Genomic DNA, 288,358 nt, shown 5'->3' on the forward strand with positions numbered 1-288,358 from the left:
AAATTGATTGATGCTGGATTGAGTTCCCAGACAGGAGTTTTCACTGTGAGATGGGAATGACACGCTTTCAATTTGCTGAACTTTGAGCTGTGCTCCTGAACGACCATGAACAAATGGTGAAATAAAACTAACAAAAAAATAAATAGAAACCCAGCATTGCCAGGCAACCCTGGGGTGTGGTGAATAGGACTTCTGTCTTTCAACTGAATAGCTTTGAGCTCAAATCTGAAACACATACTTTAAATTTAAAATGGGGGTGAAATACTTAAATTACATAAAATTGCAGCTCTGTTTCGAAAATTATACACCAGGAATAAACTTGGGCTTTAAAAATATATATTTCCCCACAATGATATTAGCAAAATTAAATCTTACAACCAATCAAGAAAAAAACGATGATTGTTTGATATCTTAAGTTATGAAGACTTACATTAGGTCACTTCTTTTATTTGCATAAAAACTTGGCAACAGGCACGAAATTGGTCAGACTTGCTGTATATGGTACAGCCCACAGAGTAATAAAATGTATAAATAAGTTACCAAGAAGTTTTCCCGTCATCACTGCCAGTAACAGGAACATTAACAGTACCAGAGTAGGAAACCATTTGGTTCAAGCCCAGAGATTAAACGCAGTAAGTAAAGATCCAAGAGATTAACAATTGTTAAGGAAGTGTGTTTACCTGTTGTTTAACTAATGTATGAATATTTTTTTTCCATTTTTTTCCCAGATATTTATTAAATAGGCACATTATGGGCATTATGGCATTGTTTTATTTCTGTAAATGTACATCTATACTGCTCCCAACTCTACCATTTATTAAGTAGACAAAAGTGATTTCTTGTAAGGATAGATGCACTTACACTAGATGTGATTTACACTAGTTTTAGTTTTGTCATTTGAAAAAACAACAACATGATAATAAAAATGTGTGAAAAGCACAATTCATGTTAAAACAACAAATGCATGTGCCATTTTTTTTGGGTGTTAAAATTTCACTACAGAAAATTGAGCTGTGGGTTTTCAGTTTCAGTTAACTTTCACTGAAGGAATATGGATGAAATCTTTGATCTTTTTTCTGTCTAATGTGTATTTTCTCATTCATGTCCTTTCTGTTTTGTTTCAGGAAAGCCCTTCCCTCTGTAGCCATGCATCGACTCATCTCTGAAGCATTTCTTGTTTTTCTTTCGATTTTGTCCCTCAAATGCTTGGCATGCCAACAATCAGCATCACCTGAGGCAGATCCAGTTCGACTGACTGTTGTCCCATTAACATGTCCCACCTGTCAACATGGCTTTTACACCAAAGAGGAGCTAAAGCCTCACCTTCAGAGGCCCTTCCAAGATCCCAGGGCTCCAGGTGCACATGGTCAACCCTTTATAATGCCAAAGCAACTGAGCCTTGAAGAGGAGGGAGAGAAATTACAAGGATATTTCAAACACTGGTTCAACCAGTTTGCCAGTGATCGCATCTCCCTTCACCGAGATCTTGGTAACGACACACGTCACCCAGAGTGAGTCCACCTATTCTTTAATTTAACAGGATAAACCATTCGTCACTGTCACAGTTTACATATCATTGTTCATCACGTTCTCTACTGCTACTAACCTTCAGTCTGGCTCTGACAGCTGTTTGAAACAGAAGTTTCTGCGTTGTCCTGGCCTTCCTACAACAAGTGTGATCATAGTGTTTCACAATGAGGCCTGGTCCACCCTGATGAGGACAGTTTACAGTGTCCTACACACAGCTCCTGCAGCCCTGCTCAAAGAAATCATATTGGTGGATGACGCCAGCACAGATGGTACATTTCTCCTTAGTGCAGAATGTAAAGATGGATTGAAATGGTTAGACAGACGTGTTTGTGTTCATACTGTATGTAAAAAAACTTTGTATTGATCAGTTAAATATTAACTCAAAACATTAAAACAAGACAGTATCTTTCCTCTTCACTTCTTAGTGAACAAAACAATATAGTTCTGATATTGTTACAAGTACGGGATTAAAACGGATTTTTAAAAAGTTAATTAGTTTTATTGTATCACTATGATTACTTCACACATTTTCAAATTCTAACTTGTTGGCGGCTCTTTCTATAGATCATCTGAAGACTCGCCTGGATGATTATGTGCGAAAGCTGAAAATCGTACGTGTTTTGCGTCAAAAGGAGTGGAAAGGCCTGACCCCAGCACGCCTCTTGGGAGCCAAATATGCCAAAGGAGAAGTCCTCACTTTTCTGGATTCCCACTGTATGTTACCCATGATGCAGTGCTTGTTTTCCCTTTAATACAGAATGTTCAACCTGAATGTTCTCCTGATCAAATGATGACTATGGTGTTTCAAATATTTTACGATGTCCACTTTCTTAGGGTAAGTTAGCAGAGGTTAATGGTGGAAAGCCATGAGTTAAAAGCTAAAACCCCAAAAGTTAAAACTGCAGCTATTCTCCACATTTCTGCACAGGTGAGTGCTTCCCAGGATGGCTGGAGCCCCTTTTAGCTCGGGTAGCAGAGCAGCCTACTGCCGTGGTGAGCCCAGATATCCTGGATATTGACTACAACAACTTCGAGTTTGAAAAGCCTGTCCCACTAGCTTATCGGTACAGAGGAAAATTTGCGTGGGGGCTTAAGTTTGAATGGGAGTATACTCCTGAAGAGGAGAAGAAGCAAAGGAAGAATGAGACTTATCCTGTCAGGTAAAACACACATCTATTAATACACACTGCTGTATAGGGCACCAGATCATTTGCAAATAGTGTTTTTGAGGGCCTCACTGTGAATCTTTCCTCTTGGAAAATGTCAAAAAGCATGCTGCAGTGTCCTTTACTGATGCTGACCAGTCAGCAGTAAAAGACAATTTTCATAACTACATACAGTGCTTAACAGATTTTTTAGACTACCTGCCTTAAAAAAAAGAGAAACCCACCCAACATCATGAAGTGCTTCAACTCTGACTCTGTTTTCCAGAGATTCCCCTTTTCTCTGCCATTTTAAACATTTTATGTTTTTATACCAAAATTTGAACCAGAAAACTGGAATTCTCTGAGAAGTCAGAAATTTATCTAAAAATAAAATAAAACCACTAAAAGATTTTTTTCTGTTTAGGAACATAAAAAATATTTTGTCAATTAAAAAATAATAATGTGCTCTACTATTTTTTTTCTTTTTAAAAAGTACCCTTACAAATTTATGGATAACAACAACAGTAATATTTTAGCACTAAATATATGATTTTGATTCAAGAGCTTACACATTCTGGTGGATGAATCATCACAGAAACATAAAAAGTGTTGCCTGTTATTTTTGGGCAGTGGTGGCAAACACCCTACTCTGGGTGGTGGTCTGATACATTTGTTAGGCACTGTGTTGGTTCAATAAAATGCTTTCGTAGATGATGTTAAGATTTATGAGACCAAACTGAAATCTGTTGATATACATCTAAAATACCCAACAGCAAATAAATCAGAAGTCAGATTTAAAGCAATATTTGTAAGCTCGGGTCAAATTCTACAGCAATTAGAAAGCGAAAAAAAAATCCTTTACTGTTCACTCAGATTTTCTGTCTAATTTGATTCTGATTTCACAGGACTCCTACTTTTACTGGTGGGATCTTCTCTATATCTAAATCATACTTTGAACATATTGGGACCTATGATGATCAGATGGAGTTCTGGGGAGGTGAGAATCTGGAAATGTCCTTCAGGGTAAGAACCTTGTTCACTCTTTATTGTATGAGGTTTCACAGTGTGAACAGCTTCCAGTCTTATTTGTCCTATTCCCTGTTTCAGGTCTGGCAGTGTGGAGGTCAGCTTGAGATCATTCCTTGTTCAGCTGTAGGACATGTTTTCCGCAAATACATCCCCCACACCTACCCCAATGGGCACACTGTGATCGCTCGAAACAAAGTGCGGCTGGCTGAAGTCTGGATGGACGACTACAAATGGATTTTCTACCGCATGAATCGGATGGCAGCTTCGGTTTCTATAGAAGTGAGTATGAATGTACAGCATAAGAATTTAGACACACTATACACCTGTACGATGCCACTCACGCATTGTATCTGACTTTTCTTTTGTAATTTTCCTTTAAGAATTCTTTTGGTAATGTCACTGAACGTCAAGAACTCCGAAGGACATTAAAATGCAGGAGCTTCTCTTGGTACCTGAAAAACTTTTATCCAGAGGCCTACGTTCCTGACGTCATACCAATCATGCATGGACAGGTAAACTAAGAAATGCTCAACTGTTACAGAACATCATGACTGTAGTATGAATGGACCTGTCCAGTTAATGTCTTATTATTTCCCTGCAGTTGGAAAACATTGACTGGGGCTGCAGCCTTGATGCAGAGATTACAGATGATATATTGAGGCCGGTTCGACATTTTGGTTGTAGCAGTGAAGACGGAGCACAGGTACACCAAATCTAATGCCTTTCAGTATGTGATTCAGAAATCAAGACTGACACCAAGCTTCTTCTGCTAATCACATACAACACACATGTTGGTACAATCCATGAAGGAGAGATTCTTGGATTGGTTTGAAGCAGACACTAATAACTGTAGAAGTTTCAATAATTCTTGTGTTAGAGTGTTTTTTTCTCTCTCTGTATTATTCCTCTACTCTGCCAATCAGTAAATATTGCCACAATGGTCTACATCCATGGGTGGTGTATCAGTATTTCAAAAATTAAGAACTATGGTTTAAACAAAACCTCTCTGAAAAGGAAGACATAAATTAGCAGAGTAGGAACCGACAATAGTTTTACACAGTCATAGATATCTTTGTTTTTATTTTGAAGTTTGACCCATGCTCAAGCTTTTAACATGGTGGAGGTGGAGGTGTTGACACATAGTGCAGCCAAATCAGCCAAGGGAGTGCCATTGCTTTTGAAGCTTACAAAGAAACTGTCTCCTTGATAACTTGCTAAAAATTCCTTACAAGAGCTTTCAAAAAGTAATCCAAGGAGGAAAGATCTTTTGGGTGAATTTTTAATGAATTTCAAAGAAAGTTAAATGATAAAAAGTACAGTGCAATTTTGGATTAGTTTTCTATTTCTCCAAATTGTATACTTTGTCTGTTTCTTGTAGTATTTTGAGTACACTTCACAGCAAGAAGTACGTCTCAGCTCTGCCATTGGTTGGTGTCTGCATGTGACCCTTGAAGATGATGTGTCTCTTGAAAGATGCCAGCTCAATAGAAAAGGAACCACAGTTTCACCCAAGCAAAAATGGATCTACACAAAGGTGCTTAGACATGTGTTTCAACATCACCTTAAACTATAAAGCAACTGATGTTACAACACTGTCCCAAACCACACAAAGAAACACGGATACTTCCTTTTCCTCATTCTTCTCCTTCAAATCTGTTTAACAGTTTATATTGTTATTTCTTTCAGGCAAAGCAACTGAAAAACCCATGGTCCGGAAAGTGTCTGACTGTTGTTTTTGACAACTTGATGGTGACCACCTGCCGATCAACTGCTCTGTACCAAAAGTGGGTTTTCACCAGATTCTAGTCTTGTTTTCTACAAACATGTGAATTGTGGTTTTCTTTATGACTTAGATTTTCTTAGTGTATCCCAGCTTAATTTTACCATTATGTACATTCATAAAGTTAAAGGTCAATGTTATTGATCCCTCAGAGTAAAACTCAATTAAAGATATGAGTGTTAGAGTCCCCAATGTGTGCCTAGATGACAGTTAAAGTCCCGCTAAAGATCAAATGTTTCTGGGATGCCCAAAGACATTTCACTTACAACAGCTTTATTTTCAACAATATGTAATCTAAATCTCTGTTCCTTTTGAGCTACATTATTATCCAAATTGCATTGCCTTGAATGACATTATAAAACTTGGTATTTAAAGCTTTTTAAATTGAGTGATGTGCACATCACCATGGGTGCTTTAATCCTCAGATGAGAATATTTCAGATCTATTTAGATTAAAAAACACCAACATAGCTGAAGTTTCTGTGAAGTGTGAAGTGAAGACAACATGCTTATTTTTAGCTTGGCTTAGACATGAGTAGTTTATAAAAAAGAAGCACTGTGACTTGTGCTTTACTTACCCATTATTAGACTGATGATGACAAAATCAATTCAACATTATAATTCTTCAGTTAAGTAGAAGTATTAAAGTACTCGCACTAGAATATATTTCAATGCTCTGTATTTCACTGAGTGGCAGAATCTGAATTTACTCCTAGAGATTAACAAAAAATTGTTAAACCTTGTCCTACAACATCATAATGTACATTATGTCTTGATTATTAAATGTGTTTCTTTGTTTGTTTGTTTTTTAGTCATACATTAAGATGCAGATTTAAAAATACATATTAAAAATACATGTGACCAAAAGGTTTCTTTTTAATGATTATTTTACAGAGCATAGACTGTAACATTAATCATCACATCAATAATAAAAGACATTTTAAGATTTTAATATCTGGTCCTATTGATTTTATTGATTTTCTGCTATGGATATTTATTTATAGAAGTTTGTTTTATGCTTTTTGAAACTGTTTTAACAATTTTTTCTTACATTTTTCTTTTAACTTTGTAGAATTATGAACATCAGTCTTGTGTCACAGACTGACTTTTTAGAACTGCTTCTTTGGTGTCTTGCATTGTTACTATTGCAAATTGAGTTTCTCTCTCAATGGATGAAAAATGTAAAACCTTTAAAGGAATGTTCATCTTCTCAGGTGGAAAGCTTCATTAAATTAGATTTAACTCACACTCAAAGTTTGAGTGACTGTAAGTGCACAGCTGTGGTGGGTAGTATAGGAGATACATGGCCCTATCAGCTGTTGCAAATAAACAATGTCTCTGTGACAGAAATGGTTACACTCATACAGAAAGTCATCAGAAAATATTAAAGGAGCTTTGCAATCTCGGATCAGTCTTTCCCTACGAAATGCGGCACAGATTATTATTGCTCCTTTTTTAAGATCCAGACCTGCATTGGAGCACAAGGTTCATTGATGATAAAAGTAATAATTGATCATGATTATTAGGCTACAAGGTTGCGTCAAACACTCCTTTTCAAATTTATAGCCAAGGCCCTGTACACAAGGTCATCAGTAGCCCAGAGGCCCTTTATCAGGAAACTCAGAGATGTGCTTGATAACCTCCCAAACCATTTTTTTCTTTGAGTGACGGGGCGTGATCCTATTATATTGTAGCAATGCTAGTGAGACTGCAATGCATAACTATACATAGTCCTTTCTTCGCCATTTATAACTTGTCTGCAATCCCTTGCTAAGCTGCTTGTCTTGCCTTCCCTGCAGCCAAGGTGTTGGATTTCACAGTTAAAATGTTTTTCAAACTTCTTCATAACAGTTTGTTGCTCTGTCTGTGTGAAAAATGGTGCTTTTTCCTTACCATGAATTATATCCATGATTATAACCATGATTGTGACAGAGGATCATGATTTCTGTGATTCACAATGCTCCCATTATTATTTGCATATTGTTGGCGAATTACACAGCACTTGGCTGGACCATAGACTGCATTTTACAGTCTATGGCTTGACCCCACAGGACCTGAGACCCTAAAGCATTAGACATAAAAACTAAAGTAAGTCTGTTTCTTTCTGATTATGTTCATCAAGAAATGGAATAGACTAAAGATAGTTTCAAAATGATATAATAATCCTACTCCTGCTGATGGGACTGCGTTGAAGATTGATGAGTTAATACATTAATAAGGCCCTGTCAGCAATGACGTTAACCTCAAACTCCTGGAGAGGTTATATAAATAATTAAATAAATAAATAAATAGATTTTCGGGAATACCCTTTCTTGATCATGATTAGCCACAGGTTTGCTAGATCACGCCTATTAGCTAACACCGGCTAGCTTGTTTCAGTAGACCTCTGCAAACCTATTGTTACATTATTTTAAAACATACTTTAATCTATTCCACTTCTTGATGAAAAAAGCAGAGTAAGAGACTAACTTGTAGCTTAGGAGCTTCAAGTGAACTGTAGATGTCTCACACTCAAACTGCAAATCGCACCATCCCAATCCCCCCCCCCCCCCCAAATAAATAAATAAATAAATAAATAAATAAATAAATAATAAAAAAAAATCTTCCCCTCTAAGCCAAATGAGTGACAGAAAGTTTTAATGGAAAAAAGACAGTAAGCAAAAAAAAAACAAAAAAAAAACAAAGTGTGATCAAACCTTCAAGCAAGAAACACTAAGGAGCCTTGGTGATCTCAAATCACCGTCTTGCAAAAGAAAAACACAATCACCACCTGAGTAGGATATCTCTGATGCAGCCAAACCTAACTGAGCTACAGAGCAGCCTCAGTTCACCTGTTCTACCTGTCTGCACTTATCACTTTGCACCACCTACAGGAATGTTAAGGTAACTACATAAGACATCCTTTCAACAGCTGCAGGTAGTAAATGCTGTTTTGGTTCCTTGTTGAGTAAATTAGTTAGATTACAGTAAATCTGTTCAAATGTAAGTGGATTTGGTGACACCTGAAGTTTCTACCAATCTCACACGTCCTCACTGTTCTTGCATTACATGCAAGAATTTTTTTATCCTTTTGCTCAGAATCTAATTTAATAATATCGGTCTGAGCTTTGCAGCAACAACATGTGCAGCCTAGAATAAGGATCCTTCCTCTCTTGTACTTCCTAAGATTTCTTCTTCTACTTTTTTTTTTTTTTTTTACCTATAAGTAAAAACTGACCTGACATGATTCAAAAGAATTGAGATTTTTGATGGGCCAAAAAATATACTGAATTCCAGCCAAAGAATTTCTTCATTTTCTTTGAGATTAGATGCATTTCTGATTTCCTAAGGTAACATTGCCTGGCAATAATGTATCAGAGGTAAAACAGCAAATTATTTCAGTTTCAAAAACAAAATCTATCTGCAATAAAAAAAATAATAATTAAAAAAAACTACTTGGAATTGTTCATGAGGACCATCAGCTTACATCTATTACAATAATTTTACAGATGTAAACAGTAGAGGGCAGTGCAGTCTCACTTTCTCTGAGGAGCACAACAGCAAAGCCTGTCAGCTTGGCTTAAATGTAGATTTGAAGTTCTTCTTTGGATGGATAAATTATTTTCTCCCTTTGACAAACCTAAATTTTATTTTTATTAGGCAGCCTCTTGTCTGCTTTTCTTGAAGCAATGAATCCAGTCTTTTTTTCCTCTTAATCCCCTTTCACAGGATGCTATTAAGAATTTTTGGAGACAGAAAAATCACCTATCATCTAGAAGTCACCAAAAGGGTCTAAACTACACATTGCATGGATATATGAATCATTTTATTGTTGAGAAGGTTGATGAAAAGCTTCAGTTACAAGATAAATTTACAGATCCCAATACTTGATAATAAGCATCTGGTTACCATCACCATCTTAGACAAGATAGAAGATCAGCATTGGTCATGGCAAAATTATGACGCCCTTTTTACCATCTTTAGCGAGAATGTGTCTTTGTTAGTTTGGTGCTACGGTACAATGAACCATTCAGTATAACGTTAGCCAACCTTTGTTATCTCAGCTATTACATTTAAGCTAATGAAGCTGAGCTCCAGGTGTTAACGGTAGTACCAAGAGCCCTTTGGACAACAGGTGACTATGGTGCATGATTACCAAAGTACAAAAACTAGAACAAAATAGGTCAATGAACTCCCAACAAACAAAATTACATGATGAACAATGCATATAGGAGCTCACGTCAGGATTGGGATTTTCACTAACGTTAGGCCAACTTTAGCTAACGTTAGTGAAAATCCTAAACTATCTGTTGCAGTAGTGGTTTCATGTTAAAGATGACTTTATATTTCTTAACAGGAAAGTCACAATATGCTACCTCAAATATGATGTCAGCTTACCTTGGGACGGATGGAGACGTCTTTATTGTTCATTCTATTCACGTTGAGCTTGTGTTGTGGTCTACCGCACAATTTAATACAAACACTTTTCTCTGTTATAATGTGGATTAGGAAAGGGTTAAAAATACAGCCCACAGCCAAACCTCTTGGGATACTTTGTGTCAAAGTGACATGTACCACCTGTTTGACCATTTTTAGACTTAAATGTCAGAAAAATCTCAGAAAACTGTACAAAAACTGACCTTCTGTAATTCATTTCAATGGATGTTTGGGCAGAGAAATCACTCACTATTCACAATATATTGAGCAGGGTATGGGGGGGTGATTTCAGACACAGCCCAAGTGTATGGGAATGGTATGGTGACTGGTAGGCATCAGCTGATTTGCAAAAGAAACAGCACGAATGCAAAAGCTGCAACACAATGGAAGTACAGCCACAGCAGAGGTTACGAGGACAGTTATTATAACAGACAGAAAAGTTGTTATGTAAAACCTTATTGATCCATAAAGCTACATTTAAGATGACATATTTTTCTGGTGAAAAACGTTCAAAAAACAACTCCTGTCTGTCTCGCTACTTCCACTATTGGTACACACTGTATGGAGGTTGATTTTTTTTATAACTCAGCAGTTCAGAGGATATTAAGATTGTGAGCTTGCCCAATCAGAGGCCCAACTCAATTCATGTGACTGACGGGTGCCCTATAGCTGTACTCAAAAGCCCTTGCCACTTTCAATAAGGCCAAGATAGCCGATATGCTTCAAAGTCCATTTCAGAGACAGATGGGTGATGTTGGGGAGACTATGTCCATTAATTAGACAGTCTATGATCAGGTCTAAATGCAGCTGAGATAACCTTTGTATCCCACTAATGTCTACTGATTTATATTCTGCACATACCAAGGATCATATCAGAAGCACTATGTCCCAATATCTTGGTCAGAGGGTGAACTTATTTCTCATTGTGTGTACTATAATATCAAAATTTACAATTTCAACTAAATTTGGCATCCATATGCAAAAAAAAATACACAAAACATTTTTCTTATATGATTGTAACTTAACTCATGCAAGTAAAGGGTTAAACAGCAAAAACTGAAACTGAAAGTTGAATTGAGTGACAGCTGATGTGATGAAGTCATACATGTTGTCACAGCTTTTGTTTGCATAAAAACATGGAAACAGGGGGGTGACACTAGTTAGACTGGCTTTATACGGTACAACCCACTTAAAAAGAGGTATACATAATTCTCAGATCAGTATTCCATCATCAGTAACAGAGGAAAGTACCTTCTGGTCCAGGTCAAGAGATTTAACGCAGTAAGTAAAGATCCAAGAAAAAATTAATAATTGTTTAGGAAGTGTGCTGTTTACCTCATTAGCCTTAAAATGTTTTATGTATGAATATGTATATGCATATTTCTTTTATTTACCTGATATTAAAAAAGCAAACTATGACATTTTTTCATTTCTTTTCATGTCATCTATACTGGTCCAACTCACTATCGTTTTATTTAACGAGTTGAAGTGAATTTATTTCCTGTAAGACAATTATCCTTACACTTGATGTGATTTGCAGTAACCTGCAGTTTTGTCCTGTTAAAAAAAAAACATAAAAGTAATTTTAAAAAATGTACGAAATGTTTTTAATCAAATGCAAAGAATTAATCATTTTAGAGTATTGTGTAGTCATTGAGTTTTTAATCCACTGTGGGTCCAGCTTTTGTTAAAAGCCTAAAATTAGAATTTAAACAACACCAAATGTGTGTCTCATTGTTATTTCATGTTAAAATATTGCTGAAGAAAATAGGGCTTTTTATTAGCTTCAGTTAACTTTCACTGAAGGACTATGGATAAAATCTTTGTTTTCGGGTCTTTTTCCTGTCTAATGTGTATTTTCTCATTCATGTCCTTTCAGTTTTGTTTCCGGAAAGCCCTTCCCTCTGTAGCCATGCATCGACTCATCTTAAAAGCAGTTCTGGTTTTTCTTTCGATTTTGTCCATCAAATGCTTGGCATGCCAACAATCAGCATCACCTGAGGCAGATCCAGTTAGACTGCCTGGTGTTCCATTAACATGTCCCACCTGTCAACATGGCTTTTACACCAAAGAGGAGCTAAAGCCTCACCTTCAGAGGCCTCCCCAAAATCCCAGGGCTCCAGGTGCACATGGTCAGCCCTTTATAATGCCAAAGCAACTGACCCTTAAAGAGGAGGGGGAGAAATTACAAGGATATATCAAACACGGGTTCAACCAGTTTGCCAGTGATCGCATCTCCCTTCACCGAGATCTTGGTAACGACACACGTCACCCAGAGTGAGTCCATCCATTCTTTAATTTAACAGGAGAAACCATTCGTCACTGTCACATTTTACACATCATTGTACATCACGTTTACTACTGCTATTAACCTTCAGTCTGGCTCTGACAGCTGCTTGAAACAGAAGTTTCTGCGTTGTCCTGGCCTTCCTACAACAAGTGTGATCATAGTGTTTCACAATGAGGCCTGGTCCACCCTGATGAGGACGGTTTACAGTGTCCTACACACAGCTCCTGCAGCCCTGCTCAAAGAAATCATATTGGTGGATGACGCCAGCACAGATGGTACATTTCTCCTTAGTGCAGAATGTAAAGATGGATTGAAATGGTTAGACAGACGTGTTTGTGTTCATACTGTATTTAAAAAAAAACGTTGTATTGATCGGTTAAATATTAACCCAAAACATTAAAACAAGACAGTATCTTTCCCCCTTCACTTCTAAGTGAACAAAACAATATAGTTCTGATATTGTTACAAGTACGGGATTAAAACGGATTTTTAAAAAGTTAATTAGTTTTATTGTATCACTATGATTACTTCACACATTTTCAAATTCTAACTTGTTGGCGGCTCTTTCTATAGATCATCTGAAGACTCGCCTGGATGATTATGTGCGAAAGCTGAAAATCGTACGTGTTTTGCGTCAAAAGGAGTGGAAAGGCCTGACCCCAGCACGCCTCTTGGGAGCCAAATATGCCAAAGGAGAAGTCCTCACTTTTCTGGATTCCCACTGTATGTTACCCATGATGCAGTGCTTGTTTTCCCTTTAATACAGAATGTTCAACCTGAATGTTCTCCTGATCAAATGATGACTATGGTGTTTCAAATATTTTCCGATGTCCACTTTCTTGGGGTAAGTTAGCAGAGGTTAATGGTGGAAAGCCATGAGTTAAAAGCTAAAACCCCAAAAGTTAAAACTGCAGCTATTCTCCACATTTCTGCACAGGTGAGTGCTTCCCAGGATGGCTGGAGCCCCTTTTAGCTCGGGTAGCAGAGCAGCCTACTGCCGTGGTGAGCCCAGATATCCTGGATATTGACCACAACAACTTCGAGTTTGAAAAGCCTGTCCCACTAGCTTATCAGTACAGAGGAAAATTTGATTGGGGGCTTAAGTTTGAATGGGAGTATATTCCTGAAGAGGAGAAGAAGCAAAGGAAAAATGAGACTTATCCTGTCAGGTAAGACACACATACATCTCTTAATACACACTGCTGTATAGGGTGCCAGATCTTGTGTAAACAGTGTTTTTTGAGAGTCTCATTGTGAATCTTACCTCTTGGAAAATGTCAAAAAGCATGCTACAGTGTCCTTTACTGGCTCTGACCGGTCAGCAGTTAAAGACATTAATCTTAACTAAATACAGCAGACGCTTTTATCCAAAGAGAAAAATGTGTTTCAGTAGTCAACTATAACCTGTTGATTTTGGCCAGTGGTGGCAAACACCCTACTCTGGGTGGTGGTCTGATACATTTGTTAGGCACTGTGTTGGTTCAATAAAATGCTTGCGTAGATGATGTTAAGATTTATGAGACCAAACTTAAATCTGTTGATATACATCTAAAATACCCAACAGCAAATAAATCAGAAGTCAGACTTAAAGCAATACTTGTAAGCTCAGGTCAAATTCTACAGCAATTAGAAAGCAAAAAAAAAGAAATCCTTTGCTGTTCACTCATGTTTTCTGTCTAATTTGATTCTGATTTCACAGGACTCCTACCTTTGCTGGTGGGCTCTTCTCTATATCTAAATCATACTTTGAACATATTGGGACCTATGATGATCAGATGGAGTTCTGGGGAGGTGAGAATCTGGAAATGTCCTTCAGGGTAAGAACCTTGTTCACTCTTTATTGTATGAGGTTTCACAGTGTGAACAGCTTCCAGTCTTATTTGTCCTATTCCCTGTTTCAGGTCTGGCAATGTGGAGGTCAGCTTGAGATCATTCCTTGTTCAGCTGTAGGTCACGTTTCCCGCAAATACAACCCCCACACCTACCCCAACGGGAACACTGTGATCACCCGCAACAAAGTGCGGCTGGCTGAAGTCTGGATGGACGACTACAAATGGATTTTCTACCGCATGAATCGGATGGCAGCTTTAATTTCTACAGAAGTGAGTATGAATGTACAGCATAAGAATTTAGACACACTATGTACCTGTACGCTGCCACTCACGCATTGTATCTGACTTTTCTTTTGTAATTTTCCTTTAAGAATTCTTTTGGTAATGTCACTGAACGTCAAGAACTCCGAAGGACATTAAAATGCAAGAGCTTCTCTTGGTACCTGAAAAACATTTATCCAGAGGCCTATGTTCCTGATGTCATACCAATCATGCATGGACAGGTAAACCTTTTCTGTAACAAGAAATGCCCAACTGTTACAGAACATCATGACTATAGTATGAATGGACCTGTCCAGATAATGTCTTATTATTTCCCTGCAGTTGGAAAACATTGACTGGGGCTGCAGCCTTGACGCAGAGATTACAGATGATATATGGAAGCCGGTTCGACATTTTGGATGTAGCAGTGAAGATGGAGCACAGGTACACCAAATCGAATGTCTTTCAATATGTGATTCAGAAAAATATCAGCGGTAACCTAGAAAATAAAGGGATAACATCAATAACCTATCACACAAATAAAGCATAGCATTAGTTTAGATAAGCCATGAGGACCATGGGTGCTCTATTTAGACTACTTAAGCCTCTCTTGCTGCTTTCCCTACTATCTGCAAAAGAAGGGTTCTTGGATTGGTTTGAAGCAGATACTTATGGTTGTAAAAGGCTCAATAACTCTTGTGTTAGTGTGTTTCTCTACTCTGCTAATGCAGCAAATATGGTCGCAAGAGTCTGCATCTATCAACAGAACCTAAAACCAGTCATCTTTCAAAAGTCAAAGAACTACCATGATTGAAACAAAACCTGACTGAAAAAAGGAATGCTTTGCCAGGGCCACTGCTTTTGAGGCTCATGAAGAAGTAATCTGCTTAATAGCTAGCTAAAAACTCCTGGCTGGAGCTTTATTGAATTTAAAGCTCCTGCCAGGAGTTTTTAGCTAGTTTGACGAGTTTTTATTTCTTAAAGTTAAGTAATCCAAGGGGAAAAAAGTCACTCTGGTGAATTTCAATGAATTAAAATGAATTCATAAGTTCAACAATAAAAAGTACAATTTTGGATCCGTTTTTCCACATCCTGCAATCTTACACCATGACTGTTTCTTGTAGTATTTTGAGTACACTTCCCAGCAAGAAGTACGTCTCAGCTCTGCCATTGGTTGGTGTCTGCATGTGACCCTTGAAGATGATGTGTCTCTTGAACGCTGCCAGCTCAATGGAAAAGGAACCACAGTTTCACCCAAGCAAACATGGATCTACACAAAGGTGCTTTGACATGTGTTTCTACATCACCTCAAACTACGAAGCAACTGATGTTACAACACTGTCCCAAACCACACAAAGAAACACGGATACTTCCTTTTCCTCATTCTTCACCATCAAATCTGTTTAATGGTTTGTCTTATTATTTCTTTCAGGCAAAGCAACTGAAAAACCCACAGTCCGGAAAGTGTTTGACTGTTGTTTTTGACAGCTTGATGGTGACCACCTGCCGATCAACTGCTCTTTACCAAAAGTGGGTTTTCACCAGATTCTAGTCTTGTTTTCTACATGTAGATATGTGGATTCTGGTTTTCTTTATGATTTTCCTAGTGTACCCTATAATTTTTCCATTATGTACATTCAGAAAGTTAAAGGCCAGTGTTATTGATCCCTCAGAGTAAAACTCAAATAAAAGATATGGGTGTCAAAGTCCCCAGTGTGTGCCTAGATGACAGTTAAAGTCCAGGTGGAGATAACATGTTTTCTGGGATGCCCGAATCAAGATGGAGGATTTCCACACAGTTACAAAAATCCCTGTTTGTATATAGACAGCAAAACAATGAAGAAATTTCACTTTTAACATTTTTTTTTAAGTATATGTGATATAAATCTCTGTTCCTTTTGAGCTTATCCAAACTGCACTGAAGGATGCAGTGTGAAGTAAAGACTATATGCATACTTTTAACTTGAGACATGAGGAGTTCATATTAAAGAAGCACTGGGACTTGTGCTTTACTAATCCATTGTTGGATTGATGTTGACAATGACAATACAAGTTTCTTGGACAAAAGTTTTAAAGCCTCTGTTTATTTTAACTGTTTACTTAGAGTACTTGTATGTTTTAAATGCTTTGTATTTTACTGGGTGGCAGAGTCTGAATTTACTCCACATGATCAATAAACAAATGTAACACATTGTCCTAGAGGATCATAATGTAAATCTTGATTGTTCTCTTTGTTTTTGAGTGGATAGATAAATATGCAGAATAAAAAAATGTAAATTACAAATGCCTCAAGTTTGTACTTTATATTTAGCTATAGATAAATCTAAAAAAAAAAAAAAAAAACTGGAAGACCAAGAGACTTATTTTTTTTATTAAATTTTTACTATGGAGAAACTGTACCGTTGATCATCACATTAATAATAAAAGTCATGATTTTGATATCTGGTGTTGCTGATTTTTTTTTTTTTTTTCAGTTTTGCTGTAAATATTTTAAGTTTGCCTCACGTTTTTAAAACTTTTTTTCCCCCTTTTGTTTAATGTTAAATCTAGCCCTTCCATTCTCGGAATTATGAACTCACCAGTCTTATGGGTCACAGATTGACTTTTTGATTCTGCTTCCTCATCGTCTACGTTGTCACTATTGCAATTGAGGTTCCCTCTTCAATGAAAATGTGAACCGTATCTCGAATTATTACCTTAACCGCATGATCTTCTCACAGGGAAAAGCCTCAGTAACTAAAATACTGTATTATTTTCTTCTTAACAAATTATGTTTGGCTTGTAGACAAAAACAATGAAAATGTGGGTCTCACCTGTCCAGTTTTAGTATACGCAGTTGTGGTAGTGCGCGTGCGCAAGTGCGTAAGGGGTATGTACAGTTAAACCACGCCCCTCCGCCGCGACGACGTCACTTGATTCGACTGTGATGGGAAGTCGAGCGAGCGCTGGTGAGTCTCTCTTAAACCAATAATATCTCTCAATTCGCTTTTAGTCACTTCAACAGGGAAGTAGGCAGGGCAACTAAATGCTCATCAGCAGCCCTGAGCTCTTATCTCTGTGAGTTTGCATACAGTCTGCATCCAGTCCTTGGGTTTGACCGGGGTTTTAACTGACAGGTTTTCGTCTCGTTAACACTCTTGTGAGTAACAACCATCTCACTCTTCTTCTGTAACTTTTACCATTTCAGTGTAACAGCTACGTGCTAACTTGTTAGCTGTTAACGGTAGTTTGGGTTTGTTTCAGGTGAAATCGTGTTGTCATAACAGCTATGAGCAAATGACGGGGCGGTTTTAGTGAAAACTCTGCACACAGGTTCTTATGTATCGGCATAATCTGACCATTTTTACCATGCATGGTTGAAGCTATCATGTCCACGCAAAATCGGTCATGAGCATCAAATTCTCGCTCTGTGAGCCAAATTAGCCGAACAAATCCAGCTCGGTCACGATGTTGTGCAGTAAGGTTTAGCCCTCTTCATACGGGATTTGGTGGAGGATTTGACTAATATCATTATAGTTTGTTGTGTTGCTATTTCTGGGAGCTATTTAGTGACCAACTCACAGAAATCCACGTGCAGTCCGTCCAAGTGCAGTTCTGTGTTGTGGTTTTTACATAGATATGAATGTCGAGGTCTGCAACTAACACGCTTTTATATGTTTGTTAGAAATTTCTGAAGTGTTGGTCAAATGTGAAAATGAAGAAGTCAGTCCAAAATAAGTACTTCCTGATTTTGCTAGATGTTACAAGGTGAAATCAGTGAAAAGGAAATCTAAATTTGACACTCTAAAATATGCAACTCTTCTCTATCTTACATATGAAGGATCAACGAGGAATAAAGGGCCAATATTGATGTTTTTACCTTCAGAGAATGTAATTTTCACCACCCACAGTTAACATCATGTAATTCTTAAAAGCTGTTCATGTGTTAGTTTGATCTTGTCTCTGTGACTTTCAAACCCATTTTGTCAGGAATAGAAAAAAGCTCACATCCTAAAAATTGAATTTCTGCAGTGTCTTGTTTGAATATCCAACAATCAAAAACCATAATATTCCATTTTCTGTTTGGTTGAGTTTTGCTTGTTAAAATATTTCTATTTAGACTTCTTCTGGAGTATTTTTTTTTTTTTATCTTCCCTGCCCTGTTGAATTATTTTATATTTTCTGTGCCTGTTCAGAGAAAATGAGCGCCATCCCCCTCTCTCGCTCGGAGGTGTTTGGGGAGCTGAGGAAGGAGCTGCATGAAGATGAGAAGTTTCGCCACTCAGATGCTCATATCTTCATCATCATGGGAGCTTCGGTAAGCACAGAGGAAAGGATTATAGTCGGAATTTACAGAAATAAGAAAGAGACTAATAATGCAAAAGAGATAAAAATGGTTTGACTTTGTGAGCTAGTTGCGCAAAGATCAACCAGAGGACATGGATATAACTTCCCTCTCTGTTTTCTTTTGGCACACTTGCGGTTAAGCCACAATGCCAAAAGTTGTGGATTAAAATTGCTTTTAAATTGTGTAATAATCTTTAAACATAGTTCAGAAATTGCACGTAACATGAATGAAGAAATGTATAAACTGATTTCACCAGTCTTGTGCAAACAAGCACCACTCAGACATGAAAACCCCAAACTTCCTCTTTATTTTCATCTTAATAGCATGTGAAACCTTCGTCTGACAATACAAGTTTGTCCAGAATCTTATGTGTTGACATCAAATAACCACTTAAACATCCCTTAATCAATCACAAACATTTGATTACTGGCAAGGAAATAAGGTGACAAACATTTTACTGAATTATACAAACAAATATCTCAGAAACAGATCTAAGCTTACAATCTCACCAGGTTTGCAATACCAGTACAATATTGTACCATGAGCAATGCTTATCCCTAAATGCTGAATAAAACTAGAAATATCTAGCCCAACTATATATCACAAAAGCAGTCTTGTACTACAGTTAACTATTTCCTCATACTGCTCAGGTGTCCAGTTCAGGAAGCAAAACCATTTCTGGAATTCTTTCTTAACATGTTTCCTCATTTCCTCATCATTTCAAAGTGTTTCCTCCTTTGCTTAAGCCCAAATCTTACTCGTTCACATCAAACTGCTATGCAGATATTACTGCACTGGTAGAACCATGGTACACAAAACCACAATAAGCATTTGTTTTTTAGGTGTTTAGTTTTGCTCCAAGTCAGGAATCTAGCTGTTTCTGTCTTTCTCTGCTGTGCTCAGTGGAGGAGCAGGACATTGTGGCTCATTTTTGCAGTGTCACTTACACTCAGCACTTTCCTTTCAATGCCAGCCCCAGGCAGGTCAGGACAGGCATGGCAGGGACGATGCATTCTCACCGGTTAGGCTTGTTTTATGGATGTGTATGTGTGAGACGCTGATGTTGTTTTATCCTTCATGTTTATCAGTCAGTAAATACCAGTCTTAACTACACATTATCAAACATATGCTAACTGCTACTCATCCTACTCATTCAACGCTTGTACCATATAAAAAGTTTAGCAGGCTTGCCCCTGTGTTGAAAGATATTGCGTGCATGAGATCAGCTCAAGTGAATTACCCACGCTTATCTCAAGTGGGTCAATAAAGATTACCATAAATACTGCAGATTACATTTTTTTTAATCTTTGATTAATTTGTCACTAATTCTCCTGATTAATTGATTGATTGGTTTTGTCTCTTTAATTTCAGTAAATTGTGAAAAAAGTAAATCCATTTGTGAAAGCCCCAAAAGTACATGCTCAAACATGTTCCTTTGTCCAAAGCCCAAAGCTACTCTGTTAGCTGTCAAAGCGGAGCAAAGAAAAGAGAGAATATTCAAATTATGTCAGCTTGACACAAGAAATTTGGCTAAAAACAGAAAGTGACTCATGACAACTAAAATATGTTGTAGCACTATGCAGTGCAACTGCAAATAGGGAAACTCATTTCTTTGTGTTTACAGTTCAAACACAGGATGCTTGTACTTTGATAAGAAACACAAACTTGAAGTGTAGCATGAAAACAAGTCACCTTGATTCAAAGTATTATCAGAACAACCTTTTGATTGTAATTTAAATTTCCCTCAGTCGTTACTTGTTCATTCCAAGAGATAGTTTTGTTTGCCAGTGTCTATAGTGTTACATAAAGCAGAGTACGCTGTCAAAGACGGAGGTGAATTTTTTTGGACACTAACATACTTATCACCATAACTTTACTGCAACAGAATAAATATATATCTCAAATACTTTTTTAACATGAGTCTCTTAGCACGCCTTTTGTGTCCAGAACCTGCACTCATTGAGATTACTGAGGTTGTGCAATTCTTCAAGAAGCCAAAGCAGCCTACTTCCCTGTTGCCAGACAGTGTAACCGGTTCCACAGTATCATCCTTGTACCTCTATGTCATCCAAAATAATCACCACTGTCCCACATTACACCTGTGAAATGAGCAGTTACGGTAACTCCAAACCCCAGTATAAACACCTAATGTGTGTGTGTGTGTGTGTGTGTGTGTGTGTGTGTGTGTGTGTGTGTGTGTGTGTGTGTGTGTGTGTGTGTGTGTGTGTGTGTGTGTGTGTGTGTGTGTGTGTGTAATCTGTTTTTTTTCTCAATGAAATCATTTGTCTATTTGTGTTTTTGCACCTGTAGGGAGATCTGGCTAAGAAGAAAATCTACCCGACTCTTTGGTGAGTGAACTTCTGACCCCGACAAACTGGTGGAAGGATTTTCCATGGAAAGATACTCCTCTAATCTGGCCTTGATCTCCTGGAGTGTGGTGTAATAACTATGAACCATATGTTTCTCTGTTCTGTAACCAGGTGGTTGTTTAGAGATGGTCTCCTCCCCGAGCAGACGTACTTTGTGGGCTTTGCTCGCTCTGACTTGACAGTTGATGCCATTCGAAGTGCTTGTATGCCATACCTGAAGGTAAAATTGCCCACTTCAAAAACAAATTAAAGATAAGAAATAAGACTCCACAAAACTGTTTGTTCTTCAGTCTCATGTGTTTAAAGCATCATCACTTGTCCATGATAATCCCTTGATGAGTTATTTTTATGTACTATAATCCAATTTTTCAAAATTCTCCTTAAATCCACTCTTGTATAAACTTTCTCCCCACCCTCTGACCCAGGTGACAGACACAGAAGCAGAGCGGTTGTCTGCCTTCTTCAGCAGAAACACATACATCAGTGGGAAATATGCGGATGAGGCTTCTTTCTCCAAACTCAACACACACATCCTGTCTCTGCCTGGAGGAACTGAAGCAAACCGCCTCTTCTACCTGGCTCTGCCGCCTACTGTGTACCATGATGTTACCAAGAACATAAAGCTCTGCTGTATGAGCACAAAGTCAGTATGCACGCTGTATTTTTGCTTAAGTCTTTCCTGTTGTGTCGACATATTATCTGTTGACTTATTTCCTGCAGTGATGAGCTCTGACAGTGTAACGCACCATGAAGCCAATTTTTTTCTATTTACTTTTTGCCAAATCTTAATCTTTTGAACCAAACCTTTACGTTTTTCAAGGCTAAGGTCTCAATGTCTTTTTCTTTAGAGCACCAACCTGCTTGATGTTTTTTTAATTCTTTTTTAGATTTTTGTCTTGTAAACGTCTCAACTCAAGCAAAAACTTGAACCTGTTGTGCCCCACTGATGTGACTCCACACGTTTTTTTTCCATCTTGTATGTTTTGCAGAGGCTGGAACAGAGTGATCGTAGAGAAGCCGTTTGGTCATGATCTCCAGAGCTCTGAAGAGCTGTCCACTCACCTCTCCTCTCTCTTCACTGAGGATCAGATCTACCGAATCGATCATTATCTTGGCAAGGAAATGGTGCAAAACCTCATGGTGCTCAGGTAAGAGACTCTCAAGATTTCACTTGCTTTTGTTACTGAATGAAGAGTGTGTCTGTGAGTTAATATGCTGGGTTGGAGATCATGTGTAGAGGGGTAAGGTTTCAGAGGGCCTGAGTCACCTGAATGTTTAATCAATAGGTGATTGCTGACAATAAAGATACACCTACTAATATAGTCTGATGAATTAATAACAGGGTGTACCAGGTCAGATGTCACACAGAAGAAGAGGACCTTGATTTAATACAGCTGTTAAGATTCATTTTTTACAGAGGGTAGTCTTTAAAAAATCTGGTTTTGACCTTTTTTAACTGTTAAGCTTTCTCTATAAAATGTTTGATGAGGAGTTGAGAAAGAAATGATACTACAGCTGACTGTTTTATAAAATATCTTTCAGTAATAAGTAGTAAGAAACTCAACCATATTAAAATCTAATTCAGATTTCTTTTTCATTTGAAAACAAAGCTGCAGGGACAATTGCTTGATTTCATTGGAAGTATTTCTCTGTGTAAAAATTGGAGACGTTTTACCTGCAGGTGATTTAAGGTCATCGAAATGATCACTTCAGTTTCAGCTGATAGCAGTTCAGAAAACCCTCTGTGTGTCTCATACAAAGAAAACACATCAGCCTCAAGCTGAAGAGAAAAACGTTGTCATGAACGGCTGTCCTTTCATGCTGTGAACATCAGGTGATTGTGTAATGTCGCCTCAGGTTTGGGAATCGCATCTTTGGGCCGATCTGGAACAGAGACAGCGTGGCCTGCGTGGTTCTTACCTTCAAAGAACCGTTTGGCACTCAGGGACGAGGAGGATACTTTGATGATTTTGGAATCATTCGGTAAAAAGAAACAGAAGAATCCTCCTCACACATTACTGAGCACTTTAAACTTTTTATTACATCTGCTTATGGTAGCATATGATGAGTTTTTAATCATCAATGGATGTCAACACATGAATATTAATGTGAAACTGCTGCTTTTCAGTTTTTTGATAACCTTAAACTGCCTACTGTAAGCTGTCATGTCTTGTTTGGAGAATATTTGAACCAGTTTAATCTGCATTATCAAAGGATCATTGTTCATTCAAATGGAGATGATCACAGCCATCACATCCTCTCTTCCCCTTTTTGTTTGACCACCTGCTCCCTTTGTCTCCACCAGCGATGTCATGCAGAACCACTTGCTTCAGATGCTCTGCCTGGTTGCCATGGAGAAACCAGCATCAACCAGCTCGGATGATGTCAGGGATGAAAAGGTATGGACCTGTCGCTCTCAACACCTCCTTCAGCGTTGAAAGTGTGAAGGGAGGTTGGTTAATAATTGGTTGTTATTGCAGGTGAAGGTGCTGAAGTGTATCGCTCCAGCGTCAATGTCAGATGTGGTGCTGGGTCAATACGTGGGGGATCCAGAGGGTGAAGGTGATGCCAAACTGGGTTATCTAGATGATCCTACAGTTCCTAAAGGATCCACTCAGGCTACCTTCACTACAGCTGTGCTCTACGTGCACAATGAACGCTGGGATGGTAAACAAACTGCAGCCCTTCACAAAGTGAAACCTTACTGATCACATGTTTTGCACAGGCCTTTGTCATCTCTTGTCATTACAATTATCCCTCCTCAGGTGTCCCTTTCATCCTCCGCTGTGGAAAAGCTCTGAATGAGAGGAAAGCCGAGGTGCGGCTGCAGTTCACAGATGTCCCGGGGGACATTTTTGGAAACACATGTCGCAGAAATGAGCTGGTGGTGCGTGTGCAGCCTAATGAAGCTGTCTATGCCAAGATGATGAGCAAGAAGCCTGGTGTTTACTTCAGCCCTGAGGAGACTGAGCTGGACCTCACCTACAAAAGTAGATACAAGGTAGGCTCCAGTTTGAGAAGGGATTTTATGAAAGATATGGTGCATGGACATAAAAGACATTTAACCCAAACCAAGACGAAAGATCAAGATTTATGCAAATTAATATAAAATATGTGTAAGATCAAACTAATAAATTTGCAAAAACATTTGAGAAGAAAAATCTATCTTTAAATTTAGCTTTAATTTCAGATAAAACTCAAATTGTAAGAGTGATAATCATCAATTTGATCATATTTTTCCCCCAAATTCTCAAAATTGCCCAAAAAGTCCCCATCCCTCCCCTCTGCTGCCTATTTCCACATCTATTTTTCTGTCCTATCCGGAAAAGAAACTGTAACATTTCTTCTTCTCAGGATGTAAAGCTCCCAGACGCCTACGAACGCCTTATTCTTGATGTCTTCTGTGGGAGTCAGATGCACTTTGTTCGCAGGTGTGTCTTTGTTTCCAACCTTCTCATGTTGCTCTTTGTGAAGTAACCTGTGTGGACAGCATGTTGCTAATTCATTATGTGGGCTCATTTACCCACTAGATGGCGACAGAGTGCATCTCCTGCTTTGGCCTTGGAATGAGATTCATAAAACAAATTTTATGTTTTTCAAGACACTACTGACCACCAAATGTTTGCTGTGTTTTCTTCAGTGATGAACTAAGGGAAGCATGGAGGATCTTCACTCCTCTCCTTCATCAGATAGAGAGAGAGAAGCCCAAGCCCATTCCATACAGATACGGAAGGTAGAGATGCTTTTCACTCTGCCTATTAGATGGTAGAAGAAATAAATGCAGGAATTTCATTGTTTGTCTCTTTTCTCCCCAGTCGTGGTCCAACTGAGGCTGATGACCTTGCAAAGAGAGTTGGATTTCGCTATGAAGGCACTTATAAATGGGTCAACCCTCACAGACTGTGACCTGTGGTGGGACAAGATGAGGGAGAAGTAGAGTTAGGAGAGTAGGAAGGTTTGCAGCTGGTTAAGTGAGCCGTGTTATGTTCCAACACTGGGGTGTCTTCGAGGAAAGAGGTGTTTCCACCATGTGGATCTGTTGAGGTCAGGATGAGAGGAGCTATTGAAAGAAAACAGAATATATCTCAGGTATAGCACTTATTCCTTGGAGCCACTTCGTCAGACATTTAAAAAGCATTATCATTATTCATTCCTAAATCATGGGCCTATATTACAACTTTGTTTTTTTGTTTTTTTCTTAAATCTACACATTCCTAGCAGTTTGTCATGTTTAATTTGAGATGTGGGACCATGTCAGTTGATGAAGGAACCAAAACAAACTGAGCCAGGATATTTCTTTAAACAAATCATCGTCTGATGATCTAGCTCCAAACTTGTGTGAATTAGATCTTAGTTTGTCAGGATGGAAAATGGAAAAAGAGTTACAAGAACAGAGCAGAGCACAACAAAAACACTCGGCTGAGTCATTCCCACCCCGTGTCAGAACTGTACCAAAGACAGTCATTGAACGCAGCAGAGAGGAGGAACATAGGACCGATTGTTCATCACCATTTACTCTTAAAATCATTCTGATTGTAATACCATTCTGCTTTTACTGCATTGATTATAATCATATATCTTTTACAACTTGCTCACCCTCTTTTTGCCTCCTCTGCCTAAAACTGAAAAGGTCATGACTGTCTGAGATCAGCAGACTCTGTTTTTTTACGATAAGTGATGGAGGCAGATTCTCTTGAAAACCTTCATACTGCAATAGTCTTAAGTGTTCTTACGGACTAGCATAACAAGCTCTCTGTCTTGTTTCGTAGCCTCCCTTTGAGCTTTATTCCCTTCTTTGTTTACATTTTTTTCAAGTTTATTTAAAGTGCTGATGTTCATCTTATATTTTCAAAACATTCAACAGCAGCAGCGTCCATCACTCAACAGTGAATGTCTTTGTAATGACGAACTGTATGTATTCTGCTGTTAACTGCACTCTTACATGTAAAGCTAGCTATGTTTCCATTACTTGTAATAAAATAGGTTTTCTCTCTATTGTTGTGTCTCAGTCTTTGGGATATAGATGTCTCTATTGATGTTTCTATTGCTTCAAACACTGAAGTCACTCAGTATGTAAAAGGGGTCATTCAGTTGTCCCCCAGAACATGACAGAGTCCAATGTTCTTAAGTTCAACACTCACTGTCTCACTGCACTGACCAAACACACGCTGAATGTTGGTTATGAAGGCTTTCATTGTCATCAGCTTTATTCTAACAAGAACTTAAAAGCAGTCAGGAATTAACTGACTGATTGTGTGGCTTTTCTGTATTTTTACTATCACTGACTGTGTGACACAGTATTTTGTAAGGGACTGGATTGAAACAGTATTTTGTAAGGTCAAATATCATCGGGTGCTAAAAAAAAATAGGCCAGTTGTTATTAGACAAGAAAAGGAAAAAAAAACAGCCTCCAGTGTGCCCAATGGTTCTTTAAAATCAAGCGTAGTGTTAGTTCAGGCAGGCCACGACGTCAAGCTCTAACAGCATAACTGTCATCATCGGTGCAGATCAGCTGATGGCTCAGCTGACTCCCGTGTCTGCCTCCTATTGGAAAATTGCATTCAGAGCAGGCTATTTAAACAGCTCTAGCCCAGCCTCCTTTCTGCTTCCCCTGGTGGCATTTTATAACCCACCTCCACCTCCACCTCCTCCTGTCAATGTATTCATGTCGATTGCTCTGCTCTGTCATGGTTTTTAATTTGCTGCTGCGCTCCCTGTTTACACCGTTCTGGATGGCTTGTGATGGGCAGAAGGGTGTGCTCTTCCTGCCTCAGGCTTTCCACGCAAGCGTGTGAAAGAGCAGGGAGTCCCAGAACAGAACCATACCGCCAAACAAAACTGTGCAAGTTAATAAAAATTATTTTGACAAAGTGGTCCTGACTGAACTAAAAATGTGCCCTTACTTGTGAAGTAATTAATGTCTGATGAATTTTATAATCAGCAAAAAACATTGAAATTGATCATTTATGTAACTTTTTGGGTTATTTTGGTGGCATTTTTGTCATTATCTGATAAGAGGGAGTAGAGAGTAGGGCGAGACATGCAGCAAATAGCTATGGCTGAGTTGAACTAATAACTGCTATGATGAGGACTACAGCTTCTGTACATTAGGAAACGCTTAAACCCCTCAGCCAACAGCACTCCATGCACGATATTCCCTGTGAAAGTAAATTTTCTACTCCATCTGTTACAAAAGAATGTCAACTTGTGTTTAACAGTGTGATCTTAAGGTCAGACTGACCTTTGTTTGACTTGGATTAAATCATCAAGAATATTTTTAAGCATGACCTACTATATTGGTTTTATTGCATTGCAGGGCAGCATTGGAACCATCTGGGTAGGTTTTCTGCGGATTTTTTTTTAAGAGGCTTGTCCAACGTTTGAGGAAGGTCTTCATTGGGACACTGTAACTCTCACAACTACAGTTTCATATGTCCCTTTTATTTCAGGCCCAACCGTTGTGCAGTTACCTTTCATGTCCTGTAGAGGGCACTGTTGTCATTCCAAAGAGCAGTGCTATCATGATACAAAGTAAAACTCATAATACGAGACCCTGATAGGTGTGCACATTTTTTTTTTAAAGATTTATCACCTATATAACATGCTACTAATAGGTTCTTTGAGTACTTTGTGTATTAAACAATGGAACTACTATTGTTTTGGAACCTTACCAGTAATGGCACGGAGTCTGTAAGTTTTATTGATTTTTAGCATTCACTGTTAAGTGAATTATATAAACTTTTCATAGTTCTAGTAAATTGGAAACTTGTTAGCATTAGCTAGCAGGACTGGTATATTAGCTCAGTAATTAGCAGCTATTTGACCTGTTTGACTTAAGTACAGTAGTTTTCATGTTTACTTTTTTAGCTGTAGCAAGCAGTGCATCAGTGTAAGGTGTGTACATTTTTTTAAAAAAGATCACCTATAGCATGCTACTAATAGGTTCTTTGTGTATTTTTTGAGTCTTGTTTGCTGTTAAATGAACTATCATTTTCAAATTGGGTTGGGAGTATCTTAAATCCAGCATTTACATCCATATTTACAAAACAACAGTCCCTCTATCCATGAGTTTTAATTCAGTAGATATGTATATTCATAGAAATACATGAAAAAGTTAACACCAATCCATCTGTAAAAAAATAAAAGTAATGAAGCAGCTCACAACATCCTGGCAGAACTTCTTTAAGGAGCACTCAAACAAAATCTTTGTTTTTCTATGAGCAAAGGCTGAAATAAAGACCAAAAAATGATTAATGACTTTAATTTATTCACAGAAATGTTCACATATTTCAAACACTTTAGCTTTGACGTAATCGGAGACAGGGTCACAAAAACAAGTGGCATAGTGGACGGATGTTTAGTAGTCAATCTTTGGTTTGACCCCTAAAAACAAAAAAAAGTTGGCCAAAAGTTAGCAACCATGCATCCTAAGGCACTTGCATTTCTTATGTTAAAAACAGTTGCTGTGCGTTGGAAAGTTTGTTAATATACAGTACAAGACAGGGAATATCTCAGTGAATTACATAAGACACTCATGATCATACAAAGACAACAAAGGTGAGGTATTACTCCATAATTAAATAACTTGTGCTGATGGACAGGCATTAGCTGGATGGTAACATAAACGTTTCATATGAATAATTTCCTCTACAGAAGGCTTTCAACTGGTCTTTGCCCTGAGTGGTTGGCCCTTTAGAAATCTGAATGCATGATGTTACGCTATAAAAATTTAAAAACTTAACCAAAGTTCAGTTTTGATTAAATGGAAGTCAACAGTTTCAAAGAGTTATCAAAGTGAAGCTTGGATTCCTGTAGTGTAACCGAGTCACACCATGCATTCTGATTTCACTGAAAACAATAAAGTCAAGGCAAAAACAGCTTTCTACCATCACAGGAGGAAAGAAACATCCCCCAACAGTTCAAGTTTCAATTTATGTCAGGAAAGAAAAGAAAGCACTTCAATGATGTCAGAAACTGAATGTTAGAGGACAAAGGTTAACTAGAGCTTAAACACAAATGTTATGCAACCTGTCCTCTCACTGACTTGAGCCTTCAAGTTTGCATGACAGCTGTGGAGTGACTGGTCATCCCCAAACTATTTCTGACGGGTAACAGGTGAATAATGGTCATTTGTTCTCCATTTAGAAGGCACATGGTCCATTCACAGGCGTTACATGTGCTCGGGATGATTCTGCAAACAGCTTATGAACTCTGTGACAGGATGGGCCTGGTAGCAGATCTGATACACTGCGTTGAACAGTGGGAACCTGGAGGAAGAGGAGGTATTGTTCAGACAAAAACAATGCTTTATTTGATGTCTTCTTCCCAGTGCATGGGGGAAATGGTGCTCTCTGTGTTGTGTCGCTGTTTTTCTTACTTGTCAATTAGGTTTTTGTGCTTGAGGATGAGATAGACCTCAGCTGCCGTTGCTGGTCCCTGCAGCTTCTGGCCGTTCAGCATTTCTTTTTCCAGCTCTTCAATGGTCTGAAAAAGAAAGCGTACAGAAATATGAACTCTTGGGAAATGGCAAAGGAGAAACACTACCTCATTGAATAGACAAGCTCCTGTCAGACATTGTAGCCAAGTAAATAGAAAAGCTGCAACCCTCCCCAAGGAAGTTTGTTTTTCGGTGCATGCTCTTTGAGAGCAGGACAATCTTAAAAAAAAAAAAAAAAAAAAAAAAAAAAAAGAGGATTTCTAGGGCAGATGGTTAAACCTAAAAATCTAAGGGATAAGTGAGGGATAAAAGTAAGTTAGGGATCACGATCAGATCAATTAGCAACAGCTGCAGATTCCACATTTAACAAATTTGACTAATACATTTCTTAACTTTGACATCTCCTAAAACATAACTAACATTATCAGTCTATCATTGATGCTTTAACGTATTTTAATGCAAAAATCATAAAGTCTTGACTTCTGTTGATATAAACACACAAGCAGATTTCCAACTCAAAAGCTTAGCTAAGCTTTATTTTAATGTCCCTACACTAAATAGTATAATTGCTTTTGGTTTTTGGTGGTCAGGGCTGGCAAAGAGTAGGATTATTACGTTTCCCTTTATGCCTTTACTTAATTGAAGCTCTTATTTTGAAGGGCTGGCTGGTACTAAGTAATTAACGCATTGCTCTACTTGAAGTTTGTCTTCAAACAATGAAACTACTATTGTTTTGGAAACTTACCAGTATTGGCATAAAGTCTTTAAGTTTCACTGATATTTAGTATTCACTGTTGAGTGAATCATAAAATCTTTTTGAAGTTCTAGTAAGTTGGAAACTTGTTAGTGTTATAGCAAGCAGGACTGATACATTAGCTTAGTAATTAGCAGCTGTTTGACCGTTAGATATTTGGCAGGCCTACTGTTGGCCTGAAGAAGTGGCTAGGATTAGCATTAACTCCCCAGTTTATGGTTTTCTCTAATGATATATAATTCAATGTTTGATTCTTTTTGGCAAGTCTTAAGTTTGAACTTAATTGTGTGAGTTATTAAACAAGTTAATCATCTTCAAAGTCAATTTTAAACATGTTAATGGAAGTCTTGTTTATCATTTTCCTATTTTTGAATTATGGTTAGCTCATGGTGTAATGTGTTAAGCTCTCCAAGTTATTTAAGCACCTGATTTGATGTTTGACTGATGCTGTCCCCAAAACATCTTATTTTATCCCCCTAACCTAGCACTGGTTTGTCTAGAATAAGTATTTGTCGAGAAACCAAGAGAAAAGGCATTACTTTGGTGTAGGCTCTGATGCATTTCTTTAGATCCAAATACCTGGGCAAGCCCCAGAAAAGAAAGCAATAATCTGAGCTCTCACCTTCCCTGTCTTTACAAAAGCTTCTGCTACTTTCCGGTTGCGGCCGCCGTAGCAGGTCGTGATGAGGTCAGCTACGCCGCAGCTCTCCAGAAAAGTTGCAGAGGATACCGGCCCGGCTGTGCAGAAAATGCGGGCAAAGGCAATCATCTCCATGAGACCTAACCTAATCACTGCTGCCTTGGTGTTGTCCCCGAAGCCCAGACCGTCACAGAAACCTGCCCCAACTGCAACAATGTTCTGGAGGGAGGAAGTAGATATGTGAGCACACGCATTGGTCATTGTCCCTTCCTGAAATCATTGAAGAGGTTAAACCAACCTAGTTTAATTTGAAAGTATACCCACATTGAAAAAGTAAAGTTACTTTTAACCAAATTAGTGATATACAGTCTCAAATTTTGTACACATGTATACCTTACTGGTTACCAACATAATGCTAACAGCACATTTCATCTACTATAATTTGGAAGACAAGGAAAAATGACTGACTTTACAAAAAAACTTTAGGCTGTTGAAATTTTTTTTTATTAGACTCAGTATCAGACCAAATATGCATGAATCATGCACTTCTAGCATGCAGCTATATTTTGCATTAAAAACTCACCTTTAAGGCTCCACAGATTTCCACTACGTCATATTCTTCCACTACAGTGACTCTAAAGTTGTTGGTCTGCATGAGTTCCTTCAGAATAGCCCCGTGGTTCTTATTCTTACATCCTAAAAAACAAACAAAAAAACAGTCTATTTTATGTCTCTTCAATAAACTCATTTTTTATCTTCCACAGTACAGCTCTAATGTTCCAAAGCTTTGAGCAAGTTACGTTTAAGAGCACTGATCCAACAAATATTAATCCTTTCAAACACAGGTTTGTGTTCCCTCAGAGTTCAATCTAACTTAATCCCATGAAGCATGTTGGTAACATCAAACAAATGCCAAAGTGAACCAGCTCACTATGTCATTTACACAGCAACTGGAGATTAAACTTTCACCCTCATGCTGACAGTGCAGACAGCAGGAGAGCAAAGTGAAACAACAACCAAACCTTCTGTAACAAGGTAAAAACTGCTTATTCATTAAAATGACTGAAGTACAGCAGGCAATTACAAAAACTGTGTAGCCCTCAATCAGGCTTACCAATTGTGGTCTCACAAAATTTCTCATCAGCAACCTCATTAGCAATGTTAGCCCCCATCAGCACACTCATGGTGAGACCGAGCTTCTCCTGGATCACATCAGAGATGAGTTTCAGCCCATCTGGCCCCTCGTCCACTCCCTGGAGGAACAAAAACACACACATACAGGTTTACGTTAGGCTGGAGCAAGCTGGAATTTGGGTCAAAGACCACATTGCATAACTGGCTTGCATATGGCCAAGCACACAACATGAACAAGTATCACCACTTGAAAAAAGAGACAATGAAAAAGTGACAATGAAAATTTCAGATAATTATAAAGTGGCACAAAGAGCAAAGTCAAACCTTGATAAGGGATATTCCGATTGCGTCACTCTTTATCTTGCCCTTAATGGTGTCGCACGCTCTCGCGACAAACTGGTGTGGAATCACAAACACTAAAATGTCTGCATCGCTTGCTGCTTCCACTAGGTCTGGAACAGCCACCTGAGGAGGATGATGAGATAGGAAGCACATTGAGCATCAAAACTTTTCTTCAGCTCACTGTCAACTTTTGAGAAACCAACAGCTTCTTACCACATTGGCTGGTAGTTTGTGCCCAGGCAGGTACTTCACATTTTCATGCTCAGTGTTGATGATTTCAGTCAGTTTGCGCCCATTCACAGTCTCCTCGAACACCCACATTTTGACAGTGCTGTCAAATGTTGGCTTATGAGCAGCATTGGCACCAACTATCTTGGCAATGGCAGAACCCCTGTGATAAAAATAGTCACAGGTAATTCACTAATAGAAGAAAATGGCATCACTTTACAAGAACAGTCAATGCTAGCCAGTAATTTCAGTCATGTCACTGCTGGAGCGATCATCAAGGTCATTACTAGGCATGGTGGATCATGTGTTTTCAGTCAGAGTGCCCTGATCATTCTGCTCTTTGATCCTCAGCTGGCAGACTGCACTTAAGATTAGATATTATGTGTTGTAAAGTACACTTAAAGCAGATGATATGGATACAACACTAATACAGCCTTCACTTAAAGGTTGGCAAACTCAACTTTATTGTTTGTGTAGGGCTCCAACTGTTTGTCATCCAAGCAATAAATAGAAAGTAATGAGGCAATCAAAGTTACCATGTAATTATGGGATGATGTGCCACTCCCGCGATTTGATTCTATTACTATTTTTGGGGTGCCGATTCAATTGAAATTGCGATTCTTCAATATTTATGATTTTTGCGGTTTTTAGTTAGCTTTTTTAACAGCAAACCATGGGAAAAAGTTAAACAATGATGATGATACTGTCTACAGACTATATCAGGACCCATATTTTACCTTGAAAACTCATGTCATGTGGGTCAGAGAGAAACATTTCATGCTCCGCTGGAGAAAGTGGTAACTTTTTTTCAATCCAGTTTATAAACAAAGACTGAAACAAAGAATTTGAATTAAAAAAAAAATACAAACAAAAAAACAAAAAAAATCTTTTTGAAATAGAATCACGATTTTGATATTGTCAAACGACAAATCACGACAAAACGCTTTTCAATTTTTTTTCTCCCACCCCTAATGGCTGAGACATAAGCTGCTTTTCTATTGCCCTTTGTTTACTTGCGGTTTGATCAATATCAAATTGAATTTATTAGTTTAGCCTTGCAAACATTGCCTGCTGGAAATGCAGTAATGTACCTTAAACTGCACTTTACATTTAAAAAATATACTTGGTTGATAATAAACAATAAAATGTTGAATATTCACATCCGATTAAAGTGTGATTAGTTCCAAAAGTACTTTTTTTTAAATCAAATCCCATAACTACATTTATATAGCTTGCTGCATTGCCTAATCATTTACTAGATGTAAGAAAGTAATCCCAGCTATTTAGAAAGTAAATAAATTTTACCAGAACCTTTTCTTGCAAATATTTTGACCTTCTCATGCTTCCAGTTTCTTAGGTATGACAACTTTCTACTTGTCGTCATTTGTTTGCTGTTCAATTTTACTGCCCAATTTGAAGCACTTTGTTGCTTGTATTAAAAAGTGCTACATAAGTCAAGTATTATTATTATTATTATTATTGACGTATTTGACCGTAGGATTGGGCAGTAATCTGCAGGTTCAACAGTTAAAAGTTTTTTTTGCCGTAGAAATTTGATTGATGTCCAGCAAGAGCTGCAACCCAAGGGACAATTTCTTGCCATACTATCCTTAAACGTTTGCAGATACGTTGTTCACATACTTGTACACAAAGGTTCATTGGTTCCTGTGCTTTTTATGAGCCTTTAGATTAACAGTTTGGCGTTGAAGAAAGGGTCAAGCATTAATAAATGAATTGGATTAGTTTGAAGAGGGAACAAACTTTTTAATTTGTGTTAGCAGTCTAACTGGGATAGGCATAAACGCCAAATGTACTGAGGGGCTTTGCAGATTCCCGCACTGATTGAACCATTCTGAGATTTAAAAGTCGATACGATTCCTTTCACTGCCCGGTTTATGAAAAGAATTCAGCGTCTGGTTTCGATGAGTACAACCCGTCTTCTGTATGCAAAAACGTACAGCCATGCCCAGTGCAGATGACTGATAAAACAACTTGTATTTCTACTTTAGATTTGCTAATGAAAGTGAGGCAACATGTTGCAGTGTGGCTAACATGACCGCAAGAGTCGTGACTGACATGTGGCCAAGTTTCCGTATATTACTCAGCCAGTTTCCTAGCAACGCGATGTGACTCTAATTAAGGCTTTAATGTTTGTCAGCCGTTAACTGTACACAAAGACGAAATTCGGTCTTTATTTTACAATGAGAATGAAGCTAGTTAATGTTAGCTGGCTTTGGCTAGCAATGAGATACCGGTATTGCCACGCAACCTCAAACACACAGATGAAACGAGCTCCAGAGTTAGCCGTTTAAACGCTGTCAGTTTATAAGTCGATATATTAACGCATCATCTTACCAATTTCCAGAGCCAACGATGCAGACTTTCTTGGGAGCTGCCATTGTGAAGAAGTGAGCCGATGAATGGAGGTGGACCGACACTGACTGCTGCTGAGAACCTGCAGTACTATTATGCAACACACACCGAGCTACAAGCAGCTGCTCTCCGATTTTATTGGCCTGTCCGAGGGGGAGACATTCAGCCCGCCCATTAAAGCGAGCACCGAGACAGGTCATTCATTCAGCAGACATGAGGTTAGTGGGCTCAAAGTAAGTCGAACAGAAGTGAACATTCATGTGGACTCATCTGACGTTACATTTTATGGTGTAAACATCCCCATGAGGCGAAGCAAATTTATGTAAAAAGCACCATTCATACATAAAGCTATTCAGCCTAATTTAAACAGTTTGACAGTGTATAAAGAACATTGTTAAGCAAACCTAAGACACACAACACAAATAGTGCAAAAATCTAATATCATCTGATCAAAACAATGCAACTATGGTAAAGGTTAGACATCCTTTATTTATTTTTATTTTTATTTTTTGCCAGAATTCTTTTCTAGCGTGCCAGACTTATTTCTCAACACATAACTTCAGAAATATCACCCAGTGAAGTTGAAGCCTTGTGAAACTGTAAGAAATTGTTAAACTTATTGGTGGATCATTTCTCTTTATGGGCAAGAAACCCCGAAATGTCACAAGGTTTCCTTCCCTGTCCTTTCATTTTGGTCTGATCAGGACAATGCAACAATGTGTCTCCTTTTTCTTGTCATGAATTGCCAGTTTAATTACTGCCATTAAAATGAATGCTTAATATAAAAATATTTACAAAAAAGAAAAAAAAATTGTACTGCTCCTTTTTGAATTTTTGAACTGATAAAGCCACAGAACAAATCTTGAGTCAGGTATTTTGAAATAAAAGGAGCTTTAAGCTTTTCAGATTTAAAGGACAGGCCACATGTGTTCATTTATGCTACCTTTTATAACTCCCCCAAATATTATTCATGCACCACTTTTTAAAGAAAATAAAACCACTTGAAACAAAGCCATTTCCCAAAAAAAAGCCTTAGAAATGTTTGGATACATTTTCCTTAAATACTGTCAAGCTTTGAAAATAATTTATAATAGTTTTACTCTGATAATTTATTTAAATTTATCTTGAAGCACATAGAGTAAATACTTAATTATGTTTGCAGTTACATGATCTCATGCTTCTTCCACCTCTAGTTACATACACCCTCTGACTGTAAACTCTGCATTCATTACCATGACCCAATCTGCACTATTTGCTTTTACTTACAAGGTTGTTGCATGAAAAAATTAAACCATACCATCTTATAAAAAGATAACAAAAGGAAGATTAAAAAGTTGTATCTCTGTGTAAAAAAAAATGCCATCTGTCGCAAGTGTTGCAGTTGTATAGCTAAAATTATTTGTCTAGGAAAGTTTGTGAGACTTTTTTGATTGCTGAAAAAAAGAAGTTGTTTAGAGTAACTATGATAGAATAAAACTGAAGGGGACCCAAAATGCTTCCTTGAGGAACACCAATAAAATAGTGAACACTATTTGTTGCAAAATTTATCTAAAACTAGTGATTTCCATCAACAAGGTCAATAACACAAAGACCCACCCAAATGCAACACTTCAATCACAAGGACTTTGGACAACCACACTATCAAGGTCCAAGGTTCGGGGTTAAGTTTTCTTGTCATTATGTAATACTTGATAACACAGTAACATTCAGCTGAAAAAAACTACAGCTAAACAGTAAAGATAGAGAGGCATTTATTTTTATAAAACATATGAAACGTGCAAAAGAGTGAGTGTGTGAAAGAGGAACTGCAAAAGAAATGTCTGGCTTCTTTGCATTGTAAGCCAAACACAACAGATTAGTTCAGTTAAAAGATAAATTGTGCATTAAAACGTAGACAGTAAGCAGACAATAAAGTATATTACATGCAGGATTGAGCATTATAAGAGGAGAATTTAGCTGGGATCAACTGTAGTTCAGGAAGCTTGCAGGCTGAAGAGTTGTTTTGTAGTCTGGTGGTACAGCAGCAGATACTCCTGCATCACTCCCTAAACAGCATCAGAGTGAAAAGCCTGGCCAGGGCGGGTAATGTCTTTTACTATCCTTTGGGCTCTACAGAGGCAGAACCAATTAATCTGATTGTACACGGTAGGCTGCGGTTGTGGAAAGTTTTTACCACTTTCTGCAGGGCCTTGATATCTTAGGTTGATCACATCTCATGCTACTTTGTGATGTTTCAATCCAGGGCGAGTTTTCTTGTGTTTTATCTTGTTCTTTCAAGAAAAGTATCCATCAGCTCTCTAGTTGTGTTGATGTTCTCTGTTAGGTTGTTCTTTGTGTACAAGTCAGTTGATTTCTTTCATTTGAGAGGCTGTTAGCAAACCAGCCAGAGATGTTTGTTTCACTCAGAGTTATCTGGGTCAAGGGGGAGAGAAAGGAGGCCCAGCAGTAATGAAGGAAGTGTGACTGAAACTGAGTGGACTTTGTTTTTTAAAACAAAATGAATAAAAATCAAATAAGTTTATAATAGTTCTCTTTTGCTGAGAGAGATCTACTTATAAGAGTTAGGAACACCTCTCTGTCATGTAAGATGGGATGAAATGTAAGACATTAATGCAACCACTTCACAAATTATTAACAAGCAATTGGCTTTGTTTCTGTTGTGATTCTGAACAATTTCTTTATGATAGTGATTTACATTTCAAATGCAATTCTGGGACAATAAAATGTAGCACAGCACCCCTTCTACTTTGCCTGATAAACTCCTCATCCAATGTCTCCTTCCTCTACCTTTCTCTCATAAGTTACAGGCTGCGTGAGATATTTATTTTTCAGTGAGAAAATACAGCCTGCACATTAAAAGTCACTTGAGTGACCCCAGAAAGATCATTGTGGGAGAAATTATTTGGTCTGGAGGGCTTGAACAAAGGGGAACCTTGTTGCATAACAAACTTGGAACAAATAACAGAAGAGACGTAGGAAGGAACAAAACATTAGATTCAGCAGTCTGGTTTCTATGAATAAGCAGAAACTGGGAGAATCCAGCTTACTAAGTAGGTTTAGAGCCAGAGTACACTGAAGTACCAGAGGCCCATTTTTCAATGTGATGTGAGTCCATCTGATTCTGCCTTGTTACACTTTTTACCATTTTATCTTAGATTGGTTTTCATTTTCAAATACACTCTTCTTTATTGCTCGATCTTACGCCAAAGCTTCTGTGGGGATTTTTCTGTTTGTGTCAACTTTGGTGCCCCATCTGGACAGAAAAGAGCACTTCATATTTTCCCTGATTCTATCCCAATTTAGTGTGTAGGTTAGTCTCATCCTGCAATGTTGGGATGTTCGATACCCCTTTTTTCAGACTGATACCAGAAGTATTCCTTCTTGAGTACTTACCTATACCGAGTACCAATACCAGAAGTTCTTTTGATACATAAAATATCAATTAACAGCAACAGCACAGTCACTCTGAAACTAAGTTCAAGATAAAACACACAAATTCAAAGTGCAAACAAAAACAAACAACAAAACAACCAGCAAATGTCAGTTTTTTTTTCTTATTCTTTTTTTTAATAAACTGAAGTGCAAAACAAAACAGTTTAACTGTTAACTTTCCCATGGTTCATTCATATTGTCTGAACAGGACCTGACGCATATTTGCCGTGGTGTTAAACTGCAGAAATGTAGCGCCAACTACTGCTGAGGAGGACTTACTAGACGCAAGTTTTTTTTTCCTTTGAGTATCGCCTGCTGGTATCGGCAGGCTTTACGAATACTGATACCTTGAAATAAGGCTGGTATCGGTCCAAAGCAGATACCTGGTATCAGTACCTCCCATCCCTTCTTAACAGTAAGACATGTCTTTTACATTGAAGATATGATATGGAAAAGGCTTACAAGCCTTATAAAATATAATATAGATATTGTTGATATTTTGGTGTATAGTCTTTGTTTGTTGTAGTAGGTCAGAAAGAGGCATTATTGTTGTTTTTAGTACTTTTTATGCCCAGTCAAAAACTCCCCACGGGGAATGTGACCTGTGAGCTGTATTTCACCAGACTTATCATAGACTTGGTGAAGTGTTCAACGCTTTAAAATCTAGAGGAAGGTATATCTCTGCTTTCAGTACATTTCCCCCCCAACCATCATTTAAAGAATTCATGTTTAAGCCACCTGTACATTTGTTTGAAAATTTGAGTGTGGCTAAATTTGCTTCTGCTGTACAGTCGTGGTTCTTCAACTTAGCATGTAAACATCTGCCAACCTTTACGGTGCACAAGTACAGCAGATTTTGATGGAAACTTCATTAACTACAAAGTTTGAACCTTGAAGTTTGAAATGACTTGGCTCTAAATGAAACATTAGAGCATCATCAAAGTGATTACAAATCATTCTAGATGCAGGGCAAAAATGTGCAACATTCAGACCATTCCATCAAGTAAAAATCGAGACACATTGCTCACACTCAGTAAGTTACAGCCATATTAATTTCTGGAATATATAAAGTTGTGGACAGTAAAATGTTGTATTTTCTGGCCACAACCCTCACTGAGGCTATAAATGGTCAATGTGTTGAAATCTGTGCTGGTATTTATAAAAATGCAAAAGGCTGTGAGACATAAGTGAGGGTTATTTGTCTGTTTTCTACTTTTTTTCCATAACAAAGAGAAATGATGACACTTAAAGCATTTGACCAGATAAAAGTCATGTAAAGGTAGCACTTAATCTTTAATGTAACAACTGCTTCAAGTTCAACATGTACAGGCCGATATCACCACACTGAAATCACCCCCTCTCATATCTCAATGAATATTAAAAACAAAGGCAAAAATATGACAAATGGCAGCTAGAGAACTTCCCAGATGTCTGACTTCATGCAGGGGAGCCAGAAAAACCAACTTAGATGTTCTTATTGATTCAGTCTTATATACAGTCAAAGCTCCAATAATGCATACATAGTAAGAAATGACTTCATACTTACATTTGTCTTTGATAAATATTCTTTTCAAATGTACACAAAGTTAGAAATGAGACACATCAAGTTGTTTTAAATAAATATACAAGAACAACATCGGACAGTTCAGCCTACTCTAATACAATAACTATAGTCATTGCAGTATTTACATTACATTACAGTTTATGGTATGATTGTGCTTCATAACAACACAATACTAATACAGGCTGTACTATTAATTCCTGTTGAGGATTAAGATTGGAAGTAAAAAAATGACTCCAGCGGGGAATAATAAATTTCTTTGATTTTATTTACAGCGTCAGGGTTGAGACAGCCTGTGAGAGAAGCTTTAAAACATGCACGACATGTCTGCAGCCTCTAACAGATACAGTAATGTTGGATTTCAGGGCTGAATTCTTGAAATTCCCATCAGAAGTTCTGATTGAATGCACAAAAATACATGCTGACAACATACAACAAAACACACTAACAGATGATGACACAAGCTGCAGTTTGGTGTGTGTGGACAGCTGTTCATTATAGGACAGCGTCTTTGACATTTACTGTACAAGTGCTACATGCAACTTGGAGCCCTAGAAGATTGAAAACACATTCAACATATTTATACTCAGCAATTTTATCTCGCCATGTCACATGGATGTGATGAACCGCAATCACATGTAGAGTAGAGATGCACTGATTGTGTAAATCTAGGCTGATGTTTAAAATAAAATATACTCTCACACTGCTGATATTTTCTTCACGTTTGGCCATAAAGACAAAATCCAGTAAATTCAACAGGTGACTTTTTCTGCCTCCTCTGAATCAATAGTTTGGTGTTTACACCAATAAAGAAAATATCAACTAAGCTTCATTTGAATATATAAATAAGACATTTGCCAAAGATTGGTGCAGCCCTAATTTACACACGATACAGAACACACAGGTGCATGTTCCCCTAAATGTTTTTTTAAAGTCTGCTTTGTATCTTGCTGAAAATATGTCTACAGCAAACAGTGATAAAAGGGAATTCTGAAGGCAAATTAGACAACATGTAGCACCTCACAGACTTGTGAAAGAGCATTTTAAATCTTACCAAGGCTTATCCAAACTGATCTTTGTTTCTGTGGATTATTCTATGGCTGTTGGTTTAGCTCATGTACAGTACATTCCTCAAACTCTACTGGACTTTAAAAAGTTAACATTTGAGAAATGCATATTTCTGCTGTTTAGTTTAGGGTCAGGTAGAGTGCCATCCTTACTTGATTGTTCTATACTAGCCTACACCCAGCAGCCAGTTAGCTTTGCTTAGCTTAGCATAAAGTTTAAAGAATCTCACCAAAGACAAATAAACAGTCTCTTTTGAGATGCAATGAGGGGGATCTATTTTGCCTTGCCACCTTCTGGCCCAGAGTTTTACGCACACTGTCGTAAAGATGTGACTTGTAAACAGACGTATGTTTGTTTTGGGGCAAATTTTCTTCGTTCAAGACAACTTTTTACCAGATACAATGTGACAAGGTAAGGTATTTATTAGTACACTTACATATCATTGTTGTTTGAAACATGACACCAAGCAAGCATAGTAAGTTTGTACCATACATTAGTAGCTGGTTTTATGTAGCGCTACTAACAGCCCAGTGCTACGACGTATCTGTAGGCTAACGTGACAACAAGCAAACTTTGTTAGTTTGTACAGTTGTTTAGTAGTTGTCCATACATATCGCCACTGACAGCCTGGTGCTGTGAGATATGTCAGTAATGTGTAATGTTAATGAATCCTGGTTATGTCCTGCCAGTCATCTACCAAGAAGAGCTAAGGTAACCTAAGTCTTCATTTCACTGATAGACTCTCAAGTTTGCAGTATAAATGCTGCATGTGGGCTGGAATGAACATTATTTAAATTTAACATTATCACAAACAGCTTAGCCCTTCTCTTAGCCTTCTTCTTCTTCTTCTTCTTCTGGTATTTGTACTTCTTCTGTCCCACAGTTAGGCCCCTGTGTCCACCAGATTGATCACAGAAAATGTTTTCAGCAAAGAAAAACAAAGATCTATCATCTCACTACTAAACTCCATCAGCCGGCGTGGTGTTGTCATAGAGACATAGATATGCCATAAATCAGTCTGGTCCTGCTTAACCTGATCAGGACACTACAAAGTAGCATTTCGAAATAACCAATATTGGCACTGATAATCTCATTTAAAGTGTGAATTACAATGGGGCATGAATCTGGAAGGGAGACTTTTGCAAGATCACTTAGAAACCCTTCGCAGTCCTTTTAAGGCTTTTTGGCACTTTTGTTTACCGTGTTCAGAATGCACACCCAGTAAGCGGCTCTGATTTTGTGAATTTATTTACATTTCTAGGGGACCCCTTCAAGATTTATTCCTAGTAAACCAATGTTGTACAATTTTGAGTTTTTTCCTCAATAAAATCCAAGAAAAATGTTGATACCCTAACAGCCACTTTGTGTTACCCTACGATAACTCTTTATTTCCTGTGCTGTGACCCACATGCAAGTAAATCCTTCAGCATCTATCTGTCTGTATCCAAGCAGCAGTCTTCTGACTATAAAACAGCCTCGACTGCTCAAACTTCCCAGTTTAAGGCAGCATGAGTGACACTATTTTTGGCTGTGTATTGACCCTCTCTGTAGTCCTGCTGTCACTGCCAAACTGACTTTCACACTTTGGTTTGTGTACAGACCAAATGAATAGACTTTGTGCTAGGCTAAGCTCACAGGCTGCTGCCTGTTTCTAATTTAATTGCCAGGCTTTAGATTGATGACTGTTTTTATTTACATCCAGAAGGTTATTTGGCTTATGTCCCAAAGTCCAACTTCTTTCAATCCAGCTCCACACACTTAAGGGTTTTATTGCAACAGCCAATGACAAGCAGCTTTTAGAGGCTATGGTTAGCTTATGTTAAACAGTTATTGCATGTGAAACAAATAACTGCCTTATAACGGATGCTTCAAAGTCTTGTTTCACACTTTTGTGTCTCTTCCTTGTCACTTTGTTACACCACTCAGTAGCATCCCTGCTATTTAGAATTGTACCCTAGTTGTGGCATTTACCACAGGGCACATTTTGACTTTTTATAGCAGGAATAACACCAGTGCAGCTAATAACATCAACTGGAGCTCTGTTTTATTATAGTGTCCCTGTCAGTGAGCAAGAGTTCAAAACACCACGACCTGCTGACAGAACTTCAGCCATTATTAATTAGTTTTCACTCCTGCCCTTTTTCTCACAGTTTCTAATTTTTTTTAGCTTGCTTTGATGTCAGATTTTTTTTTAATATCAACCTGCTTTGCACAATTCTACAAATGGAGATGATCTTTTTGGTGAATAACTGGCTCAGCTTGTGGACTCTTCAGGGCGCTGTCACCCTGCAAAGATGAGGTAGTACAGAACGTTGGCAAAATGCTCAGGTTTGAACAAGGGAAGACTGTAGTGATACAATTGCTTGACAAAATGAAAACTGACACATCAAGGCAAACAAGGTTAAGAGTAAAAGATAAAAATATTAAATTAAAGATAATGTGCAGGGCTCTCATGCAAATGTCCCAAAATAATACAGGAAATATCTTCTGCCAATTTTATACATTTAAATGAAATTTGGTAAAATAAATATACATAATGAAAATTTTGTTCAGACGTACTGATCTTAAACAGAACAACGCAGATGGGATATGAAACGCTGATCAACTGAACACAGACCTGACCTTAGTTCATGCCCTTGTTTACTGTATCTGTTACTATGTCTCAGAGCTGTTTCACAGATGACCATGCAGATATCCTGACACGTCTAAATGAATCACACCACAGTTGTCACTGGTTTCTGCTGCCCCGCTGACTGTAAGCGTGGCTTCTCCTGAACCTCAGCCACAGACTGAATTCACCTTGTTGTTCAAAAACACACCCACAGGCAAAGTCTGGGTTTTTTATCTGTTGCTTCTTCAAGTTTGAAAGTTCTGCAACGAACAAAGTCTACAAAACTCTTCAAAGACAAGAGGGTGTAGCAGCTCCTTCCTCACAGCTGCAGCGGTTCAGTGGAAGTTACTGACGTGACACTTGACGTCATCTAAGCTCAGGACGGTCCCCTGGTCGTTGCTGTTGTCATGCTGTTGCTGTCTGTCAGAGCAGCGACACAGCTTGTACTTTATGACCTGAGAGGACAAAACACAGCAGGACAACATAAACCACAATCTGCTATTTTCTGTAAATTTTACTTCCAACATTCTGGTCTAAATTATGTTTAGAAGCTGTTTCCACAGCGTACAATAACACATTTAGAGCTGGAAGAGAGGAGATACTGCCTGTATCTCTAAAGGGGAACATGATCTCACCAGAGAGTCTGCTTCAGGAAATAAAAAGGACATTTTAGTGCCATCTGTGTACATTTTCATTCTCTTCTTCTATTCTAGCCTGGTCAAACATGCATAGGGTGCAGAGAGATTAAGCTACTCTGTGTGATTAATTTGAAATCTATGTAGCGTTAACTTAGCCGGCCATGTTTACATAAAGAGCATGTGCATGACTATCTTTTTGCACAGCCTAAACAAAGTAAAGCAACACTCGGTGCATTGGCATTTTTAGAGTTTCCAGTTGTTAATGTTTTTCTCTCTTTGCTGTTCCAGGATAAATATTTAATGCCTAAGTTGAATTGTGCTGCCAGAATAGTTTTGCAAGTATCCCCGGTCTCTATATGCTTGTACCTACACAGTTTCCTACATTATACAGGATAATATGTAGATCCCCAAAGGCTGCCAACACCCAGGTTCCCTAAAACACAGAAGCCACGACCTCAGTGTACTCAGCTGTTCCTGAAGCTCTTAAACGTGTACCAACAGCAGGATTGATCTCACCTCATAAAGGTAATCAAACAGCTCCAGAATGGTGAGAATGCTTGCACCAATAAAAAGTCCCATCTGACCACCGATATCACCTGGAATAAGAACACAGAGACTGATAAAAACATTGTTTACTACAAAGACAAGAGAGATTTCTCATTTTAAAGGTCATAACAGGTTTTTACCTAATAGTCCGGCCACTTCGTAAGCCTTCTTTTGCTCAATTGTTTCATAGTTGAGAGCCTCAAAAAAGATGTCTAACACCAGGAGATTCTCCCTAAGGAGAAAGTCAGAAGAAACATCAAAACTCACTTTCAGTTTATAGTTGAGCTCTCCTTTAAATCACTCTGTTTTGCATTTAGTATCAGCATGATGACAGACTTATATGTTTTTTTAACCCAATAAAATGTAGTCATTTGCAGATAAAAGCACATATGTCTTTAAATCATGAGCTGGCATCAGCTGAAATGAAGGGAGTGAAGGCTTGATGTGTAAACAGTGGGTAAATTAATACAATAAAACACAGAGGTAATAAAATACAATTACATTTAGGTGTTATAAATAATTCCTGACACCGTCCATAAATTTAGGCGGGTAATAAACACTTTATTTGATGTTTACTCACAGTTTCATCCAAAGACTTAAAGTGAAGCTTAAATTGATTGTTGTTTCTGATTAATTTTGAGTGTGGTGCTTCTTCTTTTGATCATGGTTTCATGTTTGGAAATGTTATTTCTTTCTTATAGTTTTAGGAATTAAAAATCAAATTATTCCTGCCATTTGAAAAAAACAAAGCTGGAATAAATAGTTGCCCTTTGCTCAAACAAAATATGATGCATTATAAAACAAACTGGAATCACAGCTGATGCTCACTTAATGTACTGCTCTGATTTGTTGTATTTCTTTGCAAGATATTTAGCCGAGGCCTTGCTGGGGATCTTGACGAAGGACAGCTCTTTGCTATATCTGGTCATGTTGCACGGCGTCTCGCACACACAGAAGTCATTGTCCCGCTCCACCAGGAAGTCTGCAGTGAAGGGAAAAACAACAGAGCTCAGCGTGACCTTTGTACTGATCAGTGTGGCCGAGGCTTTAAGATGTCATGAGATGATGTGTGTATCAGTTCCTTAAATATTCAGACAAAACGTGCACAAGGCCTTTTCTCACCCAGAGCTGGGTCAGCACATTCTTTGTACAGCTCAGGAGTACAGTACGGTGCATCTCCTGCAGCCAGAGCAAAAAACATATTCACTGAACTTTGCTTTGCTTTCTGTCTTTGAAATAGAGCCTACAATTATCCTTTCTATTGAAGCATACCATTGATATAACAGTTTCCTACCTGGCATGTGCACCATGCGACAGTTGCAGTTGTCCACCAGGTAGCGTGTCTCACAGTCAATGCGACAGGCTGTGATGCTGTAACTATCGAAGAAGTCAGACTCCATGGCCGTCACCTTACAGTCTCCCCAGGGTGGAGGGAGGTAAATTAGCTGCAACACACACAGAGCATACACTGTCTGACATCAGTATCATATAAATGCAGCTTACACACTTAGAGAAAGTTAATAGACTTTTAGTTCATTTAAACTTCTATCATATTATAATACTTTTTGTCATTTTTACCCACAACAATCAAACTAACTTAAAAGGTGATCACTAAGATGTGGACATTTAATCTATGACACTGAAAAAAACTCTGAGACGAAGAAAACCATTCATACAAAGTAGAGAGGTAATCACGGGCGATCACACAAGTTATAACCATGAGTATAGTTCAAATAATTCTGACAGAAAAATTGTAAAAGAGAATCTGGTATGAATCATACTGCATGAAAATCTCATTAAACTTCACTTGATTGACTGTGCAGTGGAATAAACACTGAAGGGAGAAAAAGAGCCTTAGGGTGAGTGTTGTTGCAACATTTTTAACTCAGCTAGGTTGACACCTACAAATGCTACAGCAGACAAAAGTAATAAACTAATCAGACATAGCAGTCTGTGAGTTAAAGCAGATAACAGGTAACTCTGAAGAAGGTGATTTCAATCTGTCATAAAAGTTACAGACTGATATAGTCAGCCACGTGATCCCTATGAGATATAGACAGCAAAACACCCTCAAGCCAATCAGATTTCAGTTTTTGAAGTTGAATATGAAGACAGTCTACATGAGTCAGGTGCTGCTCAGGGTTTCTTCCTGTTGAAGGAAGTTTTTCCTTTGTTATTGCAAAACTCATGATGGTTGAAGATGAGAGTAGACTACTTTTCTAGTCTTGATGTTGAGTCTCAAAACTCATGATGGTTGAAGATGAGAGTAGACTACTTTTCTAGTCTTGATGTTGAGTCTCTGTAAGTGAAATAACATTTGAAGATCTAGGCCCTTTAATGTTTTTGGAGAGTGTTTTGAGGTAACATTTGTTGTGAATTGACGCTTTATAAATACTATGTTGCAACTGCCTCTTAGATCTAATAACACACCAACTACGTCCCAGGTTGTGCCTAAAGTTGCTACTTCTGCATATACACTCACTATTGAGAGTGCACAAGTGCATTGACACTGACTGTATTGAAGAAAGCAGTTCACTTTGTTTTCTCAACTGACACACTCAAAATGGTAAAAAAAAATTAATGTGGAACACAGGACACTGCTCACACTCAATGGGCACCATCTTGGCTTTGTATTGGAGGGAGAAATGGATCAAATGATGGATAACAGTTTTAATTATTAATATGAGAACACCTGTGAACGATTGTGAACTGTGGTTGTCATATTCGCTACGTAAGAAGCAGCAGTGTTTGATTTAAGACAACACTATTCTGTAAATATTTGGGCACTGCTCTAATAAAAACATAGTGTAGTGTTCCCCATGTCAGTGTACTAAATGAAGTATCCTTATTGAGACACAGCACTGGTGATGCAGACTGAGATCCTAAATTATTAGTAGTTACTGTAAGCTTTTCACAAACTATCAACAAACTGGTGTTGCAATTTATTTATTTATTTATTTATATTTATTTGTACATTTAAGTTTAAGAGAGAAAAGTTTTACCCTCTGTTCCTGGCAGGAAACAAAAGTCTGAAACCCAGGTGCCACTCCAAACCCGAGCTGGTCGATGAAGGACGGCTCATCCTGACTGTGGATCTGAACTTTGACCCCAGCTTCAAAAGATGTTTCATCTGCAGAAGACAAATTAGCATATGTCGAGTATAACACAATGAAAAAGTGTCTGTCAAACAAATACCAAGCTGAAAGGCACTGTGAGGACTATCAGCAATTTGTGGGGTTTTCCTGGATAAAGATTCTGTTTCCCATGAGCCCACTGTTGTAAGGACATGACACCTGTCGAGACCAATTTGGTCAAGACTTGCATTTGTTTTGGAAGCAAATGAATGAAGAGCAAATCTTCTTTTAAACATAAATTTTCATTGTTCAAGACAACTTTTTACTAGGTGCAAAGAAACAAGGTAATAGTTAGATGGCGCTTCTGTTTGAAGTGTGACAACAAGCGAACTTTGTAAACCCAGCTTGCCCCATGGTTTAGTGATCAGAAGGTGAGCAGACTGTTTAGTGTTACTCAGCTCAGTGCTGTAAGACATGTCTGTAAAATGTAACGTTGGAGAATCCTGATTATGTCCTACCAGTGCTCATCTACCAACTCCAACCCCACCAAGCAGAGCTAACGTAACCTCACTCTTCATTTTATTGATAGACTCTTAAGTTTGTGCAGACCACTGCAGAATAACTGCTGCATGTGGTTTTGGAATACACATTTTCACAATCAGATTAACCTGTGTTTAGACTGTTACCACAAAATTAAACTAAAGAGTAATTTTCTTCAAGTTGAGGCCAAAGCTTGTTTCTCATTTCAAGTTCTGGCCTTCAGGTTAGACCATGGATACTGAGAAATAGCATTTAGGAATAACCAATTTTTGTGCTGATAATCTAATTTTAAACCATGAATTACGAACATGCATATAAAAATGAGAATATTTCAAGATCACTTATGAAGTCCTTACAGGATCTTTTACACACTTAAACTCACCACACAACAACACACACACTCTGGTTTACAGAGTGACAAACAATCAGAGATGACTGATGACTCACCTGTTTCCCCCCAGACAGGCAGGTATTCATCCTGCTGTATGTCTAACATGAGCTCCAGGCCATTACCCATCCCCCCCTTGGTGGTGATGAGAGGTGGGCGTCCATCATCGGCAGCGTTAAAGGTGTAACACTTCCCATAACGAGTGAAAACCTGGAATACACAAGAGGGAGTGCAAAGGGTTCTTACCAGTGTGTTCCACAGGGGGTCAGTGTTTGATTCAGTTTCTGAAATGTGTGAGAATGCGTGTGAGTATGTGTGGATATGAGAGGGGTAGTACGAGAGGAAGGAGAAGTGTGACCGAAAGAGAAAACGGGGGAAACAAGAAGAGGGAAACGAAGTCTTCTCATGGGTTTTTGTGTTACACAATCGACCCAGTAAGGCGACTGAGACTGACACACTGGTGATTTAACATCCCCTCTCATGCTCTTTATGCCAGTCATAATAGACTTGATGTTACCATGGAGACCAAGCATCCCAGCCGAGAAGAATGTGGCCTTAATTTCTAAGAAGAGCCCAGACGCAGATGTTAAGAATGAAGCTGTGCGGGAAGTCAGCGGAGGCACAAATGACATGATGAGATAGCAGTGAGCGTCTGACTATACCTAGTCAAAAACATCTCAGTGTGTAGCTTATTTATTTTCAGAGTTCATCCTGCATTAGAGTGCTTGAGTCACAACTGTTGGAGGAAGAAAGAGTGAGAGAGCAAGGAGGAACAAGGATGCAATTAAAGGAGACAGAGAGAGAGTGTAGCTGCTAGTGCTCGGAGCGGGCTATTGTTCAGCGTTATGGCACAGAATGACATATCTATGATTAGAAAGAACAAACCAACCAAGTAATTGTTGAGAAAGAGTTTGGGTCCTGCCAAGGGCGGTTTAAAGATTTCGGCCATCTATCAAGAGACTGCTGGATGTAAAAGCAAACATCAATCAGAGCCGCAGAAAACATTCAGCGCTATCGAGAAAGGCAAATAAAAGGCACGACAGGCCACTAAAATATATGCGCTAACAGCCAGACTCAAGCTAACAAACAAGAGTTAATGTGTCTGTGGAAAGAGATGTTTGTTTCAGGCGTACCTGGGAAGTCAGAAAGTTCACCAGAACTGTTTGTCAGGGAGTGAAGTAGCTTTTGGAAGTTCAGGAAAACAACACACACCCAAAGGAGCTATGGTTTGAACTCCATCAGTCCCATAGCTGCCTCTAACAACTTATGCAATTGGTGCTGACATATTTATTGACTGTTAAAATAAGTCATGATTGATCTATTTGGTAACTTTTTCTTTTAGTGATTTCTGGAAACATCAGCCACTAGATGGAGTCAAACATACTTGTGTCATCATTACAGATTTATGAAATAAAACCTCACCTGTCCTTCAACTGTCTCAGATGATAAGAGGTCAGTTTTCTGCAGTGTTATGTGCTGCATAACATCTGAAAACTCTGCTTCTTCTCCATTGGGGGGCGATATGGTGAAAAGATGTCAGGATTTTTGTTTTAATGCCTTTTATGAAATAGAGGACAGTGGACAGAGTGGGAAACAAGGCCAGAGTGAGGAGTGACATGCAGGAAAGAGGCCACAGGCAGGATTTGAACCCAGAGGATTTTTTAATGGCAGGATCAGGATCTGGATTTATTATGTTTGTTTTATGATGTTTTCAAAACTATTTTCACCTGAAAAAAGATTAGTCACAAATAATCTAAATATATACATATTTTTCCTTTTCTGCACCATTTTATTACTTTGCAGCCACAACCCAGGTGCATCCCCAGAACTACTCTGCTTCGTCACAGGACCAGATCTGCTAGGTTGCTTTTCAACTCAATGTGTCAACTCTTGCTGGATTTGCTCTGTTATGGTCCAGCTCTGTCTCTGCTCCAACAGGTCGCAGCTCTTTGCATCAGATACATCCATCCATTTTCTTAACCGCTTATCCTGTTCAGGGTTGCGGGTGGCTGGAGCCTATCCCAGCTGTCATTGGGCGAGAGGCGGGGTACACCCTGGACTGGTCGCCAGTCAATCACAGGGCTGACTCAGAGACAGACAACCATTCACCCACACACTCACACCAAGGGACAATTTAGAGTGCTCAATTAACCTGGTGAGCATGTTTTTGGACTGTGGGAGAAAGCCAGAGTACCCAGAGAGAACCCAGGCATGCATGGGGAGAACATGCAAACTCCACACAGAAAAGCCCAGCGGCCAAGCTTGGAACCGAACAGGTGATCTCTTGCTGTGAGGCTGCCGCACTACCCGTTGCACCACCGTGCAGCCTCGCATCAGATACACAAGCCTCTTAATTTTACCAGATACTTAAGCTGTGACACAACAATTAACAGAAAGTTGATCAACCAGGACAGGAAGTTGTACACGGAAACCACCTAAAAATGCCAAATGACTTTCCAAAAAAAAGTACTTAACTTGGCTATAACAACAAACTGATAGCACAGCCAGGCTAGGAATCAACAGGTCTGAGGTTTCACAACCCACAGGAATGATGAATTCCTTTTAGCACACGACTAATATGAACCACATTCGCCTGACAAGACCTGAAGATCATCTTATTTCAAGGTATTTAAAGACAAATGATGCCTGAATTGCTGAAAAAATATGTGCCATTAGGGTCAGCAAAAAAAAACTTTTCAAGATTCTTGAAATATGGATAATGTCTGTATACAAGAAACTAATAAGCAACATATTTTTTTACCACTTTTGCAGATTTTTAAGCTATTCTGGCATAATTTTGTCTTTTGATATCTTGAAACAAGACATTTTTCTGGACTTGTCCCTTGCGATAGAGCCTGTTGGTGAAAGACAAAGGGAGATGTGATGGAGGGTAGACATCTAAAACACCAAACCTGGCTCTGATGAGTTGAAGTGACTAGTGGGGAGGAAGGTCTAAAAAATCTATGCTGAAACAGAAAACTGATAGAGAAGAAAGGAGAACAAATGAAAAGTTTAGCAGCAGCAGCATGATTGGTTGATGGAGCCTGTGGGAAAACCTGTTTGGTGAATACTTAAAGAGAATAACAGGGAGAGATAGAGGGATAGAAACTGATGAATGAATACAAAAACTTACACAGATCTTCGTTTCACAGAATCCTTGAGGGACCGTGAAATTCTTCAAAAGCTTTAAAGTAATCCATTTCTAGATGTTGTGATATTTCAGGTCATGCCATACAGAACACACTCAGCAGCTAGAAACCATCCGGTAAACACAACATAAGCTGTCATCAAACTTTCATGGACCCAGCTGCAGGTTGACTTCACTAAACATTCACTCCCACTGGGTAACCTCTAGTTTGACATCTGTAAAACCTGATCCTGCTGACTCTGAGGCTCTGCCCACACATAACAGCATGAATGTGAAAGATAAGACACTGGCAGCTCTAACTGTCCTCCATTAATAAATCAACTATGACATTAACTTTACATCCAGTGATGTTCTCGAGGATCTTGATCAATAAACAGGAGTGAGATGATGTCAGGTGACTTCAGCTTTGTTCCTCCTGTTGAATAGTTGATAATGAGTCAGAGGTGGTAAGAATAAACACATACATTTATAATGCAGAAAGTTGCTCTGCTTTTTATGCTGAATGAATAAGTTATGATGAACATATGGAAAAAAAGCTCTCTGCAGCAGAAATCATATGGAACATGAAAAATATACGTGTAGAGACGAATGGGAAAGTAACACAGGAGTAGAGGCATCTGCACACTTAAAATGCTTCTCTCCCTCCTCTGTGGTACAATAAAACACGAAGCACTTTCTTTCCCCTGTAGGATTTGATACAGAACTCCAGGCTGAGGTTTTAACAGGCTATGAGAGTCCTGTGATCAATAGAAATGTCACTCACACACAATTTTTCAAGTATTGAAAAGCACTCACCAGAGCTCAGCTGTAATTAATCATTATGCACATAATTATTCATGTTTGTTTTAAGAGCGACTTTAGTCTTCCAAGGAATCCTTCAATCACAAATCCATGCACTCCCCGATCCATTTAGCAAAGTCTTCAGTCTTGTAACCTGAGAGCTGCTTAAAGACGCCTCAGCAGGTGAAGTTCAATCCATTAGTGCTCTGTTGTTTTATCAGAATATTTTCTAAGGCTCTGAAGCCATCTCGTTTAAGTGCACACACTTTGATTTAAACAGATATCTTTGAGCAATGCTATTAAAATGAAACAGCTCGCAAAGACAGAGACTGGAACTAAAATATTCTCATATTTAGCAGCCTGGTGTTGTTTGTGTAGTGAGGACTAATCTGACAATGATTTCAGTTGACCCAGAAAAATATTCTTGGCCTTCACACATGAAGGAACTTAGTGAAAATAAACAGAGTTCATTTAAACAGAGTTAACATTTTCTGACCAGGCGAGCAGCTCTGCGAGGCTGAGCTTTGATAAAATAGTGCTTCAGCAAAATGCTAACAGGTCCACCAGTATGGCATAGAGATGGCGAGGAATAATGTAAAATGCATATGAATGATTGTTTTGGTGCTGAATTTATTGAAGACTGCTGGATGAAGGAATATTTTGTGCCAAATTGACCTTTATCTGCAACTGCACGAGAGAAACCCAAGACAAGATCCTCCACAGAGCCCTCATGCCTCTTCTAAAAAAAAATAAACAATCAGATCCTCCTTCTGTGCCTTAAAGGTATGTAAATGTAAAAGTATTGAGACACACTTCCTTTACATTTGGGAATGTCTCAAGATTTCTACATTTTGGAGTAACATAGCGCAGGGACTGAAGGAAACTTTCTCAGTGAAGGTTTTCAAAGAACCAGGACTTTTTAACACTGAACACTGTCTCTGAGTCAAACTGATTTTAAGCTCTTGTCTTGGGCTGGAAAGTGTTTCCTACAAAGGTGGATGAGTGACAACCTACAACAGCTACATAGCGACACCATGAACGTACAAAAATTTTCCATTAGAAAGTTAAACTGCAAGAATGAGGGGAAACGATTTTTTTATTTTATTTTTTAAAAAGAGCAGCTTAACTAAAACATCTGCCCTTATCCCTCATGATAATAATAATAGTTATAACAAAAATGGTAGTAATAATAATAATAATAATAATAATAATAATAATAATAATAATAATAACAACAACAATAATAATGATGATAATAATAATAATAATAATAATAATAATAATAATAACAACAATAATAATAATAATAATAATAATAATAATAATAATAATTATTATTATTATTATTATTATTATTTTTATTTTATTTAATTTTTTTTTTATAGATCAAATCTTTGTAGGTCTGTAGTCACTCTGTGTGGATTATTTACATGAGTGAGTGTGTGTGTGTATTTGCTTGTATCACTGGTATGAACGTGTGCATGTTTACTTGTGTGATATGGGCTATTAGAATGTTGGATCAGACAGTTGGAGGCAACTTTTTGTGTGGAAAAACTCCATGAGTGGCATTTTATGGTACAGAAACCACTTTAAATGCTTTATTGGACTTTGTTGTTTTTTTATTTTATCAGGACTTTTGTTTCTATCTATACTTTGTATCTTTTATTATTGTTATAAACACTGCTCTGACCTGTCAAGGCCTACAGATGAAAATTAGCATCACTCTGGCATAACAACATGGATGCTGTGCTGTAATGTTCATTAATGTGCATGGTCCCTTTAAGTAAATAAACAAATAAATGATTAAGAAATGAAATACAAATTAATACTACTTTTTACTACTATTTTTATATTGGTTTTTAGGGTGTCTATTGCTGAAATCATTGTCATAAATACCCGGTATGTATTATTTTGTTTCTGGTTTAATAAATACTATAAATATAACCTTTCATTTTCTTATTTGCTTTTGATTAACCTAACTCAAATGGTGAAAAAATGTCTATTTTTAAATTCCGTTTATTTTCGTCCTATGTATATCGGATAATGTTACAAATAATTTTTCTTCCCTTGTTTTTGTTTCATTTGTTGAAATTTAAAAAGTCAATAAAAATGTATATAAATAATAATAATAATAATAATAATTTGGAATGTATTAACAAAAAAAAAAAGGAAAAGAAATACTGGGATTCAGGTTTGGCTCAGTTGATAAAGCAGGTTCCCCATGTATGGAGGAGCTGCAATCCTCCATGTACTGGACCTGGGATTGATTCGCAGTCCCAGTTGCATTCTCACACCAGATTTCCTTTCGCTCACAGCCTGTCCTTTCCAAATTAAAGTCAAAAAGCTCCAAAATGGTCTTTATAGAGCGTAATTAGAGAAGTAATTTTCTGTATTTTTTCATCAATGTCACTTCCTGTTGTCCCTGGGGCCATGACTACCCCTCTTTACCATAATAAGTTTACACTATCTGTTAAGACAAAGAGTGAGTGCTAGCATAAATTTATGAGTGTTTTGAAGGTGACTGATAAAAGCCTTCATGCTTTGTGACGGCTGATCTTGGAGTGTAATCACTTGTGTTCTCAGCACAGAAGGTTAAAATAATTACAGGCTTAAAGCATCAAAGCCAGAACGTCTCCCCCTCGTCTGTTCAGTTCTGAATGAATAGCTGACTCACTACGTTAATAACCAGCCTTGCATGGAGCAGAGAGCCAGTCCAGAGAGAAAATAAACTATCGGCAGGGGATTGAAAGCCGGAGGCACAGTGCAGTTTGAGTTTGTGTGTGTGTGTTTGTGTGTGTGTGTGTGTGTGTGTGTGTGTGTGTGTAATGATGATGCCTTGAACGGGGAGTCAGCCCCTGACTCACTGGACATCAAGATTAAGAAGTCAAGACAAGAGAAAAACAGGAATAGGTAGAAGTGAACTGCAGCGAGAGAGGACACAGGAGAGATTCATACAAATCCTTCTTCTGCGTAAGCAAGAATTTAAATTATTTTGCTCACCTCAAACGTTTCTCTTTCACTACCATGAATTTGATTTTTTCCTCTTTTTTTTGTTTTGTAAAAAATCTAAAACACATTGATTTTTTTTTTTTGAAAAATTTCTGTAACCATCTTTGGCTTTAGCCATTCATTTGACCTTGAGGATATAGACATACAAGTCTGTAAGAATGAAGTGTTGTGCAGCAGTGCAGGGGAGTGACATCAGTATGCTAACATTTTGAAGTTTAGCAAGCTCAAACCACTGGAAGACCTGCAGTTTTTAGCAATCCTGCGCTCTATTCTAGAGATTAGAGATTGGCCAAAATAAAAGTGTCAGTCCGACCTTGTTTCACCTTTTCTTAAATATAGGTGTCCCCCCCCCCCCCCCCCCCCCCCCCCCCCCCCCCGCCCCCCGCAGTGAAAATCTAAACCTACAGTAGGTCAAATATTGTCTATTTTAATCTTTTTGGAGGGCTGTAAATTGTGGAGAGGCTCAGCTCCTGTATTTTCTCCAAAGGTCAAAGTCAGAATAATGAGTGGGAATTGATCATGCAAATCAAGACCATGATGTCCACTGCATTGACTGCTGGATGGCACCTTCAAGCAATGCAGGCTGTAGGCCAGTGCTGTGTAATGATCACCTAATCAGTCCGGACGTCCAGTCTGCTGAACGTTATTGAAAAATAGAGGGGAAAACTGCTTACAGGAGCTGTTAGCCCAACATTTTCAGTGTATGTGTCAGAAATTAGCTCAAAGTTAAAATTCAATGTTTCTCTGAAACTTTTATCAGTCACTTGACTGATTTACCTGGTGCTTTATAGATGAGAGATCACAAAACCTCCTTCACTGAAGGGAATTTTCAGCTTTCAGATGTGGGATTTTGAGCTTCTTGCTCCCACACAATGAAAACATTCCTCCGTCCTACATCTCTTTCCTTCCTGCTCTGTACCTTTCTACCCCCCTCCCCTGTGTCTCTTAAACTGTGATGTTCCTTCCCCTGTGGACTCCTCTTCATCTCCTGCTGCACTTCCCCACCCACCCCAGCTTCACTTGATGAATATTTCACAGGCCAGTAGAGACAGACCTCCTCCTCTCTCATCCCCTCTCATTCTATTCCCAGAAAGCGTCCATGCTCTCAGTACCTATCACCTTCAGAGACGATAGCGTCAGAGCGCCGGGTGAGGAGCACCTCAGGAGACCTGAGAAGGGTAGGGAGAGCATATCACATGAAGAAAAATGGAGGTGTGTAGTCATATAAGTTACAAATGCCTCAAAGTGATGCCTTGTTATAAAAATCGAGACCATGTTGACCTTTTCAGAACAAAAGGAAAAACTGCAGAAAAGACTGAATCAGGCAGCTCTTATAAAAACTTAGGTATCCAATACCAGTCAGAAATTCTGAAATTTGTGGATTTTACTTTTTTCCTCCAACAGACAATTAAATCTTTCAGGATTTAACCTCGATGAGAACTTTGCAGTCCATAGAAGATAAACATATCTGCCAATAATGTTCATTTTTTTGTTTAAAATGTACAAAATGTATGTAATGTGTGGCAAGGACATTTTACTCTCCACAGACTAAGAATAAAGAATTGATAAGAACTGGAGTCAGAACTTAAATCTGAACTCTTGAAGCTTAAATGGTACCGACTTCAGTGTTATAATACAAGAACATAACATCCAGAGATGAAGAGTGTATTTATAGCCTGTGCTGATAAATTATAACCCTCTTCAATTGTGGAGGAAGAATCAAATATTTCACCAAAGTGCAAGTAGCCATAAAAATTTTAAAAAGCTCCATTACAAGTCAAAATCCTTCCTACAAAATCCCACTTTAGTTCAAGTACAGACATATTAACATTTAAATTTGGTTTCAAGTGTCAGGAGAAATCGCAGAAGAGACTGTTCTAACATTCCTTTCCATATTTCATAACAAGATTTTAACACACATGCCCAAAATGACCTGAATGTTGAAACTCATGACTTTACAAAGATTGTTTTGCTGTTAAATTTTGATCACAAAAGAATTAAAGGGGCAGGCATGTAAGATGACTCAGCTTCAGCCTCCTGTGTCCCTCAGAACCAGATGTTATCTAGTTTTTTACCTGTGCACTTGTGTTAAATGTGTTAAATGTTGGGTTTAGGTAATAAGCCAGGGTGGTTAGGGTTTAGGGTTCCATTTTTAAACACTCATGACTTTCCAAAAAGTGTTTCATCGCTCAAAAGCTAAGGGAGCCTACTTGTCAGTTGATCACTGATGATGATGATTTGATAGAGGAGAAGAAAAATGCAAACCCTTGTCAAATAAATCTGTAAGCTTTGTCTTTTACTGTGCTTTTTGTGAGATAATGATATTCAGACCTCTTTGGGGCTGATGTCAAGTTGGAACTGCATATTTGGTTGAGCCGCTAATTTATGCATCTGAAGACTCATGTGCTCCAGAAAATCAGACACTTTTTGTTTTAGCACAGGCTAACGCAGCCAGGGATGACTGGCTTAATCTCAAACAGTATATTGTTCTTTCTGAGTAATCATATGCAAAATCTTGCTGCAGACTTCAAAAGTTTATTAACTTGCGTTCTTAACCAGCCATGTCGAGATAGCAAAAGCAACAAGATTACACACTTCAAATCAAACTGTCAACAAAAGCCCAGCACATTTATTCAGTTAGTGATTTTACCTCCTCATGTTGACAGTGTGACAACATCATTTCAAGAACACAATACCTTGTTTTCTTGGCTAATGCCTGAAAATATCACTTTGTGTCAGGGCTTTGTCTCATGCCATTGGAATTTTATTTTGTATTAGCACCTGCTCACTGTACACTATTCCTAACTGAATCTTAATTGGCTAGAAGAAGAGCAGCTGCAAGTACTGATCAATTAATTAATATGGAAAAGAAGGAAAATACAAAAGTCAACATTGTCAAAAAGGGAGATCTTTTGAAAGGTTGTTTTCATATCAGTTAGATAAGTGAGGCATACTTGAACCATACTTAGATACAGAGAGACCTTTGAAGAAAACAAGAAGAGATTCACAGCCAAACAAAACAAAACAGTGGCTGATAAACAGAGGCAGCAGAGCCTGTAGGACACTATAAGTCTCTGAGACAACTAATTGTTCCTTTAATGCAAACCTTTGTGTCTATAGTGGTGGAATTGTAGCTGCACAGTGAGGAAACCATTCCTCGAAGAAAGAGTCTCTGTAATTTCTACAGCCTTTGTCTGCAATAAATGAAGAGAGAGGGACATTTTTTTTTGTTGAAAGGCCGTGTTAAATAACTGCTGAAAAATTATACTTTCAGTGAAGATGCGTCTCAGTGAAAAATGGAAATGGTCTCTTGAATTCAGATGGGAGACATAAATGTCTTAGATTTGTCAGTTCATATTCAATCAGAGCTGGTCAATGTGCTGGAGAGGCTTTGGCAGTCGTCTGGCTCCTTCCTATCCTCCCCCAAATGAGCAGAAGTAGAGTGAGTAAGGTGGTTAATGGCTGCTTGGAGGACTAAGACATTCACTACCAGTAGAGTGGTGCAGTTCATTCAGCACATTTTTATAATATAATTACATAAAACTTAACAGGACGACGGTAGCTTAAAGGTACGTTCACTGCTTGACAATCCTGAGGCTTGACAAAAATTTAAATTCTTCTTCTTCACACTCCCACACATGTGCAGCAGATCCATATGGGATGTCAGAACCTCCTCTAATCTGCTGTTTCCCTTCATGTCCCTGCAATCAACACTGTCGCCTACAAATCTCCTGTCTGCCTGCTGGTGCCAGCCATTTGCAGAGCCCACACTCGCAGACAGCCAGAGAGGCCATCACTACGGAGGAAAGTAGCAAGATCACTCCAGTGCTCTGTGTGCAGAGTGCAGCGCGCCCTCTCGTCATGCACAGCTGAGTAAACATCAGGGGGTAAACAGCCCCTGGGCCTGTCAGAGGGGCAGAGGCCTCGCCGCAGCTGAGGGCACTTCAAGTGGCAGACAGCAGGGTTAAATGGATTAAATCCTTGTGTGTCAAAAGTGAAGGCTGATCTAATCTCTTTCTCCCTCTGTCTCCCTCTCTTTCTATCTCATCTATTTTTGTTTGTCTTGTTTTAAATGTGAGTGAACCACCAGCTGTACATAAAGATGGACATCTGACTCCACATCTTTACTATTATGAAAGTGAAGCTAAGATATCAAAATACGACAAAATACCTTTGACTGTATAAAATAACGTATAAGTCTCGCCGACATCACCCGTCTGTTTCTGAAACGGAAAATGAAGCACATTGGCTATTGCGGCCATATTGGTAGTGGCAAGGGCTTTGCGTACAGCTATAGGGTGCCTGTCACTCAAGTGACCCGGAGCTGTGCCTCTGATTGGTCCAGCTCAGGATTAACATCTTAATAACCTCTGAACTACCAAGTTAGAAAAAAATTCACCCCCCATACAGTGTGTGTAAAATTAGCAACTCAGACAGGAGACGTTTTTTGAACCAGGCTGTAAATAGGTTAATTTCTGCTTTGAAAATGGCTCTTTTTTTGGCTTGGTGTGTATGTGACTCCTGGTACTTCTAGAGCCAGCCTCAAGCGGACACGAGAGAAACAGCAGATTTTAGCACTTCTGCATTGTCTCATATTCGTAAACTGGGAGGTTGCCACTTGCAAAATACAAACTGCAATTCATTGAATCAGGAGATTAAACTGATTCTTGTGTTAGCATTTCATCCCTTCATTTGTCAACAGAGCTTTCAGTCAGGGTGTTACACCCATAGGCTGTATATAGAGTAGACAGTGTGGCTCCGCCATTTGCCACTGTACGGTTTTGAAGCCAAAATTCCTGCCAGAGTCTGCGCTGCGAGACTGTGAGGGACTATGGGAGAATCTGAGTGGAGCCGAGTGACAAAAATAATAATTATTATTTGTTTTTAAGAGTCTAATCCCTTCCTGACTCTACATCCTGACATATTTTACAATCCCTGAAAAAAAATAAACAAGAACGGCAGCTAGTCGATCATCATTTAACGTGACATAAAACCTTGTTTTTAACCTCTTATAGCTACTGAAAATGAAACTTTTACGGAAGAAGAGAACTTGAATACAAGACAGCCAAATAATATCTTCAAATCACCACTACAATCTGATGTGAGAAACATCTCTACAAGGCGTACTCATTCTGTAAAATTTGACCACAGCTCATCTGGAATGACTGGAGAGCTGGATTTTTTTACTTGTACTGCAGCCAGTCACCAGGGGGAGCAGTTTTCCTGGCAACCTCACCTGAGCTAAGCAAGATGAGGTCCATTTTTTTTACAGCCTATGGTTACACCCCCTATTTCCAAGTATGAAATAATTAACAAAAGCTGAAGCCTGATGAGAACCAACGTTGGGGATTGAAATAGTGTTTGAGAAAAAAAAAAAAAAAGTGTGGTTTTGATTGTAAATTTTGACCTATGTCCCACAGACAATGGAATAGGTGAGCTTTGTGACTTCCTGTTTACTGCAGCCAGCTCGTGGGGGCATACAAATTGATATGACTTCACTTTTGTTAATTTTCACACCATCCAAGTTTTACCAGTTTAAATCAAATAGATTATGTTATGAAATGAACACAAAACTGAAACCAAATCAGATGTTTTTGACCAGGTGATGAAGGATATGCTGGCAGTACACTGAGTGCTAACCCAGGAGCCTAAACAGAAATTCTGATGAACCGGAGCAGATATCGGTGCTGAGTATTCAGTCTCCTAGGTAAAAAAGTCTGACAGCCTAAGGAAAGAAACTTCTCCTTGGCCTCTCTGTGCCTGCCTTCAGGCTGCAGAAGTGCTTCCATGACAACAGTTGAGAGGAGTGTAAGGTGGGCTTCAGTTTTCATTCTTAGTTTTGAGCTTCACGGTTTACTGTTACTGCTCCTTTGCTCAGCCAGTGTGGTGAGCTGATCTGACCCTAGCATTATGGCACAGAGTACAAGGGCACAAGTCACTCTGCAAGCCAAAGTCCAGTCTCAAGTCTTAAGTCTTTGAGGGGCACGTCAAAATCAAATGTATCATACTTTTAATATATGACGAAACAAACATTCTATCTTCACATATTGGAGTGCCCAGTTTTTTTTTGTTTTGTTTTGTTTTGTTTTGTTTTGTTTTACTTTTTATGCTTTTAATGATGGAGTAGAGGACAGTGGATAGAGCAGTAAAGGGGGTGAGAGTGGGGAGTGACATGTGGGAAACAGGCCACAGGCTGGACTCAAACCTGGGCCACCTGCTCGAGGGTAAACCTCATGGGGCATGACCAGTTGATTGAAAATATATAAACCATTCAATAAAAGTTATTTCAAACTGATTTTGGGGTTGGTTATGCATTATTAAACTATTCACACTCACCTTACGGGGACAGGTCCAGACTTAGCCAAAATGTTTATGGACTCAAAATGAAGATATTGTAACAGAGACTTGATTAGCACAAATACAAAATGTACAACAATGAATTTTTAATAAAAATTTACTAGCAGCCTGTTTAATCAGCCATCAGCCAAACAGTTGATTTCAATACAAGTTGTTGCACAATCAATTTAAGCCAAGTCTCAAGTAAAGTAAGTGTGTGTTTGCAGGACAAGAACAAACACACTGAATGTGAAAATGTTCAAATAGTGCAAAGTCAAAAACATCCCATAAATAACTGTAACAGAAAAGCACTGCATGTCCAGCCATCACAATAGATGTGTGAGCGCCTCCCTCAACAGACATGGTGACAGCTTTAGCCTCAAAATGCCAAGAAGAAAATTCAAACCAAAAGTAATCCAAAGTTAGACACCCGGGAGGCATCCTGATCAGATCTGAGCACCACATAAATTGAATCTTTTCAAAGAAAGAGAGCGCAGCAGCTCCACTCTGAGCTCCATCCAAATGTCTGAGCTCTTTAACCTTTCTCTAGGATTGAGCCCGGCCTGCCTACAGAGGAAACTCATTTCAGCTGCCTTTATTCATAATCTCATCCACCTTCTCTGAGCGCTGAATGTAGATCAACCAGCTAAGCTAAGCCTTGCTTCTGGCTCAGCTCCTTCTTCACCACAATGGTTCTGGTGCAACAGCCACATTACTGCTGACGCTTCACCAGTGCTGTCTATCTCAGGCTCTTTTTTACCCTCATAAATGAACAAAACCCAGAGATACCTCAACTCTTTGACAAGATACAGCTGTTCAGTCTTGATGTAAAGGGAGTAACTTCCAAGATCTGAAATATGACTTCTTTAATTTCAACCGTAAACTGCCCCTCTGGGTGCTTAAGATCATGAGTTCGCTGTAACAACAGAACTGCATCATCAGCAAAGAGTCGAATAGAAATACTAAAATCCTTTAAGTGGACATTTATCTATTTGTGTCTGTGACTTGAAATCCTTCCAGGGAATCTCTCAAGCAGAGTTCAAGACAAGAGAACACTCTGGAAGCCAGTTTGACTCTCTATAGAGTAAGAACACACAGCATGTACACAAGCTAGTAGCACGAGGAAACAATTGCTCTCAGTGCCGCCAGAACCCCACACTCCTAGTACTCTCTTGTGCTTTTTTAAGCCTTCTTAAAATGTTTCTCCATTGGCAATAAATCAGAATTGGAATATAATTTTTTGTCCTAAACAGAGACCCTGTATTGACTGAAATATGAAGCAAAATTCATAAGCTCAGGTGTTGAATGCTTCATTTTCACAGTCTCAGCAACTTGTCAGCACAGTAGCCCCCAAGTATCCCTTAGATTAGTGCTAAGTGCTGCCCATGCAATACTGCAGTGATCATCATTAAGGGCATGATTAAATTAGTCTTTGAAGTCAGATGCATGTTTGCCCTGTAAGACTGAAGATTAGCTCTGGATTACACAATGAGTCATAATGGGTTGTGGTGATATTTCTGATTACAATGGGTAGATGGTTCTTTGATCAGTTAGTAATTCTGCCATTCTCAAGTCAGAAACACTTTATTTGTATTTTTGTGTATGTCTTCCCAGTGCATGTTCTAAGACATTCAGTACTGAGAAAAGAAGCTGTGATCAGCCTGGAGCAGAAGCGAGAAAATATATTCAGGAGAGTCAAAAGGTTGTCACCCAGCTCTTCACCTGACACCTGACAGGAGCTCAGTAATTGCCCCAGAAGGCTCTTGAAATTGCATGTTTCACTTTGCACATTCACCCTGCCTGTTTTATAATTTACACTGACTGGAATCGATACTGTCTTGGTCTGACTAATGAAATTCTGGATGATGCTTTAGTAAGTTTGAAGTTCTTTTCCCCTAGTGGTCCATGGAGGATGAAATAAAATAATTGTGATCTAAGGAGTCCGTCATTACTTTGTAAATAGTGATGCTGAGGTGCAGTGAAGGCTTGACAAAATGGACACCACTTGTGCAGGGGAGGCTGCGCAACCGCCAGACTGCTGCCCAGGAAAGAGCCTCATAAATAAGTAAGAAACATTGTGTGCGATGTGAAGATGAAGCCTGTAAGTACATATAGATTTAGGGTAATGTGTGAAAGTGACGTTACACATACAGGCTCAGATGCACACAATCAGAAATGTTATTGCATGCGTGACTTGCATGCATCTCCAGTCCTTAGTAAAGCAAACACATGGTTCATAGTTCAGCTGCACAATGGAGTACTCAAAGATTTATTTTAGGAACAGCTCCATGATTCAACATCTGAGTGGCTGAAATACAGCAGCTGAGCTCCTCAGGGGGATGAGTTGGGACCTGCTCATACAGTAGATCTGCACAGGGATGGAAACTGGACAGCAGGACGAGTCATCGCTGCCAGACACGAGCTTTGCTTTAATCACATGGGACTGTATCCCCGGAAAGAAGGAATAAGTCCTTCATTAGTAAAAATACATCAAAAGAAAGACACTGACTCTGGGGCAGGATCTCCTGCAGGAAAGAAAAGCACCTTGACTCTCTCCTACATCATTCACCTTTCATTTTCATAGTCCTAAAATACACGTGCCACTCAAAGATGGTGGGACAAGCCTCAATTAATGACTGAATTCATTAGTGGGACTCCTGTCACTTTTTGGTGCAGTTTTGAGGGCGGGAAGACTGTCAGGAGGAGAAGAAGGCCCTGCAGCTCTTCCCCTGGAGTGAACCCCCTCCATGTGACAAATTTCACACTGCTGAGAGAAATCCGCTGAGGCTTTAGATTCCCTGGCCTGTCGCATGCTGTTGCCGAATACCAAGAGATTAATTCATTTCCCAGATGGTGCATGTAAGCAACTCGGAGGTTCAAAACATGCAGCGTGCACAGCACCACTACCTGCCGGATCTGAAAGTGACAACAAGGGGTGATTCAAGCTGGAAGGCAAGATAGCAGACAGCACACACACACACACACACACACACACACACACACACACACACACACACACACACACACACACACACACACACACACACACACACACAAACATACACACACATTTATCACACATAGAGACAGGTCAAGATGTCAAACAAAATATCCTGCTTTCAAATAAATCCTGGACACTGCAGAGTGGATAACAAGACCACAACGTGTAAGGCAAACTACTACAAAGGGCTTCAAGCAATAATAATTACATCAGTATCTTTATGACCCCAAATCAACTTGACAAAACCAGAGGAATTAACTCACAGTAAACTTTGACCTGACTCTGTAGCTCTACTTTGCTTAAAGTGAGTTTTAGCTAATTGTTTACCTGTTTCTCTCTCACACTATCTGATACAAGTCGTGTTATGATCTCATTACAGCTAATCTGGCTGCGACATTACTGTTTCTCTTTACCATCAACACTAATGTTTAAATAGGAAATTTTCAATTTAAATGTTAATATGTCCATAAAGACACTCATAGGAGTTCAACTCATTTTGCAGGAGTGTTACTCTGATACCTTTTCATGACCCACAGAGTAAAATGAGATCATCAGCAACCAGATCGTTTTTTTCTTCATGCTGAATTTTAGTGTCTGCGGCTTCTTCCTAATTCATCAATGGACACATCCTCTGCTCCTCCCTTCATCCAACCAATAAAGTATCTTCTCTGACATGATGCTGGATCTTTCAATTTGGTAAATGCGCAAAGAGGAAGAAGAGGAGAGAGGATCAAGGAGAGGGGAAGCTCCTAGTGGAACTCCTGAAGAGAAGAAACACGTGTCATACAGAACATTTCAACAGGAATGCACCAACCCTGTATTTACACCTGTCTGATGAAGTGTCCGTTGTTTTAGATGTGACAACGAGCAAACTTGGTAAACTCAGCTTGTATCCTAACTTAGAACCAAGCCAGATTTAACGCCACTCACAGCTTTCTCCTGATCATCTGTCTCTTTTCTTTTTGCCAGTTCAACTCAGTGTCCACTTTTACTACAAAATAAATCTATGAAACCCTTTTTCAGTGGGACAGACTTTTCAATGACCAAGATTTCTATAAATGTAAAATAAACTTAAGTCTGTACATTGTTTTAATGAGGCGTTCTCTTGACGTATTCACCTGTGGGTTTGACAAGTCAGACAGCTGTGTGTCACTCCAGCCTGATGCTATGGAGAGGAGGATTTCTTATTTTTCATATATCCCTCTGTCTTCCAGTCTCTTCCTCCCATCTCTATTTCAATTGCACCATGGGAAGAGGTAAGACACTCAGAAACAAAACAGTACCTGAGGAGGAAAATTAATCAATTTAGAAGCAGGCCAAGTGGGTTTTTCAATATTCAGAAACTGGGCAGATATTTGGCATCTAGAAGGAGAGCTTTGCTGGTAAAGTGTGGCAGAGATAAAGGTTTCTTAGCAGGCAGGAGGAGTGTTTCTTCATTTATTTTTCCTTATGTTTTATATTCATGGCTGATACTAAAGCAGGATTAGAAATAAGATGCATATTTAAAAAAAAAACCTTTATAACCAGGGCTTTGATGTTAAAAGAGCAGGATTGCTTTGAATAGTTTTTAAATGTTTAATTCTGAACATCATCACATAAAGATCTCTTTATATGAGGCGGGTCTCAAACACTAAGGTCTGCAGGCATCCTTCAGAGAGCTGACCAATGAGAGAGGAGTGGCTTTGCAATTTTTTTTGCTGATATCCAAAATGCTGTTATTTTACAACTCATTTAACAGATTACCAACATATTCTTATCATATTTGTTATGTAATATTCTTTTGTTGTGTAAAAAAAATCCTTACAACTGCATATTTATGTAAGAGAATGGATTTAAAACAAAAAAAATACAAAAAGATACATCCTACATAAAACCTGGGTGATGCTCCCCCTGAGAAAATTGTAACAATACCCACAACCAGGGAAAATTTGGCCAATTTCACAACTGACCTAGTAAACAAGCATCACCTCTGTACACAGGAAACACGTGAGAAGTGCAACTACACAGCCTTTCTACCAAAATTAAAATTTTTTGCTCTTTGACAGTAAATGATCCTGAATTAGACAGCTACATGAACAGACTGCTGCCTCAACACAAAATTATCATAAAAACAGGAGCCAGATATGTCACTACTCAGTCTGCTCTGTAAAAATTTATCCATTAAATATACAGGTAGATATCAGCGTGTTGGCCGCAAAAATCCGTAAACAGCATATAACTATAAACTTTGACTCATCTGAGTGCTCCATCTTTTGAGAAGCAGAGCCACAGGGTTTTTATTTACATGTCATCATGTTTTTCACACAAGAAGAGCTCAGGCAGCGGTCGAACTGCATTGAGAGAGAAGTTTTCAAGTCTTTCTGCGAGTGTTTGAACTTTTCAAAGATAAATCAGTAGATTTCATGTTCAAACCCTCTGGCTAACCATGATTATTGTTTATTCTCTTTTAGTAAAACTGAAGGGATTCATTTTTTTACAGAAGAACTTTCCAGAGTAATGAGCCATCATTCAGCTATTTCTTCTTGTGTTCAGTGTTTGAAAAATCGACCTGTCTCACACTGGGTGTGTTGTTGTTGTTTTTGGTCAGATGGTTGTGGGTCTGTGTGTGTCAGAAGGTTTGTGTGTTACTGTGAGACTCTGAACAAACAGAGGAATAAAAACACTTCAAGCAGAGGAGTCAGCTTCCCTGCTGTGTCCCATGAGACAGAAAAGGACAGCAGGCAATGACACACACACACACACACACACACACACACACACACACACACACACACACACACACACACACACACACACACACACACACACACACTTAAACACTTTTGTACAGTCCAATCAAACTGAACAGTTATTGAAAGCCAAGGAGATGCTAATTATAATGTACTGTGAAAAAAGGAGTTGGTGTTAAACACTCCTTCACCTCACAGCAGGTGTCTTTGCTTGACGGACAGCAGCCGTCAGGCTGAGCACCAGCAGGGAATATGAGAACTCATAATTGTCATATCGACAAAACTCATTAAATTTTGAAAAAAAGTGCCCCATGAAGTGTTTGCTGTGACTAAAATTAGCTAATCCGACCTAAGTATTATTTTAAACAAGGCTATAAAGGTTTTATTGTAGAGATCAGCTTTTTTAATGGGTATGTGTAAGATCGCTGTTACTGTCGTAGCCAGCCTCAAATGGACACTCAAGGAACTGCATTTTTTCAGTTTATAGTATTTCAACATTGGCTTTATTTCTCATGGCCAGTGGTTTCTGTTTGGTAGGGATGCGACAGAGTGGCTGGGTGAAACTTTTCAGCAAAAAATTATTATTATTTTTTTTTTTTTTGGGAGAGTTCATCTGTCTGCTTGTCTGTGAACAATACAACTCAAAAAAGTAACAAACAGCTCTTGATGAAATTTTCAGCATATGTTCAAAATGGGATAAGGAAGAAGTGACAAAATTTGGAGGTGATCTGGATCACTGTCTGGATCCTGTTTCTTTTTTTAAAGGATTCATTATCATTGTGAGATGGGGCTATTTTCACAATTTGTGTATATAACTCCATGATAAATGGTCGAATTGCTTTGCAAAACAATACAAGACAAGGTTGTGATAATTTCTGACGGATGTAAAAGTATGATCCAGATCCTGGTAATATTCTGAATACTAAGATCCAGAATGTGAAATATGTACTGGGTCATCATAATTTTCAACACTGTCAGGAGAGAAATTATTGTACAAACCTGCACCTAACACCACATTGTAGCAGACAGTCTGCTGGAAGGGAGTATAACATTAAAGTAGGACTAAAGAGTTACGTGAAAATCACAATATGCTTGGCAGAGATTCATGTTCACCAGGTGGCAACCTCCTGCCATGAGAAATGAAGACTATTCAAGAAGTGTTAAAAACTGCACGCTTGAGGCTGGCTCCAGAAGTACCAGAAACCACATACACACCAAGCCAGTCTAAATAGCTAATTTCTCTAACGGCACACACTGTACAGGGGTGATTTTTCTTTAATAACTCAGCTGTTTAGAAGAAGATAGTGTGTTTGCTTAACAAGAAGCAGAGTTTACCTGACTGGCAGGCGAGCACCTTGTAAGTCAGGTAACAGATGGAAGGTACATTTGCAAATATAATTTCCAATCTGTAGGAAAAAAAGGAAACTAAAGCAAAAAAAAAAGCTGAATATGCCTTCTTCAAACAAAGATATAGATATTCCTCCATAGTTGTTGCGTGTTTTTACGTGTTTGCAAGACAGGCAATGAAATGGGATCTGGTTGACATTTTGTATTGCTCATGCATTTGGATGCAGTTTCAGGCAAACAATTGAATCTGCTCCATCAAGTTCCTGTCAGAAGTCAAGTTACAATATTTACTTTGACTGGTAGCTTAAAGCTGGAAACAGCCCTGATGTGAAAGTCACACTAACAAGGCGCAGAAGGCAAGCACTGCAGATGTAAGTGTGGTTGTGCGACACTGAGTGCCAAATGAAATGCCACGGCTATCTGCACCCATTTACCAAACATTCACAAATAATTGGAGGCTGTTGAAATGAGGGAAAGCATTTCAAACAATATTTCACACTCCCAGTAAATGAAAGAGAGGCACAATTATAAACAGGGGCAGACCAGTCTGCAACAAATGGGTACCAAATTGATTTGCATCTGTAAATGATTAGTTTCTATCAATTATTTGTTAAGATTTCTCTCCGCTGAATGGCAATTATAGATTTCAACTTTTTTCTTATCAGTCAGAGATAGCACAGGAAATGATTGGTCGCTTCAGCACCTTTTGTTTACTAGGAAATGAGTCATTTTAGAAATCCCTCTATTCTTACAAGGAGTGAGAAGAGTTGGTGAAAGTCAAGGGTCAGCTCTGTGCAGCTTCTTTACAGGCTGAAGTTTCCATGGTGACTTAAAAAAGGGGGCGAAAGCAAGAGGCTAACAGCTCCGTTAAGACAGAAACCCACGTCATCCTTCACCCCGCTCTGTCTACAGATGTCTTTTTGTCTCTGTTTTTTATTAGCAGTTTATTTTCTGTGAGTGAAGATGTTCTCTAAGGTATCCTCCAAGGACAGACAAACACTACAGTCAGCCTCCTCTTCTGGAGGAGCAGCTCAAGTCTGCAGATAATGAGAGGCATCATTCAGTGCGCTGCCATCTTTTTATCGAAGTACACAGCGCAATCAAACGACAACTTGATGAGCGCCGCGCTGCTGCACAAATCAGAACAACACAGACACAGTTTACACACTTTACACTCTTTGCATATTGACATTAAAGAAGTCCATGTAAGACTCTGACTGAACTTTGTCATGTTTGAAAAACAGGAGAGCTTTGACTTTACTGCAGCTTCGTATAACACCCAGAGTAAGTGTGTGTTAATGCCTGCAGTGTGAAAAGTGGCTCAATACTGCTGAGGATTGGATGAGTTCTCCTGAGGGCTGAGGAGGGAGGAAGCAGAGGGCTTTAGGAAGCATATTAGCTGTTGTCCATCAGTGATTTTATAGGTCTGCCTGCATATAAACGACTCCTCTCAGCATAGCTTAAACTGCCTCCTTGAATCATACATAGTATACCCTAAACTGCTGCTCACTTTTACCACATTGAGATTCAGTGAGCGTTCAAGAGCAGCTGTGCACAGTGTAAGCATATCACTATCAATGTGCATCTGAACCTCCTCCAGTTGGTTGTGAGCCCGTCTGGCAGGTTGTTTACAGGAACCAAAAAGAAGACATAGATCAAAGGTTGAGGTGATCTTTTCTTCTTCCTTGGACCGCGGCACGACAGTTCCTTGAAGCTATGAGTTTCTTTAATACATCAATGTTCTGCACAGTGTGGTGGCTCTGGATCCTGGGGGTATCAGAATGCATGATGGGATATAACCTAAGTCCTGTCCCTTTTGTGTCCTGAATAAGAATACACTCACTACCTAAATAATGTAAAAAGACAGTAAAGCCTGTTTTTCTGTTTTATTTTTTTCTTTTCTTTCTTTTTTAATACTAATGGATCACTTTTCTGCCCCTCTGTGCAGCAAAGTAAAAAAATCTCATACAAAGCGGTTAAAGATCCAGTGACAATTTTTTTTTACTGTTTTTTTTATTAAGTCTAAATTTAGCCTGAAAGCCTCTTTATGGTCCACAAAAGTAAAGTAGAAAACTTATGAAGAAGACTCACACTTTTGGTATTGTAATTTGTTGTGCCAGTAATCACTGTATGGGGCTTTATTAAGTGTTTTGGTGAGTTGCATCAATCCCAGGCATCTTTAATTAAAATGAATAAAATCATACTTTGAAGATAATGTTTTATAGTATCAAGAATCACAAAATAGAGTGATTTACCCCCACCATTTTTTCCTCTGATTTGAAGGGAATAAAAACTTTTCTGAAAACTGAGTCCTCTATTTATATTCCGTACGTTTCAGACTCAAGCTCAACTTGAACTTGGCTGTAGCAGCACTATGTGCAACTTGTAAATAGCAGAGGAGAAATTTTAAATAGGAATTCAAGAACAGTAAACGTAGTTTCCTAATTTTGACACAGCCAGCATTTTTATTCTAGGCGATATGGAAAATAACTGGCCCCACTGAGCATGTGTGTGTGTGGGGTGGAAGGAGAAAAAGAAAGACAACATCAGACTAAACAATTAGTCAGAATTTTTTATTTTTCAGGAAGTTTTAGCATTTCATGGCTAGATAAAAACAGCCAGACAAAATAAGTGAGGCTGTTGTATTCTAAAAAAAATATTATGGGTCCAAGTTTGTTAGCGAAGTGTTAAAAGCCCTGAATTTACGTCCATGTTCACCTTAAAAAAGACAAATGTGAGAACAAAGTTTTACCCTCAGGGTGTTATCTCAAGGTAGAAATGGGACTTAGGAGCAGAGACCGTCTGACTTTCTCTCTCTCATTCATCCTCTGCTATTTATTATGCATCCTTTCCCTCCTTTTTTCTATCTGAACCTGTGCAGCCCACTCCGGCAGAGTGGAACTCATTTGTCTGTCCTCAAATGCTAATAGAAGACATAATGAATGCCACTCAAAATTATCTTCCCCCGCTGATATCAGTGTATAATTAAAACAACACTGTCCTTAATAAGGTGTCAGAGGTGATAACACAGAGCGCTGATAACTCTTTGAAGACACACACACTCACACGCATGCACCCGCCTGCTCCCTCGTTACCAGGCAACAATAGAGTTATAATGAGCGGGGCCATCAGGCCAAAACTAATTTCCAAGTATGAGGACTTATGCTGTGATTGCTTAGTGGCCTTTCATAAGTAGGTTATTGTCTTTAGATATTTACTGTTTTAATTAACCTTTCCCCCTAAACATTACTCCTCTTAAGCTTGAAACATTATGCCAAGGATGATTCAAACAACGACAGTTTGACTCAACAGTTGTAATTTTACGCTTGTTTTGTTCTTGAAATAAAACCAGTGGTCACATGAGGTGAAGAAGTTGCTCATATCTTCTGTGCAAAATCAGGTTGCTTGTTCTGACAAAACCAAAGTGTTGTCACAAAATCTGACTGAGCATTGCATTAGTTTAGGCAGTCTACGGAGTTAAGCTTGGTCTACAGAACATCAGCGAATCTGAACACCACCCTCTGCAAACCACTTTGCACCCCTCCTTTGCCCAAGCACTGGATTTAACCAGTATCATCTGTAGTGTTACTAATGCCTGTTGTGTTCTGTACCCTTTTTTGGGTCTTTGCTGCTGCTCTGCCTGCCTTGACTTTTCATTTATGCTCATAAAAGAAGGGAGATGTGCTCTCCCCATCTGGCTTGTCACCAGAGTGGTACAGCCAAATGTAACTTATCACATGCAACTAATGAAATATTTCAATGAGAGTGGCCCTGGCTTAAATATTATTCTTGTCATTTTGGAGCTTTTCTAGTGTCTGTTATCTCACTGTCTTGGTTTTGGGTTGTTCACCTCTACAGTTTTTCTTCACTGCAGCTGCAGAGATGTCCAAAGCTGGGGATCTGGTATCAGACAGAAAGGAAAAAAGGATTCTTCCAAAGAAACGTTTGTGATTTCTCTTGTAACTATTGTAAAAGCATTTCATTTAGGTTACTTCTCCTACTCACTTGAGTGAAAACCGTGCTGGCTGGCAGGCACTTAATTTGTTTCTTTATATTTGAGCCCATCTCAAATTAAATTCAACAAATCTCTCTCAAGGGTGTGCACTCTGCTGTTGTTGATGTTCCATTCTGCCTGTGTTACAAAGTAAGAAAGCTTTTTACACAGTCTTCTAAAGTTTCCCCCCACTGTGACCCCAAAAGGGCTCTGTAATATCAGGGTTGTGGTCTTCATCAAACATGCATGAAGCTTTAATGCTTCAGTCTAAGAGTTGTTACCAGCTGTACGATGACTGAAGGCCTGCAGGTAAATAAGGTAAACAGTATAAATTAGCTTAAAGTCATAATCAACACAGTGTAGCTGTTCTTCCACAGAGCTGTGAGGAAACTGTCTTTACTCTCACACTAAACCCCTCAGCTGTATTGTACTACTGGTGTTCCAGTATGTTTTTTCACATGGTGTTAAGGCTTTGCAGAAGCAGAAGAAACAGTATGAGCCTGATATGCTGCACTGTTCTGCTCTGACAGCTTGTGGTTGTTTACAGAGACACAGTTTTGCCTCTTTAAAGCCAGCTCAGCAGAGAGACAACTAGTCCCGCAATGAACAAGTTATGTTCAGAAAAACTTCTTGTTATCCTGGGGTATTTTATTAGACAGGATAACTGGAGGGAGCCAGGAAGTGTTGGAGCAACATAGAGAAAGAGGCTTCAGCCAGCAGCTGTAATATTAGGTACAGAGTCTCTGTGCATGGGCTTTTATTTCTATACTTCATCACAGGAAGACAGAGGAGTTTGCAGCTAAAAATCTGGATAAAAAGCATCACAGTGTTGACTGTTGGTGTATTTTAAACCCTGACAGTGTTTTGAACTGACAACAGTTTCAGCAGCTTTGTTGGAAAACGCTGTAACTAATACTGATTTGTCTTAGTATGAAAGAAAAACACTATAAAGCACGGTGTGGACTTGAGGAAACTAATGAAACAGAAGCTCGCACCCTCGATAACCTCCAAATATCAGGCCATCAGGGGCACTGAGTGAACTTCTTTGCATTTCTTTGCTGACAACCTCCTGGGTGTGAAAGGAAAAGGCTGTTTGCAAGATTTAAAAGACAGCAGTTCTGAGTCATGTGAGGGGTCAGAGCCAGAGCCACAACCTGAGGCAGTCCAAGCAGTGTGATGCACTCCTCCATCAACCTTGTTTTCTGCAGGTCTGACTGAAAACATATTGCCAGCTCCCTTAATTGAGCACTGAAGTGTCGTTTAGGAGAGAGGAAGGAGAGAAAAGTTGGACCTGCGGCGTCCTGCGGGGGCAGACAGCAGCATCTGCCCACAGTGGAGGCGGGCGACAGGAGGAGCATAACAAGTTTCCTCTGCTTCTTAAAACAGGTGTGTCCCTGCCAGCCGGAGGACAGTGAGAGACAGGGAGAAAAAGGAGAGACTGGACTGATAAGACACCTGACCACTCAGTCGACACTTTGACTCCAGCTCAGCTCGTCTTATCAGAGGAGCACAAAAACACTGACCAGCAGAGAGTAAACAAAGAACGCAAAGCCAATTTACTTTTCAGACACACCTGCCATTCCCCGCTGTGACCACACACACGCTGCAGTGACTGATGTTCTCTCCTCTGTGCGGTTGTCTGAACATCACTCACTAAGTGATGGTGCCTGTTCTACCTAATGTCTTTGTGAGGCCGTATGACTGATGAGTTTAATTTCGTTTCATTAAAAAAAGAAGAGCTGCGTTACGCTCCGTGTGAGTGTGCAGGAGATCAACACAGTGAAACGTCCATCCATCCTGTTTGATATATTTCAAGAATCTTTGTTGACACCTCACCTTCATAAAAGATATGATCATTCACAGGATCCTGCTCCTCATATCTGAATCAAACTAAAATTAAATATTTGCCCTCAGGGCCAGCAGCTCTTTTCACCTTAAAGTGTTTGAAGTTGCAGAATAATGAGCAGTATTAGCTTGTTAAAACTGCTGTTGTACATGCTGAGGTGAGGCACACTAAACTATGGTTTGACATTTGCTTTGCAAAATAAACAACAGTTTGGTTAATTATCTGGAGGGCAAAATGAAAAAAGAGTGGATTCCAAGCCGCAAAAACAACTACAAACACACTCACCTGTCACTGTATTAAGTACACCTGTTCAGCTGCACGGCAGCAACTCTGCTGCATCTAGACATGATGAAGACAACCTGGGGAAGTTTAAACTAAGCGTCAGGATGGAGAAGAAAGACGATATGAGTGACTTTGAATGTGACGTGGTTGTTAGTGCCAGAGGGGCTGGTTTGAATATTTTACAAACTGCTGATTTACAACCATCCCCAGGGTTTACAAAGAACGGTCCAGAAAAAAGAAAATATCCAATGAGCATCAGTTTTCTGAGAGGAAATGCCTTGTTGATGCCAGAGGTCAGAGGAGAATGGCCGAACTGGTTCAAGATGACAGAAAGGCAACAATAACTCAATCTCTCATTGTGACCAAGGTATGAAGAGGACAATCTCTGAACGCACAGCATGTGGAACCTCAAAGAAGAAGGGCTGAAGCAGGTGAAGACCACACCAGGTACCACTGAAAACTGAGACTACAATTTACATGGGCTCACCAAAACTGGGCAATAGAAGAGTGGAAAACGTCACCTGGTCTGTTGAGTCTGGATTTCTGCTGAAACATTCAGGTGGTAAGCTAAGAATTTAGAGTCAACATCCTGAAAGCATCAATCCATCCTACCTTGAATCAATGCTTCAGGCTGCTGTTTGTTAAATGGTGTGGGGATATTTTCCTGGCACACTTTTGGCCTCTCAGTACCAAATAAGCATAGTTAACAGTCAACAGCCTTACCTAGGTTTTTGTTGCTGACAATGTCCATCCCTTTTTGAGTAGTGTACCCATCTTCTGATGGATACCAACGGCAGGATAAAAGCTCAAATCATCTCAAACTGGTTTCATCTAGAACAGTGTACTCCAAAGACCCCTATTTAGTGAAATGCAGAAAACAATACAGTCAAATATTGCTGTTGAATTACAAAACATCTATAGAAATCTATGATGGTTTGAAGGTTCTTTTTTATTACTGAGTCAAATAATTAAGTCTAGGGCATTGGCTTAATGAAGGAAAAATGGACACTGTAAGTTTTCACTGAGCGAGGCTCAAAGATGTAGAGCTCCCCCTGTTGACTGGCTGCAGTACAGGTCATAGAGCCCAATTTGTAACTGATTTTTTTCTGACTTTCAATGTCTTTGTTAAGAGAGAAAATTGAATAGAGCAGAAAAACAGACTGGGAGTGAAAACGGTGCCAACCAGAGGCAACCACTGGCAGGCTGCCTCACCAAGCGAGTGACCTAATCGCTAGGAGAAAGAGTCACCCGAATAAGCAGATGTGGCAGCATTGTTCTGACAATAGACACGACAAATGTCCTAAACAGAAAAATGTTGCATGCTACAAAAGGTTTTTGAAGGTTCTCATGCAAGAGCAGGAAAAACTGAAAGTGCCTTAAGTCATAAAAATTCGTCACTCAACCCTCAGTTACTTTTAATTGAATCTCAACTTTTGCTGCAATAAATGAATTAGGGACATTCAACATTTCCTTCCAGGGAGATCCTTCTAATTGAGCCAAATGAGTGAATTTGAGTCATCATTCATATTTATCGTCTTCCTGGCCGTTTTGTCCTCTGTGTTCCCTCTCTCCTCCTCCCCCGTCAGCCTGTAAATGCCTCTCTATCTGTCTCCCAGCTCTCCTGTCAGTCTGTATTGTATTCCGTGCGGTAACCACAAAATGTCATAATGATAATCTTTCAAAAAAGAGCAGCACGCAGAGCAGCCAAGGTCCCAACAAATCAACAATATAGCACACACACACAAACACACACAGCAACACAAACACATAAAATCCACACCATTCATCAGCCACTGAACTGTGTGGCTCCTGCCTCGCATTTCTGCAGACGTGCCGTTATTTCCCACAGACACATTAAAATGAAAAAAAGAAAAAAGAACAGAAAGAAATCGCTGCCTGAACTCAGGCTGCAGGCCAAGTCAGGTTAACTGATTAGCTTGGTAATTGCAGTGGAAATGCCAGTCTGAGGTTGATATAAAAGCGCAAAGGCACATCCAGGAAATACTAATCAGTCTCCGGGCTGTTCTCTCAGGGGGCTGTTGTTGTTGTTGTTGTGAATGCCACTACCACACAACACCTTCTTTCTGCGTGTGAGTGTGTAGCTTTGTGCTTTTGATACTTGTGTGCACTCGTGTTTCATCATACGAGCCAGAAATTAATTTCTCCCACCTTCTTTGGAGTTTTTTCCTCAGACAATAATAAAACCCTTGAATAAAAACGAGGAACTTTTGGGTGAGATCTGCCCACATTTTAAAATAAACGCCTCATTATAGCCGTGTCAGAGTGAGACCTCCTTTTTCCTATCTCCCTCCATTCATTAAAACCCTCATTTTTTCTTCCCAACAACGTGCCTCCAGCTCATTTTCTCGTCTTCTCTCCCCCTTTTTTTCATTCATGTGTCCTTGCTTTGTTCAAGAGAGTTCACGTCTGTTTCACACCCGCAGCGATTACAGTCTGCGTCTTCACCTGTCTCTACAACTGCTGCCATCTGTCTTCTCTCACCTCGCGCAGCTCTGCGTCCATTTGTCCGACCTTATCACACACAAAGTCTGCACTCAGTGTTTCCGCAGTGTGCACAAAAGACAAACGCAGCTGTCTCTTCTTCTTCTGTGTGTTTGTGTCTCTGTCAGCTCTGTTTGCGCTGCTGCAGGACGGTTTGATTGTTTACAGGTGTTAGTGCGTGTCTGCAAACATTCACTCTGTTTACTGTACATGTTCATTCACAAAGAAGGAGTATTACACTTTTGTTAGCACTTGTGCATCCCCACACACTGCCACTGCAATCCTCTCCTTTCTTTCTTTTCATGACTGTGCTTCATTTGTTTCCACTCTGTTGAACAATACTTCCTCTGTTCTCCCTGCACATGCTACTGTGCTTCATTAAAGCCAGATCGCATTCATGCTGAGTGAAATATTCAAATCCAGCATGTCATGTTTTCATGGCTGGGATGTTAACAACAAATGAAAACATTTTTTGATTGTGATTCGGTCTGACATGGTAACCGTGGAAACATTCAATCCCGGCCTTGAATTTAACATAACCTTCAAGGGGTTTAAACAATGTCTGCCTGCACAGTCAACCATCCTCAACCCAAAACAAACATCCTACTCTACCCAGGCAGCAAAAGATGATGTTCTCAGATCTAGTCTTAGGTAAAAGTCAGACAGAGGAGTGCCGTCTTCATTTGGAGCAGGATTTCTGTACTTATCATAAAAAGTTTCCTGTTTTTGCTGAATTCTGGATGTTTTTGAGGGGTCAATAGGGCTGGGCGATTATGGTAAAAATAAGAATCCCGATTATTTTAAGTGATATTGAAATCACAATTAATATACACAATTATTCATTTATTCAAAAACTTCAGTACTGATTTAAACACAACTTTAAAGAACCAGCAAGTGGCACATACAGTATTATTGATACACATAAGTCACACACACTCGCTGTGGCTGCACATGGAACACAGAAGAGCTATGAAGCACAGGAACTTGCATACATCTACACTGTGTGGCATATTAATTGTTTTTCTTCGATTATATTGTTTTTATGATCATCAGATGGCAAAATTGAAATCACAATTAAAATCCAGTTAATTGTCCAGCCCTAGGGGTCAATATTGCAGCATTTAAATGTCTTTGGTGTCAAAAGGTCAAAAATCAAAATCATCCAAATCTGCATTTTTCTTAAAAAGAGATTTGGCAGAAAAATTTCTACAAAAGAAGATGATACCTTTGTCCCAACTGCCATTAGCCTCTTGCGATGGAGCATAAGGAAACTGGTGCATTGATATCTTCCTACATAACTTTTCAGCAGTTATATAGATCAGCTATAACCTGAAATGAAGACTTTTTTCTCATAAACTTACATCTTAACGCATTCCACATTTAGACATCATTACATCTTTCATCCTGCACATTATGACTCCAACTCATCTTCAATCCAGTAACCCTTTAATTTGCTTTCTACTTAAGTCTTTTAACATTACAACTTTTTTTTATTATTGACACCTTGACGCATAAATTATGAAATAGTGTCAAGATTGTTTCCTAAAGGGTTTTTATATTCTTCTAAGGATACTAAAAAGTGTTTAAATTTTTGTTTCTTTTGTTTCAAATATTCAATTTTCACATTAAGTTGCAGACATGTCCACTCCAGTGAGCTACATGCGCCTGAGCATTCAACATAAAACAATAGAAATTAATGTAAAATTGTTTGGGTGGGTTTTTCTTTTTAGCATAGCTGGCTGTAAATAATATTCTCTCCAGTATAATAAAGAAACTTTTGATCTTTGATGGGTTATCACATGTTGCAACATCGGTGCATATATTTTGTCATTTTTAGTTTTATTTAACAAGCTCATGTTAGAAGTTTGTTTGTGCTGATTTGGCGCCCCCTGTAGACACAGCTGCTTCACTTTTCTAGTACAGTTCTTCTGGAGAGTTTTTACCAGACTGTATAAAACATGGATGTAGCATCCGCAACGTCACTCATCTGTTCCTAAAACCCTGAAATGAAGCCAATCCATGGACGCACCCACATTTGCTATGACGCTGGCTGTGAGTTTTTCTTCAAGCAGCAACAGGCCGCCTGCCGGTCACATGGCCTGAGCATAGACTATAAAAAAATGGACGTCTGGTTGCTCGGCTTGAAGTGAGGTCTCCACAAAAGCTGCTCCCCCTGGTGTCTGGCTGCAGGATAGGTTAAAAAATCTGACTTTCCAGTCAGTCCAGATCAGCTGTGGTCAAACTTTAAAAAATTAATACCCCTCGTAGAAATGTTTCTCATGTCCGATTGTTGTGGTGATTTGAAGATATCATTTGGCTGCCTTGTATTCAAGTCCTCTTTTTTCTGAAAAGTTTTGTTTTCATCAGTTATACAAGGTTAAAAACAAGGTTTTACGTCACATTTAACGATGATTGACAGCTACTGTTCTCTTGTATTATTGGGGGGGATTGTAAAATATGTTGGAAGGTAGAGTCAAAAAATGATTAGACTCTCAAAAGAAACAAAATAGTTATTGTTTTTGTCACCCAGCTCCAATCAGATTCTCCCAGAATCCCTTATCCTCTCTACTGCGCAGACTCTGGACGCACAACGGCTACAATGGCTGTGACAGGGGTATTTTGGCTTTAAAACCGTACAATGATAAATGGTGGAGCCACACTGTCCACTCTGTATACAGTCTATGGGCCTGAGTTGTGCCTCTGATAGGAAAATCAAACAATCCTAATAACTTCTAAATCATAGGGATAGGACAAAATTCACTCAACGTACAGTGTGTGCCGATAGTTAAATCAGCCTTTTAGACCCAAGCCATTTTTGAACCAGGCTGTAATTATGCTTTTTAATGCTGTAAAAGTCTTTTTTTATCGCAGGGTGTGTACGTGACTTCTGGTCCTTCTGCAGCCAGCCTCAAGCGGATTCTCAACGAACAGCAACTTTTAGCACTTCCGCATTATTTACTGACTTGATGTTGCCTCTTGGTTTTTACACACGGAATCTGATTTTCATTCTAAACAATCAAGAGTGAGTGTAAGAGAACATGGCTACTTATTTAGCACACTGTTCATATCTTCTTCTGACCCCATCCCAATGACCCCAGGAGTTTCAGTTCTACTACAGGTAAAACTTTTAAATATGTTAAACAAAGACTTGTGGCACAAGAGGGGGGAATTTTATGAACTGGCTCAAAAAATATCCCATGGTTTGGAAGAAGACCACAGGTGTAAAACTCATTAAAAAAATGTGTTTGTAAGGTGGTTGAGGAGGAAAAATAAGTTCACTTCATCTCTGTAGTAAGCTAATCATCTTGGTTTGAGGTTAGCAGCTTGAGGACACATTAGCCGCTGCTAGCATGACACAGATTAGTCTCCAACTGCGCTGTTAGCTGCAGAGCTGCATCATGAATAATGTAAGCACTTTTTAAGAGAAGAGTTCATGGGATGAATTTGACATCTTCTCAGAATCTGATGGATTAAAATTGACATTTTTTTTTCTCCAAAGTAATGCCAAAATGATTCTGTGGATGTTAAAGCTCCTGTGAGTGATCTTAAAGCTGTGTCACTTTTGGTGACCTCTGTGGACAAAGAGAGAGGCTGATGCTTTTTAACAAATCTTTTTTTTGGGGGGGGAGACACGTGGAAGCTGCGAAATCTCAGAAGTCAAACATGAAACTCACAATGGAATTTTCAGAGAAGGGAAATTACAAAAAGGCTGTCATGATCAGTTTCACTCAGTTTTATAAACAGCTTAAAACTTGTCTCGAGAGCTTCATTCTTCATAAATAATTCCAAAGTAGTAGTGTTGGATCTAGTCTTCTTTTTTATTAAAAAAGTAGTAGCTTACTTTATTTAAAACAGAGAAGTGGTTGTGTCACTCAAGAAAAGTCTAAGGGACCACTGGTTCAAAAATCTTTGTATTATTTTTGATTCGTATATCTTTCTCCCATTTATTCTCTTTACAGCTTGCTCTTTTCATGCATGCAAAGGGAATCATGGGGGATTGAACCACGGACATTTTTGCCTTTAGGCAGCAATACTAACCTCTGCACCTCTGTGCAGCTCTAATATTTTACAGCAAAGTGTAAATCTTAAAAGGGACACTGAATGTTTTGGTGTTTAATTGTCATTAGTGTGAGATGTTTTCTTCGTGCACAGAATGATGTGAGTTTCATGTGAATTCTTTATTCAGCATTGAAGTAGCATACTCTGGAGGTTGTACTCAGAGAGTAAGCCTGTGAACCGTCTTTGTTTCTCCCAGTGAGCATCAGGAAATCTACAATCAGGCTGATCTGAGGTCAGGTGAGTACAGGGGAGCTCCACTCTCTTGCTGCTGCATCGTTACTCCTCACTGTCTTCATCCCAAACTCCATCCAGCAGTCTGAGTCACAGCTCGCCATTTGCCCGCCTGCCTCTAGCCCACAGTGAGCCCGGCCCTCAAGTCACCTGCACTAATCCTCAGGATAAATAAACCATGTGCAGAGCGCTGCAGCCAGCCCAGGCTATTTTCAGCCCCGCTGTGTTTTTCCCCCCTACTTCTCCCACGTCCGAAATGTCTTCATAAAAAGCGTTTCCCCCTCTCAGCCCCGGCAAATAGAGCGTGCTTGAGCAGCACTACTGATCCGTCTGGAAACCAGCTGGAGTCATGGAGACTGGGTGTGGCTGTCCTCTCTTAAACAACAAGGGGAATGATATCTTGGGGCTGTAAAACGAGCAGGTTTGTTTGGTGTTCACGAGGTGAGTATTAAAGTCCAGAGAAGAATTGTTCAGCCTTCAGTCTGCAGAGACAACTGGGGATGTTTTGAAGCTCAGATGATCAATTATGCCCTCTTTCTTCTTGTGAAAGTGAGTAGTAGCAGTTTGATCCCTTGTGGCAACAACTCTTTTTACCTGCATGTGATGCTGCTGTGAACACCTACCTCAGACAACGTGGGTCAATTTGGTGAATTTTCCAAAGGCAAAGAAAAAGTGTTTTTCTGGGGAACAGAGTACACCATTAAGGAACAAAGTCTGAAAAAAGAGGTTGGAACAAACTGTTTTCTTCCCTGTTTCTTTGCTCATTTGTAGTAAAAAAAAAATTGTGTTTGAGTACAAAAATGCCCCCAGAACTAGAGAACTGAAAATAAATCATGACACATCACAGAGACAAAAATCAGTGCAGACTGAAACACCAGACCAGAGAGAGGACTTTGTAGCCACCTCAGATTTCATAATATTCTCATCCAGTTTTCTCATTACCTCCTCTTCTTCTGCAGCAGTCTAAGAGAAATCCAATTGGGAAAGGCAAAGATCAGGTAGGAGCCAGATTGGCCAGTCCATCTAGTGGACTGCAAGCACACAGCCAGTAATGTGGGAAAAGGGTGTTAAAGTAAATTGACCGGCTGGCTACGGTCCATTAGATGTTGGAAAGTCCCATCTGATTAGAGGTTTCAGAGTCCCAGTCCTGTGGTCTGTATAGGCTGTGGTTAGGGTTACGTCAGAACGTCCATGTCAGAAGTCAAAAGGGAAATAGTCAGGGAAAAATACTCATCAAATTGAAAATGAAGGACTGGAGAGCAAAACTGAAGAGAAGAAAAGGGTCAGAGACAAAAATGAGGGAGAGAGAAATCTCAAGGCCAGAGCTTCAAAACGTTATTAAATAACACATTTACTACTCCAAACTAATGTCACTTCCCATTACGCTACTGCCACACATAAAAACTGCCAAGGCTACATTTTGTTCCCAGTCCCATCCTGGCAAACTGAGCTCAGAAATCCTGCCAAACTCTTGTCTTAGATCTGATCATGTAGGTGTTTTAGTCCACTGAGAAAATAGGGGAAACTTCCTGGAGACTTCTCTGACAGTTCCTACAGAAAGCTTATTGAAAAGGTTTAGATCACTCTTTAATGTGATTACATGTGAACTTTCTGAAAACAGAAAGCAAACAGAAATAAGTCTAAGGAGATAAACCATGACCATTTTTTTGAGATATGGAACAAAGTGGGCAGCCTGGGTCTAATTTTGACCAATGGCTGTCTTCCTCTCCCTGAAGTTTCCTTTTCTATCCACTGTACTTGCTTTACATTACTGCATTAAAGACCAAAATAAACTCAAAGAAATGTGTGTTTAAGTGAGCCTAATGACACACCACTGACATAACCAGGACACGTCTGAATTTGGGTGCAGACACAGTTTATGTTACACTGCTAACTTGTAAGAATCTACTGTGTTAAACTTCCAGACTCCAATGTGTCAAAGATGAGTGTTCATAAAAGTTTATGCCTCCTTCCCTGAATACTTATGCTTTTATCTTGGCTCCACCTGACTGATGGAGGAGCAGATTTATCTTATTGATCTAGTTTTCCCTTGAGAACATGAGTAGGCTGGCAGGTATGTGTAAAACTGAGCGTAGGGTTAGTTCAGGCAAGCGACAAAGTCAAGGTTGGCCCAAAGACTTTAAGCTCTTATAAACTGACACTGATGTCTACTCGGTTCTGTAACCCTTGAAGTCTTTGCTGCTGCTCTCCCTGCCTTGGCTTTCATGCATGCACATGAAAGAGGAGAGGTGTGCTCTCCCCTGCTTAGGCTTTGGAGTCCACATAGGGGCAGAGAAGGCACGGAGCCCCCAGAACAGAGCCATACTGATAAATCTAAGAGGCCGTTTACACGACAATGGATTTAGGGTGAACACAAAAGTATTCGCCTCGCATTTACACAAAAATGCCGTTTGAGCTGAAAAACGGCCTCCAGAGTGGAATTTTTCTTAAATGCTGCCGACATTGTTACCGTGAAAACAGTAAGCTGGCGTTTTCGGTGGAAATGCTGACATCACGCTCCGCTTCGCACAAGCGCATACAGGAACAGTACCATTGGACTACCATGTTGTGCTGCTCAATCTGCTGAATCTGCAGACTGTCTTTCAACAAAATGTGCATCTGTTGCTCCACTTCTGCACTTAGCATTCGCCAATACACCAGATGATCGGCCCAACTGTACTTCAGGGGAGACCATAGACTGTATAAAGAGTGGACAGCATGGCTCCGCCATTTATCATTGTACGGTTTTGAAGCCAAAATTCCCCCGTCACAGGCGCCACCATTGTAGCAGTTTGCAGCCAGAGTCTGGGCAGTAGAGACGATGAGGGATTCTGGGAGAATCTGAGTGGAGCTGGGTGACAAAAATAACATTTTTTTTTTCTTTCGAGAGTCTGATCACTTCCTGACTCTCCCTCCCAACATATTTTACAATCCCCGAAAAAAATACATAAGAACGGCAGCTGTCAATCATTGTTAAATGTTACGTAAAGCCTTGTTTTTAAAATCGTATAACTAATGAAAACGAAACTTTTCAGAAAAAAGAGGACTTGGATACAAGACAGCCAAATGATATCTTCAAATCACGACAACAATCGGGTGTGAGAAACATTAATTTTTTAAAGGTTGACCACAGCTCATCTGGAATGACTGGAAAAGCCGCATTTTTTAACCTATACTGCAGCCAGCCACTAGGGGGAGCAGTTTTTGTGGAGACCTCACTTTAAGCCGAGCAAGCGGACGTCCACTTTTTTTACAGTCTATGGTGGAGACCTACCAAAAGCGGTTTCTGGACAAGACAGTTATAGCGCCAGCTACAGGCCTGGCATGCTTACTACAGCGTTTTTGGTCCATCACTGTTTCAGTGAAAACACCGATTTTTTTCACTGCTTTTTCACTGCTTTTTGGCGTTTTCGGATGAAATGTGTAAATAGGGCCTAACTGCATCCATATAATTAATATCTTTTGACAAGTGTTGTCCTGACTGAGCCTGCTTTGAAGCTATATGTATCAACTATATGAGGGTTTTATCAGCAGGGATGTAAAGAAAGGTGTGAGATGATTTCTATTAACGTTTGAGTTTCTGAATTATGAAAACGATTTCTATCTCCTACTGTGTCTGCTGGTCCCACTGCTGACAGACGTCTTTCCCGCGAAGGATTTCACTCCATTATGAGCCCTGAGTATTCACCTGCTGATGTTGATAATGTGGTTACACGGCCCCTCAATCAGCCTTTGAAGGTGGTCAGCACTAAATATCCCTCGATCAGCACTGTGGGGCTGATATTAAATTTAATCCTCTTAAGTGTGTTCAAATGTTTATCACAGCCCTGTTGTGGGAATTCATTTACAAGGCTGTTTAAGTGATTTCCTGTCCTAATATCTGCACCTTTGCTCTTCATCAGGACTATTTTTACTTGTGCTTTTTTAAACGCTAAATCGGGATGAGAGGGAGATGTCATGGGACCAGACAGAACAAAGGAAAGGGCAAAGAAGTGAGAGAGGGTGAAGGGGAGGGAGAGAAAGAGGGAGAGGAGCAGAGAGCACGACATGAAAACATAATGAGGGTTGTCATGCCCATGGGGGTTGATGTGAGGGAAGCACAGCGCAGGGGTTGAGACGATAGAGGAATGCAGAAAAATAGTTTAAGGAAGGAGAGGAGACAAAGTGAGGATAAATACTGTGACCGAGAGGTGACATCACTTTGCAAGCTCAGCGCCGCAGGATGTGGAGCAAAATCAGACTGACCCACATGCATCTGGGTGGTTTGGGTGGTGGCTGCGCCTCAGCTCTGTTGCTTCAGGCCACAGGACCCCGAGGAAATGCAAGACTAAGAACGAATCCTTGCCAAGGGTGAGATGGGCCATTTCCACATCTCCAAGAGTCGGGCTCTCCTCCAGCTCCCAGCACAGCCAGAGCTGTCCGAGAAATCTGAGCTCATTGTCACCCTCTGGGTCGCTTTTAACAGAGTTCAGGTTGAGGCTGAAATCGGAATCACTACATGACTGTACAGCAGTCGCAGTGAGGAATCACACATGAGAGCACACTGGATGGGTTTGCTACAGCATCCCTGCACTCCAATGAAAACATCACGGTGCAGAAATGAAACTATCTGGGATTTCATGGCGGCACAGTGGCCGTTTTGTATATTTTATTTCATCCCTTGAGAGTGAATTTCAGACTTTTTGCTGACCATTTTCCATAGCACAGTGCACGATTTACAGTCCAGACAGCCTTTGGATTCAAGTTATGCCAAATTGCTTTCTAAAATCTGAAACCTGCAGGAGAAAGAGTAAATCATCTCTGAGAATTTCGTCTACTTTGTGTTTTTATGGTTTTTAAGTGACTTTCTTTCCTTTCTTGTGAGAAGTGACTGTTTAAAAAGCACATTAGCCCTCAGCATTATGATATAAGACATACAGGATTTATAACCAGCAGGGTAAAACATCATCAACGTCATCTTTAGAGGTTATATAATAGTTCCTGAATCAGGCTTCAACAGCTTGCAAACAATACATGTGAAACAAAACGCCGTAGTTTTTACACCACCAGGCTGTCTGTTCTTCGAGGCAAAGCATGTCTCACATTTTGTCTGCAGAATCTACAAATGCATGTTGCCTTGTTGAGACATGACAGCAGAGATCACAGTACAGAAATTATGACACAACTGCCACGACAGGAGTGTGCTGGGAGCTTGCAAACACCCATCTATTCCCCGGGTAGAGCTGTCAAAGCTCGAGCCTGACCAAAAAAAAAAGGGTGAAGCTTCAGACCAAGGGAAGTGTTCGTCAAAGAGGGACTCTGACTATGTTCTCCTTCACTGCAATTCACTGGTGGGTGTGTGGGGTTTTTTTTAAACAGGCACAGTCTCTGCCTACTTCAGAAATACCTCTGAGTCCAATTAGCAGAGATGATTCTCTTCAACTGTTGGGGAGCAGGAGGGAGCGCTGGGTGCTTTCGATAACTCTGTAATAACTGCCAGAGCCATTTATCCATTTCTCAAAGTGCTTCTCTGAGTGAAGACAGTTTCTCACATGAGTCTGGTTGGTCTTTTCTTCCACTGTCATATGAAAAGAAATTAATTAACCCAAGAATATCCTGTTAAATTCAGAGGAAAAACAACACCAGCTGTATGGGAAAAGTTTATCCTGATCTTGCTAATACAGGCTAACCAGCTACAAGCTATAGCCTCACGTTTAGCATACAGACACAAAGGTGGTCTCAATCTTCCTGGGAATATGTTTCTATACTTGTACCATAGAGTGACAGTTGATAAATGACATGTCATGTCAGTTTGATTAAGCTAGCACTCACGTTTCTGTCACGTCTTTTGTGCATTGTCAGCTTTACCATTTTCCCAGCGTTGTCTCTAGCTCGACCTTCTGTCCTAAAGTCTTCCTGCCTTGTTGTTTGTTTGCCCCACCCTCAATGTTTCCAGCTGTTCTACTTATCTCTTGTGTGAATGTAGCGTCAGTGTCTTCTGTTGTCTCACACCAATTCGTTGTGTCCCGTCTTCTCGTTCCTGTGCCTTCCTGATTCCGTCCATTTCATTGTTCTAAGTCAAGTGTGTTCTTAATGCTCTTGTGATCTTAATTCAGTTTTATTTCTTTATCAAGCTTTCTAAACGGAAACTGAACTGGTTGATATTTCTAAAGTCACTGTATTTTAAACTTATCAACGAAACAACCTTAAAGAGATAACTAATCCTGTTTCACTGCCCCCTAGTGGCCAAAACCACAGGTAAATAAAATGTAAAATGACAATGTGCAATCGTCTGCTTTTTCTCCAGTGACCAAACAATATACAACCAGGCTGAAATTAACAGCAATTCTCTTGTAACATACAAATTAGAATCAAGGGTAGTGGTGTCTATTCTCATTTCTAATATTTGTAAGAACTGCCAGGTGCCACTTTTAAGCTACATGGTTCATCAACAGGAGTGCCTCATGGGTCAATGCTTGGTCCCTTCTGATTCTCAGTATACACCACCCTACTTGGTGCAATGACCCCCTCTAATGGTTTCTTATACCACTGCTATGCAGGCAATACCCCTCTCTTCAACAGTCTCTGAGATCAGGCTGTTTCTGATCAAATACAAGGGCATCACCTTCAGCTCAGTCTCTGTCCTGAGACTCTTATGGAAGTGAAAATGCTGATTAATTGAGTGTCTTTATTTCAATGGACTTTAAAGTAAAAGCAGGGATTTAAAATGTAATTCAAGGGTGTAAGGTTTCAAATCTTTTTCCTACTGTCTATCTGCTATGAAAGCTGAGGAATTCAATAATTTTGAACATTTCCTTACTTTTCGTTGGTTATTGATGATTTTTAAAAAGAAAGACTTAAGGGCAAAAGAAACATTTTGCAGTAGGAACCAATAGTTGAAGTGTTCATATTTTATTGATTCGATGTCTCTCTCGGCAACAAAAACTGAGAATAAAGATTTTGTAAACAATGATTTCCTAAGCAACTTTTCAGTAAATCTTCAGGTTTTGTGAGGTTGCTATCAAAAAATATTTAAGTTTTAGAGGATGGTTCTTGCTGGCTTTATGAGTCGACCACTTCATCTCAGCATCAGGGTCCAACTGGACTTGAAGCAGTTAGTGTCACCTCCTCACACAAAACAGGAAGAACATCTGGGCTTCACGTTGTAAATCTTGAGATTTTAAACTTGACTATCTAAAGACTTTCCATATGTTGGGAGAATTTCAACTCAGTTTCTTGTTAGAATACAATTAATACTCTCCAAAGAATTCCGTCAAAGGGACTCTTAGTGATTTTAATTAAACAATTCTCAAAGCAAATTTTGTAATTCCCTTTTTGGGCCCAGCGTTTATTGCACGAGCAAGTTATTGAAAACTATTCCATTGGAGCAGGAAATAAAAGCTTTGAAGACAAAGTCTGACAGTAGATGACAAGCTAGCATCAACTTTCTACCTGCCATCAGATGGGGAACTCAACCCCAGAGGTATCTCACGGTTGCAGTCTCGCTCCTTTGTTTTCTACATGGCATTAAATTATTTTTCTTTTAAAAAGGAAGAGATCCTGTCAACCCAGATGAGTGTGCGTCTGTATTCTAACCAGAAACAACCTAAAATAGTTTCTTATCAACCTCCTTTCTCCCTCTTTTGATCTTTTCACAGAGCACAGTCTGCTGGGATACTCCTCTTTTCTTATTCATCAAGCACTTTGCAATGAAACAATGAAAAGATTCACAACGCAGTGCATCAAAGAAGAGAGTCTTCAAAGGAAGTGCATTTTCCAGTTTTCTGGAGCTGTACGACCATGTAGATGGCAAAGGGAAGTTTGAGAGAAGAGAAATAAAGGCCTTAAATCTCTCCAGGGAAAACACCTCTCTGCTGCCACTACGTTCTGGCCAGATGCAATTTCTTGAATGCCGCTCTGCTCTTCAAAGAGAAGAGAAATTGCTCCATCACAGTCGACACAGCGGAGAGCAGAGAGGAGGAGTTGCAGAGGGAGGGAGGGGGGTTAAGAAGCAGCCTAAGACTTCTGAGCTGCATAAATTAACCACAGCATGAATTATCCATCCGCCTTAAATTAGACAAAAACTTTGGAAAGGTCAATTCGATGCTTGAGCCGGTGATAGGGCTCCACATACACACCAAGTTACGGCATAAACAACTATTTACACGCTTGATATGTGTGCGTTTTATATTCCAACTCTGGCATGAATTATTGAGGCAGCACTAACTAAAATGTTTGGGAGCATGTGCTCTCAAATCCGATCAGGGGAACCAATGATGTAATGTTGGTGTTTGGAGGAATGGGCAATCTGCCTGCCAACAACTGCCACAACAGTAAAAGAGCAACAAATTTCAAGTCCAGTTCAGCAGGGCTGTTTGGTTCAAGTAGAAAATGTTTCTTTCTTTTTCACACAGAAGAAGACGACATGCTACATACTACAAACATGATGGGTCATACATACCAGTGGCTCTACAGAGGTAAATTCCACCAATTTCACGGTAGGTCACTTTAGGACACAATTCTCTCAACACGAAAAAGCCATGGACAACATGAGAAAGCTGCTTTCATCCCACCATCAGCTCATATTCAAAGAGGGTTTCGTATTACGGCAGAGTGTGAATGATGCTGCTGCAAGTTGTAGACAGACTGTGGAACAGATTGTGGAGTAGTTCATTCACTTTATTTGCAGGGATCTCACAGTTATTTAATCCCTGTTATCAGACTGGTATCACAGACAGTACAGCCCATAGACTGTGTAAAGCATGGAGAGCGTGGCCCTGCCTTTCGTAGCCACAATACCTCATCAGAGGTGTGGCCATTGTGCAGCCAGGGTCTGTGCAGTGGAGAATCTAAATTGAGCCAGGTACAAAAACAAACAAACAAACAAAAAAACTTTTTCTTTTGAAATTCCAATCTCCTCTTGGCTCTTCCTTCCGCCTTATCTTACTATCCCAGAAAAAACTATTCAAGAACAGCAGCTGTCAATCATCCTTTAACACAATGTAAAACCCTGTTATTTTTAATAATTCATGCAAAGACGCTTCTGAAAGGCTTCAACATGTTTATCCACTGAGAAAAATGTTTTGTTTTCAAATGCAGCCTCAGTTTTGATGATTTCATGCTTTCCTGTGTCAAACAAATTTTGTGGATCTTCTTTTACGCTATGAAATGATGGGTATCAATTAACATTACAAGTCATTATTGCCACCTACAGTTAGTAGACATCAGTAAGTAAATGTTACTCTGTTACATTAAAAAAATTCTCTCTAACATCAAAGCACAGGCATTTTTTTTAAACATTTTTTTTTCTCTTTGCCCAAAGATCCACAACTCACTGAAAATAGGTCTGCGACTTGCTTTTGGATTGCTGTCCACCACTTGAGATCACTGTTTGAGAGTACTGTTTATTTACCAACAATGGCAACATGATACCAAGCGGCAACCTCCAGTCTAAAATTGTACGGCAAAACAAAAGTGCTAAAATCTGCAGTGTGTTGAGTGTTCGTTAGACGCTGACCCTGGAAGTGCCAGACACCACGTACACACCAAGCCAAAAACAGCTTAAAAAAAAAAGACTGCAGTGTAGAAGATATTAAGATGAGGGGATAACACAATCAGAGGCACAGCTCAGCTGATTGACTGGATGGCGCCCTATAGCTGTTCAAAGCCCGCCCTATTTCCATTATGGCTTTCAACAATGATTTGTAGGTTTTTTCAGAAAGAGATGTGTGACAGAGAGACTATGTCCATTTATTTTACAATCTATGCATGATACACATGCCAACATATAAACATGGGAGAAAAGATTAGTACAAAGAAGTTACATTTCTGCTACTTCAAAGGAGATATAAAAATGTTCAAAACGTATTCTTAATCCTTAACTGCTACTTTAACATCATCCCTGAGTTTCTTTGTGAAATGAAAAAGGGGAAATTAAAGTTTTCTTTAAGGCACGTGAGGTATCTAAAATAGCACAATTCAGTGTTTTGATCGATCGATTGATGGACCAAAGAACACCAAACTTTTCTCTTAGGACTCTGGGTTTGGTGCCCTGTGTAAAATCAAAGATGATGAGCTCGTATTCTAGACCTCAACTCCAGTCGTACCACAACAAAGACTTCACTTTTGTGCAGTTTCTCTTTATCTTCTGACACATCAAAATGTCTCCAGACGTCTCTTCAGCCTAAGCCTGCCCAAAGCCACAACAAGTGCTTCAGCAGCTGGTATGTATATTGTTCTAAGACAAATCTGTTGAAGTTAAATTGCTATGGATAATAACAAAAACAACCCCAGAGAATACAAACTCACAGATCTGACTTCTTGTCTCTTGAAGCTGGTCTATTATCATTGTACTCTTTTTAAACCTCTGTGATGCTCTGTTATGTGTCAAACTCAGAGCGGAGAGGTATGAAATAATAAGATGGAATATGATTTTACTGATCCCCAGAGGGGGAATAAACATGTCAAGTACAAAGCAAGAGTCTAAAGAGGCAGTTAAAGCCCTGTTTTAGAAGAGAGAACACAACACATAAAGACAGCTCAATGCATTTTAAAACTTTCACAACAGATTCTAATACACCCTATGAGTCATACTTTGACTGTTCAAATACAAACTGAGTTAACTGTTTACAACAAACACCTGGCTGAAAGTATTACAAAAGTCTGACAGTACATTTTGTCTTAGCACATTCAATCTAATAATATAAGGGATCAGATTACTTCAGTGCTTTGCTACCTTCTCAATCACTTTAGAGGATTTGGTTTGAGGTGCTGATGAACTGTGTTGCATCACAAGGCAGGGTTTTCTCATATAGCTGATCCTTGTTGACATAAATGAAGCTGACACAAAAATCAAAACTGTCAAACAGGTGTGTCTGACACTGAATCCAAGACCATTAAAACGTCTCCTTGCTCACTTTACAAACTGGTTAAAGTCCAAGTTTTCCATTCATAAATCTTATTCTATCCGTCTGCAGCCCAGTCATTTGTTTAGTACAAAACAAAGACCAGACTTTGTAAAGGCGGTTAACAAGGTTACCAGCTCAGTGCCAGACACCTTGTGACAGTTATCACTTAATGACTGTTTCTGTGGTTTTCACACTCTTCTAATGAGCTTTTAATGAGGAGGAAATCTGCTGTGAATCACAGCCGAGCTGACAGATACCAGCAGAGCTCCACTGCTTAAAGCTCATGATTAACTGAATGACTGTGACTCAATAAGTGTCATACTGAAATCTGAATCATTTTATATAAGTTAAAATGCTGCTAGGATGGTAAAAACAGATCATTTTAAACTGTTTAAAGCATGACAGATGGGTATATTCCCTCTCTTATAATGAGATTGAGGGAAGAAAGGAGAAAGTGAAACTCAAATAAACAAATAAAGGTTAAATATAGGGATTTGGAAAATAATTTAAGTGCTAAGGTTTATGTTAGAGGGCCTTGCATTCTGTGTGGACTTTAAAGAGGGGTTATAAGACTTTTCCTTCTTCCAAACATGGATCTCAAATAACAATGCTGGATGTCAATACTAAATGTGTGCAGATTTTCAAACTGCTATATATGTATATCTTTAAGAAATCTCTGTGTCTGTCAGTAAACTATTCAAAATGGTCTGTTTCAGAAATGACATGAGCTCTTCAAAGAATTATGAGGTCATCAAACACGGATCTCCACAACTGGTTCATGACATATTAGAAAGACAGGCCTCAAACACCAAGGTCTGCTCATAGCTTTTCCCCAACAAGCCTCCAGAGAGCTAGCCAATCAGAGGGAAGGGGTATGTGGAGCAGGGAGCCTTAAAGAGACAGCGTATGTTACGTGTTTCAAGCAGAGGCTGTAAAACACTGGAGGAATGCTGATACTAGGGGGCAGAGGCACAGCAGAAAGTCTAAAAAGAAAAAAGCACAATACCTCATCTTCAAAGTCAGTTGTGCCAAAACTTGTCTTGTTTTGTTTCAGGTCATTTTAAGATTATAATCACTACAGGAACAAAAAAGTGATCTCAAGGTGTGATGTGCAGAAAAAAAAATCTTTTACATGAACAATTATATGCTGTAGAAAAATTCAAGTGTGTGCAACTCAAAAAACAAAGAAGCCGGTTTCCCAAATTAAGTGTTTCCACTCGGGGCTTTGAGAATTAGCCGATCAGTTGAATGACTCAGTTGATGACTGTGGGACCAGTTTAACAGGAAAGAGACAAACAATGGCAGGCTGCCACAAGTACTTTACACACAAATATGAGCTATGTCTGACAACATTAGAAATGACAATCCAACATTTCCATACAGGGATGAGTGGAATAACTGTCACTGTCAGGATCCAAAAGAGACAGTTTCAATTATCTGCTTCCCACTGAGCAGAGGGAAATGAACTCTGTTTCTCCGTGAATGTTTTCCCTTTTTTTAAGATTTCTGGCTGACACTTCTGACAAGGTGAAAACTTGAGGTGTATTTTGATTTAGCCTGTCATAATAAATATAAAACCCTCTCATTACTACGACCACCAGGAGCAGAAATAGGTCACAACCATTCAGGATCTGAAGACAAGCCTAAAGAAACCAAACAAGATGATGACACTAATATGCTTGTTAGTAGTATTTGGAGGGTCAGTGTGTTTCAAAAGTAGAATCATAAGCTCAGAAAAAATCAAGATTATTTGACTTTTAAGGGAAAAAAGGAAGGTATGGTGAAAATCTTGACAAGCTGATCAATCTTTGGTTTGATTATAATGGAAAACATGTATGAATCTCAGTTTTTCTCACCTAAATATGCACATGGAGCAGATTTATGGTAACGTATCTCATATTAAAGAAGATTTATAGTCAGGTTTTAAAAGCCTGTACATCAGGGAATCTACAGATTCTTGACCAGACAAAACACCAAACAAAACCAAACAAAACAAACATGTTTATTTGGATGATAGGTTTTCATTTTGATTGAAGATATCAGTTTACCCCTCTCCTATTTGTTCCAAGTGCAACAGACCTTTTCGTTTGACTGGCCCTGTCCTGATGATAGATATCAACCGTCTATCAGCGGAGTAATTGCTGTTATTTTGCTGCTCCTGTTCAACAGCTTGATATCAACTGATCCTCACTGTTACTGATGACAAGAAGGGGAGAAAGCTCTGGAAAGCTTTATGGTATTGCAGCGAGGCAACACAAAACTTTACCTCACATATGGCATAGAGTGCTGCATGAGCCTGCACTTGTCAACTGAGCTGTCAATCACATCATGAGACCCCCCCGCCATCCCCAATTCTCTGGGAAATCAACACTCATAAAGCATACTTGAGAAAAATGTATTTCAGGTATATTTTAATTTAATTTCTTAATGATGCTCTGTTTTTTAATAGAAGAGGGGGCGGGTGCAACACTGCAGCCAGTCTCCAGCAGCAGCTCTAAAACATTTAGCAACACATTGGGAATTTGTGTTGTCAGTATTTCACACAGTTTATGGCTCTATTAGCAGAGGATAAGTGTTACCTGGGGACCTCTGCTAAATAGTGAATCACCCTGATGTTAGTGCTAAGTGTGGTGCAAAAACTATAGTCTGTCATTTACTCAAACTTGTGATTGAAAGCACTGAGGCGCTACATGACATCCAGTTCCTCTCTAGGGGCAGCAGCCTGATGAACATCCACGAACGTGCAATTTATATATATATGTATATACATTACCTGAGAACAGTTGGTCTGGTGCTTGTCTGACACCAGAGAAGGAGACAGACAAGCAGCCATCTTTAAGTGTAGCACTGCAGTTAGCCTGTTAACACTGAGGAATACAGCCTGTGATGGTTTTAATTGTGCCTCGTTGCACTGCCGATAGATTTATTGACACTTGGATGGGGTTAGAGCTAAGTGGTTGCTGTTGAAGACATTTGGGAAAGCCCCGTTCAGCTTCGACTTCTGCCTGTTTTTTTACTTAAAAAATGAGCTCGTTGATAGATGAGATACTTACTTAAATACTTATTTGATGAGGATGTCTTGACACACGTGGACGCGTATAAAACAAAAGATGGACTTAGAATATATTGTTGAGGACTTCTTAGTTTAAACCAGAGTCAAATTCCTTGTATCGTTGAAAATACTTGGCAAATAAAAGTTATTCTGATTCGGATTAAACTGTGAGTTTTAACCATATAATATATTAACTGTATAATTAATGGACGTAGTCTCCCCTACGTTACCCGTCAATTTCTGAAACTGAATTTTAAAGTAAATCAGCTGTCACAGCCATAATAGAAGCAATGCAGGCTTCAGGTCTCCACACTTACAGATATAGGCCGCCCGTCACCTGAGCTGTGCCTCTCATTGGGCAAACTTGCGATCTTTATATCTTAAAAACTGCCGAGTTAGAAAAAATTCCCCACTATACAGTGTGCAGATAGTGAAATTAGCTGCTAGAAGGGAGACTTTTTTGTACCAGGCTGTAAATAGGTGAATTTCTGCTGTGAAAATGTCTTTTTTTGTCTTGGTGTGTATGTGACTTCTGGTACTTCTGGAGCTAGCCTCAAGCTAACACTCGAAACTAAGCAAATCTGAAACTGCTGAAATTACAGACATGGTCAATTGAGATGAGGCTAAAGTCACGTTCTCTGCAGTTATTGCATGTTTTCAAATATCCCCAGGTCATACTAAACTTGTGTGAATAAGGCTTAGTAGGTCAACCTGTAAATGAATACATACATGGGATTAATGGTGCATCCTGGCTCCAGACAACGTGTGAAGCCATCAAAGTGCCCCTTCCTTTTTTTAACACCATCTGAAGCCCTCACGGACTCATGCTCAGACACGCTGCACTCCTGACATCATTTCAGTCTGTGAGGGTTTGCTGCTTTAGGGCTGGAGATTAGAACTGGGCATATGTTCAGGGATACAAGAGGAACACGTGTGATGAAATGAAACAGGAAATAACCAAACATGAATAAAAAACACAAAGTAATTAATAACACTAAAAGACAAATTTCCCCTACAGCAAGCAACAACCAACAAACCATGAGACACAGAGCTCTTAAAGTGGTAACAAGATCATTAATTTAACTAAAAATGTAAAAGAACACTGTTCAAAGAAAACAAAATCCATCAGTTTCTTACAAGCAGAGACTTGTAATAACTGAGTGGATCTGGATTTATCTCACTCCTTCAAATCATCAAAAAGAAACTTCTCATAGATTCTCTTTCACTGGGTTAGTAGGAAAATAGTAAAATTGCCCACTAGCAGAAATATCACTTCAAAGCTGCTTTAGTGCAGCTGCTGCAGAATAAGTAGCAGTGTGCAGAGCCCCACTTTTGGTGTTATTGTGCGTGAAAGTGTGCATGAATGTTCCACTGACAAAAATAAAACTCTAAAGCCAGCGTACAACAACTCTCTTGGTTAAACCCAAGTGATGCAGCACAGCTCATACTCACGTTACTGATCACTTAAGGGATGATGTGAGCTCGCTTCTACACCACCACCACTGTGGGGAGATTTTCTTTTTGGAGGAAAATTAACTACCACATAAGTTAATCTAATCTGTTCAGCGGAGCTGCAGTGAGGAATGATCAATGTTCAGCTCCAAATTAAAAATCACATCAGATGCCAGTGACCGTTGGCAACAGAGCCAGGGTGCACCAGCAGTGACAGCAGGGTTTTATGGCACAGACGTTACAGCCAAGAGAGCTTCACTTTCTGCTGAACTTGAGCATTACTCAGTCAGCTGCACATACATAACGTTAGTCGGCTATTTAAACATATTCCTCTGACCAGCTCCACATTTCTTCCACAAGACTTTAATTATAAAGAAGCTCTCCTCCTTTTTTATGTAGGAAATAACAACAATACAAGGATGAAGAGGTTTGATGTAAGCAGCTCTGTAAAAAGCCGTGGGGATTAAACTAAATAAATAAAGAGCTGAAAACAAATTTAACAAGGAATGTCAGCTCAGATTTGAAGTATGTTTCTTTTCTAGACTCATATAAACAAACCCTCACGCTGTCATGATAAACAAAAGAAGGAGGTATCAGTCACTGAAATGTAAATCTGACTTTGTTTTGTATATGCCAGTCAGTACTAGTGGGAATAAAGCACCTTTTCAAAGCACCAGCATTGTTTATGATGTGAAGCATCAACAGACACAACACAGCAGGTTTCCTCAGGTCAGAAAACAACATGCCTGTTTCCTGGGTTCACTCAGAGGTTTGCTGTTGGGGGGTATCATCATTCTTTAGCTCACTATAAATAGACAAGCCTATGATTTATACAGGGTTTGTTGTCCTCCCTTTGCTAGACATTGCATAAAAATCTCAGTGAAATAATCTGTATTTTGCAGGTGTAAGCTTGTGATCATGCTTGTCTTATTGAATTGATTTGTTTTTCCTGATAAAAAATGAAGCTCTAAGACAGGATTTCGTTCTGTAAACTAAACAAGTGAGCCCTTTGTTTTGAACAAATTTTATTCAAACAAGATTATGCTGTGCGTTTATTGGAGGGGGCTTTTTATTGGCAGTTTTTAAATTTTAGTGCTTAATTTAATCTTCCCTGAGGAGAACTTCTCCATGTGACATCTTGTTTTATTTATGTGCTGCCATTTATTACCTGGAGAGATGTGGAGTATATAAAGTTCATTGTCTAGCTTGTTCACAAATTGCAGTGTTTTATAATTGATAACTTTAGAATATTTTCCTCCAGATCAGCAGTTTGAAGAATCACTGTAATCCATCTCTCTCAAACCTTTTGGATTGAAGTCAAATATTTACGTGAAGAGCTGAGCAGAACAAACAACCCCAGGCAAGTCTCTTTAAAGAACCAGCTGCACAGTTAGCAGCAGCTTTAAAGAAAAGGTTTGAGTTTTTGAAGTGGGGTTGTAAGAGGTGCTTGTCAATAGTAAGGGAGTAAGGGTATCACCTGTGGGGGGATCCTGGTTGGTGTCAGCCTTTCATGTATAAAACACTGGTTGGAGAAACAGCATAAAGGCTACGTTATCAACATCTGCCAGCAGGCCTAACTACTACGCTAAAAAGTCAATTTAAACATTTGGATTTGTCATGTGTTTATGTTTGTCTTATGTTTTATTCAGGCATTTCAGCAGTTTGCCACCAGGAAACATTTTATTTATGTATTATCATTAGTATTAATAATAACGTTATTATTATTAACCGCTATTATTATTATTATTATTTATTTATTTATTAATTCATTAATTAATTAATCTGTTTATTTATTTATTTATTTATTTATTTATTTATTCATTTAATTTGTGGATGCAACATTAAGTATCGACCTTAGGTCAAAAAATACAAGGTAATGTGAAGTGCTAAAATCTGTAGTTTGCTATGTGTCCACTTGAGGCCGCCCCCTGGGAGTATAGGACACCACATACACATCAAGCCAAAAATAGCCATGGAACTAACACATTTACAGCCTGGTACGTAAAGAGACTTTAAAAAACAGTGTATGCTCAAACCAACTTCATCTTTTAGGTCAGTCCAACTGAAAATGAGCTAAAATCCCTGGTAGAATTGAACCAACATGGAGTGGTTGGTAGCCTCACTTCAGTTCCAGGTCTCTGGCGGGTTTCTCAACAAAGGGGCTGAGCTAAACCTTACAATTGACAAATACCGCTTTAAGCCTCACTTAAAAAATTTAAACCATCTGAATTACATTCTTTGCCAATCTAATTAAACATGGTGCACAATGTTGAACCAGCTTGTTAAAATAAGGTGAAACTAGCATATTTTGTGTGTTAGTAATCTTTCAACTGTGATGAGGATAAACTGAACACATCTTCTCTCATCTTCTTGCCATGCTAACCCTAAAATGTTTAGCAACATGTAGCACGAGCAACAGAAAACAGAAGCAATAGCAGTGCTCAAACATGTCCAAATAAAAATTTTAAGTGCAATGTCATTAAAGTTTAAACCTCTCTCAACATCAAAAGGGAAGCAAGCATCATAAGGTTTGGCAAAACTGGTTGAAGTGTCATCTTTGTTTTCAGAGAATTTGTCGAAAAATTACAGAAAATCCTCCTCAAACTTGTCCTTTTATCAGCATTAGACTCACCACTTTGAAGTCCTCGGCTCTGCACTCTGTGCCGTGAAAGTGACAGGACAGCAGCATGTCGTTGATGTCGTGGCCGGTGCGGTCGTAGAACTCCCGCATGTTGAAGGGCCGCGGCTTGAAATTGTGAAAGTCAGTTTTCACTTTTAGGCTCTCAAGAACACTCTCCTCTACAAGATGCATGTCTCTGATCTCATATCTGTGAAACAGACAAAGAAGGAGAGGTTAAATAAATATTTCTACAAATGCAAACACTAACCTTACTTCCTGTGTGGCAGTCAAGCGTAGCCTAGAAAAAAACACTTTAAATTCCAGGTTTTGAACGTCATGTACACATCAGGACAGTTTTTCCTTTCCAGAAAGGTTTTTCTCCACTCACCCAGAGCTAAAAAATAACACAGTCCTGAATAAATCAAAGCCGACAGAGAAAAGAGAGTAAAATGTGTAAGAAGGTTTTTCTTTGACATTTTCTGCCTATTAAATGATAGCGCTATCAGAGTGTATCAGTTTATAGTACAGTATGTAATAAAGTTCAGCACAGCAGTGAGCCATAAAAATCAGTCTTCCATTCACTGTTGATGCAGCAGCTTTAGGCTACACTGTACTTCATGGAGAGCCCCACTTACCCAGAGTCAAACTTGGAGAAAAATGTGGTGGTGTTCATATTGACTGGGTTGTTTTTTTGTCAGGAATAGACGGAAACTTAAATTATTTCAGTTATTCATCCAATATCAAGGACAAATGTTTCTTTATTAATAGAGACTTTCTCAGCACAAACCCAGACAGATACATCTCAGCACTGCTTGACAGAGTGCCATATAGGTTTGGATGGAAGCGAGTAAATATCATTTTATTGATCCCTATGGGGGGAAATTCTTTTGTTGTTTGGCAGACATTCATAATCCCCTGATATTAAAACTAAAAGACAGAGTGTGTTGTGTTTTCCCATATTTGAAACATTGTTGTCAAGTAAAAATGCTGGATGTTTACACTAAACATGCAAATTTTCAAAGCTCGCTGTTGCTAGAACTGTTTAAAAAAAACAAGATCTTCACAAGGCCTTGCTGAAAAGATGAGGTCACCTCATTAGGACCTCCAAATTGGTTCATGACACTTTGGGGGGATAGGCCTAAAACACTAATTGCCCATAGCTCTGCTCCCTAACAGGCCTCCAGATGATTGACCAATCAGAGAGAAGGGGGTCTGTGGAGCAGAGATCCTTAAAGAGACAGTAGCTAAAAGGAAGAGGCTGAATTAAGGTTTTACAGAACACCAGTGTCACAAAATAGAGATGCTGTTTTCAACTGTCCTTGGAGGTGTCTTGACATCTTTCTGGCAGCACCCCAGGATCTGAGTATTCAAGTAACTTGTGGTGGATTGACTTCCTAAATACACACTTGAGTATGCAATATGGAGGCTTTTTTGGCCACTGGGGGCAGCATAGAGCATCTGCATTGTAGTGAATGAAACATTGTTGTTAGATTAATGAAATTTTAAAAAAGGTGTCTTGTGTTTCATCAAACACACATCACAACCAATACCCTCACAACCATTTTCTTCTATTCCTAAATATCAGACAGCTGAGCTTGGAGTATCAACACATTGCTAATACTTTTGTACTTGTTTCTTTTTTTCTATGATTTCATTTTCTCTGTAGCCATATGTTTTGTGTCTGTGCTTCCACTGAGAATAAAAGCATGTGTGTATTTTAGCAGAGATCCCCACAACCCACATCACACCCTGCATTATCCAGGGCAGTGGGAAATTTCCGTTCATTTAATAGAGCTCACAAAAATCTGACCATGCTGCCTCGCATTGAAAGAGAGCAGAATAGCTGTAAATGCACCCACTCTCTCCCCTCACTGTGATCTCCCGCTGTGCTATTATTAAAAATGTCACCATTTTAATGGACTCACCAAAGAGCAGATTGGATTTAGAAGTTTTTTTTCCTCTGAGCTCTGCCGTAAATTAAATGTCTTTTGGAAAATTTTCACATGAATGCAGCCGCTCCTTAAAAGAGTGTGGTCTTTATCGATCTTTTGTGTAACATAAAATTGATGTGTTTTATGAATTACATGAATAAGAATGAGATTAACTGTATTTAAACAAGAGTTGGAAGTATGTGATGTATAATCACAGGTTTATAGATGCCATAAAACGTCTTGTAAAACTTAGAACTCGGTACATTAAACGTCTTGTTCTACATTTTTCAGGAGGGCAAAAACACATTAAACACTCTAACTGAAATATTCCAGACATTAAATCGATAATACCTCGCCTCATTCTGGATTAAAAACTAAATCATTGATTATTTTGTGACATAAGGATTTGGGCCGAGCGTTTCCATCTGATTGAAAGAACTTAATTGAGGAGAGTCACTCACTCGCTCGCTGCTGTTTGTTTAGTGGACAAACCTGCCAAGAAGGCACTTACCGAATAAAACCCCATAAGACAGAGCCGACAGGATCTGTGAGAGCTGACACTCCAGCATGTGTGCAGCTAAAATATCATGCCACAAGACATTTCCCAGACCAGTGAGTCCAAACATGGGGAAGTAGGCGGAGAGGCATCTTAAATGGATTTCATGCCCTGAGCACTTTGGTTTCTGGCCGGGGGTGTAACAGCTAAGTGTGCTGTTGCGTCGCCTCTCTACCTTGCCAAGAGAGGAAGGATAATGAGCACTGAACCTACTTCAGGGTGTGAGCGTGGAGATGAGAGCATGGCGAAGGAAACTTAGGAGGAGATTCAGCCCTCGATATGTTTTGATCTCCAACTTTGAGATGTTTTTTGTGATGTGCTGCCTGGAGATGTGGGATTGGGAGATTTGTATTTGTAAAAAAAAAAGATCCAGATGGCAAGTCATGATAAATACTCACTCTAATGTCAAAAATTATTCTATTTTCTTGATAGATCTGGAATCCTCATTAAAGATTCAAGAAAGCGATGGCTGCAAGGCCACATAAAAGCAAAGCCCCCGTCAGTGATCTCTTTAACTGACAGACAGAAAGTCACATCATTTGAGCTCTGGGGTTTTGATCAGCAGGATTACAAACACTGCCCAGTTCTCTCCTCTTCAAATACTGGCCGCTACTAAACAGTGTGAATGATTTTGTCTTGCTTGTTTCATTATCGCAGCCTCTGCTGACATTCAAAACGATATAACAACACCACAGGGAGAGCAACGTGTTTATCAAACAGCTTTCAAGGCCACTATTAGTCACAGTCTTGCTCTCTCCTCCGCCTCTTGGACGAGCCTCTGAGTGATGTTAATCACAGAAAATGTGCTATTCCTTCATCACTGTCCATTTCTCCAACCATCCAGTGAATCAGGATCTCTGACAGCCCAGAAACAGAGTGGTTTCCAAGAGCGGTAGCGGAGTGTTTTGCAGCTGAATCAAAGTTTCATAGGCATGAGGCGAAACGTATAAATGACAAAAATACCCACAGCATCTGCTATTACACTTGGAATCAAAGGAAGCAGGCTCTCCACATCTTTTCCTCCTGAGCATACAGTGTACACTGCAGCCAGCACCAGCATCCAGAGCTCTCAGCTGCTCCAATGAGACGGCTGGCGTCCTCTGATTACAATGCTTCAGTTAATTCCAGCCTGCTCTCCAAGCCGCTGCATGACTCAACAAGGTAGAAACTATGAGAGCTCCTTGGATGAGTGAGACGTGATTGCCAGTGTTGGATGAATGCCTCTCAGGTCATCAAGCATCACTTTCTGACTGTACCCAGAATTAGATCAGCGTCTGGAGAGGGTGCTCTCGGTCACTGTGGTCCTGCTCTCTTGAACAAGCTGCTTGTTGAGCTGAGCTCCATCAAAACTGTGTCTATACAGGGACAAACTCAGAAACTCACTTGACTTGTGTTATAAACATAGGCTGTATAAAACATGGACGTAGTCTCCCCGACGTCACCTTTCTGTTTCTGGAATGGAAAATGAAGCAAATCGTCTGTCGCGGCCATATTGGTAGTGGCAAGGGCTTCACGAATAGATATAGGGCGCCTGTCAGTCACGTGAGCTGAGTTTTGCCTCTGATTGGGCGAGCTTGCAATCTGAATATCCTCTGCATGGCCGAGTTAGAAAGAAATTCACTCCCCTTACAGTGCGTGCCAATAGAAAAAATAGTGATTCAGACAGAAGACTTTTTACTAACCAGGTTGTAAATAGGTTAATTTCTACTTTGAAAATGTGACTTCCGCTACTTCTGGAGTCAGCCTAAGCAGACACTCGAGAAACAGCAGATTTTAGCACTTCTGCATTGTCTCATATTCTGGTTTCTCATATTCTCATACTATAAGACTGGAGGTTGCCACTTGATTATAAACCTCTCTCTGTCTGTCAGTGTTAGTGAGTGTCCAGTGCTTTGGTAAGTCTGTGTTCGGTAGCATGAGCTTTTGGTATATTTGCGATCTATTCTGGGCTTTTCATCATTGGGTGGCGCATGTTTGCTACACATTGTAGCAATGATTAATCTATTGTCTTCCCATTGTGTTGGTTGTGTTACATAGTATGGTAATATCTCTTGCAATTTCACGTGTCTTGAGAACAAAATGTTCAGGAGTAGAGCTTTTTGACTGGGGTTGCCAAACTGGGGCACAGACTTTTGCATGGCTTACCTCAAACTTAGGAGCCTCACTCATTACACTTCCAGAGTCAAAGATTTGTTTTAAATGTTATCTTCTTGTTATCGCTTGAGGGGTACGGTGTAAGCTCAGTCACTGACATGTAACAAGTTTGCTGTTGGAAAAAAAAAATTCTCACAGCCTTCATGACCTTTTTCTGTTACATTACTGATTTTTTTCCTAGGTGATTTTCAAAGCTACAACCAGCTACCAGGTGACACAAGTTTTTATTGCCATTTTTCTCTCTCTTTTTTTTTTGTTTTTGCTTCTACCACTGTTAATAGCTCTGCATTAAAGCCTTGATTTATCAGAGTCTGGCAGCATATTCAGAGAATGCTCAGAAAGAAGTTTTGTTCAACTCTTAATCCTCACAGATTAAGTTTAGAGTTCAGTTAACTTTCACAGCAGGTTCATTTAGGGACTTCCTTCATAGTTTCTTTTTGAGCACACATGTTTATGGCCATTTAAATTAAAGTCAGAAACATCAAACAAAGTCATATTAACCACAGTGAGTTGGTTTTCTTGACTCTGAGAAAAACTTCTCTTCTTTATCGCCACTATACTTATATTTAATGCATTTTCCTTACTTTGGGAAGACTACTACTGAGAAAAGCAATATCTAAATGATCAATTTAGATATTACACAAGCAAAAAGTGTCAAGATTGAGAAATGTTGCAGATTTCAACACTTGGTACGACGTTTACCATTTTTTGGCTAATATATGGGATAAAATGGACTAAGATTTGATGAAACTTATGGGCATGTTCGTTTAGCCTAAATCTATAGCTGCCAAACTTAACACTGATTGAAATGCAAAGATGCGTCAAGAAATACAGTGAAACACAACCCAATACAGAGCATGTGCCACCTCTTACATGGCAACTTCAATCCAGTAATGGTTTGGGATTTCAGGATGGCCTTTTGTGTAGCCAACCAGATTTCAGGCACCCCTGGCTCCGATATTGAGTGTTCTATAAAATTGCTCAGCCTTAGTGAGTTGTACCATGACAGTTTACCAAAGTGAAGGTGGAATGTAGAGCAATAGATACAACATTTTAAACAGCATAGACAATTTAAGTGTACGTTTTTCTGAATTTCACTAAAAACTAAACTCACATAGTCAAGGTTTTGTATCAAAAGAAATCTGCCAACTACTGCTAGGATATAAAACTAACAAGACAGAGTGAAAGTACAATACCTCCCACTGGAGAAGCAGAGGCAGTAACCTAACTGTCAAGAATAAAGGACATGAGCAGAGTACTTAAGTTTGTTTTGTAACTTACAACAGTATTTTAGTCTTTAGAGACACTTCACCATTAAATTCATTTATTAGGTAATGAAAGGTGGGAATACTGTCTTTATCAAAGAAGGTAATACTGTGTACACATTATATACACTAATAGTGCATGCAATAAATAACTTGACTGTGCTTGTTAAATTGGTTACCTCTGGTTAAGCAGGGCCAGCAGCTCTCCTGCGTGGTACAGGTCATTGCGCGTCAAGCGGCTGAAGCGGAAAGCGTTCAGGTTGCAAAAAGTAACCGCGGGAAACGTCATGATCGGGGTCGTGACCTCATCCAGTTTAGTGACGTGCGGATACTCGAGGTAGAAGTGGATCCGGTCCACACACACGAACAGCAAAAAGGTCAGGGAGCCAAGAAAAAACACAACCCACAGGCAGCGCTTGACGCAGAGGCGCTCGTAGGTAAAAATGTGAGAGATTCCGTGCAGAGTCGAGCTGTGCGCGAAAACTTCTATGGGTGGAGGCTGATGCCTGTCCATTTCTTCAGGCTCTTTGAGATCCATCATGTTAAAACTTGGTCCGAGTCTGACAACAGCTCAGAACACTCGCTCTCTGGTTAGCACTCGCTGATATTCATTCACCTGTGGCACAGGCTGTCAATATCCATCCCTGTGGGTTCAAACGTGGAGATACGCGTTTGTGGACTTGGTGTGGTTTAGTCTCCATCCCTCATGCAGACACCTCAAAAGACATTTTGGACTTCCTCCGTGTTTCTCAAAAGTCAGACGAGCAGGGGTTGTGTGCGGAAGCGATGCTTTTCTCATGAGCAGGCGCGCGCAGGCAGAGTGACTCAAAGGCGTGCAAAACAAAGATGTGAGGATAAAGGTGCATACTGTGATGTTCTGCAGGTTTCTTACTCGATTACTGGGCTGCAAAGAAAAGGGTCGACAAAGTGTGTCATCGGCCGGAAACGCTGGTCGATAAGTCCAGTGAAGCGCGCTTCAGCCCTGCACGCCAACCAGAGGAAAGCCGGAGCGCGGGGAGAGGAAGAAATCCTTCTGACACTTCTGCTCATTTATTAAGAGTTCGTCTCGCAGCTCCGCTTGACGCATGTCCTCTTCAATCCGCTGATTTTCGGGTCAGGTCGGGAGAATTTCTGTGTTAGTGGAGTCTGACGGTGATGGGTGATTCTGGTCGGGGGATGAGTCGTGAGCTTTCCTCTAGTGGACGGCAGAGGAGAGGAGAGGAGAGGAGAGCAGACTGACGCTCTGCTGTTCACCTGAGAGTTTCTGTAGTATATACATCTTTAGACCGCAGCCCGAGAGAGAGAGAGAGACAGAGACTCCTGGAGGGACTTTCAGTGTAGCATGTGATAGGAGTTAGTATGACATCCACATACTGTATTTTTCAGGGCAGGAAAATAAAAGGATAAAGACAAATTAATCAAACTTCCGAGTTTTGGGAGGATAATAAGGTTACAGCAGCTGTCTTCTGAAAGTAATACGCTTGTCATACTTGATTTTTGTTAATCTACTAAAACTCACCAAACCTCTCTGAAAATCTCTCTTATTCAAAACCTCATCAGATCCAACCAAAGCCATGTGCTTGCTCGTGGATTTAGGATTCAGCCCTACATTTATGGAACATTTTGTTCGTTAAGAGGCAGCTGTGCCACAGGATGATTTCAAGAGTTTTTTAATCTAAAAGTGCCTCTGCTGAAACTCATTTCTGCTGAGTGAAGCTCATTTTAGGCTGAATTTCTTAGTTTTACTTGGTCTTCCGTTATTTAACTTCAGGGACAGAACCAGGATGTCCTCCTCACATTGAGTTCATCTGGTTCATTTTTCTCACTTTTGCTGCACAAGACATGAATCAGTACTTTTCCAGACACAACAGGTTCAAGAATTAATGGGTCTAGTAGTTGGAGCTGCTTGTCTTTAATCACTCACAGACTGAGTTACAACCACACAAACCCTGGAAAACCTGAGCGATCAGACCAAATAACACTTCCTGCAACTTTTAAACAATTATAAAAAACCAAAACACTAAGACAACTCTGTAAAGCCAAAGCATCATTTGGTATTTACTTGGGATTAAAAATTGATGATTTCGAGCATGTCACAGGCTGAGGGAGAACAACACATGAAACTTTACTGAGCTCCTTCAAAGGCAGCCTCTCTTTTTAAAATTTGAATGTGTATTTCATAATTTTGCCATAATCACTGCATATTTAATAATAATGAAGAGTTACTTTTCATTATTGTAATCTGATCTTTTTCTATTACTGGTCGATGAACTGTTTGGTCTCTGGACTGTTACAAATGCATTGACTTTGGTACATGATACACCTAAAATGTTAAAGCACTGAGAAAACAGTTCCCAAGGGCACAAGTTATGATATAGAAATCTGCTTTGAATGATTTAAATTCAAACTTCACTATAAAGAACAGATGCACCCACCTAGAGTGCACCTCTGACTGCATAAACTTTGATATATTGATGGAGGTAAACCTTGTAGCTGTCTTTAAAATATGAGACAGAATGAAGACATCTAAAGAGACAACAAGACAAAATGAAGTCATTAAATGTAGTACCACTGAGTGAAATACTGAGAGCTGCCATGTTGAGGTTGGACTGTATACAAACAATGACATTTAGTCCCCTGCTGCTGGATACTGCTGTGAAAAATGGACCTGGCTGCGCAACAATGCTGAATCATGTTTTGTTAATACAAGAAAATATTTATCGCATGCCGTAAAAGATGCATTGCTCCTTAATCTTGCATGCATCAGCGTGTTGAGGAAAGATCTGTGACAGCTGTTGTAAAATCTGGCATAAAAAGCTATAATTATTGAGAAAGGGCAATAAAGTTTTAATGTGTTTACGACACCCTCCTTAGGATGTATGGATTGGGACATTTGGTAAAACGCTGTATTTTTATTTGCTGGTGAAATAGGTGACATAAATTTGCATTTTGAAGTTAGAGGATTCATCTTCTGTCCCATTCCCTCCATTACGAACTATCACTCAGCATGGGTCTCTTTTTTTCTGTCACAGCTGAACAGAAACTTGATTTAAAAAAAAAAAAAAAAAAAAATAGTGTCAATTTTCTCTCAGCTTTTATGGTATAGAATATGTATGAAATGCTAAAATGCAATTAATTGAGCCCCCATCATCTTTAGAAATTTTTATAAAGAAACTTTCTTCACATTTAAATCATGAAGTGTGATCTCTTTTTATGTTGACTATTTTGTTTTTCTTTTTCATACTTATTTCAAGACTTACTTAATTATGAAACATTTTTTTCTTTTATAAATCTGTTTTAAGTTCAGTAACTTGACCAGCTTAGATAGTGTGTTTATTGTTGCTCTTGTGTGTTTCGAGTGTTGTATTTCCTATGAAAGGGGAGGTCCTTTGCTATTTAATATGTGTGAATAAAATATATATGAGTGTTTGAGAAATTGTGCAACTATCAACAGAACATCAAAGTATTTAGTTTCTAGTGAAGTCTAAAACGTTTCCTGTCAATGCACAGTAAACATAAATGTATCACTCCAGCTCCCATGAAGTCAGAAAAATAATCCGTTGTTCTGTTGTTTTGTTGGGTCATTTTGGTTCCAAGGACAAATTAAAATGAGTGATTACTTAGTTTCACATTTTAAGTCTTAAGTTTTGATTGGCACACCGGCTGCTGTCCGAGGTGCTGATCTGTGGTGCCTGATTGCGGGTCTGGATGTTCATCCCCAAGCCTGCAGGGGGCAACAGAGCGGGCTGTGGTTCACTGACAAGCAGAAGGAACTACAACATGTGAGGAACAGTGGCAGCAGTGGAAAACATGGCGATACCTACTTATGCTGCCCGTCTGAGTCGTCTAGCTGGTCGGAATGTCACCTCTCTGTCAGTTAAAGGCAGAAGGGCTACCAGCCTGCCAGCGAGAAGATGTTACGTCTCCACCTCGACGCAAAACAGTGAGTGTTCTCTGCAGCTAGCATTAGCTTTTGAGTGGAAGCTGTAGCTTCGGGGTCGGTGTCCTCTAAGCCGAAGCCCAGTACATAAAGAATACTGTATTTATCGTCCCGGACTATTCATGGCACCAAATAACTTAGCATTTGGGTTGAAGACCGTGCAACGGATGGACTGTAACAGAAATTGTTAGAGACTCGAGGGAAGGCGAAGAAGAAATTCCAGTGGACCGTTCACTACCTTGTGTGCGAGTGCGCATGCGTGCATTTTGTTTACGAGCTTGGACTGACAGTCTGGTCGACGTTTGACACTTAACTGATGAAATTTAATAAGTAAAGAACTGGCTCAACGTCTGGTTAATATAGGTTAAAAGTAAAATGTCCCTAATGTTTACTTCTGCCTTTTTACTCTCAATTATTCGTGAGCTTTATAAAAATATATGTTTTTTTAATAAAGAGGAGTAACCTAGAGGCAGATAGCGCAGAGATCTGGTTTTGTGCAAAAAAAATGTAAGTGATCGTTGGAGTACGATAATTAAAAAAAAAAACTCAGTGTGTGGGACAGCCTATATTGGAGCCATTAAATATTAAAACGTCTTGTAGTAAACTTATTGACATTGAACTACCACTCGTGAGATAATTTGTAAGCTTGACGTGTATGTAGAATTGATGTTCTAAGAAAAAGAATTAATAAAAGAATTAAGATATCTATTTCAAGCTACCAAGCAACCTGTCAACCTGAGCTGCTCTAGCACTTCAGCAGACTCTTATAACACACATATTATTGAATGTCTAACTAAAAACCATCCTTAAAAAATCTTCACCCCCTCTGAATCTTTATAGATGTCAAGTTCAAGCTGGATGAGCAGACAGCCCATAGCAGCCTCGACCTTTTCAAGAAAGATACTGCTGTGATCTACCGCATGCTGGGCCTGGACCCGAGCCATGTGCAGAACAACCCAGAGCGTTTCCGAGACTGGGCCGTTGTGTTTGGAGATGAGAAAATCAGCAGTGGACGACACTACTGGGAGGTGACGGTCAAAAAATCTCAAGAATTCCGGCTGGGTGTTGCTGAGGCCTTGATGTCTCGGGAGGACTGTGTTGGTACCAACAGCTCCTCCTGGGTGTTTGGCTATGCTCAGCGCAAGTGGTTTGCTATGACCAATAACAAGATGGTTCCTGTGACGCTGGTGGGAAAGCCAGACCGTGTAGGCATCCTGCTTGACTACGAACAGGGCCTTCTGGGACTTGTAGACATTAAAAAACCCAGTATCATTCACACCATTAGGGTCCAGTTTAGAACTCCCCTCTGCCCTGCATTTGGACTTTGGGATGGGGAGCTGCTCACACACTCTGACCTGGAAGAGCCAGAGGGCCTGAAGTGAGGCAAGATGACCCGTATCACTGACGATCAGTGTGGGAGTGAAAAGTGACACGCTTGCATTAAGAACTTGGCAAATTTCATAATAATGGTGCTGGGATAAAGGCAATATCTGTGTGGGAATCAGTTACAGCTTGAATGCAGATAATGGTGTATTTTTTGTGCTCACCATCATGCCTCTAAACAGTTCAAGTTGATTCTTTCTATATGCCATCCCGCCTCAGTCAATCATTTCTCATATAGTGTTCTTGTGCCTACATTGTGTTTCATTTCTCAGACGAACAAATGGGAAAATTTTCCCCTTTTGTTGGAATATCACAACTCATTTTCATTCTGTATATTGTTTAATAAAATAACTTCACAGTAACACTTCTGCTTATGTCATTTATTTACAGTAGGATAATACATATTTACAGGAATCAGGAATCTTTTCATTTCTAGGGCTCAACTGAGTGAAATGCTAAATAAATTACTCTGAGATGATCGATATAAATCTAGGTGAAAGATATTTCTACCACATGACCTTGTTGCTTAAAACAGTGGTTGTTTCCGAAGTATGCTACATACAAAATTAAAAAGGACTTTTCCTTCATCAAATAACATCACTTAAAACACGCCTGTTACTTTGTGGTAACAGCTGTTTAGATAAAATAAATATAGCTCTCAGATTGCACCGTCACCAGGGCCCTGGATGTGACCCATAACCCAGAGACTAAGAGCTCAATCATATTTTGCATATTAAGAGAACAAATGCAATATAAACACAGGCAGCAACTAAAGTGGCCAAAAAGCAGAGACAAACTGCTGCAAACTACAACAAAAGTCCTTCCAGAAATAAGAAACACAAGCAACAGAAGGACCTCCTGCTGCTGTAGAATAATAATGTAGCAGTTTTAGGAATATTTACACAGTCAATACACAGGGGGCATAAAACCCTCTGATTAAATGACATACTGATAGAGCAAAAATAATCAAACATTTAATATTGAATAAGCACAATGAATAGTTATTTATATCTCTGAATTATTCTCCACCAATGGCTCATTGATATTTTAACAGATACCAAATCATGACTTTATTCCATGATGATTTTTCTCTACACTACCAGTGAAAATACTTCTGTATTTATACTTTCACTGATGAAGTGCTTTTTCAGACCACAGAAATGCATCACAGGGACTTCATTTAGGTTTCCAAAAAGCAGAATGATGACCCTCAGTTTATCGTGATGTAACATTTGTTATGATATTTGAGAAAAATCCATTTATTCATCCTGATAATCAACCACCCGGTGCCCTTCATTCCCCTTAGGTGCATAATTAAAATGGCTTAATTACCACTTTAAACCCTTGTGATTCCCTAAGCGGTGCTCTTCAGCGTATCCAGCACAGCCTTCTGCTCCTCTGTACTGCCATGGGACTCTCTTTCATCGTACATACTCTGGTACTCTTGGAGGAGTGAAACTATCACTTCATGGCCGAACTGCGAGGCATCATCCATAGGTGTGTTTCCCCATCTGGTGGGCAACAGACTGTGATTTAAAAAAATGATTTCCAACCATTTTCCACAAAACGTAAATTGCAAGTTTGTCAAGTTTCTACCTGTCTTTCATATTGGGACTGACTTTACAGATATCCGTGAGGAAGACGACAGCTTCCACATGACCTGAACCACAAAAGAGAGCAGCCTGGCCTTAATACACTTATTCAAAGGCAAACATGTGAAGCATTAGCAACATTAGAATGACGTTTCACCTTCTGCTGCAGCGATGTGGAGCGCGGTGCGGGAGTCGTAGTCTGTCTGCTCCATGTTCACAGCTGAAAGGGCAAACCTGCACAGGAGTAAAGGACACGCATGACAATGTTAGCTTTGACAGCAATGGCGCTACGGGAGAGAGTCAAAATATCAAGCCAGCAAGGCACACTCACTGTCCAACTTTTTTGTGTTTTAACTCGATCAATAACAAGACATAATGTTAGTCTTTTGCTGAAGTAGAAAACTAGAAGACTAAAGGTGAAGGAACACCACAAAAAAGGAAAGAATGGTATGATACAGCTGCTCTGATGATAATAGCAGAGACAAGTGGCGAATCATCATTATCATTTAAAATAACAGAGTGCTTTGTCCAAATTTGACCCACTGTTAGGCTCATCTCAGCGCTGATTGTTTGTGAAATCAGCCACTTTCAATGCAGGTTTTTAAAGAAGCATCTAATCATCTCAAAATGCCCAGTTCTTGTTAGAGCTCCACAGAAAACATTACTCCAAACCACATACTGTATTCAGTGAAGAAAGTTAAAATGCCACAGAAATGGAAGTATCTACAAGTATCTGTGATGCTATCTACAAGCATCACAGTGAATAAGCTAGTAAGCGCTGTACAAGTTTAATCATTTCTATAAGACTGTATCATGAAATGGATTTCTGTTTTTGCTTTACCTTCTCAAAGCAGCAACATCTCCAGCGTAGGCTGCAAACATCAGGTTTACCACTGACTTGTTCTACGAGTCAAAAAGAAATCATTACAGTAGGTAAAAAAGCTTCTAACCCTGTAGGAGTCCATAGCTCCTCAGCCTGTTATGCTGAACTTACAGGGTCATTGTCAGATTTTCTCCTGGGGTCGTGTTTCTTTGTGAAGTGTCTCAGGTTGTCGTAATTGTGGAAGTTGAAGTAAGACACCAGATCCTAGAAATTTAGAAGTTTGTAAAACATGAAATATGTGATACCAACATGTGCCAAAGACTAAAACAAGGAGACTCATTACCTGACAGAAGTGAATGCCACGAACACTGTTTCCAAGACGATCCAAAGGAGGGGACCAACACATCATGCCCATGACATTTGGGACCACTAACAGGACAGCACCTGAAACTCCAGATTTAGCAGGCAAGCCCACCTGAGCAAGAAGAGCAAGCAGAGGACAAGTTTTAAAACTGATTTGTGACAGCTTCATTCAACATCTTATCAACTGTTGGAAATATTCCAGATAGAGCCCTGAGTGTACGGTGACTCACATGAAAAGCAAACTGTCCAGAGAAGTCGTACATGCCACAAGAGTGCATGAGACTCAGGGTGTTTCGAACTGCTTCAGCACTCAGCACACGGTCGCCTGTGATGGGACAAATACCCCCATTGGCCAGAGTGGCGGCCATGACACTTCCTGACTCACAAGTCACCTCAATGGAGCATAACTGAAACAGTTCAATAAGGAAACAAACAAAAATGAACTTCCAAGGCAGACGAATGACTTTTTTACAGAGAAAGTTTTTTGAACTTTAGGGAAAAAAATTGTAAACTTTTTCCAGAGAGTCAGTTGAAAAGATCAACTCAAAGTTAAGCTCAGCAGAGATACAGCTAGCCAAGTCCGCCTACAAGCACATGTACAGTTCACAAATTAACATTTTATGTGTAAACTGTATAACCCGAAAAAAAGTTTCATAAACAAAATGGAGCTCATGTGTTACAGGAGGGATGTACCAGACTTTTCTTGGCAGAGTATTTTGATCTCCTGGCACCTCAAATGGCACGTCAGGAAAGCAGTGAATGCTTTATGGTAACTTGAGTAAACTGGCTCCTTTTCTTATTTTACTTTGACACTAAACAAACCTATTAAGCCACAGTTTACCATAAAATTCAAGACTTTGAGTGGTACCTGAAAGTAGAAGTCCAGGGCTGCAATCATGTCTGAGTTTTCAGGAAAGCACTGCAAAGAATAAGATTAAAATCAGGGTGTGAGGGAGTTTACCTTCATGTTTCTTTCTTTTAACACTCATCAAGAACTTTGTGTATCATCAAACATAAAACAACCCAAACACTCACTTTTTTCTCTTTGAGGTAATAACCAATTGCAAAGTTTCTGTCCCCGGTCTCCCGCTCTGACTGGAAACTGAGGATAAATGACAGGTATGAGAGAGTTGTTTTTCAAAGGAAAGAGAATAAAGGTTTGCATTTTTCCAACACAGTGCACTCACGTTGCATTACTGAAGCCCACAAACTCTCTACCAGCCATGCTCTTCAAGAATTCCATCACCTGCAGAAACAGATTTACACATGGTTCAGTTAGGAGTCCATACACTAGTTATATTTAATGAAAAACTAGTGAAAGAATAAAAGTTATACTTACATAGTCAAACCTCTGGGCCTTTTTTGACTCAGGCTATTTGTAGAAAAGAAAAAAAAGTTAGTTTATAAAATGCAAGGCTGCTGTATTCAAACAGGCAGTGAGCCCCTATAGATGGCAGTGTTTGAGTAGTTAAACATCATCACATGCTGAGCACACTGAGTGCTTGGGCTTTGAAGTATGCTGTGTACATTTTCTAGTGCTTGTCAGCCCATGTGGCCCACCAGCCTGAGGGCTGTTTATGACCCTGCTTGGATTTCACAGACCAGTGAAGGATCTTACCAAGTCACAAAGTTACCTAACAGGTATGGCCGTCATATTTACTTTTTATTGCTCCACGTGATTTTAAGTATTACTGTGAGATGAAGAGATTACCTGTGGCAACATGACTGATAGGGGCCAATTTCTTTTTAAGTATTTGATTTGCAAAATACTTTTTCCATGTCTGTTTCTTATTTACTCAAAGTCCTTGTTACACCAGACTTGCAAACAATTCAACATCAACTTGCTCTGTCCTTGTCCTGTGTTTGAAATATCAACATTGACCTCTTTCTCATGTTTGCATATTATGCATTAAATGCCCCACTCCATGCAAAGGCATGTACACGAGGGTGGCCAGCACACCTTCTGTACTGAGGCTGCAATTGGCCAGAAGCACACACACACACCCCCACTGTCAGCCCAAACATAGAGTCCCTCCCTTTTTGCTGAACCTGACCCACATATGATAAGAGGTCCAGAGTATCTTGTGCGTCAGCTGGAGAACTGCCGGATAACTTGTAAAATACACAACCTTATTTGACTTAGCTCAATCCACACATGACTTACACCAAAACCAAAGAGCACAGATAAGTTAGGCTTGGTCAGTCAGATGTTGGTGGCCATAGTCCAGAAGCTGACACCAAATGACCAGCCAGTGGTCGAAATTGGCTGGTGTCAGCTGGCGTCACACTTTAGGGGTGACTCAGTTCACAGATTCTCAACACACTGTATAAAAATGATGCTTCATATTTTTTTTTTTACTTTAATTGTAACAAAATACATAATAGCTTCAGTTTTAATTAACTCAGCCTTTATAGCATCTCACAGGGACTGTTTACATTATAATGGTGCAATTGTTTCAGGGAAATAATCCCTAAATGACCCTTAAAACTCGTTAAAACTAGAATGTTTTCAGCACTGTAAATTGTGTCTTTATGTTGTTTCTGTTCTATCTACAGGAGAAACAGCCACAAGCTTCATTTTGCTTCCACGGTGCCAGGTTTGTGGGGGCGTGTAAATGACATGTGAGCACTCGTACCACACAAACTGCAAACAGTCTCAGATTTCACAATGATTTCTTGCTGGCAAATTTCAAATACACGTGTGGCTCCCTTAAGGGTCTCACGTGTCACAGCATGGGTCAGAAGTATGTTGTTAAATGTGGTGGTTGAAACGTGCCAATGTGAGAGCAGGTGACATCTTTCTTTGCAAGATGAATGATAGAGACTTCATTCTGTTAACTTGGGAAACATTTTTTTTTTTCTCTAGATTTTTCTGTTTGCTCAACTCTGTGTCATCTCAGGGCACGTTTAAAAAACCCACTGACTTCAGGCCTTATTGATTGCCTTTTTTATTTGCAGACCTATGAAACAATTCTGTTTAGTTCCTTGTTTTTGGTCATTACCTTCATAAACTGACTGATTACTAATGGAAAGAGTGAGGCTGTAGATTGAACAGCCACAGCAGAATGCCACATGGCACAATAATAAATAAAGGGAAAAATCAACAACAGCTCAGTTTTTGTAAAGACAGCTTATTTCTTGTTATTAGTGTAAGAAAAAATCCTTTAAGAGGGACGACCAAGTTTATTTTAAGCATTAATACTTAACAGTGAAATCCTCTGCCTTCATTGACAAACATTGTTTTCACCACTGACTGGACTTAAGAGTTTACCTCAATTAAAGAGCTGATCACAATGGCTCCAGCATTCACCATCGGGTTGTGTGGTTTCACTGCAGAGAGAAAACAACATCACTCTTTTGCACAAAAAGCACAAGAGAGATAAAATGATGACATTAAAGGAAGTATTTCAAGAAGACAACATTAAAAAAGCTAATCATGGGCTCATAAACTTGACACATAAAGAAACAAAATTTGTCCACAAGCCCATTTAGAGAATCGTTTTTCGAGTTAATGCAGGTCCTTCTCTCGTCTTTGTTTTTCCTGTGGTTTCCTTCTTTACAAACAAGTGAATCATTTGTTCACTCACTGTCAGCAATAACTGTTTGTTCTGCTGTAGGGCTATTACGGTAAAAGAAGTGAGTCTGCTTCAAACTATTCACTTACGGTCATCGTTAAGCGACAGTTTGTTGAACCTGAATCCACTGGGCTCTTTGCCCACAAAGTTGTGAACGTGCTCGCTGCCCAGATCGTGCACAGCGATGGCATACTCCAGAGGCTTCACACACGACTGCAGACAGAAGGGAACCTTTGTGTCACCCACAGAGTGTCTGTTTGACATGAGGATGGGATGGAGATGTATGGAAACAAAAGAAAAATACAAACAAGAAACAAAAAGAAAAGCGGTGAGGTGTTAGTGAGGTCATACACACGATGGAGGTTTTCAGAATGGAAACATGCATTAAATCAAAGATGTCAGTGTACCTCTGTCCATCAATGGTACACACAGACACACCCCAGAGATCAGGGCTGAACTTAGCCAGCTGGGGGATATAATCAGCTACCTGCATGATGACAAGAAGCATGTTAGCGCATTTTAAATGAATAAATGAAGAATAACATGCGTCTGTATGTTACTTACCTGTCCAGCTTCCTGCTGTTGTGCGCTGTCATGCATTTTGTCAATCTGCTGGGCGAACTCTTCAAAGTCTGGGATGATGAACTTCTTTTTGAAAGCTTTAGTAAGTAGCATGATGTTGTTGCCCACGCACCTAAAAGGAGGACACAAGATACAGCTGATGCTGTAAAAACAATTGAAGAAGACAGCAGAGCAGTTTGAAGCAGTTTCAGTGTCAGATTAAAGTAAATGTAACACTAAAACAACACACTACAAGTAAAATACACTACACTAGAATAAGCACATGTACAAAATCTGAGATAGTTTTTTTTAAGGTTTGTGCTTTGTAGCTTTCAGCTTCTAGTTTTGTATTGAGTTTCTGCTTTTTGTGACACAACCAAATGCTCATAACTTTAAGTATGTTGTCCTAGAAGCAGAGTTGATACAGTCTACAGGCTGGGGTTGTATGACTGCATTTATTTTAGCTCGCCAACACTGATTTATAGTTTAAAAGATTATATGGGATTATTAAAATTCATAAACACATTGCCTTTTTCCCTGGAATTCACTTCAGAAAAGTTTAGCTGCTTCTTTGGCTCATACACTCTTTTGGCCTCAATCACCAAAATCTGTTCAGCCCTGAGAAATGTTTGTATAACTGAAACTCCAATCAATTTCAATTTATTTGAAAAGCTCAACTCTTTAAAGGGCATTCATCTTTTTTTCATCATACTGGATTTAAAGGGACAAGCCTCCAGCCAATAAATGCAAAGTTATAAGGATAAACAACCCTTGTGGCCTCTGTCAGACTGCAGGTTCAAACTGTTACAGATTTTCATTGCTATAATTGGATAGCAATGCAGGATGGCTCTTGGAAAAGGTATGTACATTCTGTCAGCCACTCTGTACTCAAAAATTTGGCCTGCAGCCCTCACCAGTCCGAGGCAGTGCTAGCGTGAGGGTTTGGGACACGAGGAGAAGAGAGTGGAAAGAGCTTGCATTATTCATATGGGTCATTTCCCTAAAAAAAGTGGAGATGGCACTCTCTATTTCTAGATGCATATTTATAGTGAGCTTTTAAGTGTTCTTCAGGAAAGGATAACCTCAACAAGCTGTGAAAAAATAGAAAGTTGGATACAGCCAATTTAGTTTGACAACTGACAACCAGACTGTGAAATCTCCCACTGTTCCAGGCCAAAGGACGAGACTCAGTGTATCAGATTTATAAATGATCCTGTCTGCGAGGAAGTCTGTGGGAAGTTTACAGAAATGTCAAGTCTTCTAATGAAAGCTTCAACAATTAGTTGATAAATCGTGTTCATTGGTCTGAGTTCATGAGCGATTTATTGTGATAATGATCTGAGAGTTTCAGCCATCTTTTAAAGAAATAGTTACATTGCTGGTTCAGCTCCAGAAATGTGAGTTTCTTATATTTTTCCTCTCTCAAATATGTGAATAAATGTAATGTCTTTAGGTTTAAAAAAGCTTAGGTTGAAAAAAATAAGATATTTAGAGATGTCACTTTATGCTTGCAGAAAGTTTCTTTCAGATTTTATGGATCACAAACCAGGAACATAATGGGCAGAGGATCTGATATTGAAATAAGTTAGTTCCAGCCTTATTTTCAATGTAGCTGCCACAGTCTGGAGCTCAACCATAAAGATGCCCTTTCTTTACCAAGTCCAACGACGCCAACTGTCCCGCATTACCCTCTACTGCTGTGCCTGGCTTTTGCAAACAAGGATTTGGTCAGTGGCAGCTGTTAGCTATAAAATGCCGTCTGTGTCAGGCTCTTGGACTCAAATAGCGCTGAGCACAGGTTACTTCTCCTATTACACCTTTACGTAACTACAAAATAATTATCTTGTATTCCCTTAACTGTACCTGAAGCTGCAGCTGTCATTCTTCATTTTACACTTTTTAGCCCCCATGACTGTTTTCAAAAGTAATTCTAATGGTATTCGTCTGAGGAAACATGGCATGTGACTGATTTGTAAACACAATGTTCTGTGTATGTTTCACATGCAGACAACAGTTAAAAACTTGACCTCTGTGTGGTATGCATAACTAAGTCCCCATAAATAAACAAAACTTTTGTCACCTTCTGAACAACTTCTTGTCCATCATGACAGGCCCGATAGAGTCACGTGTGGAGCGGCGCATCTGATGGACACAGTCACGCAGCCGAGGGTCAGACGTCAACAAACCTGTTTTTCTCAAAGCCTGAAGCAGAGAGAGACATGAGGTTATTAATACAAACAGAAGGGATTTGTCAGGTTCTTTAGGTTCTGCACGTGGTATTGTAATGTGTGGATGGCATATACAGTTTTAGGGCTGCAAATGCTCAGGGGTGCCATCATGTGACTAAAGAGGAAGTACAGGCATAGATCAAATGACTGGAACCTCTAATAAGTCTTGCATCAGGCTGGCAGTCACTGTATGAACCATACGCTTCTATTTCAGGGACATCGTGCACATGACCCAACCAACTAGTGAGGCCAATTTTTTTAGCCATCTTATCTGAAAACTAATTTAGGAAGCACAGAGAGCAAAACACGGCTGTGTTCTCATGTTATCAAAGATCTGTGAGTGATTTCTTGTGCCTGGGTTGGACTCAATGAGTTTTCTTACACTTTAAGTGTCCAGTGTCCCTGTTTGAATACGTGAGCAGTTGAGACTTTGAAATTTTGTGATTTACACCACAAACTCATATCAGACTTTTGAGTTTTAGCTTGGCCTACAAAATTTAGAGTTCCAAACAATATTGACTGTGTAGCAGTTTTAAAGAACAAAGAAATCACTAAAAGGCTGAGGTTGGGTTGAGTGATATGTCAGACTCACTAAATCAAAAATTCTCTGAAATACAAAAAAAAAAAAAAACTTTCATTGATGAAAGTAATGATGAACTGATGACGAACTGTTGGTAACTCGAAAAATTATACTTTACACTTATCTTTTGAAAAAAGCAGTCAATAAAAAATACGGCGACCCAGCCCATCCTCCCTCTCTTATCCACGCCAAATAAAAAGTGAAAGATGACTTCAAAGAGGAAATGATGTCATATCTCTTCCCCCCACCAGTATGATCAATCATACATCAATCAACGTTTTTCCCCAAATTGAGCTACATCCCAAGCCAACAAATTAGAACCACAAATAATAGGCTACAAACAATATCATACCCCAAACCCTGAAATTTAAAAACAAACATCTATAAAGTCATTCATGGCTTCGACAGTTGGATGATAAGATACAAATTGTAATGTGTAGCTTAAATCAGCTGTAAAGTCTTTTAATCTATCAAATTGTTTCATTAAAAAATAAATAAAAATGAAATAACACCTTTATTTCTTTACCTTCTTCTACAATTAAGTTAGATTTGGTGTTCACTTAACTACAGTTTGAATGAGTCTTAATTTTAAGATGTGTTCCTAATAGTGTATGTAACAAATAATTAATTAATTGCTCCATTAAGAAAAATAACCACTTATTTGTGGTAATATTTTTGGTGGGTTAATCCAATAATATAAATCAAATAAACTCTGTTAACATGGGGACTTATTCTTCGAATACAGCTTTTCTTAAGCTCATTGTCATTCCTACGACAGAAAAATGTGGATTTACCAGCCTTTTTAAAATATGTAAGTCCTATTTAACTAATGAAAATACAAACGAATTAGAACTTCAAAAACCTGAAAAAAACTGACTTCTTTGCAAATGGTTCCATGCCTAGGTACGAACACTTTCACAATCTATGACAATCCAAACCAATTTACCTCTTCAAACACATCCAATCATCCATGCTGTGACAAGAGGCCATCTGTGTTGACACACCTCTTCCATAGAGAACATTCACTTTTTTAAAGATGACTGAGTTTCCACAGACACCAAGGTCACCAGATGCCAGCCTTATAAAATGAGGCTTTCTGTATATTTGCAAAGTTAGCATGGCACACAAAAAACGTCACACAGTCTCTGAGGTCTATACAGTTTGAGTCTGGCCCTCAAGCAAGACCTAGAAAAAAACCTGTGGCATGGTTCCATAGAAGCTTGACATGTGTTGTAATGAGTGCACATGTGTCAGTGTGTATGACCCATGTATGGGGGATCTGTTGACCTACATTCCATTTTAGTTACTATGCAAGCTCTGAGTTATTAATGTAACTAAAATTTTACAGTAAAAATGCATTTAATAAAACTGTAAAAATAATCACCTGGTTCAGCCTGAGAATGTAAATCATTAAAATCTTTTAGGTCTACGATAACATTTGATAAAATGTGTAAACTGCCTGTTGTTCCCTGGTGATTACTGCAGTGTCACACCTACTATACTTAGCTAGATCTGTTATGTAAGTAAGTCTCTAACACATTTTAAACTTGACCCTGCATTCAGCTAGAGGCACCCTGGATTCTTTAAGTATGATCCTATGTCACCCCCAAGGTTGATTTTACTAAAGCCACAAGTGCTTTAAGGAAATGTGATACTACTGTACGGAAGAGTGAGTTCATATGTATGTCCCCAAATGCCATGGAAAGTCAAAACAGTGGGACAGAGGAGAAGTGACTGTGTTGGTGACTCACAGAAATAAACTGGGAGAGGGGGATCATCTCTTTGCCTTCAGTTATGGTGTAGAAAAGTAGGTCCTCCATACTGGACATCCACCTACTCCTGCTAAAAAAAGAAAAGTATACAATGATTTCTCAAGTTAAACTGACTTCTATATGTGAACTAACAAATATCAGCATGCCAATGTTTATGTAAGGACTAAAAAGATATGGCAAGGGTTCAGCTGACCTGACCTAATTCTTACCAAAACCCGTTGTAAGAAAAATAAGCAGCATGACCTCTGTGCTACGTAAATGCAAATATACGAAAGCGGTTGACATAGTTTTTTCCTCAAGCACCTTCACAGTTTACGTATGGTATCACTGGTCTGTTGTCCTGGCCCAGGGAAGAACTGGGCCTTCATAAAATTATAATTATGATTCATCTGTAGTTGTTTTTCCTTTCACTGTGGTGGCTGGTAGCTTAATATTGCACCATTTTTTGTTAATAAGGCCAGGTAATAAGTATGCCTCTGCCTGTTCAGTCACCACTCAGCATGTGACTAATGCCTTGCTCAAGTGTCTGTGCTGTGAACTATGTTGTAAGTTGTATTGTGACTGAATAAAACACTCAACTGAAATTTTAAATAGTATACACCATGTAGAAACAGAGTATGGGAAATTAAAACTGGTATTTGTTTGTATTACAATGACATAATAAAAAAAAAACAACTGAGATATCGGAACAACTTTCACAGAATTAATGAATTAAAATCAATAGAACAGAAAATACTGTTTTACTTTTTTACAAATGTAGCTGCTCTTCGCCCTAAAGTGCAAGTAGTTGTATGCTACTTTGCCTCTGTTCATGTAGCTTGATGGATTAGCGTAGCACTCAAATAGATGCAGATGGATACAGCACTTCTTAGCCACATCAAATTGCAAATTATTATAAAATTTTCTTTAATTTGGAAAACTAATCATACAGATACAAAAAATAATATTGTAATGAAAAAGGCTTCTTTTGCACGACTATTTCGGACAACCGGAGAGAACTTCTAGAAATGACTGTGCAGTTCAAAAATTAGCTTCTAACCAAGAACATTCAGTTCGTTCGTACAAACATGAACGGTGTAATTTGTTCTAAATTTGCCTTAAGAGCTGCTCTTAGGCGTTTTAAGAGTTTTAGTTTTCAGCTTTATATCGGGAGATAATATAGTTTTCCGCTTTTCCTATAAGTTGCTAATTAACTTTCGCGCTTAGCTAGCCCTGACGTCAACCTAAATTCTGCGTAGAGCTTGCTGATATGATCTAACGGTTAAGGAGGAGCAAGTATCGATACTGATGGCTGAGAGAAGAGTGAGTACTGATAAGACATTTTGCAGTTTGATTTAAAACAAATGCTCAAGCTCTTTCGTCAATACTGCATTTTTAGGGATGCTGCTTCATTTGGCTCTGATACTTGTCATTTCATAGGTTATGATCCTCTCTATACAAAGTTATGTACACGAACACAACAAGTAAGTCCAGTTGCTTTCTTTGGATCTAGCTCAGATAAACAGAACCTTAATGACTTGTAACCTTCACAGATCAACAGGGGTACAGTTAACATCGTTTTGAAATTGAACAACAGAGGATGAATATACATTTTGTTTTAGGAACATTCATGGTGATTAGTTTGATTAAAGAGAGCCTCCTGGGACCTACTTCGGTTGTCCTTGGTCCTCATCGGGGCTAACCTGGTAGTGCACGGCTCTGTGGGTGTGAGGTGATGCTGCGGCCCAGCAGGGGAGAGGAACAGGTTGCTGCGTCCTAGACAAGACAATGCTGTCAGCTCCAGCTCTGGCGGTGATTCCTGCATTTTTAAAAAGCTGCAAGACTCCTGGGTTAGCTGTCCTGAGACTTTTCAGGCAATGCATTTTGATAAGTAGGGTCTGATGTAAATAATTTAATAGACTATTTTTTCTACTCAGTAGCTGGTCTAGACATATGCATAAGGCTTGAACACCTTGGTCCTCAGAGCTTTAATAGCAGCTGTTCTCTTACAAACTGGATCAAGTACTGGCTGGAACACAGGGGGCGGGGCTGTGGCACTGACAGCATGGTTGGTGGGGTCATCAACCTAGAGCTACTGAAGCCAAACCGGTATGACTTTCTCTGGGGCAGATACTGAATACAAAACGGGAATCCCCTCCCTTCTCCCTTAGAATTTAACTTGGACCTAGTGAGTATTGCCTCATGGGTACTAAGTGTTTCATTTAATGATATTTTGATTCACTTATTTGTTTATCTAAATTTCTTGTGTATTAGTTTTGCATTAAAGAAATTGTAAGAAACCCTACTTAATGTCACTTTGGACAGCCATAGTTTTGCCCTGTACTTTCAATTTAAACTAAGTAGAAAGGCTGAGTTGAGCCTATATAATCAAAAACAAGCCTTATTCTCAAAACACTGCAGAATTACGTATAAACCGGCCTTGGATGTATGGCTGCTTGCCAGCAAACAAGTTTGTTTAACTTTTACCACAGAAATAAGGCCATCAGTTTATTGTCATCACAGATAAACACTGGTATAACAATAAAATTAAGAACATCACCTTGCTGTTGAAATTTTGCTTGTTGGTTATACAATATTTGTTTCTGCCTGTTTTATAGGATATCTTTCATGATCTGCACATGACCCACACCAGATTACCTTTAAATGGTGCTTAATTTCACGTCAGTGATTTAATCCAACCACGAGCTAGTGTAAATCATCTGTCTTTGTATAGCTTAGTTTGCCAAATGATGTAAAAAGACTTTCTCATGTTCTCACCAGAGAAGCCTTTTACTGCTGTAAAATGGTGACACCACCTGGTGATTTTCTTGCACTGATGCTTTTAAATTGACGGTCTTTTCCTCTAGGTGGCGTGCTTGGTCCAGGACCCTCGGTGCAGTCTCTGTTCTCTGACTCTGTTGTTCTATTTAGAGGACACATCACAGTTGGGTGTCTAAGATCCTTCCTTTCCAAAAGTCTGTTTTTTTCTTGGCAGCTTTCCCCGTCCTTCAGACACTATTTATTTTATAATTTTTGATCTTTGGAGTCTGAGGCTTGGCTTCCTGTCTTTGATGTTTGCTGCTGTGTGAGACTCTTTTTAGTGAAACACTGGCTGACTGTGATAGGGAATTTATAACTGACAAGAAAATCTCTTGGAAATTTGATTCTTTGTCTCAAATAAATAACTTTAAATCTGCTTTCTTCCAACTGTGATCTAGATGGTACATCTGAAGGCCATGAAGAATCCCAGTGATTAACCACGATGTCCAAACTTAGTTTCACTGCACACTTTCTTGCATTTTTTAGTATTTAATTGTTATTCATTTAGTTATTGTTCTACACTCTGGTGTGTGACTTGATATAATCCATTCCCTGATAAACTAGGACACACTAGGTCCTGGTGGTCTTCTCTACATTTCTAGGTGTGTGACTTCAATGCAATACCTCTGCCGGTTGTACCTTCTCTGTTTTCAGGCGAAAATGTTTTCCATTCCTGGGCCAATGAATGCCACCTTTGTCCCTTCATCCTCCATCTTGTGTGAGAAAGCCCCCCTTGCTGCACTCACCAAGCCTGCACAAACTTAACCTCTTCCCCCCTCCACCTCACACAGGAAAAGAAACATACCGAGTCTGGTGCTTTGATTCAAGCTCAGTAATCTGGAGGTCTGGATAAAGCCCTATCTCAGGGGCCACTTTGCACAACCAATTTTGGGGGGACTTCTGGAAGGAAGAGGTGCAACAGCTGTTCACATTCACTGAAACAGTGACTAACAAGATAAATATATATATATATATATATTGAATGATAAAACTAACATTAGAAACAAACAGCTTCTAAGAACCTAAAAAAGATGGCTAAAATGTTGGCTTGGTATCTTTCATTCAAAACTATCATCGTAATTAAGGTTTATGTCAGAAAATTCACGCTAACAAACATGATGGGAAATACTCATTAGTCAAAAAGCAATCTTAAACACAAGTTCACGTGACTAGCCTGCCCTGTTCACATTAAACCAATCACACTCAAATTTTCTTAGGACTGTTTACTTAATAAACCAAAAGAGCCGAAGGCCCTCCGAGCTCACCTCTACTCATCTACCACGTCCCAGTTATGTTGAACTGAAAGTTTTATCACTGGAATGACAATGTGTCTGTAACACCTTGATTTAACCTACTTCCAGTTTTAGTAAATCACCAAATCCGCTTAAACACCATACCTGAGACAACCTGAAGCGTGAGTTTTAAGAACTGGTTTAATGCATTGCTCATATCAAAGGATAAGAGCTATTATCCTGGTGCCACCCGGGGTGAAAGAAATTTCTCGTCTCTAAATTGGCCCTCACTCACACAGAGACATACACACACTGGAGAACAAGAGAGAACAATAAGTCTATCTATCTATCTATCTATCTATCTATCTATCTATCTATCTATCTATCTATCTATCTATCTATCTATCTATCTATCTATCTATCTATCTATCTATCTATCTATCTATCTATTGTTTGTCATTTCTGTGAATAAGCCGCAAGTTTAGTCATTAGTTCATTGCATAAGTCTTAACATGCAAAAAAGGTGTTACCCTCAAGCATCTTTCCACACAACTCAATTAGACTTTTTTTCTAAATCTGTCTGGACTGGTTAATTGCTCCCTGGTTAGCCTTGACTTTGCCTAACAAATGGAAATGTGTTAAGCATAAGATCAACCAATGAACAACCAGTTTTCTGAAATAGCTCAAAAGTGTACCTCAGGAACCATTAACTTGTAAGTATGTAGACACTTTCCTCTGTACAGACAGTGGCAATACATTTCCTGTAGAAGGACAATAAAGATCTATCACACTTGTGGACCATGTTCTCAATCATCAGCTTACAATGGTCAAGGTTTGTTGAAAGATACAGCCAAAATTTGGGAGAACAACTGTGTCCTCAATCATTCAGACTTTTTGTGGACAGAGAAGATATTTGTTGATGTGGATGAGAATTTGTGGCCAAACATACAGGAAACATACGGAGGTGTAGGAAGACTACACTGCACTGAATGAAAGCGAAAATGTGAATTTTGTCCAGTCTCTTGTAATCTATCTCCACACACAAAGATGTAACTGACAATTTATAATAACTATCATCAAAACTTTAGCCATAGTTTACATTAGAATGTTCTTCCAGTGTAAACTGTTATACTGACAACATGACAAAGCACTTTGACTGTCCTGTCCATACACAATGACATGAGGACTCATCATTCTGATACACTGACATATTCACTGACACAGACATTTACTTTTGAGGGATGACAGATTTTGAGAAAGAGACTGGCTTTTTTATGTAATCCATGGTGTTTTGCTATTTGTATGAAGTGTTTTGAGAAATGCACTTAATGTTTTGCAAATGGCGTGGATGATTCAAGAAATGTACCAAAGCAACTGAGAAAAACTGTTTTTTTTCAGGGATGTAATAAGCATCATAGCCTGATGGGGGCACTAGCATGACTACTCAGTCTTATTGGGTTGCTCATTAAATCAAAGTATTTAACGTGTGAAAATAAGTTTCATTTGAACCTTAAAGCTTGATTTGATCTAGTTTGTAATACAGTAACAATGTGTCTGTCCTCTTCTTTTCCTTAATTTCAGCATGAACCAGTTTTTCTTTTCATGAGGGACAGAACACATTGTGGACACTGCCAGCCTTCAGGACCTATCTATTTTCTCCTCTCTCTTAGGCTAGTGCTGACTACCCTGCTGTCCCTGGTTTGTGTGTACATAGAGGACCAAAGCCACCCCTCCCCTGCGATGACTGGACTGAAACCTAGACACCCTTTAGACCCCTGGAGCCTCTGTGCACCTATACAGTTGTGAAAGGTCAGCCCCCCGCCAATTACCAATCTCTGTCCGTCACTGCCATCTCTTCCCCTTCCTTCAAACCAACCCCCCTCCTCCTTCATCCTCCTCATGTCCACACCCTTCCTCACCCACCAACCCCCATCCTCACCATGCAGCTATCCCACTGCCCTGCCATCTCGCAGCATTCCGCGGGCCGTGCACACAGAGGCCTATTGTGTGTTCTGGGAGACGGTAGAAGGCAGCATACAGTCAGAGCGCTCGAGAAAAAGGATGTGTAGAGCTCCAATGAGCTCAGTAGTCCTGTTGTACATTGATAGACCTGTAGTTAAAGTTTTCACGCTATTTGGTGACACTACTGCAACATGGCTTTGGAGAGAGCAATGTTGATTGATGCTTTCAGCGCGGCCCTGTTTTGATATTACCACCTGGATTTTAGGACTGTAGGCTATAAAAAGGGGAAGTCATATCTGAAGCTCCTTTTAAATGATTGCAGTTTCTGTTTTCCCTCCTGACAAGGCCCAATCAACACTTTTCAACATATCTGTGATTACAAAGTAGCTGCAGCTTTTGTATCAATCTGTTTGATAGACTTGCTTTTTTGCCAGGACAAAACTTTTCTAATACATGTTCCAACAGTATTTATTTTTATTTTTTTTTAAAGTAAAGCCCCTTCAGACAAACTGCAAATTTAACTTTCTTTTCGATGCCCAAGCAACCATGACTTGACCTGACACAGCAAACTAGAAGCAGTGTTAGTGCCATTGTATACTCCCTTTATTGTCCAAAGGCCACAGATTATTGATTCAGCTGGGTAGCTGACTGTTTGAATTCCTGAAATGTTTTCGTTGGTGGATTTGTGGTGTCCCTTTTGCTGAAATCTAAAGATACAACTAGACTAGACTCAGCTATCTTTTAAGCACAGGTCACTGCCACTGCTTTTATTGTAATCTAATTTCAATACACTAAACAATTCGTGGACTTCATGCATTAGAACTTACATGAGGATGGCTTGTGCAAATCTTTCTTTCCTGCATGTGGAATGAGGGGAGCTCCCTAGAAGTCATGACCCTGGAATTACTGTGCCCCTCTCATGACAAAGACCCCCTTTCAATCTCTCTCACCTGGGCAATCTAGAAAGAGGTGCATGATAAAGATCACACAGACGTTTCATCTCTCTGCTGGCTCAACTTCACAATAGCTAATTCTGTCATAGGTGTGCTATTTTGTCAGGAGCTGTGCTGTGAACTTCAATAAATCCTTTGCCAGGCCTCCATAGTAGTAAACCAGGAATGATTTAATGATATGAACAGAATACACAATAATTAACCATGGAATGAGAAAAAAAAAAAAACTGAGATTCATCTTTAGGGGGATTTCCTTTTATCCAAACAACAGCAGGATTCCTTTTAAAAGGATCTCACAACCTCCTGCGAGTGGTCTTCGTCTAAACAGACAAGACTCTCTAAAGACTGCTAAGTGAATGTGACATAACTGCCCTCTTGATTGGTCAGCTCAAGTCTTTCAGGTTGCCCAAGAAAGTACGGATTATTCTATAATCCAAAAGATTAGACTGAAGCAAACAACACTCCTCAGGCAGTGTTGGGGTGTTGCGCCTCATTTTCCAACAAACGTTTATAAGCATTTATTTTCTAACCCCCTTTAATATATTAAAGAAAGTCACAAAGCAACAAGAGGAAGACAGTTATCCTTTGAGCGCATTTATTCTAATATAACCTGATGAGTTAAATATAGAATTTTCAATTATTAACCTGTTTTGTTTTGTGATTAAGGTCATACTGAAATGTCACCTCTGCTTCCAAAGAGGGACTGAACCAGAAGATTGTAAAGACTGAGAATAGACCAGATCTTTGGGGGAATTTAAGAACATTCAAATATAAGTCAAAGTTTGTGTTATTATAAGCTCCCAGGTGCCCTGTAAAAGGTAAATCTAATTTTATAATCTACACTGTAACTTCAAAGTGAATTTATGTTTAATGTGGACCTTAGTCTCTATGAGGTTACCCTTACTAAAGGTATTTTGAATCACATGTTGGCCATTTCAACACAGAAAGAGCCGTGAACCTCATCTAAAGTTCTTCATCCCTTTTTCAGTCAACTCTGGGATTTCTTTTTGGCATATGGTCAAGTCACAGCGTGACCTCTGTTCTGCTACTTGTAGTTCCTTCTTTAATGTGAAAGTGAAGGTGCATCTCTTGGGCAGGCCAGGCCAAGCAGGTCAAGGGAGGAAGGAGGGCTTGAGTTAAAAAAAATCCCTGGGAGAGTAGATGCTGCTGATTTGAGGGGAGGGAGACAAGGTTCGGGTTTCACCCTGACAGGGGGTCTGGGGGAAGGACTGGTATTTTGGAATATACGAAGATCCATACAAGGCACAGTGGACATAAAACCGCGGTGCTTGCCCTGACGCGGTGGGTGCAGAGTGCCAGCTGGGGCCCCGCGTTGGATTCCACTTAGATTTTGGAGGGTTTGACTGCATGGTGCCATAAGTCTCTGGGAACACACACTTGCCACTCCACTGACTGAAGCCTGGTCTCAACCATCACTTCACTTCTCACCCAAGCTAGTGCATGTCTAATATTTAGACATGTTCAGCTTTGTGGACTCAAGGACTGTTCTGCTACTTGTAGCATCCCAAGTTGTTTTACTATCCGTGGTCAGGTGTCAGGAAGAAGATGACCGTAAGTTGCAGTTTTTGTGATACTTTTTACTTGCAAAACAATGTTGAATGTTACTCTGATGGTGTTTTCTGTGTTGCACTTCTAATTTATGTGACACTACAAAGAATAGTGAAAAAAATATGCCATTTGTGTCAAATCAGACAGCATATCTATGTAAGGCTGGGATGCAGCTTTTCTTTTTGTACCACACTCTCTTTAATCTGCTCTTCCTGGTAATCTTTTCTTGTTAAGTTAGGGAATAATTTGTAGTGTAAACGAGAATAACATTAAGCAGGCTGTAAGTTGTCTTTACAAATGAGACAGTTCACCTCTGTGTTAAGATAGATGGGGCTGTCAAGGCACATCTGTGTGGGATGGAGGACCAGGTGAACAAGTGCCTGTTTGTCCTCACCTGCAGGGTTCTGCAGCTCAGCCTTACTGCTGCTGTTTGCCAAATGCAACATATTAATTCCTCAAAGGGCTTTCTTTCTTCTCCATGTAGCAGCAGAATGACACATACAGATTGTCAGAGAAATTAGGAATTTCTGAAAAAATTAGTGAGGCATGACTTTTAAAAACTATGTGAACCTCAACCAACAGGATTTGTGCAGAGGCACTTTCAGGATTGTCATGATGTGACATGATCAGGTCAGACAGGACTTGACCCCAGACTAGCAGGCTCAAAGGGTAGCAAGAAAGGAGCAGGACAAGGGACAGGGTGAGCAGCAGGGGGTCAACAGATGAGGGTTGTTGAGCTGTATTTATAGAAAGTTGGTTTTGACTGCTCAACATTTTCTACTTTTAATTTCCTTTCTACCGGAGCATTAATCAGCTCTTAGTTAAACCAATAAACTGTGAAAGGAAATAAACTGAGGTGAAGTAGAAAGCAAAGATTTCAGTTCCTAAGCAGCTAAACTCATTCCAGATCAGGCTATGTAAGCAGCTTTGTAACGTGTACGTGCTAAGTATCACTTTCACTAATCTGCATTAAAAACAAACAGCAGCAGTGAGAAGAGGCAGGCCTAAACTGTACACATTCAACAAATCATCCATTCTTATTCTACCAACGTGTTTGCGCTGGCCCTTGACACAGCTATGGGATCCAGATGGAGAAATTTAGAAAGGACCCCGTGTTGACTTAAGGCAGCAGCTTGTCAATTGGGCACAGTATCCCAGTAAGAGAGGTTCATTCATACCAGGAGGAGAGCAGGCCTGCAGGTTAAATATACTCAGCCAGTGACGTGAAATACCTCAGCCAGAGCCTCAGACACAACAGTTAACTGTGGCTGGTGTTTACATTGCATTTAAAGCCATGGTAAAATTCAAATTATGATAACTTGAAGCTTTCCTCACCTGCCTGTGGAGGTATTCTGACACATTTTGAGCAGTTGTGTGCTACAGATACTGATTTATACCAGTGTACCTTAGGGGTCAAAGCTGCACCTGTTCACCGGCACCGTACACATGAGAACACTGACTTCCTGTTTATCAGAATTATGCAGTCAAACTTCTTTCATTCTTGTGTTATACTTATTTAATCTTTATGTTACTGCCTTTATACATGGCAGGATGTCACAGGGTGTTTTGAGCTTTTAATTGATACAAGATGTCTTTCTTTCTTTTATGCACTTCCCCTTCATTAACTAAACCCTGCCCCTCCATCTTACCCCCACACTGCAATCACTCCTCCTTTTTCCTCGCCCTGCCCCTTGACCCCCTTTTCATCCTCTCACTCCAACAACACTGTAATAACTTTCCCTCAACTTTCATGACTTCTAATTGCTGTTCCCAACCCCTCCTTGCCATGCGCCCCCTGCTGGCCACCACAGAGGAAGCAGGCGGCTGCATCCAGGACGGCCATCAGTATAATGATAAGGATGTGTGGAAGCCCGAGCCATGTCGTATCTGTGTGTGCGACAGTGGAGCGGTTCTGTGTGATGAGATAATCTGCGAGGAGATCAAAGAATGTGCCAACCCTATCATCCCATCTGGAGAGTGCTGTCCCATCTGCCCTGCTGATGCCAGTGCCCCCATTGGTTGTAATTTATTTATTCACATACCCATAAATAAATTACTCTATTAGCTTGCATTTATCTCACCCTGGCTGACACTTTTGAATTGGAAAGTACCTCGGGATCTTTAAAACTGACCCATCAGGGATTCAGTTAACAGTGATGATAGATTTAAGATTTGATTTTATTGCTTTTGGCTGTATTGAGAAAATTTTGTCTCATGCTTTGATTTAAAGTCAATAAATGTATTTGATCCATATTAGATCCTGAGGTTGCACAATTCCAAAGTGTCTCTTAACATATTTGGATGGAAACCAGATAAGCAACATGATCAGGACAATCTTATTCCCAATGAAGGTTTGCTTCACAAGGAATGAGATGGAACCTGGCATGTGTTTCTGGTTCTCACCCATATCAGTGCAAACACTTCTGCTTATTGTCACCAGATACTGAGACAAAACTGCATTCGTAATCTTTTAAGGTCTTCAAAAATACAAAGTGGGACCTCTCTTTTATTGGTTGTAGATGGAACTGCCAAAGGTTTAAGGTCATATAAAGAGCCACTGTGCTCCTGTGGTGCCTGCAGAAAACCTTTTCATAATATTTGCAACTTGCTGATTGGTGCCAACCAAAGTGGAACAAGCTGTCAAACATAAAATTGAGGGGTCTAGTGTGACTGACTGGACTTTTAAAAAAACTCAACATGTTCGGCTTAGGTTAAGGATTATGCATCTGAATCAGTAGTTTCTAAAAATCCTCACAGTATACATCTTCAGATACAACAATAAAAGCTCAAGCTAAGCTTTTGGATGTTTATTTGGCTTCAGCTTTGAAAATGGCTTAAACTGACTTCCCTTACTTTTGCTTTACTCACATTTGCTTAATGATTACATCTAAGTACTTGACTCAGTCAATGCTTGCTTCTGCTTCATCCCTCTTAGAAAAACATCTCATGTTAATCAGAATCTGGATGGGTTCTTTGCCTTTGGGTTTAGTAAATAGTATTTGATCACATTAGTATGTTTAGATTTCTATTCTGGTCATTTACCCAGGAGTCACAGGAGTCTTAAATTTTCACCATTTCTAATTTGTGTTTTTCTTTTGCCCCTCTTCAAACATCCATCCCAACATCAGAGACGATTGGTGCTAAGGTGAGGCACTGCGCTGTGGTATAACAAGATTTTCCTTCAACAGTAACAACATAAAATCATGAAAAAAGTCATTTTCATTCTCAAAGTGTTTTCCAGTTCAGAGTTTCAGTCCTCTGATAGTATTTCTTTTTCTTTTTTGAAAATCAGGGCCAGAAAGGTGAACCAGGAGAGATCGCAGATGTAAGTATGAATCCTCTTTTGTTTATGAAACTGAAGTAATGCTACTCTGTTTTTGTATAGGAGTCTTTCTCTCAAAACAGCCTGATACTCATAATAATTATTGGTCTGAGGCAGGGAGTGGAAACTAATGACCCTGTAAGCCCTCGTTGCTTTTACTCAGACTTAATATTCACAGAACTTTGGGGAAGTTTAAATGTTAAACTCTGCACTCTTGTGATAATAATTCTCTTCTCTACTGTACTCATTCAACTCATGATCCTGTTCTTTTAATTTGGATTTTTCAGTAGTTTCAAACATTTCTAAAGGGACAATTACTCGCTGATAAGACTGGCTACTTTTCTCATTAATCCCTCATTGGACTTTTTATGTGAAAACCCTGCATTCCTGGGACATAATGAACCCAATCAAATCCTCTTAGATCCTCTCAGCAACTTTGCTGCAAGTGCACATGTCAGGTGGATAAAGTCAGCCAAACCAGAGGTTAAGGGGAGGTGATGTTTTTAGCAAAACCTGTGCTGTCAAATGAAATCCTCGTCACATTGTGTTGTTTTTTAGCTTAATGTCTGACATCTACAAAGTTGGAATGTTCTGGACACAACATGATAGATTAGTCCTGTTATAAAAAGTCATGAATGAAAAAAGGCATGGAGAGCTGACAAAGGCCTTGTTTTCTGCTTTGTGCAGGTTGTAGGACCACAAGGACCACCAGGCCCTATGGTAAATAACACATTTTTTTATTATTTGATTGAAATTAAAAAAAATAAAAGTTAAAAAAAAGTTTAATCACTTCATGACTATAATTCTTCATTTAAGATGTGCATGATTAGGTTGTTTACTGATGCACTGCATCTGCATTAAGCAATATCTTTTTTCTGCAGGGCCCCTCAGGAGAGCAGGGACCACGTGGAGAAGCTGGCGCTAAGGGTGATAAGGTAAGGGACAACACACTATCTGAAAAACTCTCTTACAACCAGTCTACTCAGTACACGGCTTATAGGAAGCTGCCACATTGATGGGGTCATCTGATTTCAGCACTGGGCCTCTGATTACCTCAACTCATACAACAGCAGCATACATCTTTATGTTAATCAAATTGGGTCTTTGAACAGTTTGAAATTTAATGTAACAGTTTAAGAAAGAAAATTCACTGCAGTAGTATCTTAAAAACAGAGTGAATGCTAGTTTAAATGTGGAACATGCTTCTCTCTCTTTCAGTTTTCTGACTCTGAATCATCTGAAGTTTTCCTGATGACAGATTACTGAGAGTTTTAAACCCTTTCTCTCTTTTCCCAAGGGAAATCCTGGACCTCGAGGAAGAGATGGAGAGCCTGGCATTCCTGGTAACCCCGGACCCCCTGGCCCACCTGGACCAGCAGGACTTGGAGGGGTTAGTCTGAAACATATAAGTGACCAAATCCAGCTTTTCTTACTTAAAACTTACATCAAAGTTCTCCTCCTCCTCTACCTCTACATAGTGATAGTATTGGTTGTCTAACAGGAAGGAAGAGGCTCACATACTGTATGTAAAGCTGCCTTTAAGTGCCTCAATCAAAGGAAACAGACCATTATCAGTGTTTTGGTGTCTGTGAAATCACTACAGATGAAAAATATTGCCTCACATCAGTTGGAAGCAGCTGCAGGCACTTTTGTTCTCATGTTTTTTCTGTGTTTCTTTTTAGCTAATCCTGTCTCATTGCTGCTTCATGTATGAGTCCACTCTGCTCAGGCAGGATGAACACCTTGAACTGACCCTGTCTGTTTGTTTCGTGTTTTTACAGAACTTTGCTGCTCAGATGGCTGGAGGTTTTGATGAGAAGTCTGGAGGCGCTCAGATGGGTGTGATGCAAGGACCAATGGCAAGTAGAGCTTTTGATTGTGGGTTTACCAGACAGTGGGGGCGTATTTGGTGTGCTAAGACTTTAAAATCTACAATGATACAATTTCATCAATATCATCTCACTCATTTCAGAGTTGAGTGTAAAAATGATAACAATACTGCCACCTTGTGGTTTGGTGATAGAAACATCCTTTAAACCAACGAAGACCAAACTGAAATTCTAATAATAAAGAAAAAACAAACTGAAGAAAGAAATGATGAGCACCCTTGGAAATATGGCTCCCCACATAAAGTCAGAAGTATAACTGAGGGTGTTATCTCTGATTTTAAACTGAATTTTGAAAGACTTATCAGCAACATTACTTGGATAAGTTTCTATCATTTAAGAATAATTGCGAGAGTGAGACCCAACCTCTCTTTGGAAGATGCTAAAACACTGACTTTTTCAACAGAAATGTTATTTACCAAGATCAGGAAGAGAGGACATGTCACACTGCCTTATCTTCTTTGCACAGTCTACCTGTGACATTAAGGATTGCTTTAAAAAATATTTTACTTGTTTTTAAAGCATAGAAAGGTTAAGCACCTTTATATCTGACAGATTATCTGTCAGTGTGTGTTCCAAACTCATGCTGGCTTGTTACAGGTGGTAAACACTTAGACGATGCAGCTTTTCAAACCTTAACACCAAAGAGCTTCACATCCTGAAATAGCTTAAATCAGCTCCCTAACCCCTTTTATTTTTTAACTGTTTTTTTTCTTTACTGTTTCATTTTTATCTGTTCATTCATTTTTGAAAGTTTCTTATATGGGAGGCGTTTTGAGCTGCATTTAACATTATGAAAGGTGATTATGAATAAAGTTTTTATTAGTCATCGTTATTATTAAAGCAGACAAACACCAGAACAGAATATCAGCTGACCTTTTGACATAACTCTTACTGGTGTATTTATGAGTTATGATTTTAGTAAAATCCAACAAAGATTTAGCAAAGGTCTTACCAGACAATTGTAAAATATTAATGTCAAAACATTTCCTTTAAACCTTCAGAACCCAAAACAGAGTTTGGTTTCATGCTTTTCTCATATTTGTTTAAATGTCTTGTGTTCCTCTTACAGGGTCCCATGGGTCCTCGTGGTCCCCCTGGACCTTCTGGAGCTCCTGTAAGTACAATGATCACCTCACTTCAACACTAAGTTATTGATTTTATCATAAATAGCTAATTTTATTACAATGCCAAAAGAACTGTTGACATTTATTAAAAGGGATTAATACCATATTATGGTGTTTGTATCTGTGTAGGGACCACAAGGTTTCCAAGGTGGACCTGGAGAAGCTGGAGAGCCTGGACCAGCTGTGAGTACATGCATGAGTCAGACCTTGTACTGATCTGGTCAAAATAAACTGGATATTTCAGCCTTTACAGACAACTTTCATAGAAATACTAATTATTGGATGTATTTAAAGGTAATATCTGGAAAAATGTACAAATTAACTGTAGGAAATAATGTATTTTTTGTTTTGCTCCTCATAACAGGGAGCACTGGGACCTCGTGGACCACCTGGGCCTTCTGGAAAACCTGGAAGTGATGTAAGTGGCAAGGTTTAATCCTCAATTACAATCCACTGTCCATCAAAACAAAATATTATGACTTTTTCTGCTTCACAACATTGTCAAAATGAATTTAATTAGCTCCCAAGACTCTTAACGGTATCTCCCACCAGGGGGCACTGCTCCTCTGTTAATGCTACTGGAGAAAACGATGACTTCACAAAACAAAAGTCACACGGATATTTCTTCACCCGTTAAGGGCAGCGCCTGTGTATGTTCCCTAAATAGACAATATTTTATTTCCTGTGTGGTTTTAGGGTGAGGCTGGCAAACCTGGCAAAGCTGGTGAGCGTGGACCTGCAGGGCCTCAGGTGAGCAAACACAAAGCTGCTTCATCCTCCACTTCCCCCTTTGATGCATCACATGTCTACAGAGCTGAGTTGAGCAGTCCTCAAGCAAAGGTTTTGTGCTTGTGTTGCAGGGAGCTCGTGGATTCCCTGGAACTCCTGGTCTTCCTGGAATCAAAGGACACAGAGTACGTGAATTCACCCTCACTGTATGGTAGAATATAACACACCAAGAGGTAGCTTCTTATTCAAATGAATGATGTCTCTTTTTTTGTAGGGCCATCCTGGTCTGGATGGAGCTAAGGGAGAAAATGGTGCTGCAGGAGCCAAAGTGAGACCACTTTATGTATCTTTGAATGATAAGTAGAAAATTATGAAGGACTTGTTCCACTTACGTATTTGGTCTTGTCTCTGTTCCACTCAGGGTGAAGCTGGTTCTGCTGGAGAGAATGGTGCACCTGGACCCATGGTGAGTTTGCTGAACTTTCCTACAATGTGTTGTTTTCCTAGCACTGAAAAGAAGTAGAGTGACTTCAGTAGATAAATTGACTTCAGTTGATAGACTAACCAAATGCAACTTTTGTCATAGGGCCCACGTGGTCTGCCTGGTGAGAGGGGACGTCCTGGAGCTGCTGGAGCCGCTGTGAGTAACCAACTCATTTCTTTGTCTGACCACTGATACACTTAAAGTTTCCGAAATGTGTTTGTTACAACTTTGAATCTTCCAGGAACTTATTTTATTATGACTTCATAATGGTGCAAACAACTGACTGCCTTCAATTTTTCCTCTTCAGGGTGCCCGTGGAAATGATGGTCTGCCTGGTCCTGCTGGTCCACCTGTGAGTATCATAGCCCTCACTTTGCACCAAATTCATATGCATTTAACTAGTTCTTCCTTTGAAGCTGTTGAGATATGAAGCCTAACATGCTGTTTTTCTTTTCTTTACAGGGGCCTGTTGGTCCTGCTGGAGCTCCCGGTTTCCCAGGATCTCCAGGAGCCAAGGTTTGTTTAGATCCACTCATCACTTAAAACCAGTATTTTCCTGCACCATATGACGCCCAATTCTAGAGAAATAAGTTAAAATATTAATTTAAATGTCTATCTTCTGACTTTGGTGGCATCAATTAAGACTGGACAGAGCAGATGCAAAACACATTTTACAAATCTTACTTTCAGCAGTAGGTTGATGATGGCAGATTACTTTTTCCTCACCTGTTACTGACAGACTTATTGTGTCCTCTTAGGGAGAAGCTGGTCCCACTGGAGCACGTGGAGCTGAAGGACAGCAGGGACCCCGTGGAGAGGCTGGTACCCCAGGATCTCCTGGACCTGCTGGAGCATCGGTTCGTTTGTCAACACTTACTTTCATTCACTCACTCATACAGCAGTACAGTCATTCTGTGATGATTGTTTGCACATTTAAATAATTGAACTCCTTCTCATCTGCCTCCACAGGGTAACCCTGGTACTGATGGTATCCCTGGAGCTAAAGGATCTGCTGTAAGTCATCTCAGCTGTTTCAAGCTCATCTAGTACCTTGTGATTCTCTGTAATTCATGAAATTGCTCTTTTACTGTATTCTGATCTTCTCTTGTCTCTGTTTCTTGAAGGGTGGTCCTGGTATTGCTGGAGCCCCTGGATTCCCAGGCCCTCGTGGCCCACCTGGACCTCAGGGAGCTACAGGACCTTTGGGACCAAAAGGACAGTCTGTAAGTCATTTTGAGATCATTTTCAACTTTTTCAGACTCTGATAGTTGCTTGATGAGCCTCTGACCTTTTTTTGTTTGTCATATTTAGGGAGACCCTGGTCTTCCTGGATTCAAAGGTGAAGCTGGACCCAAGGGAGAGCTTGTGAGTTGCTTAGTTTTATTATTATTGGAGATTTCAAATCAGAGACTTAGACTATCTAAGCATAAAGTAAAACATAATTCACAACATAACTTGCGTTTCCCTTATTATATTAGGGCCCTGCCGGCCCTCAAGGTGCCCCCGGCCCCGCTGGAGAGGAAGGAAAGAGAGGTGCCAGAGGAGAGCCTGGAGCTGCTGGACCACTCGGACCCCCAGGAGAGAGAGTATGTCCTCAGGATGAACAAAAATACCAATGAATGATCTGAACAATCTTATGAAGAAATGCAAAATCTCATCAAACCTATTTCTGTGATTCTCTCCAGGGAGCTCCTGGCAACCGTGGTTTCCCAGGTCAGGATGGTCTTGCTGGTGCTAAGGTGGGTCTTGTATAAAACTGCCTTCAGTAAACTGGTGTCTGCTCACAGTTTGAGATTTTAAGCCTTACCTCTTGCTGTCTTCTGCAGGGTGCCCCCGGTGACCGTGGTGTTCCTGGTGCTGCTGGGCCTAAAGGTGCAACTGGAGACCCTGGACGCACAGGAGAGTCTGGTCTCCCAGGAGCTAGAGTGAGTCCTCCAACCTCCATAAAAGTGTTGATCATTCACAACCTCATCATTACAAATGGAAACTTATTGGTTTTGTGCATCTTCATGGTTTCTCTTGAGACATTGGTGATCTCTAAATGTGTGTGTCTCTCATAGGGTCTTACTGGTCGTCCCGGAGATGCTGGTCCTCAAGGAAAAGTTGGGCCTGCCGTAAGTACAAAATTGAGACCTAGGTATCTTTTTATTACAGACTTTGGAAAGGCTTCTGTGTTTCCATTTTCGGAAAAAAAAAGATCTTAATCACTGATGGTAGCTCAGTAGATTAACAGATTGATATTTTTGTTACACTCTTCAAATCAGTTTATACATACTTTTTTCAAAACTGTAACTTTTTTTCTATATTTGAGTAAAATAATGTTAGTGTAAAAACCACAGCAACACAATAGTCACCACACGTTTCAGTTTCTTATTTCACGTCAGTAACCTTTAGCTTTCTGTGCTGATTTGATTTTTACTTTGTGCCACTGACAGGGTGCTGCTGGTGAAGATGGTCGCCCTGGCCCACCCGGTCCTCAGGGAGCCCGTGGACAACCTGGAGTGATGGGATTCCCTGGACCAAAGGGAGCCAATGTGAGTTTTTATCATCATAAAGCTCAAAGGAAACTCTCAGGGTGTTTTTACTTTCACAACATAAATTCAGTGGGGCTTAACACAAGTCCTACAAAGGACAAATTAGTCACGATGTATTACACTAGTCAAATATCACTATAGTCATAAGCCTTGTTTATCCTGAATCATAAGACAGGGAATCTGAACGTCATGTATCGTGATTTCTTTTAGGGTGAGGGTGGAAAACCAGGAGAGAAGGGTCTTGTGGGTCGCCCTGGTCTGAGAGTGAGTACATTTTTTTCAAACCTCGCAAATGGATTAATCATTCCTGTCTATAAGTCACTGTTTCTCAATATGTAAATACACTCTTCTGATAAACAGGGTCTGGCTGGAAAAGATGGTGAGACTGGTCCTGCTGGACCTTCTGGCCCTGCTGTAAGTATTAAGGATGAAATTACATGACAGAAAAATGTCCTACAATAATAGTTTACAGACATTATACCTGCTTTTGTCCTTGTGTGATCACCTGTGTTTGTTTCTGTCATAGGGACCTGCTGGAGAGAGAGGAGAGCAAGGACAGCCTGGACCTCCTGGCTTCCAGGTGAGTTTATTTTCTCCTCAAACTCAAAATGCACCAGTCTGGAAAGTTATGATAATAAGACACAAGCCTGATTATTTTAGATATGAGAACAAGCTTCGTTCAGGGTACATCGTTTGAAAACCTGAGTCACTTGGTAAACAGCAGGTTTATAAATAATGACAGAGTCTATTTTTACAGATATGATGTAATTAATCCCTTTGCTCTTGTTGAACAGGGTCTGCCTGGACCATCTGGTTCCCCAGGAGAGGGTGGAAAACCTGGAGACCAGGTGAGTGTTTACTTGCTACATGGGGTTTGTTACATCTTTAGGTCCATTGTTGTGGACTAACCTCTCAGCAATGTGGATGCAAACTTCAAGTGTCAGTAAAGTCAGGGCATCTGTGCAAATAAAGGAAGTAAAAGATAAGCTATAGTAACTCTGCAAAGAAGAAACTCTGCATTATAAAAATAGAGCCAAGCATCAGTAGCTTAAACTTAGTAGCCCTGTTTCCTAAGGAACTTAATTCACTGCTAGTCTCTGAAGCAGAAGAATCCACATGAACGTCCTCAGTGCTAATGCTAAAGGTTACTCACCAACTCCCTGCTCCTTCAGGTGTTCATTGTTAGAGCCTAGTCAATGCACTGATCCTGACTCTATTTTTATTCTATTTGTTGACTGAAATTCTGTTTTACACACACATTTACTCCCTGCCTCATGAGTTTTAGTGGTTTTTATGAAGTGACTTCGATATCAATGTATTAAAAGAGTCAGAAACATTTCAATTGCTTTTACATCAGTTTGGCTGATTATTGGTCAAATGAATGATACTTTAAAATCATCACCATCATTCATATAAATCATGTTATAATGTGTAGAATAACAGCTTTTAGTGTAGTTTGTGACATACATCATAACATAACCTAATTCATTTCTTTATTCCATGGATTAACTCCTTCTAAAAACATGTTACTTGCAGACTTTAGTGTGTGGAATAATGTTATTATTATCCAATGGTTGTAATTTATCAAAAGCAAAAAGCAACATCAATGAAAACAATGTAATATTGGCATCATATTTTAGCAATCAGCTGACCTGCTCTTTGATATCAGCATCAGCATCTGTCACTGGAAGAACAATATTGGTCAACAACAAATGACTGTGCAACTCTTTCAAAATTCATGACAAAGCAAACCAAAAGCACAATAAACACTTGATTTCTCACATGATAATTATCCTTTTCTAGCAGATTTATAAAAATCCTCAATCTCCTCCGCAGCATGCAATAACTTTTGACATATGGGATCAATACTGTTTTTAGTCCTAAGATGAAACATTGTCGATCTTGCATGGCCTGACAGTGGTGGGTCAGTAGTGAAGTTTATCTTGAGTTCAGCTCTGCGAGTGGTCAGGGGGAATTGTAGAAGCCCATTTAAATGAATGCTCAATAGAAGTTTTGAAGTGTGTACTTGCCTCAAAGGCAGGAATAACACTGGTTCATCTTCTTTCTCTGCAGGGTGTTCCTGGAGAGGGTGGAGCTCCTGGTGCTGTTGGACCAAGAGTGAGTTTTTCATCTTTTTGTCATTTCCAACCATAAAGCACAATGCAGAACAAACTTTCTCAAATGTATGTGTTGCTCATGATGTTAGCATTCTAGTTGTTTTTATATGAGTAATTTCTACTGTTGGTCATTTCTTCTTTTAATCTGGTGACTTTCCATCTCCTAACAGGGCGAGCGTGGATTCCCTGGTGAGAGGGGTGGTGCTGGAGCTCAGGGTCTTCAGGGACCTCGTGGACTTCCTGGAACACCTGGATCCGATGGACCCAAGGTACATAGATTGGTCTAAATTTTCTTTTGTGTTAAAATTCAAAGTGCTGGCAGGAATCTTAATCAGCAGCACATGCACCCCTAAAGGAGCTGTACATAGATTTAAATGGAATAAATTTCCACAATAAAGAAACTGTTACCTCATATTTTCACTGGAATTTTTCCTTTTTTTGTGAAATGATAAAATGTAGAGCCAGGGTGATGCTTTTTAATTGTTTTCTACTGGATTCTGAGCATGTTGACAAGCAGTTGCTCACCCAGCCCAGCACAGTCTGTTAGACAAAACAATGTCTTAACACAAAATATATGTTTTTGTTAGGATTAGACCAACAAGATAGTGTGTTAACTTGTCAGCTTCATTTATGCTGGAAAGCAGTTTTTGTTTCTTTGGGAAAGAGCTGCTTCTTTCTGATTTCAGTTTGGACTTAGAGCCAAGCAAAGCTAACCATCTGCTTACTGCCGCTAATCTTTACAGCGTAGATATCAAACTATTATGGATGTTCTTTAATCCTTGCCAAAATACTCCTTGAAATGTCAAACTATTGACGCTTCTTTTCCATCTGTTTCTCAGTGGACATATTAAAAGTCTGAAACTTCAGTCAGTTTCAAGTTATTTGAAAATGATGATGTACATAGGATGAATAATTCAATTTAAGTATGATTTGGTCTGTAAGAATCTTCACAGGATGATGCATGCACAGAAAGAAACCCATTACATGGCCTTAGCACTTCAAAGAGAAGCTAATTATAATCTACTTTATGCAGGGAGCCATTGGACCAGCTGGTGCTGCTGGACCTCAGGGACCCCCCGGTCTGCAGGGTATGCCTGGAGAGAGAGGAACTGGTGGTATCCCAGGAGCAAAGGGAGACAGAGTGAGCACCAGATTTTTGTTATCTTTAAAACAGAATTTTATTTTAATACCTGAATGTTTGTCATGGACTGTGGTTTTGTGCTGGCTTAAGACACGGATGTCCTTTTTCTCCAACAGGGTGACAATGGACAGAAAGGACCTGAGGGAGCTCCTGGAAAGGACGGTGGTAGAGTAAGTTCAATATAAACTGTGTGATCTGATGTAAAGGAGTTGATTCTCTTATTCTCTCTATTCTCTGTTTCAACTTATATTTGATGCACTTTACTTTTCTCAGGGTTTGACTGGTCCCATTGGACCTCCTGGCCCAGCTGGACCTAACGGTGCAAAGGTAGGGCCCATTTAGATTGACATAAACACTGTACATCAGTGTATGTATTTACATGTATCAACTTTGTTTTGCCATTTTGACTGTTTTTTTTTTTTGTCTTATCCAGGGTGAGACAGGACCTTCTGGACCTACTGGTGCTGCTGGTGCTCGTGGTGCCCCTGTACGTACCTCCTTTGGTTGATTGGTTCTTGTACAGCCATACTCTTGCTCACAAATTACTGAGTTAATAACAGAGCTTAATTTGGAGTAAACACGATCCAGTAGTCTTGTCTTTGGTAAAGTCTCATGCATGTCTTGTGTTGAAGCGATTGTGATATGTTTGTGATAAAGCAGTGAGTGAAGTGTGATAACTGGATTGCACCACATAGTTTTCATTTAGGACCTGTAGTGTCCCTGTTTTCTAAAAAGGATAAATATAAAAGCTTTTTAAAAGTCTCTCTGTCCTCTTGCAGGGTGACCGTGGTGAGGTCGGCCCTCCTGGACCTGCTGGTTTTGCCGGACCTCCTGTAAGAAGAACCACCACAATACTTTTGCTCTCATTAAACTACTTTAAACACTTGGCTGATGTTTCCTTTCATTTCAAATCATCCAGGGTGCAGATGGTCAGCCTGGTGCTAAGGGAGAGCTTGGTGAGAGTGGACAGAAGGGAGACAGTGGTGCTCCTGGACCTCAGGGACCATCTGGTGCTCCTGGACCTGTGGTGGGTATCAAAAGAAGATCCTTTCACCAGATCTGTTTCTGGATCTTCATCATGTTGTGAAGTTCCTATGTCTTAATACAATGACTGACTGTTGATCCTCTTGTCCAGGGACCTACTGGTGTGTCTGGACCTAAAGGTGCTCGTGGTGCTCAGGGAGCTCCCGTAAGTAACTCCAACTATTTCTCCTTCTTTCTCATTTTAACATGAGTGGCTTGAAAATATTACATAGCATAAAACTTGCAGACTATACACAGTACATTACATAAATTTAGAAACTGAGGACACCAGTTAGGTAACAGAGAAAGTATTTTGATGTTCCACTGGTCGAATGTGCTGTTGTTGAGAAATCCACGTGTTTATTTTCCCTTTTGGTTGCACAAACAAGCTGTCTGAGGGGATAAACTTTAGTATAAATAAACTCTGAGTTGTGCAGTATTTTCAGTGTTGTTAAGTTGACTGAGCAACTGAGTCAATGAAAAGGACTCCCTGAACTTACTGGACCTGACACGCCAATCCCAGAGTTACATACACAACTTAAAGTGACAGTCATTCTGATTAGGAAGACTAATTTACACAGATAGAGGTTTGTGAAGTCATTAAAGAGCAATTACCTATCTAAAGAAATGTTTCTTCATATAATTAAATATATTGATCAATATAGCGCCTAACATATAGCAGAGTGAGATTCTTCTGACATTAATTGTTGTTCATACGACCTGATCTCAGACACTGTTCACTGTGTCATGGGCTCAACAGGCTCAAAGGAGTTGGTTTGTGATTGATCTTTTTTTCAAAATTAACGTTCCAAAGAAAAAAAAGTATCATAAATCAGACTAATCAAGATTAATGGCACAAGCAGCGCTGCTATATACTTTTTTCATTGAAGCTCTATTCACAGCACACATTTTGACAGCCTCATGTTGTTTAAGTGACTCAGTAAAGCACCAACCTGAGCCAGCATGCACAACATGAGCAGCAAGAAGCTAAATGTCATTCAGCCATCATGAATCTACCTTTCCTAGACCTCAGGATGCTAATCCAAACATTGTAGTGATTTATTGTTTGCTTTTAAGAAAATTAAAAGTAACATAACACTTTTCTTTAATTTAACCTTGATGTCAGGCCTTAGACCAGACTGCCTTGAATTAAGATGCAGTATGTATTTCTGCTGAATGCCTCAGGTATTGACTGAGTTATGGACTGATTATAACAAAAAGTTTCACACATTGGGTTTGTTTATGTTAACTGAACTCTTTGTCTCCTGCAGGGTGCCACTGGTTTCCCCGGTGCTGCTGGCAGAGTTGGATCTCCTGGTCCTAATGTGAGCTTTTCATCAGCTTAATTTCCCAAAGGAGCCATTATGTATTTGGTGTGTTCTTACCTGCTTAAATGCCACCTCTTCTCATCTCAGGGTAACCCAGGTGCTGCTGGCCCTGCTGGCCCCGCTGGCAAAGATGGACCAAAGGGTGCTCGTGGTGATGCAGGTCCCCCCGGACGACAGGGAGACGCTGGGCTCCGTGGACCCGCTGGGCAACAGGGAGAGAAAGGAGAGCCTGGAGAGGATGGACCACCTGTGAGTTTAAATTTGCAACCCATCGATGATCTAAACAAGCCCCTTATGGACATATGGTTGCACACTTTGGATTCATCTGGCACAGGAAGAAGAGATCTTGGTTAAGTGTTCTGTTTCCTGACTCTGTAGGGTGCTGATGGGCCTTCAGGTCCTCAGGGTCTGGCTGGATCTCGTGGTATTGTTGGTTTGCCCGGTCAGCGTGGAGAGAGAGGTTTCCCTGGTCTTCCTGGACCATCTGTGAGTGCTGTTTCACAATGAGAGCTTCATCTTGCTCTAAGTTTTCAAGATAGCACTTAGACATGATCTTTAAAAAGAGTGTATTTCATTACTCTTGTGACAGTGCAGTCCTTTTAAATGTATGGCATTAAATAAACTTTTGTTCTTAGGGAGAACCTGGCAAACAAGGAGCATCTGGTTCTTCTGGCGACCGTGGACCCCCTGGACCTGTAGGACCCCCTGGACTGACTGGACCTGCTGGAGAGCCTGGTAGAGAGGTCAGAGCAGCACAGTTCAGAATGACAGCGTGTCAGGGCATCAGTGCTGTTACATTTGCTTCTTGCTGTAGAGCATGTCAGTGAAACGTGTTTCTGTACCTCAGGGTAACCCTGGATCAGATGGACCTCCTGGTAGAGACGGATCTACTGGAGTCAAGGTGAGAGACATCAGCAGGAGAAAACTGTATCAAAGAAACTGCAAACCTTTAGTTATCAGAAACTGTTCCTAAGCTGCGTCATCACTTTGTGTCCTCCTGTAGGGAGAGCGTGGTAACACCGGCCCTGCTGGAGCTCCAGGAGCACCTGGTTCCCCTGGTGCCCCCGGACCTGTTGGGCCCCTTGGCAAGCAGGGAGACAGAGGAGAGGCTGTGAGTGTCTGATGCAGGAAAAAAGTATTTTATTGTACATGTTTTTTAGAAGGGCTCACACTGTCTTTTCTGACTTTAGGGAGCTCAAGGACCTGGAGGACCCCCTGGACCTGCTGGTGCCAGAGGCATGGCTGTGAGTACTTGACTCTCCAACCGCAGGAACATCATTAAGTTTTTTATTAGATTCTAATTAGATTTCAGTAATTAAAAGTGCTGCTCATGTGCTGCCATGCATTCTAAAACATGTCAAACCTTCAATCCAGGGACCTCAAGGACCACGTGGAGACAAGGGAGAGGCTGGTGAGACTGGAGAGAGAGGACAGAAAGGTCACCGCGGCTTCACTGGTCTGCAGGGTCTTCCTGGACCTCCTGTAAGTAACCAACTAACATCTAACATCTCACTTTCTTTCCGTCATGTGTCCCCTCTCTGATCTGTGATCTCTCTGGTCCTGACAGGGTCCCGCTGGAGATGCTGGAGCTTCCGGACCTGCTGGAACAAGCGGAGCCAAGGTGAGAAATTTGAGCAGAAGAGAAGGAAAAGATCATTTTGAATTTCAATCCAGGAGATATAACATCCAAGATTTGTGATGGTAATGAAGGGCACAGGTTAGTCCTCTTGAAATTCTCCAATCACCCGACGAAGATAGGGACAGGAAAGGCCACTCTTTCTAATTACCCACCGCGATGATAAGATGGCCAGCTGAGGCTTTTTGTAATTACTCTCTGCAAGGGAGACAAGCAGACTGACAGGAGGGACTGTGAATAGTGAAAATACTCCTGTTGAGATCGTAAATGGACTTTTATATCTTCTCTTGATAAGCTGAGCCCTGTTCATGAGTAGAGAAAAGGAAGGAAATGTCTCCATACAAACATTCTTCATGCATGTGGGGGCAGAGAGCCGTGTGTGACGGGGTGATGGAGGGAAACAGTTCGAGTATTTTAAATGCTTTAACAGATATTTGTTGATCCAGCCTCCTTTAAAAAGCAGTATTATCTTCTTTTTAATTAAAACACAAGATAAAGAGATCCATATGGTTTACATGAAATTTCCATGTTTCTGTAGGGACCACCTGGACCAACTGGACCTGCTGGCAAAGATGGAGCTAATGGACTTGCTGGCCCCATAGGACCCCCCGGACCTCGTGGTCGTTCTGGAGAATCTGGTCCTCCTGTATGTGGCATTGAAAAAAAAAACAAAACAAAACTCAACTGACTTCTCAGTTTCAGGCTGACTGATGTGTTTCTCCCTCTGTCAGGGTCCTCCTGGTAACGCCGGACCCCCTGGCCCTCCTGGACCCCCTGGCCCTGGTATCGACATGTCCGCTTTCGCTGGTCTGGGTCAGACCGAGAAGTCCCCTGATCCTCTCAGGTACATGAGGGCTGATGAGGCCTCCAGCTCCCTGAGGCAGCACGATGTGGAGGTGGACTCCACTCTGAAGTCCCTCAACAGCCAGATTGAAAACCTGCGCAGCCCCGACGGCAGCCAGAAGAACCCCGCTCGTACCTGCAGAGACCTGAAACTGTGCCACCCTGAGTGGAAGAGCGGTATGTGGGGCGAAATGACGAAAAAGAAAAGACTGCAGATTTTTGCCCAGAAAAATGTTATCTTAACACATTTAAAGTGGCTATGAAATTCTACATTTAATTTGAATCGGCAATTGAGGTTAAAATAAGAAAAATGAAGCATAATCGACTTTAAATCCTTTAGGCTTTGTATATCACACATTTAACATGGCAGAATAAAAGATGACTGCATCATGGCTGTTGGTAGCACTCTGTGACAGAATTAGACAGGCTTATACTGGTTTAAGTGTGCTACTTTTACTTTAATGTGTACTTTTCTCTCTCAATTTAATGAGTATGTATGTAAACATTTTCAGCCTCACTGAGGATGTGTTAGAGAGTCTTTCTTTCGACTCAGGACAGGACGTAAAAAACAATAACCAAGTCTTTGGACCAGGACATAAATGTCATTACCACTTTGAATAAGATCAGTCCTCTGTTGTCTCTAAAGAAATCCAGCCCTCCAGCGTAGAGCAGCTTTTCTTTCTGGAGTGTTTGAACAGACTTTCCACTGAATTTGATAGATCAAAAAGGGTTTGCCTTCGCAGAGTTGTATTAACCTAAACTGTCTTTAATGTCCTCAGGTGACTACTGGGTTGATCCCAACATTGGCAGCACAGCTGATGCCATCAAAGTCTTCTGTAACATGGAGACTGGCGAGACCTGCGTCTACCCAACCATCGCTAAGGTACCACAGAAGAACTGGTGGACCAGCAAGAGCAAGGACCGCAAACACGTCTGGTTCGGAGAGACCATGAACGGAGGATTCCACGTGAGTGCACTTTTTCAAAACAACATTAGCTGTGATAGATTCAACATCAGAGTTTTCTCATTGCTTCTTTTCGTTTTTATATGATCTTACAGTTCAGCTACGCTCAGGACGGCCCTGCAGCCAGCGCTGCCAGTGTCCAGCTGACCTTCTTGAGGCTTCTCTCTAACGAAGCTTCCCAGAACCTCACTTACCACTGCAAGAACAGCATCGCCTACCTGGACCAGGCCACAGGCAACCTGAAGAAGGCTGTGCTGCTGCAGGGCTCAAACGACGTGGAGATCCGCGCAGAGGGCAACAGTCGCTTCACATACAGCGTGTCTGAGGATGGCTGCAAGGTGAGAACAGCACAAAACATCAACTGGGAGCCTTCCCTCTTTATGTCTGTCAGTTAAGTGTTTCATTGGACTGCTGCTGACATATTTCTTTCATCTCAACCTCCAGAAACACACAGGCCGGTGGGGCAAGACTGTCTTCCAGTACAAAACACAGAAAACCTCCCGTCTGCCAATCGTGGACATTGCTCCTATGGACATCGGAGCAGCGGATCAGGAGTTCGGAGTGGATGTAGGAGCAGTCTGCTTCTTGTAAAGTGGAATATCAAAATGGCCCCCCAAAAACACAGGAAATAAATAAACTCAATCACGAAACACTACACACACTCACACTATCACAATAAAAGAAGACTGGAAATTAGAAAAGAAAATCGATACTTTTTCTCTTACAACGAAGTGCTCTCCAAGTCGTACTCCCTGGATGTTAGCACTGAAGGGCACCTGCAATATCCGTACACCACACCAGCATTCTCTGTCAACCTGCTTCCTGAGATCCAGTCATGTTTCCCATGGCCCAACGTTGACGGGAATGAGTCCGAGCCAGGAGGAAGAGGGACCAAGCGAACAAGTTATGGAGAACAGAAACATGACTTGATGTCACTTATTTATTGTCTAACCTGAATGGGCAGAGTTGAGGTAGGACTGGACAGGTTCACTTTGTAAGTAAAACAAGCCCCCCTTTTTTTCCACTACAGTACAGCTGCACAGCCTCTGTCCCAGTCCTACTCCACCTCCCTCCCTGTCTCCCTCCTGACACACAAACACAGCATTTGAATCAGTGCAGACTAACCAATATTCTCAGTAAGTAAAATCACATCCAGGTGCTTCAGGCCTGTCCATCATGAGCCAGAGCAAAACCTTTACTGTGTATTATAAATCCTTGGTTCTATTGTTGTAAAAGTCTGTTTATAAACAACCAGATGGTTTATATATATTTCCACATTATGTGTGTACATGTGTCTATATGCACACCAACACTTTTTGGAAAGTGAGGTCACATTTGGGATGTGTGTTTCAGTTGACTGCCCATCAGAGGAAGGCCCAGTTCTCATCCAAAAATTAGTTTTAAAGAAGTTGATGAAAGTTAATTCTGCTTTTTGTTACTGTAGTCATCCAGATTGTTTAAAGCTACCTCACGCTGACAAACATAAGTGAAAAGTTCAAATCTGAGCTGAACAGAAATTAGCTTTCAGGTGGATCTGGGGCTGTCTTTGCTTTGGGTTGCTCTCTCTTCAGAAGGTGCTATGAGTTATGAATTCAGTTTCCCCAAAACTCCCCCGATCCCATCCCCTTATTCCCACTAGCCTCACACCACACACTCACACTCCACCCTGCAGGAGGGGTGCAGTCGGGTTCAGACGGGGAGACAGGGGCTACTTAGAGGCCTCCTCTGGAGTCCAAACACACCAAGCGTGGGACTCAGAGGACGGCCGCTGAAAACCAACCAGGGTGGGATGTCTGTGTGTGTGTGAGGGCGTGTACATTTTTTGAACTAATTTTATTATGATCATTTTTGTTTTTATTTTGTTACACTTCTAATTGATGTAAATTGGAAAATAAAAGGAAAAGCGAATGAAGAATGAAGTTGATTTTTAATTGAGTTTTGAATAAAAACAGAAATGGCGTGGGACGTGTTTCCTCTTCCAACAGAACCATCGTGTGTGGTTATGTTTTTGTTTGTAATATTTGTGATTCACAAGGTCAGTTACTCTGAACTGTGAGTGCATCGTCTGTGTGTATGAGTGTGTGAAAGCTTAAGACTGTGATAAAAGTGTGTGTTTTGATGAGGTCATCTCATAACAAAGGAGCTTACGTACTGTATTTGTTTCAGGGTGGGGCTGGGCATAGTGGGGTCCTGTCTGTCTGAACTTTTAGGCATAAATAAAGAACTTTTTTGTCAACTTTGAATCAAGAATTTTTTAGAGTAAAAGTCTGAGCAGCTGCATCAACTTTGACCTTATTTTCCCTTTGTTTTTTCTTTAGTCATGACAGCTTCACTGAACCCCTCACAGCAGCAAATTCTTTGAATTAAAGACAGTTTATGAAACTCTAAATATATAACTTAACTCACCATATGTTGCTTCCAGCTTAAAAAAACACCCTACAAATGTGCTAGTATTACTGTTAACTAATCAGATCTGCTAAAGTTTAGGACAGACATCCTCTGTGGGTTTAAAACTTATTTTCCTTAACAAAACTAGTAGAAAAGCTTGATTTATAGCTTGAGTTGAGATAATTTGGACAAGACATATTTAAAAAATGTGGCCACATGAAGTAAAAAACAAAATCTGTTTTCTGAGCCATAACTCATCTTGATGCTACACATCCAACATCAGTCAGCAAAATGGCACGCTCTCAGACAACTATTTTCGGCATTGTAGAATTATGGGTAATGTAGGCCAAACGTTAAAAGTTACACAAGTTGGAAACAGCCCGATTTTAGCTATTTGGTTAATCCTTGTATTACAGCACTAATAAATCTTCAACCAACATAAACTTTCACACATTTATTGATGATCAGACAAATGAAAAATTAATGTTTGCACATGATGGTGGAGTGAGAGTCATTCAAGAGATGAGCTCCGTAAAAAGTGACTGATTGGCGAAGTCTGCAGGTCTTGCTTGGGGTTGTGGAACAGAGGGGCTGCCACTGAGGCCGTACTGAGGGACACCGGTACTCAGGAAGTAAAAAGGCACATGTGTGATTCTCCCGCTGGACCAACACTAAAAACAAAGGAAAAATGTTTTGTCTTTACTGGCCTGAACAGCTGAGGAGAGGAAATGTGGGGACTAGAGAGTGGGTGAGGACATGCATCATGGACAATAGAATCTGTACATGGGGCGCACACTAAAAGCAGAGTTTTATAATATCAAGGAAAACAAGAGATGATGTGATCTGAATTCTTTATTTCTGTGATCATTATACCTTTTGGAGTTTCTAAATGTCAAACCTATTAAGAACTCATACATTATCCAGGAACCCCAATTTGGATCCTTAGTAAGTGACATTTCTATAAACCCACAATTACACATGGACACAATAAAAATGAATGTATCTACAACAGTATCTTGACGATATAAGAGAGAAGATAGGACATGTAGAAGGAAGGACTTACCACAGTAAGCAGAGCTCCATGCTCAAACTTTGGGTGGAACTGCATCAGTCTGGGCTCCGCACCAGCCTCCCCTTGAACAAAACCGCTGAACACAGAAAAAGTAGAATCAGCCAGTGAAGTGCAACAATGTTGAGCTGTAAGTAAAGCAACAAATTTAAGAAATGCAACCAACAACTAACCATGGCAAGAGTTCAAAAACTGGGTTGGCCCTCGTCTTGAATACAGCGATCACTGCAGGCCGACCGGCTGCCTGAGAATCACCTGAGAGAGCACAGAGACCAAGATGAGTAATTAGAAGTGGAACATCGTGTAACACAGGCAGAATTTGATGTGTGAGGGCAGAAAAGAGATAAAAACCTTTGAGAAGCACAGCAAGTCTCTCTCCTGTTGGATCCCAGGCTAATGACTGGATTTCTCCTCCAACACTGGAGAAAAATGAGACAGAGGTGAGCGGCACTGAGCACTGTGTCTATCATGAACTAAGAAGATGATGAGCTGCACACTGCCTGTGGGTCCTTACATTTTCAAGTGGACAGGATGCTTTGTAAGTTTTATGTATTTAGTTTTTTTTTATGTATATAGCATAAAGGTCAATGTTTCAATTAGCGACTCTTACATGATGTCTCCATCTGGTGTGTTAAAGGTTGTCTCTGATAGGTTAGCCACCACTGCTGCTGCCTGTGGTCCTGCTGATGTGCATATAGGTACTCCTGCAGAACAATCACACCATACAGATCAACTCCTTCAAAAACAATAAGGATAAATCTTTGAATGCATCATGTTTCCTGCTTTTACACAAACTCAGTGCTGCAGGAAGAATATTAGCATTACCCTGGGCACCTCATAAAAAGAATGAAGGAAGTTTTATGATTTCCTGACAAATGCTAAAAACGCAGGAATCTCTCTGGTTTGATGATAAAATGTGGAGATTCGGAAATATGTTTGCCTAACCTGGAGCAGTGGTGAAAGTCAGAGCATAGATAACAGTCTCTCCCTGTACAGTGAAGAGAAGTCTACTCCCGTCCGGACTCCAACAGCCAGACTAAAAAACACAAACATTTTAGAAGTGTTAAATTAAAAACACAACCTAAAAAAATCATGACTAACTGAACAAAATCTGTTCTCACCTGACAGCGACCTTTGACACATGGCCAACGTTCACAGGTCCACATTCTGGTCTCCCAAACCCTGAAGAAAGAACTTTAACTTATCCACGTTCAGAACCCCAATTCCTGCCCACGCTTTATCTTCCTTATTTGACTCCAGATTGTGTCCCTAATCTCTGACATGCTCATTGATATTCATGAGAAGTGAGTGGGTTTTCTACACACACTAATTATGAAGAAAATGCCTGATCGCTAGGCGCTCTGCATATCATGCTTTGGGGATTTTCCTGTCTTACCTGAACAAGGCTGATGGTGTTGAGGCCAGGACACGGCTCCCATCAGGAGACCAGGACAGAAAGGTGACCCCGCCTCCTCCAACTCGCTGGAGCGGCACACAGATTTCTGAAGCTACATCCCAAACCTGAAAGACATTTCAGTGTCAGTCTGAGCCCACAAACACTCATCAAAGTACAGAGATTTAATCATAATTAGGCCTGCTGTCTACCATCATAGCGGTATCCATGGGAGAGGCCGACACAAGGAGGGAGCCACTTGGAGACCAGGCGATAGAAGTGACAGGAGAGTGACCGGGATGAGACAAGACTTGAGCACAGCCTGAGGAAGGTCTGAGGAATGCGTTGAGAAAAAGAAGAAAAGAGATAGGATGAGATAAGATAGGATGGTTACCGATGGTTACTCTTACAGGTACCGAACAAATTCCATCTGTAGTATCGAGTACCATGTTTAGGTACTGAAATGCATCCTTGTGGATGTGAGGGAGTGGAAGAGCAGACGATTTTCCATGCTAGACATGAACACAGCATTTTAAGTTTATATAATGAGAAATAAATTTGTTAAATTAAAAAACTTTGAGTTTTTATTATTAGACAAATTCATTTTTATTACCACACCAACACACACAAAAGCACAGAAAATTTGTACTTTTGAGTACCAATACTGATTGCCAGGTACCGGGCATCGGTGTCGCATCGTTTTAGATGTGAAAGGTACCCATCCCTAACAGTAGCACAGTTTATTTGTTGATGTGGCTTGGGTCCAAGAAAGAGTCCAATTAAGTAATACTGTGTAAAAGATCAATGAGGAAACTCAGGTAAACTGAGGCTTGTCCATTTTGAGACACTGAGTTCATCAGATAGTGGTCTAACCAAGCAGCTCTCTGCATGCAAAACCCACTCTTTCACCAGTCTAACATACAGCTAAAGGATGTTTTTTACCTCAGCGTTTTTGAGGAAAATTATTCAACAATTCTAAAGCCGAGTTTACACACCTGGTGGATAGCGAGCAGGGATCCACATGCCAGACCAGTAAACAGTTTTGACAAGCAACAGCCAGGGCAGACGCACACAACGGCTTCCACTGCACCGCTGCAACGTTCCTCTGCAGGCGGTGCTTCAAGGTGGGAGTTGTTGCACTGAAAGACAGAACCAAGAACTATGAACAGCTAGATGAAAAGAGGTTCAGAGCTGCAAAGTTCTGCCAGTGTCATGGTTTTATCAGATTAAGTTACCCTCTCACAGTATGGTGTACTTCTTACGATCATACTTTCAAGAAAATTACAGATGCATTTGTTTTTTTGCTAGAAATCATTTGCTTCATAGTATTTTCAATCATCTTTTAAAAAAACAAAGTGGAGATCTTCTTCAGAACTTTGTTACATTACCTTTTGGGATTGTAGATCTTAATGGAGTCATCCAAAAGGGCAATGGCAAACTTATCTGTGTGCGTGTGCCATGCAAAGGCTCTCACTACACAGTCAGACCTGTTTGAGCAAAAACAAAAAGGATCAATGACTTTTAAAGTCTCCTGACTTTAGTCATCTCTGACTTTGAACAGCCAGGTAAGAGTCTGAAAAGTTTTGTTGATTTTGTTTTAAAGTTCTTTAAACTCAAAGAGACTTGAATTTTGAAATAGTACATGAAAAACTTAGTCTACATAACAAATTAAGATGGTCACTGACTTCCAGAACAACGTGAACCTGTCACATTTATATTTGGAAAAACTCCTAGCCCTAACTCTTTTTGTTGGGTTAGGTTTGTGGTAAAGTTCCCCAACCCCTAAAATTACTACTTACCAGTTCAGGACTTGTGAAAACTCAGCAATCATGTTTTCACTGCTCAGCTAGAGAAGAAAGAAACATCAGGTAACCAAGTGTATCTTATCGTTACATCAGCGCATTTTTAACCAGTAAGTAAAACTCACTGTGCGATGTGGAAATAGGGAGCTGCGAAAAGAAGAGACTCTCTGCAGCAAGGCCAGGATACAACCAGAGCTCACAGAAAGCCATTTAGGCACTACAAGGAACACACAAAGAGAAATCAGAGAAGTTACATGAGGAGGAGAATACAGGGGAAAAATTCATTGTGTGTTAAAGCACACTGCGTACCTTCTGTGTGTGAGTTTTTGATTTCAGTGAGTAGACCTGTGAAGCCACCATCCCGCCTAAAACAGGAGAAGAGAAGTGATGCATGCATAAAATAAGGACTGTAGATTGCATTTACAGGTGATAACAATAATAATGCCCTCTAAAAAGCCCTTAACATGTTTAAAACACTGCATGATTCAGTCATCAAATGTGAAAACTAGTCCGACACTTTCTCCAAAAACAGTGCACTTTTACCATGCTCATCCTTACGTCAGACTGCATCATTTTATAACATTAAGATATAACTTAAGACTTTGCATTGAAGACAATGTCTTTGCATATATTAATTCTAACATCTCATCTCCAAATTTGCGCGACATACCACGCTGCTGCACTCCTCATCCACAGAGTCTCTGAATGATCTAGGAAGGCTGCTTTGCTGCTGCTTTCCATGCGACTGTGCAGCTTCAGAGACTCTCTTGGAAAGTATAAACTGAGAGGACTCAGCTCCTGCAGGAAAACACACGTGTATGAGATACACATCAAGAGGCGTGATCGGGATATAAAGTTGACTGCAACTCCAAGATCTGAAGAAGTCTAGGTACAACAGTTGTGAACTGAGAAGAAGTGAACTGAGACCCTTGCCCAAACCAGTTTCACCCATTCTTACTGATGACTTTTCAAAGGGTCCTCAGTGAGCGCATACATGTTGTCTACAATGGTTGCATGTGTGCCTTGTGTTGTGTTTGCACTGATGCTTTAACACAAACGTAGTCCCTGGCGGGTTAAATACATTGCCTCAAAGTTTGAAATTGACGTTAATAGTGTTTTCTGGCAGCAGATTTAAATCAGACCTGTTTCAGCCGGTCTTCAGTGGTAGTACCAGACAGCAACTCATTGTTGGACTCGCACAGAGTGGTCTGTCCGGTGGGCAGTGGAGGAGGAAACAACGCCAGAGAACACATCGCATGCACACAGGAACACTGGAAACAAAGAATGGTTCAGGCAAGTAATAAAACATAGTAAAGGGGACGCAGTCTTTGCGCTTGATACGACAACGCTAAAACAACTAACGGTTTACAAAAGTCAGCTCGTAAACGGTTAGTTAGCCGGCTCTAGCTAACTATCTTGATGACAGTCTGGTTGTCGCTGTAACATACATTTAAAGTTCTTTTTATGACTCTCAAAACTCACCTTTCAGTGTCTCCTTTATAATATAGTCAGTTATTTTGCCGTGTTTTCACCCAACTGTTATAAATTACATGCCAGGCTGTTATGACACTTTTTGCTTCCTCACTTCAACTCACTCCCGCCGTGAATGGAATACGGCAAACGGCAATGGTCAAAAAGTGCAGAGTGCAGCTTCAAAAACTGAATGTGCCGCCCTCTTCAGGGCAACGTGTATCATTTCAAACGCATGGAGAACAGACAGCAAACCATTGACTGTAAAAAGAACTCATTATAACCTTATTACATAATTGTGCTCAAATTCAGTGGTGCTAACTATTTGTTGTATGCAGTAAGACTTCACAATATCAGTACCACTGCCTGGGGCCAATCCACTTTCAGTGATCAAACAATATACAGTCATTTCCACATGTCTTTTTAAATTCATTGTAATCCTTATTCTTGAACTTCATTTGGAATGAAAGTGTTCACTGTGTAAATTTCAAAATTCAAAATGTCATTTTTTTATTTTCATTGCTATTTTTTTCAATTTTGTTATTGCACTTTCTTCTTGCAGTTGTTTTAACAGTACACATATGGAATTAGTACAAGAATATTCCATTCTGTTTCCTATTATGTTTTATTCTAGTTATGGAGATTAGCTTCTAAACATACATATTTTTAAACTCAAAAACTGAAAATTTATCATTTCATGAAAGGTGATCGTGATTACTATAGAAGTCTGTCTTTAACTATGTGCCTCAGAAGCCAAAATGTTTAGTCAGTTTCAATCCAGCTACTCTGGATATGGTGGGTATTTACTGTTTTGCTCAAGGACACATCAGCAGCAGGATCAATAGGAGGAGGACAGACGAAGCTGACTTTTTCTTACATTCTGGATCAGAAATCTGAATGAAAAAGAGCTCACAACGACACATTTTTAGAGTGGAAAAGATGGGTGTACTGATGGATTAAGCAGATATGGGTCTGTTTATTTGGGTTTGCAAAGAGGAGGGCAGTGGCGCCCCCTTGCGGTGCAACTCGCATTTCCGTGACGTCAATTCAGCACTGGGAAGGAGACAGCTCCCTCCCCCCAAAAACCCAGCGCGCCTCACGTTGCATGGGTCCCCGGTTATTGATAACACAATTTTCCCGCTGGGATCTATCCCAGTAGCGTGAAACTCGTGGAAATCGGGGCTGGAAATACAACAGGCAGCCTGGACCGAAGAACCACAGCGATCTGCTCATTATCAGCGACAAAATAGAAAGCCGAGCCCACCCCTTTCACTTGACAACGCGACATCAAGCAGGCAAAAAGGTATGGGAATGTCATACTATCCGGTTTAATGCCGATTGAATTAGAAATCAGGTATCTCGGGACGGTTAGGTATGATGCCGTTGCTTGGTGCGGTAGCGTTCACGCCGCTCACACTGCACCACTGAACTGGTGCTGCCAAGAAAGCAATCATCATCGATGAAAGCTAGAAAATCATATTTGTGCAGCAAGGAAGCCCACATAACTGGATATTTGTCTTGATGCCAAGGTTCAGTTAAATGTGGAGACGCTGCGGCAGTTTGACTTGGCATGGAGCATAGTGGGCATAGGGCTTGCGAATCATGCACGTCGGCTATGATGCTGCTGAGTGTCATCATCACATCCTCAGTTATTTAAAGATTGATCTTCTTGCATTCGTGTGCGTGTGTGCACTGCTCCTTCCTGCACAGGCCTCGTGGTTGTTTATTGCCCCTTTTTTCACGTTCTCATTTCGCTCTCCTCGTGCAGTGGTGCAGTAGGAGAAATGGAGCTCGTGTGGGATATGTGAATTGGGTACATGTGCTCTGTCTCCCCCCCCCCTCATTGCTCACGCCAACATGCAGAAACACACGCACGGACCTACGTATACATCCACACTGTGCTGGTTATGCAATTCTTCAAATTCTTCAGGTGCACACAATGCTCTTTACTTAAGGCATGACGGACGACGTATGGGAGCTGCTGAGTAATCTTGCTCTCATGCTGTGGCTCACTGCTGCGCCTCAGAGGGACAGTTTATGAGCAGGTGACATCCAGAGCTGATGGCTGCTCAACCACCTCTGTTCGGTTCATTCATAAAGCCTTCCTCCACTCTTGGTGATGGCTCCACTGGGCATGCTGGTTCTCCCATTCATACACACACAGAAGAGGCATGATTCAGACTGGGTTTGGAGTTTAAAATGGAGTGACTGAGTGGTTTAACTGGGGGACTGGATGAGTGCCCAATTCACAGCACGACTCTAGTGTTCTGGTTTTTGGCACTACTTGAATAAAAGAAAAGTTGATTCATACTTTAGAGAGATGTTCTGATAGCAGGCCTGAGATATAAGACTATCTCTGAACCCTTCTTATAATAACAACCCGTGCATGAGATTGTTAGAAAACACTGACTGCTACCTTTGGATTACACACAAATTGTTTCACACTGTTTGTTTTTGTCATGAGATTTATCTGTTGATAGCTGGTGCTAACCTGTTAAATGTTTAAATGGTTGATTCCTGACTGGGTCTAAGGTGGTGTCAGTGGCCAGTGTTGACAGTGGTTGTGGTGTAAAAACACAGTTTTTCAGCACAGAGTTAGTACAAGCAAATGCAGTGGTCATTACACTGGACAGTTCCTGACTCCAAAGAAGTGAATTTTACTTTTGGAGCTGTCCAGTGCTGAAGTTACTCCACTCATGTTATTATTCCTTATATTTAAATAGGCTCTTTATACATCATTTACCACACTAATCATTACTATCATAAATTCTTTCTTCCAGGCTTACTTCTCATCCTCCCATCCACCATCCACCCTGACCCATCGTGTTGGGGAAACCCCTGATGAGTGGGACCTGTATCCATGAGCCCCGTGCCCCTTCCCCTTCCCTGTCAGGCTTCAGCACCCCCATCTCAGAGCCCCCATATCGAAGACTCGATGGAGACACCCCTGCATGCACACCCGAAACGGACCTGACCCCTACACAGTGTGTCCTCCGTAACGTGCTATCCATCGACACAGGCGGACAGGTAGCACCAGGCGGCAGCAGCCCCACACCCAGCGATGGACCCTCAGCTCACTTTGACAACAGCGTGCTAAAACTACATGAACATGAGGCCTGCCAGTGCGGCGGGGCAGAGGCCGGGCACAGTCCGGAGGCCGGTGCTGTCCGCAGCCAGTCGGATAACATCCGGCTACAATCAGGAAGTGGAGGTTTTTTGGAGGGACTGTTTGGCTGCCTAAAGCCAGTCTGGACCATGATTGGAAAAGCCTACTCCACTGAACACAAACATAGCCATGAAGGTACGTTAACAATAAATGTTTCACCTCTAGGCTATTTGAGTTTTGTACAATTAAGTTGAAGGCCGAGTTTTGTGTTGTTGCTGTAAACATGGAGTTTGACGAGAACGAGTCCTGTTTCTTTAAACTTTTACCTTGGTGAAAGTATGGGATCAAAAGTCTAACTACACCTACGGCAGAAAATATGACACCTTGAACAGAGACATTTTTAAATGCTTCATTTGATTATCCGTTCAGTGCAAGAGTAGATGTTGGAGGAGGATCATGCATCAAGTCCAGGGATCCCAAGCTGGGGTTCACTGCCTTTACAGGGTCACAGTCAAAATGGTTGTTAGATTATTGATAGAGTGACGGAGAAGAAAAAGACCTGCAAATAATCACTGATCAAATTACCATTCAGATGAAACCATTTGAAAAGACTGGTCAGGAATGTGTGTTCATAATAATCTGTAAACAGAAAATATACTGAAGCTACGAGCTACTTTTGCAAGGAGCCACAATCCTAGGACAAAGCACTGTGTTTTGTATGATAATGTATTTTTCTTGAAGCTAAATCTTAATCTGAAAGAAACTGCAGCTTTAAGTTAAAACTGGAGGTGTACTGGAGTATTTGTTCCTTTGTTACTGTAAAACACCAGACCTCAGTTCTTTGCTCTGTGACTGAATGCTACCATGTCCAGCTGGCAGCATGACTGTGTTCACGGCGCCGTCAGTCCGGCTCACTCTCAGTCATCAGCTGCCGTGAGTTTTCACAGCTGGCCAGAGGAGGCGTCATGTGCATCCGCCTCAGCTACAGCAGCTCTCCAGAGATCTCGACACTTTCTGTGGACCTCATGAAGAATTGATTTGGCTGTCTCTTTTATTCTGCACGGCTCGTCTCTCCTTAGTGACCGAGCTCTCACAGTCATTTAAGAAGAGTCAATATGACAGATGACAGACAGATTAGAGCACGAGTGGACTGTGTTTCCCCATGATTTTTCTCTTATCTCTGGATAGAAATGTAGTGCTCTGCTGGAGAAGTTGTCAATATACCATTTGTTTGAACATGACAGGTCTTTTGTATAATGTAATTGTGTCCTGCCTGCCAGTTCTCATGTGGAGCATGGAGATAGCATTTGCTCAGCAAACCCTTGGAAGGGTACTTATTGACTTTTGGAGGTTTTACAAAGTGTAGAGGATTTAATGTAAGTAATTACTCAAAGATTACTTGTTGCAGTGCCAGTTTAACTCAAGTGTTAAACCCTTTTTACTCCTTTTGGGATTGTTCATCTGTGTTTAGAGTCCTGGGAGGTCCCCTTTGAAGAGATCTCTGACCTGCAGTGGGTGGGCAGCGGGGCGCAGGGCGCCGTCTTCCTCGGAAAGTTTCACGGAGAAGAAGTGGCTGTAAAGAAAGTGCGGGACATCAAAGAGACCGAGATCAAACACCTCCGCAAACTCAAGCACCCCAACATCATCACTTTTAAGTGAGGAAACCCGGGAGATCCTGTGGGATCAACATGTATTTTAATTTCATAAATCCCACGTTGATACCAAGCGTTATCTGACTGCTGTGCTTGCTTGCAGGGGTGTGTGCACCCAGGCTCCATGTTACTGCATTCTGATGGAGTACTGTGCCCAAGGACAGCTGTACGAGGTGCTAAGGGCAGGCCGCAAAATCACCCCCTCCCTCCTGGTGGACTGGTCCATGGGTATTGCCGGTGGGATGAATTACCTGCACCTCCACAAAATCATCCACAGAGACCTCAAGTCCCCAAAGTAAAATGAAACACTTGAAGACACATAACTTGTGAGTTCATGGACATTACTATTTTCATGTAATTTAAACACGTTATCTCAACTTTGCAGCATGCTGATCACACACGATGATCTGGTGAAGATCTCTGACTTCGGCACCTCAAAGGAGCTCAGTGACAAGAGCACCAAAATGTCATTTGCTGGCACTGTAGCTTGGATGGCTCCGGAGGTCATTCGGAATGAGCCGGTGTCAGAAAAAGTGGACATTTGGTAAGTCTGAAAGACTCTTTTCTAAAACACAAGATCAGATTGTGAATAAGGGGGAGGGGGCATAACGTTGTTCCTTTTTGTTATTTTGTATTTGTATCTGGGTTGTTGTCTCTTTTAAAAAAAGCATTATTGACTCCCAAGAATCTCCCTATATTTTATGACTTGTTTTAACTTGAAGGTCCTTTGGAGTGGTGTTATGGGAGATGCTAACTGGAGAGATCCCTTACAAAGATGTGGATTCATCCGCCATCATCTGGGGTGTGGGAAACAACAGCCTGCAGCTTCCTGTACCTGAGAGCTGCCCTGATGGCTTCAAGATCCTCCTCAAACAGTGCTGGTGAGTAACACCTGGAAATGGACAGCTAAAGACAGGAAAAGGACAAAAAGGGAGAGGAGAGACTTCAGTCTGTGGTTTGGGATTGTATTGATTATCTGTTGTCTTTCATGTCTTGCAGGAACTGTAAGCCCAGGAATAGGCCGTCCTTTCGCCAGATCCTGCTTCATCTGGACATAGCATCAGCTGATGTGCTGTCCACTCCACAGGAGACCTACTTCAAGTCCCAGGTACATCTGCCCTGAAGAGATGTTAATATCTGCACCAAATTACTTATTTAAATTAGAGCCGAAAAAACGTATCCCTTAAAGAATGTAAGCAGACTATTTTGATGAAAAAGAAATTACTTCAGCCGTTTTCGAGAAGAAATGTCAAACACTGGCTGGCTTCTACTTAATTGTGAGGATTTTCTTCTTTTTCTTTGTCATTTCCTCCAGTTAATGAGGAGCCTTTTAGTTTTAGACAGCAAGTTGAGTAAAAGATGCAGTTTAAAGACTTAACTTTGGACTTTGGGAAACTGTGTCGAACATTTTTCTGAATTTCTTGTCACTTTGTGGGCTCTGGGATTAACCATAAAAATAGCGGGCAGAGTAAGCGATAATGACAGTGATGCTTGGTTTTAATTCTAAATGAAATGCAGCAAATTTGTAAAAAAAAAAAAAAACAGTGCACAAACCGACAGCTAGCTAGCCAAACTGCACTGGTTAAAAGTTAGTGTGCTCTCCACAGGCTGAATGGCGAGAAGAGGTGAAACAGCAGTTTGAGAAGATTAAATCTGAGGGTACTTGTCTCCACCGCCTCGATGAAGAACTCATAAACCGTCGCAGAGAGGAGCTCAGGTCTGTTTTTGACTTCCCTGTTCCTCTCATTTGTATAATTTGTTGGTATCCATCCAGTTGATGATGGTACTTTAACCGTCAGCCCACATGTATGAGACCACTTTCAGTGTCACATTTCTGGGAGTCATGCCTTTGCCTGCCCTTGTGCATGAAATTAGTGCCCTGAGTGCATGTCTATTGTGGAGGATTAGGACTCTGTCATGCGGATGCACAATGACAGCAGCCTTTTTTTCCCCTTCTCAGGCATGCTCTGGACATCCGCGAGCACTATGAGAGGAAGCTGGAGAGGGCCAACAACCTTTACATGGAGCTGAGCGCTGTCATGCTGCAGCTGGAGCTCAAAGAAAAAGAGTTGCAAAAGTATAAAAAAAAACTATGAATGCAAGATATTAAAACTTAAAGTAAGCAAGAATACACTCTAACCTTTGAGTTCTTTTACTTTCAGGAGGGAGCAGTCCTTGGATAAAAAGTATCCCGGTTTGTTTAAGCATCATAGCTCCAGACAGAGCAGCTCCTCTAACACCGTCGACAAACTCATCAAGAAGAGAAATGTCCCGCAGAAACTGCCCTCTGGAAAGAGGTGTGACATGCCAGTGTGAAATTTTTGGTGAAAGATTAGCACAAGAATGGCTAAATGAATATTCATTAGGCTGATGTTGACTAATCCCTTTGTCTCTTCCAGGCCAGACATCCTGAAGTCTGAGGTCATCATTCCCAAAATGGATTCCTCTGTGATGCAAGTCACTATCCCAGCCTGCCCCAACAGGAGCTCCACTTCCCCCAGCCGCTCTCGACGGGTAAAAACCCGCCACCGTAAGCCTGGGAAGGGCAGCAGTGGAGACCTTGCTGGACTCAAGGCGACCCAGTCCTCTCCTAATAGAGACTGTGCTGTACAGGCTAACGGTTCCACCAATAACACCTCCAAGCAGCTCCTGGAGCCGTCTGCAGCCCTGCGAGGCCTCAGCCACGAGCAGCAGCAAAGACAGCTCTCCTCCTCCAGCCCTGACCTCATCTGCACCACGCTGGAGGCTGAAGGCCAGGGCAAAGGGGAGACCTCAGTGGGCGGGTTGGAGAGAGGTGGGAGCCTCAGTGCTTCTGCAGGGTTAGGGGGGTCGGAGGTGGGGGCAGCTGGTCTGGATGATCTCACAGAAACTCCTCCACGCAGCGACACACCGAGCGAGGATGCCGCGTCGTTTCCGTTCTCCAGCAGCCCAGACTCGCCGTGCGGGAGGGGGGCAGCAGCAGGAAGAGGATCTCTGGGCTCTCCACGCTTGCCTCATGACGGGGAGGATAAGGAGGATGGAGCGGGTGCTGTGAGGCTGCCACGGGGGGCATCAGGGGGGATTGGGAGTCAGCATCTCACACCTTCAGCCATCCTGTACAGAGCAGCTATCACACGCAAACAGGTGCGGGGACGCTGATCCTCAGCTTTCCTCTGGTGACACTTTGATCATTCTTACATGTGCATTTTGTTCCAACTACAGAGGCGTGGAGTGTCATCCGAAGAGGAGGAGGGTGAAGTTGACAGTGAGGTTGAGTTACCAAGGAGACGGTGAGTAACTTGGAGTTTTTTGCCACTTGAAAATTCCCTCAAGCTTCCCCCCTTTCTCTCTACAGAAAACCAAGTGACCCTTGAACCTGTTTTTGTTTTTCCTCTTTAATCTCCGCAGACGTCCGACGAGTATCACAAAGTGTCAGTCAGTGTCCACCTTCAGCTCAGAGAACCTTTCAGTGTCAGACGGAGAGGAGGGCCACACCACCGACCACTCTCACAGCGGCACCCCCGATGTGGTCAGCACCAACACAGACGACAGGCTGGACGACCGCAGTGATGACCTCCTCTCTCAGGGGTCCGAGATCCCGGCGGACAATACAGATCCCGCGCAGGCTTCGGACGGCCTGTCGGAGCGAGACGGAGCCCTGGGCCAGGCCAAAGCTCAGCTGGACGGCGGGCAGAATCCTAATGAGGTAAAAGATCTCCACAGAGGATCTCATGTGTCAGTTTATGTCATTTCTTTTTGACTGATGCACAACAACTGAAAATAAAACAGAGATAAAAAAAACAAAAACATTTACTCGAGAGCTCCTTGTACTGAAAGAGATATCATTGGTGCACCATTACATGTGCCTTAACCGCAGAGTTTGGGGTGGCTTTAAAGATTAGGATGTTAGATAAAACCTAACAAAAAAAAAAAAAAAGATTATTTAAGATAAAACCAACCAATCATTTGGGCTTTGCTCTTTTTCAGTAACATCACGTTGGTGCCATTCATTATTATGTTTATTTGTTAAAGACAGAGACAGTGTGCACAGACAAGCTGAGAACAGCCATCCAGTGGAAGTATCATAGCTTGTTTGTACCAAGTGATAATTCACAGTTAAAGGTTTAAACAATAAAATTAAAGAGAAAAAAAGATTAACTGGGTTCATCATGAAGAAAATCCAACCACAGAAAATCAGACACAAATTTACAACATATTTACGCGGATCAGGTCGTGAGTTCCAGGATTTACCCTTCCCACAGGTGTAACAAAAAATGGTCTGTGTAAAGAATATTTACAATCACTGCTTCAAGTAACTCTGGTTGAGTATCTGCAGTCTTTTTATGTATTTGCATAAAGGCTAAAAATAAGTAGATATAAAAATTGTAACACAAATGTTGCATAAAAGAAATAAATACCTGACTTCAATGTAAAATGTAACAGTTACCTGAAGGGGTTGAATGTTTTAAACGTGACCATGTTTACAACATCTTCATGAGACTTGCTGAAATGATGAGGTCATTGCTTTAGGATTTTTTAACTGGTTTATGACCTGTTGGAGAAGTAGGCCTCAAACTCTAGGTCATCAGAGGGCTGGCCAATCAGAAGGAAGGGGGTTTGTGGGGCAAGGAGTCTTAAAGAGACAGTGGCTAAAACAAAGCATGTCAGTTAAAAGCTGAAATAAAGGCTTTATAAAACACTGGTGTGAGAAAAACAAGGATTTTTTTAGCTGTCTCTCATGTGAAGCTAATAGATGGGCACATGAGAGACAGTATGAAGCCTTAAAAGACAGCTCTTTGATTTTTTTTTTTTTTTGTCGACAATCAATTTCAATAATTAATATTTATGGCTCAAGAGAAGACCATCAATTATTTTCTGAAAGTTAATTGATTACGATGGAATAATTAATAGTGAATAAACAATAAAAGGATATAAGTTATTTCTTCTGAAGGTTGAATTTCCCTTTCTTTCTTCAGAATCGGGCCTTGTGTGATGACTCTGACTGTGACAGCGCTGAGTTGGATCAGTCAGGCAGTGGAGAGCCCAGCCGTCCTCCCAGTGCTGGAGCGTGGGTTTCTCCATCCCAACCATACCAGGGGTCTCCACAGGCGCCTCACACAGGACCTCCATAGATCACTGGACACAAGCAAAGACCTCCAACTACCCTCGAGTGAACAACCATCACAGGCGTACACCAATCTGTCAGTGCAGTACATTACTGTTGTCAAGAGGTATCACACCTAAAACACCGCTCAGACTATGACCAGTCCACTTATGGTATCTCATGAGTTTGTTTCTGGCAAACCTTCATCAGATGACATAAGACATCTGTCATAACCTGACTTCAGATTTTTTGGCAGCTTGTGACATCAGATAATGTCATTTGAGTTCAGTAGGGTTTTCTTAGGCTAAATAGTTACCAAGGTAACCTTAACCACTGCTCCAGTTCAGCAAAAACCCTCCACAGACACTCGCACGCACAAGATACCACACTCGTTGTCCTTTAAACACTCTAATCCTCACTCTGGGAGCATCCTCCATGATTCTCCACACACTAATGCATCAAATACTAATGAATAATAATGTAAATATCCATGACATACCACATGAGAAATATCTAACTTTATTTTGTTTGTAAGATAAAAATGTAAGACTAAACGGTATGCAGCCCTGTGAACAAATGCATGACTACATGTTTATAATTTATGGTTGAATGTGTCAGTTTTATATTTTGTGAGAGTTTACACTTTTTTAATCCTGGAAGTATTACTTCAGTTATTTTGTTTTTTTGTTAATAAATGTCAGCACTTAAGAAAAAAAAAGTCAGAATGGAATGAAAATCTCACTAAGACATTGATCATGATGCATAATTAGGATTCTCAGTAAGTGATACATGTTTTTTTTAACCCTCCTGCTGCTGAGTTTCAGATGCACAGGACATGGTCGAGGTTTTTGATGAAGCTTATCAAATATGTGACTTGGTTGAGTTCACTGAAACTGCACTTCTGTCATTTATCGTGTTATGGTGCTCAGGGGCAGGACAGACTGTTTTGATAGGGGGGGTCAAACTGGGGCACTGAGTAATGCAGTGGTTGTATTACACACACATTAAAGTGGGTTTTTTTTTTTTTTTGTTTAACCCTTTGACCTCAGCTAATCATAACTACTCTGATAACTGAGATTTAAATATCTAAAAGATATACTTGCACTCCTAAAATAGTGCTTAATGATGCAGTCCCCCATTGATATGGGTCTGACTAGATGCGCCTGAATGCTTCGCTTGATGCGGCAGCTCAAACATCACTTTGGTGATATCCTTTATTTTTTTGACACAAAGTGCATATTACTTTGAACTTTTAACCCAGCCATCTGTTTTGATTTTTTTATTGGTAAAGTATACCATTGAAAAACATGAAGACATTGAGGCAGCTTGTGCTATAAGGTCCAAAATGGCACACAATTGAAACTGAAAACACGTTAATTCCAGACATTTTATAAAGGAAGGAACTACAATTGTTAACTTCTGCACGGATAACAAAATTTTGAAAAACATCCCAAAAAAATTAAGTCTTCTTTTGTCCTCTGATCACACTCTAGGGCTGAAAATTTGAATTTCTACTTTCTTTTGGTGAGTGCCCATAAAGGGCTAACTAGGCTATGATTATGGGATAGGGCTGACAGCCCCTAACACAGTGACAACATTTGAATCTTCCATTTTTAACACTTAAAGATAGAATGTCTCCAAAGTCAATGCCACAATTGATGGTAGAGTACTAATAAAAGGAAATATGCCAAATTAAGGAGCACAGAAAGCTACCAACAGCCCAGTAGCTGATCTTGATACAAGCTTGACTCAAGGCAAATAGCAAATATTTGGCAAAAGACTTAAGGTAAGGTAAGTAGGCTGGTTGGCCAGATTTCATGGTGGCCATGGTCATCCCTGAAATCACCCTGTCTAAACTTCCCTTTCAATTACCCGAGTTGTTGACTGTTATAGTGGAAGGCTTATTTTGGGTGTAGTGCATGTGCTCTAAAAAATTAACGTGCTGGTTTCACTCAATGATGTAACACCTGCATGCAAGAAACACTATTAAGGATCCAGAAGAGCAGAGAAGAACTCTTAAGCATAACCAGACTGGAAAGGCTTAAAACAATTAACAGTAACTAAAACAGTGCAGCAGAGCCAGAGATACTGTCATTCATATTTGATACATTTATTTCTGGGTAAATGTGTCGCATACATTTCCCACAATTAAACACAATCAACTACAGATCGTCAGTCCAGTCCGTGCAGAAGTTGAGGCTGAACTTGCCAAGTCGCTGTTCAATGCTAACTCAAGCTAAGCCACTTGAGAAAGTTAAGTTGAATAAAGTAGTGATTATAATGCAACCTTGGACCTCCAAAGTCTCATCCTGACGAACTTTCGGTTTTTCACAATGCTGATAAGCTTCATAAAAACCTCAACCTTTCCTCCTACCCTTTAAGATAACTGCAGAAGTAGCCAGATAAAGACTAGAGCACTTCTCTGTGGTGGTTACTAGTAGAACCGTAAGTATCATTTCAGTTTGAATAGAAATGTTTTGTTTTTATACAGCATTGCACATTGTACCTGTAACATAGGAATTATATCAAAAGCAAAATATTATGAGCAACAATAAATAATGTATTGGTTAAAAAAAATGTATGTTGTCTGTTTTAAGACTCGGGGTGTTGTCATAGCTTTAATTTTTTTATGCTGTTAAGTTATTGAAGAAATAACACAATTTAAATGACTTAGCTAACTTTTTGTAATCAGGTACTTTTTCTATGGTTTGCCCGTTTGTTATTGTGAAGTTTTCTGAGCCCTTAAATGAAAAATTTCAAGAAGGAACAAGGACTGTTTAAGCATTTCACATCTTTTTTTTATTTCTGCATTTCATTTCTTCAACAATTTAATTGCACCCAGATCTACAATAGTTTGAAAACGTGCACAAAAACGTGAGTTTCTTCATCCTGCAAAGAATAATAAAAAATAAAATCTGACCCAGGCAAAAAAGAGATAGCAGGAAACTAGTGTTAATTCTATAATTCTCCTTCTAGTTAATCATAATTTAATACCTCAGCATAATATACTTATAAAGACAAATATGTCTTGTAGTTTTGCCCCTTGCAGCATTCCCCAGCCCTGCAGTTAAAAAAAATATTTTCTCTATTTAAAACAAACATTTCATTGTTATAATTATCATCATCATCGTCATTACTATGGTCTTAGTAATTCAGAGAAAAGAAAATATTTTCCTCTCATTCAGGCCCACCCCATGTGACCAAGGCCCACCCACCCTTATCAGAATCCAATACACAACAATGCTCAAAAGTCCTGATCGAGAAAGAAAACGGATGGAAACACAGGAATGACACCAAAACAATTACTCCGCAAATTAGAGGTGAGACATAATGTAGCTTAAAATTCTCCTCTGAACCTCACACTCAACAACAAGGAATAAGTTACCTTCAGTCTAAAAAAGGTATTCACCTGCATACGTCGTCAACTTGAGATCATTTACACCCACTGAAACCCGTTAAATCCCACAATGCCTCATTCAGGAAGTACAGCCTCCAAAAGAAGATGGCAGATATTGATGAATTCTATCCTTACAATGAGCTGTGTATTAAATAAAAATAAATAGATATTTAAAAGGAAGGGAGAGAACAGTCCATCTATTATGTTATCGTCTTTTTTTCTTCATTTTTTTACATTTTCTAAGAAAAATCTGACATAAGAAAAATGTTATTTATGCCTTTTCAGATTTTTCTAAAACTTTTTACCTATTATCAAGAAGATCATACAGATATACAGTAAAATAAGAAGAAAAATACAACAGAAAGTAGTTTTTAAAACTATATGCAAAGGGAATTTAAAAACATAATAAATAAATAAAATACCAATATCATGACGATGGTGTAATTACAACTGAGTAGGTGAATAACCAAAGCAGAGGAGAAACAGTGAGTTTAGAGTACTTGGTTTTTGCATTAAGTTCAATAAGGGACCTCTTGGTAAAAAGTAGGGGGAGGGGTTACTTTAGGTGCTGATGAAGATCCTCCATGTCAGTTGGCTGCGAGTCCAGTAGCTTCAGAAGACAGCCTGAAGAGGACAAAACAAACAGGATGACCTTAAGATTTTAATTTATGATATTAGCGCTCATTAAGCATGCAAGGGACTCTGGACAACCGAACCATAACTAATGTGAGTATCATAATGTGTCAGCTCAGGATGATTTACAAGTCATGTATTATTCTCCTGTAATTATAATCCTGATATAAGCTAAACCCTAATTCTCCACAATTCAGAGCATACTGAACAATTTTTAAAGGACCTGCATACCAGACTCAGCCTTTAAACAGCTGATTAAAATAACATTAAATCAGTAAAGTTAATAAAACAAAGAAGTTATGAGAAAAAAGCATTGATGATATATAACAAAAGAAATTAGCTGAAGAGTGGCCATGAAAGATTTGAAAATGCAGAGTACAAATCAACACACACGGTATCAAGATGACTTGAAGAGACAGGCTTAATGTAAACTAGCAAGGGATAATAGGAGCTTTTGTTTTTGTTGGAAAACATAATTGCTGATAGAAAAAACTCCCTGATTTAGGCAGATATCAGATACAGGCAAGGTTAATTATTGCCATTTTGTTCTTTCTGTATTAGTATAAATGTAGTCCTTTCTCAAAATAAAAATTGCTACAGACACATCGATGACAAAATTGACAAAACTTTCAGTCTTACTTTCTAAATCTCTGAATAATCTTGCTTTTAAGTATCACAGTAATTTTAACAAAATGTCATCATGACTAAGGATTTTTAGGGGGCTTAGCATTGTTGAAAACATTTGAGTTACAGCAAGCACAAAACTTAACATAAACCCAGTTCTCTAAACATTTTAGACGCGAAAGAGTCTTTCCAGAAAAATTGAAGGGTTTGTAACTGTGTAGCTTTTTAAATGGCTCATACTGGTTATTAGAGAGCAGGTCGGCCAATGGCTGACATACGGTATCAGTAACCAGTGTCACTGTTGCCGTCTATGCCTTTGATGAAGCACAACAATTTAATAAAAATAACATCTATTACAGTCTGATGGTTATGCATGGTCATATTAGCCAGTAACATGTTTTAGTTTGATTTTTAATGAATATATGGAATAAAAGAACACACTTAAGGTTTCAAAACATGACAGATAGTCATGTCAGAAGCAATATCAAAATGCATTATCTTTTTATTACAGACAATAACTGTTTCAGATTTGACATGCTGTCACTTCAATGGGAAAAAACTGCTTTATCTGCTCTGTGAATACAAGTATAAGCTGATTTTGCTACTTCAAAATGTCATTCATTTGCCAACTGGTTAATCAGCCTGTCTCTAGTTAGTGACCAGTAAAATCTTCTGAGTAATGGGAAAGATTGGAGTAACTGGCACAAACATTTCTTCAGCTCCATCATAAATAATCACGATTTCACACCGTTTGCTTCCCAAGTATTTGATGTGACGGCCAATGAGCCAAACAGTAGTAGACCTGTTGAACTCTACCTGCTGTCACTTTGACGTGGACAAACTACACTGTGATTCATTTTTTCTAGTCACACGTAAAGCAAACAGACCCTAAACACTGCTGTGGTTCTCTGTTTGCCTGATGCTCTGTGATGTGATACACTAACACACAGCTTCTTACCGAGCATTGATCAAGTACTCAGCCAGGCTGATGCTGGCGTGGGAGCCAGTGATGGTGACCTGTCTGTCAGTGGAGCCCTCCACTGGGTTGGCAATCTTGATCTGAGCCCCTGACATCTGACGGATCTCATTGATCTTCGCGCCCTGACGGCCGATGATGCAGCCAATGAGCTGGAGGAAAAGAGGAGAAGGTGAGATGCCAGCAGTATAAAGGGAGTCACGCACAGAAAGTCAAATAAGCAACTACTGAAAGTGACCTTCTGCAGAGAATGAACAAAAAGAGGAGGCAAAAAAAGAGATAAGTGTTGCTCACATCATTTGGAATGGTCAGCTCATGTGAGCCAGTTTGTGCAGAGGCATCCATCCCAGCTGAGGAAACACAAAGAAACAATATGACAGTGAATTATTACAAATCTACAGCAAGTTCATTTTCTCTTTCAGTCTGCCCACCTACCCTGGAAGCCCTGGTTGCTGTGTGCAATAGGGAAGGGGCTCTGCTGCATGGCCAGCTGGTGAAGTTTGGTGAGCTGTTGAAACAAGGGAGGAAACAACGCGGACAGCGAACAAGCAGAAAACCATGAGTGAGGAGAAAGTGAACAACATTCGAAATTTTGTAATTATTTCCCTTTGGTAAGTGGTTGTAGTGATGATGAGAGGAAAAATGAAATGGATGGATGATGGATTGTGATTTAGTCTAAAGGGTAAATGAAAAAATAAGAGTTAAACTGTTAAAAAGTATATTTATAGTAAATTGTTAAATGGGTATCAGGCAGTGGTGTTGGGAAAATAAAGAGTCAGGGGGATGAAATAAGAGGGTGGTATGGCTTCCCAGGACCGAAGTTGCAAATATATTGGATCACTTACAGAGGGCCCTTCACTTACATCAGGCTGTGGAATGGCGTGCTGCCCTTGGACAGCGTATGCCTGCAAGGAGAGAACAGCACTTAGGAGGGTGTGGCAGTGTCACACACAGTGAACTCTAATATCCATCAGTCCTCTGTCCTTGATGTGCAATAAGAACAAATTCGGGGTATGCTACTGACAGCACCAGCAAGCAGAATGATCACCAAGTATTATTTGACTTCTTTTCCAACAACAGTGGACACGGTGAGACTGGACAATACAATCAACACACCAACAGGAATGCAAAAATAATGCAATCATTCACCTGACCACCTGCAAAGATGACAGGAGAGCCTGAGGGTTTGGGTCTGTACGGGATGGTCACTCCCTTTGGTGGGGACTAAAAACAAAAGAATCCCAAACTTAGTATCAATCAACAGCTGCACAGCAAGTAATCTAAGTGTATTAAAATCACCACTTATCACTCACCTCAAGCATGACAACACAGATCTGCTTGACACACTCAATAATGGACTGTGGGGTCCCTGCAACGGTGATGGCACGCTCTGTGGAGTTGGGCAACATGTCCCCTGCTACTTGTACCTGAGCTCCTGCTGACTGCAAGAGGCCATTACAAGACAGAGAAAGAGTTAGGACATCCGAGGAATAACAGAAGAGCTCTAACCAAATAAAGTGACAGGCATGACAAACCTCTCTGATTTCCTTGATCTTGCAGCCACCCTTGCCAATGAGAGAGCCACACTGGCTGGCAGGCACAACAAGGCGCATGGTGACCGGCGGTTTGCTGGTGGCTGTACTGTTCGTCATTGAGGTGCTGATGTCCTGCAGGGAGGGTGACACAACAAAGGGAGTCAGATCGTTTCAGATTGTCACTTCTTTCCTTTTTACTCTATTCTTCAAGTTAAGCCCAGTATTTGCACCCATGTAACACCACCACCACCTGGAAGATGGTATCACTTTATGACTGACAATGGTAAGCTCTATTCTGAAGACCTGATTTCAAGCAATTGCTCATTTGAAAATACCTGCTGGGAATAAAATGTCACACTAATAATGGGTTTCATGTTAAAATCATTATCTGAGAACAGCAGCAGCCTGTCAGACTGGACTACAGCTAGGCCTGTCACGATAATCAATAAATCAATTAACCAAACGATAAATAAAAACATTCTCGGTAAGTTTTCCAGCCTCGATAAACTGACATGTGCATGCATGTTTGTTTTCCTCCTCACTTTCGACCAAAGAAGCTGAATGAGAAGATGGCTCACTACGTCTATCTTTCCTAACATCGGGGTGCATAGGTTCTATAGTGGATTTAGCGGATTTATAGCAGAGTGAGCATCTGACAAAAATGCAATCTTTGGCATCTTTTGCAAAGGGGCTGCTCACGCGTACACACAGAGAGAGCTAAAGTGAGCGTCCTGGGGGGTAAGGAGGAAACACACACTAATATGAGTAATGGCACGAAAGATGCGGTTCTTAAGCCGCCTGCCACAGTCCCAGTGTGGGAATATTTTGTGTTTTTATCAGAATGAACAAAGTGTGAGCTCATGAACTCGAGCTGATAAGACACATTTGTTCGAAAATAGTGGCGACGAAGAAGAAGGTCATAGCTTGATCATAAGGTCAAAGCAGGGATCTAATCCTGTCTGAATATGCATGCAGAAAAGAGAATCAGGCTTCTGGCCAAGAATGTCTTACTGCTTTAATAGGTGGCGCTGTGTCAGTTTTTATGACTAGCAAATCTACCTGAAAAGGAAGCAACATTCTAACGGCAATGGTGTCTGTTGTGTTGGAGTGCAGAGACCCCATGTCTAGGTGAAATTTACTCACATTGAACACACACCAAGACATGGTGAGTCCTGCCAAATCAAACCACAGTTTGTTTGCAATCTAGGTGTATCATCCCAGCTATGCTGGAGTCTGTTCTCTGACTAAGCTGTTTATATGTATCTCAGAAGTCTAATCTCATGCTGACTGAACTCAAAGTCTGATATCTCAAGCTACATGCAAACATACTGACCGTAGGTAGTTACACAGAAATAATCAGTCTCTGTGATGATGGCCCTAATTGCTTCTGTAGCTTGTATAGAAGCATGGGTATTAGTGTCTGTCAGTTTCATTACCAGCTGAAAATTCCTCCCAATGGAGTAGCTTTATATCAAAAAATCAGACACTCTCTGATGCTCTCTTGCAGACACAGTCTCTACATAGAGCAGTGATTTAGTCCTATAACACCCTAATTATTGCCTTCTTTTATGATGACTAACCAGTGAATGAGTGTGTAAAGAAATTGAATCATTTTCATTCTGGTGTCAAATCCCATCCTCCAAAGGAGAGTTTGGATTAGGTATCCCAAAAGGCAATTCTGTATGGCTACATCTCTATATTACATGTTTGGTTGATAAGCAGAGTGTAAAACTGACCTCCTCCAGTTTCTCAATGATCATAGAGAAGGCTTTAAAAATAGAGGTGGTTGGTCCCGCCAAGGTTATGATCCTCTCTGGGCAGTTCCCCTCTGAAATGTTGATGCGAGCACCACTCTGCACAGAAACAGGAAACAAGAAATCCAATAATGCAGTGTTATCATATGATGTATCAGACAGAGGAAGTATGAACATGGGCATTTTTTGATTAACCCTCAGGTTCTCTTACACATAAAAATATCTTACCTCCTCTCTCATCTTCTTCACTGACTCTCCTTTCTGAAAAGACATAACAAATACACAATGTTTACTAAACATCAGAGGGAGCAAGATGAAGATGGCATCATTGTGGCAGCAAAAACAACTTACCTTGCCAATAATGCTTCCAACCTCCTGCAGAAGAGAAGCAGAATCATGCACGTTAGAGCTACAAATGTACCTTGTTGGTCACTGGCAGAGGAGAGATTGAACTGCTTTTGTTGTCATTTTGCTGAGACTGCCTTGAATCAATTAAGAAGAGTGGTGGCTCTGGGTTTAACCTTGTTATCAGACATTTCATATAAACACTCACCTTTCCGTGCATGAGTAGCCTGATAGTTAAGGTGACATTAAGTCCTCCTTCAACCAAAGTTGAGTCCATTGCTGCTGCTGAATCCAGGATTAAAACTGGCCAAAAAGTGGGTCTTTGGTCACTGGTTGAATGTCTGCAACAGAGGAAAATTTGACCATCAGGGACAGATGTAGTGACTGGAAACTATGTCAGTGAAAAGCCTTGTTTACTATAAAAAGCGCCTGTAAGCGACGATGAATGAAGTGATGCAGGCAGTTAACATGTTGTCGACTGAGGCTTGTAACTGTACATTAACAATGTTAGCAAGCCACTCTGAAAGAATGGGACGTTTCAGTCCAGTAATTGACATTAGACTGGCTCGAGTCCACTCATTCACACTAGCACAATGACCCGCTGTCTTCGAACGGCTGTGTCTATTTCCTGGGATCGTTTAGCAGCGATGATATAGCACGTTCATTTATTTCAAACAATAGAAACTAGTATACCATTTTTTCCATATTGCAACAACTTTTTGAAGCTTACGAATTTTACTACTTTCCGACTCAAAGAAAAACAACATAAATGCTATCAATGGGAAAGCATCACAGCTAGTCACGCAAGCAAGATTTGAGGGCTGTGCTAGCATCATTCGCTAGTACTTTCACAGTTGCTACCTTCATTTATCCACTTTCGAAATTCAGGGATAACTCAACTGTTGTAACATTTATTCTAAAAACCCGTACACAGTTCTTGAAAGCAAAATAAGGCATCTAATGCGCCTCTGAAGCTAAATACAGCTCGGTAAATTTCCATCCAGCCGCTAACGTTAGCACAGTCTGATTCAGGAAATAGCCTGATCCCGCGGCCTATTGAGCGCACAGAGACACGCCGAGTTATCCCCGTCCTTCACTCAGAAAAGAAAAACAACAAAGCCATATTAACGGAGCACTTACCCGAACCGTCCCTTGAAGAGTGTTCAGGGGGTGGGTAGGGTGGCAAGGGTGGAAGGGGAGAGGTTCGGGAGGGAGTTGTAAGAGGATCCGGGGAAGAGGGAAAAGACTTCGCTGTTCGATCCGACTCCACTCTTCTGCTTGGCACAAAAGACAAAATGAATTCAACTTTAACCTCTCAACTGGCCCGCCCCTCTCGCCGCGGGTCGACTCCGCCTCCCCGGGTCGATGGACGTACAGATGGATGTAATGGATGTTTGTCCTCCTCAGGTATTCGATATTCTTTCGAAACCTTGGCTAGAAGGGACATTAGACGAGCTTCTTTAATTGACACAACCTTCTGGTAAAAATAGATGACTATTTTTTGCAAGTTTTTTCGACTTTGTTGTTTTTAATTTGTTTGGGTTTTAATCAGATGTTTGGTGTTCAATTTATTTTCCCAACAAAGACGTGTGGTGTAGTCAATCAACAGACATCATGAAACAGAGAAACAAACAAAAAGCAACTATATACAGGGTAAAACTAAGCGGCTTACTGTTTACCCCAAACTGACTACTATCCTCATACTCATTCTTGTATAGTACATCTAGCCACATAATTGACCTCCTAGTTGTAGAAACACTCAGCCAAGTACTGTAAGGGCCCCATGTAAGCATGCACTGGTCAAGTTTGTTCAGCAAGCAATATGTTACTCTTCTATGCTGAAAGCTGAGCCATGGTTGTTGCCAACTCTTTATAAAGAGGGAGTGTTTTAATAATATCCAGGCTGTTATTTAAGAACAAAAACATGTCCTTTAAACAGAGGTTAATGCTAGTTTAGTTTGTTCTCCATTTGTTGAATGCTGTCCTGGTAAACACATTTTTTTTTTTTAGCTTTACAAGTTTAGATGTTGGTTTTAGCTTTTGTAATATGTGACACTTATCTGGGGTGATTCCCAAATGGACCAGAAAAATGTGTCTGGTAAAAATGCACTTGATAGGTCTATATCATTTTAAAATTGGCCTCTAAAATGCTTTCAAAAATGTTTTTTATAAATTGAAAGCAGCGAACCGTTTTATACAGAGACATAAAAATGTGGAATGGTGATAATAGAGCTAGTAATAATCAGAGCAAAAGTTATTTAATACTTTTTTTAAATTGTCGGTCCATCTTAGTTATGATGATGATGATGACTATTATTATTATTTTTTTTTATTATTATTATTATTATTATACTTTGTAGTTTTAGGATTTTTCATATTAAGTATTTAAGTGATTATTCAGTGATTTTGAGTATGGGAGAGATCAATTTATAACAGGTTTAGTTCATTATTCTTGGTTTGTATTTTGCCTGTTGTGTGATATTGTTATTATTGCTATTATCCACATTGATAAACTGAGATAAAACAAACTCCATTACTTCTTGGTCAGAGTGAGCCGTGTTATCCACACCCCTATCAATTAATCAAATTAAGAGTTTACAATCGTGTTTATTCCTTCAGACAATTTTACTTTTCTTCAAAAAACATAATTTTGAAGAAAAAATGGATTCCAAATCTACCTTTTTATGTAATTCTCATCAGGGAACCTTTCCTTAAGAAGCCCCTACTCAGTCAGCAAACTCCCTGCCCCCCTACCAATGAATAGTGCTGCACATTTTTGTTTATCCAACAGATGGCACCATTACTCTATTGGAATAAGGAATAACTGTGAAGCTCAAAAGCCCTCAGTCCCTGGAATATTTTGTTGAATGAGTCAGCATCTCTACACTACTTTTTATAGAGTTGCAAGCTTTTGAGTGCTTTGTTTCAGTTAAAGAAAAGAACAGCCCAGATCTTCAGTAATCTCTTGTCTGTGGTGGTGTGAAGACTAAAAGTAGCAATTCATTAATTTAAAAAAAAAAAAAAACTGTCAAAAACAATATTTGGGTAAAAGCACTGGTTTGAAAATTGACCCAATAAGTAAGTACAGGCCACTCAGCTTATGTGATCAAATGTGATCAAATGTGATTTGTTTTCTCTGGTCAGGCCCAAAGGTACAGTGCGCAGTAATTATCCACATTTAACTGAACAGAGTAGAAACAAATGTGTGTACATGTGTGTATATAACCAATTTGATGTATAACTGTGAGAAGATAAGATGTTTTTGTTTATGTTAAGCTAAAATAAACCTACATCAACATGAGTGGGACCACTACTATGGAGGTCGCCAAGTTTCTACAGTACCACAGAGTTGATAGAGTATTGGCATACTTCTGTTTTTATATTTAGCAAGTGGCTGCTTAAACTGCAGTGGTTGGAAGAAGTTGTGTGAAATGATGGATGCTTCTGATGGTGAAAACTCGACAAACACAGGATGGCACTTATCTGGCATCACAATAGCTTCACAACCTTGAAAGCCACCATTGCTTCACCAGTGAGAAGGGTGAGGAGGGGATTGTTTCAATTCAGAATCTGGCTGCTCGATATCACTGAATTCTCCCCTTTCAGCATACTGTACCTTTGAAGCTCTTTAAAGCTCTTGTGTGAGTTGTTTTGCAGATGAAAAATTTCGCCAACTGTCTTTAAATTTTCAAACATATCACTCCAAGCAAGTCTTTCCTGGGTTTGAAAATGTAAATTACACAGCACGCTATTAATCTTTTCACTGACCTGAAAGCAACACAGAGGGCATGAGTGATTATGATAGACATAAGCAATCCTGCTCACGTTTGCTTTTGTGTTCTATAAAAAGGAATCAATTTTCATTTATGTATGTTTCCTAATCAGCTACATGCTCCTCACATGAGCTTTAATCATTGTAATTTAGCACCTCAAATTTATTTAGATACTCTTTTCCACCAGTGCCTCTTGGTGTCACCTCTGACAGCCCTGAGGTGGCTGATCCTGTAAAGCCAGATGAAGAGGAGCATAATGGATTGTGTTTTCAGACTTCATCAAATCTGTAGCTGCTGTACATGTGAGATTATCTGCACTAAATTCAGGGAACAACTCTGATTCTACAGAATTTTTTATTTTAAACCAAATACCTCTGTGGTGTTTGTACCTTCAGGCTTTCACCCAGATTATATTTGAAAACCTGACACTGTGATTTAAAAGTAGAACTGCTGATACAGTATCAACGTGGCCAAAAGGAACACTTCAGGAACTCACCTTGTGACCTGAAAATAATGAGCCTTAGCTTTCATATTTGTGTGTTTTTGTATACAGTGAATATGATGGATGACTTTCTGCTCCATGATGGATTGCTTTGTTTTCTGCAAGGCTGTTGTTTAGCTGTTTTTGTCACATGATTGATGGGATAAATGAGGATCTTAATTGTCTGCTAGTGTTTATTTTGTATTAGGGGAGTAGAAACAAAAGCCTCTGGATTGGACAGTTAAAACCCAGTCTTTTATTTATTACAGTCCTATAAAAGCAGAGAGAAGAGATAGAGGGGTAGAGTACAGCCCTGTAACCGTGTGTTCATGCTCTGGTTGATGGCATATTCTGCCTAGACTGACCCAGCACATGTTCATTAATCTGGTGCACATCACAGCACCCACAATACAATTAGTCGCTAGTCAGAATAGCCTGCTATTGTCTGTAACCAATCTTCTAGTCCCCTGAATTGTTAATCCTGTTTAAATCCAATTCTCTATCAGGACTGATGTGGTTCACACGATGTTGTTTACAAGCAGGACTCATGAATCATGACCGTCTCACTTTAATGGATTCAGAATCACTCTGGGTTCGATAAACTGCCTCCACATGGAAGAAACTGAGCACAGCTATTCTGAAAGCAGTTTGTCTCAGCACTTCCTGTTTTCTTTCTCCCTCCTCAAACATGAATCCAGGCCGTAGATGTTGGTTTTACAAAGCCATCTGCAGTGCCGCCTGAATGCTGGTGGCAGGCTTACAAGGGCTGCTGGTGTTTTTAAAATAGAAGCAGAGCTGACCAGATTTGCCCCAACCAGACACCGTCACGCTTCAGCAGCAGGTAAAACATTCACTGTAAGTACACGCCCTGCATACTGCATGAACAGGGATGGTTTTAGCTCCACATAAAAGAGAACAGTGACGTGTAAATATTAAAAACACACAATGTGAAAGACAAAGAGGTGTTTTTTTCCCATCAGACAAAAGAGTTTTAATTAGAGTAAAAGTGCCTGTGTCTTTGATGTGAGGAGCGATTGCTGTGAGATGGATTATACAGCAGAGAGGAGGTGCGAGCTCTTCAGCTTTCCAATCAGCCAGGCCTTTTATGTGCATCTCCCCCTATCAAGCAATTGCTTACATAATAATCTGCTTACTCTAGTCTCTGCATCTGTCCCATAGTTCCGTGCTCTTTTACGTGTCCCCACTTTTCCCTGTTGTACCCCTGAGTACCAAAACTCAATGCAAACCCTCTTCATGTTTCCTGGTTTTCTCCTTCAGTGCTTTTATCTGACATGCCCACCGGTGCTCTCACCCTCTCTTCTGTTCCTCTTTTCCCGCCGGTGAGTGGTCATTGATTACTGTGCACGGATTGTATGATGAAATGCCACTCGCCCACCTAACACCCTCTTGTCAGCTGCCCCTGACATCCCACTGCCTCTGTGCTGTCTTTGCACGATGTTGTAGTACCCCTCCATGATAAGGGATCATTTCTCCGTGTTCAAACCGTGAATCTATAACTAATACAGAAGAAATTGACAATGATAAAGAGAAAGACTGAATCCAGTTTATGCTCTTATGTTGTGAATTGTGTGCTAATTTAAGTAAATGATGTGGATTACAGTGCAAAACCTGATGACACACTCTGAGCCAGACAGAGCTGCTTCCAATTAGTCACCTCATTAGCAAGTGAATGTTGTTTTAGAAAATCAAAGGCCTTCGGTATAATTGGAAAACAAAAGGTTAAACTAGGGCAGGCACCTTCAATCGTCTGAATCCAGCATCACGATAAAGTGAGAAAAGTCGCTGTTTGTGATTTGTGACACCCAGTACAGAAACACAGGATGTGTGTGTTTGTGACAAAGGAGAGGTTGGGATTCATATTTGACAGAGCCGTGGGCAAGTTGTACAGATCTGTTAACTCTCTAAAATGGAGACGCAGAGCTCCACAGTGGGGCTGAAGTCTCTCTGCAGGAGTGTGAACAGAACCAAAAGCCTGTGCTTGTAGGCTGACTGCAACGTCACTAACTTTCCACAGCCGTAGTCAGACATCCCTGCAGGGTCGCAGCAAGAGGTGACACGTGCCTGCATAAACTGTCCAGTCAGGAGGCAGAGAGGATGTAGAGCGGCTGTGGCTCCCTATCTTATTTTAGGAAGATCTTCCCCGAATAGGTTTGCTCCCACAGAGACAAATAATTGGCGTGATATCTCGGGGGCACAAGCATGAGGAGCAGTCTGCATTTTAATGCCAATACTCCACAGGAAGAACCCAGTTATGCATGCCACTGGGCATGATCTCTGGAATCTGTGTGTTTAGGGGAGACATGCTATCAGAGCAGAGCTTGAGACAGGGTATGGAGTGTACAGATATGGCGAGGGTAGAAAGTGAAGTGTTCAACATACTGCTGAGAAGATGGTTAGCATACAAATACTGAATGCATAAGGTAAATCGCACATTTGCTATTGACTGTTGTGTTTTTCCATAAAATATGCCACAGAATCTCAGCTACTAGTTTCAATAAAAATATCTCTGCAACTTTTTGAATGTGACTCAATTTTATGCTGACACCTATTGGGATTAGGTTTGTCAATTTTGTGACAGCTGGAATTTTGATTTCAGTCAGTGGGTAATTTTTTTGTATTGTTTATTTTTAGAAAGTTCAAATTGGAACTGGAATTTACCCTGATGCCTGGCAGTTGTAGTCATAAACCACCAGCTACAACACTGAAAATAAACGTGTGTTCTTCTGCATTACAAATAAACTAAAAAGTCTTAATTTTGTGGGATCCAAATTCATTTGTATGCCCGAAGTCAGTCCTAGGTAACTCCAATGTTGTATTCACCTTATCAAAATAGGGAACAATTTTCTCCATGGGTGAAATCAAAAGTTAAAATTATGATTTGTAAATAATATTCTGTGAGGAAAGGGGCAGACAAAACAAGAACTTTTATTCCTTCTGCTCCCATTCCAATCATGTGTATAAATTCAATTTTTTGTACTAAATGTTTGGGGTTTTTTTGTCCAAAAAAATTAAGTCAAACCAAAATCAAAAAAACAAACCAAAATGCAATAGAAATACATACTATGCATTTAGAGGCTGCTCTGTGTGTAAATCCTTTTGTGACAAAGCTCTCTGACGATCATAGTAGTCATTAGGTCTATTAAATGTATTTAAACATAGAATAGAACAGAATAGAATAGAATAGAATAGAATAGAATAGAATAGAATAGAATAGAATAGAAAATACTTGATTTATTCCTGAGGGGAAATTCAGGAGGAGTGACAGCAGCAATCAAGAAAACAAAAGTAAGAGAGTGTATGGAAAGTGCAAAAAGGTCCATAAGAAAGTAGATGCTGACAGCTTGTCCATCATTCTCCAGTCAGCCAGCCTCCACCTCCACAGGGTCCAGGACTGAGCTTCTTCAGCAGTCTGTTCAGTCTTGGTCTCCTGTCTCCTGTCTGCTCACAGCAGGTGAAGCTCTTCCAATGTGGCGTTGGTATCTGGTGTTAGCACCATTAGCCATGTCTGTGAAAAGCACGATGCTACTCTGCCTTCTGGTTCCCTCTGTTGCTGGGTTAGCACGGCTAGCTTGTCCATCTTATTGGATCTTAGGTTCCCAATAATGATGGAACGAAGGACAGGTCCATGTCGTCATTTCTTGGCTCACACCTGAGAACCAGCACATCGTCCTCACCTCCTTCTCCTCACCTTGTGAGAAGAAATCAGGCCTTGCACTAGTTAGCATTGAAATGCTACAGGCTGCTAACAGTTGATTTTACATGTAAACAATGTGGCTTTGGTTACATGTTGGATCTCCTGACAAAAACAGGAGCAAAGTAGTAAAGGTATCACTGAAGACACAACAACTTTGGTGTCGATGACCAACAAATGAGCCATACAAAGTAATGATCCACTCTAATTACAAGATGATGAAAAAGAGAGGAAAAAATTACAAGAAACGGACAAAGAAGACAGAGCTGCTGCAACAGGCAGCCACAAGCAACAGGGCAGTGCCTAGCAACATGCTCATCTATCTAATGTCAACGACATTTTATTAGATTTAATTTTCTATGTTTTTAGCAAATGTTAAATTGTCTACTCTGTGATTAACCAGGTGATTGTTATCCATGAGGTAAGTAGGTGGGATTATTTGTCATGTATGTTACTGATAGACAATGACCTGATCCTATTCTGTTTAGTATTGTATTGTCTTGTTCGTCTCTCAAATGGCAGTAATGAATCAGTGAACAATAAAACAGCTTATTTTTCAGAATTTAAGATGTACATTTTTGTATTTTTGCGGACACGAGAAAAGGATTCTTTTCCCCCTCACAATACCCTGCCCCCAACTATGATACAATGCTGACTATAGCTTTACTTAATTAGTTAAACGACAGTGGAGCATAAGTGGAGCATTTACAGAGCAACCACTGCTGACTGGTGTGTTCAGACCAGAAAAAAATGTTTTAGAAACTGAAATGCTGGTTCATGGCTCGAACCACAAAGAGATGGTCAAGGGCGCCCCAATAGTGCTCAGGAAATTATGCTAACAGCTATCAGACCAATTCCCAGTCCTGGTCCAAGCTGAGAACCAGCAACCTTCTGGTTGCAAACCCAGGTCCCATTAGACTAGGCTGTTGCCACCCCAACTGCAAGCTGGCTTTGCCATTTTGACCATGTTCATGCTGACATTTTAGCTCTACCTCACAGACCAACTACCATGGCTTTAGTCACTTGATCTTAGTTTAGCTATGTCATAAGTTCAATCACCTATTTCCTCTTTGTATGTGTGTGTGCTAATGCCAAATGCATATATTGACTTTGGTCCCTTACTTATTATAGGTCAGAAGTTGGCAACTATAAACAGCAGGAAAAGTAAACAACAGGTACAGCTCTGTTGGAACGCTTAACTGAGAAACAGCTTTATTGTCCTGGAACAAGTGCTGAATAGGGAAAGAGTTATGTAAAACAGATTGTTGATGAAAGAATGGACTGATCTGATGAAGCTCACCACAAAGCTTGGCAGCAGATGATGGAACAGCTCTCACCCTCCTCCAAAACACTCTCTATATTATCATACACTACTCACTGGGAGGCCAGGGACAAAGCAAAGACTGTCCCTCTCTTTTCACTCTCTGCCAACAATGTGTCACGATTTTTTTGTGGGTTAAAATGCTGGGAAAAAAAACAGTTACAAACCTCATTTTGATACATATTTTATTTCAAAGGAAGATACAACTACATGCTTCTGGATCGGGGAACAATCCTGACTGTTTGAACCATTCAAAATAAAGAGTAAAGAGAATGGTGTATGAGTCTGTTTTCTTAAATTCATGTCCTACTTTATGTGGGACATAAAATAAGGAGTAAGTGCTTTGATAGCAAATATTTGAAGACTTTGTATTTGGACAGTAAAAGTCTCAGTAATTGGTTTGTTTTGTTTCAGCATGTCAAAATCCATCTTGACTTAATGGCTGTAAGATATGGTCTGCTTGTTTCATGGGCATTTCAGGAAAAGGAGAAGAAAAAAAGCACTCCACATTGAAGCTGTTAAACTGCATTTAGATACTTAACTGTCTCAGTATTTTATAATGAACTCAAGAAACTACAAGTTTGCATTTGTCTTATCTTTAGCAGCTATTGGTTTCAGTTTTGTCCTGTTCTGATTGCATATTTCCATTGAGGACAGGCTTTAAATCCCAAAGGGGGAAAAAAGTACATTTCTGCTCCAATATCTTACATGGTTTCTTTCCAATTTAGCGATTACTTCTTTAATCTCACACCAAGTGAAGAGATTTAAGTCAACTGCAACTAAGGCTAGTCAATTTAAGTTATAATAGGTCTATATAGCATCCAAGAAAGTTGAGTAAAGATAAGTTCCAGTGATATGAGACACAAGAAGACCCAATACAATTAAATGATATAATAGAATACAATACAATATGGTGCAATATGGTATGTGAGGAGCGTATGATACTCTACGATATGATATGATATGATATATGATATGATATGATATGATATGATATGATATGATATGATATGATATGATATGAAATGAAAAGAAATGATATGATATGATATGATATAATATGTTATGACATGACATGATATGATATATGATATGATATGATATGATAAGATATGATATGATATATGAAATGAAAATAAATGATATGATATGATATGATATGATATGAAAAGAAATGAATAGAAATGATATATGTTATTATATGATATGATATGATATGATATGATATGATATGATATGATATGATATGATATGATATGATATGATATCATATCATATCATATCATATCATATATCATATGATACCGTATATGGATAGTGCAGTGAGGTAAGTCATGATGTGATCTACACAATATAATGAGAAACAACATTAAAGAATAAAATATGATTCCTGGCAATAGGTACGATAAAGTATGATACAATACTAAATATGTTTTAATATTATACAATAACACAATACAAAATATTACAATACCATATGATACAACAAGTAGTATTACAACAAAGTATAATATACAATATGATAAGACGTGATACAATGTAATATGATACATGGTACAATACAATACAGTTATTTGTAATACAACACAATATTTAATAAAAACATACAAATTGATACATTGATTGATACATCACAATATAATTTTGTTCATCAATAGAAAAATTGCTTTTTTATAGCATAGTATCTTGTGCTTTTGCACTTCTATGCATTCTGTCAATGCTTTTTGTTTATGGAAGTACAGCCAAATGATCTGTTGGCTATTTGGGAGGCATCTTACTAAAGTTTGGTGGAGCACAAGTCGCTAACCCACATCCAATCAGGCTTCACCAGGATATCTGATTCACAATGTTCTTTAACAAGAGGCACATAAACCTAAAAGGCTGCTAAAAGAGGAAGAGTAGAAAATTGAAAGTGAGGGTTCGAGTCCACTACGGCTAAACTTAGAATGAACTAACTGTCCTGCTTGCTGTAGCACATGGAAAGTTCAAGATCAGATGATTTAGCTCTAGCTAATACAACAGGATGAGCTGAACTAAAATATAAATTTTCATCTCACAACATAACTACTGGCTGCTTTGGTGCCCCCTTGGATTTCCACTCTTGGATCAGATGCAGAGTTATTAGTCATGGTCCCATCCAATCAGCCATCCTTAATTCTTGTGCTACTGGGCATTACTGTCGAGAGGACAGATTGTCTTTTATTGTCAGTTTGATTTCAAACTGGAGATTAGTCATATTCATGCTGCTGCTGGTAGCACATGTCCCCCTGTGTGTGTGTGTGTGTGTGTGTGTGTGTGTGTGTGTGTGTGTGTGTGTGTGTGTGTGTGTGTGTGTGTGTGTGTGTGTGTGTGTGTGTGTGTGTGTGTGTATGGGACTCTAGTATTTGCATTTTTGCCTCCAAACATCTGTGCAACTAATGATTCACGTATCCAAATGCTATTTTATTATTATTTATTATTCAAATATCTGAAGCCACAGCTCCATAAAGAAAGATCATCATGAAATGGACCTTTCACAGACTTTAGCTATGACATCATGCATAGAACCCCACAGCTGCTCAATAGACACTAAATAATGAAGCAGCAACAGTAATATCATAATCTGTCTAAGATGTGGAGTGTGTGTTACTGTTTTAGAGTTAAACTCTAAAGAGGAGCTTCTATTGTGTGACCAAAACACAAAAGCTGTTTTTGACCCAAGGGCAGTGACCGAAGATAAGCCAGTGGTTATCAAAACCATGCTTTCATTTGGATATCATTATATGAATAATTTGCATCTATACTGACAACCGTTACTTCTCTCAAAACTCACCATGAAAATCACATGATCTACTGTGAGTGGATGGAGTAAGCAGGCAGGTCATAGTGATGATACTGATGGCAATCCTAGAGAGCATATTTAGATATAAAATGACAGCACGGTCATCGTACCTTTCAGTTCAACTGGAAAGAAAGCACACCAGAATGCATAAAAGGATGTAACAGGCTCTGTAAAATGAGAATGGGGTTATTTAGCACTGTCAGAAAGTTGAATAATAACTCTACTTGTATTTAACAGAAAGAGAAAGAGAAATAAACCAGAAGGAGTATACTCCAACTAAGATCCAAAGACACTGTGAGGACTGTCTAGAAAAGCTATTGTTTAAAAAGATAAAGACTGTTTCCCATGAACACAAGCATCCACTGCCATGAAGTCGTGAGTCTTGTCAAAGTTTGAGTTTGTTTTGAGTTGAATGAATGGAGAGCGGATCATCTTTTCAACACTATCTTTTCATTGTTCAAAATTACTTTTTGCAGAATGCAGAGAGATGTGGTAATGTATCTATTTGTAATTGCATAGAGCCACTTTTTAAAACTTGACAATGAGTAAACTTTAACTCAATTTGTACCGTTGTTCTGTTTACCAGGGCTAGCACGACTCACAGCCCAGTGCTCTAAGACTTGTCTGTATAGTTTGTAGTGTTAGCCAATCTTCATTATGTCCTGCCAGTGCACACCTACCAACTGCAACCTCAAGGGAAAGGTACCTTTACAATTAGTTTTATATCAGATGGTATGCTGGGAGGGAAGTGAGGATGCCTTCGTTTGCAGTTCTCAAACAGCAGCTAACAGTCAATCAAGTTATTGTGTCGGAAATACAGTATGTCCATGTAGGCTTCTGTCCTTTGTGTCGATTGTGTAGCTTTTGACGGATCAGGTAGTAGGAATTTATGTGCTAGTGAACTGTATTTATCATTTTGAATGCATTCACACTGATAGTATGGAAAAATGTCTTGCCTCCTTGATTACTCAACTGATGGACTCGAAACTGCCAAAAAACATTGAGTGCAGGATGCTGGACACTTGACACATTTGCCTTCTTGGCTATGTAGTGGAAAGAGCAGGGGCAGACCAAACTATGGATGGGGGTTGCAGTAGCAGAGGAACACCTGTGAACAGTAGCGAACTGCAATTGTCATTTCCAGGAAGTGCAAAGCAGCTGTGTTTGGTGTACTGATGGAAGTATCTGATTTGAAACACAGCTGGCAACATCCATACACTGTGTAAAACATGGACGTAGCCTCCATGACGTCACCCATCTGTTCCTGACACTTGAAATGAAGCCAATCCAAGGAAGCAGCCACATTTCGAACAGCTACAGGGCGTCCGTCAGTCACGTGACCTGAGCTGTGTCTGTGATTGGACAATCAAATAATCCTAATAACTTTCAAACCACCAAGTTAAAAAAAAAAAAAAAATCACTTACCATACAGTGTGTGTCCAAAGTGAAATCAGCGTTGTAGACTCAAGAAATTTTTGAACCAGGCTATAAATATGCTTTCGCATAGGCTCCATTTTTTCAACTGGAAGTTGCCCCATGGCAACAGCACTAGTGTCAATTTAGGGCTTCCAAAATTGACAAAAAACTTTTTTTTAAATAAATAAAAAAAAAATACTTTGCCACGAACTTACCTCTTTGGCGACAGTATTTCTACGTTTCTGTAAAAAAAAAAAAAAAAAAAAAAAAAAAAAGTCGAATAGTTCAGTGAAATTGAATTTTTGAGAGGGCTCTTCTGGATCCAGAGAAAGATGGTCTATTCAAATAAAACACAAACTGTATTAATACTTCTCGAATTCGTCAAGAAAGTCATCAAGTAGCTGAACGTTTATGAAATAGTTGATGAACCCATAAATTAGAGAAACAGAAACAAAATTAGTCGTCTGGCTTATTTTATCATTAAGCCCATAGTTTAAAAGACAATATATCTTTCTTTTATGAATTTTCCCCTAAACGCTCACTCCTCTCTCCTTGAATCATCAAACAGCGTCACTCAATAAAACACACTCAGGCGCGCGCGCATGCTGCGTATCTGTGCGCATAATGATTCATCAACCACCGTTTGCTCATGAGACCGTGATTTCGGGTCCGATGAGTTCATATTCGGAGCTGAGTGTGTCGTCGTGGGCCCTCAGATGCCCCCACCCCCACCGCCACCCCCACCTCCCTCATCCCGTGTCTCGACGGACCAAACGCTGCTGCAGCGGCATCACCGGCAGCCTCCAAACTGCGTTTTCCCTGCCGTGATGGATCCGTGTGTGTGTGCCGGTGAGCTGCTATCAGAGGACCGCTGAACTGTGTGGAGGAGGACCGACGAGCAAGAACCGCAGAGAGACTGTGCCATACATCCAAAGGAAGAGAAAACAAATATTTAAGGCTAATTCTTGCAATGTTGTAGGACCGTGTTGTTTACCTTCAGACAAACAGCCGGTGACAGTGATATTACGGCCGACATGTAAGAGCTGGATAACTATTCCCGTGTGAACGACACCCATCCGCAGCTGGTTTCAATAACATGAAAAAGGTAAGCTTGTTGACACGTTTGGGGGTTTACAATCGGGCGTTGCGGGTTTTAGTAAAAAATACTGCCTCGATTTCGGCTCATCAGGCTACATTTTTACACCGTGAATCTCTGCTCTTGAGTTGAAATGCTTTAAAATAGGTCGCTTTTACCTGTCGATAAGTGAGCATGTGGATAAGATACCGATGTGACTTGAGAATTTCATGTCAACATGGTTGGTTTCATGACTGACTGGAGCAGAGCTGCCTCCAGCCCGCCTGAGCCAAAGTCAGTTTATATAAAACATTTTGCTTTCTGTAAGTGTCATCATGTAGAGTGCAAAATACGTAGGCTATGTGTAGGCTATTTCCTGTGCTGGACAAAGTTATAAAACCTGCTGTAAGGAAAGACAGTGAGTGGATTTGTGGAGTTTTAAGAGGGGAAAGCACATCTATTGAGAACAATTAGGCAAATCTCTGTCAGCTTTTAGCTCAGTACAGATTTTGAATTAATCAGCACTAAATTACCATTTACTTGTGCCTGGTTGCTTTGCTAGTCTTGGGCTTTTGATGAGTCTGAAAATCTCAGATTAAAGCAAAAACCACAGCGGCATACTCCTTCTATCTTCCCTTTGAAGTTTCATCTCTCTCACTGCTGGATTAGTGAGAGAATATTGCAGTTTTAAGGATATAAAATGTGAGATATATGTGAAAAACAAACTGTCCTCTGGATGGAGAAGGAGCACCCTTCAGGATTCTCATTTGGATGTACACCAGCTGGAGACTGATCGATAGCCACTTTGTATCTGAGGCCCGTGTTTCAGTTGTTGTCCAACAGTAGTCTCTACAATTAAAAGCCCATTTTGTTGGTGGAAGGCTGATTAATAATTCATCTGCAGCTCAACGCAACCACAAATCTGTGGAAAGCAAAGTGACGGATGTCAGTGCAGCAGTGTATAAGCCTCTGCTTGAAGATCCTAAGAGCTTTACTCACCATAGGCTGAATGGTAAACACCCCCTTTTCTGTTTGTGAACCTCTACATGCTTTTTAAATGTGTGTTGGAACTGTTTGCGCTGAGAATAAACAGCGGGAGAATAAAAGCATACAAGCTGAGCGGAGAGCGGTACAAACACAGTCCAGGAAAAGCTCTGGGTGTCCTGTATGAAACAGCTCTGTTGGTGGTGGACCGCAGGCTCCCACTATAGGTGTCAATGTCATATCTGCTGCCAGGAGGCCAGCAGCCGTGATGATACTGTAGCATGGAGTTTGAAGAAAACCCAGCTGGCTTGGGTCCAGGGTGGTGGGTGTTTTTGAAACTGGCTTAGTCAGGGCTACTGCAGGGAGTGATTAGACAAGATGCTGTTCAGTATCACACACATCAGCGTGACGTCGAAGGACTCACAGCTCTGAAACTCTTTTCCAAACCGGGACCTGTGGTGTTGCAGCACCTGAACTAGTATTGCATAAACATTGATACTGAATACATGAGGTTGACACTGGGAGAACTGTCATGAAAATCGCCAGTGGAGAAAATTATGTATTCTACTTCATTCTGTTGCAAAAACAGTAGAAGCTTGTACTTTGTGATGAGTAAAAGTCATTTTGATCATATTGTGTATCAGCATTAGGAAAGAATGCTGCAAAGTTTTAAGTAGCTGTAGCGGTTCAAAGAATAAGCAGTGGTATAAAGTAGCATAAGTAGAAAAATATTTATAAAGAAATTTATTGTATCATATCATAATTAGCTAAAATTCCTAATCAAAGATCAAGTTTTTAACATGTTTGGTTTGAGATACTCAGAACTACTTGACCGTGAGCTGCTATCCATTCCCACATCAGTGGGTTTTACCCTGTTAACATTCTTTTAGATAATTAGGTTAAAAGATATGTGTTTTATATCAGAGTGCCATGAAGTAAGAAGACTAAATGTTATTTAAGCTAATGCTACAAAACAGGCTTCAATAATCACAGCTATCTCACCGCAACAAAACCAGACAGTCAGAGAGAAGACTGTAGTTAATCTTTTATGCCTCTCACTGTCATGAGGTGGGTATTAGACAAGGGGATAAAAAGGACACCAGTTAGAAAAAAAATGCACAGGAGTATACCACGACCATTGTCACAAAACAATACTTTTGCACAAGCTGGACAAATTCAGTTCAAGAGATAAACGCACCAGGTTTGTCTAAGGGGGGGCAACAAAATCAACATAACCCTAAAGTGTGTCACTGCGGCTCTGAAAATAAAAAAATCAAAGCTGGAATATTGAACCACTTGTTAGTGACAGGTTGTCTTTAATCTAACAATGAAGACATCTTCTTTGATCCTATGCTAAATGTTTTATATTTTGAGTTAGAGACACCTAGCTGTAGAAATGAAATCATTCCCAATGCTTACTCCCAACTGTATTTAACTGTTTTAATTATATATTTTACTTGCTGTTTATACAGTCCCTCTGGTACCCTGTACTAGCTTTAAAATATTTACATTTGAAAAAAAAAACCCTGTTTTTCATACACTGGTGTTTCAGAAAAAACTTCAGCCTCCAGGTGAAATGCTTCATTTTAGTTCCTGTCTCTTTAAAGCTCCCTACTCCACAAACCCCTCTTCCATCTGTTTGGTCAGCCCACTAAAGGCCTGTCAGGAGGCAGAGTTGTGGGCAGACCTTGTTGTTTGAGGGCCTCCCCTCCATTGTGTCATGAACCAGTTAGAAACTTCTCATGTGATGACCTCATCACTTCAGCAAGTCTATTGAAGAGCTTGAGAAGATCTCGTGCTATTTTTTAGAACGGACTGTTTGGAGCAGTTGACAGACAGATACAGGGATGTATACAACATGTGAATATGTTGCAGTTTAAAAATCTGCATGTTTAGGGAGAACATCCAGCACTGTGACTTTATATCCATGTTTAACACATGGAAAAGCACAGCCCCCTCTTTAAATCATTGAAATATTACTTATTGCCGGTTATTGTTCAAATTACTCCTTAATACAGTATAAAGTTTAAAGGTCCCATATTATGCTCCTTTTCTACAGTTTAATATGGATTATTGATGTCTACATGAAATGGTAGTGACATGTTTTGGTTCAAAAAGCCAATAAGTCAAGCACAGCAGCATTGTTTCCAGGCTCTCATAGCCCCTCTGTTCAGAATGGTCTGATTTAGTGGGCGTGACCTTCATATGTAAATGAGCCATCGCTGATACCGCCCCGCTCCTCCGCTTCACTGAGATCGGTGCTATGTAACCATGACTACGGAGCTTCGAGTGCACAATGTTTAGAAAGTAGCGAAGCTAGTATACCGTAACATTACAGGCTAAAACAACAGGCTAACCGCAGCTAAAGTTAGCATCCTGAAGCTAACACAGAAACAGGGGACACTAAGTAAAAGCTCTTACATCTGCTCCACAGCACACAGCATTTAAAATACTCACATTTCCAGGGGTCGAGGTTTGTTGGCGGACGGTTGGTAATGTGCCTGGATTCAGGACCAGTCTATTCGCTAGCCCTCTGTTGTACTGTCCAAAGATGGAAAAGCAGTCGGCCGTGAAGTGACTAGCACACACATGCACAGTTGTACTGTGTCTTGCTGGCACATTTCCTTGATAAATGAACTTAGATGGGAAGCTTGTGCATGATGGAACTATGTAGCTGTTTACAGCCAAAAACGAAGCAGTGATGGCTCTTCAACTTTGGCATTCTCCTCCCCCCTCGAGAGGAGTGGGCGGGGAGGGGGTTCAGGGGTATCTGCTCCAGTGGACCAATCAGGTCAGACTTGCTCCTGATTGGTCAAAAAAGGGAATCGCTGACGTCGGCAGATCCTCAAAATCCAAACAGCTCCTTTTAGATCAGGGTTTTACATTCACAAGCACTACTAAGTACAGGTTTTGTCATTAACTATCACATGTTGTGGGCAGGGAGGAAAGCCAAAGACCCACAAATTTCACTAAATTACTTAAGTGATTTTTGCAAAATATGGGACCTTTAAATCAGTTTTAGCTTACAAGTCCAACCCAGTTTCACAACAAAACTTCACACATGTTAAGTTGATTTTACTAGGGCATGTCTTATCAGGTTATCCTTGGGTTGTGTGTTAGTTTTTTTATTGAAAATTACTTTAGGGTTTGACCAATCACAATAGAGTATTTAACACAGTCTGGTAATGAGGCAGTATTATAAAAAGGACAGTAATAATTAAAATGAGATTAAAAGCTATGAGATATGAAAACAACAAGAAAGAACATGGGCAGGTAGCTGTGAATAAATGCTACAGTGGAAAATCACTTACATTAAAGTATACTTAGAGTATGCTTTTAAAAACACAACTGAGTGGAATACAGCTTTATTTTAGATAGAGATGTGTGTGGGTAGGGTTAATAATAGGTCAAATGCATTACTCACTCTTTGCTTTAGCAGACTGAAAAGTTTATTCCAAATACTTGAATCATTTTTTCTAGAAATTCTTCTTGCCATGTAAGATTTTGGATGCAGAATTTCACATGTGTAGGAGTATTTTTACTTGTGTGTTTCTACTATCACTCAAGCAAAAAAGATTACCTCTCCAACCATCAGCCAACGCTGTAAGAAGAGCTTTCAGACTGCAGGGGAAGCAACACAAGCGTTTAAACCTTCTGTGTCCAACCTTCTGTGTTTCAGCATCAGCACGATAAAGCCTTGCAAAGTATGACTGCGCATGCTGGGGAGCATTAGTCGTATCATGAGAAGGGAAAGAGCAGGAATGTCACATGGTATTTTGCTAATTGGCGTTTGGATGAGCATGGACAACAGTCTCTGGAGCAAAACGTCTCTTCTCCTCTCTTCTCCTTGAGCCTCCTATTCTGTTTTATTAACTCCCAGGCTTTCCTCTGCCAATCTCTGCACTATATCAGCAGTATGTGGTGGGTGTAAGGTCGGCTGACAAACACAACAAGGTAATTACAATATAGTGTGCTCACCAGCCTCTCATGTCACTCAACAAGCTGTTATGTTGAATGATGGATGACTGCGTCTGGATGGATTACGTAGTTTCTCGGTTATTGTCTGCTACAGTAAAAAAGACTTTTCTATTTAGGAACTTTCTGGACTGAGCTGATATGGATGAAACAGTTCAGCTTTAGCAGGTGTAAAATTTATGCTGTTGGTTTCTCACCATAACAAACAGGCTTTGGTGTAACTCCACTTCAGTGTGTACATTTCCAACCAAGTGTGTCAATGCTCCATCTGATCAGCGATTGTCTCATTGCGGCCTCTCAGATCTGAGGATAAGATGGACTTTAATGGAGAGCAGAAAGAGAAAGAGAAAGGGAGAGGAAGAGATTTTATGACCTTGGGATAGCTGCTTGCTCTCAGTGCGTCTCCTGCAGGAGCTGATGGAGTGTTTGGAGCTGATTAGCGTCGGCCTCCTCTGATGGAGCTCTGCTGCTGAGTCGCTGACCTTTCCTGCCATCAGGTCAATCTGCTCAACCATCTCCTCTCCTCTTGTCTCGCTTGTCTCTCCTCTCCTTTCTTATCATTTTGTAACCTCACATTATTTTTCCTCTCCACCCCCTGTCTATCATATGTTCCCCCTCTTTCTCTTTTACCTACTGCCCTATCATCATCCAGTCTTCTTTTTCTTCTCTCCTTGTTCCCTTTCGTTGCTCTTCTTCTTTTCTGATCTTTCCTTCCTTGTCTATCTCCTTATCCTGACCTATAATCTTAAAACCTATCTCTGAGTTTTCTCTCACCTCTTACCTCCCACTTGGCTTCTTTTTTCCTACTTCCTTCTTCTACACTTCTTACCCAGGATGTCCTTTTTTTCTTTCCTTCATCACTCTTTCCCTGTTCCATTACCTTTTTGTAATCCTTTCCTTTCATATCTTTCCTATTTCCTCTTACCTTCTCTTCTCCTCTACTCTCCTAATTTCTTCTCTTCTCCCCCTACTCCTCATCTTCAGTGTTCTCCTCTCCCTTTCCACCTCCCCATCACTTTTTTCTCTTCTCCTTCTCTGCCCTCTTCTCTCCTCTTTCCTCTTCACTTCTCTCCTCTGCTGCCCTATCATCATGTTACCTCTTTTCATTTCCTCTCTCAATTCTCAATTCCTTTACTTCTTCTTTTGAACCACCCCTCATCCTCTTGCCCTCTCCCCTGACTTGCTCTTTCCTTTCCTTACCTTTTCCTCCTTTACCTCTCTTCTTTTCCTCACTCATTTCACTTCCTCTAACTACCTTTTTCTATCCTTTCAGCATTTGTCATGTCCTTTTCACTGTCTTCCCTTTGCACTCTCCCTTCCCTCCTCAGATCCTTTTCATTCATCTCCTCTATTTATTCCTCCTACCCATATTTTTCATCTCCTACCTCTTTTCTTTAACTTATTCTCTCCTTTCCTTCTCTTCTTGTTTTATTTTGCGTCAGCCCCTCTACTGTCCTCTGCCTCCTGTTTCCTCCCCTCATGCCCTTTTCACCCTCTGCTCTGCTGCCCTTCCATCCTCTCCTGGTTCCTTTTTTGTTTCCTTTCATCTCCTCTCTCCTCTTCAGTCCTTTTTATCTTCTCTCTCTTTTGTTATTGGATCCTCTTTTTCTCCTTTCTTCTCCATCCTTTTCCTATACCCTTTTTCCTATCTCTCATGTCCTCTTTCCTCATTCCCTATCTCCTCCATTCCCAATTCTTTTTTTTACTTTTTGTTCCTCTTTCTTCTCCTTCTCTTCTTATCTTGTCTCCCCCCTCTTTCCAATTCTTTCATGTCCTTCTGTCTCCTGTCCTTTTATCCTTGTCTCTCATTTTTCTCCACGCCTCTCCCCCATCTCCTTTCTGTCTTCTCCCATGCTTTCTTTTCTCTCCTCATTCTCCATCCTGTCCTTTCCTAGCCTTTTCCACTTTTCTATTTTACCATCGCTGTTTTCTCCATCTTTTCCATCCTTTTTATCAGCTTTCAGAATGCAGCAAAAAATGAAGGATTGAGCAAATTTGAAAGATAAACATTCAAATATCTCTCCCTTCGTCTCTCTCCGCATTTGTCAAGTTGTAGCATCTCTCATTTTCCACTTCTTGTGTGAGAGCTGGAAATAGAAACAACTGTTTTACAGCGGGCCCCTGACAGGCCACTTGTTATCTCCCTGCATGTGTCATTTTACAATAAGTCCTTGCTCGGGCTGCGTTCACTGAACTGATCCTCTGACACAAATTTGCATGTTAAGCTGAACGCTCCTCACCAGGGACACTTAATCAGCACACAGCATTTAATGAGTGTGTGTCTCCTGGTGATTAATGTGTCTCATGTGTCCGACGTGAGGAAGATCCGGGCAACATCTGTTTGTTAATTTTAGTGTTTTTACTTCACTTCATATTTTCTTTTGGAATAATAGCTTTCTGGGGGATATTAGGCTTTAAATCTGACTTTAAATGAATGGAAATTTGGATGAGCAGCTAATGAAGTTATTCAGCTTGCAGTTGACAATCAAGTGCAGCTTACAAAAATAATTATTTGCACTAGAAATCAAATTGAGAAGGCTGCCTTACATGACTGAGAGGCGTTTTTCTGTTTGAAAGAGGAGGAAATACAGGAAAGCAGAGAGGATGCGGCGGAAATAATACAGGGTGAGATTCAAAGCTCAAGGATATTTTGTTTTGCAACTACAAAGAGAATTTCTATAACCTTCGCTTGAATTTTTCCCAGGCTGTTCTTGGTGATTGTTTCAGTGGGTGGTTGTTTTTGTGTGTATATATGAATGTATACATTAAGACTTTTCCTGAACGGGGACACAGCTTACAGGGTTCATTGAAATATCTACTGCCCTTGAATTACGAGCCGGCTTTAATGCCTTTAATGTAACCATAAGACAAACACATTTCAGCCTTTTGGAAAACAGTGTCCCTGTAGCAGGTCTAAAACAAATTCATAAATATATGTATATATTCCAGAGAGCTGCAGGACAACAGAAGACTGCTCTCATGTTGACTTTAATGTGTTTATCACAAAGCATGTGGGAATGTTGTGGTAAACAAACTAGAAAATGCAGAGTAGATTGAAGGAGAAATTATACTGTGGAGGGAATTATGCGAGTCAAAGATCAATTCTTGCCTTGAGCATGGTTCCCTAGCGTTAATGCATGGTTAAATCTGTTGTGTCCTTGTTAATTTAACACATTTTACCAGCTCACTACTCGCTGGTTGTCCTAGCTCACGCTTTCTTGTGTCACATCACCGCAGAGGCGTCGGTATGCACAGACATTAGACTTGATAGGGAGTCAGAGAGCAGATCTGAGCCTTCTGAAGATTAACTCCATAGGACGCCTGCCTTCTGGCTCCTGCCACCAAACACATCCACTCAAACCCAAGACCTGACCCTGGGTGTGCCTGTTTTGAAGCCCAGGCCGGGGCCCTGAGCACCATATGGACCCGGCATTTCGTGTTAACACGCCTGTTGCTGTTGCCACTTTTCAGTCACGGCACCAGAAGATTATTGTCACCTCCTGACATGTGTGGCTTTGCTTTAGTTCGTTCACGGATAGCTGCATCACTGTCCTGCATCCAAGAGAGATCTGACCAGCACTCATGTCGATTTTTGATCCAGCAAGTTGTTGCAGAATGAATAGAGGAGGAAAATGATAGCTAGTCTCTTTTTTTGGCCTTTCATTCAGTTAAAAACATTATTCTTCATTTTAATGATTTACTCTTAATGCTTTGTTACAATATGAAATATACGCCCTGTATTTCCTTTAGTACCAACATGTGTTTTAATACTTCACAACATTACTTGAGCAGCTTCTTAGTCATAAAACATCAGAAGAGCAGTTCGTGTTGTGTTGTTTATTGTGGAACCAAACAAACTTGTTTCTGTCAGATATAAATGCAATCTGATTTTATGCTACACACAGCGTGAGCTGAACAGCAGCAGGTCACAGTAAAGTTGGTTACCAGAAGCCTGCAGCTGGATTACATGCCTGTTTCAGGGGAGGGAAGAGCAGACTCCAGCACAAACAGTGAAAGTACCATTGAAGCCTCATCACAGTGAATGAATACAACAGGAGAAAACAAAAGTAAATTGATAAAAAAAAAAAAAAAAAACATATTGAGATTCCATTTTTTTTTAAACACAAGAATCTTTAAGTGCATAACAGTAGTCAATTCTTAACTGAATACTGGGGCCAGTATTCTGCATTTGGCCAATTATCCAAGTCACATTCTTTTTTCACCAATTGCTATACAGTAAATGAATGAAAAAATGAGAGCCTTGTGTCTGTCCCTCTGGCTCTGTTTCCACTCACCACCCAGTCTCACCTAATGTCCAGCCAACAACACTAACACACAGCTGTTAGAAGTAGCTGTACTGAAAGTGTTACCTGTTCATTGTTAAAGCCTCTGTAAGAAGATTTGATTAGTTGTGATCAGGACTGAAATTGATACCAATGCTTCTGTATGACCTGCTGAAGCAAACAAAAACATCACTAACAAGAGTGGGTTGGTATTAGAAACAGCCTATCTTCATTTTCAAAAGCAAATGTTCATATTTGACCATTAAACATTTTTTTTTTTCACAAAATACTTTTCAGACCGGGACTAAACAATAACAGTTAAGGTATGGTATGTATATTTTTGTTCATAGGGGACTCAAAATCAATGCTGTTCTGCAAGTTCTTCCCAGCAGCTTCAACTCCCATGTGTGATGTTGATAGTTTCAGTTTTAATTAGAAATTCCTTGAAGGCATTTAAACAAAGTCTTGTGTCAGAGTTTGTAATGTTACAAACTCAACATTTTCACCGAAAGATTTTGACTTTTATATTAAATACTTTCAAGTTCCAACTATGCTATTAGTTGGTATGAGTGTTGGTCAATCAGTTGACTCTTTGTTTTGAGTAGTATTTCTTCAATTTCCACGATTGTTTCTGAACAAAAGAGGCACCGCTTGTCATGTTCATCGATACACTACCGTGTATCAAATCAGCATGTCAGGCCCATACAGGCCATAGTTTTGTAGTATTTCTTCAGTCTCAAAGTAAATAAGTTATGGGTTCTCCTAGTTGCATTCAAACTGGCATAGCTTCTCTTAAAATGTTTTTTAATGCCTGAAAAGATATTGTGAATGTATCTTCCTACTGTTTGCTTTATAACATCTAAAATACAAAAAGAATTCCCATCTTAATCTTTTGTTCATCTATAATGACCCAGCAACAGTAACTAAAGAGGGCGGGGCTTAGGAAGAGTCTGACTGTGGTTAAGATCAAGAAAATAGTGGGGCTATGGCCTAAACAATGAAAGGCAGGGTTTATAAACACATTGTGTAAGTTAAAAGAAGACAGAAAAAATAAAGTGTCCGTGTAACAGTCATAGAGACAGACCACAAAACAGGGGTATGAGTCACTGTGTTAGAAAAAAAAAAAAAAAAGAAAATCTAGGTCTCTTTGTGCGAAAACACTGACCTTTTGGGTATGTTAATGTGTTTCAGCAGCAGAAACAGTTACCAGGCATGTTAACCACCACTGAATTATATCCCTTAAAATCATACCACACACACACACACACACACACACACACACACACACACACACACACACACACACACACACACACACACACACACACTCACAAAGTGTTTAAGATGAAGAGTAAACACAAGGTGCAGTTGTCACGTTACGGTTGCACAAGCGGCAATCAAGCTCATTGCTGTCTACATTTACCGGTAAAGCAATGAGTGAAAGTGCACTTTCTCTGACACATTCACGGCATTCACATCTTACTAAAGTATTTCAGGAGGGAAAACTGTAGCCCTGTGTGAACTGCAGATTAAACTAAGCTTGAGTCTAAGACTCAGAAATCACACCATGGCTTTGCTTTGACTTAATCCTGCCTTTGCATGGTGTCAGGATCTTGCATAATGACGTGAAGTTGGCGCCATAGCTTGAGATAACAGAAAAGTTAGAAAACTGTAGAGATAACCTAACTTTCAACTGCAGTAGGAATTGATTGCAAACAACAAAGTCCAAACAAAGCATGTGGATTTTCATAACCCTGTAATGACACCAGTGTTTGCTGCTTTGGAGCAGGCACAATTGTAACGTTATTGTTGGTGCTTGATTTTTTGCTTCTTTGGGGCATTTAAACCAGTTGTGAACACATCAGTGATAGACCCTGACTTTACATATTGAATATGGCAAAAATGTACTTTGTCATTCACCCACCACAGAAAACAAACACATCAGTCATGCGGAGTAATGTTTCTGGCCAACTGGACTTGGTTGAACCAGTGGGTCTGTATCGTCCTTGTCAATCTGTTTTTTGTCAAGCCATGTTTTTACATAAAACTTTGCTTTGCACAAAACAAATTGAGAGAGGCATTATCTTAGCTACACCAGGTGTCAGTGATGCATGTCAATGTGATGCCTGTTGAACTCTGGCTATTTCTGAGCAGTAGCACGTTTTCCCAATATGCACTTTTAACAGTTCTCTGTGTCTTACTTTTTTGTTGTGCAGCAGTTTAAAGAAATAAAACAAATTTTCTTCAAAATTTTTCTAAGGAAACAGAACTGCACACCAAACAGAGGATAACTACACTCCTTATGCAAACTTTATCCAAAAAAAACAAAATTTAAGCAAATAAAGCTGCAACTCTGAATTTAAATTCTCTGTTTAATCTGAAATCAAATTAAAACCTCCATGTAAAGAATCGAGTATTTGCATGCAGTAACTTAACTTTGACACGATAGCTCTGTTCCTGGTACTCCTTGCTCCATGTGCCTACATGGAATGCCAAAGAGTGAGGTGAGGAGAGCATAGATATATACAAACACTAGATGACTCATGCACGCTGTGAGTCAGTGGGGAGCAACATCATCACAATGGCCGCCATCTTGAGACAGGGATGCTCGATCAATCACAGCGTTCAAGTCAATGGACCATAGACTTTAAAATAACTGTAGATTGCTCAATTTTCAACCGATTTTTAGACAGTGGCGATTGCTCTAAGACTGGAAGGGAAGCTCAGCTTCCCCTTGAATGTCCCCAAAACAAAATGGTGATATGTACTGCTGTGTGTACATTTCATTGACAAAATATGTTCCTTCATCTTTTGTTCAGAATCAGTTACCTATTGCAGGTAACTGACTCGACCTCCTTCTCATTCATCCCCTCAGCGTCTCCGCGCTTTAACACAGTCGGATGCTTAGCGTCTCCTGACTTCAGTGGGGAAGCGTAGAGTGGGTGGTCATTGGATAAACGCTGGGCTTTGTCCCACCCATCGGGCGCTCGGCGTCTCTTGGGGTCTATGAGGCAGTGGGCTGGCCTGAACACTGGGCTTCTACATGATGATTGGATGATCTGTCTGAGGCCGAATCCCTTCTTGATTGACAGTGAGTCAGCGATCTTGAAGTATAACCGTCCGTTGTACTTTTAGTTGTTCTGGACTGATCCGGAGGTTTTATCGATCCCCAGCGAGTTAACCTTTCTTAAAAACGACGAGCGTTGTGTTAAAATATTCTCTATCTTTTCACCAATAAGCAGCTACAGCTACAGCTGTGGAGCTCCTCCCCCTGTCACTCACACTTACAGCCTGCAGATGTAGAGAGGAGCTTCTCCAAAAAAAGTGGCTTACGTATTAAACCCGTGACACAATGGGCCAAGGCCGTTTAAGCAGTCTATCTCTGCTGGCCATTGAGAGAACACTGGTAAAATCCCTGGGAAAAAAAAACCTGGTTGGTACGTCAGGGTCACAGATCATTTTCTTGAAAAGGAACGGAGGGTAGAATTCATGTTTAAATAAATAAACAAATTTATGACGTAGGCCGGAAAAAAATGAGCTTCCCCTCCTTGACTGGCCAGAAGCCGCCACTGTTTTCAAATGACTTGGTTGTTTTAAATGTCAGAGATGTATTCATTTTATGGCTTACTTAAAAATAAATAAAACCATTGAATTTGATACACAAATTATATTGAGTCAATAGGTAGCCACGTTGATAAGATTTGTAATGAACCAATCTGTTTGTAGGGTGAATGAAGTGAGTAAAGCATCCACCTTGCCTCTGACTACAGTACAACTCATTAGGGCAGTCCCCTGTCCCAATATGGTCACCGGAACAGGGGTGACCATACTGGGACAGTGATCATCAGTATTTAAGAACCAGACATAGCCATACAGTTGTGTAGATGTAATCAGCTGAGCTTTCAGGTGGCTGGGGCTGTGTCAAGAGCAGCTAATGTTCTGTGGGCCTGTTAGCTTGATTTCGATGACTGCCTGAACTACCTTCATGCTCACCATTTGCCCTGTTATGCTCAAGACCAGGTGTGTGTCTATGTGTGTCCCTATTGGGGTAAGTGGTCGTGATAAATGAGTATCTATTGAACTCTGAGCTCTATATTTGGTCTCCACCAACTTTGTGTTGTAGACTTACGCACCACCAAGTGTCTCTCTTTTGAACTGTGCAACAATTTGCATGTTTGGTCTTAGCATGCAATTTAAATGGCTATATCTTTTACTCAAACACATTTTGTGCTGCAAACTAAGTGAAGATTTTGTGCCAGTATTTAATTTTCATTGCATATAATTTCTGTAGGAGTGTTTCCTCCATGTGTGAGGTTGGAAGGTTTCTGGTGTGATTAGATATGAAATTGTGTCCTCGTGGTTGTTTTGCTGCCCCCATGCCTTGTTTATTACTTTGGCAACCAACCTGACCAACCATGTTTGGTCAGAAGAGACTCTCATGCAAAACCCACACAACCCTGTCACTGCCAGGGCCAGGAAGAGTCAAAAACAACATCCAAACCTGAGACATTACACACCCACATCGACACACATCTTTGACTGCACTCCTTAACGGTGTGGCAGTTTAAGCATGTGTCCTTTTTTCACAAATCAAAGCCACATCCTTTCTATCTAATTTCTTTAAACTAATTTGCCACACTGTTCATTTCTCTCTGTATTATCTTTGCAGTGGCATTATTATGTATTATTCAGGGAGCAGCTATGTGCATTCACACTGGCTGCACAATGTGGAGCCTGTTCTGTTTTAGTAGCACTCAATGTTGCATGAGTAACAGCTAACACACACAGTTACATGAGATCTTGTCATACGAGCCTTTTCATCGATTATGTCATGACGACATCCTGAAATGTCGCGGGGTTTAACTGAATGCATGAATATTCAGAGGATAAAAACCAGAGGAAATGAAGCTCAACCCAGCAAACAAACAGAGCTTAATTATTTGTTCTCTGTCCATTAACACGGGCTAATAGGTGTTTACTCTTTGTGTTTCACTGAATTTAGAGAGAGGATTCGTGATGTAATGGAAAAAGTTATGTTGCTCAGTCACTGCGGCAGGATTAGCAAAGCAGGCAAAGGACTGACTTCTGCAATTCCTCTGCTGTGTTCTGTTTGTGTGAACCTAAAGCGCACGGTCTCCAGGCTGTCTGTTATGCTTAGATTACTTCAACGTGACTTGTCTCATTGTCATCTCCCAGCGCTGAGTCGACGAGCAGGTCACCCTGAGATGTCTGCTGTACAGACTTATAGCGATTACTGTAAGACAGCAGCTCCTCCTTCTCTACGCTGAGGTTATACGTGCATGTTTGTGTTCCTACAGGAAGTGCGCCCTCATTGTAAACACCACTGTTGCATAATTCACTTCAGGAGGGAGGCAGCTGTTCGTGAGGGCTGGCAGGTAATGGGGCAGAGAGATGCTCGGTAGCCTCACAGGAGGCTGGAGGGCAAATCCTGTCTCACTCAGAGATATAATGCAGTTCTAGCCTTTCCCAAAGGGATCCTGTCTGGAAGCATGACTGTGGGTCATTGATAAAAGAGCTGTATTAGGAGCTGACTAATGATGGAACTAATATTAGGCCCAGATTTCACCACCTGCATGGAGAGCATCTGTCTGTCATCACAAGGCAATCTCACTCTTTATTAATCTGCTGGGGGTGGTAATGAATTTCATCTGGAGGATTGCAAGGGCTCCCAAAGGTCACTGTTTGCACTTTTGCATCCTCTATCTCTTCATCTCTCCCTTTAATCCTCCTCTCTTCTATAATAATGTGCTGTAAACACCACCATGTTATGCAAGCCCTCAAAATTTAGCTATGCCCTTCTTGATTTTACACATTTTGGTGGGTGGCTTACACAAAATATTTGCATTAGGAGGAAATGAAACAGTAAATTTAACTCAAATGAAAAAAAATTACAAGTCGAATCTCTATAGTTAGGCAGTGCAAATCAATGCTCCCACTTCAGTGTGCCAGTGCCTTTCTCTCACTGCTCTGCTTTCTGCCAACACACCACATAAATTATTGCAGCATGAACACACTGTAGTAGCTTGACAAACTTGAATTTGAGATCATGTAGACTTTGAGTAAGATACTGATGATAAAGAATGGTTAATGTTTTTGTTTTGGGCTGCTGGGGATTCTGCAATGCGCACACTGTCAGAACAATTTTATTAAAAGAAGTTAAATCTCTGTGCGTCTTTGTTGTCCCTCATCTATTCCTTCTAATCAAATCCTAAAGCAGACAGTCAGTGCTCAGCTTGCAGCATATTCTGAACTAACTGACCAACAGTACTGTGCTCTCCCAGCAGTAACATGGTTGATGTTTGGTCGTTTGCAGAGGCTGCGTTGTTGTGAATGCTTAGTGTGCAACATATTTTTCAGAATGTTTCAGAAATGGAGTAGACTGAGATGGAAAAGAGAAAAGAGCAAATAACTTTTTTCTTCCCCTGATTGGCCAAGAGAGGAGGGTTTCCACAAGGCAATGTGCTCTGTGTGGAAACTGTGTGATTGTTTCTGCCTGATCCTCCTGCATACGCTCGGTTACTGCGCTGCGTAGAGTCTCATTAGTATGGGTGTCACTACCTCTCCTTCAGCTGAACCTGCCATGCCACTACTGTAGTAGAGCCCGCCTTCCTTCCTGCCTGCCTGCATGCCGCATTGTCCCTGGATGGCCGATGTGAAGCTGCCAGCTCTGTCTCCTCCAAGGATGACTGAAATGTGGGCGAGCGTCAGGAGCTGAATGTCATGATTCAAGCAGAGGAAATGTGTGTTTGTGTGTGTGTGTGTGTGTATGTAGTGCACCAAAGAGAGGCATGTTTCTATGATGTAAAATGAAGAGAGAACAGTAAAGAAGCCTTTACAATTATCACTGCCTAGCAATGCAAACAAGAGGCCTGCTTGAGGATAAATGACCATGGCAGAGGGGGAATTGAAATGCATGTGAGGGAGTAAGACTGTATGCACGTTTCTGGGCTTTCAAATGTAATATTAAGTCAAAACGCCATAAAACAACCAAGCTGTGCTTTTTGAAGCACGAGTGACACTGCTACCATAACTCCTGTGTGTATTTGTCTTATTTTTACAGCCGTTCCTTCTTCGGGATAGGTTCAACAACTCTCAGATGTATGACACCAACAGCCTAGCATATTTGTTTGTTTACACTGACAGTTTTGGCTGAAGCGCTACTGTATTTTTTAGTAGCATCACAGGTGTTAAAATATGGTACGATCCAAGGACAAAACTGACAGCGAGAAGCAAAGTGAAGACACTTATGAGATCCACACTTTGCCTAAAAACAGCACATGTTTGTGAGCCAGGCCAAGCCTCTGGATGTGGGAAAGATGGCAAAACCAGCGTGTGAAGAGGAGACATCAAGAGTGTAAAATATGGTGGCCATGATAACCTGAAGTTGAAAATCTCAAATCATCAGCATGTAACTGGCCACTCATGAAATAACAAATACAGAAGCCATTGTCACAGATCCTGGCTTTAAACTATTGCGCCAGGACTGTTAAAGTTACAATCTTGCCAAATTCCATTGGATAAAGAAAAAATGTTTATGTAACTCTCCCATTTGTTTGGTTTATATGCGGCTACAATCAGCCTGCTTGTTTAGCTGCACTGCACTTCTTAAGCTAAATTTCTTAACGGGTGCAAGTACAGGATGCTCATTTAAAGCAAAAATATTATTCTACAGTCATTTAAAAGTGTTCGATGATCATTTAAAGGGGCTGTGAGGAGTTTCTGAGTTATCTTGAAAAAGTCTCTCTTGTAGATATATGCCTAATCGTAATCCACACTTTAAAATTAGATAATCAGCACCAATATTACAGGTTACAGGCTATTTCAAAATGCGACCTCTAAGCTTTCCGATCAGGTAAAGCAGGACTGGATTGATTTGCTGCAGGTCTAAGTTATTATGACAACACCACGCCTGCTGACGAAGTTTAGCAGTGAGAAGATAGATCTGTGTTTTTTCCTGCTGAAAACGTTTTCTGTGATTAATTTTGTAGTGATGGTGGACACAGGAGCCAAACTGTCAGACAGAAATAGGACAGAAGAGCAGAAGAAAGATAAACAGGAGTGTGATAGGGCATGGGCTAAAGGCTAACACATGAGCTAAGCTGTTTGTGATAATGTTCATTCCAACCCACATGCAGCAGTTATTCTACAGTGGTCTGTTCAAACTTGAGAGTCTATCAATAAAATGAAGAGTGAGGTTATGTTAGCTCTGCTTGGTAGATGACTGGCAGGACATAGCTAACCAAGATCCACTAACGTTTCACATTACTGACATGTTTTAGAACAACTGGCTGCCAGCTGTGCTAAATATAGACAGCTACTAAACTACAGACAAACTGACAGTTTACTTGTTGTCATGTTAGCCTACAGACCAGTGGCGGTTGGTGGTGTTTTATCAAGGGGGGGCTATGACTCCAAAACAGACATATACTAATAAGCAAGCAAACGTGCTAGGGTATCACACCTGTGTATTTACAGTCTATTATTTTAGATAGGATGTGCCTGTTTTTGTCAACTTCTTCATTGTGTTTACGGATCCCTATCTGAAGCCTTCATCAAGCTGACATGAAATGTTTATTTTTCCAAACATAGCTAGTCGCAGGGCATTTTCCACGTGGATCCCAGTTTGTTCATGCCTCTTTGCCTTTTCTGAAAAGTGCTTTAAATCAGTAATACCTGTCTTTTTTACCTTTTTATACCTTTTTTCGGTTGCTAGGCGCTACGAAGTAGCTGCCTGTTGCAGCAGCTCTCTCGTCTTTGTCCGTTTCTTGTAATTTCTTCGTCTCTTTTTCGTAATCTTTGTATTTGGAGTGGATCATCACTTTGTATGGTTCATTGTCGGTCACGGACACCAAACTTTTTGTGGCTTCGGCGATATTTTTTACTACTTTTCTCCTGTGTTTGTCTGGAGATCCTACATGTAACCATGGCTGCATTGTTAACATGCGAAATTAGCTGTTAGCAGCCTGTAGCATGTCCATGCTAACTAGTGTAGGGCTTGATGATTTCCCTCGAGCTGAGGAGGAGGAGGTGAGGACGACGTGCTGGTTCTCGGATGTGAGCTGGGAGGTGACGACGTGGACCTGTCCTTCCATCCATCGTTGTTGTGAACGTGGGATCTCGCTCCGGGGGATGGATGAGCAAGCCGTGCTAACCCAGCGGCATCGTGCTGTTCACGGACGTGGCTGACGGAGCTGACATCGGACGCCGCCCCACATTGGAGGAGCTTCGCCTGCTGTGAGCAGACAGGATCCAGGAGACAGAGACTGAACAGACTGCTGGGGAGGCTCAGTCCTGGACCCTGTGGAGGTGGAGACTGGCTGGGCTGGAGAGTGGTGGACGAGTGGTGGACGGGATGTCGTCATCTAATTTCTTATGGACATTTTTGCACTTTCTATACTCTTTCTTACTTTTGTTTTCTTAAATGCTGCGGTGACTCCTGAATTTCCCCTCGGGGATAAATAAAGTATTTTCTATTCTATTCTATTCTATTCTATTTATCCATGCTGGGTCAGATCCTGACGTTTGGAAATGGAGGCAGGGAAAACAGAATAAAGCATTAGCCTCGCTACATGCCGTTAGCCAAGCCTTGCTGCTAAACCAGGTCCTGGAAAAAGAGCGGGTGTATTGCCTCCCTCTATCTTTGGACTGCTGAATGATCGTGATGTTAGGCTGATCAGGTCCCCGCTCTTTTACATGCACCTTCTCCTGATACGATCTCCTCTCAAAAGGTAACGATATCAGCGACTTAACTGTGTTATTTAGGCTTTCTCTCTCCATCTTTCGTCTCTGTTTGATCGTCTCCTACTCCCGCTACTCGTCCTGTCAATCAACCGCACTTTATAGTAGACGGCTGTGACGTCGGCTCCATAGCGGGAGGGTGGTGGGCGCAGGAAAGGTGCGCCCTGACATGGTCCTATCTCTTGCATTGAAGAGGAGCCACTGCGCATGTACAACTTATAACGACGGCCTATGGCCAAAGATTTCTGCGCCCCGGGGTGGAAACACGTCACCAATCAGACAACGCAGATGAATGAAACAACTTTACTCATCATGAAATATATAATATTCATTGTGCAAATTTAAATTTATAATTTATATACGTATAGTTCAGAACGTTATATTTTATTATTTCTTTTTCTTTTATAATGTCTCATGCTCATGCTTCAAGGTAATGTTGACGGTAATGACGGTGGGGCGGCGCCCTGGCGCCCTCTATTGGCCAGCCGCCACTGCTACAGACACGTCAGAGCGCCAGGCTGCCAATAGCGCTACATACAGCTGGCTACTACAACATTTGCTTAATGTCACATTTCAAACCTTTGCACTACGTAACAGTACTGAAAAATGCCTTACCTCGGTGCGTTGTATCCAGTTGTCTTGAACAGAACATGTAACAAAAATCAGCCGATGATGTGGGCTTTTTTTGCACTGATGATGCTAAGCACTTGAAAAGCTGAATCTCCATTTAATTTGATTAAGAAAACAAATTTCCAACAAAATTCTAAGTGGTTTGTTCGTCTGGCTGTTTGTCTAACCATTTATGAAAAATATTGAATGCACTAGACAATTCTGTCAGTACTGAGCTCTAGAGATGATGTTAGCTGGATGTTATAAACTTTAGATGGAGCAACGCACCTTTTCTAGGTCATCATGCTAGCTATGCTAACTGGTAACAAGCTGCTGTTATTTCTGTTGCATTACGGGGAGTGGTGTCAGATTTTGATCTGATGTTTTCGGAAGCGATAGGAGATTATTTCTCTTATATACATCAGCTCAAGCTCCAACTTTTGACCAAGTAGATCCTGGACTCTTAAAAGATTCAGGCAGGCTTACTGTAATTTTATGCAAACACTCTAAATTAATGACTTGACCCGGACATAACCAAAAGAACCTGATTTGTTAATGTGCTTGAATTTGAGTGACTCAGCAGTTTTACAATACAGTATACTTTCTTACAGTTAACTCTAAAGAAAGAACAGTTCATTTTTTCTCCGTCACTCCCTTTTCTCTCCACAGCACCCTTTTCCAACATCTTCTTGGTTTCTATATGTTTTTAAATGAAGTCAATATTAAAAAAAATTGCGCTATAACACGATAGAACAGAAAAGCTTGGCCTTAACAGCTATAAACTATAAAGGCCTGGCATCTAAATGTTGCAGATGTGGTGAATAATACCTTTAAAGTATACCATCTTTGTTTTATTCCACACAAAGTGCTTACTGAGCAGCCATATATTGAGTTTGACGGACAAACAAGCAGGATAGATTGGATTTAAAAACCCAATTTAGACTTTAAACCCCCTCTGAAAGTCCCCCTAGTCCAAACTTTTCTTAAACCGGTGTAAAAGTATTGTGGTAAAGTGAGGTTTATGCTGGCAATGAATAGAAGGAAGAAGTAATTGTATAAGCACGGAAAAGAGCTGAGCGGAGAGATGTTTATATATTCCCTCTCTGAGCACTTTAAGCCATTGTCCTTTGTCCCTCCTGGAGGCCAGAGGATAAACTCTCCTCTCACTGCCTGCTGCTATGTCATCACTCCTGGACTTCATTCAATCAGTATGACAATAGGATGAAACTGTGCTTGCCTTTGCAAAGTCACCCGTTAATGTAATATTCTGTTTTTAGCCTTTGCAGCACACACATCTATTCCTGTATTCTGTTTCCAAACGCCACCCAGCACAAGAAATCAAACATAAAACTTTGTTATTATTAGAGGCTCACTTTGGTATCACATAAATGGATAAAAAATACTCAATTTCGTTGTGCTGTGATTGAAGCAGGACCCTGCTGTGTGGCTTTCCATTACCGAAGAAATCAAAACCACAACATCGCGTTTTTCTGGTCATGGTATCTCAGAGCCCTCCCACCTGCTCATGTCATGCATGGCACAGAAGTGATGTTTTTTACCTAGCAGAATTTTGAGGCAGTGACACCCTCTAGTTTTTGTTCCTCATGTGCTCACAGTGAGACATATTGACATGTTGTCTCACTGTTTTTGATAATGCATTTGGTCCTGGAAGATAAGAGGCCCATACATCAAACCTGACAGGTCTGTGGAGCTGCAGCCTCGCCTCATCACTTTTAGTCTCTCATTCATCCTCCACTATATTTTTTGTCTATGGAACGCCAACGCATTTCTGTTTACCTACTTTTATATTTTACTCTCCACCAGCATGTTTTCTATCCGAACTGCTCTTTCATCATTTATATTCTCTCTCCTCTTTTTTTCTCTCTAAAGTATTTCTCCTTGTCTCTGTCCTTGTTACTGTCAGTTCCTTCTATTTAACGTTCTTGCCATCCTGGCACACAGTCTGTCGCACTGACTCACTTCTCAGTTTGACTCAGACTTTCTCCTCTACTCCTCTCTCATTTCACTCAGGCTTTAATAAACATTGTTTTTAATAAAGCTTCAATGATCCCTCCCTGTCTCTCTCACCTTGCTGTTCTCCGCTGCCAGGAAGAAATAGAAAAAGTAAACACCTGCAGAAGATGTATTTAATAAACAGGGAGGTCTGGGTTGGAAATAAGCAGTGTTAGTGAGTCCTTGGGGTAAACTGGGCGGCGCAGGCTCATTTGTCAAAAGCTGAAGCCTTTGAGGCAGAGTGGACTTGGCTGAACAGGTGTATACCACAGAGGATGTCAGATGAACTAATGGTCATTGTGATCCTGTAGAAGGGGGTGCTTGATGGTCTATCGATCTAAATATGCTGCCATTCCTGGAAATAATGTAGCTTGGGTTGTCAAATTCACCTATCAATCACCCTTAGCATTGACTGAAACCTTGATAGACTAGTAACGTGTAAAACTTTAGATTAAACATCTGATTCCCATTTTTGCAGTGATCTATTTTTTAGCTGCTGTTGTACAAACAACAATGCAAATGCAACAACATGATATGCTCAAATCTCGGACGTCTTAGAATGCCTCTTCAGTGTTTGTCTTTCATGAGAATGTTTCTATATGTGCTGAATTATTACTGGAGGTCTAAAACAAACACAGATTAAAGTAGCAGCAAGTATTAATCTGTCTTCTCAGTGCTCTGCTTCAGCAAACACAAGACATCAGGGTTAGCTGCTAGCTAACACTAGCATGTTTCTTGCTCAGATTGTTTCAGTACATGACTCCTTTACTGTTATTGTGTATGCAATTTTGTGTACTACATGAGAAATGGTGACTAGACTGGCCAGATTTTAAAAGTGTAACATAAGAGTTGCCTCATCACATTTAACCGCACTGTTTAAGTGCTACAATAGCAAAGCTCACTGGTTAGCAACAAGCGTTGTACACATGTATGTAATAGTTTCACATTTAGTCATAAAAACACTGAAATAACAACATACCTGTTTGAGTGTCAAACTTTTGCAAACTGTCTTTGAAATTTTATACACAGGCTACTGAGCGTTCTAGCCTGCCCATCATAGCTTGGTGCAGATATACAGCGCTAAAGAAATGTCTTAGACCACCACCCTGTGTCAGGTGTTGAATACCACTGCCCTAACTTATTTATCCATGTTCTTAAATTTGCACGCTCTTTAATTAAAATTTTACATTTAATAATAAAATATGTTTTTTTTGTTATCTATGAATTCTTAAATGTACTGTTTTCCAAAAGAGCAGAAATAGAGTAAACCATATTATTATTTTTTGATTGACAAATAACAGTTATTTTCTTCTGTTCCCAAACAGAGAAATGTGTTTCAGTGGCTGTTTTTTTCTCAGAGGGTTTCAGTTTTCTTGCAAATTTGGATATAAAAACATAAAATCAGTTCAGCTCCTCAGTCGTGTTTAAAATGGTGAAGCAATGGAAAATCTCTGAAAAGCAAAGGGTCAGAGTTAAAGCACTTCAAGATTCTGGGTGGTTTTCTAGTTTTTATGACAGATGGTCAAATAAATTTGGGTGTTGCGCAGCAGGCTATGTTGTAAAACCATCAAGTTTGTCACAGTACTCAATACATAATGCTTGAGTACATAGGCTGTAATGTCTTATCATGAGATTTTAGACACAGACACTGAATGCAGCAGCTCACGACTGATGGCCAAAATACACCAGTCCATCTTTGCTCAATCAAGGCACCGGATCTGATTGGTTTCTATACAAGTCAACTCAAACTAGATCTGTTCAGTCGCGTTTCGGCTGTGCTCCAGCTTCAGCAGGTCAGAGCCATCCAGATCAGTAATGCAAGACTCTTATTTTTGCCGGATTTCATAAGAGAGACCATGTCAAAAGCAGATCATGTTCAGCTTTACTCTAACAACAAACCAACATGAGTGGATCCAAGCTAGGAGTCAACAGATTTGAGGTTTACAGTTCAACATGAATAATCAGTCATTATTGGTGCAGGAAGTTCAGGACCCTTTACTTGACTCCAGCTGACTGTCAGTCCTGCTTCATGCACAATTAACACACACTGTAGGAGAGTTGGAACAGATCTGGTGAATTCCTGGTGTCATACTTTATCTTTCACTAGGTGTTAGTTAGCTACCTATATAAAATTCTTTTTCCATCCACTGATATATTCAAAAAGTATCAATATTGTCAAATATTAGGTCTCCATATCTTGATTTTGTGGTCTAGGCACCCTGGAAAAAAAGAATCTGTTAAATTTATTTTCCGTTGCAAGCATAAGCATGGGGACTGACCTGGTTGAAATCATAGGAAATCTCTTCTATTGATTGAATCCACTTTGTTCTGAGATCAAGGCCTCCCCACCGACTCAACATGTGGTCAGGATTTGCATTCAGCATTTTATCAAAGACTTCTCGGCACCCAAAATGCTGATCCCGGTTCCTGACCGATGTATCCTTGAACAAAGAAACTGTTCCTTTTGCATTATTTATGCTTTGGGTGTTTATTATTAATTTCTCAATGACATATGGCTGTTGTCATACCCGTGGGACACAAACCCAGCTGACCGAGACCGGCGGTGACACATTTAAGGGAAAAAGGACAACTCATCCTTTATTCTCTATTAATAAAACCTTTTATGAGAGTTTTATTTATTAATTTTAATTTAGGGATTATGTACGGGTTGTCGGTCACCTTGATAACAAAAAAAAACGTTTGCAAAGTCATTACTTTCTCTTGGATTTGACAGTCATTGTTTTTTTTATTCATTCTTTAATATGTGTTGTAAAAAACAGCTTAACTAAGTAACCTCTTTATCTTATCAGAAGCCACTCAAGATTACAGATAGTACATTAATCCTTCTCATTTCTGAAACCAGCTGCTTATCACTTAATGTATCATCCTCCTGCTCCAGTGAATTCTCAGCAGGAGTGTTTCTGCAGTATACATAAATTTTAGTTTGCGTCAGAGCTAAATCTGAATCATCACCCTCTAACTAACCAGCCGGCCGGCCAACTAACTGACTCACAGCAGCATGTTGTTTGATGTGATCAACTGGTTGTGCTGATGTCAGGAATTATTCCTTACAGCCAGACGCTGCAGTCACTGAATCACCAAACACCCTTTTCTCTCCTGTGGAAAGCTTATTTTATGAAATTCAAACTGATCAAGAAAAACTGTTTCATGTAAGCAATATTGAATCTTAGTGATTATTATGTGATTAACTTTCAGTGCAAGGGCCTAAAAGGGGCAACATTAGTGGCTACATTTCTGTGCAACTTGATATAAGATCCAGAATAAGACATGATGCACCATATATCATCAGCTGCAGCACTAAATAGTTAATCTGAATATATATTGCCTCTTTCATGTTTTATTAATGCATGTTTCCAGACATTATTTGTCTGCATTGCATGCAATAAAAGACATAAATTAATTATCAAACAGAAGCACATTAAGCCACTGTAGGCAGATATTGGCTTATTCTTCTTCCTCTGTTTGAGGAGGTTGTAAACATGGCCCAAGCCCAAATGAAGAACGACTGCAGCAACAATAGCTGTCAGATGATAAATTTAAGCCAATGCCATTTTGAGATCTCAGCACCAAGCCGTTTCCTTTTGTTTGATTATTGATATTAGAGCAATAAAGATGGTTTCTCACCATTCTTTAGCCTTTAATCCCCTCAATGTCAAATCTTAGTTTAAAGTCAGAAAGGCTATGGTTTGCTTTGTGTGGGCTTAATCTAAGGCGTCAATTCACAGTCCCCCAAAATAAGGTTGTGATTCGATTCTTCTGTAGTTCATGCTTATGAGCTGTCCTGCAGAAGAAGGGACCATCTGTCAGCTCATCACATTTTCAGATATGCAAATTTCATTGGCACATTTTCATCTGGTATCATGTACATCTACCTGCTTCTCACAAAGGTTTCTCTCTGAGGTGTTTTGACCTCTTTGATGCCCCTAATGGTGTTAAATTCATTTATGTAGCACGCAGTCTGACTCAGCACGGGCAAACACTCGCAAGATCCATAATAATGTTGATGGGACTTCTATAATGGATGATTTAGTTTAGTTTTATACACTTTTAAAGTTATCTGATATACAGATAGCATCAGGCTCGTAGATCTGGGGCTACAGTGAAGCAGCTTTGATCTTATTTAACTTTTTTTTTTAACTGTGGTTTTCAGACTTAGACTTTTTTTTTTTGCTTCTCTGTTATGCTGATGATACACTGTTGTATCACCCTTTTAAACAGACTGCATCATCATTTTATTGGCTTTGTCACCACGTATGAGTGATTTTGCAGATGTGTTTGTAAATAGTGTCACATTAACACATTAGTCGAATGTGTTCATGGTTACCAAGCAAATTTAGCATACCGTATTTTCCGCTCCATAAGGCGCACCTAAAAGCCTTCAGTTTTCTCAAAAGCCGACAGTGTGCCTTATAATCCGATGTGCCTTATATATGGATCGATGTTGATTAATCATGGCTACTGTAGTCAGGGGGCATCGCCAAAGTAACAGCGGTAAGCAGTAAGAACCTGTAAAGAAGAATTCTGCTAAGTGCTAACATTAGCTCACAGGCTGGCCCGGGCTTCTTCTTTTGTTTATTGTTAGAGCAATACAGCGCCCCCCAAAGGTCTGGCATGTGAACTGATCTCTGGAAACGGCTTTTGTGGATGGCAGAAGTGGCTTTTTCTTTACAGTGCACTTTTTTTGAAAATGGCACCGAAAATAGTTGGATAGGAAAATGTGCGGCTCCGTGCGGATGTAGCCTGGATTTGACTGACTTATTGACTGTTTTGTTGACGTTCCCTTTAGCGCAGCTCCATCTAGTGGATGCATAACGCAACCCCAGCCACTAGTATAGCTTCTACTCTATGCGCCTTATAATGCGGCGTGCCCTATATATGAAAACAGTTTTCAAATAGGCAAGTCATTGAAGGTGCGCCCTATATTCCGAAGTGCCTTGTAGTGCGGAAAATACGGTACATTGAATTTTGAATTTTGCCACTTCAGTGCTGAAGATATTAGCTTTTTTCTTTGGTCAGACTTGTGCATGTAAGATGTATTTAATGGGTGGGTTTATGGACTTCACTCAACTCAAGTTCTAAATGGTGACATTTGTTTGACTTCAGGACTTTGTTTTATTCCCAGACAAGTTAGCTTTTCTTACTCCACCTATGTACGGAGACTTAGTGTTGTGACAAAGGCACTGGCTTTCAATCTCTATTGTGTAACTCATTTGGCAATAGATCATAATTGAGCATATATTTCACTCAAAAGGAAAGCATGAGAGCAGGTCGTAGTCCAAGCAGCTATTCCCAACTGGTTGGACCAAGTTGGCTTGTCAGAAACTTTGTTCAGCTAACAGTGTCCTCCTGTCTTTGCAAAACCACTGATAGCATCTAAAAGCACCATGGTGACACACCGCAGGAAGTTACACACTGATCATACATGACACTAAGAGTTTCTGTGTAATTCAGTACTGACCAACACAACAGCTCAATAACAAATCATAAACTTATTGAGCTTCTACATTTTCAGTTATTGTTGTAATGCCAGAAAGGTAAAAACTGCACCTTGTATTTATGATTAAGGTCATGTTATCTGACTTCAGTTTTCTTATGTAGGGGGTTTTAAAAGGAAGCTTTATTGACAATCCCCAGAACGCTTTCCATGTTATATATGTACACATGAGCACTCGGGTCATGCCCATAGACTGTTTAAAAAAAATGGACGTCATCTTGCTCGGTTCGAAGTGAGGTCGCCACAAAAACTGCTCCTCCTGGTGGCTGGCTGCCGTATAGGTTAAAAAATCCGGCTATCCAGTCATCCCAGATGAGTTGTGGTCAAACTTCAAAAAATTAATACTCCTCATAGAAATGTTTCTTAAGTGTGATTGCTGTGGTGATTTGACGATACCATTTGGTTCGTATTCAAGTCCTTTTTTTTCTGAAAAATTATGTTTTCATTAGTCATACAAGGTTAAAAACGAGGCTTTGCGTAACATTTAACAATGATCTACAGCTGCTGTTTTCATGTAATTTTTTCCGGGACTGTAAAATATGTCGGGAGGTCGAGTCAAGAAGTGATTAGACTCAAAAAAAAAAATATATATATATATCATTTTTGTCACCCAGCTCCACTCAGATTCTCCCAGAATCCCTCACAGTCTCTGCTGCGCAGACTCTGGCTTCAAAACCGTACAATGATGAATGGTGGAGCTCCACTCTATATACAGTCTATGGTCATGCCTGACAGTCTGAGCCCATAAATAGCGAGTTTGACCATGCATTGTGATCAGTTCACCCATATAGAGTGAGTGCACTTTCCACCACAGTGTATGCCTGGCCTTGGCTCTTCTTCAATTTCATTGTACCTCCAAAGAGGAGTATGATATTTTGTAATTTCTAAATACTTCCATGTTAAGTGTTTTCTGTGAAATCTACATATTTTGGACATCATTCACATTTCAGCTGTGTAAAATCCCAGTACTGTGCAATCATTAAAACTCATGCTACCTTTAAACACATGACCTATTTGAACGGTTAAAGAATAACTTCTTAATTTGTTTGATTTCATGAATAATGTGATCACATTGAGTCATTCTTTAAATGGCAGTTCATTGATTGTAAACCCTGTGATGAGTTTTTCTCAACAGCCTTTAGATACGGCTGCCTGTAATGAATAGATAATTTGTATTGATTACAACACCTGTCACTGTCCAGTCAGTGTTTACAATTTATTCTTAAAGCTGTAACTCAACATTACAGACAGCAGACCAGTAAGGGAGAGTGAGTGGAGGTGAAGTGCCTATGCATCCATTAAGCGATTAAGATTTCTGACGTATGTGAGCGTCAGTCCTGACAGTAGCTCCAGATGTGAAAGGCTTGGTGACAAGCTGTGGTACCCAATGTGTCTCCCCTGTGTGTCTGTGTGTGTGTGTGTGTGTGTGTGTGTGTGTGTGTGTGTGTGTGTGTGTGTGTGTGTGTGTGTGTGTGTGTGTGTTGGTGCAGTCGCCCTGACAGCAGCATGATGGCTGTGTGTGATGGAGTGCTAACAGCAGGCTGACCCGAGTAATGAGTAGTGCTCGGCTGCAGCTGATACTCCAGGGTCAGGCTCACCTGAAATGGATATATCCACTCATGCACCCACACAGCCACAACCTCACCCTCATACAATAAACTTAAAGCATTTTAGAGGACACTCACACCGCTTCATTTATCTAGCTTTTTTTGACCACCCTGCTTCTGCGTGTAAGATTTATGGGTGATGCTACCAGGGCTTCAGGGATGTAAGCCCTTCTTCACTTTGTCAGAGATATTGACCAAGGTTTCATAAATGTTGCTCTGAAAATTGACAAGTTTAAGAGAACTGCACCCAAAGGAGATGGATTCTTCTCTATTTATCATGGCTGTTGTCTTGCATGTAGTTCCTGTGGTCATGGATACGGTCACTCAGGCTCACCATTAGATCGATAACATGCTCAGAGCCATCTCCTGGGTTGTTTTCCCCTTTGGCAGACATTTGATCTGAGGTGGTTGGTCTTTAATGGCTACAAGGGGAGATAGGTAGAGGGACAATAGTGGAAGAGTCCATTCAGTAATTATAGCTTGATTGATCTTGTCTGTGACCATCAAGTGTTACTGGTTAAAACAGATAGAACATGCAAGGGGTTGCTTGATTTCAGGTGCTTGGATACAGGCTCCTTTGAAAGATCTGGGTCAGGGGAGCTTGGAGTAAGGAAACCAACTGCATTTAAAGGGTTTATTAATGCAGGCAAGTCCAAATTCAGGCCCAGGGGCCTATTGTGGCCCATCACAACCCCCAGCTTTCACCTTAAAATGTATTAATCATGGCACTGAAAAGAACCATGCTCTAAATTATGTGTGGATTTACATTTTCTGTCAAGTGCACCAAACGAACCCATGATGTGAAAATGTGAGAGTTTAAAAATCACATTTGTGGACAGAAGACGAGTTGAAAATTACGAAATGGTGCAGAAAAGAAAAACTTGGTGCTGAAAATTGCTCAGAATTCAGGATAGAAAAAATACCTGCGGCTAAAAATGTTGTTTGCAGGTCAAAATAGTTTAAACACCATGAAAAAAAATCCAAATAAAATCCTGATCCTGTCATTAAAAATCCAGACATATTTCTCCATATCACCCCCTAATAGAGAACATTTTCCTTGAGAAGAAGAAGAGTTTGCTGAAGTAAATGCAGCACATTACACTGCAGAAAACTGACCACTTATCATCTGGTATTAAGAGACAATTGAGGGACGAGTGAGATTTTATTTCATAAGTCTGTTATAATGTCAAAAGTATGTTTGACTGTTCAAAATAGAGGTGAGCAATATTGAAAAAAAATATTGTTTGTAGTGCCCTTATCAAATACCTGTGTCAAAGTTGTTTGTTTTGGCTGCATGGCTGACAGTGAGGCAGCCAGTCTCCTCGCCTTTTATGCCTTTTTGTACAAATTTTCTTGTTGCAAACTTTGCAAATGAGGGTTAACCCAAAACAGTTCCATATAACGGAGACACAAGCTGTGTCTCAAATCAGGGGACTGCTGCCTACAAAGGCTGAATTTGAAGACCAATTATGTCTCTGTCACAGCGGTGCGTTGAAGGTTGTCCTATTTCATAGGCTCCTCCAAAATGTGGCTGAAGCAGCCTACAAATCCGGCCTCCCTTTCAGGTGTCACAAAGGACAGACTCAGTGAATCCTTCTTAGCCACACATATCCCAAGATTCATTGTGCATGAACACCAAAGATAATGGACACGTCCAAACTCCTGTATTATCCAGTTGTAGAGGATTCCTGGCAACAACTGAGATATTATTTCTCAAAACTTTGATGAAGGTTTTATTTCACTGTGGAAAATGTTTTGTTTGAGTTCATTTTAAGTAATTTACAGAAGAGAAACACTTGTTCTTTATAAATCTTCTCACTATGGTAAAATTCTATGTTGAGAGTCAGATCAGCCGTTCTTCCTGAGTTGGAGTCAGATCCTACACCTTGCTTCAAGCAGCAGGCTCAATGTTTCCAAAGCACAGTTAAGCTGTGTCTCATTCATTTGGAGCGGGAAATGATATTGATGAGCCTTTCTACTCTGCCAAGTCACTTCTCTATTAATCAAGCTGTCTCTGATCTTTTTCTGTCAGAAAATGTCTATTTGTAGTGTCTGTTGTGCTGTCACATGTGGTCCAAAAGCCTATTAGTGGAACAAGACCATGTTTTTGAAAAGAGGCCCATCTGGCAGAGGGATCCACTGAGATCAAATTAAAAGTCAGTTCTCTGTCATTGACTTGTTCATTCATGCCGTTAACTTTTGGTCTACAACTGTATTTACAAGGTAAACCATACATTATCAAATCTTTTTACTGTTTACAACAGGTCACATTAAATTTCTCATTGCTTTGAAGAAACAAACATTATCTTAAACTTGTAAAAGGACTACAAAGGCATGATAGACTGGGATTGGTTAACAAGGAAGTAATGATGTTTCTATTGGTTCAAACACAAATGGCCTCTCTGCGGGAAAGCTTTGAAGGTTGCTCCTCCTCTGTAAATGATCTATTCATATTGTTACAGTCGAGACAATGAGAAGAGCATTTCATGTTGTATTCCGTATAAAAGTCCACCAAAGCCATACTAAAGCATATTTTGTTAATAAGAATGGTAATGCTTCTCCATGTCTGCCTGAGGCCTCCTGCAGTGCTGGGCTCATTGGTTTGTGTTGCTGCTTCCTGTCCCTGTTGAACCAGAGAACTTAGTGCCATACAATTCTGCTCATGAAGTAACTGATCAGCAGGATGCCTGTGCAGCTCTCTGATGTTGCTAAGCTGTTTGCAGTCTGCTGTCATGTCCTCCAGTGTTGTGTCTTGTCTTTGAATTTCTCCCTCTCTCTCCCTCATGGAGTCTGCTGCTGTCGCTGACACTATACAGTCCTGCTTTGAGACAGCTGAGATTATGGAAAACAGACAGACCAGATGTTTGAACATCTGCTGTCCGGATGTCTCTATTATTTGAAATGTATTTTTATTCACAATCACTCAAAATTACTGATTTCAGTCCCTTGTTCCTGGAAGCACTCTGACATAAAGTATTATATATATATATTAGTGCTGGGCAGGTTAACGTGTTATTTTTGCGTTAACCCGTCAATCTATTAACGCCGTTGAATATTTTATCCCACATTAGTGCATGTCATTTTGTAAATGTCTGTTGCTGACCGCGGCGGAACCGGAAGTGAAATTGGCAGAAAAACACGATGAGTAACCAAAACAAGCATGGAGAAGAGGGGCAACGCCACGGAACTTAAAGGCGCTCCCCGCTTAGTGTATCAGTCCGCGCGCACAGCTTGCCACATATAAACAAACGTGGGTAGTATTCCAGGACGAAGAGACACGATAAGAACTAAAGCCTTATATAGCGGTGTTTTTGTGTGAAAGTAACGCGCTGAAAATTCTCTCAATAAAGCATGAATGAAGACCGATATCAGACTTTTTCGGTGGGAGTCTGTTTATTCGTGTTTTTGGTCAAGTAAAAGTTGGCCCCGTCTGAATGCACAGGAAACCGGCAGAGGAGCAGGGAGGGGGTGTTTGGTGCGTGCGCCCTGGGCTTCTGCTGCACAAAAACACTGCTGTAAGGGTAATTTCTGCCCTAAACCTTGTGATAGGACCCAACTTGTTCCATCCCAGAGTATCACTTTAATGCCCTGATCTCTACTATACATATATATATATATATATATATATATATATATATATATATATATATATATATAAATATATATATATATATATATATATATATATATATATATATATATATATATATATAGTAGAGATTGTGATTTCTAGTCATGGCTTAGCAGCTGTTCGGTGTTTGGACAAGTCATATAAATTAACAACAAATTAACTTGATCCTTGGACCAACTTGCTCTATTAATTGATTTCCTTGAAGCACTTTTCCACCCTCACTTTCTTTCCATCTGTAACCTTCAACAAGCAAATTCAAATCCACGATGCAGTTTAAGCCGTTGAAATATATTCTGTGCTTATTTTGACAATCAGACTTTTAGCCCAGGATTTGAGAGTCTGTTTAAAGGATCAGTCACCCACAGAGAAGATAAAGGAATAGACTTTATTATGCTGACAGAGTTTACATATCTTCATTTTGATGAGGAGACTTGAAATAGAATCTGGAGTCTCTTCATGCTCACATCTGCCAAATTCGGTGTTGCTGCTTAGTGCGCCGTACCTATTTTCTCTGGAGGGCAGTGCCTATTAGTGCGTGATTGACATTGGTGAAATTTGTTATGTAATCCATGGAAAGACAAGGACGTTGTTTTCTTTTCGCTCTCTCTGTCATCTGAGTTTAGCAGCAGTTTTATCCTCTTTGCTTCAGCACTGAGGGCCAAATGATTCAGTGAAGCCGTCACATGACACTAGATAATGAGTCGCCCGCACTGCTGCAGCGTGGCAGCAGGGAGGGCTGCTCACATACATTGCAGCAAAGTGTCTGAGCGTCCAAGGACAATTTCAATCTGCTGTTGTGCCATTGAAACAATGTGTGTTTAAATGTTGCCTGTGTGCTGTTTTAATACTTTTATGTTTAAATATGAGAAAGTGTGTGCTCCAAGGATGTACTCTATGGCCTTCATACATAATGTACTTTAATATACTGCCAAGGAGATCTGACAGAGCAGCGTTATCTTACAAGTGTTGGTGTCCTACATCAGTAAAAAGTTGGAAACAAGTTTTGTTTTGTTTGATCCACACACCTTAAACATTGTTAGAATGGAAGGAGAGTTCGATTGCACCCACATATAATTACCTTCCTCACTGTTTTGCACAAAAATTGCTGGATGTGCTTCTTATAAAACGTCTCATTTTACATGAGGTTCGGTGAACTATGCAGTGTGTTATTTTGAGCATCTCTCTGACAGCCACAGGGAGAACGATGTTTTCAATAAGAGTTCCTCTCCAGTGGATTATTATTTTGCTGTTACTTACTGTTCTTCTGAGACAGTAGAAGTTTTAGATTCCTCTACAGTATGTGATACAATGAGGCTACTGTCACTCTACAGTATCTAAACTCCATTCCTTGACAGGCACCAAGTGAAACATCCAGTTGCACGTGATTAAGATAATCTAAACAGGGGGGTTGTTTTCAGACCAGATGATGGATGACAGCTGAAGAGTAATCCAGTATTTTGCTGCAGGACCCACATCACATAAATTGAGGGGGAAAAATGGTTAAAAATAGATGCGGCGTTGTGGTTTACTGACCTTTAGTCTTAAAATTGGGTCAGTGGTGACAACACATCATCTCCCAAAATGCATCTTAGAAGTGCTTTTTGTTTAGCAGACGTAAAACATGCTTGAGAGGAGAAACTGAAAGCAAATATTTTCAACTCCGTCCAAGAAGTCAGACAAGCTTTTTCAGATTCAGTTTAACATTTTGGAAATTTAAAATCAAGCCATGGAACATAAACACCCTCCATTTATTGTCTGGTTAAGGTAGTTGAAACAATCAAATGTTGCTGTTCTCATTCAAGTTTTAGTTTGTTATTTGCCTTTGACAAACACAGTTTCTTATTAGTTTTAGATTTTCATGAGCACAACAAAACAATGCTTGACAAAGTAGATGTAATAACAGCAGGACTAAGAGAGCTGAACCTGGTGCAGATTTTCAGGCTGAGGATAGCAGCAACAACAAAAGGGGGAGTTTTCTTTGTTCTCAAAGTAATCATTTAAGATCGTTAAAACTAAAAGTGAACCAGTTTTTAGCAACTTCTGCTGCTGATTGTTTGGGCAAATAAAACAAGGAAAGCACACTCTGAGAACACCCTACTTTATAAAGTTTGCTCAATGATTTCTGGAGATTTGCTTAAAGAGTACAGTTCCTTCTTGACTGGTTATGAAACAAAAGAAATGACTATTCACCATATTTCATAAAAATTAAAGATGGCAACATTTTCTAAAGGTTATCCCTCAGAATATTATGGGAGCTAAGTTCTGCCTTAAAATGAAGTGATGAGGTGGAGAAAGGCTAAATTGCTGAAACTATGATAAAGTAAATCAATATTACAAGATAAAAAGCTATCATTATGATAGATATTAATTAATTTTATGAGAAAATGCTGAGATTATTTAATAGTTTAATGTGTTTTATAACATAAATGATATATCAAGTCAATATTATAATATTTAGTTAATCGATTTAAAGAAATAAAAACCTCATAATCATTTCATAAGTCCAGATAACGATACTACTGTTTAGCAGTATCTTGATTTTGTCCTTTTTTAATCAGATAGTTATGTCCGTCGGTACCCAGTTTCAACTTCATCTCATAATTTTTATTTCTTATAGCCTTTTTTCTTTTTTTGTGTCTTGTGCTATTAACATATAATAAGTGTGACTAACTGATGTAAGATTTTGACATTTCACTCAAATTTTTGACTTAATATCTCAGATTTGGAAAGTATTTTCACAAGAAAAATAACGATACACCTCTGATTTCCTTTTCTATCAAGGCTATGTCTCAAGTTTTAATTTATTTACTTGTTTATTACTTGCAGGAATGACTCCATTTATAATGCACAATAAATGAACTCTACTACTTCTTTAAACACAAAGAGTTGTTTGGCCTCCGTGCCTTTGAATAATTATAATGTTTTAAAGACTCTCTAATTGAGTTTTTAAAATTTCAAATGTTGTGTAATTTTTTAGCTATGCCATATTTATAATTTCTTACAAACTTATTACATGAAGACATGCAGGTTAACCCAGCAGTGTTCCAACAAGCAAACCACATTAGGTTTATTTCTTCTCGTATTTATTTCCATTGCTTATTTAATTTTTTCTGACATTGTTGCCATCAATTTTCATGCGGCCCAGGTTAATTTATAATATTATGTAATACTTTTTAACCCTTCAAATGATGATCTATTTTTAGCTGAATAAAAGGCCGAATGTAGCAACACAAACAAGCAGCATCACAGTAATACTCTTTGAACTGAGACTAATATCTACGGCATGGTGGAGCACTGGCTCAGCAGTAAAAGGCCACTCGTCACGGTGTTTTTTCTGCGTTTGCCAACGCTCCACTGAGCCTTCAGACAGAGTATCGGCCCGTGTTCTCATAAATGTACTATACATGTCTGTGTTCAGCATCTCAGTCTTTTCCTGAGCAGAAAGAGCGGGGAAAAGATCAGTCTGGCCACTCATGTGTATTCAGGCAGAAGGAACAACAGCCGGGTGCTTTCTGTAGCGACTACGGTGACTTCCATCTTCCTCTCCCCCATTTAGAAAGAGCATGCAGAATTAACCTCTCTGCTCAGGAGGTGAGCAAATCTTCTGTTCTCACATTCCTGTGCGAAGTACCATCACTCACATCAACAAACAGAACACACACACACACTTATAGCACTCACACAACATGAGTACAATACAAGGGTGCATGCACACAGCACGTGCACACTGCACACGACCCCATCATGAATATAGATAGTAATGAGCTTTCCTCTGTATCTGGCTTCACGCTGCTGAGAAGGGATTGTCCCTTATGGCAGCGACAGCACTGTCACCAAATGAAGATATGCAGTTCATCTAAAATTGAATATCACCCTGGCTAGGATCCATAATTCATTATCTAAGTGGAGACGTGACTCTCATGAAGTGGATGAGATTTAAAGGCTCAGAGGGAGAGGTGGATAGAACAACGGCCCACACCAGGTGCTCTCATTCAGACGGCAGCCGAGATCACTCCCTTTGTGTCCCCCGTAAACCTCGAAGAGGTGAAGTTCAAGGCTTGTCATTTCAGGAGGTTATCTCAGTCTTCTAAAGCGCTGCCTCAGTCCCTGCTGTTCACTACTTATGCTAATGAGCATGAGGAAGCACTTAGAAGCTTTTAATTTACGCTGTTTGACACCGTGCCATAGGTGATATGTCTAATATAAAAGCAGGCAGTCGTAAGCAAGGAGAAGAAACACGCACAGTGTCACAGTTCACTTTATTTGCATTTCTCTAAGTGTTCCTCTGTGAATTAATGTGGCTTTTCATGTTTGTGGTACTTTTATAAGGCTATTACTGAGAAGCGTCTAACTTGTGTACAAGGATTGTAGTTGTATTCCACCGCAGTATGTAACAAATAAGACTGCAGAGCAATGCTTGGAGCTTTATGAAGCTGCACCTGATCTGTAGTTCAAAGTACCATTGTCCCTTATTCTTAATGAGACAGTGCTTATCTGAAACGACCAGCATGTGAATATTTTCTATTTAATTCTGAGCTTAGCTTAAATGCAACTGAAGAAGATGAAAATGTTGCTAAAAAGTTCTTGGTTATAAACCATATTGCTGGTTATTCTTGAATTATGATCAAAGCTGAAACAATTTGTCCAAAGAACATGAACAAATGTACTGAAATTCAGAGTTTTCCATCCAGTTTTTAAAAAAAATGGACATTTACATGAGGAAGGACTTTCTTTTTTCAATGAATAGAAAGAAAACAGCAATTTTGGTTATGCTTTGGATTTTAATGAGGTTGAACAACCACAAAACACCATCTGAGAACCATGAATGAACAAATCATATGTTTGAGAAGCTGAGATTTTTTGTAAATATTAAAAAAAAAAATAGTGGTTAGAGATGACTCAAATGGACAGACAAAAGACTATTAAAAAGATTTAAATGAATCCTCTGGGGACTATATTTATGCTTTTTAAAGAAAATTACAGCAATATCCATGAAGAATGTCAAAGCCAATCATTCAGAAATTTTCAACTCTTTTAGTCTTGAATCACCAATTTTTTAACATCTTTGTGGTTCACCTCTAAGTAAAATATGATAAATCGTCAGGGTGCCATGAAGGAGAGTGCCAATCTGTCTCTTAGATGTTTAGATGTCTTACAGGAATAAGTGGAAAACCAAAGGCTGTTTCAGATGGAGAAAGAAAGACTTAATTAAACAATAATATGAAGTACATGAATCCTCTGAGAACTATGAAAACAAAAATTCTGAGATATTTGTTGGAAAAAAAATTGCAGCAATTAGTCCAATATGCTTTTATTCATTTTGTTTGGGGCTGAAACCACATTTAACAACCTCATGCTGTGGCCAAGGGACATCATCTGGGAGCCATGAAAGAAAGTACAGATCAAGCAGATACGAGATACTTTACCTTACACCTGAAAAATGTGCGTTGTTTAATATTCATGAGTTACATTTATAAGGATCGTAATATCTGTTGATTTTGCTTCTACTAACTACCTCTGCCAAGGAGGTTTTTTTTTTAGAGTTCTTCTTTTTGTCTGTGAACAAAATAACTCAAAAAGTAACGAACTGATAAACATGAAATTTTCAGGAAATGTTGAAAATGGGATAAGGAAAAAGTTATTTAATTTTGTAGGGGATCTGGATCACCGTCTGGAGCCAGGATTTTTTTTTAAGGATTCTTTATCATTGTGAGATAGGGCTGTTTTCACCATATTTGTATATAACTTCACAATAAAACGTTGGATGATGTAAAAGTACAGATCCTGCCAATATTCTGGATACTAAGATCCAGAATATGAAATTTGTTCTGGGTCATCATCATTTTCAACACTGTCAGGTCACGAATTATCGTACAAACCTGCAGCTAAAACCAAATTGTAGCAGACAGTCTGCTGAAAGGGAGTATAACATTAAAGTAGGACTTAAGTGTTGCGTGACAATCACAATATGCTTGGAGGAGGTCTGTGCTCTCTAAGTGCTCAGTGTTAAAATAAACAAAAAAAAACACAACCAACCAAACACTCTAGCTCAGATTCCATTATACCAAAACAACATGGGAAAGGATGATCATGCTCACAGGTTTCATATATCTGATTATCTAAGTTTCAATTAAAGGATCACGTTAATTGAAATATTGATTTATTCCAGGCACACAGTACCTAACATTTACTGTACATTGAATCAGAGTCTTAATTCATGATGCTTATTGTATATTTGCTACACTACTGCACAGTTTCTAAACCCAATTTGGCTCAACCCTGATGGTTATTCAGTGAGCTATAATCTGTTGAGTGTATGGTGTTTGGTGTGCACAGAAACTGATTTAGAAGTATGTCATTAAATATGGAGTGGTGTTGTAGGCTGGAAAGCACTTTTAAAACTAATTTAATCCACGTCTCCAGCTGATTTTCAAGCACTATAGTTCATTAAGTATGATTTAACACTGTGGTGAGTTAAATGGAGTAATCTACCTGACTGTTACTGTTACTCAGAGATTTTCTCTCACCCTGTAGTAGCAGCTGCATCCAGTTTACTGCCATGAATAATTCAAACGATACACAAGGCCACATTTAATTTAGATATTCAGAGCCGCTATGTTTACTGCGTCATCCCTTTCACAGTCAGCATTTTTTTTTTCCCTGTTTTGTGTGAAGCTGTGAGCGAGGGGGAGGGTGCAGGGAAGACAATAAGATGAAAGAGGAGGAGAACATGAGGAAGCGTTTATGCAGCAGGGAAGATAAGAGAGCGCTTGTGAGAGCATCAGGAGCTGCAGCTCTCAGGTAGAACGGTGGAAGATGTGTCCCTTTTACGTCTGTGCTGTGCCGTCACGGTGGCAAAATGAAACAACCAGAGAAACAGACAGAGTGGAAGCCGCCAAGCTGCTCCTGCAGCCTCAGTGGAACATATCACTGTTGGACAACTTAATTGATAGTCCTGCCCTCAATTAGAATAGTAATTATACCTGCTGTGTTGTTGGAGCCATTTAACTCCTGGGGGTTAAAGGGGAAGTTTTGCCTGTGCCTTTCACCTTAAAATTAACATAATGATGGCAATTACTTCACTGTACAATAGAATACATACTCATTATCATTGGCCTACAACTTCACTTTTAACAATAGGTTAATCAGCTGAAGTATCTCTAATTTTTTAGTCATTTTCTGATTTTCTTACACATCCTGAGAAAACATTAAACAGAGGTTGACTGAGTAAATGGGGTCAACAGTACGAGATCGCAGCAGCCAAAGTTGGGCATAGACGGACTTCTGCTTCTGTGAGCATTCCCCTCTCACTGCAGGACATGTCAGTCTGCACTCACAGCTTTAATTATCCAGAAAGATGTCTTTGCAGCACATCAGGCTCCAGCAGAACAGACAGGCGACGGACACGCAGAGATGCACGCAGGTGATCCAGAAAACACGCACAGCTCACCCACCTCCCACCCTCAACGAGGATCCCGTGTCAAAAAAGATCGACCGCAGAGGGATGATGGGACGGGGGGACTCTGCGGCATCTTTAGCGATGCCATGTAGCCTCAGTGTGCTACGTATATTTGTCCACTTAATGACTGGCCTCTTTCGTTTTGAGCAGGTCTAAAGAAAGCAGTGATGACTCATACTGAGACTGTTGGCACTCAGAGGGAAACTTTAATGGTTGGAGGCTGAGCACTGTGATGGACTTGACCTCCTCTGAATCAGCGCTTTTATCAGAGAATATTCCTGACCATTATTATTTTGGGAACATAAAAAACTTGTCCTGTAAATAATTTAAATCTGAGTTAAACCAGACCCAAGTTTATAGTTTGTCTAGAAGATGACGTGTTGTTAGTTTGAAGCTTAGCATAATGCTAGCTTGACATCACAACTTGTCAAACTACAGCTTTTTTGGCACCTGTAATCCATTACATCTGAAGACTGATGAGCTATTTCTCTTTGTTTTGATAAATCATCTATTGTTGGATCAAAAGCACATTTTGGCATTTTAACCTTTATTGGATAAAACAGCTGAAGAGTGACAGGAAATGGCCAGGAGTCCAACCAGCAAAAAAGGAGCCTCTATCCATGGGACGCACTCTTAAACCATCATGCAAATCACACAGGCATATCTATATTTTTAAGGTTATATTTTTGGGGCTTTTACTCTTTTTTTAAGGAGATAGGACAATGGATACTTGAGCTGGGACAATGCGCTATTCTCCCGATTCAATTCTATTACGACTTTTGGGGTGCCGATTTGATTTAAATTGTGAGTCTTCAATATTTACGATTTTTGTGATTTTTAGTTTGCTTTTTTAACACCAGACCATGTGGAAAATCTAAATGATGATGAGAATGCCTACAGTCTATATCAGGAGCCATATTTTCCCATAAAATGCACATCACGTGAGTGGAAGAGAAACATTTCAGCCTCTATTGGAGGAAAGTAGTAACTTTTTTCCAATCCAGTTTAAAAAAAAAAGACTGAAATGATGATATTGATATTGCCAATCATGAAATCCTCATATATTTGTTTTTTATTTTTTCTCCCATCCTTAGTGGATAGTGCTGGAAATTGGTAGAGAGAGGGATGATATATGGGAAAGAGGTCTCAGCTAGAACTGAACAAGGGCTAGGCTGCTCGCCATTTTCAGCAAGTGCCTTAACCTCTTAGCCAAGCCAAGTCCAATATTTCAATATTTCAGCAAAAACAAAAAACAAATACATAGTTCTATTAAATGCATCTCCCTGCCAATTCGACCCCCCATGTCACAACTTCATAACTCCACATGCTGGGGCTAATGACATAAATGAGGGCAACATGAGCAAAAAATTAACTGACCCAAGAAGAAGTTGGCAGCAGCTACCCGCAGCTATAAAAAGAAGTGAAGAAGGCGTTCACAACTATCTTGTGAAGAAGGTGTGTTGGAAAGTACGACATCACCAAGCAAGTAAGTTTCTTCTTTAAAAATCATAACGAGGAAATAAAGAAAAATTGTTCCGGCTCTTGTGAGATGAAAAAAATATGGAGTAACCATATCCCTCAATCTCTCATATCTCTACAATAGGTAGAGAAACGTTCATGGTGCAAAAATCTAAAAGTGATGCTCAGTGGCCCAGTTTTCCATGAAAGCTACAGAGGAATGGGAGCTGACATATCGTATTGTAAGTCACCTGGTGTTTTCACCTCTACATGTTGTATCTCAGTTGACAGTGGTGTCCTACATGTGCTGAACTAACACACAAGTTGGACCAAGTTCGTTCCTTTTGAAGACTTTGTTTGATAAGCTGGGTGTTCAAGCACTGAAAGAGTATTTTACATACTTTACATAGTGATCAAAACTTTCTGATTTTCTTTTTTCTTTGTGCTGTTCCATTCCTTTCAAAATACATAAAAAAATAACATATCCTTTGCCTGCTGGAGTGCTCATCATAACAAAGAGTTCTGGCAAAGCCTTTGGCCCCAAGATTAACACCAGTCTAATGTGCAGCCGTCTGTACCTACAACAGGCCGGGTCTGTGCACTCTGGCCTCGCACATTACAGAGCCACTGTGTCAGAGCAGATTTCTGTTCACACCCTTCTCTGTCCCTACAAGTCTCATCTCTTTGGCCTGCCCAGGGTGCTGCCAGATACACTGTTCCCACCAGGTCTCACAAACTGTTAGATCAATACAATGATTGTCAGAACCAGTTTCTCTCCTGAGAATATATTGATATGAAATTACAGGCAACACACACCTTTCCTTAAGAAAAACTGTATTTTACTTGATCCCAAAAAGAACCCCACAATGTTCTTGTTGAAATGCCACATCCTCAGCTGCCACACTTCCCTGTGACAGAGTGCCTCTTTAGTATGGAGGTGGGAATGGACAAAAGCGACTTGGGAACCCAGGGCTCAGCAAGATTTGTCACATTTTGACACTCGCTTTGCTCCAGTAACCCGTGTCACACTGGGTCAACGTAATCCACCCCATTTCAGCAGACAGATATTTCCCTGGCAGATGGGATGATAGAGGTAGGTGTGCGGCTGGAGCCTTTATGTGTGAACCAAAGCTGCACAGGTAGCAAGATTTAACACTCGGGTGAAGTTGCACCTTTCGAGCTAAGCAGCTAAACGATGAGAGAAATCAAAATTGGCAGGTTTGATCCATGCTTCACATCATTCTCAATGCTTTCATGCGTCTTTTGTCTATTTCTCTCTGTTTGTACCGTCATCACCTCAGCACTGTTTTTTTTTTTTTTAATAAGCATCTTTGCTGCTGTTTAACCGTTCCCTCAAAGAAATTCAGAGTTGCAAGTTCAACCAGTTCTTGTGCACAATTGAGATCAATCGATGCAATTTAAATAACTTTTCTGCGATATTGATGAATCATCACTTTTCAACTATTATACAGTATAAGCCTCGTAAGGTAAGGTTGTCTATGCCAAAAATAAAAAAACCCAAGGAAATTTCTGGTGTGTCTTTAATACTTCTAGAACATTGAAAGCAAGACACAAGATTCAGTTCTACATGATATGATGCATTTGGGTGCAATGTGATACAGTACGACGTTACACAATATGACGCAATATGATATGCAATATGAAATGCAGGATATGGTAGTGCTCATTAAGTAACAAATAGCAAAAAAAATGATATGATACAAAAAGATACACACAGCAGGATATGATAAAACATGGCAAGACACAAAATGATATGATACAACATGACAAGATATGACATGAGACAATACAAAATTAAACATATTGAAAGATGGGACATAACACAGCCCAACACGACAACAACCCAATACAATACAACATGAAACAACACAATACAACACGATAAAACACAATACAACACGATAAAACGTGATCTAGCAGGATAAAAGAATATTCACCCATTATTGATGGTGCTTTCCCATTTGGGGTTGAAAGAGAGATTGGAGCCGATCCCATGACAAATGTGTCGACATTGCTATTCAATACACTATGGCATGATATGAAACGGCACAATAAATACAGTATAGTACAATATGTTACCATACAACATATTGGATATGATATGAAAGAATTCAAAATGATGCAAAATAATACAATACAATAAAGCATGATAAGATATTTTACAATACATAATGATGTGACACAATACAAAATGTTATTACATAAAATGATAAAACACGACACAAGAATATATAGCACAATATGATACAACATGACAAGATACAATATGCCACGACACAACAAGATGTGATGTGATATAACAATGATACGTATTTAAAGTTACAGTATGAAACAAATACCTCTTTTCCATTTAAGTTTACCAATTTTCGGTACTTTTGTGTGTTTATGTGGTAAAAAATACCAATTTGTTTAACAACAAAATGTAAATTATTTTCAATTTAACATATTTATTTTTCAGTATGTAAGCTTGTAATGCTATGCTCATGTTCAGCACGGAAAATTGCCTTCCGCTCCCTCATAGTCACAAGGATGCATTTAGGTATTGGGATGGGTACCTAATTAGGTATTTTTATAGGTACCAACCTAATTCTGTTAAAGTACCGGGTACCAATTCACATAAAACCAAAAGGTACCATGTTTGGGTACCTAAATGCATCCTTGTGACTGAGAGAGAGTGAAAGAGCAGGCGATTTTCCATGCTGGACATGAACACATCACTATGAGGTTATATATTGAAGAATGAGTATGTTAAGTTGAAACATTTTTATATTTTACTATAAAGCAAATTGATATTTTTTACCACATAAACACAAAAAAAGTACCGAAAATTGGTATCGTTGAGTACTGGTACCGATTGCCAGGTACTGGGCATTGGTACTGTATCATTTCAAATGGTACCTTTTGATTTTACGTGAATCGGTACCCGGTACTTTTGTCAGAGTTCGGTCGGTACTTTTAAAAGTACCTTATACGGTACCCATCCCTACCCATGAATAACGTGCATAGACCCACAAACATTCACTCACACTCTCACCTAAAGATTTGGAGTCACTTAATAACCTGCATATCTTTGCACTGTGCAAGGAAGCTGGAACAAACTGGGAGGTAATCCATGTGGAGAGAATTTGCAAACTCCTCACAGAAAGGCACCTGCCCAGCCAGGGATTTGAACCAGACACCCTCTTGCTGTGAGACATCAGTGCTAAGTACTGCAAGACCATTAAGCCAAAATTCAGTAAAGCATATGGAAAAAAACATAACACACTCAGTTCAAACTGAGCAGTTAGTTCCGTGAAATATTAGTTTTACTTTTTATATATGACTTTTGTCTGACCGAGTTGTGCACAGTGGTTGCATAATATGTTTTACCAATACAGCTTTTGAAAATCAAAACTTTCATTACAGTCTTTCAAAAGCTGCCACAATCTGGTATTTAAAGTCCCAGCAATTTAAGAAAAAGACTAAGAAATCCAGCTCACACATCCACACCTGGACCGCACACACGGCGAGCTGCAAAGCCGAAAAACAGTAACTTTGAGAAACGGTCTCAACTGGCGTTATCACCTCCCTCTGGGATGCTCTGATTAACTATTCCTAACCACAGAGATTTATGTGCCGCTTCTTTTACATAATTCCTTATCTCTGCCACGATGAATAATTCATGTGAAACTGGAGAAGTGAGAAGACATTGTGCTGGAGAGAGCTGCGTGACGAGCCAGGACATCGCGCTGGGTCTTTGTTGTAAGTTTGTGACCTGAGGTAAATACTGGGTTTATAATTAGACAGCTTTTCTGGGAGGACTGGGGATAAAAAGCAGCTCTGGAATGAAATCATGTCACCTTAGCTTAAGGGATAAATAAACTGTATCACTGTTTAGTAACACACTTGTGTGCGCTGTCATGTACAGATTTCTTTGATTTAGTGGAGTAATCATGCTCAAAATAAGGGTAACCGTGACAGCAAATGAGCACCGTCAAGGCATAATTCCACCATGTCCCTGCTTCAGTGACTCAGGTCACAGTCACATGTCCTCTTTACTCCTCTCACCATGCACGGCTTAACTTTCAATGAACTGCATTTGCATTTTCTGCTTGTATTTGCACTAGATTCCAGTGTCGCCCCTCAGCAAGGCATGAACTCTCATTGCCGGGTGAGCTAGGTCTGAAACAAACCTATTGTTTTTTTATTTGCCTTCGTATGTTTTTCCTCAACTTGTGTGGCTGTGAGACCCTAGTATGCAATGAGGCTGAATAACAAGTGGAGGTCTTGTGAGCGACACTTTGTCAGTCTTTATCTTTTGAGATGCTGTTAGACACACTGGCGAACACTTCAATAAGAGCTTCCTTTATGGTTAATTTCTGGGATGTTTCAGAAATTAATTAAAAAGAATCATTTTCACAGAGCTGGCACATCTTTGGTCCTCTGGATGGACTTCATATAGACTTGCTTTATGTTACAGCCTTAAGAGATGCTCTCATGTCTCCTAAGCCACTGATTCATCTGTGCTTACTTCCTTTTTGTAATGCATTCGGAAGAGTTTTGGTAGAAGCATTTTCTCTCCTTGAAATCAATTGAAAGTCCTGGCTGTCAGTAAAACAGCCAAATGTTTTTGGGTTGGAGCTAAGCCTTCTTTTGCCTTTATGAATTTTCAATCTCCACCTCTAAATCTTTCACACACACTTCTTTTCTCTCAGTCTGCCTGGCTCTGTCTTCTCTGCTGGCTTTATTTTCCTTTTCCTGTCTCTCTCCTGCCTCAAAAGTCATTGATTCAGCGAGCTACCAGAGAAAATGTTGTTGTAAAAGACATGAAGGGTTGGTGGAGACCTTGAAGGTCTATTCACACAGGCACAATGGCAGGAGGTTTTTTAAGGTCTCCTGAGTGTAACGTGGCTGTGTTCAATATTCTTAGTTTATGCACAATAGCTTTAAATTTCTGCATCTGTTGTTTGCAATTTGGTTTTGTGCCACTGAATATCAAAAAATTTGGGGTGTCAGGTTCGCTGAGTGGTTAAATCTTACACCACATGTATGGGCACAGGTTAATTTTCCCTGTGCTCTCCTCCTAGTTTTGTATCCTTTACATTTTCCTATAACTCTCTTTTTGTTAAAAGTATAAAAGACACAAACAATAAATTAAGGAAAAATAAAAATATGTATACTACAGCTTGTTATGCACTTTAGATGGACAGCTTTACAGTCAGACCAACTCGAAGGTGGATTTGGCACACTTTACCTCCTTAATGAGTTTTTAAAATGTACATAAACACCTGAAAAATTACACTTTTCTTTAATTACTGTTGAAAGTGTATCAGTAGCGCTCTCAAAGCTAAGTGTGTGTGTGTTTGTGCTTAAGTAAGTAGCTTTATATTCTTACAAAGTGAAAGAAAGGAGACTGAATTGATTTGCTTCAACTTTGTTCTTGAGAATTATTTTCCATCATTGGGTTTTGACCAATAATAGATTAATATTCAACACAACTAGGTGATACATCTTGTGTTTTCTGTGTCCTTTATGTTCACTGGCTTGGTTTCATTTTGGTCTTGGCCACACCGTTTATTCATACAAACAAACAAACAAAAAATCAACATTAAAGGCTTCACTAGTTATTATTTTTAACTCAGTGAAATACAGTTAGCACTTTGTCGCACAAACTAGGGTTTTCCCTTCTGTCTAAATTCTTGCTTGTGTTGTACGTCGCTTCGGACAAAAGTATCTGCAAAATGAAATTCTGGAATTGTAGAAATATCTTAAAGCAGACCAAACTGTGTATTTCTATGAAATTTCATTTCTTAGTCTAATAAACAGGGACAGTGGTGTGTAGGGATGGGTACCTTTCACATTTGAGATGCTACGGTACCAATGCCGGGTACCTGGAAATTGGTATGAGTAGGGATGTGTACCTTTCACATTTGAAACGATATGGTACCTATACCCGGTACCTGTCAATTGGTACTGGTACTCAACGGTACCAATTTTCGGTACTTTCTGTGTTATTGAAGAATAAAATACATATTTTTTCAATTTAACATATTCATTCTTCAATACATAACCTTGCAATGCTGTGTTTATGTACAGTATGGAAAATCTGCTACTCTTCCACCCACTCAGAGTCACAAGGATGCATTTAGGTACCTAAATATGGTACCTTTTGATTTTATGTGAATCGGTACTCGGTACTTTTGACAGAATTTGGTCGGTACCTATGAAAGTACCTAACTCGGTACCCATCCCTAGGTATGAGTACTCAATGGTACCAGTTTTTGATTATTTTTGTGTGTTAATGTGGTAATAAGTATATTTTTTCAAATAATAAATGTTTTTCGATTAAACATTTATTTCTCAATATATAAACTCAATGGGCTACTCCTCCTCTTCCTCACAGTCACAGGGATGCATTTAGGGACCTAAACATGCAACCGTTTGATTTTAGGTGAATAGGTACCTGGTACTACAGACAGAATCCAGTCGGTACCAGTAAAAGTACCTAATTGGGTACCCATCCCTAATGTTGCGGTGCAACAGAGCAAGAAGGTTCCTGGTTTGATTCCCTGGCTGAACAGGCACCTGTCTGTGTGGAGTTTGCATGTCCTGAAAGGGTGGTTACCAAATCAGGTACTTTTATAGATACTGATCAAATTCTGTCAAAAGTACCTGGTACCCATTCATGTAAAATCAAAAGGTACCATGTTTAGGTACCTAAAAGCATCCTTGTGACTGTGAGGGAGTTGAAGAGTAGGTGAATTTTCCATACAGGACATGAACATATTATTGTAAGGTTATATATTGAAGAATAAATATGTTAAATTGAAAAAATATATTTTTTTAATTAAATAAATTGATTCTTTTACCACGTAAACACAAAAAAGTACCGAAAATTGGTACCGTTGAGTACTGATACTGAGTGCCAGGTACTGGGCATTGGTACCGTATCCTTTCAAATGTGAAAGGTACCCATTCCTAATGTTCTGTCGGTGAGCGTGTGTGTTCTCGCTGGTTTCTCTCCAGCTTCCTTTAACAGACCAAATGAATGCTCATAAAGTTGTTTGGTCACCCAAAATTGCCAGTTTGTGGGGTGTGTATAAATGGTCGTCTGTTTCTAAGTGTGAGCCCTGTGATAGACTGGTAATCTGTCTGAAGTGTTTTGTGCTCTTAAGATTTTCAGTCAAACCAACACAAGTTCCTGTGTTATTACTTCCTCTTTAATGGAAGCATGGTTTAACAGATTTTTTTTTAAGTAGACTTAACTTATCCAGGCTTACAGAGCAGGTATAAGGATGGTGTATTCTCATTAAGCTCACAGCAAATATAAAAAGTCTAAAATACAAACAACTACACATTTGACTGTGTGGTAAAATAACTGTGTTAGTTGACATCTTTTTAGTGCACCAGTTATACTAGTTTCTAAGATCAGTAGAAATTACCTTTCAGAGACACAGTCTCTGTTGTACAGGGGAACTGGGTCTTTTTTATTTTTTATTTGAAAGGCATGCTGATGTTGATTTTTTCCCTTGAAAGATGTGTTTTTGTTGTTTGGTTTACCAATGTGTGAATGAATAATTCATCATTGCAGCTTCAAGAGAGTTTCCACAGTTCTGAGTGGAATTTTTTAAATATTAAGCTTAAAATTTAAGAGGTGGTGGTCTTGATATGGTGAATCTTTGCATTTATGGGAGACATTTCACACGGCCATGGCATGGAATCATGGTGTAGGAAACTATCAATCTAAAGGAGTCTTTACACAAAATATAAATCCATTGATGTATTTTTACAAAATGAACTGTTAGGAGGATATAAATTCCTTTTTCCCTCTCTGACTGCTTCCTGTGTAAAGTCTGCTGTCTACTCTCTGATTGAGCTTTGTGTGTGTTTAATAGTCAAGGCTCATATGCAGGCCGTCATTCACAGTAAGCTCATTCCAAGGAGATTAAAGGAAAAGCAGCTATCTCCAGATCTTACTGTCATTCCAAGTGTGATGAAGAGACAAAAGAGCTTGCCCTCTGACCCTTTAACCCAGAGGCACTAAATGAGATGCAGCTGGAGATGATGTGTGATCTGTGGCTGTCTTTAAGCTAAAGGTCCTGGCTCCACGGAGGTTTAGAGATCTGTACTTATTGAATGCTTATATCTCCTTCCACTGCACTGGCAGAAGGTTTTCTTTGAGCTGATGGGCAGAGAGGTTAGGGTGGATGGAGCTGTCCAGGGTCCTGACCTTTGGTGCTGCTGAGGAGGAAAGCATCTCTGAGCATTTTACAAGACCTTATCAGCTGGGCAGCATAAAGACTGCCACAATGTTTTTTTTCTTAGTGGAGTGAAATTAAGCTCAAGTATGTTGTTTCACACACATGATGTTTTCTTTAGTATGAAATAAAAAGCAAGCAATTTACTGTGAATTTATGAGACCTAATCACTACTGACAGCTGCCGAATACTAAAAAACCCAGCACCAGCACAAGAGCCCAATGACATGGACTGATGCTTTTAGGAGCAGAGGTAAGAACAAGAAAGTAAAAGAAGGAAATAGAAATAGTAGGAAAGATAAAAACAACAAAAAAGTAGACTAGAAAAGCTCAGACCTCCGCCAACCATATTGAGATTGTTGTGCAACACTTTAGTCCTACTTCAATGTTATACTCCCTTTCAGCAGACTGTCTGCTACAATTTGGTATTAGTTGCAGGTTTGTACGATAATTTGTTACCTGACAGTGTTAAAAATTATGTAGACCCTGTAGATTTTTCGTATTCAGGATCTTACTTTTACATTCGTCAAAAATTATGGTGACCTTGTCTTGTATTGTTTTGCAAAGCAATTTATCGTGGAGTTACATACACATTTGGTGAAAACGGCCCTATTTCACAATGTTAAATAATCCTTAAAAAAAAAAAATCCAGGATCCAGACCTTGATCTGGATCATGTCCAAAATTTAATCACTTCTTCTTTGTCTCATTTTGAATATTTCCTGAAAATTTCTTCAAGATCCATTTATTTTTTTTTGAGTAATGTTGTTCACAGACAAGCTCAACCAAAAACATAACCTCCTTGGCGGAGGTAATAAACTAGTATAAAGCGTGTTAAAGATGAAACCGATTCTGCGAGCCGTATATCCTCAGGCAGGTTGTTCCAAAGTCGAGGGGCCCTGATCAAAAATGCTCTGTCTTGTTTGGTTTTCAAACTTCAACTTTGGAACAACCAAGAGGTTTCCAACTGAGGATCTAAGACTGCGAGCTACCTCATATTGTGTCAACAATTTAGTTATGTTGTTACGTTGATAATATTGTCTAAACGTCATACTTTGCAAGTATTCTGATGTACTTTCTTGAGAATTATCTCACAGTCTCCTACAAATGTGCCCAACATATCCCATGACACCTTGGACTTTGGATGCTATCTAAAACATTGAGTGAAACATCATTTTGAGCTTTCTGACATTAGCATTTGTGCTCAGTTGCACCCTTTCAGAGCTGCTCACATGTCTGTAGATCCCTGCTTGTTTAAGTAGCGCATAAAAGCAATGTGGTTTTGTATAGTGGTACGTACTACTTATGTGACTAATACATATTCCACAATCTTGTGAAGCAGGAAAAGCCTCAGAGAAGAGTTGTGCTACTTGTTTAAGTCTGACAGGCTTGTATATAGGCATACACTGGTCTGCACATCCCTGTGTGCATTCTGAATGCTAAGAGTTATTAGCCCCAGTGTGTCTTGTTCTTCTGCTCTGCTGTTCAGCCTGAATTAGCGCCCCTGCTCTAGGCCACAGTGCTGTTGTTCCTCACATTAGCTGTAGATTTGAATTTGTGTGGAAGCGACAAAGCAGGGCAGTTTTTGCAGAGCTGCGGCGCCACAGATCTTATGAGGGCAGCCTCTGTGTTGCTGCCTCCTCGGAGCATTGTTCCTATTAATCAGAAAGCCATTTGTGATGCCGCATTAAACCCTCGGATGTCTAAAATGTGACAAATGATGATTACCTGGGGGAAATCGATGATGATCACTGCACTATTAATGGTCCCTCTGTGGGAACAGCATCCATCGACGCACAATTCTGGCAAGACTCACAGGCAGAGAAGGAGCTTTAATTCAGAACTAGCTTTGTGTCAGGTGATTCATTTAATCACTGGGGTTTGAGAAAGGGGGCTCGGGGTACTTCGTGCCTCTTCAGACATCAAACAGACTAAACAAAAAAGGAAACAAAACCTGCATTGTCTTAGCCAGACGGTGTGAACACAATCGTGTTGTTCTCTGTGTGAGCAGCTGGTGAGTCAGACAGTGTCGTATTCAGCTGCAGATACAGACAGAGGGAGGGGAGGGGGGCAGGGGGGTGAAAAAGGCCTGATAGTGTAGGGATGCAGTATTATAGAGAGTTTCTTCAGGGTCAGGAACACACTCATCGCTTACTGCCCTTGGTCACCCTCAGGTCAGCAACTGGCAATGAGCTTGGTGGCATTGAGTGGCGTGTTGATGCAGCTGCGCTCTCATATGTACGCCACTTTTTCTCCCGGGGATACAATCCATATGTCACCTGTAATTTATGGTCTGCTTCTTACATGATCCCACACATGAATAAGTTATCATATGAGAGTGAATAGCACTTTCAGTCAGTTAGTTAAGGCTTTAGTTTGTGTGTGTGTGTGTGTGTGTGTGTGTGTGTGTGTGTGTGTGTGTGTGTGTGTGTGTGTGTGTGTGTGTGTGTGTGTGTGTGTGTGTAGGATCAGGTGTGTCTAGCACCCAAGGGCCATAGGGGTTGGCTTTTATTTATGCATGAGCAGCTTTTTAGCAGCTGATCACTGATTTGATTTGTCAAGTGCAATTACTCTGAAGATCTTTTCCTCCTGTGAAAGTGGTTTAAAAACAAAACAAACAACCCTAAAAGTTAAAACATGTATTTGTGTGTTTGGAACATCAGAATGAAGTTGCACCTCATCGCATTTTTCACACCTCATGAAAATATTTGTTTGCTTTGTTTGTTTAAATCGAGTCAGCTGTTGTTCTAACCCTCAGGATTACTTAGGTCTATGCAGGATGGGATGCAGGTATTTTGCAGTTTAATGTTTATTATCCAGATTGTGTATTTACATGCTAGTGTGCATCCATAAGATGAACATTGGTTGGCTGTTTGCCTCTTCAGAAAACAGGACTTGAGTAAAAATCCACTTTTGTGTGGGTTCCTCAAGCTGCGTTTTGTAGCTTTAACATTTCAGTGTGTATATATTCAAGCCACTGGCAGGTTGTGTGTCGTGCATAGAAAAACAAACACAGCCCATGGTCGGGAAAATCTCTGAATGTCCTTTAATTGGAAAAAAGGATCGACAGGTAAATTGACAATGAAAGCCATTGTTCCTTTCTGTGTTAATTAAAACCTTATGTGCGGTAGCTGATTGAAATTCACGTGTGTTTGTGTGTGTCCCCTGTTCATCTTGCTCTTGTTTCTACACACCACTTAGATAGAAGAGGAAGTGTTGAACAGGTGAGAGAAGAGTCTGCCAAGCAATCGAGCCACAAGATTGCGCATGTGTGGACAGAAGAGCACAGAGCAAGAGGAATGTGTGTGAATGTACAGCGTGTTGGTGTGTTTCATAGGTAAAGAGAAAGAGGGAGAGCTTGAGACAGAGAGGGAGGAGGAGATAAAGAGGGAAATGGGTATAAAAGAGAGGGAGGAGATGAGGGAACGGTGGGAAAGTAGGAAGAGAGGTGGCAGGCAATAAAGCGCCCCATCAATCTGCTAAATGAGTGTCCTTCCCGCAGAGGGGACTCTGAGAAATGCAGCCCGCTCTGTGTTCATCAGTCACAGGTTCATGTCTCATCTGCACCACCTCAGCCTCTGCTGCAACACTTCCTTGTTGTAGATATCTGAAGGAATGCATGGTGTGAGGGTCAGTTTACAGTGAGGCCTCATTCACTAACAGTTTGAAACTGTACGGCACTGTAGGCTCAAAACAGAACTAGAGGGAATTTTCTGAGCAAATCATCGTCACTTTGAAGAGTCACTGGTGCTAAAAACGTGCTACATGTTGTTCCTCTTTGAGTGCTGCTGCTTGTCCAAATTTGCAATTAACTAAAACATACTACAGTTTTAGCCTTTTTTACAGTTCTCTGTTAAATATGCTTAACGGAGTCCCTGGTCTCTCGGTTTGTGGGATCAAGCCAGTGTTAAAAAGCTGCTATACTGATCAATAATTCCATTAAGATTAATTTACTTTGTGTGAAGGTAAGTGCAGGTTGCTCAAAACAATAACTTTCAAGTGTTTTGGTGTCTTTTACCATTATTGTAGTTTGAATGTCTGAGACTAAGCTTGTAGATCCAAGAAGAGGATCAGAATTAGTTGAAGTTATCATGAATTTTTATTATCATTATTTATTGTGTAGCTTAAAGGTCCCATATTATGCTCCTTTTCTGCATTTTGATATGGATCATTGATGTCTTCATGAAATGGTTGTCACATGTTTTGGTTCAAAAAGCCAATAAATCAAGCACAGCAGCATTGTTTCCAGGCTCTCATAGCCCCTCTGTTCAAAATGAACGATCTGATTTAGTGGGCGTGACCTCCATATGTAAATGAGCCACCGCTGATACCGCCCCGCTCTCCCGCGTCATTGAGAGCGGCGCCATGTAACCATGACTACTGAGCTTCGAGTGCACAATGTTTAGAACACAGCAAAGCTTGTTTACCGTAACATTACAGGCTAAAACAACAGGCTAAGCGCAGCTAAAGTTAGCATCCTGAAGGAAAATCTCTTACATCTGCACTACAGCACACAGCATTTAAAATACTCACATTTCCAGGGTCCGAGGTTTGTTGAAGGATGGTTGGTAATGCGCCTGGATTCAGGACCAGTCTATTCGCTAGCCCTCTGTTGTACTGTCCAAAGTTGGAAAAGCAGTCTGTTAAGAAGTGACAAGCACACACAGGCACAGTTTTACTGAGTGTAGCTGGCACATTTCCTAGATAAATTAACCCTAGCCACTCAGTCTTGTCTTCTTCCGAGATGGGAAGCTTGTGCATGATGGAACTATGTGGCTGTTTACAGCCAAAAACAGATCAGTGATGGCTCTTCAACTTCAGCATTCTCCTCCCCGCTGCTGGAGAGAAATCGGGCGGGGAGGAGGTTCGGGGGTCTCTGCTCCCGTGTACCAATCAGGTCAGACTTGCTCTTGATTGGTCAAAAAAGGGAATCACTGACATAAGCAAATCCCCAAAATTCAAACAGCTCGTTTTAGGTTAGGATTTTACATTCACAAGCACTACTAAGTACAGGTTTTGTCATCAAATTCACACGTTGTGGACAGGGAGGAAAGCCAAAAACCCACAAATTTCACTAAAAGACTTAATAAAGTGATTTTTTAAAAACATGGGACCTCAAACAGAAAAACACGATAACAATATTAGAAACAGTAGCTGTGAGTACTTTTGTCATAATGACTCCAGGGGATGTTATCATCGAAATAAAGGGTCTTTACCTGCTCAGAGAGCCTAGTTGAAGTCTGATTGTTGTATGCGTCAACATGAATCAGCTTGGAGGCAAACTGCTGTAGCCACAGATGGATAACTTCTATAAAAACTGAAGTCTCTGAGGAGCCTTGGATGCACATTTGGAGAGTTTTTAGAGGCATTCTTTGCTAAATAAAACATTCTGCATATTTGAAAGCTTCTGAAATGTATTTTTGTTCAGAGCGAAGCAGAATGCCATTGTCAAGGCCGAGCTTTGTTGGTGGAATAGCTTAGTGATGATTTGATGCTCGGAGCCAAAGCAAGCCGGGCGTTTGTCATTGTTGTCACGAGTATTGTGACTCGACCACACAATCCCATAGGCGTTGGTGGTGGTGATAATGTGGGAATCAGTAATACACTTGTGAGAAGACTCCATTCTGTGCTCACACAATGATGATGAGTGTCAGTCTTCCAGTCATAGAGAAAGAAATTAAGCAAAGTTTAATGAATGGGGAACATCTACATTCTTATATTTTTCACTTTCCTGTTTCTGTATATTATAGGTCTCAACATTCTCAGGTGCTATAACTTGTCTTTCCTCCTCTCCAAGAATGAGCTGGACTCCTGAAACATTGAATTTGTTCAAGCTTTTAGGTTGTTTTTAAAAGCTTAAACAAATCTTTTAGGAACAACTTTATTTGATATGTAAGACCTCTGGGTTACACCAACTAAAAAAGCCTCCCTGTCTTTTTTTTTGTTTAAGTAAAAAGTGATCTCAAAGAGTTTCTCTTGGTTGGACAAAGGTTGAAAAAAGGAATTCCCAAAGAGGAATGATACACAGCTGTAGGTTTTTGCAAACAAAAGGGTCTCATGGGCTTTTTAACATCAAATAAACAAGAACAAATGGAGTAAGATCTTCATTTGCTTTGTATTTATTATTTTACTTTGTGTAATTTCTTAAGAACTAATCATCTGAAAATTTTAGGATTATTTTTCATCATGGAATCAAGCTTCACTATCTGCAGCTTTAACCGTAAAAAAAATGTTAAGTGAAAAAGGCTGCACTGCCTACACAGATTGATGTTCAGTCGTGTTCAACAGAGATCAAATGAAACTTCTTCTGTTACTTAGTGACGTCAGCTCATGCAGATGTCTGCGCTTGTTATAAATGTTTCACTGATAACAGTAATTTACTCGATGCTGTGATTGCCTTTAGTAATTACTGTGGCCCACACACCTATACATGACACATCGCTCTGTATCTGTGCCCAGCCAGCTCAGGGAGACAAGAGAGCCCAAGAGATCAGCCCCGCTCAACCCAGCTCTGTCCTGCAGTGTTTAACAGTCCCACAGGGGGAGACTCACTTCACTTTGCTTTTCTTTTAAAGGGAGTCGCTCTGGGCCATCTGGCTGCAGATGAAGCAGGAGGAGCCTGTCCTCTGCTGCGGTCTGTTTCCCCTTCAGCTTTTATCATTTCTTTAAGTTCAAGGGAAAATAATTAGCTTCTTACAGCATATGTTATCTCTGTAAATAACCTTGACATAATCTCCTTAAATGTTAACAACTGAAGTTGGGGTATTCATATTTTTTCATAAAAGTGTAGTTAGTAGTGGCTTGACAAAGCTCTTGTGTTAATACAGTTGATATAAACTGTACAGAACATGAGTATTACGTTTTTATATTAGCCTGTGTCACGCTAACAACCAGTGTTAATTTTGGCAGCTGTCTTGGTCTTCTGACAAAAATACTTTTGAGCTTTAGTCCCATTTTTGTCCTTTAGAGTCTCTGTGTAGTTTTAGTCAACATACATAGTCAAAATGTTTTCTCTATGAATGCATTGATTTAGCTGTTCAGAGGTCAGTATTTAGGTTGTTTAAATCTGCAACATTTCTCTGTCTCACTAATTTTATTTGTGTAATTTCTAAGTTGAGTAGTTTAGCCAAGACCAGTGGTCCCCAAACTATGGCCGGATACGGCCCGCCTCCACATTTTGCCCGGCCCCCTGAACAGTTTTTTCAGTCTGGCCACGTGATAGAGACTTACACATGCACAAAATTTTACTTTCTATTCCACCCCTCTGCAGTTTGTGCCCTATCTGAAACCCCTCCCTTAAAAAAATATATAAAAATCCTGTTATACAAAATACAACCATACTGGTAGTGAAGTGTATTGTGCTGGTAGGTGTTGTATCTCCTCAGTATGGTTTCTTAGCCTGCTTGCTTTCTGGTTTTCACAGTGAAGTTAATGAGAGAGCTGCAAACAGTGGTGTCTACAAGAAAGTTAATATTTCATGGTATTTTTTTCTGTGAAAAACCTGAAAGGGTTATTTAGTTATTATTATTCATAAATAGTGTTATATATTTCATTAATAGTGTTATTATTTATTTTCTGATTTTTTTTTCCTGCCAAGATCCTAGAAAGGGTTACTAATATTTGGTTATGTGTGGCTTTCTGGGAAACAATACATATTTACGTTTGGGCACCTCTGCGATTGTCACACTGTTTTTTTACAAACTGACCCTGGCCCCCCACCAGAGAAGGGAAAAGTTGTTTGGCCCTGATGGGAAAAAGTTTGAGGTCAAAATGGTCAATTGACAAAAATTTGTCATTAATTTGAAATTAACACTGCTAACAACCTGACAGTACTTTTACATGACACAAAAACACCGTTTGAACAAAAATTCACTGAAGAGTTTCTATTTGTCTCCTAAAGCTTCTAATTTCAAACACACTTTTTTCGTTGAACACACAGACACCAAAATTCACAGAGGAAAAATATTTTATTAAAAAAAAAACAGTCAAAAAGGCCTGGTTTTTCCATTGCAATCAGTATTCACAGCCAAGCAACACATGAATATTAAAAACCAACCTTTCCCTTTGGAACATGACAGATGATTTCAAAACACTACTTTTTTATAAAGGCCTCTGGTTGATCCATCAACCTCAGGCATCTGAAGTCCACCAGAACACTGGCATGCTTCCTGTTTTCCACCAGGGTGTGGAAAACAGGAAGTATGTCTGCCCTGCTCTGTCCCCCACCCTGTAGCTCCTGTTCAGGGTAGTTTATGGTAGACCTCCATATGTTAGACACTTCTTCTTGCAAAACTGTGCTCCAAGCTGGAGCCCACGTTTTTAAAAATGTGGTTACAGCTAGCTTTAGCCTCTCAATTAGAGCACTGGACAGTATTAAATTTAAAACTTACTATAAACATAGCTAAACTCGACATATAAGCTGTTTGATAGCTCTTTAAATCACTGTGAACACAAAAGTCCTGTTCATGACCTGAAAACAACACAAGTTTGTTTTCTTCTGCTCTGACTTTTCTCATCCTGCTAGCTAGTGCCTGTCAAACACAAACTCGCCCTTCACAGCAGCTGAGACCAAGAGGAGCTTTGAGGAAACTCCCAAGGACCTTTTGAAGCTATTGAAAGATGTGTGTGTACAGTATTTGTAATTTTTGTTTGTCTCTGAATATCAGTAGTTGTAGTTTTGGTATTTATACAGTAGAAACTAAGCTAGCTCAAGGCTAGTCTTATTTAAGCTAGCTCACTGGGACTGTAGCTCTTGCTCTCCATACTTACTCTAGGCTCTGCTAATCAAGCCATTAGTCAGTTTAAGCTGTTAAACCAGTCTTTGGTGGTTTTCTTACTTTCTTGAACTACATTTTTATTGATTTCAGCCAGAATCTATTGTTGCCTACAGTGGTATCATCTCTGAACTTCTTGCTTGACTGGAGAATTTGTTAGCTGGAATAATTTTGCGCCTTTGGCGAATGAGAAGATGCCGTCATTACAGCCCATATATAATGTAATTAGAGATGCAAAATTAACTCAAGTGCTTTTTTTCTTTTTCAGAAACAGAACAATATTCCTTTGTAATATGAGTATACTTTTCTTTTCTGTGTGTTATGTGATGCTTTGACTCTTTTTTGTATGAAGCAAACACATACTTTAACTCTTTTTCCCAAGGCAAATTTCCAATAAAGTATGTGCTATCTTCACTAAGCTGGTAATAAATCCATAATCTTAGCACTACGATTACCCTTTGACTTTACAATGAGAGAAAATCCTTGCGGTGCTTTTTATTGTTGGCTTTGGATTCTAGATGCCTGTCTATTTGTGGAAGAAAAATGAAACCAGAATCACTATTTTATGCCTTTTCTTCTTTCTATTCCCTTTTATTCCTAAGGCCTTGACTATAAAAGTCTTTTTCTTCTATAATGAAAGAGCTCTGCCTTTTATCACTGGGGAGTTAAATATGTAGATGTTCTACTATACTATAACTTGAGTGTGTTGGCAAGCACATCATGAGCTGTGAAAAAATACAGTGTATATGAAAGTGAGAATGAGTCAATCTGGTGTATATGACACAGTGGGAATCACACTGGCGGGCTCATTTTCTCCTCTATCAATGCAAAGTGTCTTTTAATTAAAATCTGCGATACAGCAGGTAAAACATCAGCGTCCTGAATGTGTTTCCCAAAAAATGTCTCCCAATACTTAATGCTTGGAAAGAAGGAAGAAATTTCAAAGTCATCTCTGTATCCTGACTTCACCAGCTGTAAGGCACTTGATATACAGCCTCTAAACTCTAAGAAACTTTCTATTTTCATTTTACCCTCTGCTCAGGCTTAGACACTCATTTCAGCAGCAAGATGACAGAATAGTCAAGGATAAATTAGTCTGACACTACATTGGCTAAACACTGCCCATCATACCCCGTCTTGGTCGCTGCCTTGATCCACATTTACTCTGCTTCATGTCCTTTGGTGTCAAGAGCACATTGGATCACAGTCCAGCTGGAGAGCACTGACTGATAAGCTTTGTCAGTGTTGAGACGGCAGCAGCAGAAACGGCAGTACTTCCAGCACTCCCCAGAGATGGCAACACTCATTTCTCGAACACTTCCGGTGCTTTGTCACTTCACAAACTGCCTGCTTACTGGTTTTAAGGTCATGGAAAGTGTAGAAAACAATAGCTGGAGCTCCTGCTGAAAAGGGATCCACTGATCTACATTCAAGGGACTTTGCTCTATTGTGAACTTGTGCTGGAATCAGACTTCACATCATTTCAATTAGTCTTGACACCCCCATTGTTTAACCCAAAGACAATGCAGATCCCAGAAAATCCAGCCCCCTTACCACAAAACAGAAATATAAACAAAATGACAAGTTTCTTTTTCTTTCTGCATCCTCTAACTTCTTCTTCTAGGCCAGGGGATAAGACACAGTGTCACTGCCTATGAGCAGAGATAAGTGTAGAGCCATGGCATTAGTTATTGTGCCTCTCTCTAGCCTCCAACCTTGCCCAGCCTCGGCCCAGCTGGCAGAGCTGCTCTGCCCTGTGACCAATGCTCCCCCTGCTGAAGCTCAACCGCCCCGAGGCTCCTTCATCATCACCAGCCTGTTCTCACAGCTGACAAAGACAGGGCCTGTCTCATCCCCGAGCAGCGCTGACTCCATTCTGCAGCATCTTTCCAAGGCGTCTGATGTTGAGGAAATATGTTCTTTTCTTTGTTATAATCCTTTAAATGATGATGGTCATTCCATTAGGCCATAAGAGCTGGGAAACATTATATGAGTTGGAGACATCTGAACAATCCTGCTCTTCATTGTATTAACAACTAATATTTATTAGTTTGACACTAGATGGGCTATAAAGGATATTACTATTGTTATAGACCCCTGTGTTTTTTCTGCCATTAGGTCAGTATTAGACCAAATTAAATAATTCTGGACTCACACGAGATATGAATACCAAAGATAAAAGAAATACTTGTCTATAGGGGGCGCCAGACTGGCCCCTGATGGACGCTTTAATTAAATTTGAGTTGGTGCGGTCTTTTTTTCTCTGGATCTTGCCCTGCTTCCTTTAGCCTGTAAAGGAACGTGGAAAAAAAAGATGACAAGTTTTTGCAGTGTCCAGCCAAACCCTTGTCTGACACCTACCTGCAGCAACAGTTTCAAGCACTGAAAATAAATTGTAGAATTTGTTATTGCACAAATGGTGTCTCTTAGATTACACATTATGTTATTAAGACACTTCAATATAATGTTCAGTCCAGTTACAAACTTCTCATAAGAGCTTTAAGCAGCATTTTCTGTCTTGATTTTTGGAATTAGGGCTTGTGTAGACAATTTTTTTTCTTTTTTTTTTTAGATTAAAAACATTTAAGATTTAAATGCCCCTTTTTTTTTTTTTTTTTAACTTTTTTTCCACATTCAAGCCTTTGTTTGGAAACAGGACAGCATCTGTCTTTGAGCTACACATGTAGCTGGGCATTTTCAAAAATGAATAACCTTCCTTTATTTGATTTTAAAAATACTTTTGTCCACATGCAATGGGCAAATCCGCCAATAAGTGCAGCACGAGGCCTGCCAAACCTACATTTGGCAGTGTTTTCCCAGACGTAAAACCCATGTCAGCTAATCAGAATGAGCCCCTCGTCATTCAGCTGTGACGATGTGACGAGCCAGACATATTCACCTGAATTATTTTTTTTTCCACAAGTAGTGTCAACAGCTGAATAGGAAAATGTGTGAAATTTTAGAAACACAGTTGTATTGCTCCACCACTTGAAATACGTAAAGAAAATACCTGAGATTCACCCCATGTTAAGTTATGCACCTCTTACATCTAAACAACACCTTGTTACCTAAAGAAAGACTTTCCCCTCAGCAGTAACCTGAGGGTAAAATTTCACTTTGTTCACTTTGTGTTCATTTACGTCTAGACTTCTCAGGCCACTGTAAATGACACATGCAGGAAAAATGAGTGACCTTTGGAACAGGATATCATTATCTTACTAAACATACTCTGTGTGCAAATGGACAGTATGATGTATTTGCAGAGAAAGAACCCATTTTCTTCCTGTAACCCTGCCAACAGATAATTTATTGTTTCTACCTAGCTTTACAATTTTGAAGAGCTGCATAGGCTGGGGTTGGGGGCCTATTATCTTGCAGTGGGAGAGAGGTGGAAGGATCATTAGGTAGCTAGATAGTCTTCAGTTAGAGGTGGGTGGTCAAAGTTATGGCGTCACAATAAGGCAGAAAGACCTATTTACATATTTTTTATGGTTTATGTGTTTCAAGGGGATCCTAATGTCTTTTGCTCTGGTTTTCTTGAACTGAAGGACTCATAAAAAGCCATGCGTTGTGGTTTTGTCATGTTAAGACATAACACAGCTATATTCCTGGGACTAATCGTTATGAATGTGATCCGCTGGCTTCTCTTGATCTTGTTACTTTTGTTGGTGGTTTAACAAGCTTTGATGCTCGCCCTAATTAGACCACTTTGCAGCACATTTTAGAAGAATAAAATCTGCGCATACTTAATATGACCTTGGTGTAATCCCCACTACAGCCCCCTCTTTATTTAAGTGTGCCTCTTAATGGACTGATATTCTCTCCTCCTCCTGCAGCCCTTTGCTCTACAGCCTCCGTCCAACCATGGCTGCTGCTCTTTTGCTCTGCCTGGTCATGTGCAGTATACACTCAATCTCAAATCCTAATACTGTTGCATGCTCTAATCCGCTCACATTACAGAGAGCAAAACAGCATATTAATTTCATTTTGTTTTTTTAGTACCAGGGCCAATTTGAGCAGCCTGGGACAGCTGCTGCACGGCTGGCTTGATCTTGCCTCCCATAGGATTTATGTGAGACGATCTTTGAGAAATCCATTTAATATGACACCTAAGGGTACGCATATGATGCAGCTGAAGCTGTTGTGGTTTATGGTAATGTGAGTGCAAACCCCCAGGTAAAGCAATATGTCATCGTTTATATTAAAGAAAGAAAATATGCAACAGGCCAAATTTCAGAGCATGTGTTCAATCAAACTTTTTCATCTAATTTTAACTGGTATCACATTCATCCTGATCAAGAATTAAATTCATCATAGTGACTGAAAAAACAGAGAAAACGCGGTGAGTGAGCAGATGCAAGCTGTTCGTGCACATGATTTAATGATCTAAGGTCTGTGTCCTGCTAAATATTGGAGAAGGTCCACGTCCACTCTGACTGTAAGCTGTGTGTGGTTTATCTCTTTGAATGCTAGCTGACCCCCAGAAGGATAGATTTAATCCAGCCTGCAAAGAATTAACCCCAATAGTTTGAAAATGGGTTAGCAATGCAAAGATACAGTTGTGCCAGACAGCAGATTAGTTCAAAACTCAAACAAAGCTCAAACAAAGAAACTGTGCCACTTCCTATGGTGCAGTATTGTCTCTTTTGCCTTTTCTGTTTCCAGAGTAGACTGAAGCGTTTCCTCTCTAAGCCTGAGCCCGCGGGACTATTAAAGCTCTGACAGCATTTTAAACGAGCACTGGTGGAGGATTCACCCTGGCAGTGACTAACCAATAGCATGCATTAATTCCCCAGGGCCCAGGCACAGTGCTGCATGTATGGAAAAACCTGCTTTAACTGTGTCGACAGTGGGCTGTGTGCTTAGTATGCATGACAAAACTGCACATGACTGTGGAGGTTAATGTGTAGCACGCAGCTTATTGGGTGCTTTATGTCTTGTTTCGCCTGAGACCAATATAGTGTCAAAGTCATTCTGTCAGGAGGGAAGTTCACAGCTCTCATCATTTGCCCACAGCTTCTGCTGCAGCAGAGACACACATGCAGAGATGCACACGTTCAAAACAATGACATTTCTTTTCCAACTTGAAATTAGTTTCTTGCTGTGGTCTGTTATTTTTACAAGAAGTGATGGTAATAATTTACTAAAACCTTCCTTTCATTCTTTATTGCGTGGCTAAACAAAACAGTCAACATTAAGATTACAGCCTTGTCCTTTTTTTTTTTTTTTAATGAAGCTCGTTAATGTTGACATGCATTCATCCTGCAAAGTTACTGAACTGGATCCCCATGGTCAAGCTGCACTAACACAATATGGTACTGGATGAACACATGCAGAGAGAAACCAGCAACAATACAGTGAGGATGGTAAATTGCCCTAGGGAAATATGCATCCTCCCCTTCTAATTACACTTCAGTGCGTGCACTAGGGAACGAGGGAGACCGCTGCACCGGGATGCTTTAATGGGCAAAGCACTGATGAGAATCCTATGAACGCCGAATGCTCTACCTCTGAATATTTCAGCAGGCTTCACATTTTGAGAGCAGCAACCCCCCCGTGTTTAACAATGTGAGAGGGAGCTGTTTTCAGTTTTTGGAAGGCATGCGTGCATGCCGTTAACAAAGTTCCCTCCGTTTCCTGACAAGCCAGTTTCTGAATGAGATGAGCAGGTGTTTTGGAAAGCGTCTACCTACAGTAAATACATGGGAGAGGTGCAAAAGCTGTCAGCTGTTCAAGCTTGTGCTGTAAAGTAAAGTCCCCCATCTGCTTGACAATCTGGCTTTCCCATAGACTCAACAGACTAACTACAGTGTGCTTAAAAGACCTGAGAGGCTCACATTATTAACAATCTGCTCTACGTGTCGAATATGGCACCAGCCTCAAAAGTAGACTATAAATATAAAAGTGTGGATCATAAAAGTCAAACAGTTGCTGATTTTTTCTTCTTTCCATTGTAACAACCTCTGCCTCTTTCCTTAATGTGATCGACCAACATACGGCAGTTAGATCCCTGCTGCAGAGAAAAACGTCTCAGTGAAACAGCCTGCTGGCTGTTTGAAAGCTGTTTGAATCAGTTGCTTGCTGGAAATGTACAGCTACACTATCAATCTCATTCTGTTATGTCTCCAGTGTCTTAGCTTCCAGCTTATTTTATACACAGTACTTGAGGCTGGCCACACACTGGGCAATTTTAAGTCCTTAACCAATTTTAAAACTGTGGAAGCCCATACATCAAGACAGTTCAGACTGATTTTTAACTTGACAATCCTTGGATCACACACACTTAACAACTCCGTAAGACCACTAGACCAAGGGTTCTCCAAACTTTTCAGTCAACAGCCCCAAAAATAGCACTGCCCCCTGCTGTAAGATAACACAAGTTGGCTAAAGTGGAAAACAGATCAAATATTTTCTTAGTCCGTTCTCAGTCTGACTATACTGCTTACATGTGTCTTAATAGTCCAGTGTTGTGCTGACTAAGCTCATAGTCTGATTTCTTAAGCTGCATATAAACGTAGGGATGGGAAGGCTAAGCAGGGAACTTTGCTGTTCCAGTCTTAGTCCATTACTCCTCACATCAGGGTCATAAGGGGACTTTTTCGAGGTGAGCAACAAAGACAGACATCTTTCGGAGCGAGGAGCAGAGATTTTTGCTGCTCCACTCAACTCACATGCTCTGGTTGACACCAGAATCAGCACAAACAAAAATTATTGATGGGAGCTTGTTAAAATGATACAGTTTAGTTTTAAGAGCGATACCACATCTTAGCTCAAGACAAAGCCAGAAAAATACCCATCTTTCTACAGGCATTGTTATTTTCACTCTTGAATTGATGGACTTTACACTTTTTAACAGCCAAAGAAATATTCTACAAGGAATGTGTTGACACAAAATGACTATCATCTCTTGTGTCATCGCTGTGATGCAGCCTCCTGTCACTAGGTGGGGCTGCAACTTTGATAAATGGCTACTGCTGTGATTATGTATTTCTTTAAAAGCAGATGGCAACTAAATCCTGGTATGTCTTGCCAGTGGCAATTTTCCAAACTGCCTACTACACTAGCAGTACCTACAATTTTGGCTGAAATTCAGTATGTAGTTGGTAGTATGCGAAAACTTGCAAAATCTGCAGTATACCAAAATCCCCGGATGTCCTACTGATCCAGGAAAATTTCTCAGTATGCAACGGACCAGTCTACCTGGTTTCCCACAGTGCACGGCACTAACACTGTTTGTCTATGTGGGTGGCAGGTTTTGGTGAATTACCGCCATCTACTGGAATGAGTCAGCATTACAATCACAACACAACACTGTTAGACGGTCCATGAGATAGAAGTGAAGTGTTACGAAGAAACACCGGTAAATCTTGCAGTCATAAAAGAGGCATTTACTTCTACAAATGTATTAAAGCCTATATAAACCACAAATTCACTTTTTAAACCATATGTGAATTATATGGGAGTGGTTTTTCCATTAGCTGTAAAAAAAAAATCCCTTTCAGATTTATTTTCAGTAAACGATATAACTTTTGGTGTAAGATCAGCAATCAGGTATGATGATTCTGTGCGATATGATTAACAAAATAACTAAAATGCTGAGATCTGCCCATAGATTATTATGTAAATTTATAATATAGGAAAAAAAAAATCTGTAACTCCACTTTTGAAACCAGAAACCAGAGTAGTATACTACAAAAACAGACCCAACAGAACAGTCATACTACATTCTACAAGCAAAAGCAGTAGATAGATCTAGTGCCTATTACATACTATATTCACCTGTAGTATGTAGTATGTGGTGTGGAAACAGCCAGTATCTTAATTTAGAAGAGAAAACAAATTAAGTTGTATGCAGGAAATGTTAAACTTGCATTAAAACTGATCATAAAATAAGGAAGATGTGGTTGTAAAGTAACTCTGACTACAAAGTTATTATGCTCAGGCTCACAAGACATGTCAGGGATGCATTATGCTTTTTGTGCTAGTTAGCTCCATTGTCGACAAAATAAGTCTTGAATCTTGACTCTCCTAAGGAAAAGAAAAACAACATTTGCAACAGTGAAGAACACCACTTGGGATATCCACAGGAAACCTCGGTGACATAACTTTGTGACAGAAACAAGCTATTAGTAGCTTCTCACCAGACAGTGGGGATAACGGATAGCATTGACTCATCTAAAGTGTTAATATTGTGAACTTGGCCGTTGTACTTGTTGTTGCTCTGGAACATTTTTACTGATTATGAAACAGTAGAATGGTTCATTTCATGTACGTATACATGTTTCACTGGTAAAACTGTGGCATAGAAGCTATGATTAAAACAGCTCTGAAGACTTAGAAAAGTGCTAAGCTAATGCATCAATCATTCAACACTGTAGACTGTAGTGTAATGTAAGTGTGCCTGACAGAGTGGATAACACGAGAAGAAATGAGAAAGAAGGTGATTATTGAAGGAGACTGCAAAAGCCAATACCCAGCAGCTGTATATTCACCCTTAGAACAAGGAGCGAGACCCAGATCGATATTCTCTCTCCTTCTCCAGCGTCTCTCCCCCCTCCCTCCGCTCCTCACCCCAGGCTGCAGGGGAAGTGCACAGCTACAGGAGACATTTATTACAGGCCTGAGCAGTGGCTCTGTGGGACACGGCACTGCATCCCCTGGTTCGGCTTGTTAGCAGACCTCGTGTAGATCTAACAGGGGCTGTATGTCAGCACTACAGGGTCTGCGTGACATCACCTCCCATTGGGCCTATAATGGGGGGACTGGACAGAGTCAGAGCAGTTTCATAGGATTTAAGAGGATGATTGTTTTGTCAAAGTGCATTTATGTTCAAGGTTGCTTTTTTATACATTTGATTTTAATGAATTAATGAATATATTAACTTTTATTTATTGTATATAGCCTTAATTTTCAAAAAATGTGCCAAAGAATTATTGAAGAAATCTGTCTAAAAAGCCGTAAAATATAATTAACTAAGAATAACTTAAGCTATACATACTGTAATAGAAGAACAGAAAATCACAAGAGAAGATTCGAGGTACTTCATACAATACAAATAAAATGAATTTTATTATTCAAGAATCAACCAAGTGATACAAAAATCAACAGGAGTCATGAATAATTTCTGTCAAAACTGGAATTAATAATGGCAGACACAGAAGAGAAGATCTGTCTGACATTGGCAACTACTTAGCAGCTGTAGACTGTAGCCAACACTAGTCCAAACCATGCTAGCTAGGTTACTAGCTCATAACTAACTATTGCATGAATGTGGTTTTTCTATGCAGTGCTCTTCTTTATTGTCTACTCGTTCATTCCCCTCAAGTGTTAACTTTGTTAAACAGAAACTTATGACTAAAATCTCCTTTTTTCCATAACCAAGTCAACGTAGGTGGCCCATTTTACATTTAATATCCATATTTCCCTCACTGAGTGTCAAAATTAAAAGCAATGCATTTTTTAACAGGCATTTGGCGATCTGTTGGACAGATTCAGTCAGACTGGCTGTCCGTCATGCACCTGTCACTGCAGGTGCATTTAAGAAATGACTTAAAAATGAAACAGTGTTGTGTTCATAGCTTTTTTTTTAAGCTAGAGATTAAAAATAGCGCCACAATAGAGACACCAAGAAATAGCACAAGCAAACGTGTTTATAGAGAAATGTTGCAGATTTAAACACTAAGTAAAACATTAATACCAATTTCTGAACAAATTACATGAACAAATTTAAAGAGAAAACATTTTAACTGAAAGTATAAATGTCAAGTGACCAAAACAAGACTAAAACTGTAGAGCTCAAAAAAGACTAAAATTGACTGAAACTAAGACTAAAGACAAGACTATAGCTATTTAAGACTAAATCTTAAACAGCTACTTAAATTAACACTGTTCCCTTCATCATCCTCTGTGTGTAGCATCACAATGTTCTCCACCTAACCAGCATTTCACCAGCTCTAATTAGTAAATATTTTCCAATGAAAACCATCCACTTGATCAAAGTAACATGATCCATGATCAGGTCATTAGTTCAAACACGAGGACTCATGAATTTCCTGTATTGCACTGAATCACTTTGACGTGAGAAAAACTGCCAGACAATAAAACTGTTACACTAACCGGTGTTGCAGGGTAGTGTATAATTAATGGTACACTGCAGAGCAATCAGACTGGGGTCAGTGATCATCAGCATTCATGCCTCTGAAACACCATTATGCAAATAACAAAGACTTCTGATTTTTTTTTTTTATATAACCATGGTAAGTACAATGAATGTCTCTGTGTTCAAATTCCTCACACTCCTGTCGCCTGCACTTGTCTCATTTACCATCTGTATATGATCATACTGTATGTGGGTTAATAATCCTGTATTCAGAAATTCTTAGTATTTAGAATACACACAAGTCAGCAGGCTCATGACTAAAAGCTACTTGGAAAGTCTCCACTTTTTGAAATAATGAAAATTTATTCCACTTGCAAAGCCGTATCTGCAGTCAACATTTGTGCTTATTTGTTGTTTGTCATCTGGGTCTTACTCTCCTACATCATAACGTGTGGCAGCAACGCTGTGTAGGAGCACACTCAGAAGTCCCAGATCTCACACAGGCACACAGACCATAAAAAGTGCTACTTCACTGAATAAATGAGTGGGTAATTCAAGCATTAAAATGCCCCTAAATGATTAAAATTTCAGTTTGAAGACATGAAACACTGTTTTTAAAGGAGTAATGAGCTTGAAGATAGTGTTCAATCAGACAGAAAAAGGAGTGATCGACCTTGATTTGTTTTTAATATATAAACCAGCTTTGTCTCAAGATACAGCATTTCATTGAATGATAAAGAGAATTTCACAATGAGCAAATTCAAAACAGTGTGAAGAACTACATTTTTACTGAGGCTTATAGAAAGCACACAATTAATATAACTGTGCTGAAGGTGCAATCAAGTCAAAGACTGTTGGGTGAAAAAACTGAAGGCACTGAAAGTCATCTGCCTGACTTTCAGTTTCTACTTAAGTCTCTTTCAGCTCAATGTTCTGATCTTAGGGTACAGGATCATGAATTAAAGTTGTTTATATAGTACAATAAAACTCAGACAAACCCACTTTACATCCCTAGCGCCAAATAGCAGACTTAAAACATTAGCAGCTAGCTGATTAATTAAGTGGAGCATTAAGCAGCCAAAGAGCAAGGTATTTCTCCCAGTACTTGGTGAAGACCCAAAGCTAAAAGGAAGGAGAAATTTGGTGAAGTAGAAAATGAGTGAAATTTCTATTTTAATGTCAGTATTTAAATTTCTGCATGTATTTTCTGCTGTCTCCAAGAGGACGAAAAGCCTGATGACGTACCCGTATTTTATGTGGACCACAATTTTAGTGTGTTTGAAATTATGTGTTTTTAAGAGTTGTAACATTTGATTTACAGGCTACAAGCTAAGATTGAATAACCAGCAAAGTGAATGGGTTAAAAAAAAAATCAATATTAATGGATCAATTATCGAAAACGTGTTTTCTCTCATGAGCAGGATTTTAAACACAAGAGCAGCTTGTAATCCAGCTCTCTCTCTGTCTTTTTAGTCTGCTCTGACTCTGTGATGAAAGAAGTTTTTCCTTGTTGCATATGTTAAAGCTTGAGACATCACAAAGCTTTTTAAAGGCCCTGGTGGATCAACTATCATGTTTTGTTCTGAAGACTTTTTTAGCACTTTGGTGTGGTGTGAGGGAGCAGGCAGTGCTTCATTTATCTACTCTAGCTTTTTAAAAAAGATATATTTGTATGTGATTTGACGGGGGGAATCTGGTCCTACTTAGTGGAAGCCAAAACATGAAGAACACTGAAGTAAAATCTGAACTGTAGAGCAAAAGGCCAGAATTCAGCTACTGTGTATTGGATAATATGGTGATAGTGTGGTTACACTAGTTAGAATCTGAACTGGGTGAGCAAGACCCTGACTTATGGTGGAGCCTTGATTGGAGGACAGAGTCCACTCCCTGAGGGCCCAGAAGCTCCTCAGGCTGCTCTTATATCTGTGTCGAAAAAATGGTGTTTTTTTCTAACAATTCAGTTTTTCCCACAATGTGCCAACAGAAACAACAGATTTTTGTCACATTGTGAACATGCAAAAATGTCTCATTTGATCAGATGTTTGGGAATGGGTCATCTCTTGTGTTGCTGATGCTGTTGGTGATAAATCACTGAGATTACAACCTATCAGAATTAAGCATTTAACACAACCAGGTAATTGCTATGATTGCCTTTGTTTATTTTTGACTATATTCACACTAAATTCAAAATATTTTATTTGGCTTACTAAATTTGCAAACAGCTCTAATGACTGATAACAAACTGTTTTTTTTTTCACACCTACCTAGATAACATTTCTTTCATTTCGGTCTGTGATCTAATGCTGATCATGCCTGATGAGGCATTGGAGTACTTTTTGACTCACAGCAAGCTTTTTCAACGCTCACAGCAGAGACACTCAACCAGAACAAGGTTACCTCAGTTAAACCTTTTTTTCATTATCTTTAATGGTGATTGAGCTTTGCTACATTCACCTTCACACACCCATCAGCCAAATGCCTGTATGGCGAGTTTTCCACCTTAGAATGACCTTAACGGGAGCAGGATAAACAAACTATCATAAGATGACTCTGTGTTACACAACCTGACCAGGGTAACATTTTATACCACGTATTATAGGGCTGATGATGTGGTTGCTTTTTGAAAGCATGCATGTGTAGCTGCAAGAGAAAGAGACATAACGCCGTGCCTGTGTCTCTGTGAATGTGGGAGATCCCTGGGAGCTAGTTAGTGTGTCCTGGCTGTGTGTGTTTGTGTGAAGCAGAGAGATGTAACACCACATGAAGTCCAAGGATCTATTCACCTTGTAAACACACGCACAGGTGCAGCAAATCTGTGGCAGAATTTTATGAACTGTGAACATTATTTCTTTCTCCTCATGCCCCTGATGCTCAACACTTGACAGGGTTTTGTTAGTAATGGTGGATGTGTGGGTTGGGCGGTTAGCACGTTAACGTGTGTGTCAGTGTGTGTTGGTGTGTCCGTATGTAGGTGTGTGTCAGTTTGTCAGCAGTGGCGCCTACGGGACATAAACACGTGGGTCCACAGTCAGCTTGGGTGGATGAATTACAACAGGCGGCATGGTTGTAAAAAAAAAGAAAAAAGGGGTTGCTGGTATATTTGTCAGCACACCGCTGTGCCCGTCCAGGAACACTGAGTCAGATAAGTGGCTGCTCTCACACTGTACAGTGTGTACGGGAGGTCAGAAAGACGTATGAAGTGGCAAGCCAACACAGTGGAATGAAAATGTGTTGAGTTAACGCTCCACATTCAGCTCCCAGGCAGGATTTCATGCCTGCTGTGGGAGAGGGCTCTTACCATTGACTGATCAGTGACTCACTCCACTGTGATACACACAGCATCTGTTAGAGTGAATTTAATGCAGCATGGGTTTGTGCTGTGTGAATTATGAGTTCTCATAACCTTGATGCAATATTACTGTCAGCTCATAGCGAGCTTTGAGAAGGAGTTGGCACGTGATGGAAAAAAGACAACCCTGCTGCCTCAAATCATCTCTGCTCCTTGACTTCTCCCGCACGGGGCATTGGTTTCTTAATTACCATGTTTGCCTCTTTACCAGAAATGCATTAGAAACTGTAAGCTCTATTTTGAAAATAACACCACTTAGATTTAGCTTTATCCTAGGAGAGCAGTGAGAATGACAATTGGCTATACATCAGAGACGCAGCTCTGTGTCAGCTCTGAAGTTATCTGTGTTCAAAATCGCACTGAAGCAGAGCAGTGAGATAAAATAAACATAAAGAGCTCTTTGATAATAATGGGACAGTCAGGTGAAAATTTACCACATACAACACATCCCTAAAGTCATATAAATGCTGCTGAAATATTTTCTGTCGCCCCAGAATTCTCCTTTTCTTCCTGAGCATTAAGGAAGACTTATTGTTCCCAGTTTAAGTGGATTCAAGAGGATGGCGAAGTACCAAAGAAGATTTGTGAGGAAACGAGGCTTCATTTCTCTGGAATAAATAGTGCTCCTTAAATATAAAGCTCATTTACATGTATGAGTCACAAAATCGCTCTCCTATGCATTGTCAGCAGAGTGACTGCAGGCCATACATCACTGTGGAGCCTGAGCCTGGGCTCCGCTTGTCTTGTTTCCTGCTGAACTGAAACTGTTCATGCAGTCAAGTAAAAAGTCTGTCCTTTTCAGTTAGAATAATATGCGATTTTGTCTCTTTGTCTTAGTAGATTTTTTTTTTATTTGCTTCCATGCCTCTGCTGTTCTTATCTGCTAAGAGCCAGACTGATGGAGAAAGCTTGTGAGCATTTGTTTTACTCTGCATTTGAAAATCAAAACACTCAACAACAACATAGTTATTCCTCTGCTTATCATTCTGTATTGTTTCAATGTAACAAACACTTAGATTTAAAGAACACAGACAATCCTCAGATGAGTGTTCTCCTTCTTGCTGCTGCTGCTCCACCTGGTGGTCGTCACCGTTAGGATGCGTATGAGTTTACAGTGGAGGATAATGGCTCTGTTCTCCACATTACAGGCTGTGTTATGATGCAGCAGAGACAGCCTATTAAGTCTTTTTTAGCACACTTACTGATCTGGAAATTCAAGGACACACTGAGAGGAACTCTCCTTAATGGGCTTTAACTCTGATGTTTCATTAACTTTAAGTAGTGATGTGGAGAACTTCCCCCTCTGAGTCTTGTTTTCATCAAATAGCTGTTTTACTGTTATGCACTGTGAAGTATAATCTCTATAAAGGGACAAGCACTATTACAGAGCATACCTGAGAGAATTAGTGACAAAACTGTAATAAAAATAGTTGTTAATCAGAGGAAAGAGGCATGAATATGACCAAAAGTATTGCACTTTAATGGTTTTATATTCATTTGCTCACTCGCAACTATTAGAATGCATTATTCAGAGATGTAATCCCACTCTTGGTTGACAATTTCTGTGTCTTCTCGTTGCAGGATGAGCCCTTCAGGTCAGTAGACCCGTTCTGATTGGAGACATGTTCTAAGGTCGACCTCTCAGCCGCCATGAAAGGGTTAGGAGCAAACCGCAGCCGACACCTGTCCGACTCATGTGAACCACCAGGCTGCGCCCAGAAGCCTCTCTGTCCCTTAACCTCTGACCCTCACAGCTCCTTTCTGCTGAGTCCAACCATCAATCACTATGGCACCCTGGACCCCCATCTCCACCAGTGCCCTCCCACCAGCCCAACCTCCCTGACCCCGGACTGCCTGCTGCCTTTCAGCCAGATCTCCAACAGCAGCACCTTTCCTCGTCTACACTTCACCTCCCAGGCTGAGCAGGCGGACTGCTCCCAGGCATGCATAGCAGGTGGAGTAGGGCAGGGCAACAGACCGAACGCACTCTCCACCTCCTTGTCTATGGGTATGGGTTTAGGTTTAGGCCTCACCGGAGCGCCTATGATCACCAGCGGATCAGCCACCATCTCCTCTGCAGCAGCCGCCAAGATGAACCGGCTACCCGCCAACATTCTAGACCAGCTGGAGAGGCACCTTCCCCTGCAGCGAGACGGCTTCAGCACACTGCAGTTTCACAGGGGACGTATGTCGAAACAACGCAGTGAGAGTCCAGGACGCATTCGCCACCTGATGCACTCTGTTCAGAAGCTTTTCGCCAAGTCCCAGTCTCTGGAAAACTCTGCAATTAAAGGCAGCTTAAATGGGCGTACTGCAGGAGCAATCACAGGAGGAGGTGAGGATGGAGGAAGACCAACACGGAGGAGTAAGAGTAAAGATAGGGCTAAAACTGAAGGGCCAAAGCAGAGACCCAGGCCAAATGCACTTGGCCTCTGGGGCTCAGACGACGCCCTGGACACTGACACCACCAAAGCTAGCATTATCGCTGTTGGTTACCGCAACCCACTAAGCATGATGACTCTGGGCAGAGCGGTGTCAGACAGCCAGGCCAGACACATCCCACAGGGCTACCACACCATTTCTGCACACTCTCTCAAGACCTCGAAAAGCAGCAGTGACCTCAAGTTTCTGGCGGCGTGCCCAGTGACGCAGGTAGGATGCAAGGAAGAGGAGGGAAGAAGCAGAGGAAGCAAGGATGACTCACTGGTGAAGAGGGGCTCCTGGTCCACTCTCACCCTCAGCCAGGCCAGGCAAGTGTTGCAGAAGGGCTCTGCTACGGTCAACAGGACGCTGCTTAAATCAAAGTCATGCCATCAGGATTTGGCACAACAGTTTCTACAGGTAGGGAGGACAGTGAGTATTCACCTTCATCATCATTCTTTGTAAGTTTGCATGTTTTCTTTTATAATTTCTCTGAGATTTGTTGATTTGATTGATCACTTTAAAGCACAAGAACACAGTTTAGTTGAACTTATAATTTGATTGGGTTGATCTTATTCTATTTTTATCACATATGGTTTAGTTTTTATTATTTACCCTACTTATTAAAACTCGCATTAATATAATTTTTCCATACATCACAACTTCTTTAAAGTAATTTCTTTTAAAGTTCCATGACAGCACTTGTGCAGAATCACAGCGTTAATATTTTTCTTAAAATATGAACAAAATTGTCCATTAACAATGAAATAAAAAAACATCTCATCTGAACTCTCGGCGTTCCATGATATGCAAGTCTCACGCCAGTATGCATGCAACATAATCCAGGTCCCAGGGGAGAGGGCAGGAACTCTGGGGCGCAGCCGGGCCAAAGGAACAGAGATCCCCTGTCGGAGGATGCGCAGCGGTAGCTACGTAAAAGCTATGGGAGACATCGAAGACAGCGAGGACTCAGAGGGAAGCCCCAAACCTTCCCCAAAGTCTGCCGCCCGCCGCCACAGCTACCTGAAAGCTACCCAGCACTCCTTGAGTGAGCAGCAGCCGCCTCCTCCTCCTCGCAAGTGAGTCTGACAGAGAATAAATTTTATTACACTGGAGCTATAACCTTGATTACCATGCTCATTGTTTTGCCATAGTGGTGTTTGTGCTCTTTTACTTTACATTCATTGAAACAGAAACAGACCCTGAAGGGGAAGTTGTTATTAAATCTGTGGGAGGGTTTTTTTTCCCCACTGGCCCCTTGGGTAGTCAGCAGGTGGCAGCATCTAGTCACAAATAATGGTCTGGAGTTGCAGCAGCACGCTGAAAAAGGCACATCATGGAGTTAGAGATACAGATGAAGATATCATTTTGATTATTTACAGTTCATTTTTTCTAAGTATGAAAGCAGTAGCGGATGAAATTTTGCCATGTTTTTTACCCCTACATCCACACATGCAGGCCTCGTTGCTACGCTCTCATGCGGGAGGATTATCTGTGGTCTCCGCTGCAGAGTGCATGCTCTATGCAGCATCTGAGGTCAGTGTCATCCTCAGGCAGGCAGTGTGGCCCTCCACCCACCCTCACTCCCTACCACTGCCGCAACCAACCACCTATTTTTGCCTTACCGTGCTCCATCTCCCTGCCTGAGTGGCGTGTTACTACCCTCACCTGCTTCCTCTTAAGCCCTTATTCCATAACATGCAAATTCCCCATGAAAATCACCCTACCACACCTTGCTGCTTCGTGCACACACTTTTTCCACTAACACCAGGTACAAAGAGACTTCCCAGAGCAGAGGAAACTTTACAACAAGTACCTGCATCAGTGTATGAAAGCAAACTCAGCAGGTTTACTGTTATTGTTTCCTCTGTGCTGGTATGAGTATCCCCACATATCACTATTTTCACATCTCAGACATATTTATTTTTAAAACATCCAATGGAATATTTTGAAGTTAGATTAAATGTTACTCCTGGATTCATCAGCTGAACACATCCCTTACTTCTTCTGCTCTCTGACTTCTGAGAGGCTGATTATTGCGTTCACACCAACAGCTCCCTGCCATCCCTGAAAGAGCTGTCGACTAACCGCAGCCTCGATAACTTGGACTGTCTGGCGAGCCCACTGGAGGCCCCACCGCGCCACAGAAACAATGATTTCAGCCAATGTGCCAGCACACTGGGCAGAGGCTCAGGCACTCAGGTATGTGTATATTTCACCAGTGGTATTACTGCAATTAACACATTGTTTTTGCTGGGCTGCAAATGCCTCTTGCTCAGTTTTTGTTTTTGGGAGTCACAATCAACTGACATTTAACATGCAACAACTCTTTACATATCTGTTTTATGTGTAATTTAAAATCTCATGTACTTTTATAGGTCTCTTAAGAAACAGCTCATTAGATGATTTTGGACTGATTCCAGCAGCACCACAATAAGAAAAGTGTGATCAAAGCAGAATCAGCCGGGGAATGATCTTAATTATTCCACACACTTGACATGGCTCATGAGGTTTAAAGTTACCATGAGAGGATATGGGAGTGTATGTAACGTCTTCTGGGATGGTTCATAGAGAAGCCAGCTGGGAATAAAAGAGACGTCTGATCATGTTTGCAAAGTGGGACGTATATCTCAGTGTAAACCTGAGGGAGCTTGTTGTAAATCTTTATCAGCAGGATTGCTCTGGGACGTGAAACCACACAAGACTAATGCAAACATTCTCTAATGAAGAAGCATCAGAGTAAAATGTGGAAGCTTTTATATTTATAAGACAATGATGGAGGGATCCAATTTCGGAGCATAAACTCCACCAGATTACAAAAACTGTCACAGATAGAATAGAATAGCTGATTTCAAGGCGTTCATGTTTATGCACCACCCACAATAGATTCAAATTTGTAACTCAAATGTCAAACACAAAAGTACTTCTTGTAGTTGACTCTCCTTCTCTCTGTGCCGCTTGCTCAAATATGAAAGTGAACACTGACTGTCACTGCTCATTTTCATCATACTAGGTCAACACAGGTCCATCCCGCAAAGACACATTACAAAAAACTTGTTTTAGCCCACTCTAAAATGCTCCGTCAGGTATGAATATACCTCTCAATTTACCGCAGATTTAACAGTGTTTTACAATTTGAGTTTTCTGGAACTATTTCTTCACACATTTGAAACAGCAAGATAACTGCATCTTGATTCATTGATACGGACAGTGATGGAAAGAAATAAAGTATAGTCACTTGCTGGCAGAATTATTTTGACGTTGCAAAGGAATATTTAGATACTAATACTGTTTCATTTCTCACCTTTTTTCTTCTATAATGTACGGAGAGTAATCATTCGTATACTCCACTGCAGTAGTCCCACCGCCATGAATACTTTATAAAATCTGATTTAACCAAAAAACAAAGAAGTGTATAAAATAGGATATGCATTGTTTAAGATTAATCAAGAGGTTTGGAACCTTAGTCTTGTAACTGCTCACACTGAAGAAAATGTTGCTGCCAGGCGTGTTTTTTTGGCCAAAACAAGTCAAAATATGCACAAAATAATGCAAAATTTTGCAGAGAATTAAAGAGTAGAACAAGATTTGTTCTTTTTTTTTTTTTTTTTACAAATGACTAAAGCCAGTGAGACTAGTGAGTTATAAAACCTACCATTTATCCAATAAAGGAGGCCCAAACCCCAAAGCTCCCTTTTATAGATAGCATTTAAAACTCAGCTCAACAAATGTAGAAGAGTTCTGCATGCACATTTTCAAACCAGTATTTAAAGACATAATTTTAAAATATTTACTTAAAACAGTCACAAGGATTATTTTTCTGTGGTATTAATACTTAACTCATTTCACCTGAAGTTAATTCTGCTGGTAACTTACTTGTAATTGATTTTTTTCACTTATATAAAGATTTGAGAGTATCTTACTGTTTGAGGTGCGATGTAAGTGTGTGCATGTTTTTACAGTTTGCCCTCTGCCCTCAGCGTGTGAGTATGCACACGTTCTTTCAGGTATGCGGGCAGGGCTTTGGGCACGCAGTACCATACTGTGAGGGGGAGTCGCAGGCAGTGGAGGCTCTGGATCTGCCTGCACCTACGTGCTTCCGGTCACGCAGCCACAGTTACCTGCGGGCCATCCAGGCTGGCTGCTCCCAGGATGACGACACAGCCTCTGTGGACTCAGACTCGCCACCCCCTACCACAACAGGTTACAGCTCCAAAACACGTGAGTAGGAGAGAAGACACAGAGTTGGTATAAGAAATTGATCACTTACATGCCATCAACAACCAACAACATATATATTAAGAACACACCTTAGTTAGAAAATAATATTACCCTCAAAGGCAAGAAGTAAATTTTATGGACATTTATGAAACACAGTGTAAAGCATATTTTCTTTTGGCAGAAAAAATACTGACTACTTCACATTTCAATATTCTATTGTATGCTACTGGTTTAATTATGCCCCCAAGTATAAAATACATGACACTTGAGATAAGGAAAAGAGATTTCACATTGTTGAAATCATAATAACTGTAGCACTGCAGTCCAAAGAATGTCTTTTCCTCTCTCAGCTGTGGCTCTATCAGTGAAGTCCTTGACAGAACATTCACCATCAGAGAAGCAGAGGTGGGCTACATCAGCCCTCTTCTGAGCTGATGACTCAATTAAAGTAGGAGAAAAACTGAGAACTTTTCAATTAATCATAGCTACTGTGAACTGAGGAATTTCAAGGTTGGATTTCATTCAACTATCAGCCTTTAACAATCATTATTCTGTGTTTGATTTATGACACATGCACAGAATAATGATAAAAGACTCCAACTTCAGAGTCTTAAATTAAATTTCCATTATCACTCTTTTATCCAATTGATCTGTTTTCAAGGTTCTGTCTATAATAATGTCTTTATGTTGTAGATTACAAGAAGAGTTCTGAAAGGAAATCAAATTCTGTTACTTGAAATAAAGTCAGTCATTTATTTTCTTGGGTTAACAAAAAGCCAGAGATACCTTGATGACTTACCAGCACATTTTAGGAGTACAGTCAATACTGTGATAAGTCAAAAAAGAGAAACTGCCTCAAGTAGCAATGACTCAATGAGTTTAACTATAAATGTATTTTCTACTGCAAATCTACTGTGGATTTATATGATAAAGCGTTTTTTTATTCAGTTCTTTCAGATAATCTTTCCCTTTATTCTTTGCAGTTGTGAATGGGGTTTTTTTCATTCAAGAATGAATGAAACAAAGAATATTGCACCCTTTTTCCAATTACTTTGGTTTTACTTAATTTACATTATACTTATATGAAATTAAACCCCCAAATCTTTGGTTCATGGTTTGTAAGACAGAAAATTTGACGGTGTCCTTTTCTCTGTATGCCTAAATTAATCCAAGTATACCCCATTTCTTATGTTTTAGTCGACATTTTACAATTACAGTTATATTTATCTCAGTTGGTTCACATTTGCAATTATATCAAACTTAATTCAGCTGTTGTGATAAATATGCTTGTCTTAAAAAATATGAAGCTGCAATCATTTGCTTTAAAAAAAAAAGCATAACATGCTCAACCTCACTTAATATATGAACAGAAGACTGTGTGAACTAGCTGCCTGACAACATTTAAATAAAGTATTTACACATTCAGTTTGACGCTTGCCCACACAAAAGCAGGGGAGTGACTGGGTTTACCTCCTTTATATAGAGCTCTATTGTTCAGGTCACAATGGATCGAATATGTATGAGCTTTATGTCAAGACTCTTGTCTATTTCCCGCGGCGTCAGACAACAAATGAAACGCACCAATCAAGAAGACTGATACCAACGACGGCATAAAGAGACGAGAGCCTATCAGCTTGTAGTTCGATTAGCTCGATGAATACAACTGTCCAATCAACGGCAGAGAAACGGTTACGAGCAGAAACGTGGACTCCAATCCTCGTCGTCAAGGGCGTGTACTACAAATCTTTTCTTCACAGCGTCGCTTCTGTGTATCTCACGGCAGGATTCTGTTACCCGTCTGTATCTCGTCTGCCTCTATTGAATGGCTTGAAAATAAGGATTTTCCCGTCCGTCATCACACAGTAAGATTTTATCCCTTTTTTTCTGACCACTCGTGAATCCTCCCACTGACAATGTATTGTCGGTAGGTTAGCAACGGTAAGCTAACGAGGGCTAATGGTGTGTTAGGTAAGCTAGCGTAAGCTAGCGTGGAAGAAAGGGAATGAAACCCGTGTACGACTGAAGCAGGCGAGGCTCAAAGACAGTATCGCGGTTGCTGTGGTGATAACGAGGCGAAAAGCGACTAGTAGCAGCGTGCCTCTGTGGGCTCGCCCTTATCTCGGCTTTTTTTTATACTGCCCCCGGCTAACGTTTCTCAACGTTAAATACTCGAGTGATCTCGCCGAATTGAGGCTTTACCAACACAAGCTAACAGCAGCCGAGTACGGACAGCTCTGTAACCGGCTAGTGCAGCTAACCACACCGTCCACGTCTGTCACAGGCAAGTCAAGCAAGTCGATCCTGGTTTCAGCAGTAGCAGAAGCCCTTTAATGGGGCGAGCAGTTGTGAAAAGCAGTAGGAGTCTTTTCTAAGATCATTCATAAAAAGGATAAATCGATTCCCAGGTTTCCTCCATGAAGTCGCGTTGATTTAACTGGAGTTGATTGAATACTTACCTTTACGTTGATCTAGAGGATTAGCACCAGCTTTCAAATGAAGCTGAGTAATGTTATCAGATATTCCTCTAATGCTCAATAGATATGACTGCAATGTGAGCTAAGAGGTTTGAAGTAAACTGTTCATCATAATAAGCTTTATCAACTCAATACCACAAGTTAATCTTATTCAGATCTTGTACTCTCCTACTTCTGATGGCAAAATATGTCATTGTTGGCGTTCCTGTTGATATATTTGAGCTGTTTCTGCACAGACTAGAGTTTCATGTGCCATTTTTACTCAGTAGCTTGCAACCATGTGTTAAGAGACCTGAGGACACAATCTATTATTTACTGGCTTCCTGCCCTGCGTAGTGCTTTGCAGTTCAGCAGTAAGTACACTTAACTTGGGTTTTCAAGAACCACAAGAGAAAGCTGTGCACATAAAACCGATATAGCATCAGTAACCTGATCTACCTTTATTTTCTGTGCTTACAGACAAATAGTTGGTATGTTTTTTAACATATACATATGTTTCATCTGACATATAAGAAATTCAACTTCTGCTCTACAGGCTCTCTAGCATGTCAAAAACTCTAGCTTTGAGGCTTCATTGTAGTGACAAGGCGTGTTCATTGTGCCCAGCACCATATTACACAACACATGGTGTGCCTGTATATCACCATGGATAGACAGTGAGTCATCTTTCACTCACACTCTTCCTCTCACCCTCATTGATGAGGTAATCTCTTTACTGAATGGGTGAAGCAGCTGGAGTTTCACAGTAAGGTCAACAGCCAGGAGTTTTCCTGATGGCGTGGTTAGATGGTACACTGAAGGCCAAACTATTTTCTGTAACATAGAACTAATTAACATAGATGTAAAATGAGCTCTCTACCCTTGAACATTTGAACAGCATTTTGTTGTGGAGTTATTATGTATTGATATCCTTTGTGTCATAGAACAGGACATTTTGTTAGTTTTAAATGTGTCTAGATTTTTTTAAACCTGGAAGAACATATTAACAATCCCTTTTAAACAGTATTCATTGTTTGTCAGATTTTAAGGGGACATAACACATTACTGTTGTTAGCTAGAATACTACAGACAGTCTAATGTGAGTAAATCAAAACATTAGAGGGCAATTTGCAGATATAAATATGTCAAAAAGCTGTTAAGGGGGGAAAAAGTACAGATTAGAACAAAATACTATCAAGGTTCAGTAATAAACTAGTTCCACATTCTACAGGTTTTGACCTCAGAGCACTCACCACGTGTCTTAACGTCAGCTGATAAGGATGTAACCCAGACTGTGGCTCCAGTTCAGGAGGTTAGTTTAAAGACCACACAAGGCCAAAGGATATCACGCTTCACAGCAGAAGAGAATTCACAAACCAACTCCTAAGCTCAGTAAAAGGTGCAGTTTTTTGGGCTCTTGTCTCAGTTACATTGGCTCTTCTCAAAGCCTGTCTTTCTGAGGATAATACTGGACTATCTTTTTAAAAAGCAGCTGCAGGAGTCATTCATGAAAGAAATTGGTTAAATGTTAATGAAGGGTGTAGCTTCATATCACTTTCTGTTAAGGGTGTTGTCACTCCACTAAAAAGAAGAGAACAGGCAGCTTGCCTGTCATTCTGTCTCACCAGAGAGAGAGAGAGGGAGAGAGCTTTTCATGAAGTCTGTGTACCCTGCCTACCTTTGAGCTTGTTTCTCTTATTCATGAGGCTATTTTGGGAAAATGGAACAGATTCCATGTTGGAGTCTTGAAACAATGTCACACCAATGAATACAAATCCTGTAAAGCAATGAAATAACAAGCAGAATCAGCAGAAAGAGAAGCCAAATAATGTCAGCTAGTTATTAACTGAACACTTCTATATGATGACATTATGCCCAGAATGACATTTTCGTTCGTTAGTTATTTTCTTGGCATTCACTTTAATTTTAGAAACAGATTTTAGTCGTGAGTTGATATGAAATTAAGTCTTGTACCATGACTATGTTTAACTATGTATTGATTGTGAGCATATGACAAATCTGACTAGATTTGGATGCTTTTTTATTTTATCCTTCATGTACTTAAGTCTGAAGTCATGCTTACACACGTATCCAGGTCTTAGTGGTTAGTCTGTCATACTCTCTTACGATAAGGCTGCTCATCTTTGACAGAGCTTCTGCCACCACCACCTCTTCTTCTGATGGGTTTGTTTCTTTGCTAGTATTTGCTTGGCTCCTCACTAAAAACTAATGTGGATCTACAGTCTCTCCTCTCACAAAGAATTTCACTCTGCTGCCTCATTAACACACTTAATTAAGACCCTTTAAGATCACTCAAGAAGGAGCTCAGCAGTAATCAAGACTCCTCAAATCCCAAACCAGGCAGCAGAACAGGCTCGCCCAAAATATAAAGGAAGCTGTTTGTGCTTTATTTTAAACCAAGCGCTGAAATAGTCAATCATATTGTACACACTCCAAGTTCCTCCCTCGGTGGAGGGCCCATTAGTGGTCATCTGATCGCGCTCAGACAAACCTGATGATGGAGACAGAGCATATTCTGGGTGAGAGACTGCATGACTTTCATAAGTGATGCAGTTTAGGGGATCAGAGCAGTGGTGACAGGATTGTAATTGATCCAAATTGTTTTTGCTAGGGGCCCCAACAGGAGGGGTCATAGGCAGCTACTGTCTGCAGAAGTTGTCAACATAAAGGTGCAGAGCTATGGGGATTTCCCTTTGACGTTGAAGCCCGGATAGTCGAACTAGAACCAGGAATAAGAACTCAAATGAAATTCTTAAGTCATTTTTGAGCCAAACATGCAAATGATGAGATTCTATAATTTTGCTACATAGAGGAGAGTTTTGATGAAATTTTTCTTTACTTAAATGACATATCCTGTTTTGCAGCAAAGCCGTTCCTACAGACAAAATACACCAGATGCGTTTCCACACCACCTCCACTCAAACTTATTTCTCTAACCGTGCACACTGTTCAGGGGTGATTTTTTTCTCACTCTGCAGTTTAGAGGATTTAAAGATCAAGAGTTTACCAAAACAGAGGCACAGTTCAGCTGATTGACAGGCAGGCCCCCTATTGATGCTAAGTCAGAGGCTCAAAGCCCGCCTCATTTCCACTATGTTTGCCACCATCAAATTGCTTCAAAACTCTGTTTGAGAAACAAACGGGTGACGTCATGGAGACTACATCCATTTATTATACAGTCTATGGTCATCTTACGCTGGCTCCACTATGTTCCGGCTGAGTCTCAGAGCTGGCAGGTCGGAGCCCTCCGAAACAAATACACAAGCCTTCTGTTTTTTTTCTGGATGCTGGTTGGAGCACTGAAACCACACTTAAACGCCTGGTGACTTTCAAAATAAAAAAATCTGTGTGGTCACCCAACATCATGAACGGAGCCAACCCAGGAGTTGATAAAGTTTGAGGTTTTACAGCCCAACATGGATGAGGAGAGGTTCAACATTGGGGTGGGAAGCACAGGTAACTCCTCAGTCTAGTGACTAGAGTTGTCCTGCGTTCAAGCCGAGTGCTGAAGCAAATTGAGGAATGATAGAGAACAAGCAGTCATAACGCAATGGAGCGAAAACAAAAGGACATAGGTCTGGTGTGTTCCTGGCATTAGGTTCAATAAACTGATTCTAACTCTGTGTGTTGGTATTCAACCAACATCATTAAGAAATTAATAAACAAAACCAAAAAGGAAAATGGTTGGTTAAAGGCATCTTCAAACCATACAGGCAATGTTTGTCATCGCTGTCCCATAAAAACTCAGAGTTAAAGAGGGGCCTCAACACTGTCAAGAGAAACCATACTGCTGCAAAGCTATCTGTATGTAAGGGTTAAACGTACAGGTGAAGAAGAAAAAAGAAAAGACTCTCTCAGTATCCTTAAAAGAAACAAAGACAATTGTATATAGAGGTTTTTATTGATACCAGTGTGTTTTTTGATTTCGGGCAGGTGAAATGAGTAGCTGACAAAGGTTTGACCCAAAAGGTGATATTGTAAATGTTACTAAAGACAGTATCTGCTTTAAATGATCAAATAAGGCAATGAGAAAAGAACACTTAACTCTGCCAAAACAAGCCGAATCAGTTGTACCACCCCCACCTCTGCTGACCCACTGTGTATCACCAAGTTTTGATAAATGACACTTCTAAATGAGTAAGATAAAGTGTTCAGCTGATGGCTACTAGCATGCCCTGCCTCAGAAATCCAGGATCTGGGCAGCTTATCCTCCTCTTAATCACCTCTTGGCAGCGTGCCCCCTCTGTAGGTAGGTGATGTTGAGTCAGCCCTCACACTATATACTGCATTAAGGTGTGAATAATCTGCATTTAGCCCACTTCAATGTGACTGAGTGCTTATGATCATTATTCAGACTGTTTGCTGTTGCCTGGATCTCTTGTGGATGTGTCATTAAACGGTAGAGGAGATGACTTATTATGCAGTAGCAGTGTGGAGACACATGTGAGACTCAGGATGTTGCAGTGTGGATTCAGTCATTAACTTGAGGAATGTTATGCATCTCAGCTATGAGCTACAACAAGTGCATCATCCGTGGGAATAAAAGTTCTGTTGTTGGTTGGATGACGAGATTGTCACCAGATTCCAAGTCTGCATGGTGGAGAGGATTCCACAACCATGTTTGTGTATGTTAGTGGGATTTAATGAGGACTTACTGGTGCTGTGAGTCACTGGCTTATGACGGAAGTGCAGCACCCTCCCAATTACAGGGTGTTAGGCTGCTATTTAGAGTGAAACCATGACCAGAGAGAGCATACACTACAATTCACTATCAGTCTAGATCAGGGGTCTGCAACCTGTGGCTCTGGAGCCTCATGCGGCTCTTTGACTCCTTTGCAGTGGCTCCTCGTAGCTTTAAAAATATTATTAAAATAAAGGGCTTTTAATATTTTAATGATAACAACACAGACACCAAGTAAAATCATAATATAAAATTTGGACTAAAAATGCATTACCTCTTGAAACAAAGCTTTAATTTTTTGTAATTTTTGTAGTTTTTAATTTTGGGGGGATTTTTTTTTATTTTTTGACATTTTTGCAATTTAAGAAAAGAATTCCACATTTTTAAAAGTTTTTGCAAATTTTTGATTTTTTTATATAAATCCCTCTTTTTTTTGCAATTTTAGAAAGTTTTTACAATTTTTGGAAATTAAGCAAAATTTTGAAATTGCATTATTCAGGTTTTTTTTTGCAAATTTATGACATTTTATCAATTTCTTTGAAATTGTGCACATTTTTAAATTTATTTCTTATTTTGCACATTTTTGATCTTTTATCAATTTCCAAATTTTGCAAAATTTATAAAATCTATGATACTACAAATTCCCTTTTTACTTAAATTTGCAAATTTATTAAAAATAAATAAATTAATAAAAATATAAGAAATCACATGTAAAAATTTATAAACACTAAAACTTCTCGATTAGATAATTATTCACCTGACTATACACTTTTTTGTCTTAATTTGAAGATAAAGTAGATTTTGCGGCTCCCGAATGACTTTCATCCAGGTGAGCTGAGGCAAAACAGCTCTTTTGAAAGTAAAGGTTGCAGACTCCCTGGTCTAGATACAGAAGACTTTCTGGTCATCTGCCTTTAACAGCACATCTAATATTTGTGTGTGCTGTAATTGATTGGAAATATTAGTCCGCACGTCAAATTGTAGCTCCGTCAGTCACACGATGATCGTCAACCCGCTGTGTAGAATCCACACAAAATTCCTGAAGAAAGCCTGTAGCTTTCCCTGGTTTCTGCTGTTGTTGTAGGTCTGTGGTTACCTCTGTATTATCCACTACAAGCCTGTACTCAAGACTGATGATCGAGAAAGAGCCTCGTTCCTTGTGTCTGAGTCAGCCGGTCTAGGTCAACTGGTTATCCACTTTCAGACCTTGTTTGAGTTTCTGTGGAAAGAGTTTGAGAACCAAGAGTTCTGTGGGTCTCAGGGGCTCCACTCTGGTTTAAGTGAACAGATGAAACTGTTAGAAAGTATTGATCACTGAAAAGAAGAATAAGAGCTTTGTAAAACTTGTATTTATCTATAATAGGGCTGCAGCTATCGAATATTTTAGTATTCGAGTATTCTACTGAAAATCCCATAGATTAATCGAGTAATCGGATAAAATACATTTTTGTTCAGTTAAAGAGCAGTTATTTTTCAAATGAAAAGTTTTCTCTTTACCTCGGATCATTTGAGGAATCGTTTCAGCTCTAATCTATAATGTTTGTGGAAGCAGTGAGAGAACCCACTAACAGTGAAGCCAGTAAAGAAGACCAGCAGATTGTGATGTTCACTTTTCCTCTTCTCCAGGTCTTCATTTCATAACATCCACTCAGGGCTCCTCCCTAAAAGTCAATAATTTAAATAATCAGTCCAGGATCTCAGTGTCTGATGTCATTTTGCAAGTCAATTATTCCATTATTTTATCAATGCATTATTGCAGACAGAGCAGTACAGGATAACAGCATGATTGATAAACACTTAAGTCTTTTTTTCTTTGCTATCTTACGACAAATTATTTATGATATATAATGGAGATTAAAACAATCACAGAGCATTGATTGTCTTAATGTCTGAGCCTTGTAGGAGCAGCATGAGATTTGAAACTGGATCTGTCACTTTCTGAGCAGTATGAACATGACAAGAAAATCAAATCACACACCAACTGAAACATTTGACCCAATAGTTTTAACAATTACATCAAACAACAATAAGATACCTCTGTTGTTGTTTGATGTAAAAATTACATATTTCTTGCAAAAGCGAAAGAGCTGGATGTGTTTTTTATTTCAAGTGCTGCAGTCTTTCCTTGAAAGCCGTGTTACCTTGTGTGACAATCCCCAGAGCAAAAGGACAGTGAAGGTGTGGCATGTTAAAGAAGATCCTCAGAGACAAACTGACGTCAAAGAAACAACCAGCAGCAGGTTTATAGAAAACACACGTCCAGCCTGACAAACAGGCTAAGGGCAGCAATAAGGGCAAAGTGCAGGCTGTTTTACAGGCCTTCTTTATTGTTTTATGATTTTAGCACTGATAGCTGCCAGATAACTTTGTCAAGTTCCAAAGAAAAATTTCACTTTTGCTTTTGAGAAGCTTTTAAGCCTTTAAGTATTTATCCTTTCTTGTTTTATCTCCTTCTTTCGTCAGAAGTCAGCAATAGGAGAGCTCCACCTCCAGTCCCACCCCGCACCACATCCAAGCCTCTCATCTCAGTGACGCTGCAGAGCAGCACCGAGTCAGCCCAGGACATATACCTTGACCAGCAGGACCGGGGCAGTGAGGCTAACAGCCAATCAGGACGAAGCAACTCCTCTGACAGTCTCTGTAGCATCCGCACGGGCAGTCTGGCTAAGGCAACCCAGCCACCCCCAGCCCCTGTCCCTGCAGTGACCCCTGCACCTGCTGCAGCCACTGTACCTCCTGTTCCAGCCCCTCGTGACCTCCATTCCACCACCACCAGTACCACCTCCAACACAACTGTCTCTCTTAGCACTACTTCTACACTAACCCAGCCCCAAAATGACACCCTGAGCTTTGGTGCCACTTTAGAGCAGCCCCCGACTGCACCCAGGAGGAAACTGTCCTCTATTGGAATTCAGGTAAGAGCTGTCAGACCTTCTTTCATATTAACTAATGAATCTATTGGGACAATCTTAGATTTCACTGACTTGTTGTTGTCTAAAATGCTTCAGGTGGATTGCATTTTGCCAGTCTTAAGAGAGGAACCACTACCGCTGACTGCACCCCTCAGGTTTCAGTCTATTGGAGTTCAAGTGGAGAACGGCAGGCCGTAAGTTTACTCTCATATTTTCTGCAGCAGTAGGTAATTCAGGGGGTTATATCTGTAGCTGTCTGCACAAGGTTCAAGGAGAAAATAAATACTCACAGACATGAATCAAAATCTCCCCTTTTTTCCGTAACCAAACAGCTTCCAGAAAAAATCAGCTGATGTTAGTGCGACAATAAGAAACAACAGTTTTGCCTTTAGTGATGGATATCTCAAAGTTAGCAAAATGTCAGCTATCAACATGTTAATTAACTGCATAAGACAAAAAGTGCTAAGAAACAGTGCTTTGCGCCATAGCTGCACACATTCAATGTTCCTTTCACCATCTTACCAACAATAGTAAATCCAACACCACTGCCGCTGTGGTTCGTATTCCTAAGGTCATCAGCGGTCTGTCTGGCAGCAGCACAGCAGCCCAGGGCGCTGATTAATGTCCTTTTAATCTTGTTTTGATTGTAGAGAGCCAAACATGCAGAGAAAATTGTCATTTAAACTTTCTAGTGCAGCGTAATTCTCCTTAATCACATTTGTTTGACGGCTAACCTCCTTTCCTGCTCCTTAGCACTCTACCTGCCTTTGTGTTGTACACCTGATTACAATCTCAACAATCCCTCATGCTGTATATTTTGTAACTGTTACGATGCTGCACCATCAGCTGCTATAATTTCCTGTCAGTTGAATTCCCTGACCTCAGTCTGTTACTGTGGGACATGTTTGACACAACATTTCACTGTCTGGATTGTTTCATGAACTGTCTGTCAGAAACTGATGTTTATGCATGTTTCTGCAGCCTCAGCCGGGACAGCAGCATGGCCTCCAGACAAAACACTGAGACTGAGCCTCAGGAGCCCCAGGATGCCGCACCCACACTAAACAACACAGCCAACTGCACCAACAGTAAAACAGAGAATACCAGCGCGCCCAGCAGACAGGACAAAGCCATGGAACAGCAGGCCCTCAAACAGAGCTCAGCCTCATCCAGGATACCAACATCGCCCCCGGAGACTTTGGACCCAGCATTAGACCCCTCCTCGCTGCCACCGCCAGATCCCAGCCTGGAGACCGGAAACTGCAGCCACCCCGGAGACTCGGTTCAGACCAGCACGCCAGCTTGCCCTAGAGATGGGAACTGGTTTCTGAAGCTGCTGCAGGCAGAAACAGGCCGCATGGAGGGCTGGTGTCAGCAGATGGAGAAGGAGACCAAAGACAACAAGCTGTCAGAGGAGGGTGAGTGAGTTACATGAAGTGACAGCAGGAGAAGATTCACATGTCAGAAGTCTTGTGTCCTGTTGAAAGTCAAATGGGACTAAAAACGGAAGTGCAGAAGAGTTTTTCTATTTGTAACTTTGAAGTTAACTTTGGCTCTGTGTCCTTTGAAGCATGAAGAAAAATGGCTTTGAATTATTTCAGATTCTTAGATTTTAAAAAATGTAAATGTAAAATTAAGGTATAAAGAAGCAAGTTTATCTGGATTTTGTTCTGAGATATTTGTTGCTTTTAAGAAAATAAGAATGAATTTTAATCATTCTTCAATCAGCATTAAGTGCTTCATAGTAAAAGAATACAGTGATATAGTAACATGTTATGAAATTACTATTTTAAAAAAATTAGTGTCTTTTTAATCACAGAATCAAGAATATGAAAAATGTTGTTGTTTCTGTTTGTGAAGTTCACAGACAGGTTATCGGGTCAGACCTCGTCCACATTGACTGCAGACAATCAGACACAGTCATTACAGCCATCGACTCACAGTAACACTGCTCATTAGAGTGGGAGGAAGCTTTGTTTTAGCTCCAGCACAGCCACCGCAGGGTCGTTTCACTTTCTCATCTCCCAGAATCCCACTCAGGCTTTTAGGCCCATCTATCTCTGCAGTGTCTTAAATATGAATGAGCAAGAAGCCGTCCAGCTGTAGAGGCTCCATCCGATTATCCTCCCTCCTGCTCTCTCTGGGCCTGAATTATGAATTTCTATTTACATGCAAATAAACGGCAGAAAAAGCAACGTAGGGATAATTTGTTATCCTCTCAAAGATTGAGTTACTTCTAAGGAAATCATTTACCGTCACAGAGTGTTAAACTGTGAATGTTAACATGAATATTTCATTGCCAGACAACAGCAATAACTCTGCAGTCATCTTGATACAGCCCTCTAACCCTTTTACAGACCGTGTCTCTTAAGTGCTTCAGGATCCTGTTCTGGAACATGGAGTACAAGTGTTTTTTGAAGCACTTTGGTTTCATAACGCTTTATTTGCCTTCTCTTTGTGTCAACACCTTAATGAAGATTGCTTCTCTTTTCCAGTATTGGGGACTATCCGCAGTGCAGTGGGCAGCGCTCAGCTCCTCATATCTCAGAAGTTTGAGCAGTTCAGAGGACTCTGCAATGAGAACTTGGTGAGTGGCGCCTCTACATCTCCTGAATCTTTTACATCCCCCTCCCTTATAACGATGTTTTTGTTTGCCTCAGTCTCAAACTGACCCATTTTGTATTAATCTTTCTTCTCTACACACACACACTGGCATCCAGAAAACTTGTCATTAAATTACATCAAAACTCGCATTTATCCCGTCAAGCAAAAACTTTAAATTAGTGTTTTGTATGTACGACACAACTGTCCCAGTTTCTTCTGGATAGATTCATTCTGTCACATGTCAGCGATGATCTAAATCTGAGACACTGTGAGATGTTGATTGTTCTCAAGAGCATCTTCTCTTCTTTCAATTTCTGAGCAGTAGGCTCATCTGTTATTTCACTAAAGCTGTTCTCACCTCTCCATTCTGTCTGATTGTTCTCTGACTAGAACGTGAACGCTAACCCACGACCGACGGCGCAGGACTTGGCAGGGTTCTGGGATCTGCTACAGCTTTCAATAGAAGACATCAGCATGAAGTTTGATGAGCTCTACCAGCTAAAAGCAAACAACTGGCAGCTTCCTGAGAAACCTGAGAAGAAGGTGATGCCTGGTGCCTGAACAATACATAACAATATTACCTCTAAATAGAGCTATAAATTATTCTTTAAATTTATTCAATAATATGTTTCATTTTGTCCAACTTTAAATTCAAACCAGCTTATTGAAAAAAAAAGTGTTTACCCCAAAAGACCTAATCTTTATCTATCATCTTTGCCCAGACAGGAACTAAACTAATCAGTGCCACCGAGATCCTTTTTATATGCACATAACCTATTTTATTAATTAAATTATAGGGTTGTTCCTCTTCTAGTCTTTTGATGTTTAAGAAAATACAATTAACTGTCAAAAAGTGAAGCAGGTGAATATTATCTCCTGAATATGTGCAACATCCAACCTGGAAATGACCAAAACCAAATCTAATGTTTTCTGTACTGCACAGGATTTATAACATGAACAGTGTGTAAGAGTCTGTGTCCCCACCTTGCACCTCATTCCTCTCCCTTCTCGAAATTATTCCCTCAGGATGAAAACAAACAGCTTCCATCATCTGTGCCAAAGAAGCAGTCGAAACCCAAGCTGTCAGCGGGGAAGGACAGGAGCGTGGACTCAGCTGTGGACAAGCAGCGGCAAGAAGCCAGGAAACGGCTGATGGCGGCAAAGCGCGCCGCATCAGTACGACAGAACTCCGCCACAGAAAGCGCGGACAGCATTGAAATTTACGTCCCCGAGGCCCAGACCCGCCTCTGAGAGCAAACCAGCACTGATCATTGGGCGAACTCCTGACTCACTTCAGACATTCATTGACACAAACACACAAACAAATCTGAGACAACCACGCAGATGTACTACGGATGCACAGAGGCCTGATCCCTAACAATGGGAGGGGATCACAAGGCACAGAAAAACAACCCAAAACGATGCAGATCATCACCCTGCTGCCATGGGACTGAAATAATCTTGACAGATGTTTAATACTATTGTTATTGTTATTATTGACATTATAATAATTATTATCTCCTAAAGTATATCAGGACTGTCTTAAATGTGCGAGTATCTTGGAGTATGGACATCCTGTACCTTGTGAGCTGAAGAAATCTTGGTATCCCAGAAGTTTACTCTCAAAAAAACCCTTCACTGCTGAGTCTACCGGCATGTCACGGCTGCCTGGTTTACGAGCTGAGCTACCATCCACACACACTCAGGACACACACATGCAGGTGTACTCACTGTCCACAGAGTCTTCCTGTTCTCTATTTGTATTAGGCTGCCACTCGTCGGGTGTGGTGTGTACGCTTTACTGTGTAAGAAAACTTAAGGTGGTGTTCATGTACTCAGAGGTTTAAAATGCAGAGAACCAGAGGAAGGCAGTAGCATATATATTCTAAAATATCACACTATTACAATGTTCATTTTGTAAATGTTGTATACCAGATTATTTGTTAGAAAGAGGTCAGTGTTCAGTACCAAGGTAGTTTTTTATAGATCGAGTACATGTACTGTCATGATATATTAGCACTTGATGCAATCATTCACTCCGCCTCTCCCTCTCTTCTCTTTTCTCACGAACGCACACTGCACAGTCTGTGTCTGTGAATATTTCCCATCGTTAAAGTCTTACATTTGTTTGTTTTTGTGAAGGGATGTGAGGGAATGACTGCCCAGCCAGTGAGCTACAGAGGAATGTATGAAATGTTAATAATGCATTAACAGCTCATGTTGACTTGATCACTGCACTTTTCCACTCACCTCAGATCAAGTTTGCCCCCCTCCCCCATCCTCTCTCCCTGCCTTTTGTTCACCTCATCATTCTGACTTTCACTGCATCCTCATGTGATGTAGGGGACCAAGGTATTCACCACTCGATATGGCATTCCCATTCAACCAGACTACATGTGATAGGGTGGGGGTTTGCTTGCTTCTGGAAAGGAAATGGAATAGCATAGCAATAATAAAAACGCATCTGTGCAATCAATGCAGTAGGTACCCAGTCTTAGATGATTTAATTCAACATTTCCGATAAGACCTTCCTTTTTTTGAAGGATGAATGTTTTATGTAATAAACTGACTAAAAGCAATCTCAGGTTGAACCATTAAACCGAACAGTAAAAACCACTATGGAGGAACTATTTATTATATAACAACAAACAAATTGGCCAGATGCTCAGAGTTATCGCCAGATATTTGAATTCCAGCCCTACTCCGTTCTAAAATAAGACACTTCTGGCAAGGTGAGGAGCAGGCTTAATATGACTGCAGAAATCAGCAGTTTGCTTCACTCCCCCTTCTAGCAGCTTGAACTCCCACCCCCGTTTGCTGAAAGTGAAAACTGTGGTACATTTTTTTAATTTAATTTCTTTTTGTCTTTCATCCAAAACTAGGTCAAGCTAGACTTCTGTAATTATAATAATTAATGGTGCTGCGTGGGACTTCACATTGTGCCAAGACGGCAACGATCACCAACATTTCAGCATCATTTGATGCAGCTTTTATTTAAAGTGTATTTTTATTTAATCTGCTCATGATTTCAGTTGTCTGTGTGCGCATTCTCAGCAATCTTTGTTTGGTTTAGCTCACTCCTGATACACTATGCCCGGTCTCCTCCTGAGCTCATGAACACCCTGGTAATGGAGCTAGTGTTTCTCATGTCACAGTTTTTCACTAATGGAAACACAAGTGCCAAGGAGACATGAGTGAAACTGGGCATAGCTGATTGTCATGCACAAATGTAGATTCATTCACTGCAAGAGCTGGCTCTCCCCCTACTGGTCAGTCCTTGCACAGCACTCCTGACATCTCTTTCTGCTCCATTTTAAGTCTCCAGTTAACAATAAAATAGAAATGAAGTTGAACTGGGAATGCTGACACAGCACCAAGTTGTTGATTTTCTTATTCTCTCTTATTTGTATTGCATCAACTATGGACATGTGCATTTCATTGTCCAAAGAAATCATTAAACATCCCTTTGCTACATGTCCTGGTCATCATTCTTGCTCTGTTTTATTGCACTCATCCATAAAACAAATGTAATATTAGCTGCTGAGTTAATATTACACACAATTAGACCATAAGGATTAGATTAGACTTTCTATTGTTACTGTGTAATCTCTAAAAGCATGGCCTTCTGACATATAAAGATATACAAAGATCCTTACCAGTGAATTTTCAGTACTCCTTTAACTGGGTCTTGCAAAATGATCTGTAACTTTTGTAAGGCATTCAGGGTACGTACTGTGTGTAAGAGTTTATAACTGTGACAAAATGGTGGAAACTTCTCTCCTTTTCTTTCATATCATTTGAGAGCTGGATCCCTTTATTTGCCCACACACTGGACTTTAAAGAGAGCATGACCTGATCAGGGATCTTCAGACAGTTTGTTTACCTGTACTTCCTGAGTTTTAAAGGGCTACAAAATGGACAAATGATGACCGGAAGATGCAACTCTGGAGGCAGACAATGCAGATTCAACCACCATGTGGGCAAGGCAATTTTCTCTGTGTTCAGTGATTTCTAAAATTTACAGAATAGCTGAAGAAGTGCTATGCCAGTTGTTATGAATATGTTTTGAGTAATAATGGGGTCATTCTGTATGTTTGATGGACAGAAACACAGAACCATAAGCCCATTCTGACTTCAGTGAAATCATGTCTCTCTGGCTACACGTCTACTGACCTCAGTATCCGAGGTCAAGCTAGCAAATGAGCAAAAACTATGTAGTACCAGAAAAAAACTATACTGAAGAACATAACTCTGAGAAATAAGCACATATCTTACAGACGAAGGGTTGTTTCATGTTATGGTGTTATAGTTAGACACTGTGAGGCTAGTTTCTTTTAAAAGAATAAATTATTGTGATTGCAATGACTTACGTGGCATATTTTCTGTATGAAATAAGCTGTAGAATTAAAGGGGAATGCCACTCATTTTTTTTGAATGCATGTAAACTTTATTTCCTTTGATATATGTTTAAAGCAATTTACCTCAGCCCTATTCATTGTTGTGCTTGGATCCAGAGTAGGATAATAGTGGAAAAAAACCTCTGTGTGAACCCCAAAGCCACATTTTGGTTCTTTTCTTGTGCTCAGTTGTTTTTATTGTTTTATAACTTAAAATAAAACAAGGCTCAGCAAAAACACTGTCAACTGCTCCACTTTAGTGTGTGGTCAAAAAAAGTACTCTTTTGTTTTCAACAGGACTTTACCAAGAATAAATGAATAAATTACTGTTTAAAAATCAAAAAGTCATTCATATTGCACACACTCTGCTTTTGCATCCCTGGATGTCCAAATTATTGCAAAACACCAGTCCCACTGGGTGTTTGCAGAGGTTTGTCTATGCCATCCTTAATATCTGATTGGCCACCTCAAAATCCTGAAATGAACTGTGTCTTTCTCTTGTTTTCTGTCCTCTCAACCCACTTTACCATTTCTTATTGATTTACTGATGGGAGCCAATGGGGTAAGAAAAATGCAAAAGTACACGATGAAAATGGCATAAAAGGAGATAACTTTACCTGGCATAATACACAATCAAGTACCCCATGCATGCAGTAGTACT

The 288,358-nt window shown here is 40.0% G+C and overlaps 12 protein-coding genes and 2 long non-coding RNA genes across 23 annotated transcripts; 7 read left to right on the plus strand and 7 right to left on the minus strand.

Annotated features, from left to right (window-relative positions):
- Positions 1-1,146: 1,146 nt before the first annotated feature.
- Positions 1,147-4,422, plus strand: LOC141798755 (polypeptide N-acetylgalactosaminyltransferase 6-like). Its single transcript, XM_074680582.1, has 8 exons — positions 1,147-1,511; positions 1,627-1,799; positions 2,095-2,244; positions 2,459-2,690; positions 3,581-3,698; positions 3,783-3,983; positions 4,085-4,216; positions 4,306-4,422. Exons 1-8 carry the CDS (start codon positions 1,147-1,149, stop codon positions 4,420-4,422), a joined length of 1,488 nt encoding a protein of 495 aa, XP_074536683.1.
- A 7,389-nt stretch (positions 4,423-11,811) lies between these two features.
- LOC141798756 (polypeptide N-acetylgalactosaminyltransferase 6-like) lies at positions 11,812-15,571 on the plus strand. The gene is made up of 9 exons (XM_074680583.1): positions 11,812-12,176; positions 12,292-12,464; positions 12,763-12,912; positions 13,127-13,358; positions 13,889-14,006; positions 14,091-14,291; positions 14,393-14,557; positions 14,625-14,726; positions 15,407-15,571. Exons 1-9 carry the CDS (start codon positions 11,812-11,814, stop codon positions 15,569-15,571), a joined length of 1,671 nt encoding a protein of 556 aa, XP_074536684.1.
- Positions 15,572-17,102: 1,531 nt separating this feature from the next.
- On the plus strand, positions 17,103-25,973 carry LOC141799246 (glucose-6-phosphate 1-dehydrogenase). Of its 2 annotated transcripts, none has more exons than XM_074681434.1 (13): positions 17,103-17,230; positions 18,458-18,579; positions 20,920-20,957; positions 21,090-21,198; positions 21,404-21,621; positions 21,968-22,126; positions 22,836-22,961; positions 23,284-23,377; positions 23,459-23,645; positions 23,744-23,979; positions 24,333-24,409; positions 24,619-24,711; positions 24,794-25,973. In XM_074681434.1, the coding sequence occupies exons 1-13, from the start codon at positions 17,209-17,211 to the stop codon at positions 24,882-24,884; spliced, it is 1,572 nt and encodes a 523-aa protein (XP_074537535.1). In that variant the 5' UTR covers positions 17,103-17,208; the 3' UTR covers positions 24,885-25,973. The 2 variants fall into 2 exon arrangements, with proteins under 2 accessions (XP_074537535.1, XP_074537536.1); XM_074681435.1 differs by lacking the exon at positions 17,103-17,230 and adding an exon at positions 17,265-17,421.
- A 2,825-nt stretch (positions 25,974-28,798) lies between these two features.
- LOC141799890 (glycerol-3-phosphate dehydrogenase [NAD(+)], cytoplasmic) lies at positions 28,799-35,018 on the minus strand. Its single transcript, XM_074682298.1, has 8 exons — positions 34,869-35,018; positions 32,499-32,676; positions 32,268-32,408; positions 31,924-32,062; positions 31,393-31,505; positions 30,792-31,028; positions 29,356-29,462; positions 28,799-29,245 (listed from the first exon to the last, which is right to left on the minus strand). Exons 1-8 carry the CDS (start codon positions 34,910-34,912, stop codon positions 29,149-29,151), a joined length of 1,056 nt encoding a protein of 351 aa, XP_074538399.1. The 5' UTR covers positions 34,913-35,018; the 3' UTR covers positions 28,799-29,148.
- An 8,176-nt stretch (positions 35,019-43,194) lies between these two features.
- On the minus strand, positions 43,195-107,178 carry LOC141799746 (acid-sensing ion channel 1-like). Its single transcript, XM_074682091.1, has 10 exons — positions 106,104-107,178; positions 100,031-100,226; positions 48,804-48,954; positions 47,745-47,872; positions 46,037-46,187; positions 45,865-45,921; positions 45,571-45,724; positions 44,883-44,974; positions 44,713-44,792; positions 43,195-44,013 (listed from the first exon to the last, which is right to left on the minus strand). The coding sequence occupies exons 1-10, from the start codon at positions 106,463-106,465 to the stop codon at positions 43,894-43,896; spliced, it is 1,491 nt and encodes a 496-aa protein (XP_074538192.1). The 5' UTR covers positions 106,466-107,178; the 3' UTR covers positions 43,195-43,893.
- Positions 107,179-109,652: 2,474 nt separating this feature from the next.
- spryd4 (SPRY domain containing 4) lies at positions 109,653-111,585 on the plus strand. Its single transcript, XM_074681899.1, has 2 exons — positions 109,653-109,867; positions 110,705-111,585. Exons 1-2 carry the CDS (start codon positions 109,735-109,737, stop codon positions 111,244-111,246), a joined length of 675 nt encoding a protein of 224 aa, XP_074538000.1. The 5' UTR covers positions 109,653-109,734; the 3' UTR covers positions 111,247-111,585.
- A 150-nt stretch (positions 111,586-111,735) lies between these two features.
- LOC141799275 (glutaminase kidney isoform, mitochondrial-like) lies at positions 111,736-124,893 on the minus strand. Its single transcript, XM_074681474.1, has 18 exons — positions 124,392-124,893; positions 122,721-122,811; positions 120,242-120,363; positions 118,165-118,294; positions 118,008-118,087; positions 117,690-117,853; positions 117,297-117,355; positions 115,365-115,397; positions 115,213-115,271; positions 115,061-115,127; positions 114,894-114,944; positions 114,256-114,432; positions 114,006-114,137; positions 113,834-113,926; positions 113,681-113,742; positions 112,997-113,073; positions 112,844-112,907; positions 111,736-112,758 (listed from the first exon to the last, which is right to left on the minus strand). The coding sequence occupies exons 1-18, from the start codon at positions 124,601-124,603 to the stop codon at positions 112,602-112,604; spliced, it is 1,830 nt and encodes a 609-aa protein (XP_074537575.1). The 5' UTR covers positions 124,604-124,893; the 3' UTR covers positions 111,736-112,601.
- A 5,987-nt stretch (positions 124,894-130,880) lies between these two features.
- Positions 130,881-152,528, plus strand: col2a1a (collagen, type II, alpha 1a). Its single transcript, XM_074681470.1, has 54 exons — positions 130,881-131,259; positions 133,068-133,274; positions 134,385-134,401; positions 134,549-134,581; positions 135,266-135,298; positions 135,460-135,513; positions 135,876-135,968; positions 136,360-136,437; positions 137,537-137,581; positions 137,721-137,774; positions 137,956-138,009; positions 138,288-138,341; positions 138,452-138,505; positions 138,595-138,648; positions 138,742-138,786; positions 138,907-138,960; positions 139,112-139,156; positions 139,267-139,320; positions 139,563-139,661; positions 139,774-139,818; positions 139,929-140,027; positions 140,116-140,169; positions 140,283-140,390; positions 140,490-140,543; positions 140,631-140,729; positions 140,865-140,918; positions 141,240-141,338; positions 141,549-141,602; positions 141,699-141,752; positions 141,865-141,918; positions 142,133-142,186; positions 143,412-143,456; positions 143,626-143,724; positions 144,489-144,596; positions 144,713-144,766; positions 144,870-144,923; positions 145,030-145,083; positions 145,376-145,429; positions 145,516-145,623; positions 145,732-145,785; positions 146,891-146,944; positions 147,035-147,196; positions 147,326-147,433; positions 147,583-147,690; positions 147,795-147,848; positions 147,951-148,058; positions 148,138-148,191; positions 148,322-148,429; positions 148,515-148,568; positions 149,122-149,229; positions 149,315-149,603; positions 150,206-150,393; positions 150,486-150,728; positions 150,835-152,528. Exons 1-54 carry the CDS (start codon positions 131,166-131,168, stop codon positions 150,979-150,981), a joined length of 4,464 nt encoding a protein of 1,487 aa, XP_074537571.1. The 5' UTR covers positions 130,881-131,165; the 3' UTR covers positions 150,982-152,528.
- LOC141799276 (uncharacterized) lies at positions 138,121-139,833 on the minus strand. The gene is made up of 3 exons (XR_012599238.1): positions 139,531-139,833; positions 138,713-138,829; positions 138,121-138,485 (listed from the first exon to the last, which is right to left on the minus strand). It is a non-coding gene; the product is annotated as an uncharacterized LOC141799276 (long non-coding RNA).
- On the minus strand, positions 143,322-149,255 carry LOC141799277 (uncharacterized). 2 transcript variants are annotated; one of them, XR_012599240.1, is made up of 3 exons: positions 147,790-149,255; positions 147,005-147,679; positions 143,322-143,442 (listed from the first exon to the last, which is right to left on the minus strand). It is a non-coding gene; the product is annotated as an uncharacterized LOC141799277 (long non-coding RNA). The 2 variants fall into 2 exon arrangements; XR_012599239.1 differs by lacking the exon at positions 143,322-143,442 and adding an exon at positions 144,397-145,618.
- Positions 152,529-153,069: 541 nt separating the features above from the next.
- aaas (achalasia, adrenocortical insufficiency, alacrimia) lies at positions 153,070-158,655 on the minus strand. Its single transcript, XM_074681473.1, has 17 exons — positions 158,525-158,655; positions 158,185-158,313; positions 157,713-157,840; positions 157,352-157,407; positions 157,168-157,259; positions 157,040-157,086; positions 156,629-156,727; positions 156,236-156,379; positions 155,453-155,573; positions 155,244-155,368; positions 154,969-155,029; positions 154,793-154,883; positions 154,458-154,551; positions 154,199-154,266; positions 154,021-154,102; positions 153,842-153,926; positions 153,070-153,449 (listed from the first exon to the last, which is right to left on the minus strand). The coding sequence occupies exons 2-17, from the start codon at positions 158,293-158,295 to the stop codon at positions 153,294-153,296; spliced, it is 1,560 nt and encodes a 519-aa protein (XP_074537574.1). The 5' UTR covers positions 158,296-158,313; positions 158,525-158,655; the 3' UTR covers positions 153,070-153,293.
- On the plus strand, positions 158,220-170,922 carry map3k12 (mitogen-activated protein kinase kinase kinase 12). 2 transcript variants are annotated; one of them, XM_074681472.1, is made up of 14 exons: positions 158,220-158,335; positions 161,293-161,813; positions 163,090-163,273; positions 163,374-163,565; positions 163,656-163,814; positions 163,993-164,151; positions 164,270-164,378; positions 164,878-164,987; positions 165,231-165,347; positions 165,433-165,567; positions 165,670-166,393; positions 166,472-166,539; positions 166,658-166,955; positions 168,226-170,922. In XM_074681472.1, exons 2-14 carry the CDS (start codon positions 161,354-161,356, stop codon positions 168,379-168,381), a joined length of 2,871 nt encoding a protein of 956 aa, XP_074537573.1. In that variant the 5' UTR covers positions 158,220-158,335; positions 161,293-161,353; the 3' UTR covers positions 168,382-170,922. The 2 variants fall into 2 exon arrangements, with proteins under 2 accessions (XP_074537573.1, XP_074537572.1); XM_074681471.1 differs by lacking the exon at positions 158,220-158,335 and adding an exon at positions 159,544-159,815.
- An 885-nt stretch (positions 170,923-171,807) lies between these two features.
- Positions 171,808-178,917, minus strand: LOC141799523 (poly(rC)-binding protein 2-like). Of its 3 annotated transcripts, none has more exons than XM_074681785.1 (13): positions 178,758-178,916; positions 177,826-177,958; positions 177,624-177,647; positions 177,501-177,533; positions 177,255-177,371; positions 175,519-175,650; positions 175,297-175,425; positions 175,133-175,207; positions 174,847-174,888; positions 174,419-174,491; positions 174,278-174,333; positions 173,966-174,135; positions 171,808-172,374 (listed from the first exon to the last, which is right to left on the minus strand). In XM_074681785.1, exons 2-13 carry the CDS (start codon positions 177,892-177,894, stop codon positions 172,338-172,340), a joined length of 957 nt encoding a protein of 318 aa, XP_074537886.1. In that variant the 5' UTR covers positions 177,895-177,958; positions 178,758-178,916; the 3' UTR covers positions 171,808-172,337. The 3 variants fall into 3 exon arrangements, with proteins under 3 accessions (XP_074537886.1, XP_074537885.1, XP_074537884.1); XM_074681784.1 differs by having other exon boundaries at positions 174,829-174,888; XM_074681783.1 differs by lacking the exon at positions 171,808-172,374 and having other exon boundaries at positions 173,962-174,135; positions 175,297-175,650; positions 178,758-178,917.
- Positions 178,918-191,755: 12,838 nt separating this feature from the next.
- dlgap4a (discs, large (Drosophila) homolog-associated protein 4a) lies at positions 191,756-287,916 on the plus strand. Of its 5 annotated transcripts, none has more exons than XM_074680935.1 (11): positions 191,756-192,246; positions 265,569-266,840; positions 267,255-267,487; positions 268,463-268,610; positions 270,389-270,629; positions 280,248-280,699; positions 280,793-280,890; positions 281,678-282,114; positions 283,192-283,283; positions 283,691-283,843; positions 284,327-287,916. In XM_074680935.1, the coding sequence occupies exons 2-11, from the start codon at positions 265,638-265,640 to the stop codon at positions 284,549-284,551; spliced, it is 3,282 nt and encodes a 1,093-aa protein (XP_074537036.1). In that variant the 5' UTR covers positions 191,756-192,246; positions 265,569-265,637; the 3' UTR covers positions 284,552-287,916. The 5 variants fall into 5 exon arrangements, with proteins under 5 accessions (XP_074537036.1, XP_074537037.1, XP_074537039.1 ...); XM_074680936.1 differs by having other exon boundaries at positions 280,251-280,699; XM_074680938.1 differs by having other exon boundaries at positions 270,416-270,629.
- Positions 287,917-288,358: the final 442 nt, after the last annotated feature.

The sequence above is a fragment of the Halichoeres trimaculatus genome, unplaced genomic scaffold (assembly GCF_033239565.1).
Source record: "Halichoeres trimaculatus isolate MK-OKI-2021-1 unplaced genomic scaffold, fHalTri1.1 fHalTri1_scaffold_11, whole genome shotgun sequence".
NCBI lineage: Eukaryota > Metazoa > Chordata > Actinopteri > Labriformes > Labridae > Halichoeres > Halichoeres trimaculatus.

Excerpts from the sequence above, each read along its gene's own strand:
- LOC141798755 (XM_074680582.1), top strand. The coding sequence starts at position 1,147 with ATGCATCGACTCATCTCTGAAGCATTTCTTGTTTTTCTTTCGATTTTG. Across the intron at positions 3,699-3,782 it reads ATCTGGAAATGTCCTTCAGG|GTCTGGCAGTGTGGAGGTCA; the intron begins GTAAGAACCTTG and ends TCCCTGTTTCAG. Across the intron at positions 3,984-4,084 it reads CAGCTTCGGTTTCTATAGAA|AATTCTTTTGGTAATGTCAC; the intron begins GTGAGTATGAAT and ends TTTTCCTTTAAG.
- LOC141798756 (XM_074680583.1), top strand. The coding sequence starts at position 11,812 with ATGCATCGACTCATCTTAAAAGCAGTTCTGGTTTTTCTTTCGATTTTG. Across the intron at positions 12,177-12,291 it reads AACGACACACGTCACCCAGA|CTGCTTGAAACAGAAGTTTC; the intron begins GTGAGTCCATCC and ends TGGCTCTGACAG. Across the intron at positions 14,558-14,624 it reads GTAACAAGAAATGCCCAACT|TTGGAAAACATTGACTGGGG; the intron begins GTTACAGAACAT and ends ATTTCCCTGCAG.
- LOC141799246 (XM_074681434.1), top strand. The coding sequence starts at position 17,209 with ATGGGAAGTCGAGCGAGCGCTG. Across the intron at positions 23,378-23,458 it reads ATGATGTCAGGGATGAAAAG|GTGAAGGTGCTGAAGTGTAT; the intron begins GTATGGACCTGT and ends TTGTTATTGCAG. Across the intron at positions 23,980-24,332 it reads CCTACAAAAGTAGATACAAG|GATGTAAAGCTCCCAGACGC; the intron begins GTAGGCTCCAGT and ends TCTTCTTCTCAG.
- LOC141799890 (XM_074682298.1), bottom strand. The coding sequence starts at position 34,912 with ATGGCAGCTCCCAAGAAAGTCTGCATCGTTGGCTCTGGAAATTG. Across the intron at positions 32,677-34,868 it reads ATCGTTGGCTCTGGAAATTG|GGGTTCTGCCATTGCCAAGA; the intron begins GTAAGATGATGC and ends TTTTTATCACAG. Across the intron at positions 31,506-31,923 it reads ATTTTGTGAGACCACAATTG|GATGTAAGAATAAGAACCAC; the intron begins GTAAGCCTGATT and ends TTTGTTTTTTAG.
- LOC141799746 (XM_074682091.1), bottom strand. The coding sequence starts at position 106,465 with ATGATGGATCTCAAAGAGCCTGAAGAAATGGACAGGCATCAGCCTCCA. Across the intron at positions 48,955-100,030 it reads GAGCCGAGGACTTCAAAGTG|GTTTTCACTCGTTATGGGAA; the intron begins GTGAGTCTAATG and ends TGTGTATTCCAG. Across the intron at positions 44,014-44,712 it reads TGTTTGATTACCTTTATGAG|GTCATAAAGTACAAGCTGTG; the intron begins GTGAGATCAATC and ends TTGTCCTCTCAG.
- spryd4 (XM_074681899.1), top strand. The coding sequence starts at position 109,735 with ATGGCGATACCTACTTATGCTGCCCGTCTGAGTCGTCTAGCTGGTCGG. Across the intron at positions 109,868-110,704 it reads CTCCACCTCGACGCAAAACA|ATGTCAAGTTCAAGCTGGAT; the intron begins GTGAGTGTTCTC and ends GAATCTTTATAG.
- LOC141799275 (XM_074681474.1), bottom strand. The coding sequence starts at position 124,603 with ATGCATTGCCTGAAAAGTCTCAGGACAGCTAACCCAGGAGTCTTGCAG. Across the intron at positions 115,272-115,364 it reads AGGCCCAGAGGTTTGACTAT|GTGATGGAATTCTTGAAGAG; the intron begins GTAAGTATAACT and ends CTGTTTCTGCAG. Across the intron at positions 112,759-112,843 it reads AGTCCCAATATGAAAGACAG|ATGGGGAAACACACCTATGG; the intron begins GTAGAAACTTGA and ends GTTGCCCACCAG.
- col2a1a (XM_074681470.1), top strand. The coding sequence starts at position 131,166 with ATGTTCAGCTTTGTGGACTCAAGGACTGTTCTGCTACTTGTAGCATCC. Across the intron at positions 141,339-141,548 it reads CTGGACCAAAGGGAGCCAAT|GGTGAGGGTGGAAAACCAGG; the intron begins GTGAGTTTTTAT and ends GATTTCTTTTAG. Across the intron at positions 148,430-148,514 it reads AGGGTCTTCCTGGACCTCCT|GGTCCCGCTGGAGATGCTGG; the intron begins GTAAGTAACCAA and ends TGGTCCTGACAG.
- aaas (XM_074681473.1), bottom strand. The coding sequence starts at position 158,295 with ATGTGTTCTCTGGCGTTGTTTCCTCCTCCACTGCCCACCGGACAGACC. Across the intron at positions 157,087-157,167 it reads CCCTATTTCCACATCGCACA|CTGAGCAGTGAAAACATGAT; the intron begins GTGAGTTTTACT and ends TTTCTTCTCTAG. Across the intron at positions 153,927-154,020 it reads GTTTTTGAACTCTTGCCATG|CGGTTTTGTTCAAGGGGAGG; the intron begins GTTAGTTGTTGG and ends TTCTGTGTTCAG.
- map3k12 (XM_074681472.1), top strand. The coding sequence starts at position 161,354 with ATGAGTGGGACCTGTATCCATGAGCCCCGTGCCCCTTCCCCTTCCCTG. Across the intron at positions 165,568-165,669 it reads AAACTGCCCTCTGGAAAGAG|GCCAGACATCCTGAAGTCTG; the intron begins GTGTGACATGCC and ends TGTCTCTTCCAG. Across the intron at positions 166,394-166,471 it reads CAGCTATCACACGCAAACAG|AGGCGTGGAGTGTCATCCGA; the intron begins GTGCGGGGACGC and ends TTCCAACTACAG.
- LOC141799523 (XM_074681783.1), bottom strand. The coding sequence starts at position 177,894 with ATGGACTCAACTTTGGTTGAAGGAGGACTTAATGTCACCTTAACTATC. Across the intron at positions 175,208-175,296 it reads TCTGTGTTGTCATGCTTGAG|TCCCCACCAAAGGGAGTGAC; the intron begins GTGAGTGATAAG and ends TTTTGTTTTTAG. Across the intron at positions 174,334-174,418 it reads CAGCAACCAGGGCTTCCAGG|CTGGGATGGATGCCTCTGCA; the intron begins GTAGGTGGGCAG and ends GTGTTTCCTCAG.
- dlgap4a (XM_074680935.1), top strand. The coding sequence starts at position 265,638 with ATGAAAGGGTTAGGAGCAAACCGCAGCCGACACCTGTCCGACTCATGT. Across the intron at positions 280,891-281,677 it reads CAAGTGGAGAACGGCAGGCC|CCTCAGCCGGGACAGCAGCA; the intron begins GTAAGTTTACTC and ends ATGTTTCTGCAG. Across the intron at positions 283,844-284,326 it reads CTGAGAAACCTGAGAAGAAG|GATGAAAACAAACAGCTTCC; the intron begins GTGATGCCTGGT and ends TTATTCCCTCAG.